This window comes from Conger conger, chromosome 14 (genome assembly GCF_963514075.1).
Source record: "Conger conger chromosome 14, fConCon1.1, whole genome shotgun sequence".
Taxonomy (NCBI): Eukaryota; Metazoa; Chordata; class Actinopteri; order Anguilliformes; family Congridae; genus Conger; species Conger conger.
The window spans coordinates 29,698,134-29,921,326 of NC_083773.1; the positions used below are offsets into that span (position 1 = coordinate 29,698,134).

The 223,193-nt window shown below is 42.2% G+C and overlaps 3 protein-coding genes across 7 annotated transcripts; 1 reads left to right on the forward strand and 2 right to left on the reverse strand.

Moving 5' to 3' along the window:
* Positions 1–7,382: 7,382 nt before the first annotated feature.
* LOC133109969 (protein CBFA2T2-like) lies at positions 7,383–41,267 on the reverse strand. Of its 2 annotated transcripts, none has more exons than XM_061219765.1 (11): positions 41,063–41,267; positions 16,809–16,952; positions 16,156–16,397; positions 15,915–16,004; positions 13,917–14,098; positions 13,472–13,719; positions 12,240–12,325; positions 11,358–11,547; positions 10,585–10,653; positions 9,784–9,974; positions 7,383–8,844 (listed from the first exon to the last, which is right to left on the reverse strand). In XM_061219765.1, the coding sequence occupies exons 1-11, from the start codon at positions 41,088–41,090 to the stop codon at positions 8,560–8,562; spliced, it is 1,755 nt and encodes a 584-aa protein (XP_061075749.1). In that variant the 5' UTR covers positions 41,091–41,267; the 3' UTR covers positions 7,383–8,559. The 2 variants fall into 2 exon arrangements, with proteins under 2 accessions (XP_061075749.1, XP_061075750.1); XM_061219766.1 differs by lacking the exon at positions 41,063–41,267 and adding an exon at positions 28,573–28,810.
* Positions 41,268–51,381: 10,114 nt separating this feature from the next.
* snta1 (syntrophin, alpha 1) lies at positions 51,382–78,246 on the forward strand. Its single transcript, XM_061220079.1, has 8 exons — positions 51,382–51,750; positions 57,071–57,256; positions 71,204–71,399; positions 72,756–72,945; positions 74,144–74,274; positions 74,807–75,003; positions 75,787–75,974; positions 76,710–78,246. The coding sequence occupies exons 1-8, from the start codon at positions 51,465–51,467 to the stop codon at positions 76,800–76,802; spliced, it is 1,467 nt and encodes a 488-aa protein (XP_061076063.1). The 5' UTR covers positions 51,382–51,464; the 3' UTR covers positions 76,803–78,246.
* Positions 78,247–94,816: 16,570 nt separating this feature from the next.
* Positions 94,817–220,447, reverse strand: tox2 (TOX high mobility group box family member 2). 4 transcript variants are annotated; one of them, XM_061220510.1, is made up of 10 exons: positions 220,094–220,447; positions 170,760–170,852; positions 155,089–155,148; positions 136,962–137,213; positions 119,260–119,475; positions 108,949–109,176; positions 101,372–101,452; positions 98,042–98,434; positions 97,005–97,144; positions 94,817–96,479 (listed from the first exon to the last, which is right to left on the reverse strand). In XM_061220510.1, exons 1-10 carry the CDS (start codon positions 220,196–220,198, stop codon positions 96,440–96,442), a joined length of 1,608 nt encoding a protein of 535 aa, XP_061076494.1. In that variant the 5' UTR covers positions 220,199–220,447; the 3' UTR covers positions 94,817–96,439. The 4 variants fall into 4 exon arrangements, with proteins under 4 accessions (XP_061076494.1, XP_061076493.1, XP_061076497.1 ...); XM_061220509.1 differs by having other exon boundaries at positions 94,817–96,482; XM_061220513.1 differs by lacking the exon at positions 119,260–119,475 and having other exon boundaries at positions 94,817–96,482.
* Positions 220,448–223,193: the final 2,746 nt, after the last annotated feature.

The window sequence follows — 223,193 nt, forward strand, 5'->3', positions numbered from 1 at the left end:
TGTTAGTGTTAAATAGTGTTCTTTCCTCTGCCTCTTACTCATGCCTTGAGATTAAAAGACATCAGCGTTGTACTAGTTACATCTGACAGGACTGTGTGAAGGAAAAGCATGTCTTTTCAATAACACAATAACATGGATTTCTCTCAGCTGTCACTGGGTCCTAAAGGAAGGCATTAGGAATGCAATCTTAAGATTCAACTGTACAAAAAACAAGCATCCAGGGGTACGCATCAATACTTTTTGGTTACTTAATTTGTGACTTTGTTAATTTGCAACAAAAGAATGCGCATTTCTAAACTTCTGCGTGTGGAGTAGGTGACACATTCCGGAGACTTCCGGACCTTCCCGAGAAGTGGGATGCCGGAAATGGCATGAACACTAGAACCACCTTGAACCTAGCCTGGTCCAGTATCAGAATCTCACAACACAACTACCACTGGAGTATAACAAAAACTACATTTCATTAGGCTATAAACTTTATTGGCACTGGCAAAGAAATCAGGCAGCCTTTATGAAGCTAATAAACCATAACTTCAAATTGCATCTAGAGACACAAAATGCTGTGAAGAGGGAACTGCTTGTACAAAAGAACACGGCGGGCTAATGCAGCAAAATGTAATGTCCACTGGAGCTGTCCCACATGGCTGTTCTCTCTGCCACACCTCACATCGTAATGAGATGAGTGCTGACAGGAAACGCACTTTATCAATCCCCAAAGGGAAAATCACCTGCCCAACAAACTCAAAGGCGCTAAACAATAAAACACAATAGGATTACAGATTAAATAAAAACAGTCATGAAAGCACAGTTGATGTTACTGGTAATGATCCCGCTGTGGCCTGAAGTGCAGATAGTCCAGTAACAGTGAACATGAATAAAGCAACGCTGCATGGACATTCCTCCCAAGAAGATAGGACCGGGTTGTATTAAAAGCACTATCTTCAAACAATATATATTTATCTTCACCGAGCTACTTGCTCAAGATGTGAATAAACCCTTTTTAGCATGAACAGGATTGTGTCATCAACGCCATCCTCTGGCAAAGCTGGTCAGTGTAATCCGACACTTGCTGTTTTAAGCAAGGGAGAATAAAAACTAAGAAAAGGCCCCTCAATTTAAGAATGACGGCAATAAACCAAATCTGAGCCACCCTCTGTTCCCATCCAGTCCCATCGACTACAAAACCAAGTTACTTGGACACGAAAGAAAAAGACTCCCCCAGTGAGACCCTCCAGAGCGGTCTGAGTCCGGGAGCAGGCAGCGGGGAGGGACGCCACAGCCAGTGGTCATGAAACTGAAGGGACCATTAAACCACAGCAGCCACAGTCAGTGTGTACTGGGGAGCCATGCCTAAGACACTCCTAATAATCGGTGTTATCCGTCTTCAACAGCAGTAGCCCTGGTGACCAGTGTCAAAAATAGCTACTTGGAATAACGCACACACCCTGACCCAACATCTCCATCTTCCTAAATTACCTAATCGCTGCCAGCAAAAACAAATGTTAGCATCTGTAACGGACCACTGGAATAATTAGTTGCACAGAGAGTGTGCGGCACCAAATTACGGCTCACTTCTCTCTGGTGGGCGCTTTTGGCTCTGCCTTTTTTGTCTTTAAGTCTTTCCCAGAATCCACACAGAGCAGGCACAGGAGAGCAATTGTCTCAATAGCAGGCAAGCGGCCACAGTGAAAGTATGAAATATGTCCGTTCTTTAGTTTTGGAGAAATAGTCATGTTGAATTTAGCTTACCATAGTTAATAATAGTTATACTAAGTTAGCTTGCTTGTGAAAATTCAGTCTCCCAAGATGTGCGTGTATCATGTTGCCAAGAAACAACAATGTGTGGAAAGTGCACAGTCTGTCAATCATAGCTAATTGACAGTTCTCATTGCCATGCCCAGACAGTTTGGGTGGAGTGGAATTTAGGCTTAGAAAAATAAGATTTAAAATACAGTTGAATGACTAAATAATAACAATATTATACACATTTGATTTGTTGTTGCCTAAAGACAACTGGCAAGTTTCATATTCAACCACCATGTTAATCCTTTGACAGAGGAGACAAGTAATGTTATTACTTGCTGAGTTGGCCAGCTGCTACACTCTTGACCACAGCATTTGACCTTTGACTGCTAATCGAAGGTGGACATTACAGGAAGCTTTTAAAAGGGTCTGGACAATGTAGAAGAGGGGACAATGATGTTCACCCTATCTCTCAGACAAACTAAAGGACACTTCAGTGAGAGGCCCACCATGACGTGTTTGTTTGAAGTGCTTTTGAAACCTATGTGGCTGGACTGAAGGCCATGTCTGTTTTATTAAAAACTCCAGCTCTGCTGCTGAACCTATTCCTTCACTGATTTTGTGGGACAGTGCTTTCAGATAGCTCAAAAAAAATGTCATATACTTGACATGGTTTTGACATCTTCCAGTTTCTATAGAATTTAGAGACCGTAGTTTCCATACAGTTGAGTCACCAGTACAAAAATAACTTTAAGATGTATTTTAAAATTCTAAAAATAAAACTTGTACTGGTGACTCAACTGTGTGTCACCTACAGTATGACAAAACAAGCCGGAATGTAAATAATGTTTATAAGAAAGAATACAACGATAAATAATATGGTAAACTGTTACCGTAGCTTTGATCAAAAGGTGGAGGAGGACCTTTTCATCTCCAACCTCTTGAGCATCCACTTTACCCTCTCCAGCGACTTCACTCGATGAAGCACCAAGCTTGAACATCGTCTCAAGTGTTCCACACCACTGGTCCATTTCTTTTCCTGTCAGAATGGGAGAACTTTAAGAATCCGCTCCCATATTTACTCCACGGGGGCTTTTCCTTCAGTCAGAGTGCCGTTCTGAGAACCGTCCTTGGGGAAACTCATTTTGAGCTGACAATCGAATGTACACAGCAGGTCCCCATAAACAACTTTTTTCATCCCGATACAGCAGCAATGACATCAAGCATTTTTGACACAAATGACATGTTTTGCGCAGTAAACAGTAGCATAACCTACAGCGTAAAGCCCTGCTGGGTTGATGGCCTGCATGATTGATCTATAAAGTTGTTGAGGGTACAATGCAGATACATTTACCAACGGCAAACAGTCCTTTTTAAACATTTTCATTTTCTCTGACTGAAGAGCTTTCCTTTTAGAGTGGTGCATCTACTGTGTGCTCTCAAAACACAATGCGCAAAAGAAAATGGACATTGTCAATTTACTTATTCCAAGATTTATTCGACTTCATTTTTAGACTTATCGGTCATCTCTGCTGTAGCCTATCCACTTAGAGGTTTGATGCTCTTCTGCATACCACTGTGGTAATGTGTGGTTATTTGCGTTACTGTCACCTTCCTGTCAGCTTCGACCAGTCTGGTTGAAGTTTTTGCCTGCAGAACTTCTGCTCACTGGATATTTTTCGTTTTTTGCACCATTCTCTGCAAACTCTAGAGACTGTGGACAGAAACGTCTTGTTGATGAGAGAGCTCAACGAAGAATGGCCAGACTGGTCAAAGCTGACAGGAAGGTGACAGTAGCGCAAATAACCGCAAATTACAACATTGGTATGCAGAAGAGCATCTCTGAATGCATCAAAACCTTTAAGTGGATAGGCTACAGCAGCAGAAGACCAATAAGTCAAATAAGTCTAATGAATACCTAATAAAGTGCTCACTGAGCGTATCTGTTCATTACGCATAGGCAGAGGATGAATGATGCATTATTACAAATGAAGATCAATTAAGGTTCAGTGATAGAAGAGATGTCTGATTCCTCAGTTTTATTTGTACCTGCAGGCTCATATTCATGTTGATCATCTGGTAAATGGTAAGCATTTTTATATAGCATCTTTATCCAAAGTGCTGTACAATTGATGCTTCTCATACACCCATTCATACACACACACCGACGGCGATTGGCTGCCATGCAAGGCACCGACCAGCTCGTCAGGAGCATTTGGGGGTTGGGTGTCTTGCTCAGGGACACTTCGACACAGCCCAGGCAGGGGATCGAACCGGCAACCTTCCGACTGCCAGACGACTGCTCTTACTGCCTGAGCCATGACGCCCCCATCTACCTCCTCTCTATTCGTAATACAGTATAACGCAGCTTTATGCAGGCAACATGATTGCATTTTCTCGGAATATGAGCCGTCTAACTCAGTCATACTCATCAAGTTACGGAGGTGAAATGACGTTTTTGGAATCCAAAAAAACACAGATCTTGGAAAAATATAATTTTCTCATGTCTTTTTCCAGATAAATGATGCATTCTCATCATGAACTATGAAACATAGTGTACTATGAAAAATAGTTATTTCAGGCAGGACATTTTTCATAACTACCTTTCCAGTGACGACTGAGATGCAATTTCAGTTATGAATGGCAATATTCAATAGGGTAACTGTGCCATTGTTGTAATAGTATATGTATATATCATACTGTTTCTTAATTTAAATAATGTATAATTCAATTATAAGTTTTGTACAAATGTAACCTGACTATTCAGATCAAGAAAAAGGTTGTTTTCAAAAAGTGTGAAATATAATATGCGTAACTTTTTCCATGTGAAAAGGAGCAGGGAACTGATGTTGAGTTGGTCAGGCTCCAGACCTGAATCTGCAGGTAAGTGCTTGGGACCAAACTGCACCAAAGGTAGCCTTCAAGACAACTGTAGAAACCTGCTGTGAGTTCTTCACTGCTAACAGCAAAACATGTGACACACTGCACTGAGGATGCTTTAAAAAAATCCTTTTTATCCAGTTAAATTAAATTGCTTTTGTGCTGAAAGCTAGCCAGTAAATACATCTATACAGGATATATCATTACATTACATCACATTACATTAAAATAAAATTCTCGCTCACAACTGCTGTCTGTACTTGCCCCACGGTGGTGGAATGACCTCCCGGTGGATATCAGAACGGCAGAGTCTCTGACCTCTTTCAAGCGCAGACTGAAGACTCATCTCTTCAGGCTACACCTTTCCCTCCCTAACTCACCACCATGATTAGCCTTATATATGCCATAGACTGTAATGGCACTTATATAGTTATATAGATATTGTTGTTTTTTTGTATTAGCTATTGTATTGTTGTACTCAGGGTATTCTAGCTGCCAACTGTGGTATGCTAGTTTGGAAGTTGATGTATTCTTCAAGGGTTCCGATTGTATCTGTATGGTTACACTAGGACTTGGAACTGTATTGTCCTGTCCTCTCAGGTCCTCTTCGCACTTGTACTTGGGTTTGATCTGCACTTCGTTGTACGTCGCTCTGGATAAGAGTGTCTGCTAAATGCCTTGTAATGTAATATATCAATACATGAATAGATGTATAAATAAATAACATTTCACATTCATTTAACTTATTATATTTATGGCAGTAAATAAAACAAAGCAATCGCAGTGGTGCTAAAGTTAATTCACAGTAGTATTTGAGGGAACTTGTTTGGGCAAGCTATTGTTATTTCAGTGTATGGTCTCTAATTGAAAAGAAAATGGTTCACACTCAAAAAAGGGCTACAAATGTCATTATTTATGGTCTCTAACCTGCTTTTCTTAAGAAGATTATCCAGCTGTGTAAATGGATAATAAATAAAATAAGGCATGATAGTTGCCTACATGATTGTGTGTGTGTGTGTGTGTGTGTGTGTGTGAGAGGCAACTACATAATAATAATAATAATAATAATAATAATAATGATAAATAATTATTGGCACATATACAAATTATCAGGGCAGGCCAAACTCATTTGACTGTAAAACAAAAAAAAGCTTTGCCATTTCATTCCAATTATGTTAGGTCGAACCAACCTCTGTGAGTGCTCAATTGGAATGGTAACATGTTTAAAATCCTGATTCGGTTACAACCGCACCTCTCCTACAAGGAACAAGGCTGCCATCTATTGGACATTAATGTTATTACAAGCTAATACAACCCTGTCGTAAAAAGCCTTATCACTTCCTCAACAACTTATGGAAAAGGCTTATTTTATATTCAGTACGTCACTGTAAATATTTATAAATCTCAAACATACTCTGAAATGTTCCATACTATAATTAGAAATTAATTATTCAGTCATAGGACTGTTTACTTATGAAAGCTTCTCTTCATGTGGATTCATGCATTATCTATAGGAATCCATATGAAAAAGTGCAATGGCATTAAATATGTATGAAAGCAGAAAATGAAAACAAACTTGACGTGTGTATCCTATGGATAGATGAATCAATGCACGGAGGAGAGGAGGGCAAGATGAGAGGATCAGATAGGTAAGCAAAGACTTCCCAGAGACACAGAGGAAAAGAGTAAACGCTGCATCCCTCTTACCTTAGCTTTCAAATTCAAATTACAGTATCTGGTCCTTCAAATCACCTAGCAACACACAATTAGGGCATATTCTGCAAAAAATCTACAGTTACCAAGGAGTCTAATAATGATGCATTAAATACATTTAAACTATTCAAACATTAGAAAACAGGAATTAGGCTCATTATTTACCCTCTTAAGTCACATTATATCAGGCGTAGCTATGCATGCCATGAAAAATAAAACTCCCATATTCACATTGTGCTTATTGTTCTATATTGCAAACAATTAAATGGAAAAAAATGTCAAATTAAAGGCTGAGGTAAATTCATAGGCTACTCATTGGTTTAAATGTGGACATTTGGCCACTAATAATTTGGTATACGATTAAGAATCCAAAGCCAAATGATAATACTCCAAAGCTGAATTGCTTTTATAAGATTAAGGAATCAATTATAAAATAACATGAGCTCAACAACCTTTATTGAGAAAGAGATTGGCCATTACGCAAATCTATGATAAATAAAACCATCAAACACGCTAATCTAATATAAATAAAACCTTCAAAGATTTGAAATGACTCATGACTGTTTTGTTGCCTGCCAGACAGATTTATTTGCAACAAAGAACAAGTATTAACAATGGCACAGCTCAGGCCTATTAAGGTGGGTGATACCAAGTCCCTGGCCAGAGTGAGCGCTTATCCTGGAGGAAATTCCAGCTACCAGCCTAAAATGGAGCCGAGCTGGAACCAGCTTCTGCTCCAGCTGGATATTTGGTGATGGTCTGTTGCTGGTACCAAGCTGGCCAACCAGCTGAACATGGCTTTACAGCATGGTTGCTATCTCAGCCACAGTTTGACCTCAAACCCATCTTAAAACCAGTCTTAAAACCAGGTTAATCTGGTTCCCAAATGAAAAGCGAATAAAATTCTGTTTTGTGGCACACGTTTTGATGATTTTTCTATGGATATTATGGATCATTTTTGAATCTGCAACCTTTCATGTTTAACAGTCCAGCAAAACTTACTCTTGGCCAATGAAAAATAAAAAAAGAAAGAGAAAGTGAGGCAAGATATGCACATTTTTCAAATTGTATTTAATGATGACATAAACAAATAAATGTACAATATACTCCTGAGATTTTAAGCATTGTGAGACGTACAAAAGGAGATAACGTGAACGCCGAGGCTGTACATTGAAACTGTAGCGTTGTGTCTGTTGTCCTTTGTGCTTTGCGTTAATTAAATATTACTGTGTGCATGTGGGAATGTATCATATATTCAAAGGCTTCATCCACGTGACTTTCCACACCCGGTGTCCTATTGCCCAGTACAGCTAACCCGGACATCAAATCGGTAAGTCCGAGTAAGTCGGTTAGGTGGCAAGTACTCACTAGAAGATCTCACACAGCAGAAAATACAGGTGGCAACAACTTGTGAAACCAATAGATATTTCTTCGGTGTGTGTTAACGTGCAGATATAGTGACACTTAGCTACTGACAGAAAAACTTTGGTGTCATACTCAATGTCTTGCCATTGCTGAATGCTTTCGGCATTGCTCTCCCAAACAGAGAAGCGTTAAAATGTCTGCCTCCAGTGAACAGCATGAACTTTAGACCTTCCCTACAGACAAACCCACCAAGGAAAGGGATGTAACCAAAGAAGATTGTGAGCATATAATATGAACAACAGGCAAACACACATTATCTTAGGAAACAACTACACAATTCAATTGCTTGATGCGTGGTCAAAGAATGGTTACGATTACAAGGGCAGCATCAAATAACTCTTCTCTCAGCTCTATATACACAAGATGATCAATAAAAAACTGGAGGGTATATGCAATTAGTACTGGAACCTACATTCTGAGCCAAATCAGATTATAACCATCAGCACCTGTGACAAACTTTCATATAGGGTTCAGAATAGATTATCAAACAAACCTTGATTTGATTTTTGGCCTGTCATTTGCTCTGCCAGCAATCCCAGCTGTTCTATAGGGTACCAAGAAGGGAGACAAAATGGCCGTCCCTTTGGGGGAAAAGTCCTGTTTGTCCACCGGAGTGTACAGTACACGTTTGAGTCTCTCGGTCTCAAAAGAGGATGGGCCACTTTGCTCATTTACACGAAACAAACCAGCTCCAAGTCCCTCCAACCTAAGCCCACACCCAACCTCCAGGCCGTCCTCCACCCGCGAATGTGACCCGCCGTTCAAACGTCCTCGCCCGCGGGCGGCTCCCAGGGACGCTCAGTGTCCGTTGGTCTCTGTGGAGGGGGCGGGGGCGGGCGTGGGAGACCTGGAGGTGCGGGCGGTCTTGTCGGCCCCGGGGCCGGACGGCGGGGCGCTCTCCGGGGCCTTGCCCAGCCCTCGGGCGGTGATGGCGGACAGGGGCTTGGGTTGGGCCTGGAGCCCGGGGCTGCAGATGAGGTGGTGGCGCTCCCAGTCCTTGTGCTGGCAGAAGGAGCCGCAGTAACGGGCGGCGTTGCAGCCGCTGCACGTCTCGCTGGCCTTGCGCCCGCAGTTCCAGCAGCACTGGGGAGACAGAAGCGCCTTTCGTTACGGCTCTCTCCGTGACTTACCGAGCGACCGTGAACGACTGCATCCAGAGCACCATCATAACTCTCTGCATTACATTACATTATTACATTACATTACGTGGCATTTAGCAGACGCTCTTATCCAGAGCGACGTACAACAAAGTGCAAATCAAACACAAGAGCAAGTGCAAAAGTGGACCTGAGAGGACAGTACTGTTCCGAGTCCTAGTGTAAACATACAGAAATTCAGAACCCTTGAAGAGTACAGTCAACTCTGCAGCAGACACAACAATGCATAGTCTTATCCTCAGCTTCCTCCTATCTCTTTTTGACATAAAAAGTGTTCCGAATGATTTTACATTACATGTCATTTGGCTGATGCTTTTATCCAAAGCGACCTACAGTTGATTAGACTAAGCAGGAGACGATCCTCCCCTGGAGCAATGCAGGGTGAAGGGCCTTGCCGAATGATAAAACCTGTTACAGCAAAAATATTTGCCAAAATATAATTTCTTTTATTTGTATTCAATTTCCCTTGTAGTGTAGGCTCATGTTCCCTCCAGGAGAGAAAAATAAATCAGCGGGTTTTTCTTTTCTTTTCTACAGTCTCCAGATTCAACTAATTAAGGTCTTCATCCAAGACCATGATTGGTTGTTTAGTTGAATTGGGCATGTTAGAACAAAGCCTTTCTCTGATTACCCTGGACACCCTGATCAACGCACGCTGCCCAACTGCTGCCTGACTGAGAACCAGCACACAAATTCACAAGAGCTCTTTCCCAGCACAGACATTCACGTGTGCTCTTTTCCAAAAACAATCTCTCCAGGTCTTTGGCAGGCCAAGGTCAGTATTCAGTCAACCAGTCATGCGCTTGGTCCTGACGAGTGTGTCTAATAGTATACCGATGCTTCAATGCAGAAATGAATGACTCACCTCGCTGGAGTCCTCCTGCTCGTTGATGACCAGGATGGCGTCCTCCGTGGCCTTCCTCTTGGTCTCTGCCAGGGTCTTCTCCATCTTGGCCCTCTCGGCCGCGATCATCTCGAAGGCCTTCTGCTCGGCCTCAGCCACCGCCTTCTGAACCTCGTCCATGGCCTGCCTCTTCACCTCGTTCACTGCCTCCTCTAGAGGGACAAACACGGAGGTCAGAGTCCCGCAACACACCACCACTACACGGCCCATCACATTACATTATTACATTACACACAGTAACTAAGCTTTATGTATCGATTAACTATATTATACTATATATTAATAAGTATAAGTTTAATTGTATATGTAATGCTCAGTACTATAACTATTATTATTAATGATTCACAAGTCAATACCCGGGCCATGATTCAATCAACATCATTTTTAACTTTAAATGAAAGACTTGGCAAAACTAAACAAAGCATTGCATTTGTTTTTTTAGCCAAAGTTGAGGACAAATGTTTATTGAATCCAGACCTGAGACACGCTATCAAAGATGACAGCTCGGAGACCCTAAACTTGAGCCGAATGGAGTTCAGAGAAAGGAAAACACATGTCCGGGAAGCCGAATCAAAGAGGCGTCTGATTTCTTTCTGGAGAAGATCGCACGTCCCCTCTTCCAGGGCCGCTATCCAAACTGCTCTGTTCCTCCAAACTCCTCCCACAGCGCTGGTCTGGGATCAGCGATGGAGGGAGGAGGAGGAGGAGGCAGATGGCTCAGAGCCGCGGCGGGAGGGAGGAACGGGCCGCCCTGGTTCTTACCGGCTTTCCTCCAGATCTCGTCCGGCACGTAGGCAGAACCTGGCCGAGGAGCAAACTCTCTCTGGGTATCTGTGGGCAGAGCAGAGGGAACCGGCTTTAGAGAGCGAATGTCTCACTCAACGAGAGGACGCGCGATTGGTCTGAGGGCCCCACGTTAGCCCCCCCCCCCCCTCCCCCCTCCGGGCCCCCCCTCGGCCTGGGTTTGGACAGCCCCGGCTCGCAGATGGCTCGAATCCGCGGGAGGCAGGATGGGTCCTTAAGAGAACAGCGCTCTCGCCTTCTGTCCCGAGCTGGACCGAGCCCACTGGCACCTGTTGTAGCCCATCGATCAGCAGGCATGCCTCAGCGCTCTTCCATACGCCACGCTCTCATTCACAGCCAGACCACTAGAGGGCAGTGTGTTGATGCGATGCACCAGGAAAATGATCTACCGATTTACATTTACGTATAGATGACTGAGACTGGCCATCTGTTGCAGATACCACAGTTTGACGTTTCGTACGGCTCAGATAGCTGATGAAGCCTTTTTGTGTGCTCTTAGTGGAATTACCATTTTCCACAACATAATCCTAGGGCTCGTTTCTGACAGTGCACATTCATTTTTTTTCTACAGTTACAAATCGGACACGAGCAACAAAGTCCACAAAAGAGTGACTACATTTACCTAGCTAACAACTAGTTGACAGCACTGAGTCCTATATTAGCCTGACTGCTATCCCTAAGCTGAAGTGCAAGCTACACGTGGAGATCGGAGTGTGGCAGAAAGGACTCACCGGAGTTTCCGCTCTCCCCCGTGCGGGGGCTGTGGCTCTTGGAAAAGGGTGGGGCGCTCTTCCTGGTCTCCTCCTCACTGGAGCGCCTCCTCCAGTAGTTCAGCTCCTCCCTGTCTGACTCCTGGCAGCGACGGAGCACGTTGATGGAGCGCCTGGTCTTTTCCACCATGTCCACAATGCAGTTCAGCACCTGGCAACCGCGGTAAAGCGAGGGCTGTCAAGACTCATACGGCATGCCACCCCCAGAGAGGACTGGGGGCCAGGATGTCTCTGACTTCCCATCTCATCCTGGTTCGAGGCAACGCTCTGACTCACTGTCTCTGATGTCAGAGGGGCAAGGGCATGACAGTACACTTCCAGCAGTGCCAGTCTCTGATTCATACCAAAATAATCCGAACTATGGAAATTCATTTCCTGTGTTACTTGTGTGCTCTATTTGAAATAATATGCTTAGAAATTGACATTTTTCTAAAATACTTGTACATGCAGCAATAACAGAACATGAAACAGAAGTGGAACACATGCTATAATGCTGCTTTGCACTTTGGGGTGACAGTATCACATCATGCAAGATATTGTTGTGTACTTTTGCCTTCTGAACATTATCGATAAGCTACTTTTCTTATCTTCTATCATCCACCCTGGTATTATTACAACGTTTTCTCCTATTGGACTGTTGCTACTATTAATATTACTGAGACCATTGATATTACATAAATATTACTGTGCTGAAAAGTTACCATTAATATTGGACATTTGTGCATTTTTTCCTTTTTCTATGTATGGATGTGAACAACATGATAAAAAAAGTCTTCAAAGGATTAAGCGATGCTGCATGTCCCTTACTGTGTGCAGCCCCCCGGTCATGAGAACAGGTCTTACATGATCCAGATGGCGCCACTCGTCCGCCCATTCTCTCTCCGTCAGCCGGTGGTCCACCGGGTCCTCGTTGTAGCCCCCGTTGGTGCCTGATTAAAAAAACATCACACGTTAAGGTCCAGCCGAGCCCTGATAAAAAATAAAAAAACCGACGACTATTCAACTTCCTGCCAAGCTCTTTGAAAGCTGCGTTGTGAAGAGACAGCGTTTACAGTTGCCGAGCAAGCCAGCGAAAAGCAGCCGGTTTAAGGACACAAGGTTCACGTCCACCGGCGGAATGCAGAAAAGTAAAAACAACAACTGACATTTCTATTTGAAGTACATAGTAGTATTAGTAATAAAATCCTGAAGTGTATCGGAGAGACGTTTTCATAGGCGCCAGTCCTGAGAATTTCCGCCCTGGCGTTCTTCCTGCGGCAGATACTTTCCTTATTTTCACCCCGGCGCGATGGCCCTGTTTAAAGGGCTTTAGTGAGGAGGAGGGAGCGGGTCTGCCTCCCCGCGTCTCCGCCAGGCCCCGCTCCAGAGGGGGGGCCTGCTGATGAGAACCAGACGTCCGCCGCGCCGCTCGACATGCTGAAGAGCCAACATCTGGGCCTCAGCTGTCAGCGCCCTGCCCTCCCCCTCCCCACCGCTCTCCCCCCCCCGCCCCACCGCCGCTGTCAGGCCCCGTCTGGACCCGCGGCATTCCGGCGGGGAGCCGCTCAGGCGGAGACCGTCCGGTCACCGGACTTCACCGAGAGGATCGAGCACCGAACAGACCCCGACACAACCGCCCTGCTGTTCCCCACAGCTCCTCTGAACGCGCTCGCAAGCACGGCACTGCCATAGTTTCTGTAGCGCTTCTGCGGATATGAACCACACTACTGTATTCTCCACCGTGACTGTTTAGGAAATCTGGCCATGAGCGGATTTTCTTTTGTCAGGCGCGTTCGAAATCTGTGAGATGAACAAAGTGGTGAATCAAAACTGAAACCCGCTAATCGGTCCATTTTCCGATTCTGCCCTTATTCGTCAAGAAAAACTACTTCCCTACGACATTTTCGTACTCAACTCCTGACGCATGAAGTCACTTATCAGACGCAAGTATGTGAAAATGTAAAGCATATTCCAGCAAAATTTGATGAAAGACTGTGAAAATACAGAGCATCTTCCACGTCCCCACACACCCCGTGCTAAGCTATCGTGCTGATTTTGTCATGATGACCATCGTGTGGCGATTGGCCGAGGTTTACCCGGGAGACGGGGGCGGTCCTTGAGGTCGCGGAGCTCCAGGATTCGCTGGGGCTCGCGGTACAGGTGGGGCACGGCGATGTCTTCCAGGGCGTAGTGCTGGAGGGGCGGAGGCGTGGGGTGCAGCTGGGCGCTCAGAGGCAGGGGGTGGGCTGGGCTGTGGCGGGGCGCTGGGCTGATGGTGCAGATGCGCTTGGCGGGGGGCTCCAGAGGACCGGGGAGGCGATCGTGAAAGCCGTTCTCTTTCCCCCTTTTGAAGCAAAGCGACACCAAAACATGAATCCCACTACAAAAATACATTAGGCAATATGTTTTTAATTGGGGGAATTTCTCTTTATTTATGTCCCTGAAATAAATAAAATGACGACTAATTATATCATTTAAAAAATGGAAGTGATTTCTTTTAAAGGAATAAAGTGGGAGGCTGGTGTGGTAATGGTGGCTGACCTGGTGGGGCTGGGCCTCTTGGCGCTGTCTGCGGGCTCCAGCAGCAGCTCGGAGGAGTCGGGCGGGGACGCCAGCGCGGTGCTGAGCAGCAGGTGTTCGTGCTGGGACAGGTACTGCGCGGGCGTCTGCTTGGCAGCGCGGGCACAGTGCAGGAGCTCCCTCTGCAGGAGGGGCAGGTTGGCCTGCGGAGAGGGGGACAGGACCGCGTCTTTAGGAAGGAGGACAGACCATGACTGTAGTGCACACAAACACACACAAATACACACATACACATACCACACGCACACATGCACACACACACACATACACACACACACACACACACAAACAAACACACACACACACACATACGCACACACAGCCGCCACTTAATTCAGCAGTCAGACAGGAGTTATCACGTAGTAAGTGCATTATTATTAGCTCAAGATATTTTTTCGTACAGTGATTACGCCATGTTCAAATTACATACTAAAACCTACATTTCCCAGTCTATTTCCTCAAGTTTCTCAAGAAACACATTTTTCCCCTTTATTTATTCAATGGAATGGTTGCCATGAGGAAAAAAAGCTGGAGAACAGAAACAATCATTGAGAGGATGAACGCAATAAAGATGTCAGCTGCATTATATGAAATAATAAATAGTTGGATGGATAATGCAAAACTACTCAAAAGGAGTCAAGCAGCTATAGGAAAATACATATAGGCATGTTGACTAGTCTTCTTCAGGCGGTGCAGAACAAAAGCGGGTGAGTCGCATTTCATTGTACTGAACTCATGACTAAGAGCAAACTTGCTCTAATAAATATAATTGTTTGCGTAGAGGGGTTCTCTGCTATGAAGAACTTTTGAAGAAAAGTTTTACGAAGACCACACGGCGCGGGACAAACTCTGTCAAGCAGACTTCGGGGTTCCCCGGTCTCGGGAGCGTTGTGGGCGCCCTGGTGGCGTTCGGCCTCCGCTGAGCGGGGATGGCACGCGTGCCGGAGGGAGGGTGAGTGAACACAGACCCCCTCTCTGCCGTAATGAGAACCAGGCACCAGGCACCGGCGAGCGTAATTACACCCACTTCCCTGTTCTCCTGCTCAGGCCCCACTGCATATGTTGTCTGTCATCTAGGCCCTCTTCCACGGCCGGAAACAAGATTTAAGGCACCCTCGGAGCTGAATGCCTGCATTAATTCGATGTGGAGCCCATATGTCGTGTTGGGCTCATAAAAACGGGGCGGGGGCGGAGGAAGAGCTCCAGTTATGTTTCACACTTCCGGGCTCTCGGAGTAATTTGTGTAGGGGGGTGGCTGGTGGGTTCTCTGATTTCACCGGTGGAGTGGACTGTTGTCATAAATAACAGAGATGGAAAGAAACTGAGGTATGGCCAGGCGCACTACACGCCAGGGATATCCTAAATATTAGTCAGTGTGAAATGTCAACATTCACAGCGAAGGAAGAGGGTATTTTTCAAGGGGGGCAGGGATATGTATTTCCTACTGGACACTAGAGACGGCTAGGTTACTTAAGACTAGACAGGATGCATTAAAATCTCAGTAATATTTCAATTTGTTCAGGAAATATTAAATGCACGCCTTAATGGACAGTTTTACATGACCATTATCTACAACAAAAAAACAATTAGGAAAAAGCAGTTAAGTGCATCAGACTGAAACAAAAAGGTTTATTATGCCTTTAACCTGTTGATGTTAATTCCCTTGAATGTGCATCCAACAGATGATTACCGTACACTGAATTTTACCCTACAAAATAACAAAAACATCTATGTGCTAATGCAATACTGATTGTTTTCACCAACAAAACCAGTCAACCAGGCTTCTACACCAAAACCTAGTCAACCAGGCTTCTACACCAAAACCTAGTCAACCAGGCTTCTACACCAAAACCTAGTCAACCAGGCTTCTACACCAAAACCTAGTCAACCAGGCTTCTACACCAAAATGTACCCATGGACAGCCTTTCATTATTTCTTCACAGACAGAAGACACCTCACCTTTAGGAACGGGATGACGAACGGTCTCAGAGGGAAGTTGGTCGCCTCCTGAAGCCTGCCGTGGAACTCCTCGATGGTGACCGTAGAGTTCTGTGAGGGACAGCCACACAAGGACGCTCATGTTGCGGTTAAGCAAATCAAAGCTGGTCATTAACCACAAGCCCTCATTTTTCACTTCGGCAAAACCTGAGGCTGGTGGCAAGGGTTGTATCTCTGCGTGAGCCGGGTCGTTGGCACTCACCACCAGGGCCAGAACCAGGCTGCGCACGCTCTCTCCAATCTCCGGGGAGATGTCGTTGCCAAACTGCTGCAGCGTGGTCAGGAAGCGCTTCAGCTTGCTGAGCTGCCGGGCTCCGCAGGTCGCCGGGAGCTGCTGGTTGGCCAGCGAGGAGGAGGAAGAAGAGGAAGGCCCGTTGCTATAGCGCTGAGGGGGCGAGGGCACTGCGTTCAGGGTAGGAGGAGAATGATTGATCCCGTTGGTCACTAAGGAGAAAAGCCAGAGAGATAGAGGATGAAAAAACGTATAGTTAGTTCCACAAGGTGGAACTAAGGTGGAACTAGTTCCACAAGGTGGAACTAACTATACATCACTACCAGTCTTTTCCACAGGCAGGAAAAACTATGAAAATCCTAGAAATACTATGAATACACTAAATACAGAACTGAAATAAGATGCTTGAACCGCATACCTTCTGTAAAGATCTAGCTTCATGTACAGTATATAAACTTGTAAGCTACCAAAGTTTCTGGGTATAAGCTCCCTTGGTTGTTGATACAGATAAGGAGGTGGGCTCTGCTCTCTCAGGGGAGTCGTGAGGCTTGATTGGACGGGCCTGTGCCCGTCAGCAGCGCGGCAGGCGGTGATTGGAGCAGGCGGCGGGGCGGGAGACTCACGTGAGGTGGAGGAGAAGGAGGCGGGGCGCGGACCGCTGGGGTTGACGGAGGGCAGGGGCGGCATGGCGGAGGGAACAGACCTGGCGTGAGCTTTCACATCCACAGGAGAACCGGGCATGGCAGGGCTCGTCTTCTCTGCGCTGTCTGAGGGGGAGGCAGGGGGCTCAGTCACGGAGCCAGTACACACCACTCCCCATGCGTAGCACTGAATGCTATTCCAGGTATTATAAGGAGCATGCTAGCTTACTGAGCGGACTGCCTTCCAAGTCTATTCAATTGTATTCAATGTTATTTGTACAGTGCTTTTTACCAACGTAGTCACAAAGACAGTTGACTGAGGAAACGGAAAAGAAAATTGGGCAAAAAAACAGGCCAGAACCTCAAAAAGCAAGTGAGTGTGGTAAAAATAAGATCCTGGTGGAAAGAAAAACTGTGAAATTCTATAGACATGCTTCTAGCAAGACCTGGAAGGACTCACAGTGCTACACATTACAAGTTTTATCTACAGCACTGAAATGCTCTCATCCAGAGAAGAGGATTGTGGATCGATTGATCCGACCAACGTGTGCACCCGTGCTGGATGGATTTTCCAGATCGAGCCGGTCATTCGGGAAGGAGGGCCCGCGTGATCACCGCCGCACAAAAACATCGGGAGAAGGGCAACCTTGTTCCCTGAATTAGCCAGATGTCACGCCTTGAACCGCATTGAGATCTATAGCGGAGGCGCTGAAGAAGGGGACCATTGTAGTGAGAAGAATACCCTGTCACTGAGCACTCAGTGCTGGGAGATTTGCTATTTCATGCTTACTAACAAGAACCCCAAGAGCTATTGAGAGTTAAATGTGCACTTTCATTGTAAGCCTGACTCGGGGCAGGCCACCAGACTCTGGAAGATAAAACAAACTGGTATTCTATTGCTCTTGAGAAACTTAGACCATGAAGACTCCATTTGTCTACTTTGGGAAAAGCTGGGCAATCAAAACTGAATAGGCTGTGGATCAAGTCCTCGCCAGGGATAAGAATTTCACAGTTTAAATATCTCAGGGTCTCCTATCTTTAGCAAAACACTAGAACAACTCTTTGTAATACATCTTTAAAGATATCCCTGCTGACTAATTTGAGTCCTATCTCATTATCCTGTCAGAGCAGATGCTAATACAAAGCTCTCTTGAGTAATTTGGTTTGACAAAGTAATGATTGGCTATAAAGGCGTGTAAATTTAATCCGATACTCGCATATAGCCCTGTAAAGTGAGTGAACGCAGTCGAGCCTTATTCCAAGATAAAACATTAGAATAAACTGAATATCAAACAACACTACAAAAAAAAAAAAAAAAACTTCTCACATGACTCTAATCCAATAAAAAGTTACCACACATTTCATCTTTCAACCTCACCCCCACTTTCTTTGTTACCAGTCCACTGGTCACTTTTGCCTCTGTGTTTTGTATTGCATGGGGAAAAATGAAACCCATAACTTAAAACTACGTTGGTGGTCTACATCTTTGACATTAATGCGAGTTCTGGCATGCACTTTTGAAATGCCTTTCATCAAGGAAAAGTTAAAAACAAATGATGCCATTCTGCCATGCAACAGTCTGAAAACATTCAGAACAAAACAAAAAATGAAATAGAAAAGGTTGTGCACTCTCCCAGAAAATGTCCTGAGCCAAACTTGATTTAGAAAAGCAATAGAGTTCTAAGCAGAAGCCTTACATTATATATCAATGCCCCTAACTTTCCTGTATTCCAGTGATGTATAACTACTGACATGAGAGACCTAACACACAAAATAATGAGCCATTTATGTGCCAAATCCTACTAAAATATGGTATCTCCACACTGCAAAAACATACCATGCTTTATATTTTTAAGGTAAATGTTCTTATCGAACATTTTAGGTCTAAAAAATATAAAGTAATTTTTCTTACCCCACTGACAGATCAAACTGCTTATTTTAAGCATTTTTTAAATTCTTTTTCAAGTGCCGAGCAACAACACTACACAGTAAAATAAGGAGGAATTATAAAGGGACCGTTAGTGAGATAATCGCTGAAAACTAGCAGCCGTTACACTTAGCATCATTCAGCGTTAGCGACAGCTCAGAGGACACACTGTCAGACTGTAGGACAACATCTACTGCAGATTCACGCAGGCACATAAACACACATACCCCCCCAACCTGCGGCTCAACAGCTCCGCTCCCTCCACCTGAGCCCCGCGTACAACCCCCCCCCCACCCCCCCACCCCCCACCTGCCTGACGCCTCCCCGGGTGGGGAGCACAAGGGGCCGGATATACAGAAGCCGTTTGTGTTTCTGTTCCACACAGGACTACGTCGGGGCAAGATGAAACTTATACTATCAAAGATCCTATCAACACACTGTGTGGTCTCTCAATCCTGTGAGAGTCCTGCTCTAAGCCTCGAGTCCTCCGGGCACTTCATGAAGAAACTCCAATGTTTTTTTGTTTTTTTCACTACTTCAATTAAACCCCGTTTAGACAGGAAACCGTATCATGCTAGTACAGACTGCTTCCCTGAACTCAGCATGCTACCCATTGAAACCCTGTGGCCACCGGGCTGAACCATGGCTCTGTGCACTCTCTGTAGTGGGGTCACGGATGTCAAAGGTCACCCATTAGGAGAGAAAGCAGAGAAAAGTGTGGTGTCAATTTGTCATTCATCAGCCGGCAAAGAAGGGATGAAGGCTATCTTTGAATGCAGTCGGAAAACGGTCTAAATTCTGTACTCAACTGTTCTCTCTCTCTCACACACACTCTCTCTCTCACACACATATACGCAGATACACACAGAACCTCACACCAGTTCCTGTGGCGAGTATATTATATAAAAGCTGATATGAAAGCTGAGCTGATGCACATGTATTGGGATAAAGATAAAATGCACTCTTTACAAACTACCATAGGCTAAGGACCAATGGCCACCCAAGATAAATATTTGATCTAGGACAAGGTATTTGCCAAGCAGGCGTGCATGCCACCTGTCGTCAATTCAGACGGCCTAAAAAACACTCCTCTTAAGGAGGGACAAAGTGTCAGGGATGCTGACGCCTACACTAAAGTGTACCGCCCCGGACTCTGCCATCTTCCTCAGAAGTAATGAGAACAGACATTCACCGTGCCAATTCTGAATATGGAAGAAACGCTAAAATGGTAGTTTGGCGCACAGGGATCCCATTGCGTGTGTGCCATGGTAACCGTCTGCTTGGCCACGTCGCGTTACAGAACGTGCGATTCTGGTCTCAGCCTTGGGGAAATCTGGCTCCAGCAGCCACCTGTTCTGTGCCTCTCAGCACGTCGTAACGGCACACAAAAACACGGTGCATTCGAGGACTGCCTGAAACGCAATGCCCCAATTTAAATTAGATGAGCACAATGTAAAACAAAGCTGAAGCACAACTCACAGAAATAGTTGCATTTTCAAGACTTTCTTTCCGTGGAAAGAAATTTCAGTGAATTCAGGATTAATAAGTGCAACGGAGGGAATTGTTTTCTGCCATCTCCCACTATTTATCCTCATGTTTATCAGTGAGTGGGTAGGCCTGTGGGATGGAGGACGTCACATTTGGAAGATAAAGAGAAGCCACTCCTGGCAGGGAAAACACAAAAAGGAAAAGAATAACTTTCTTGCACCTGAAAGTGTGCTGAAAACAGGTGAGTAGGCGAAGAAAACTCCCACACACTTATTTGTGCGAATGTTTCAGTCAGTAGAATGCTAGCATTAGCATGAATATCTACAGCATTTCCAGGGCATAAAAGAGGAAAGGAGCCATTGTTTAAAGTCAAAGCCTTCGCAGCTCAGCCCATAAATGTCAACAGTAATTTCCCTTGGAAAACGGAAGGCAGAACCAGGTGTTATCGGGGTGAAAAACCTTCCTCTTCTCAGCTGGCAATGTGAGAGACCAGGTCCACCATTAGACCTATTCTGTGCATGAGGGAAATTCATGGCTGTAATCGAGTAAACCATTTCAAAACAAAAAAAGGGGGGGGGACTCAAGGTGAAAATCACCCATTGTGCGCTGGAGTTCCTTATTTTTGTGCGGTACATTTTGATGAGATACTACTGGGCATTCTTCGCGTTCCTCAAGGACGTTTTTGTTTCACTCTGCTGGCTTCCAGCTTTGCTTCAGATGGTAGGGTTAGTGAGGAAGGAGATTACGGAACAGACTCTCTTTGTCACGGTCAGGTCGCCGCTCGGGGAAGGACAGGGCCTCGGCGGGATGTCGGCGAAGGTTCGGGGGGGGGGGAGGGGGGGGCTCTGTGGATGAAGGTGACACTGGGCCTGTCACCTCTCTGGGTCTGACAGCTTTCCCAGGACGCTCACCGAGTGTCACCGCTGCGGGAGACCGCCTGGCACGGGGCCAGCTCCGGTCCTCTCGACCTCAGTTTAACCGCAGCGGAGAGAGTAACCCTCAGCGCGCCACAGCCGTCAACCGACAGACACCGCGATTAACATTAAAGATTCGCTTTCTTTTTTTTTTTTTCGCATAATGAATCGACCGTCTCATGCTGGGTTCATCGTTCTTACAATCCTGACCGGCTATTGAAAAAGGGCTCACGGCTCACAGGCTTTTATCCGCTAAACATCCTTCCTTCGTTGGACCCGAGCGCTGTGTTGTCAGAGGCCTGCGGTGGCTCAAGAGCCCACACAAATCTGCTTCGCGGGCGAGAACAAAAGGCGGCGAGGGTCTGTACCGCCTTGAGGCTTTTCCCTACAACACATTCTGTTAAAAAAGAGGCCTCCAAGGCCGGAGACTCAACGGGGTTAAGCCCTCCGCTCCTTCGCTCCGGCGCTGTCGATGAACACCCCCCCTCCCCTTCCCCCCCCGACACCATATGGATCTAATCGGGCAAGAACTCACCAGCTGGGGCCTCCAACAGTCACCTGTGACAGGAGAAGGGGACAGAAGGCTTCGGGTTCTCTTCCAAGTCAGAGACAATGTGTTTGAGGGGAGAGGAAGGAGAGGGGGGGGGGAGGTGAAAGACCCGAGACTGGGAGCACGGCAGGGGGAGAGAGAGAGAGAGGGGGGGTGCAAACAAAGCCCCTGCACCTGGCCCCAGCCCGTGTGCATGCAGCGACAATGCACGGCACATCTGTTACTGCCCCCCCACCCCCCCCACACGCACACACACACACTCCCAGCTAAGCCCTATTGCCCCCACTCTCCCTTTACCCCCCCCCCCCCCTCGCTCTTTCCCCTTTCCACTCTCCCGAAGTAAAGCAACAGGCTTGTATTTCCCCCAGGAAAGTAGACAGCGCGAACACAGGTTTGTTCTACCACCCCCCTGCCTCAGTGGTTTGTCCCCCCACCACCACCCACCCACCCCAGTGGTTCATTCAGCATGTGCCCATAGTCTGCAATCAGCTCAAATCTACATCTTGCCCACTTCTACTACTCTCTTTCATTTGACAATCATCTGACATTTTGACAAAAGAAGAATCCTTCCATCGGCTGCCCTCCAGATGAACCTCAAATAAAGATCCACTGCAGTCAAGGAATTACTGAAACAAAAGGCTAACAAAAGATTGTGTGGAGTTAATAATTTGCCTATGGACAGAACTCACTGAAAACACTAACAGTTGATGTTGAAGGTACACCATTGTTCATTAGGTAGTCCTTGTCTGTGGAATGTCAGCTTGCAGGGTTTTATTTTGAAGAAACATTTGAGCAAATGAGGTCAAATTGTAGCAGAAGGTTTCTCTTTTTTCCCCTGAAAGCAAATAAAACTGGATACTACTCCACCCCCATTAATCACCACCCCCAGAGATTGTATCCATCTTTTGAGACATAACTCAGTTCACACATTCAAACAATACCATCTCCATCAACTCGAATTTGCTGGTTGATTACTGGAGTGACATCAAATGCCATTAGGATCCCTGCGATTGAGGACACACAGCTGTGGTTGGTATGCTGATGGCATGGGAAAGCAGCAGATATTAGGCCGGGATGACACAACAAGGAAAACTGAACCCATACTCAGTATTCATAAACTGCCATTGCTAGGGCCCAAGAAATTGATGCACGGTATATTCGCTACACCAAACTGAATGCAGCTTCATGTCAAGCTGCAATCTCAGATAAATGTTAAGTTCTAATTCTATGATGGGTTCCTGATGATTCTTCTAAAAATCCAAGTCCCCAGGTTCGTCCTTCCCCCATGTTGCCTCTACCCCAACGGTCCATATAGTTCAGTTTAAAAAAAGTAAATGAGTACAATAAAATCACAATCATTATTATGATCACTATAAGCAATAGATAAATGACTATAATAACCATAGGTGCCCTTTAGATAAAGTTGGAGCAGGTGAAGATGGTCCCCAGTCATCTGTTCGGTTTCTGCTGGCAGAGGCATCGAGCCCACATGGGGCCGTGTGTTTAATGACTCCTCCTCTGCATTCTGTTAGGCACAGCCTGTCCCACTCAGCCAGGAAAGCAACAATGTTCGGTTTCAGATAAAAAGGGGGTGCTCGCCGTGGGCTGAAAACATCGCAGCGGGGGTTAGGTGAGAGGTGGAAGAGCAATTAGTTTGCACATTAAGGGTCGCTAAAAACAGACCGGTCCAAACACAATTCCCCTGTTTTTACTCGGTTTGGTCACAAACGCGAGGCTGTAAATTAGCGCACGTGTTTTTCTTGGCCCGGATTGACGCGTCAGTGTTTATACCAACATGCCATCTGGCTGGGTCCCAAGATAAATACGGTACCTTTGAGAAAGGAGAGCGACGCACCGTTAAATCGGTTTCTGTATGTTAAATATCGCCTTCGCCACAGGCATATTACTAACTCGGACCCCTGAGTTTGCTTAAAGCAGGCTAATTCCTTCTGTTAACAATTAGAAAAATATAAACGGCAACGTCACATCGCCACAATTGCCAGTGAAATAATCGTGGATGGAAAAACAATTACTGGCATCTTCCAGTGCGGGGCCTAAGGCAGATGGCTGAAATATTTCACATCAGAATCGGAGAGCGGCACACAGAAACAACCGAACCTTCAGAGACTTGAGGTTTCCATGGTAGGCGAGGCTACAGCCTGTGAGGGGGTCAGTACAGTGGGCAGGGGTCTTTCTGTTCTCCTTCAGTAGATTAAATCCAGTGATTTCAATCTAACCGCTGTAAACACCCCCTGTGCTTTAATCTGCATGCTTGATGGAGCCCATGGTTGGGTTCACTAAATGCAGTCCAGCTCTTTGTGGGAATGGACAGGGTTCAAGGACTTCTCAAGCCTATTCCAGTACCCACTACACCAATTCAAACACTAAATAAAACGGCAAAGTAGCCAATATCACAAGAGTTACGATCTAATGAAAAATGTATTTGCTGGTTATCCTAAAATCAGCTTCAATCCAAACCCGAACTGCTTAAAATGTGATATAGATTTTGATCCAGGATTAGGGGCGAGGACCGTAACATACCCAATACAAAAGCTTTTCTACTTATTCCACCAACATCACTCAAAGTTAAAAAATGTAACACTTCTGTCAAAGTTTTTTAATTTTCATGAACTCTTCAGGTCAGTTCTATTTTTCAGGACCGCCCCGGGTACCAGCATACGGGCCTAATCCGCTCCCGTGGAGCCAGCCCAGCCAGTAGCTTATCAGCCACACTGCGTTACGGGGCCCCTCGGCTCCGTGGCCAATTGATTCTCCCTCCGATCGGTCACCCGGGCCCCTAGCGCATCACATCTCTTTCACCCCGAGGTTTCTTCAGGAAAGACGATCCCGCACGATTACACAAAGCGTCGGAGGCTAGACGGCACGAGTGCGGTTCCTGCTGGCGGTGCTTTCATCCCAGCGGCAGACGAGACCACCTCGAATGAACTGGTCAATACGCGCAGCCACACGAGCGCTGATGAATTGGCCAGGCGCAGGCGTATGGGGAAAAGGTCAAGAGAGCTCCCCTGGCAAATGTTACAAAGATCTGACAATCCACTTAACCTGCCCGCGGACCCCCTTGGTTTTCTGCGTCGGCCGGTGGAGTTCTCCAGCCAGACAGCTGGGAGTCTGAAACACTACGCTTATAAAACACGGCACGAGCTGGTCACCAGAAACCGGTGGAACCGGTTTTGAGACGCAGCCAGGTGCTAGAACGCTTAGCAGACTCGGAGAAGGGAAGGTCACACAGAGCCAGCTGTCTAAGGCACTACCATCCACGGGTAGCAGCACAACAGTATGGGCTGTTGAGCAACACTTGCAGTTGGACTTTCAGCACTAGTAAATTTGTACGTCCAACAGATTCAATGCACTGGATACAAATTTTATAAAAAGATTTTTGAAGCTAGCTAATAATCCAAATAAGTGTGTGCATCCCTGATCACCTGATATCTCACCAGAATATATGTGTGTAATCCATTAATTAATCCATTAATTAATCAGTGCATTCTGCACTATTAATTATGCCATTCTTCTATGTGATTTCTCACTTATGTTATATCCTGTTTTGAATTCTGGGGCCACAGACCTATCCATCCGGAGACGATAAGATTCCTGCAAAGATCCAACAGGTTACATTCTCTGAAACCATCCGAAACAGTCAGCAGGTAAGGATGGGTCCATCTCATGTCCGAGGACGTCTGAGAAGGTCTCATCAGACGCGAGTCCTCACATCGGTACAGGGATATGAAGCAGACTGCTGCCGTCATCCAGCTGCTCGGTGGAGAGATGGAGACGCATGGAGGCCCATCTGAACTCGCTCCACTGCACAGTCTCAGAAAGATACAAAGACAGTGAAGGAAGACAGCTGTGCTTAAGTACAAAAGAGTCTGTGTGTGTGTGTGTGTGTGTGTGTGTGAGTGTGTGTGTGCTGTGTAGGGGGATTTACTTACATAATTTGCTTCTTTTTTTTTCAAAAATGGAAACTTATGCTATGCTATGACTTATGACACAGCTTTTGTGCCATAACTCTTGGGATGTGCTGAAGAAAGCTGGGAAGCAGGCAGTGAGGTTTGGTGGTCTGGGGGCCTGTTTGCCTTAATGTAATTCATTCCTCATGGCGTGACCCCCTCTCCCCCTCCATCCCACCCCATCACTGGGACGAGTGCCTAACGTAAGCCAGGGTTAAAGAGAACACGGTGCAGAGTGGAGGCGTCTTGCAGACCAGCTCCTCCCGGTCATGTGACGGGGGACTGGGGCCAAGACAAACACCCTCCCTGGAGGTCAGGAGATGATAGATTATGGAGGCGGGAGGGGAGGGCGCGCAGTCTCCATGTCTACCTGAACGACCCTGCCTGACAAATTTCACCCTAACGACAGGGGTGCCTATAAGGCACAGTGTGTGCTTGTACAAAGGGCACCTTGTTCATCCACCCGTCTCAACACACACACACACAAAGGCAATATGGACACACACACACACAGCACATGCACGAATACGCACACACAAACATGCATACAACTCTTATATACACACACCTCAAATAGGCAAGGGATGTCACCGATCCAATAGAGTATAAAAACACAAACAAACACAGACATGCACAGGTGCAGACACGCACACAAGCTTAGGTACAGTCCATTGGACTACCAGGCCACCGTATTCAAGACCTGCTCAAGGCCATCCGAGGCAAGTACGTTAACAGCCAGTCCCGTTTCCTCCAGAGCCAGGCCTCTCCACTGACCAGTCCGTCCAATAAAAGAGAGCTCACAGGTCACTTAGCAGGGCCTAAGGTATTAGCCTAATCCGTGCAGTCTTCTCCAAGCCCCTGTTCAAGACATCCAGCCAGACCTTTGCCTCCTTCTCCGCACCATCCCAAAGAAGGTCCTTCAAATTGAGTACCTGGGACAAAAGGCCCTTTCAGCCCCATACGCCCACGCGCAATAAAACGGGTATTTCCTACGAAGATGGTTTTCGATTGAGACCAGTCTCCGATCCGGCAAGCCTTGGAGCCCGATACGACTGACCCAGTCACTGGAACTAATCCACTGCATCCTGTTCCATGCTTTCAGCAGATGCTTAAACCCTCGACATCCACCCGAGAGCCGCGGACATGAATAAACCCATAAACAGCAGCCCACCGAGCGAGACGGGGAGGACAAGCGGTCTTTTCAGAGGTCAAAGTTTGCTAGACAATTGCGAGCGATGTCGACAGCTTTATCAAAGTTCCAATAAATTTCATGCGAGAGCACTTTGAAGTCCATTAGACACCCACTCAAAGAGCTCTGAGGCGTAGCGGCCTAAATGAGTATATCGGCAGAGGGTATGGTAAGAACCTGTGTGGCATGTAATGTACCAGCTATGTCGATAAAAGCATTAAGAAAGCACAGCATTTACAAGAGAGCAGGAAATAAGCCCATGTAGCATCTTCAAACATACAGTATCTCCAAATTCTTCCGAGTTTTTGGATAATGCTGTTTCACGGTTAAGACACTGAGCAAGGCACTATATGTACTTGCTTTAAAAAATGTGACTTGCCCACTGGTTGAGAGTCTAGGAAACACCAAAGCGTTGACATGCAAGGGAAGAGCCGGTGTGCAGGAGCAGAGACACAAGCGGAGAGGTCGTAACGGCGTCTCCGTGCCAACCGCGAGCGTGTGCTCGGAGAGAGGACAGAGCGCCGCTGTCAGAGTGACGATCTCCAGGCCCCTCGGCGAGGCAGCCACCCCCCGGACCGAGGCTCCGCCGCTCCGTCTCCCGCCAAGCCACCCCAGCGCAGGACCCGCAAGGCTGAGGCTGTCCAGGGCACCGCCGTCACCCCCTCCCCCTCCTCTGCTCTCAGGGGCTGAATCAAAAACAGGCCTCTGCTCTGCTGCTCTACCTGCCCCCCCCCACCACCACCACCCTCTCCAACTTTTTCCATCTCAAGAGTTCAGGAGGATATGAACCCAACCAGGACTTCTTCTTCTTCTGAAGCCAGAGACCTGCCCAAGTGCAAACCCTCCGATTCTTTCTTCAGCTCCAAACTGCACCTACGCCAACAGCCAGTGAGCAGCCAGAGCCAGTTCATCACCAGGTCTCACCGAATAAAGAGCTGCTGGTTCACAGTTAGCCCGTTATGTCCAACTCTTCTCTTCCCCCGGGGTTCTGTTCCCGTCATAACTAAAATTATTGTCTTGCTCCAATTGTAAATTTCCTTGCTGATACTATTTCACAAAGCAGCTCACAGAGCTTTTTAGATACTTTGAGCAGGGGTGTTCTGCCAGAGTTGATACCGTAGAGCCATAAAAGCATATGAATAAAAACTGGCATAAGCAGACGCCATTCAAGAAAGCCATGAGCACTATGCCCCAGTCTCCTCTCACTCCCTTTTTATTCCCGTTTCTGACAAAAGAACGATCAATTTCAACCCTGGCAACCAATTACATCACTCCACACTTACAGGGGGGATGAATGATCAGTAAACAAACGGATAAATCTGTTCCATCTTGGCATCTAAACACTGCACATGGAAAAAAAACTTTATGTGCCCATTCTGGATGCAAAAATGACACATACCCATAAAAACATTACCATTCACAAAGATAGCCATTGCCATTTTTTTAATCTAAAAATATATAGCTCTTAAAATAAAGCAATGAAATATGGACCATCCCTTCAGAAAAGAGAAAGCAAGGTTACAAATAGCACTAGTTTCGAATGATACAGCAGCCGAAAAAAGCTAATTCACAACATTTCTCTAAAAACACTCTCTTCGTAAGCCTCTCCTTAACAGACGCGGATGAAGAAATAAAACAACGAGCCAGGGGTGACAAACAGCAAACGGCAGTATAGAAAACACACAGAAAGAAGCAGAACAGGTTCCTCACCTCCTCCCTGTTGTAGCTCGGTCGTTTGCCTCTCTCTTTTAGACTGTAACGTGTTTGTCTCCTTCCTGCTTTCTCTCTCTCCTCTCTCCACGCCTTCATATGTCAGGCATGTGTTTGCGTTCCCACATATGTGAGTCCCAGTGCAGCCCGAGCCGCTCGTCCAAAGCCAAGGAAACACAGATGGGTCCCAGATGGAAAAAGGATATCCAAGCAGACCAGTCCTCCCCCCACCTCTCTCTCTCTCTCTCTCTCTCTCGCTCGCTCGCTCGCCAGCGACTCCCCCCTCCCTTTTCTCTCACAGACACTTTCCTCTGTTTCCAAGGGCTGGCTGCCAGGATGACGTCATGCGCAAAAGGCCACGCCCCCCCCCCCCATGGAACTCAGCCAATCTGCTGCTAATCTATTTCATGTATTTACCGACGGGCCTCGTAATTAACATAACTAATTACTCTGGCACGCACGGGCAAAACAAAAGCCATGCCAAACGTGAAAGGGGTTGGGGGGGTGGCTGTTAACTGCCATTCTCCATCACCAAATAGTGACTTTTTGTGATTTCATGGCCATGTTTTTTTATTTTTATTCATTTTTACGTTTTGTTTCAGCTCTTGAATTGTACTCGGATTGGCCTTTGGTTCCAATCCAAAGTGGACAGCTGCTGAGTGTGTCTGCAGAGAGTGAGAGTGATCCGTGAAATACCCTTCCCCTACAGATTGTGGAGTACATGGGGAAAGTCTGATTGATTAATCTGGCTGCAGTGCAGACGTAACTACACTCCAAATATTACTTCTGCTGTTGTGGTGACCTCTCACCTTGTATATAACTATAGGCAAGGGATTTTAGATTCACTTCGAATAATAAATCTGCCGAGAAACATCTTTCCTATTTTATTGACTACGCACAACCTTACAAAGAGCAGAAGTTTGAGAAATAATAAAAGTGTTGTTGGATTTTCTTTTTGCTTATTATCCATTGCCTGTGGTATACATAATGTGGTATTTACTCCAGACCCTGCTTACACCAGTGACACCATAGGTGCACAGACTGTATCAGTGATGATATGGATCCATTTGGCTGTGCAACTGTCTGCATTTGTGGTCAGGCTTTCCGGTTAGACCTACAGACGGTTGCCACTGGTTGTTTACGGCTATACTTTAGAGAAAGCACAGAACAGACCATTCCAGTAAACACTCGGTCGCACTGATGTGTGTGTGTGTGTGTGTGTGTGTGTGTGTGTGTGAGAATGCCCACTCACACAGCTTATACAAGTAGAGGAAAAAACACCCTGCACTTTGACAATAAATAAATGTGAGTGTTCACGCGCATTCACACCACCCCTCACAGCCCACTCAGTAAGGGTAAAGTGAAGGACTACAGGGGTACAATGCCACCCTCAGTGTTGTTTTCATGTGCAATTGTGACACACTGTGAAAGGTTAAATGCTGAGGCTTGTTTTCTGGAATGCACTTACCTAAAGGCTGGTCATAAACTCACAGTTGGCTGTAATCCTGCTGCTTTTAAATGACACCAGTTGATTGTTATTAATTTTCTCAGCAGGCTGCATCATCAAGCGTTTTGGCCTTGTTTTACGCTTTTATATAAACAGCAGAATTTTATTGGCTGCCATGCTAGTAAAGTAGGCTACCAGAAACCGAGCATGGTTTTAGCATTATATTCAAGCTACATAAAGCATTAAACCCTAGTGCTAGAGAGAGGGGAGCTTTAGAAAGAGGCTGCACAAAGCTAGACACTGGAAATACAGTTGAAAATGACCTTGCATCTTGGTACACTGGTACAGAAGCTGGGTGGCCATGCCATTGAAGATAAGCGGGCACTCAGCAGTGGGTAGTAGACTCTCAGAGTCCCCGTGCTCCACAATACAGCCGGCTTCCTAACTTGCCCTCCTCCATCAGTGTCAACCGTTTGTGCGGAGGTAACTTTTTTTAATGTGCACACAACGGCGCTGTATTTATTTTACCAGAGAAATCGATACGAGGAAGAGGACGTATGGAATCACTTTGGCTTAACTCCGTCCAGCAGCTGCAAACCATTGGAGCTTACTGCAGGAGAAAAGCCCTCTGCCCACAGAGTGAGACGTCCCAGCAAACCCCCAGCATCTGCTTTTGTTCAAATACAGGCCCGGGAACATTTACTTTTAGAAAAATAAACACGATATTACAGCGACCGCTCCGCTTACCGAGATTGGAGCTCAAAGGCAGAGGGGCTGAGGAGGGCAAGGGGAGGAAAAATCATTATTTGGCTTCTCTGTCCTCCTCAGGAAGGTTGCGTGGAAGGGGATACAGGACAGGAACTGGGCTAGATCATGGCTGTGTGCAGAAAAAGCCACAGCCCTCAAACTTTATGAAAACAATGCAGTCAATCATGTCTGTTCACAAAAGATACATTTTATGGCTTTTACTGGTATTAGTCTGCTACGACACATTCATAGTTTAGATGGTTCATGAGAATGCTGATCTTCCATTCCTGACCGCCAGTCTGTAACTGATGGCTTGCTTCACCACTACAGTAAGTGGAATAATAGCAGGCTAACTGATAGCATTGGTCACCTGGACGTTTGCATTACTAAAGACTAGAATGGTTAGCATTAGCAATAAGTGATCAACCTATTTGATTTGTAGGAGAATGTTTACGCTTGATTGTAGGACTATGGGTCTAGCTGCTGTAGTCTTACCATAGGGAACTTCAGAGTTTCTGATACTAAACTAATTGATGGAAACACTGACATTTCATAGCTGCGGACACTGATCAGGACATGGATTGTCTCCTGCTTAGTCTAATGAACTGTAAGTCACTTTAGATAAAGGCTTCAGCCAAATAACAAGTCATGTAATGGTTTTCTTTGCCCCCCAGACCTGCAGGGATGCATCAGATTTGACTGGAAGGTGCGTTGGCTTCACAAGCAGAGCAGAAAATGCCGTGTTGTCAACCCACCTATCGGCCCACAGACGTTCAACTCATTCAGAAATAACAAGGAAATGTGGCAAGAAGTACACCGACTAGTTTCTCACCAGGATACAGATATATTTCCCAAATTAATTACTAAATAACCTTAATTTGTGAAAAGCATTTCATTTCTGCCTAATCCCTGATCCCTCGTGGGAAGCTAATGGGAGACGCTGACGTTTTAAATCACCAGCCAATTATCACTCGATGTTATGAGTTCTCAATGAAGTCACGGTGCTTTGCCGCTGGAATCTGGGCCGAATTCAGGCCACGGCAGCAACGGGGCATCAGCTGCTCCGGTCCAGAGACACAGAAGTGGCAGCAGGCGACCGAACGCGACGCCGTCACGCTACCGCCAAACGCCGAGTCTCTGAAGGAGGCGACGGCAAAGCCTGCTGCCGTGCGTTTGGCATGCGGAGAAGACCCAGCAGGCTTGGGGCAGCCTAAACAGCCATCTTCTAAAAAGCATGGTCTATTACCATCACAATGGTAGCCCAGCAATCCTATCAAGAGCCTCTCTGAACAGCCATGCTGGTGGGTGAAGATCTCCCTCAAAAGACGGCGTGATCTTCGTGGCTAAACGGGCCGGTTTATTCACGCCCTTTCAGGGGGACCTGGGGGGGGGTTGAGAGTCCTCCCCCGGGGAGTGGCCGGGGCCGCGGCGCAGAGGGGCCCCGTGGCCCCACAATGGAGGTCCTGGTGGGTTCCCACTGCTCAGCGCTGCGTCAGTGCGTGTTCACACCCTCATTTCCAGATGTAGAGCTGAGCATACACGCAGAAAGGGAACGCGTGTAAATACTGCATCCCAGGGTAGATGTCCCTTTCACTGTAGGCGTCATAAATTATGAAGCGTGGGGGGGGGAGTTGGACATTTAACAGAACCACTTATGGGATTTTGCCCTTCATATTTAAATATTGCACGGCACATATGCACAATACATCGCACATACAATGTGTAATACACATCCTTTAAACCATTCAGTGTCGGAATAGCACATTAACGTGCAATTTATGTACAATACATGATTCATATATACCGGTGTAGGAAGGTGACTGAAACGTACAAAGACATGGTGGAAAGCTAAAGAATAACCTAACGTTGGCAGAGACGGGTTAATTGAAGTGACGCCTGAAACAGTGTAAGAGCCGGGATTGATGGCCCCCTCTGGAGCTCCGCGGGGTGAAAACGGGCCGATGAAAAAAGGGCATTCCCGCCGGGCCCTGCCGCTGGAGCCTCTGCGAGGCCCAGCTTTCCCATCGGTGCCTTAAAAGACGTCTGCTGGTGTTTTCCCTCGCAGGCCCGACGCGTCTTTCATTATTCACAGGGCTGAGGTGCAGCCAAAACCCGCTCCCTGGCCCCGTTCCCGCCTGGCTGTCTCGGGCTGGGTTTTCCCAGCGCCGGCATGGAAGCTGGAGCGCCTTCGACGCTCACAAACTTTTCCCTTTTAGCGGCCGAGGCCCGGGCTCTTCCCAGGTGCTATACTCAGACTTTTATAATTAACACAAAAAAAACCTGTTCACTGCTTAAAACCCAGCAATGGGTAGTATTCCCTTACTGAGAACCAACAACAACCCCCCCCCCCCCCTCCCCCAGAAAAAAACCCAAGAACAGCTCCCTTTCTTTATGTCCACCCGTGTTAGAAGGGCAGTGGAATTCTCATGAAGAAAATGGTATTTTGGGAAAAACAGCCGTTTGGTCACGGAGGCTTGCTGCCCACCTGTAGCACCAACGCCATCAATGGGGGCTGTGAAACTGAGCACTGTGGGACCCCTGAATAAAGGACCCCCCCTGCTTTCAGAGCCGCTCATTGTGATGCTACAACAACCAACCCCACCCCCCAACCCCCGAAGACACCCCAACCCCCCCCCCACCCCCCCCCCCCCACCAAAACATTGTTTGCACTCTAAACACTCATTCACATCTCATCTTCAAGACGTTAAACACATACTGAAATTGCTGCAGGCTAAAACTAAATGCCATTGGCCGCCATCTTGCCCCCTTCTCCACTCCGCTCAGGCACACAACACCATTGTAAACCCCCCCCATAACAAATGGCTCCAGGTTTTTTTCTTCCTTTCTTCCTTCCCCCTCTTGTTCCCCCCTTCTTCTCCCTTCTGGATGAAAGGCAGGCATTGAGCCGGCAGTGGCATTCCAAAACCTCAGCCCACGGCTCCACAGTGTCTGGCTATTCAACACTGCTGGGAGCGATTAGTTTAAGTAAGGCCTGACCCGCCTACTCACCCATGGAAAAGCGTCAGATCTCTCCTTACACTCTGGGAGAGGGAAGGACTGTGTGTGTGTGTGTGTGTGTGTGTGTGTGAGAGTGTGTGCGTCTGTGCACGCATATTTATGCCTGCACGTGTGTTTCTGGTCAGGCGCATAGCCGTGCACGAATGCGATTGCACGGGTTTCCGTGCATGCGTGTGCACGGAACGAGCGTGTGCGTGTGCGAGTCCCGCGTCCTGCACGTATGCGTTTGTGCTTTGGCGTGCTCGTCCCGCGTCCTGCACGTATGCATTTGTGCTTTGGCGTGCGAGTCTGCGTGCGTGCGAGCGAGCGGCCCCGTGTCCGTGCGTCTGTGAAATTTATGGGAGACGGGTCACGTGCTCGCTTGGCTACGTCCTCTACAAGTTTCCACTGCACAGTGCCAAGCACCCCTGCGCCAGCCCCCCTCCCCCCACCCCCAATGGTTAAATAAGCCAGTAAACGGCACTCAATAGTCCCCTTCTCTTCTCACGTAAAACTATATACCAGATACAGCAGGCCATCTCTCCAAAAACCCAAATATAACTCCATTATTAAAGTATATCATTTTGCAAAGCTCAGGTCAGGGTTGATGCCTCGCGCCAGTCAAACCACATTCTTAGCACATAAAGAGTACTCCTCGTAAACAAGTACTAGTGGTAAAAAAAGGACTTGCGAGGAAGGAGAGTTTGTTTCCACACATACACACACACACACACACACACATAAAAGTGTCTTCGATATAAACTGGAGCATTAGTGCTTCAGGTCTTTACCCGATGTAAACCCAACACAAGTAAACATTCGAAAAAACAGTGACTATTGATGTTGAACAATACACAAGAAGGAATAGAACAAAACGTCATCCTGCAGGTTTGCTACTGCGCATTTCTTCCAATTCAAGAGTGAATTTAGAAACAGATGAATAACAACCCATACTTTATCTCAGGGACCAGCTCAAAAGCAAACTCAAAATGAGAAAAACAACCTGGAAAAACAGACCTGCTGCTGAACTCCACAGGAGCAAAAATGCAATGTATACCCCTCAATGTATACTCCATATGCTTTACAAGGATAAATATATTTACAGACAGGGCATAACTGAGCTCAACACCCACACAAGACCCTCAGAAAGAACACAGCTCTGCCCAGCACATTTACCTGTTACCCAGGTGACCGGATCGGTTGGGAAGGGGAGGATAACTCATTCATGGTGGGTATCCAGTCACTTCCTCATTGATCACATCCGCAGGAAACCAAATTCAGGCACGCATGATCGAATCACTGAGCAATTACCTGGCCACTGCCAGGTGTCACAGTCTGAGGGAATGCTGCCTCTTTCACCAGCTCTGTGTGGAGCCATGGCAACAGGTTACCAGGGTGAAGACACACGTCTGTCATCCATTAAACATGCATGCATGAAGAATGATTTTTAAAAAACCTCTGCCATGCACTATCAGCCATTCTGATAATCAGAAATAAACGGCTAATCAGAGCTCAATAAAATACAGGGACCTATAACAGTCCCATTTTTTTAACCGTAAAAAGCTAAAGGCATTGTGTCTCCCATTTCAGAGTGATGTTTATATTTCATATCTTTGGAAGTTAAATGCCGTTCTTGTCCAGAGCAACTTACAATGTTGCCAAGGAAAAGGCATATTTGTAAATCAACCAACATCCCAAGTAATGATTAACATTTACCATTTAATGAGAAGTGGTCAGGCCCAAACATCCCAGCAATAGGTATTCCTTTGTCACTAGAATTAACATGTGAAAGGGAAGGTAGAGAAAGGATTTAATAAAAGGGGAATATAGGGTAGATAGGGGGATGATGTAGAAGAGGGGAATGAGAGTGTGTGGAGAAGGGGGGTGGTGGCATTTCCTGAAGAGATAGGGGTCTTCAAGTTACGACAGAAACTGACACAATGCCACTGGCTGAAATGAAATGCGCATTACTGGGGGGAGAAAAGGAAAGTCCGCCCGACTGCCTGCCCGGAGCTCTGCCCCGACACCCACACAGTGAGCTCCTCTTCAGGGTGGAGGGATTACTGTTTGTGTTTTCTTTCCTCCACCTGCAGCTGATCCCATCCCCACCCCCCAGCCCCCCGGGGGCCACAGCAGCTGTGTTGTGCTTCTGCCCGGCGACGGGCACACCTGTGTTTCGCAGGTGTCTCATCTGGAGCGTGTATTGTGAACACCTGGCCAGCCTGTGGGGCTTTTCAAGGACTCAATTACAGGCCTGCAGATAAGGTCTCGCTCTTGGCTCGGCTCTGAATGCCTTTCCCCGTGTCTCTGGGGCGGCTCTGTTTAGGCTTGTCAGGAGATGCGCTTTCCAGAGTTGCCAGATGCCTGCGATTTTACTCCCCCAATATACTCCTCAAAATCCCCCTTCAATTGATCAGCTCTTTGACAAGCGTCCTAAAACTTTTCACCCATACCTTGTTTTCAAACACCCAGCCTATCGACTCTATACATTTTTACGCTGAAGCGTCCCTTGAAAATATTTCTGAGCTGACTACATCTGGGTGGGATTGTCACGCAATCTGGCAACCCTGGTGCTAACCCACGATGGTGAGCAGAGCCTTGCTCTCCCTGACAACCAAGCAGCAACTGCTGCCGCTGGCCCAGTTCCTGGAAGGGGTTCAAAGATATCGAAGCAGAACTGATTTACTTGATGGTGCGAGTAGCTAGCTGGGGGGAAATGGTACATTTCAAAAGAAAACACAAACACAGCACAAGCACAGATGCTGGGAGATGTCACGTATAACTGCTGAGAGAGAATAAGTGGTGTTAATTGATTTTAAGTGTGACCTAACTTCAGCAGAAGCAGGCCGGCTGGGTGAGATTGTGAAGACAGGCTATTTCCACATTGTAAAAGTACAACTGGGGCATATTTGCGGATTTGGCCTTCATCCCTCAAATACAATTACTCACGCGCCATTCCTTCTTAAGCCCTAAAGAAAACTCATTAAGTTTGATCTTATAGGCCAGAGAAAGTTTCAGCGAAGGGCATTTCTCACGGTCAGTTCAGTTGAACCCAGCACCTGCGATGTCGAAGTCATACGTGCAGACGCGGCCCTCGGGAGTCTGTTCACAGCGATGTCGCCCCAGGCAAACAGAGCGCACACGTGCACTTCACAAAACACCTGGCACCGCACATAGACACCTGACTCACTCCCAAAAACATCACTCTGCTGTCACGCAGAAGGACTAACCACTTTTTCCTCAAATTACCTCTTTCGTCTTGTGCACTTCCACGGACACAAACCGGAAAATTACTGTACCTTCAAAAACACAAGCTCATTTTGTTACAGCAATACACTGGAATGTATCTTGTCTTCAAAAATGAATATAATAACAATAACTTTTTCCAGCTTCAGGAACACAGCTGAAAATATGTATTTTTACATATCTACTTTAAAGAAAGTATTATTTAGATGGACATGCCAAGTATTCCTCACTCAACATAAGTGTGATCCTTACATGGCTCTGTTATTAATATTATAATTTTCTAATAGAGCGACCTTCTCAACGCAGCCATGGCACAACAGCAAAGCCTAGAATAAACGCGCTGCTGTAACCGGAGCCAAGTTCACACTTGAGAGGAATTAGGCGCTGAAGAGAAGAGAATGTGCAAACACAAAGCAGTGTTGGGCCTGCCGCGGTGGCACGCGAGGGGCAGCGTGGGTGAGAGCGGCGTCTGCCAGCGAGGGAGCCGGACCGGGGGCACGTCAAAGAGCCGCGCTGCTGTCGGCAGCCCTCGATGCCCCGCGCCGGGCGAGCTAGCGGGGGTCACAGCTACCGCGAGCGAGCGGCGAGCGCTAACGGCCAGCCTGCAGCTGCTCTTTTAGCCGCCCACGGAGAAAGCCACGGGCTGAAGCTCAGGGACACACGGCGAGAGAAATGAGGACAGACGGATCCGGGCCCGCCTTTGTTTCAAAATGGTGGGAGAGCCTTTTTCTTTCTCTTCAGAGCTTAATGTGGAGCTAAGAGTGCCATTCTGGGCACTTGTTGCGTCCCATTCAGCCGCCTTTTTAACTGTGACCGTTCTAATTTACCCTGGGTTACTACTACCTTTGTTCAATTCAATGCTCGCATACAAAAGGAAAAAAATAAAATAAATAACCTCCAGAAAACAGGCCCCAAAAAGTCCCACTCAATATGTGCAGAGAGGATCGTGGTGAATTGTCTTTAAAACACAGGGGACATTATTTCATGAGCTTTTGTATAAAAAATAAATTAAATTAAAATCTGTCATATCAGTCAGATGCATAACAAGTAGCATTGTGCATTAATACAACTATCCAGCCCTTCAACTTAGCTTCAAAACATTGAGGTACTCAAAACAATCAGTTCAGAGTTAGAGTGGAAATAAACTAGATGTTAACATCGTTACAACTGAAGTGGGGTGGCCTGTAGCGTAGTGGTTAAGGTAAATGACTGGGACATGCAAGGTCGGTGGTTCTAATCCCTGTAGCCACAATAAGATCCGCACAGCTGTTGGGCCCTTGAGCAAGGCCCTTAACCCTGCATTGCTCCAGGGGAGGATTGTCTCCTGCTCCGTCTAATCAACTGTAAGTCGCTCTGGATAAGAGTGTCTGCCAAATGCCAATAATGTAATGTAATGAAGAGACACTACATTCCTTTAACAGGCACTAGAAGGCGTTTTGAACTGATTTAACGTTATACTAACATACTGTACAGTATCTTTTTTAAAATACGACTTATAAACTGCGGATAGTGTTATGGCTCCAATCTCCTCTAGATTGACATTCCAGCGAATGGCTGTGGGCGGGCAGCGCAGAGAAGTACACATCTGGTTACAATCCGCCCTCCCCGGCAGGCTGCACGTTGCAACAAGAAACAGCTGTGCGGGTCTGTTGTCAATTAATTTGCCGGTCTCTGGATAGTCAATCAAGTCCTGCTTCACCAAACACTACCAAGCGCTACAAGGGAATGTGAACCACAAAACCGACTGCAAATCTTTGTGAAGCAGACGCTACCTGACAGTGCGCGCGTCCAAAGACGCCGAGTAGATTGACTTATCTTTATTGGTCTTGATGGTTTGATAGCACAATGTAAGCGGAGCCCTGCCAAACGGATGGGATGGTAGGAGGCCGTTGTGTTTGATCTCCTGCGCTACCACGATGGGACATAGATCACAATATCGTTTCCTTTGTGCGCTCATCAAGTCATGGCTATCATGTGTTTTTGATAATTATTATTCCTGTTTACGTGGAGACAATGGCTCCGCTTGTAGGCTACATTCCTCTCCGTAGCAATGAATCGAGAAAATATCCAAACGTGTCAACACAAACGCTACGCGTTAGTATGCTAGTAGTACGATTTGCGGCTTTAATTGTATCACCTTTCAATTGAAACTATGGTCATTGTTCTGCCACACAAAATTAACGAAGGCAACTATGTAGACAGCACACGATATCCGTTAAATGTGATGGCTTACTTGAGGTCACTCCATAAAGTGGCGCGCTACCTGTGACGCCATTTGATTGAGTGCCCTGCATACTGCAGACTACTGAGCGTCCTCCATACTGCAGACTACTGAGCGTGAGTTCAGTTAAGACACCCCGCTCTATGAAGAAATTCTTGCAAATGACAAAGGGCCTTCCCGGTTGTTTTGGAGACCGTTCTTGGGCCAAAAGCCATTTAGCGAGTTAATGCGAACCTGCAGGCTTTTCCCAATTTCTATCTTCCTAAAGCCAGTGGTTTGGCTGCCGTCACTCCCAAAATAAGAGGAACATTCTAAACCTTCATGATCCAACTGCAGAGTGTTTTTTCTGATTTTGATTGAATCCAGAGACAATCTACCCCCTTGATTAGATCCCGGTTTGAATTTATTTCAATAATCTTTATGTTCGGTAAACATCGCGTGACAAGGTCTGAGAATAGTCCGTTTAACCACAGCACAAGAGCAGTATATTTACATTTAACAGCCTGTGCGTAGCCTGCTGTACGTTAATATGAAAGCAAATATTGATTGATAATAAACGGTTTTTATTCTTCAACCGGCATCGAATTAATGAGACTGGGAACATTAGCATTCATTATATGAGGCAACGCTGCGCTATTTTTATAATTCAAACACAATTAAGAAATACATCTGGTCGTTATTAGGTAAAATCCAGGTGGAGCAGAAGCACTGCTGCTCTCTAGCGGCTGATTGGCTGATAATAAAAAAATAATTAGGCAACCGATGTCAAAGTCGTTAGCGTTTGTTTAGTGAAATGGACGCTTGGGATAACTGCATGCCTTGGGTAAAACAATACTACAACAATGCCCTCAAGCGCATGGTACCTCACATGCACTCACTGTAACAGGACTTAGCCCTCCCCACGGGGAAATTAGAGAAGTGGGATTTCTCTTGCCAGATTTGGACTGCATGGTGTTATTGTCTGGAAAGGCTTGAAACTATAGTACAAAATTGAGCCTGATCGAACAGTCTTTATTCTGGCGATTAATCGAAGTAAAATGTGGAACCCGGGCAAGGTCTCTCAGTGATATCGGTGTACTTGTCTACGCTATTTGATCAAATCCATTTCGTGGAATCCACGTTTTACTTTAGACCAACGCTCTGGACTACTATTCTTATGAATGGCCGACAGCCTTCACAAAACTTTAATTTGCATGACAAGAACGAGTGCAAAATGCACGGTTCTATTTGCGTCAAAGAGTTGACAAATAGGCCTCTGCAACCCATAGCACGATCTCTGGCTAAGTAATTACGGCACTGGACCTTGAATAAGCGCGTACATTTCAACATGGCTATGTTAGTGGTATACCGTGTTCCCAAGTAGCCTAGTATGGGTAACTGAAAGTGACATTTCCTCTCAGTGGCGCCAGCTGTCTATCAGCACGTCCCCAGTTGTACAGCCAAAGATATAATTTGTACCTTGGATAAACCACAAGTGCAGAAAATAATCTCAACGTAGAAAAACAGAGCAAAGCGACCCAATTTCACGATTACTATAACCAGATGCACTGAAGAGATCAACGCATTTTCCTAACACCAATGAAATCATGTGTACGACAATTTAAACGAGGTATCGTCATTTTTATTTCAAATTCCAGATTTAGTTAGCACGAATAGTCGGCTGAAGGGGATCTGCCCGATATCTCTGGGTTAGGTTACGTTTCTGACCGAGCAGGCTAGTATCGACTAATCAAGCCCGTTGGCCATGTGCTGCGGTTAGTTACCAGACAAAACGTCAACTTCGAGAGTCATACACGACAGGCATCAAAATGAAACGATATGTAGGCTACTCACATTGAAAAACGCCCGGGATTCCAACCATGTCGGCGATGCTTCTCAAATCTAGGGAATGTAGTTCAAGCAGTTCGGAGTCAGCACGCTTTAAATTGAAATTAAAAGGCACTTCGTTGTCCAGTGGCAAAACCGCTATTAATTCACAACCGTACACCAATAAGCTTACTAGCCTACCATCCGTGGATGCGAATGGAAAGCTGCCACATTCAACTCGCCCGTCCCTACTGGTTTCAAAAGAAGATCTTTAGGGGGTGGGACCTTGGGATATATCCACGGCCAACTAAGAGATGGGGAACATTGTTTCATTGTTACAAGAGATTACATTTGTAAATAGGCTGCAGTAGGCTACTGCCAAGTGGCGCGTATTGTTGGCTATATAAACAAAATAAAAAATAAATCGACTAAAATAAACATTCCGGGTTTTCACTTGGGAGGACAAATGCCAATATATATTCCCATAAACATATACAACACATTTCTTAATACTGTTAGCGTAGAATAAGCAATACGGATATGCTGTATAGGCTACTAGAGGGTCTATTAAAGACCGACGAGGAGGCATTCCGACACCGTTATGATGAAAAAAAAAAAGTCCTTGAAACTTGATAAGACAATTATGGTCACTAACATTGTTCTCAAGCTTACTCCATCCAACACAGGCGCAGCTCAACTTTGTCGCGAGGGATAGGGTAAAGTAATCACAGTATCAGTTTGAACTGTTGTTAAGTATTCTTGCCTTGTAGACGTGGTTACCTTGTCATTGGCCCGCTTTCTAATTCAACATTGTCAAGCAATAAACACCAAGACAAGACAGTTAAAGACCAGTATTGAAGTATTGATTGCTAGTCGTTTTCCAGGTAGGCCTATTCTGTAATTGTCTACATATGTCAACGTGTCTCTGTGAACTGGCTCTTATTTCAATAATAAATGGTTTCTGTCATGAAATGAGGCAGCTCCCTCTTGGGTAGGTAGCCTTATCTCCTCATGGGATTTATGAATGTTTGAGAATAAATGTGTAATCCTGCTACCACTTTTATTCATCACAGACTCCAAATGTAAATTGCGAAATACAATACGCGTTATAGAGCACCTGATGGACACCATCCAGGTTGTCATATGTTCTGTGCAAAGAGGGTATATAGATTAACCTCCACCTACTCATCCACATGCACACAAGACCCCCTGAATCCCTCTCCCATCCCACCAATGGGAATTCATCATGTGGTCCACACACACACACAGTCACTTACATAATAATAAAACATTGAATGTATTATGCACATTCATTTAAATGAAAATCTCAAGGCATGCAAATACATGCTATAGGTGCACATACCGAACAGACACAAACTCACAGAACCTTCCCAAGCAGACACATGCACACTCCCCACACCATCCCCACACACATAGCCCCCTGATACACAGTGCATGTACATGGATTAACCCCCCCCTCCACCCACCCACACACACACACACACACACACACACACACTCCTTTCCGGTCTTCCCTGTGAAGCTGCCACCTGCTCGCTGGTGCATGCTGCACAGCTGCTCGGCTACAATAACAAATTAGCACCCACCATCGCAGGCTATTACCCAGTGTATATGATGAAGCCGGGCCCTCGCTCTGTCTCTCCTTCTTCCTCTTTGGAGGTGGGAGGGGGGGGGGGGGTTCTCAAACAATTCATACATGTATGTCATGGGCGATGTTAAATTGTGCTTAATAAATGCACAAAAGAGGGAGAGTGGTTGGAGTGTTTTGTTTTTGTGTGTCGTAGTATGATCTCACCAAGATTTTTAACAATGCTTCTCTTGTGTCCAACCAAACATTACAATGATGAGGGTTTACACCGCCCCCACGTCTAGAATTATCATGCATTAATTAATTTACCCATCACCCATGTATCTGTTTTTTTTTTTAAATGAGCTAACCGTGTTCATACTCAGTTTATAAACAGTGCAGGTTGAGGGCTCAAAGTAGGCTAAGTAATGTTAGACCCCAAAACTGGAGAAACAAAATGTGACATTAGAGATGAGATGGTCATAGACTAATTGATACTATTTTTACAGAAAAATGACTGCTCCATCTGGCTGTGGGCATTCATATGGTTACCTTTAAAGGGATAAATTTCATAATCGTGTAATAATAAAGTATAACTTGAAGTTGGTCAAGCTACATTCTTCAAACAAGATTGAGAGAGCAGAATTATGTAATTATGGGCAACCTATTTTTTAAGCATAATTATGAATGATGATATGAAGTGGTTTCTGGATCTGTCTTTGTTTTCTGGGTCAGTGGGAGAGTCCTCTCCTTCCAACAGCAGGTAGGTCTGTTGCTGAGCGACGGCCTGCGAGTGGCAGAGCTTCTGCTCTGTAATAACAAAGCTCTGCTTGCTGGCAGCTGACTCTTCCCAGCCTTAAGTGTATCTGTCAGGCTGCGGTATGTTCCGCAGCGCGCCTTCTGTCCTCGGTTCGAGTCGTCATGTCCGAGTAACGGCTGAAAAACCGGGGGTTGGGCGGGTGCGTTTGCTCAAAGTCACATGGTAGACGCCTTGTTAATTCTCGAGAGTAAAACTCCCTCGTATAAAAACCCGTCACCCCCTTCATTTGAATACGATACAGTGGAAAGGGCATTGTTGCCAGTGTCGGGGGTTGGGGGGCTGAGGGTCAAGATCATCGGGGAGATGACGAGCAGACAGATGGAGGTCGCCGGCTCTTTGTTTGGTTGCTTAACCCTTCCCCCTCCCCCTTCCCCCTGGGTACACCTTTACCCAGTTCACAGATGACACTGACCTCAAAGCAGGTGTTGCCGTTAATGAGTGTGTGTGCGTGTGTGTGTGGGGTGGGGGGGGGGGGGGGGTGCTTGTATCAGGGTCTTGCCACTGGTCTGTTCTCTTTCTATACTGATGACTATATGTTTAGAACAGCATTCCATGTGTATTTTCCTAGTTATGGATGTGATGCTTTGACTTGTGGAAGAACCTATGCACTTGTAAGTCACTTTGGATTAAAAGCGTCTGCCAAATGACTAAAATGTAAATACTCTTCCCCCTCAGAAAACAGGTTTCCCAGACTTTTGCATGGCCCCCTTTTCCCATTTACAACGTATTTTATTGTTTTCTTGTTGCCTCATTTAGATAAAAACGGTTGAGTGGCAGTACGTTTACATATCAGAACTGCATGTGCACTGTGACTACTGCAACACATGTCGGAAATATTTCGTTTAACCAGAGTGAGCACCAGTGGAAAGCATAAAATGTGTGTCGGGTCATGTCCCACTTTCCCACAGTCAACGGCTCGCATAACGCATCAGTAACAGGGTAGTGAAGCTTCTTTAAACCAAAAGGGGCTAATCTGTCATATCATTTGTACATTTGTATTCTTATCCTATGGTTATATACATTTTTTTGACCTATTTAATTTTTGCACACATTAAACGCTTTCAACCTCTCCAATGCTTTGGAGACATTCTATCAGCAACTAACAAATTTGAAGTTGAACCAATCATTGTCTTTGCTGCGGAAGAGCAGAGTCTTTCGATTGGTGGAAACAAACCAAAAATCGACAGCTATTATAGCTCAACAATGTTCATGAACCCTCGCTTCCCTGGCTTTCCACCTCACAGCGATAGAAACTGGAGCCCTGGCCTCCAGCGAGGGAGAGTGTGAGGGGAAGGGAGCGCGTTGAGTCTGAGTCCGGAGCAGGTGGGGCTGGCTAACAGTCACGACTCGACCAGGCGGCCTCCTCAGAAGCCGGCCCGGGCAGCGCAGCCTGTGCTAGGGGAGGCAGCCGCGCGCACACGGAGGCCCATATGGCGGCTCCGGGGGGGCCGGCTGAAATTAATCACCAGACCGTCCCAACTGTCCAGTCTTCAGGGACGGGATGGATGTACATTTATATGTATATGGATGTCTGCGACACGAGGGAAGGATCCGGCCTCTCTCCCTAATGATTTCTTTAAGCTTTTTCATAATGTTATATTGTGTCCAGATGGAAATGTCGCCGGCGACCACCTGCCATTATTAAAAATGCATTGAGAAAGACTGACTTGTAGATAGGCTAAAGGGAAAGCCATACAGGGTGGCAGATGATTCATTGCCATTGTTCTGTTATTTATTTATTTATTGTAAATAAATATGATTTATATATTATTTATATATTTATTAGATTTATCCTATATTAATCCTGCAGGGTTGCACATAGTCATCTACAGACCTTATCCTTGACAAGGCATTTTAAATGGACAACCGGGAACAACAGTGAGCATTCAATATTTTGTATGTCAGTGTCACCTAGCGATCTAGTCAGTCTAGTCATTCTCTAAAACTGTATTAGCATCTCTTTTCTACGACTGTGTTTCTTAGCCAATCTTATTAACTCGACAATTTCAATTTGTAGAGAGGATAAGGTCAGTAAATGGTGTATGAGCTATAATAATAAAATATGTTTTATCACAAACATGCAGATAACTCCTCTGTATGCTAATGTTTTTCATATTTTCTATTCCACTAGTACACTGCACCTTTTGCAAATGCATGCACATACACGCACACGCAAAGTAATTTAAACTTGTGTGACAACAGTGACACCTCTCGTTCATCCCATAGATGGCAGCATTTTTTTCCGACAGACCTGTGAATTGGACTTGCATGGATATTCTGATCCAGCCTTAACTTCTCCAACCACACTCATTCTCAGCTGTTTAAACTGGACTGTCTTGGGAGTGTTAACCAGGTGAAAATGGACACAAATGATTTTTCCAATTGTCATGTACAGGGTGTTGTTTGATATGCTGTTTGGCCAGAGAATAACATGGCAAATAAAGCTGAGGCATATGTTATGAAACGATACTATCACCACCATGTCTGTCTTAATCACATGCCAGCACTATACAGCCGTATAACAAACAGATCTGACCGTGCTGCTTCTATAGTCAGGTAATAGTCTTTCAGAAGAACTTACTTAGATTGTCTAGTACAGCAGTGCTAATATTTACATTACCCTTTATCAGGGACTTACTTTGTGTAATCGCATCAAAATAAATCAAAACAATACACACGACTGCAAGAAAACAACTTCAGCTTGGACATTTTAGTTTTTGCTGTTTTGTCTCCTATTCAAGTTACAGTAAGAGTTGATTACACCAAAGATCAAATAATGAAGTTGTGGTGTACACAGTGAGGACTTTATTATGTTTTTTATTAGACTTATTTTTTAGACTGCATACAACAGTAGTATGCAGAAGAGTTTATTTGTCTTCTGCTGCTGTAGCCTATCCACTTCAGAGGTTTGACACATTGCGTGTTTAGAGATGCTCTTCTGCACACCACAGTTGTAATGTGTGGTTATTTGCTGTCACCTTCCCATCAGCATTAGCCAGTCTGGCACTTCTCCACTGACCTCTCTCATTAACAACAAGTTTTGCCGGCAGAACTGCTGCTCACTCTATGTTTGTTGTTTTTCACACCATTCTCTGCAAACTCTAGAGACTGTTCTGCATTAAAATCCCAGGAGATCAGCAGTTTCTGAGATATTCAAACCATCCTGTCTCGCACCAACAATCATTCCACAGTCAAAGTCACTTAGATCACATTTCTTCCCCATTCTGACATTTGGTCTGAAAAACAGGTGAACCTATTGACTGTGTCTGCATGCTTTTATGCATTAGTTACTGCTACATGAATGGCTGATAAAATATTTGCATTACCAAGTGGTCTTACAGGTCTACCTAATAAAGTGCTCAGTGCTTTATTAGATAGTGGATAATATACACTATATATATACTTACTAGTTCATAGCATTCTTGCATGGCAGACAATATCTACAGAATGATCTAAGCAATAAGACATAAATATCAATTGCATAATACAAAATAAATGGTGCTCTTAATAAAAGTTCCATTATTCTGTCAGAAAAAATATTACAATTATTTACATGTAATTTTTAGCTGACACTATTATCCAAAGTGACTTACAGTTGATTATACTAAACAGGAGACAATCCCCCTTGGAGCATTGCGGGGTTAAGGGCCTTGCTCAAGGGCCCAACAGTATTGGTTGTATCGTGGCTACATCAGGTCTTGAACCACCAACCTTCCGGGTCCCAGGCACCTTAGCCACTAGGCACATAGATCTGGTTTAAGCAAACCACCACAAGTTGTATATAACAATACTATATAAAAGATAAATGAAATTCAAAAACAAAAGAGAATAACTGAATACTGCATGAGTTATGATGTCTTTGTACATAACGTGTAGTAATACACCACAAGGGGGCAGTAGAGATTTCATTAACAAAACTACATACCCAATTCAAGCCAAAAGTCTTACAAAACTTTCGGTCAAATCATCAAGGATTCAGGATGCAACTATGATAAATACATACCGTACTTTTCTAAGCTTTAGTAACATTATTTATTCAGTTCCATTTTAAGTTTTTTCCAATGCTGTAAACTGTATTTTAAGCATTTTAAGCAAGCCATTTCTTTGGAATTCTAATTTCAGTATGTCTGCAGGCAAAATGGTCCCTTATGACCACAATACAGTCTACTCAAGTCAACATGCTGGGGGCCCTAGGGGCTTTCAAGACCAGGCTTGATACAGTGTTAGATACTGTCTGGTTTCTGCAGCGAGCACTCAGTACACTTTAGTGGTAAGAAAATGGTGAGCATTGTTGACCAGAATGGCTGGTTCTCGTCATTAAGTTATGTAATGCAGCATGCTAATACTAGCATGCTGCAAGTACAATCTACTGAGTATTATTGTAGTGTAATGTCACTTAGTACCTCCAGTACATCAGTGTTTAATTGACAGGTGCCACAGATGCACACTCATGCCCTGTCTATTTGACAGACTTGTTAAATACAGTGCCCTGAAGAAATATTTCCCCCCTTTCTACTATTATTGCATGTCACACTAAATGGTTTGGTTTCAGATCTTGTGTAATATTAGTCTCCACAAAACACATTTTTGAAATTATTATTTTATATATTTAAAGAAAAACATTATCAAACACCCATATCACCCATTTGAAAAGGTAATTGCCCCATTAAACATAAGAACTGGTTCCACCACCTTGCAGCAATAACTACAACCAAACACCTCTTATAGTCTTTTGCATCGCTGTGGAGGAATTTTAGCCCACTCTTGTTTGCAGAACTGTTTTAATTCAGACAAATTGTAGGTGTTTCGGCATGAACTGCCCATTTCAGGTCCTACCACAGCATCTCTATTGGGTTTAAGTCAGGACTATGACTAGTTCTGTCCAAAACTTAAATTTTGCTTCTTTTCAGCCATTCAGATGTGGACCTGCTTTCGTGTTTTGGACCATTGACCAGGACATAGGCAGATGATCAAACATTCTCTTTTAGAATGTTTTGGTATAGAGCAGAATTCATGGTTTCTTCAATAATGGCAACAAGTGCCAAAGCATCCCCACACCATCACACTACCACCACCATGTTTAACTGTTGGTATGATGATCTATCAAATGCTGCATTTGCCTTACGACAGACATAATGGGACCCATATCACTTCTGTGGTTTCCTCCATGGGTTGTTGCTGTCCCCTTGGATAAATTTCTGTTCTCCATTTGGAGATAATAGCTCAGCACTGTGGTTTTGCAACCCTTTCCAACCAGAAATATTTTAACGACTATTTTTCTAATATTTTCTGCGATTTCCTCTGATCATGGTATCGTACGCTTGTGGTGACTATTTCACTCTGTCAATGAGGTCAGAGCTAAGTATGAGTGAGGTTTAGATTTAACAGGGCTGGCTGCAATCTAGCCTGGCTGTGTTCACTCAGCTGAATCAAATGATCAATTAAATGTGGTGAATTTGTTAATTGAGTAACTAAGCGAGCAATTACTTTTTCATATGGGTGATGTGGGGGTTTGATAACTTTATTTTACTTTAGATGGATTATTAATTTTGAAATATGTTTTGTGTTTACCCAGTATTCCTTTGTCAAAGATTAAATTTCATGTAAAGTATTATTGCATTATCAACATGACAAATATGCAATAATAGAGGAAATCAGGGCAAATTATTTTTCATTACACTGTACATACGTATTGTATTTTATTTACGTTTTGAATTTAAAGGCTTGGGGGTTCCCATTGATTGAATCTAAAGAGCATGTCATATTGTTCGTATTAACTCTGTCACAGATGTTATTTTAGTATGTCTATTTGAAATCTGCCACTCTTCTTCTTCTGATATGACAGCCACTGTAATTTCCCATCAAGTTCAGAAGGTGCAGAAAGCTATGATTGCTTTTTGGAAATATATAAAATATTTGTATTACTTGAAAAATGATGTATCATTATTTGCCATGGCTTTCGTCAGATTCAGAAATCAAGTTCAATGTTCTTTACAGCATTCAGATACTTTGTAAAAGAACAACTGCAGGGGAGTTATTGTTAGAAGCTTAATCGATGAAAAGCTGAAAATCAGTATTTTTATATTTGTAGCCTGCATGAATTGCTGAACTCTCCATAGCCATTTTTTTGGAACAAAATATGACACTTGTAATATAATGTCTAATTGTTCAGGTTGTTACTCGTTATTTGATACAAAAGCTTTATCAAATAACCATTTTCCCAATCATGATGCCTTTCTGTACTGCCAACCTCATATTTCTCACTCCTTTTTTTATTACTTCTAGTTACAGTCTAGTAACATTTTATGGTTTTAGAGTATATTTTCTGGTTTTATGTTTCTCAGGGCTTGCTGTGGATGTAGTGTATTAAGTACTTAGAATTTGTAGCCTGCTTTGCTTCTTGGTTAGCATAGTTAAGTGCTTTAGCAATGCACTTGTGCTTTAGCAATGTTGAATCCATACTTTACCATAAAGTCAGTGCTCCAGGTACTTTATAAACAATGTAACATCTGCATACTGACCCTCAGGCCTAATCTTGACCACTGTACATTAAGTAATGATTCTGATTCACTCAATATGCACCGATACAGTGCGGTAACAATACATTAACCAAGCTCAGATCTTGAGCAAGTAATCAGGTGATGTGGCTGCAAACTGTAACATACATAGAACTATGTACAATGAAATATAAACAATATAACAATTTGTCCAACATATGTGTACAATTGTCTAAAACAGGGGTGCACAACTCTGGTCCTGGAGGGCGAGTCTGCGGGCTGTTTTTTGTTCCAACCAATTACCAATTATTCATTTATAAATGATGTTGGTTCACTCCTGTACTTGAGCACAGTAAAATCTTGAGGACACACTTGCAGTCTGTGACTGTAGCTGGTGTATATACAAATGTCTAAACAAGACATTATTTAGCTAAATAATTAAGAGCAGAAGTTGGAACAAAATCCTGAAGCGGATCGGCCCTTGCTGTACACCACTGGCCTAAAAGCTCTGCATTCCAAGTTGTCTAAGATAAACTAGAAACGATGTGCTGTTTGGCTAAAGGACACACTGTAAAATGCAGCAGTGACATTCTTTCACAGCTGTGTAGCTACAAGTGTGCCTGTCTGACGTTGACACAGAAACTTAGCCTAGTAGTGGAAATAAGTGTAGATGATTCCCGGGGGGCTCATGTAGCTACGTATATTCTAAAAATGGCCTTCCCAGTGCATGCTATTTAACCTAGTAGTGCATCACACACCGTATGCACTCCTAAACAGAATGTTTAAAGTCTCCCAGTCCCACGAGTGTCCTCTCTTTAAGCATTCTGTCCTCACCTCCGTGGAATTTGCAGTTCCTTCACGTCTGTCTTTTCGAATCACCCTCTTCGCTAGCTATGCGGTGTACACCACCTGCCCATTTACAGTATGGTGCGATGTCTTTTGGAATGCTTAAGCCAGGTGCATGCTCATCTGGTCATCACTTCCCTTCAATCACACAAGAATAACTGATTAAGGTCATTCCATTTACTGCAGAAAGAATGAATGTATAGATTATTATTATTATTATTATTATTATTATTATTATTATTATTATTACTACTAATACTATTATTCAGACAGGTATATGTATTTTTTAAATCATGACACCAAACACAGCCTCCAAATTGTGCAATGCCAAATTCTGAAACTGCACTTACATCAGTTTCAATAACAGTTGTAATTAAATGACATTTTAATGTATGAATTAAAATGAATAGCAATGTTTGGTCACAATCAGGGCACATGGATTTACAGTTGCTAATTATAATTGCTAGAGGAAGAGAGAGAGAGAGAGAGAGAGAGAGAGAGAGAGAGAGAGAGAGAGAGAGAGAGAGAGAGAGAGAGAGAGAGAGAGAGAGAGAGAGAGAGAGAGAGAGAGAGAGAGAGAGAGGTCTGTGTCTCTCCTGGCATCTCAGACCTCCCTCCACCCCCATCTCTTCACAGGACTGCCAACCCGTCTAGAGTTATTCCAGGAATGTGTTGAACATGGCTGCCGGGATGAAAGCGCAGAAAACGGGACTGTTGGAACTTCGGCTCACAGTGGATCGCTGGATCCGTGTGCTTGCCTCTCTCACCGAGGACACATTGACCGTTAGCCCGGGAGAAATCACTGCTGAATCCACAAACCCCAACTCGAATCCAGCCGGAGCAATCAATGGGGACCCAGCGAACCTGAGTTCCAGTTCTCCAATCCCCGAAACGATCACCAACGTCAAGCGCACGGTGCGAGTTACTAAGCAAGATGTTGGAGGACTTGGTATCAGTATTAAAGGTAAGAAAAGCAACATTGCAACTCGATTTTTTCATATTGCAATTCAGCAGCCCTACGAAAAGTTCGAAACGTTATTTATTCACAGAGGTGAGTGTTACATTACATGACCAATAGAATCGGAAGTTTTAGAAGAGCTGAGGTGCGGTGGACTTCTACATGGATATTACCAAACTCGTCCTAAATTAATCTTTGTCAACGCGTGTACAAAGTGGTTAGCCCTAAAGTTCAGTCTACAAAGTTATTGATAGACCAGTATAAATGCGTGGTGCCCTCGCTCACAGGTGTTCAGTAGGCTATAGTTTATCAAGATAAAATTAGAATGGCTTTGCAGTTCTACAAGGACACGCAAACAACGGCAGCGTAACAACACGTAGCTATAAAGTGCATGTGCCTGCAGATACTAATTTTCTCTAAAGGTCACTGTATTATGTGCGGCGCGTTTTAATACATCGGTTCAATTGCACTCCATTACACTCGGTTGCCAATGTCTGTTCATGTTGGCACAATAGAAGCTCTGGCAACAAAATGTCACAGAACCAAACAGTAAGACCTAATCACATTCATTCGTACCATTTTATCTTATGTCAAATCTTCTGCTATGTGATATTCATGAAAGTCATTTTCATGCTAATGAGTCGAATTGCTCAAGTTTTTTCAATCCTTCTCAAAAACAATTTTTGAGTGGTTTGTGATGATGCAATGAGCATTAAGATATATTTTATTGGTTGATTGATTGAATATCTGCTTTTACTTGGTAAACTTTCTAACACGGCAGATCAGTAAATAATATTTTTTATTTTTTTCATATTTTTTCATATTACACATATACACAGTTTATTCACACGGGTTTAGCACACTCAACATAAGCTTCCCAGGTGAAGAGTGCTTCCAGTGATTCAGCAGTTTATTCAACGCAGCGCATGTTCACTGTAATATATCACGTTTTATCAATGTCATTGAACTGCCTGAGTGGAGTGTTGCGGTATGAAGCACAAATTGTTGCCATGGTACAAGTGACCAAATGTATGAGTCGTCATGAAGCCTTTGTGTATTTTAATGTATTTAAAAATTAATACAGAGCAAGTAGTAATGCATGGTAGTGTCTTTTTTGAACACAGCTTACAGCTGCAGTGCTCTTGCTGTTACCATGTGGGTGATACCCAGGTGTGGGGCACACACTGGCAGTGGCTGAGGTGAAGTATCCCCCTCCACAGTAAAGCACTTCCAGATCATAGGATTAAAGGCCATATAGACACTCACTCAGCACTTTATTAGGCTGGCCTGTAAATGCAAATATTTTATCAGCCAATCATGTGGCAGCAACTAAATGTATAAAAGCATTCAGACATGGTCAAGAGGTTCAGCTGTTTTTCAGACCAAATTTCAGAACGGGGAAGAAATTTTATCAAGTGACTTTGACCATGGAATTATTTTTGGTGCCAGACAGGGTGGTTTGAATATCTCTGAAACTGCTGATCTCAGAGTTTGCAGAGAATGTTGCAAAAAATTAAAAGCATCCAGTAAGCAGAAGTTATGCGGGCAAAAACACCTTGCTAATGTGAGAGGTCAGTGGAGAAGGACCAGACTGAAAGCTGACAGGAAGGTGACAGTAATGTAGATAACCACACATTACAACAGTGGTGTGCAGAAGAGCATCTCTGAACACACAACGTATCAAACCTCTTAAGTGGATAGGCTACAGCAGCAGAAGACCAATAAGTCTAAAAAGAAGTCTAATAAATACCTAATAAAGTGCTCACTGAGTGTATATTAATAATGCAAAGCAGTATTATACTATACTATGAGATTGCGGCCCTTGAAGGGAGGAGATGAATAGCTCTGTGTCTAGACTGCTGTTAAATTTATGTTGATTGAGGATAGGAATTCAGATAATGCAGGGCTGGCTAACCTTGCCTGGACTGGCACGTGTGTGCGCTGGTTTTAGTTGTTACTCAGCACTTAATTGATCAAAAAGCAGGATTAAAACAGTTGGCTGCACTGTTTACTCCCTTCAGCTGGTGTTGGCTCTGTACAGTGAAAACAAGAGAACCAGCAAGTGTGTGGGACCAGCTTGCAGTGTCTATAGGGAAAGGTTCTGTTTGAGTTCTCCTGTCAAATGTTCAAGTCCAACTCTGGCTGTGAGATGGAAAAAGTAATGTAGATCAGCTGGTTGCAATCTCAGCAATGGAATTAATTCATACAGACACAAACAAGCAAAAAAAAAAAGACGACTTTGGCTCAAAGTTACATTTACACACTGCAATCAGTAATCACTGCATGCAGCAGGACCTGCTAGAACAAGGATCACTTTTTCCGAATGTGTCGAGATAGAAAGTTTGTAAGATGGCAAGGGAATTGATGGGAGGATTTGCTGTTCTTAAGATCTCCACATCTGCATACCTCCACACGTGCGCTCCATGGATCCTGCTCTGATATACGCTTGCTTTGACTCCCCGCCTTCCGTTCTCCTCCAGGAGCCTGCAGGGATCGCTCCGATCTAACAGGCTCCTTTGCAAACTCCTTTCACACCCATGCTGTGTGAGATTTCTCTGCCCGCCACTGGGAGCCACAGCCTGAAATATCCAAAGACCCTTACCAATTCTGAATTATGCAGGACATGGTCATTAACATGCACCATATGGTGAAACTTGGGGGGGAAAGTGACAACATTCTTAATGATGCATAATTCAAAACCACCATTGTTAGCCTCACATGTGGATGAGAGTTTTGCAGCACTGGGGCCTGTGTGTCCCATAGTGTGCGTGCGTGCGTGTGTGTGTGTGTGTGTGAGAGAGAGAGAGGGAGAGAGAGCCATGGAGTGGTGGTCACCAGGGTCTCAGGTGAGCTCCGGCAGCTTGCCCAGCTGACACCACGATGGGAACAGCTGACATGTGGCTGCCAGGATGCTGTCAGCAACTGGCCCAAGATGAAACAACAAAAGCCTCCTAATGGGGGCAAAGCAGCCTGCTGCTGTTTATTTTAGGGAGTGTACCCAGGAAGGTGGGGGGCCTCTCCCCCTTGTATCAGCCTGGTGGGCAGTGGCAGAGAGGTGGAGAGGGACAGAAACCATTAGAATGCTGATTGAAATGAAACCAGGGCTCGTGTTTATCGTAGAGGCCAGAGCATTGATGCAAGCCATTTTACATCAAAACTTTGTAAATTGCTTTGAAATGACGAGTTCCCGGATGACCTTGCAAAGTTATGGCTAATGGACCTCAGTGTAGAATCAGGAGATTGTAGGTATAGAAACTCACACATTAAACCCAGAGTCTCTTTCTCTTGAAAGAAGCCTGCAACAGGTATTTAACACTTCAAATGCAAAGTAGTTTTGGCCCCTCCAGGTGTTGCTGTAAGTGCAATAGTGACCCAGGTCATATCCAATGGCACTGCAGTACAGGGTTCCTGGATGTCCTGCCCAGCTTCCAAAATTGGAGCTCTGAATCTGACCACTTCATCATCCTCCAGCTTACGTGGCTTAATCTTGCCTGCCTTTCCGCCTCAGCCTTGCTGATTGTTTTGGCACAAAATGGCTGCCTTGCATCAGCCAGATGAGTGCTAAATATTGTTGGTGGCTGAAGTGAGCTTCACTCTAAAATCTTTCAAGAAAATTACAATGTAAATCAAATCCATTCTACTAGCTTCTTAAAGCTTCTAAACAGACTAAGCTCGAAGAAACAATGGATTTGGGCTGGTGTCTTCACTGCCCGGTATCTTCTGAAAATGTAACCAGGTGTATGATCTGGTCTCAGGGTCTCTCCTCTGCTGCGCATCACCTGTGCAAGAGAGCATATTTTTTGGGGGAAGTGGATGGCACTGGGGTGATTTGCATGGCTATTGAGCAGACAGCCTGAGGCTGAGGTCTGAGCCGATTAAGAGGCTAAGTCCAGAAGGAGGCAGTCTAAGGGCTGAGACACCAGCTGTTTTTAGGATAACACAGGGAAAGGAGATTAAGGGATACGTAGGTACTGTTTTCAAAGGGAGAACAATGTCCACACATTATAGCCTTGGGGCTAATGGAATATGAAAATAGTTATTTTCACTCAGTGCTCTATCAAACCAATTTTATCATCAGGCAGATGTTTCTCCTGTAAGTAGTACTAAAGTGTTTTTTTAAATGCACTTAAAGATATTGAAACACTTCCTCTGGTTTTTGCGCTGATGATTGTGCTACTCAGATATTTAGCAGATTTTTACCTCTTGAAAATATCTCTCATAGCACTGTTTGTGCATGTAAAGGTACAACTTAGTCCACACATTTCTGACAAAATTAAACTAACCATTTCTGTGGTCTGTACTCTTTTAGACTCCCGCTCTCTCAGCTTATTATGGGATGTTATCAGTAGAATTTTGGTGATAGGAGAATATGCCTGCTGGCGCATTTGCATTCCGATCCGATACCAGTAGAATCTGACCCAGACTACCCCCAGAAGCGACTCCACTGGATTTGGAAAAATCTGATTCATATCTTATGTATTGTGTATAGATCAAAATCGGATTTTTTTTTTAAAGCTGGGAAGTGCCTGTGAGATTTGCATCTTTTTTCTGACATAAAAGCATGGGCCTGACATAAAAGCACAGTAAAATGTGACACAAATGCGTGAGATTTGCATTCAGATCTGATAGCAGTGGAATCTGAGCCAGACTGCCTCCTGCAGCGACTCCTTCTGACACAAGACATACGCTTCTTTCACGAGGCTATCAACACCTCAGTATTTCAGTGGCAGATGAACACTGACCAATTTACTCAGGCCTAATTTACCATAGTCCTTATTTATGAATGCTTCAGAAGCCTGTTCACCTACCAGCACTAACAGCAGCCTTTTTGAGTGGATCAGCCTGACCTTTGTTCACTGTTACATGATAAATGAAATGGCATGAGCCAAAATTGACGTTTGGCACGATCGCTCAAGCTGTTCAACTTCAGCAAAAGACCAGCCTTGTAGCACCATTCAGAACAGGCCGTGTTGGATGGCTAGCATAGCTCCTCTGTGCTGCTTACACTCTTCAGATTTTCTTTATCTAGTTTTTTCAAACCTCCGCAAGCTTGCGGCCTCGTTAGCATGAGTACTCTACTTTGAAGCAAAACAGAAGGGAGACATTCTTCAAATGACGGCCTTCTTCCACACAAGCACTCCTTCCTACACAAACATCCCCTGATTTCTCATTAAGCTAGGACTGTGAAACCCTCCCAATGACTTTGCCAAAGAATGCTCTGTTCTGTAACTATTTCTAAGCATCTGGTTGGGCACAATGCACATCTTTTCAGTGCTGAATGATGATGTGCCTTTGAGATGAGGATTACTTTTGTGTCTCTTCACAGGGGGCAAGGAGAACAAAATGCCCATTCTCATCTCCAAGATTTTCAAGGGGCTGGCAGCGGACCAGACCGAGGCGCTCTACGTGGGTGACGCAATCCTCTCGGTCAACGGCTGCGACCTGCGGGAAGCAACGCACGACGAGGCCGTCCAGGCCCTGAAGAAGACCGGCAAAGAGGTCGTCCTGGAAGGTAGGCACACCTTCTTCATTTGTCTATATATGTTTTCAACTTTTATGCATTTTTATTATTTCTTTTATTTAACTCGAGAAATTGTTGCTGAACAATTGCAAAAATAAAATACTAATCGTTATGAGTTAAACAGTAACGTCCATGGTTACTTGTCTTTGTCATGCATCTCAGACTTAGCATGAAATAAAAATGTTGTAAATAGTCAAGAACTTCTTCATCCCCCACTTTCTGATGTTGGATACTCCCTCTTTCTCCGGTCTTGACTGGTAGGGCTCTTCCAACCATTAAGAATCATTCTAGCAGCAGTAATGATACCAACTGTCACCAGAACAAATTCGCGGTTCGTTATGTTTGGGGTTTCTGTTCCGTTACCGTGCAGACACTCGTAAAGAACTTTAGTCAACTGTGTTGCTTACTGTTTCTGATGAGGCCATATGGGACCCATCCTGTCAGAATGATGAGCTGTGATTGGAGTTTACGGAGACTGTTCGAAGGATGTCTGATGGTTGCAAAGGATCTAGGGATCCTTAAAACCCCTTAAAACCCCCTTTTTCGTAAAGCCGGAACCAGGAAAGCACAGGGTGGAACCAGAGCTGGCAGACCGCCCCGCACAATTCACAGCGTTTCAGTGCGATTACACGACCATCACTGACACATGATGTCACACTTTCTGCTGAAATGGAGACTTTCATCAGCAGGTCAACTCTAAAGCTGAGGTCAGAAGAAGTCAATGCAATAGGACCAGGACTGGTAGCAGTCTGAGCTTCAGCAACTCAGCAGTTATATTAGCAAGTAGCTCAAAGCTTAAACCAGCCAGCATGACAGACTACATAATGAATGCTAGCCTTGGTGAACAAGCCTGGTTCCAGCTCTGTAGGGGGAAATAGATGGAGCAGGTGGGTGTAGTGCACCTCGGTCCACTTGCCACCCCCGGTCTGGACAGGCCGTCGGTCACGCTGTAATTCGAGAGCAGGGTTAGTGTCTGTCGGCGCAAATGTTTGATGAGGCTTTCATGGTCAGTGTGAGCGTCGGAAACATTCCATCGGTTTTTTAAATATGAACTAGTGGGTTGGAATGCAAGCTGAAGGTGTGCGTTTGGTTTATTGATGAGAATTCTTTCATTTGCACTTTAGTCCCAGTCTGAGTGTGTTTTCTTTTTTTTATGTTGTTTTGTTTCGGTCGAATGGGTCTGTGGAATGCAGGATGTAACGCCAGGACATGTCATGTGATATAGGATGACACAGGAATGCACAAGGTTTTGTGAAAGGAACAATCATTCTACACCTTATTGTCGCAGTCCTCTTAATCTGAATTTGGTGCCATCAGCTAAAGCCAATTTTAAATGTAATGAATTACCATGAATGAACTTAACTGAATACAAGTGAGATTATACTTTGTGCCATAAACCAAATAATGGCATGATGTGACCTGTGTCAGGTGGACCCAAGATGTTTCTGCACTCAAACTATCATTGTCAAAGCGGCCATTTTAGAGCGTGTGCTTGATGTCAATCCACCTGGCCCTCAGTAGCAGGTTCCTGATTAACGGTGCACAGACCCATGTGGTTTCCCGATGAGCCTTGGACTCTCGTTGTCAGCCAGCTGAGAGAATGCCACGAAGAAAGATGAATGGATTGGCTTGCTGTTACATTGCCTTTGTCTTTGGCTGCTTTTGGCGTGCCTGAATAGAATTAAAGAGAGGTCACATTTGTTGATGAGGTTGTGAAAGTGTTCCAGGACAAACACCCTGACCTCTCTGGCTTCACTCTCGACAGCCCCAACCCCACCCCGCCACCCCCTAACCCTCATCAAAGGCCCATCCTTTTACCAAAACTCATCGGTGCTTTTTCAGCATCGCGGGGATCAGAAGTCAGCAAACCCGGGGCTTCTGATTCTGAGTGGCCCGTTCCGTTAAGACACGTTTCAAATGTTAGCCATTTTAGGAGATGCTCTCTATCCAGTGTCACAGCTTACATTCTTCACGTACAATCTGTTTATACAGCTGGATATTTAGTAAACTCCCTAACCCTAGCCCCGCCACCTCAACTGCATCGGGGAGGGATAGCCAGGGAGGGGTGGGTGGGCAGGATGTTCCTCACCGAACGGTGCGAGCGATTGGCGGGCTCGACCGGGTGCGTGCAGCTGCGGGTGCCAGTCAGCCCTCCTACACAGCGGCTGTCGGGCGGCAGATTGAGAGCGAGCAGCAGCTGGGTCTGAATGTGCTTCAGAGGGGAGTGCATGCTCGCCTGCGTTCTCCTAAACGGACATTCCAGCACGAATAAAGGCCTAGGAATATCACTGGAGCTCCCGGTTCTGAAAAGTTTTGGGCAGGTCAGGGTTACAAATCCGATTAAAAGCGGCCAGATCCATTAACTGTCATGCTCGGTGGAGTCATTGAGGCTCTGCATTTCTCGGGGTGATCCGGAGAAATGTGTCCCACATCCTGCACAGTAGTATCATTGTTTATCTCCACAAGTAGGAATGAATTAGTGCTGTGTGAAAGGGGATATCATTCACAATGGATGAAAGAACATATTTCCCCTCATCATCACCCCTCCATGGTGAGAAATGCACACACAAAAACTGGAACATGGGCATTTCTGTGGGAAATATCAGCCCTGGTCATTTGTCAGCGTGAAACGAAAACACCACTCTCGCACTGAAAGTCCTTTCATTTGAAGTGACAACATTTTCAAGTGTGCCACCTCCCCCAGAAAGGAAAGCACGTAGACAAACTTGAGTATGCAGCTTCAGCAGTGACAGACATTAAGCCGTATGACTCAGCACATGGACCTTGTGGTGTGCAGTCATTTGCATAGATGCTGAAGGACTGAAGGAGACTCGAATGGTTAATCCAGCAGGTGGGAATGCTGCCAGCAGACATAGGATGTGGTGGGGAAGGGATTGCAGTAACGGGGGTGACTCCCTTTAAAGGAGCTCGCTGTGTGGCAAAGTGGGGTAACAATGTGAGGAAGTCTGATAAACCCATAAGCCGCACAGATAAATACACACTGGATCCAACGGGAATTTGCGTGTGTGTGCGCATGCATGCATGTTTGTTCATGGGTATTTGAATATGAGTTTGTGCAGGTGTTTGTATGCATGTGTGTGTATGTGTGCGCATGCTTGCATAATTGTGGAGTGTGTGTATGAGTTTTTGCATATTGTATGTGTTTACATGTGCACATTTGTCTATGCAAGCTGGTGAAGTGTACATGTGTACGTGTTTGAATGTTTGTGTGTGCCTTTTTTGTGATTGCATTTAATGCAAAGTACCAGCTACAACATGTATGGCTCCTTCAAAATGCATCCTCCTTGATTGTACTGTGTTACATTTTCATTTACCAACTGAGTGCCAGGCCCAACATGCTGGAGTCATAAGTTTGGCTTTTGTGCCAAAGAGTCCCAGAATTCAGATCTGTTTGTTCAGGTCAAATCTTTTGACAATGTTTCTCCTTTTGGGTTTCACTTTTTAGTGTTTGTGATGTTTGGCAAACACAGACTTAGGCAGTGACACGGGATTTGATAGTTGCAGATTCTTGGTGCCAAATGTCCTCAAACAACATGACTATGTTCTCTGCAAAGTATGTGTGAACAAGCATAAATTATTTTAATGACATGTTATTCTTTTGAAAGCTAGGTCACTTGCTCCCCAAAATATACATTTGTGGAATAATAATTGGATTTTGCTCTTAGCTGAAGGGAGAAGCTGTTATTTTTCTAAACGCAGTATTTTTAACAAAGGACGAAATGGAAAGGTTCGTGCAGTTCTGGCTAGTGCTGAGCTTTGCAGAATGCCGGGAAGAAAAGCATATATTCACAGCAGCTTTGAGCTATATTATAACCAGGAGAGAAGGTTCCCTGGGCTTTGGTTTGCATTAGCATACCAAATGACCAAATCACTGAGTTTCTGACAGAGAATTTCTGATGTGCTGTGTCATAAACAATCGGCGTTTCTGCATATGCTTACTGGGAAAATGATTTTCCGAGCAGACCGCGCCGTCCAGTGGGCGGGTAACCGCAGAGGTCAGAGGAGGACCGGAACGGCAGATTTGAGAGCAATTTAGAAAATTGATTGTGCTAATGTGGGCTTTTTTCTAATCTTTATGGCGGCTACTGTGGAAAATCACAAAGGGTGAGTAGACAGCACGCAGCGGTGAAATGGACAGGCCCACAGATCCCTCTGGTGATGATAATGTTCGGTAGCTCTGGGGCACTCGTATGGCGCAGTGTGGCTGTTTCTGGGGCGGCGCAGCCCGCCTGTGCGATGTAATGAGCCAGAACATGGAAGGAGACTCGGGGTCGGGGAGAAACCCCGCCTTGGATTCGCTGACGGCAACTTTTCAGAGACCACACATTTGTAGCGACAGCCGTCAAAAAGAAACCACAAAAGGAGAAAATTAAAGAAAGCAAGCAGGACAAATGGCGTAGCGCTGTATTTTTCGTCCAAGGCCAGTTGCATAGCTCAAATGTGATTTATCCATTTGTACAGCTGCATAATTTTACAGAAACAAGTGGAATTCAGTATTTGGCTTAAAGAATAGCCGATTTCTCCGTATGGGATTTCACGGCAGCCTTCTTGTTGAAATGCTCAAATCTGTGGGTAACTGCATTATAGCGTTTATTTTCAAGTATAAAAGATTTATCCATTTTAAAGGAGTGCATTTTGTGTTTCACTGTCAGGCTTACAAATATGTGACTAAGTCTTGCTCATTGTATTCATGGTATTAATGGCTTTAGTTAATGTCAGGAGAAGATTAGCACACAAACAAGGGGAAACTCCACCCAGATACATTTGGAACTACAGTCACATATATGTCCAAACGTTACACTCCCATGGATGAGACAAGCCAGGCAGCATTGCCTCAACACTGGGTGGGTGTGAGGAGGGATAGGAGATTACAGCATGTATTATTAGCTGAGGGAAGGTGTTAGTGTGTACTGCAGGATTAGAGAGGGTGGTATTGTGCTGCATAGGGAGAGGGAGGGTGGTAATGTGTACTCAAAGATAAGGAAGGTTAACAATGTCTGTTTCAGTGTAAGGGAATATAAGTGTGTGCATAAGAGTGACAGTATGTGAGCTTGTACTTCATATTGAGGAAGGATACTTTGGTGTAAGGGGCCGAAGAATGTAGAATGTGGAAGTGTGTACTTCAGAGAAAGAGGAGTGTAGGTGTTTTTCAGAGTGAGTGTGTACTTCAGAGTGGGCAAGCACAGTTTTGTGCAGTTAATGGTGTGAGAGAGGATGCCACTGTGATGGTTCGAGTGTAATTTAAGAAAGGGCCAAGCATTGTGGAGCTATGTATGTACTACAGGATAGGAGGTAATAGAATAAAGTAGTGTGCACTGCATTGTTGTTACGGTGGATAGAATGACACAATATTGTGCACTGCAGCATGCACCATTAAATATGAAGGTGAAGTGTGTTTTCGAGGGGTTTTCTCTGATACTGTAGCTCATTACAATGTTAACTGTAGTTTACTGCCACTCTCTGACAACAGCAGCCTTCAACACAGAAGTTGCCGTATACATGCTTTGGTTGTACCCTGGGATGCCATTGTGGCCATGCTTATAGGCGCGATTCAGAGTTGTTTATCGCTGGGTAAGATTGTACATTTTATTCATAATTATAATGCAAATTGTAGTTCTATTAAACAGTGGATACCAATGGCCACTGCTGCACGCACTCAAGAACTTAGGTGAACTGTATGGAAACTGGAGGTACTTTAAAAAGTATTTTTAGTTCATACTCTATTTGAGGTTACTTCCTTCCAATATATCATGTGAATGAAAGTGAGGAAAGTGGTTTATGATCTTCTGTTTCAAGAACCAAGGTCCTGAGAGATATATTACTGAGAGCCGTAGAAATATTTCACAGTTTCTTCATCTTATAGAAAACACTGCAAAGTTTGTATCGTGTCACTTTTAACTGAGGGGAAAAAAAGGTTTTCATTTATTTCGGACTGATAAAAAATTACTTTCAACTTGTTGTGCTGTGTGAATTTGTTCGAAATAAAGCAGTTCAATCTTTTCCAAAATGTAAGTTGTGAAAGGTTGATAGATTAGCCTGCTTCTGTGTTCTGATTAGGGCCCACTGCACGGTGCATTGTCAGCGTCTTGAGCTCAAGCTAACTTCTGACCTGAAAAGTTACTTCTGAATCCAGCACATGGAAAGCGGTCAAAATAAATCTTCCTGTCTGTCTGTCTGTCTGTCTGTCTGTCTGAAGTGGTACAGTGGTTCATATGCATTTTTCATTTTGCTATTTACAGTTCTTCTCATTTGTGAAATATCTACTTGATGTTTTATTTTGTGTAGGCTAAATCAAAAGATGTTATCCTGCCTTTAACAGTGAAATGGTGCCATTATCTTGGCAACCTTCATATTTCCAGCTCTAGAGTGTGTGTCACAACACATACACACACCCAGAGTGATATTACCAATGAGTAGCTCAGTTCTTAGGAAAGTCTGTAGATCCTCAGTGGTCAACCAATTGGCAGGGCTCAACATTAACTTTTTTTCCCAACTTGCCCAGTCACGCAAGTGGACTGAAATTTTGCTGTCCCAAACTGAATTTCCACTGTCCCGAATGGATTGTTTGTTTTAAAGCATCTACAAATATGAATAAACATAGTTATACAGTGTATACAGTTGCTCTCTAAGGGCAATCAGTTTATTCTGAAAACAATAAATCTGTACCTGACACACATTCTTACCACTTACATTTCCTCATTTGTGTGTGTGTGCACAATGTGTACGTGCATACTCGTGTGTGTGTGTGTGTGTGGGTATGCGTGTGCGTGTGCATGCACGCTTCCCTGCACATGAAATTGTCTGCAGAAAAACCCGCAATTCACCCACCCAATGTTGCAAGCCAGCAGATCATTTGCTAAAGCGGGAACAACCTTGAAGCACAAATCCCCAGTGACCCTGCTCTCCACAGTGCCCGCCCCAACCCCCCCTGCCTCCGTACCCCCCCCCCCCCCCGCCCCCATATCCTCCCTCTGCCCCTCTCTCTTCATTTAGACTCCTGCCAAACTTCCGTCACTGAAGCAACAGGTGACGGCAGGCAAGTATTTGAGAGGCCGCCCGCCCCTGCCAGACCGGGAGGCCCCTCGCAGACAAAGGAAGGCTGGGAATCATGGGGGTTTTGGGGCCTACTGCAGTGGCACTTATCCAGCCCTCCTTTTCCCAGCCCCACTGGGGGGTGGGGGGGAACCGGGGTCTCCCCGGGGGCCGAAGTCACAACTACAACACTGCCAAGATTTACGGCAGAGCCTGTCCTGTTAAAAAAAACTGATTCTACGAGGCCTGGCAAAGCCATTCATTCGGATTCTTTCTCCGCGAGCCACTGCCAGCGAAGTTACCGCCTGATTAATTTGCAGTAGTCTGCGTCTCTCGCATTGCTTTGGCAGCGGAGAGGCAGCCCCATTTTGTCATCAGACCTGCTTGTCTGCTGCACCATTTTGTTGTGATGTATTCACTCTGTTTGCAGAATGGGCCATTGCATTATTTATTTGGTTCCCTTATCCATAGCAGCTTTCACAGCGTTTATATACTGTCTTGTTATACAGCAATATTTAATGAGGTGATCTGGGATTTGGTCCTACAACATCTGAGTCCATGCCTAAGCTGAGGCCATATTTGACTGGAGTAGAGATTCGGCCTCTACACTGGCTTTGCAGCTTTCCTATATCAACTAAAATGTTCACCTGACTGTTTTGGAGAGTACATAATGTTACTGTTGACTCAGCTGGTCAGATAAGTTCAGTTAACCTGAGACCTGACACAATATCTCTCTCTGCAAGATATCCTTGAGTCCATTATCCAAACAGTTATGCTTTATGGTTATTCTGCCTGAAGACAGATATGATTATAATACTCCTTACTCCCTGTTGCCATTTTATTTTGCTCTTCTGCCAACTCTTAATGGCCAAACATGTCCACACAGAAAACATTCATAAAGCCTGATGAAAACTGCTACCTCTTGAATTTATTAAAACAATTCTGCCCTCTGATGTGACCTGGCTTGAAAGGAAAAGAAAAGTAGCAACCACAGAGTTGTCTATCAGAATTAAACTGGCAGATAATCTGGTGCATGCAATATAATTAATGAGTCAGAAATTAGATTTGCTGTTATCGCTGTTCTTGTGTTTGGAAAATGTGTTTGGCTTTGGAATACATATTTCTTTCTTACTGGCGTGAAGCCCCCGCACTGGTATGTGTTCAATTTTGAGTGACTCATGTCAAGTGATTCATGTCTGATGAATTGATTGCTTTCCATTTTTAACAGATTATTTTTTAGCGAACACACTCAAGCATATCTTAGACAATATGCTCTGTGCCTGTTTTGTGTGCCATTGTAATTGACAGGCACACAATTAATCTATAAATCTAATGAAGTAAAGGGTGATAAATGCCAGATTTGAAATGTTGTTTTTGTGCATAATCTGCATGGTATCTCCTAAGGCAGGCTATGGGTCAAGAACCTAAAATAGTTTCTGGAAATGGAAGTTATGTGTGAAGTGAGATTAATCATATATTTCCTACAGTCTGAATGGTCATAGAAATTTTTTGCCAGTGGTATACTACTGTCAATGGACGCGTTCCATGGTGGATAGTCTAGGGGTCAGAAAGTAAAAATCCTGCCATGTGTTTCTTCCACCCATGAACTGAGCCTCCTGAACTCACTAGTTAGTTCTACCTTCTGGATGAAGTATTCAGAGCTAATTAGCAACTTTTTGAGAGAACTTTTACTTTCTGAACCTGGATTTTCCACCTACAAAAGAGCATGATTGGTGAAAAATTACCCCACTGGCTAATAGGCAGTTGACACCCATAGATGTTGGAGCATTCACATCAATGTCAGCTTGGTCATCTGTGGCTATGGCCTTGTCGAAAACAGGCTGTTAACTACTGTGTCCTCAAAATATGAACAATACTGTCTACTAAATGTACTACTTGCGTAAATTAGTACACAATGTGGTCCCGAATGCAGACTGAGAGGACACTGGGTGAAAAAGTTAAGTAGGCTTATTGTCATTCAACCATCACTCCCAGACACTATCGGCTGCAAATGTTGAATAACTGACCAGAGAGGGAGACATAGATATTGCAATTACACAACTGTAGCCATTTTTATTGTAAACATGGAGCTATGACCATTAAAACTTGCAACTTCAATGACAGCAATCACTGTGTCTGCATGCACCTGTGATTCTTCTGCTTGGCAGGAATAAATCCTAACATCACATGTCTATCAACCGTTCAGATACTCGTGACGAGAGAACAAACAAGAGACCCAAACCACAAATGTGTTTTATCACAAAATGTATTCTTCAATAACAACAAAAATTACCCCAGATTGAATTCATTGCAGTCAAGGAGACCTTAATAATTGGCAAACCTATTGTGCATATGTATCTGACATAACTCTTGCAACGTGCGACTTACTGCTAACCAGAACCCCACACTGGGTAAGCATGACACGTGCAGCGGGGAGTTCTTCAGCCACAGAGCCTTTCTAATGAAACTGGCTAGATTGTTTAGAGAGGTAATAGGATGCAGACTTTAAAACATGCTGGTTTGGCTTTAATGAGCAGTGGTCCCTGATCGTTAAGCTTGGTTGAATTAAATGTGGCTTTGGATGTCAAACCGCGCACACAGCCAGATTGTCTTCAACGACTGTCCTTCTCACACAGGCAGGGAGAGAACGGGCCCACTCCTGCGTCCCTCTGCGATGGCTGACTGCACATTGTGTATGAGTTCAGTGATCCACCCTGTTTTTGAAGCATTGACATTTTGCGCGAGGAAAGCTTGGCCTCCGGGATTGGATATACTCACAGACAGTGCGGTTTGTGCATTCCTGTCCGGCCCCCCGAGGGATTAGCTGACAAAAGAAAATGGCTCAATTAAATCAGGACCCCAACCGACCTCTCCTCCGGGAACGGAACAGTTCGGTTGGTGCGAACGCCCTCAGAGCGCGTTTTTTTACACTGACCGCCCAGTTTCTCCGGCATCGGTCCGACGGCCCTTGCGCAAAACCGGCCGTGTGCTAATCTCCAGTCTCGATCTGTGGCCCCAGTTCAGTTTAGCTACAGTGCACTACCTTGGAGTGACAGACTTCAGCAACTCTTCATTTTTCCTTTGTTTCTTGGGGGTTTGTTGACTTCTGTAACAGGACCACTTGCTTAAATTCAACACTCAAAGTGGAGGACAGGGGTCATTCTTTTTGGATTGAATTGCTTTAATATAGACAGCCATGTTTTATTAAATGATTCTGCAGGCAAATTATTTATTAAGTTTTTTATGATGAAGGGAATATCTAACTCTACCACATTACTGGTCTTACCAACATTCAATGCAAAACTTCCTGCAAGAAGAGGGTTGAAAAACTGTCTGTAGTTGAAGGTGAAAACTCTTTAAAAAATGTTTTCCGCCCTGCATAAATTCAGCTGATATACGCAGAAAGAATTTTTAGGTTGAGATCAGAAAGTGAAATGTGTTCAGCTAACGGCCTTTTCCTTTAGAAGAATTGACTTACATTTCATACTCGGTTAAGTTTTTAATTAACACTTGTGACACACTATGCGTCGCCTTCTGGTGTAGAATGAGCTGCTCTGTCTGGATGTGCCTGGTTTTCTGGGGCGTTATACATTTCCTGATGCTGCCTTTTGGCAGCTGTTTTGGTTTTAATAGAAACAGCTTTGATTAAAAAACAGCTTTCAGTAGTGGAGTGGATATGTTTCTTACACCTCTCTCGACAACAGAATGAACCAAATTTGACACTTTTCTATCATAAGGGCACACCCAGGCGACTGCTTGAAAAATGCATAGACACACAAGCACACACACACACACACACACGTGCACACACAAACATGGTGTTGCCTCTCTCTCTCGCAACCCCCCCCCCCCCCTGTGAGCACATGGTGTACTTTGTGAAAATATACTTGTGTATTTGTATTACATACATAAGGTGTGAGTGTATTATGCGTTTTGTGTGCCTGTGTCTGTGTGTGAGCGAATGCACAAGCACGTTTGTCCATATTTGAGAGTGTATTTGTGTGATGTGGAATGTGCAATATATCTATGCTTGCTAGTGTTACTTTGTGTGTCTGTGTGTGTGTGTGTGTGTGCATGCCAGAGAGGTAAAAGGACATTCCACAACTAATAGGGCTTATGAGACGAACAGCATGCTTCAAAAGTCACAGTGTAGCAGAAACGGATTTCGGCTGCTCCCACGGCAACGAGGAAGCAGGGGGCTCAGCTATAGGTCGTTGTTGTCTTTGACTTGGCATCCGACAGTTGTGTTTGCCAACGGAGGCTGGAGGGCTAATGACGGACACACTGTTGAATGTCTGTTGCCTGTTCGGCGAAGTACTAGCCAAACGAGTGGCGGAAAGGTCTGAACTAACGCGAGTCTTCGATTCGAAAGATCAGCGTGTGCCACACATGCTTTCATGACAAATGTTACATCTCACGGAACAGGTTTCCATGAATGGTAAAAACAAAATCTGTGACAGCCTTTTTCCCAGGCAAACCACGCGTATGCGTTTATCATGAATGTTGACTCACAAATGTTCTCGCTAGTTTTTACTGCCCGTGGATTAAATTTCATTTGGCCGGGCGGAATTTGCTTGGAACGCACAATCTGGCGGTTTCTCTGCGGGGCCGACGCGAAGTCTGTCTGCCTCTTTCTGAAATGAGCAAGGCTGGATTCTGTAGAAGGAGAATAGAGAAGCTACACAAAGCCGCCATCCCAGCTCACCAGATAAGCTGAGGTAATAACGGCTTTTTCAGCTATTTTTAGCCTGAAATTAATGCTGGTGGAGAGTGGTATTCACGCTAACATTGGGATTTTATTAAAAGCCACGCCCATTCGGTTGACTTCACTCTTGTTTGTTCCCACTCGTGTGTGTTTGAGACCAGCTTTGTTGTGCAGACAATTGCTGAAGACACTTCGCCTCCCACTTGTAGATTTTTTCTTTAACTGTGTGTCATTCACTCTCAATGGATAAGACCCCGGAGTCATGTAGCTATCGCTATTAATACCAAGGGATATTTCAGTGTTGAGAAAAATGTATTGCATTGTTTGGTTGCCTCTGGACCGATTCAGAACACATTGAGTTTTAAACGCACTGCACTCAAACAATGTGCAGGCCAATCATATCACACAGTACACACCCGGACATAGACAAAGGCAGCAGCCGATTGGTGGGAAGAATATGCCAAGGGTGCATGACAATTGACAAGAAGCAGAACTGTGTGCCCATGTACCCATTTGGGTGTGTGTGGGTGTGTGTGGGTGGGGCTGGGTGAGAGAGCCCCTGGGAGCTGCTGGGGGGAGTGACCGTGAGGACCGATGGTCTCTGGTTCAGATCGTGAGTGCACGCTCTATTTCTGGCATGTAGGAAACTCCCCACCCTAGGGTGGGAGGGACACTTTGCGCTTTGCGGTCGACACCCGATACTCCCCCGGGGCTATTTATACCGCGGCTCCCCACAGCAACCAGACCAGCTACCGCCTTCACCCAGGGGAAACAGGCAGGGATGCCGGCACTCATTTCAAACTCATTTTAAATCAAAGCTTATCTTAACCCTGCCGCCCAATCATCTCTGTCACTGGGGAATCGGTTTGATCTGATTACTCACGTCTAATCTGTGTTTTTTATTTATTTATTAAACCAATTTCTAACCCCAATTAAGTTGTTCTCCAAATACGGATTGCCCAGTTCTGTGTACATCTTGTTAAAGCACTCTTCCAGTGTGTGGAATGGACTTGTATGGGCTAATCTTGTTCAGATACTACAAGTGCATGTTCTGGAATAGCTCAGAGAGAAAGCATTTGTGTCATCACCCATGACACGCATTTGTTTGAGTCCCTCTTGTACAACCTTTAGGGGTGGCAGTGTAGTATAGCAGTTTGAGACATGAGCTTATTACTTAGGTTTGCAGGCTTGACTCCCAGCGGGGGTTCTGACAATGTGCCCCTTCAGCGAGGTGCTTAAAAAGTCCGTCCACACCCAACAGAAAACTGCTGTTGCACCACTTTCTCTGCCTTGAAAATGTCCAACTCCATTGCACTGCTGGCCACACCCAATTAGTGATGTCGTTACAAGTTCTTTTTTTTCTAGGCGACCAATGGAAAATGAATACTTTCGACATCTCTGATTGAGGTGTGACCAGCAGTGAAACATTCAGCCTGTAGCCTCGGGAGCTGCAACAGCTGTTGTGTTCCCCGTGTTCTCTGACACTTTAACCTGCACTGCTTCACTAACAGCTGTATAAATAGGCCGTGTGTAAAAATGTGTGAGCCGCGTTTGATGAGGCCGTCCTCTTCAGGGCCAAGGGGAATGAATGTTCACCTCTGAGCTGTGTGCTGATAGCCCCTGCTCCTGTTCCAGCTATTGGGCCTGAGCTGGGCAGTGTGAACTGAACAGTGTGAGCTTAACATTGTGAGCTGAGCAGTGTGAGTCGATCAGTGTGAGCTGAACAGTGTGAGTTGATCAGTGTCAGCTGAACAGTGTCAGCTGCGCAGTGTGAGCAGGGCTCCTCTTTCAGCAGGAGGATCAGCCTCTTGCCCTAAGAGATGAGTACAGACCCGTCCAGTGTAATCTTCCGTCCCCGGCTGATGCAATGGCAGATTCTGCCCCACCCTGCAGAACTGCTGATGTCAGTCAGCCGCACTGCTGTGGTCAGGATCTCATACTGGACCGTGGGACTCATCCACACCCTGGGAGAGTGCGCTAGCAGCATGAGCCGCCAGCAGTTCCAGTGTAATCTGTGACACAGCTGTGCGCAGCTGTATAAACACACGTGTACAGCTGTGTAAAACGCCTTCGCACTCAAACTCAGGGTTAACCCCGAAGGCCCGGGCCTGGTAAACACATTTTAGCCTGCCCGAGGCCCTCACACAAACTCTCTCTCCCTCTTCTTGCTCTCCCCGCAGTGAAATACATTAAGGAGATGTCCGCCTACTTTAAGAACGCCTCCCCAGGGGGCGCTGCCCCGTGGGAGTCTGCAGCAGCCTCGCCCCAGAAACAGGGCCCCTTCAGCTCGCCCCCGGGGCTGCAGGAGCCCCGAACCATCCCTCTGAAAGTGTGCCAGGTCACCAGGAAGCAGTGCCCCCCAGATACTGAAAACAGGTAGGTCCCCTCAACAGGTAGCATCAGGCCAGATCTTTATAGGACTTCTTAAGAGTGTAAGGCCCTATACTAATTGTGCACACGTCTCTGTCCTTACTGTATGTAAGAACAGACCAGGACTACAGTGCAGACATACAAGGCTTGGACTGGGATTAGAGCCAGCTGATATCTAGCCAAGCAGAAACGTACTAGATGAAATCAACAGTTCTCTAGGAACTGCCGGAGAGTCTGCCTCTTGCAGGGGGAATGTGCAGTGCATTCTGGGAAAGGTCGGACCAGCCTTGTTGTTTCCATGGGTTTCCCATTTTCCGAGCTCCTGCGGTTCAAGCTGGAGTTCTCGGCGGAGTGTGGGGGAGGAGGGACTGGCTTTGTGGAGACGCACAGGAACACAATACAGGGCCGGCCCCCAGTCAGAATGCCGTGTGGCCTTCGGAATGGCTGACATTTCCCTTAGTCCCACACAAAGTGTCACAATCTCCAGTACAACAAGTATCAATTATGAACCGTTCGCTAGTTCACACTGACAATATTGTTCCTAAAATAAGTCACATGTATATGTAGGTAAATATATACCAGTGGTTGCCAAGGAGTTACAAATGGGGGAGGCCGATAATTGGCCCCTTTGTTTATGATGGCATATATTTACTTTAATATCTAACTTGGGTCTAGTTTCCAACTTTTTTGTAAAAAGTTAAAGATTTACAGCAACCCCAGAGGAAATTGTTCCGGATTATGTCTGGTCTGGTGCCACGCAAACTCATAAATGCATAATGTATCCAACAAAAGATCCTCCTGGAGATTTATTTCAAATGTCTTTTCCCCCCACATAAAACAACCTCTTTTTTACACGGATTGAAAACTCATCCAGCTCTGTAATGTAAATGTCCCATTTCTCAGAAATGAAAACATTTGGTTCAAAACCCCATGTGGCTAAACCATAACATTATATTACAGTATGAAATGAAAACCAGTTTTTTTTTTTTCGCTGTTGCAGAAAGACATTTTTAAATAGACGTTTTAAATGTACTTCAGCACATTGGATTCGAAAAGAAACAATGAAACAATGAATATGTGGTTAAAGTGCAGACACCCAGCTTTCAACTGAGGGTGTTTACATCTATCTGGTGATGCGTATAGGAATTACAGCCCTTTTAATACATTGTACGGAGCCAAAACAAGGAACATTGTCACTGTCCCAGTACTTAAATGAACTGTGTGTGTGTGTGTGTATGTGTGTGTGTGTATTTGTATTTATACACACACAAACATCATTTCATTTCCCTTCTTATTCGCAAACACGTAGATCTTTTTGGCAGATGTCACAGATGCTGTGCTAACAGTCCTTCCACTCTGCAGGTACTTTGAGGTGATTTCAGCGGACAGGAAGTCCTGCGTGTTCCTCCGGGCGAAGGACCCCGCCATGGCGCTCTCCTGGTACGATGCCATCCAATCAGGGGCTGCGGCTCTTCTGCCCAAAGTCAGAGAGGACATGAAAAGTCTACAGGATGGGAAGGAGGTGAAACATGTGGGCTGGCTCTCCGAACAGGTAATAATCATAATAAAAATGACAACAATAATAATATTAACAACAGTAACAATGAAAATAATAACAATTTGTTTATAGTGTCTTTCGCAATCTGAAAGCACTTTACTGTGAAGCTCACCTCAGTCACCACACATGTTGCGTAGCATGTTGCGCCAGAATGTTCACAACACCAACAACCATAACACACCAAGAACAATACCGCCAACTTTATTCCCTGTGCATACCATATACTGTATGCTGCCTTATGGGAGTTCAAATACAAATAGAAATGTACAGGAAATGCTAAGCCTGTTGTATTGAGGCATGTCTGAACAGGCCTGTTTATTGCATAGTATTCAGTGAGGGCCTGAGGGGCTGAGGGGGCCTGGAATTCAGTGGGCCTGAAACTACCAGGCCCAGTAATATGCAGTCCGTCTCTATGAACGCCCGCCGTTGCATTGTGTTAATATAGACGGTGGTGGGTGGTCAGACGCACAATTGCCTGTTTGAAATTAACATGCAATCAGAAACTGATTTACCACTGCTGTTTGGATAGACTTTAGATAAACAATTCATGGAACCGAACCAAAACACACACCGTATTTGAGCATTCCAGGTCTTTATTAAAAGGCTGCTTTTGATCCGAGCAGAATCCTGACTTTTCATACGGCAGACAGGGAGGAAAAGCGATGAGATTGATGGAACAGTGCCACGACTGAACCCACGTTTTAAGGATGCGGGATGCAAGCAGTTTGGCCTGTTCGGAAGCTACCAGAACATTAAATCTCCCTGCTTTAACATCAGATCCCTTCGCCAAATTCCCGTAAATGCCCACGAGCTCAAATAAAGAGGCTGGAACACTCCCCATTTTTAAAAATCAGAATTGACTCCAGATGTTTGAGACCACAACACACGCTTATGTTCAAACATGGAACACACCACCAGAGGCTTAAAACTACAGTTTAGATTTTTATTAGAATGTGTGTGTGTGTGTATGTGTGTGTGTACATGCATGCTTGTGTTTGTGTGTGTGTGTAAATGTGTGCATGTGTTTGTTTCCGTATGTGCGTGTATATAAGTAAAACATTAGGTGTGCTTCAGATTAAATCTTTGTGTTGACAAAAACACATGATAAGGATGGGGTTGGAGTCGGAGTGGGGTTGGAGAAGGTTTCCGTAATCCGTGGTGTTTGACTCAAAGAACTCTCCCCTGGTTCCAGCCTCAGCAGGGCCCGGAGAAGCCGGTCCTGGCCGTACTGACCGAGAAGGACCTGGTCCTCTATCCCGCGCTGCCGGACAACAAAGAGGCCCTCGGCAGTGCTGAGCAGAGCCACCCACTCATCGCGACCAGGTCAGCGCTTGTGTCCGTGCGGTCGTTCCCCGGTCAGCTCTCAGGACTCACACCCTGGTTCAGCCGGTCACTGTCGGTCCACCTACGGTCCACTGTTTCTTTGTGTTTATGTGTTACTGTGTGTTACTGATGTGTTACGGTCATAGATTCTGCACATGCAGCTCCACTCAGATAGTTAGTGTGTGTTGGCGAAAATAGGGATTTTGCATAACTAGGCTGATAGGCAGTGGAAAGTTAGGCGAGTGGTAGATGAATGCAAGGTTTATTCCCTCATAAATTAATGAAGGATTACACCATCTCCAACCTTCTCTCTGTCTTTCCCTTCCCCATCTGTTTTCTCCCCCTGTTTCTCTCCCTCCCTCTCTCTCCCTCTCTCTCGCTCCCTCTCTCTCCCTCTCTCCTTCCCTTTCCCTCCTTCTCTCTCTCTCCCTCCCTCTCTTTTCCTCTCTCCCTCTTTTATATTCTCTCCCTCTCCCTCCCCCCCTCCCTCCTCCCCTCCCTCCCTCTCTCTCTCTCTCTCTCTCTCTCTCAGGTTAGTTCACTCAGGCCCAGGGAAGTGCTCTCCCCAGCAGGAAGTGGAGCTGTCGTTCGCGCTCCGCACAGGGACCAGGCAGGGGGTGGAGACCCACGTGTACCGCGTGGACTCGGCCAAAGACCTCTCCACCTGGACCCACATGTTGATAGAAGGCTGTCACAATGCTGCAGAGCTCATACAAGAGGTCACCACAGGTATGGACTGGGCCCTGAAGGCTACTCGCACACATAGGGGACAACTCATGGTTTAACAGGGAAACTGCATGCACATGCTTCTGGCGCCCTCTGCTGTTCATATTTGCATTAGGCAGTGTTGCTCCCATGAGTGACATCAGTTGTCCTTCTTTCCAACCTTTGATTTGTCACATTGGCACTACATGAGTAACTCAAAGGCCTCAATTAAAATGTCAGTGCATATTTTCATATTTCCTATCTGACAGATGGTGACTGTTACATAAGTTTGGGATGAAAATGTCACTTGTTTCATGAATGAAAGCACTTGGGAGAAAAGGTTGTTATGGCAGTGTGGGAGTTACTTATGTTTTATTCTTGCCTGAAGGCGGGAAAGTGAGTCAGATATGGAAATTAACCGCGTGATTGACGCTAGACTGTTTCCATGTGAGGGGCTGGTGTGAAACATGCAGTAGTCTTTGTAAAGGGAACTATTATTCATCAGCCCTTATACATGTAGAGTGGATGTGCCTCCTATTTCTCTTTGCCATGGTCCAGAACTTTCCATGTTTGTCTGCATTCACCTCAACCTCAGCAGTGAGCTGTGAGCATAAGATGTGCCTTACAAAAGCATGCTTCATATGACAAGCAAACACTAGAGCTAAAGATAAACAAGTTACCATTAAACAAGTAGCACCATCAAGGTTCACACCTTGATGGTGCTACCAGCAAAATAAAAAAGTAAGGCATTGAAAAAGCGTTAAATGAGAAAGAGAAAGAGAGTGTGCCTGCCCTGCATCCCCTCAGCCTGCGTTTGGGACGGGAAGGAGTGCACCCTGGGAGTCCACATCGACGAGGGCTTCACCATCTTCACCGAGGAGGCCGGGGCCAAGAAGACGGTCCTGCTCCAGAGGCCCTTCGACAAGCTGCGCATGTCGTCCGACGACGGCGTCCGCATGATGTACCTGGACTTCGGCGGCCCCGAGGCCGAGATTGTGAGTGCTGAACACGGTGTGCGGAGATGGCGGTCAGTGGGCTGTTTACATTCAGCGCGTTATATGAGTCTCCCTCCCTCAGTCAGTGAGAGGCTGCCTGATAGCGCCAAAACTGCTGTGTGCCATCTACCTCTTCTGCTATTGAAAACAATTACACCAATGGGGCTGCTGTACAAACTTCCACAGATTAATGCTATCCTTTACAAATATATTAACCATTCTTTCAGTATATCTCAACACTATGGTCATATTTATAATAAAAGACTTTTCAAATTAGTTCATTTTTTTATAAAGTGCTATTTATTGTACCTTTCCAGATATATGTAACTGAATGCATTGCGGCCAGTATCTCGCTCTGTGACATCATGCAAATACTAGGTTGATGAGGAAGTGTGATGTTCCCAGGGGTTTTAATGAGAAACGCCACAAAAGTCATTCTACTCCGTGCTGCTGCCATCTTGCCCGATTGCCCTTTAAACGGGCAGAGCATTGGCCCGAAATGAATCAACAATTGTCCTTAACCGAAAAAGGCAATCTCCTTTTTATTAATAAGCATAGTTCGGCGATTTAAATGCAGTGATCGCTGAACTGTCCAAGTGGTATTATTTGCAAATAACTGATATGTGCATTTAATGGCAAGGTTAACGGCTTGTACCTTAGCGTGCAGAGATGTTCTGTCTATTGTCCACTGTCTTAATGATACTCTCTGTGGTTCTTATGGTTCTCCTGTCGCAGCAACTGGATCTGCACTCCTGCCCCAAAACCATCGTGTTCATCATCCACTCTTTCCTGTCGGCCAAGGTGAAACGCCTGGGCCTGTTGGCATGACGACGACAGGTGTCAGCCGCAGAGCCCGGGAGGTCGGTGGGGAGGGGTGCGGGAGTAGGGGGGAGATGACAGTGGTAAACAGAATCGGCAGGTCAGAACTCAGTGTTGGGGCCTGGGGGAAGAGCTTTGACGACACAGAGGAATCCTCCCAGTCTGAAGAGAAACGGAAACGTACTGTCCGAGGCGCCTCCTTCATCGAGGGGCCTGCCTCAAGAAGAAACACTGGAATAAAAAGGAACTACCAATTGTTATTTGCATTGTCAACTTGATTTTTGAGGTACCAAACGATATCATTTCATTGTAACTTTCCTCACCCCCCCCCACTCCTCCAAGTGTGTATATTGAACATCTGCATCAGCGTATCCTTCAAAGTACAGTAAATACACTACTCTGCCTATTCCATCCCGGACATTATAGATGTACCTGATTGAGAGCTATCTTATATGCCTCCACTCTCCGTGTTGTGGAACATGACGTGACTCCCATTCAGTCTCCGAGGTTGGGTAGATTCTTGTGTTTTTAACACAAACACGTGTACACACACAAATATACCGCGTTGCTCCATCGTCCGTGACCTTCCTCACATTTTCATACTCTTTTTCGAGCAAGCCAAATACATATACATTTAATCTGCTCTCCCTGCAGATTTCACATGGCAGCAATCTATTTACCCTGGTCATTTGCCTTGCCTTACTCTTTGCGCCTTTTAATAAAATGTGTGAATTTATATTTTGTACACCCTTTACTTACTGTCTTTTCAACGTGAGAATGAATGAATACATTTTCAAGAACATTATTTTCTGCGCTCTTTTCAAAGCTTCATTAGAATAGTTGTATTATTTTTCCCCCGTCTTAGATGAATGTTTCAGACTCATCCTACACTGATGAAACCACAAAGCAAACATTTAGTATTAATCACAATTAGGTGTGTAGCATAGTATGCAACATTAACAGGAGAAAGAATGTTTCTTCTTGCCATTTCTTGCTGTTTTTGTATTTGTTGCGCACAAATGGGGGACGCATCTGTGAACCCATCAGACTGTCCTCTAGTGGTCAAGGAATATAATTCCCTTGAAAGTCATCTAGGTCCTCCAAATGATCATTTCCATAATTGTATTAGAAGAAGTTGAAGTTAAAACTGAATTTAACTGAGCCAGCATCAATGGTCACAGAGCTTGTGAACCCCATTTTTGTAGGTCTACATTCAATCACTGCAAGACTGGCGGAGACTGCAACCTGCATCATAAAGCTTTTTCTATACAGTGTTATACAGTGCTATATATGGTGCCCAACAAAATTATATGAATATATATTTAAAACTAAAACTGTTTTTGCTTTTCAAAGAAAAGACAAGCGTTGTATATTCTAATTTAAAACACAGTGTGCCTTGCAAGGTTGATTGTAAATAAAAGTGTAATAAACTTTTGATTTATTAACCTTTTAATGTGTTGTGGTTAGAATCCTGAATCTCATTTTGTTCTGAAATGTTATTCCCTAGATTTAAATGGATGCATTTAATCACTTTAAAGACATATGAAAGTCATTCATACACAACTTAATTTTGTGACATTCAGTCAAAGCAACCTTATGATTATTATATTCTGCTTTATGTTCATATTGGTGAAACCCCATTGCAACAGGAAACACATGTCCAGGGAACCAAATCCATAATAGTTTCTAATTTCAAAAGCGTGCTAACTAGGAGAGATATTGATATAATGTCCATTGTTTACTAATAATTTCACTGGAGGAATTATCATTTTTGTTCATTTCACCATTGCATACTTGTATAAAAGTCATTAGTACACAGGCATGCCATTATCTACCATTTTGTATAGGCTCTCTAGAACATGATTAGCCCAGCTACATGGTTTTCTGACCAGTACTGTTAAGTAAGTCACATTGTATTGTCAATATCCCTCTCTGTGAGCAAGCATACAACCGGCTAGGAGTATGGTGTTACAGTGATGACTGAGTAGCATTTTAGCAAATAGAATTATGTTTCCAACAGTGTATACTTTGCTAGGCTTGCATTGTTTTTATTACTACAAAACAGTACACAAGCTGAGGCCGCTATGTATTGGAGAAACAGAGCTTATGCCTAAAAACGTTCATGTTTTACAACAAAAATGTATGCCTTTGGATGCATTGGAAGAAATACGATAGTGGCAACACATTTGACTCCACATTAGAGGGAATTTTCAGTGACTTAGAGGGCATTACCCCATCTTATATCGGTGCTCATCAAATTACTTTCTCTCAATATTTCATTATTATTCAGTATGCTCATGAATAACGTGCAGCCTGCTTATTGGGCGACATGGCTCAGGCAGTAAGAGCAGTCGTCTGGCAGTCGGAGGGCTGCCGGTTCGATCCCCTGCCCGGGCTGTGTCGAAGTGTCCCCGAGCAAGACACCTAACCCCTAAATGCTCCTGACGAGCTGGTCGGTGCCTTGCATGGCAGCCAATCGCTGTTGGTGTGTGAGTGTGTGTGTATGAATGGGTGAATGAGAAGCATCAATTGTACAGCGCTTTGGATAAAGGTGCAATGTAAATGCCAACCATTTACCATTTATTGAATAATAAATGGCTTGTAAAATTGTTGATGAACAATAGTTATTTAATGTGAGTGAAAACAGCAAATAACTTTACATTTTAATAAAAGTGTGTGTGTGTGTGTGTGTGTGTGTGTGTGTGTGTGTGTGTGTGTGTGTGTGTGTACTAATATCACGATATTCACATTATTTTAACAATCAAGAAAATAGCTGTACCCTAACTCTTCTTACTGCAGTTAGTAAAGACAGTGTACAAAAGACCCTCATGTCTTGTGTGCAGATTTTCAACAATGGACTCAAACAAGACCACCTCAGAGTCAAAGAGAAATCCATCTGTCCCTTCTAATGTGTGTACTGGAAACTGTTATCCAGCTGTAAGACATAAGAGATAAGGCAGGGAATAAAATAGCAGTGCTACAGTCAACTTACTGTGGAATCACTTTACTCAGTACCATCTTTGTGCAGTGATAGTTTGTGAGCCAGAGCCAGATCAGATAATCTAGAGTGTGTCTGGGTGGGCTGTTCAAACTGGCTGTAACTGTAATTCCATAAACAACAAGCTTTTCTGCAGGTGAGAAAAAAAATAAACAGAACAGTTGCTCCACAGTCTCAGGCTGTCACACCAGACATAGTTTTCAAATATAGTTTTTGGTTGAATATGTGAGAATGAATGTGTCAGTCGGCTTTTTAGTTTGTGTTTAAATTTGGGCTTCTGTCTGACAGATGAGTAGAATCGAAAATTGTGAGTAGGGTTCATTAGCGGCACTGTACTAAGAGCAGATAAAAGCCTTTGGAAGCATAACAAGGTATTCATGAATAATTAACCACAAATGCAGGCATAATTAGTATTGATAAGCGCACAACACAATACAAACTAAAACATGTCAACTGCAGCGAGCAGCCACTGTATTCCAAAGCTATTTTCCTTCTGCCAAATCACTACTTTGCTGTTTCCTGGGGCTAACTGAATGAACCTATGATATAAAGAAAGGACTCGTGTCACGAATTTGAGCCCTCTCACTTGCGAAGCTACAGTGTGGTGGCAGCTGTAATCCTCAGGTAAACACAGAGAAAATAACCTTCCCAGTACAAAATGCCCAAGCCTCTACTGCCTGAGAGAAAGCTTGACTCAGCGCAGGCTTTGATCTGTATCTGAAACATTAGCGGCAAGCTTTCTGCCGGTCCTGCCATTACGTGAGGCGAGATGAACTGAGCGGTCTCCGAACCGCATTGACGCCGTCTTTGTCTCACCAACCATTAAATTGCACTGTGTTCATCACAAACAGTTGCTCGCTGAAAGACAGCCACTTGGATGCTTGTGTAGCAAAGCGGAAAGGGCGCTTGACTTGTGTGTTTTCTAAAGAAACAGGACTTTAGAGAAAGAATACAAATGAGGAGCAAGCGATGTTACCTGTATGAAAACATTACTGAAAGACGTCAACGCTGGAGGGGTTGTCTCGAGGGGATTGACCTGACGGCCTTACTGGCCAGCTCACAGAAAGGGTAATTAAACATATTCACTCGCCTGTCTCACGACTGACCACTGTGTGTAATTTATATGTTTATTTTAAATTTACAGTTACTGGTTCACTATGTATGAAGCTAATTGCTGCATTGAAACACACAAGTTGACAGTCTTCCCTCCTAAATGTGTGTGTGGTCTTGGTTTGCTACACCACACAACATTTTGCGTGGCATTAGACATTAGATGCTAGTGAAGTAATGCACCATTAATAATGACCAACATGTTTCAATACACTGTACATATACTGTAAGCACAGCAGCCTGAGAAAAAATAAAAATAAATAAAAGATGGTGGCCAGACAGATTTCTGTTCCTTGAGGAATTGATTTTATTGTGTCATTATGTAGACAATCTTTTGGTATTATTTTTTTTCAGTTACCCTCTCCCTGATGTGGTTTAGCTGCTTCTTTACATTCCCAGGGGCTGATGCTAACTGCAATTATATTTTTTCTTGATTTAGTTTGATATACTATGAATTACCATGCTTATACCGTGTTGATTCACAGCGATGTGCTATCTCAGTCATAACTGAAATGTTGTGTTACCCTGTACTTCAGACTAAAGTAATGCAAGTTATTTTAGAATTGTAATACATGCAAGGACCACACCTGGAAAACTGCAGGATTGGGCACTCTATCAAAAGCAAAAATGTGTGTGTGTGTGTGTGTGTGTGTGTTTGTGTGAGCTCTGTACTATATGAAGTGTGTGACGCACATCACATATGTGTGCGTATGCACATTACCATAACTTATAGAAAAATAAATAAATCTCCTCCCATGTCACCCATTGATGTTTCAGCTCTTTATAGTCTTGTAGCTGTTTTTCCATGACATAGAATACTCAACACCCCCGCTCCCCCCCCAACCCACCAAACACTCGGTACAAAGCCATATCAGCTCTCCTCAGTGTGCACATGTTGTTGTCATGGAAACCAGGCCACAATCTCCTCTGCAGCTATGGTGCTTAGTTCACCAAAAAAAGACCAATCAGGCTTTAAGATCCATCGCCATTGTGTCCATTGATCTTAAAATGGACGGACATTTTACACTAGACACGCAGCAAACAGGGGGCAGCGCAAGGAATAATACAAGAAGATGGCCTCAGCCATTTTCATAATTTCAGCTTTTGTCTATTTGCCTAAGTGTAAATAGAGCATGCATAATACAGTATACAGTCTGCCTGTAAAGCAAGCAGTGTTACACATCAGAGATATAGGTTGTTATGACTTCCTAATGTCAGACCACGAATGATATACTGACAGTCAATGAGAACGCATCACTCACATGTCAGAGAAAGGTTGCCATTTTGTTCAAGAGGCTCATAGTGAAGTCTATATGAACCCAAGTATAGAACAGTTTGACTTTGACATGTACAACCCTGTGTGGTAATACTGCACCCATCAAGCACAGAACATCACCGTGATATTGGGATGTTAGAGGCTGGCGTGAGTCGGAGAGGACTTACAGACATCATGAACTCCCAGTACAGCAGTTTTCAGGCTGTGCTGAGGACGGACCGTGCCTGGGTCCTCGGGTTACGACCGAACACCACGATCGTCGGATCCATCTGCGTGACAGATTTCGTACTTCAAGTCAGACAGTACACAAGACACCTGGCTGTAACGACCCTCGTGTACGCATTCCTACTGATACTGCCTCCTCTTTGAAAGTTTCAGTTGAGCGCTCGTTGGCTAGCTGAGGGATCCAATCTCATTCCAGTGCAATGCTAAGCTCGGGTCCAGGGCGGCAGACAGCCGGGACATAGGACTAAGGCGCGGTCGAATGTCGTATTATTCACAGACGAGTGCAGATTTGGCATGGACAGATCAGGCAGCCATGACTGGGTATGCGAACTTGGATATGGATACACAGACTGTGTGTGAGAGTGTGTGGTGTAGCGTCTCTGGTAACCGCAGAATAGGGCCAGTCGTCAGACAGGAACGTAAGGAGTGGATCTCGACCACAGAGCTCACATCCCGTTTCTGTGAACATGCATAGCGGCCACTACACTCCAGCAGAACAGTGCATTCCCACACGCTGCACTTGTGACTTGCGCGTACCTTCAGCACGAGAGTGTTGCCGTCTTGCCTTGGACTGCCTTCTCCCCAGACCTCAGGCCCATCCAGCGCTTGTGGGACGTGTTGAAATGACGCGTCTCAGCAGGTTTCACAGCTGGAGCGTGGCAGGCATCAGCTGGAAGAGCAGGATAACATTCCGCAACATGGAGTACGAGACCACACTACCCAGCATGCATCACTGCATGGGGTGGCCACGCCTGCCACTGAAGGCTTGACAGTGTGTGAAAGACAGCTTCTGGTGGTACTCACTTAATTCATGTTAAGGCATTTTGGAAAATAGCCTTTGGAAAATAGCCCTAGTTTTTCTTCCTTGTGGTTTTCATAAAGATATGTCAGTGATGCATCTTCATTGACTAGCCATATACACTCAGTGAGGACTTTATTAGGTATTTATTAGACTTAATCTTTAGACATTGGTCATTTACTGCTGTTGCCTATCCACTTGAGAGGTTTGATGTGTTGATTGTTCTAGTGCTTTGGTCCTTCTCCTCTGTCCTCTCTCATGAACAATGTGTTTCTTCCTGATGAACTGCTGCACTCTGGATGTTTTTGGTTTTTTGCATCATTCTGTGCAATCCCCAAGAGACTAGTGTGTGTGAAAATCCCAGGAGATCAGCAGTTCCTAAGATACTCGAACCACCCTGTCTGGCACCAACAATTATTGGCTGATAAAATATTCCCATTACCAAGCTGGTGTACAGGTGTACAGGTCTACCTAATAGATTGTTCACAGAGTGTATAATATACTGTTTTTCTCTTCTGCGGTTGTGGTCACAACAGTACCATGGTTATGTAACCTTTATTAAAACAGTCACAGCTGTTTTTGTTTTGAATCTTTTGTTTTGAATCTTTTCACTACTCAACAATTTTGACAATCTACTGCTGGGTCAAACATTACAGTACAGTTGGGTAGCTACAATGGCAATGCCAACACTGAAAATAGTCCAGTCTCAGGTCTTACTAATGAGCCTTTAGAATAGCAATGAAACAACTTAAGTGATGAGTCCAAAACACAATGATTAATTTCAGCACAAGTCATTCATGCCTCCAACAACCTTCTGTTGCTTTTGAAGACTCTGATACATCGCAGGGAGAATAGTTATGAATAACCCCACTAGTTTACACGAACAGAGTTTTAATCACTGCTGTTGACTGGCATTTAATAACTGTAAAACACATTATGTAAGAAAATGAGAATTAGCTTCCACCTCCATATCTCCACCTACAGACGTGTGAACATTAGATCAGCACCTGCCATTTCCACCCCCTCTCAAATTAGTTGCAGATCTAGCACTGTTTCATTTTTAATGATCTATTTACTTGCATCCTTACCCCGATAATTGTTAATATTACAATGGACACATGCTCCTGTGTCTGAAAGGGGCTGAATTTTGAAGATGAACATATCGAAATTCTAGCCACAGAAACAGGATGGCAACTAAAGGATCTGCTGTCATCTAACCAAGGTACTGACAACTCACAAATGAGCAGAAGACTGAGGTGGAGGCAGGAACTGTCTCTTATGTACGGTATTGTAGCTGTCACAAGTACCTGGAGGCACTAGTACTGTAACACATTTTTTGCATTATAGTCCTTGCATAATCCCTGGTATTCTCACACATTTGATGTTTTCATGCTTTCATTAATAATTACAAATATAATAAAAATATATATATATTTAATATTCCACCACCAAATATTTCTGTGAATAAAAAGTTAATTAGCTAATAACCTCCTACAGAACTTTGTCACCATAATGCATTTTTCCTTTTTCTCTTTATTTACAGTGGAAGAGCCATGCAGCTCAGTAAATATGTTTTAACACCCCAATTAGGATAATGACTTGTTTTGTAAAAATATTTGTATTTTATGTTAAACAGACTGCCACTTGTCAGTCTGCAGTCTGCCAGCTGAGCTCATAGTCATTGCCTCGAGGAAGCGCACTTCGTCTTGGCAGCCTGCAGGCACCCAGCCAACCAGAGGGTGTCGCTGTCATGCAATGAGACACGATCATCCGTTCGACAGGGTGTGGGGAGTGACACCGTGGTCAATTACGCACCACCCTGCAGAGCGCTGAAATCGCTGCTACACCGTGGGGACTGGCCACCCGATGCACTCTTGTCCTGCGTGCAGTGACACAGACTGCTCTGTGACCAAGGCAAGGCTCTGAATCCCACGGGCTGCGGCAGAGCACTGTTAAAACCGGTCACAGTCAGGTTTGCCTTTGGCTCCGACGCCCTGCAGGTAGCCACTGATCCCGGCACGCGGCGCTTCGCCCCGGGGCGGCGCTTTTGTACCACGGCGCCGGCGTAGCCGCGAAGGATGTTAAACTGTGATTTCACCCTTTTCCCCCTGACAGCCCCTCCGACAGTCTTTCAGTCTGCTCCGGCGGGGATCTGAGAGAGTTGCTCGGCGAGCCGCGTGGCTAAAAACGAGAGTGACAGCAGAACCGTTCTCTTTCAAACCGCGTTCAGAGAGCAGCAGCCTCCCGTCCCTGATCTTCAAAGTCCTCAGGCTCTCTGACATTTCTACCAAAAACTCTGTTCGTGTCGACATGCCTGTGATGGCAGCCCGCAGCCCTCGCTCAAACATTACCTGCTTGATCCAATTTCAGCTGAATCAGTTATTTTCTATTCCACAGTCGACAAAGACGTATTTTACTAAAGGGAAATGCGAAAATATCCATGCTGTCGTGTGATTAGACTATGTGACAATTCTTTTCACTTTACTCGTTAAAATCCTTCTCTTTGCTGTTTGTATTCTTATGCTAATCAGAGTATTTTTGAAGTATTACTGTCACAGGACGCTAGATTATTGTTGTATTCCTAACTTCGTTAAAAGCCCCACTGTTGTCTATTATGGACATAACGAACACTTGACTTGGAAGGCCTCATTTAATTCTGTCAAATATATATTTTCAGAGACAGCTAATATTATATGATATAATATACGATATAGGTTGATTGATTTTGTGTGCACAAATGGATGGTGTGATGCATGTGTCTAATTGAATGAAAGAGAGACTGCATTGTCTAGAAAACAGTTTTAACATGTACTAGTTATCTAACCTATGTAGGCATTGCTATCTCATATTTGTGTTCAAAATAGATTTGGTTTTTATCAGATGTCTTTAAATATACATTACATTTCTATTTTCTAGACAAATGTTAATCTATTAACTTAAAACACCTATAACAGTTTAACACAGTAATTATTTTTAGCCGTAAATTAGTTTGCCATAATTTCACATAATCAGAAACAATGGTCTTTTAGTAGTTATAGTAATGGAACTGTGCTAGCTTTTACAGTATATGCCCAGAAATAAACTTCTTATATTAAACTAAAATCCATTATTTAAAATGCACAATATTGTGTTATTGTGAGCTGCAATTGCCACATCACTAACCAGATGGTGCTATAACACTTAGAATGGAAATAATCTACAACCTACTGTATATGCATCTCTGATTATCTTATTTGACTTCTGTGCAAGTTTTTAAAAACTTTTTTGCAGTTTTATCCTTCAGGGGAGCATGAATTACATGCCAGCTGCCAGCTGGGCAGTTTTATTTTAATACATTCATAGGAAACTTTCCAAAAGAGCAACAAAACTAATATTTTATGAAATATGAATATGAAAATATTTGATATTTAACTTCTGAACAACTGTAACATTTGCTTCCCGCGCTGATAGCAGGAAATGCGTGATAAAAAGTACATTGATGGAAAACTACTGGTTTACACCCAACATTGAGTCTGTCTCCCCATGAACACCAGGGGGCACTGTGCATCTGTGCGCTTCTCTGCACAAAGAGACTGGCACTCAGAGAAATGAGGGAATGAACAGAGCTTGGGCTGAGAGCACAGATGACCTAATTTAGCCCTGGACATCCCACCAACACAAAATACACAAGCCTGCATGCATGCACACACACACACACACACACACACACACACACACACCATTGCTAACACACACCCACATGCACGCTGGCATGAACACACAGAGCCTTATGCAGGCGTATACATGCAAGCATACATGAGCATGGGAGCAGAAACAAATGCACTTCCATGTGCATGATACATACCTGGAATTATGCACACACACATGATACCTACCTGGAATTATGCACACACACATGATACATACCTGGAATTATGCACACACACATGATACGTACCTGGAATTATGCACAACACGCACACACTCAGGCACACTCACACAGAGACAAGGCAAACACAAAGACATATTTGCACACGTACATAAACACGGTGTATGTATGCACTTCACAGTTGCATACACACACCTCAGAATAGCTGAGAACAACCTTCATGAGCATTTTATGGAAAGCAGAGTGCAAGCGGGCTGGATGGAGAGTGAGATTTCTATTACTGTAGCACTATTGATTAAAGCTGAGAGATTCATATTGGAAAGCATCACCATTGCTGGTCCCATTTCTAATACTCTCTCTCTCTCTCTCACTCTCGCTCTCTCCCTCTCTCCCTCTCTCGATTTTCTCTCTCTCCATCTCCCCTTTTCTCTTCATGACAAACCTCACTGGGAGACACTGTCAGTTGAAGCCGGCCAAACATTTTTTTCTCAGTCAAGGTTGAACAGTGAGCATTAAAACCTTATTTATTATTTAGAACACGTGACACCAGCGTCAACATTATGTAAACCAATGGAAAGGAAACACTGACATCGTTATGAGACTGACTGGTTCCAGCCCAGGTTTCTAAGGCAAAATCAAATATTTGCCTAACTGCTGACGAGAGTGGAAAAAAGAGCTTGCATTTGTGTCACCGTGCTGCGACTCATTGCGACTTAATCCATCACGCTTGTTTGTTCCCATTGAAACTGTCTCACAGATGAATAGGAAGCCTAAAGAAATCATATGGCAATCCGAATCTACCAGTTTTAACTGGACTTCCATCTGCCTCTTGAATAACCATCCCACAAAGACGGTAGAATTATGACCAACCATTTCATGCTAAGGCGTGCTTCTCAGTTGCTTTTTTTTAAACTGATGTATGATAGACCCAGGTTAAGGTTATTAAATATGCCAAAGCGAATTGTATTTTTGCTCAAGTAAGCACACTGGAAATGTTCCATCAAGCCCCTTTTATTCTTCAAAATGTAGTTATGAATTTTAAAGCGGACACGTATTACTGAAGGAGATGTCTGTGATCAGAATTCCGAGCAACATGGGGGTGCAGTTTCTCATGTGAAAATAGTACGGAGGCAGTAACACGGAGGAGAGGTTCTGCTGGAGCCGGCAGCCGGGTGCTGGTTGGGCCTCGGCTTTGAGGCCCAACAATGCCCCGCTTGATCATGCTGCTATTAAATATGCATTCACAAAATTTCCCACATTTCTGTATCAGAATGTGCATACGTAATGTGTTATATCCATTTGTACACACACACACACACGCACACACACTCATGCACACACTTATTTTATTACACGGCTGTAATATGTTTTCCACAATCAATCTCAAGTCAGCGGAGCACCGAATGGGTAAAATGACTTAAATTACATATTTACTTTGATATACAGTGCACTTAGTATATGATGCCTAATTTTTCTCTGTGTAAAACGTCTCTTAAGCAATCTCGAAGCCGGCAGTGTGGTTTACGCACATTAAGACTCATCAGCTTCGGTGATGCGCTCCATTATGTTATTAATCTTGCACAACCCTTGCAGACAGATGGCTGGTGCCAAATCCGAGGCGGGAGTAACAAATGATGAACCTAATTAAATTAGGCTAAAGAATTTGTTTTTGATGCATGCTGGTCTTATTGAGTTGTTGAGATTAATTTTATAATGCAATGAAAAAAGGCTTTGCCTGTCTTGAGCGTTTACGTTTTTGGACGTTTTTGACAGAGAGAATGAAGACGCGGGTCATGTGGGAGGTGAGAGAAAACGTGATTATGTAATTACTTTTGGGCGTGTGGTTAACAGTAGAAATTGCTTTCACACTTTTTCCCTGGCGCACATGCCCGACACAGTGTTTTTATGTCAAGTCATTTAACACAAGCCCCTGCCCAGGCAACTAAATGAGGCGTTATGTATTTTATTTACAATATCACCATAGACCGTGGTGCATTGTGGGTAACAAAGCAAACTCTGCAATGGGTACACAATGTGCAGGTAACAAAGAGGTCAACAGTCTCTCAGTGTAGGACCAAATGACACAGAAAAACACCACACACTGAATGACAATAAAACCCAAGGAAATGTGCTCTCCCTTGGGTTTAAGTAAACCAGTAAGCTTGTCATCTACTATCGAGGCATGAAAGTAATATTTGGCATTTGGATCATTAGTATCATAAACCTTGTTTGTCCGTTTTTCTCTTTTGAGTCTAAACTATAATGAAGTATTGGTAAATTATGAAAAAAGCTACAATTTTCATATCTATGATTATACATATAAAACAAATCTATAGTTACAAGTCACACACATTCAGGCTGCTAGCCCTATTCTATAAGCGCCATGGTTTTAAGGAAACTGCATAAACTGTCATAACAGTATGTTGTGTGTAACAGCATGTTGTGTGTAACGATATGCTGTGTGTAACAGCATGTTGTGTGTAACAGTATGTTGTGTGTAACAGCATGTGTGTAACAGTATGTTGTGTGTAACAGCATGTTGTACGTAACAGTATTGTTACGTGCTGTTGTGTGTAACAGCATTTTGTGTGTAACAGTATGTTGTGTGTATAAAGGCACAGGCTGAAATCTCACCTATGCAGTTATTGTAGAACTAACCCATTGCACTGCATGCAGGCCTCCTCCCCCAGCAGTGCAGCTCCCAACCTCCCTCCCCCTCTCTCCCCCACTCATATTCTCTCTACAGAAGCCCTTCTCTCTGTTTCTTTCACTATCATTTTCTGTGTATTGTAGCTCTCTCTCTCTCTCTCTCTCTCTCTCTTACACACTCTCTCTTTCTGTGTGTGTATGTGTGTGCCTTTCTTTCTCACTCACTCTGTCTCATTGGTTTAGAATGTGCAAGACTACGTGTTATATGAAATGGTGGTGGTGGTGGGGGATAAAGGTAACATTCTTAGTTCAGAGGCTCTTCATTTGAAACCCTGTGGCTTTCCTCAGAAAAATGGCAAGACACAGATACGTTGGAGGTGATGTTTGAAATTCCTCCACTAGTTCAGGATGTTGATTATTACCTTTGCAGTCAAAGTCTAGAGTATATCCGAACCTTGGGCATGTACTTAAATGAGATTCTTGAAGAAATGACACAAATGATGCATTTGAAGACTAATGGTGTAGGAGGGTGATTTCTATTGCAATAAATGCAGTGGTATTGTAGCAGTGGAATTGTTACCACATGGTTGTGTCTTTGATTCCCAAGTGAATTAGCTCAAAGCATTGTACTTAAACTTTCCCGCAATTGATGGCAGGTAGTATAAATGGATAGCATTAAAATATCTGATCTGTAAATCCTACATATATGATTCAATCATAAGCTAAACATGCATTATGGCTAATTTACATTTTGTGGTCAATTTTCTGGCACATTGAGATTTCAATGATACAAAAAAGAATTGCCTGTCTGTGGTTCCCTGTTTTAGTCACCCTTCTGAGATGAGTGATCTGGTTGAGACAGTGATCTGCTGGGTGTACAATATTTCTAAACTGCTTTGCTTTTTCCAATATGATTTTAAGGAACAAACCGGCAAATATTATTCTGTAAACCTGAGTGTCCCTGCAAATCTTATGAAATGGACTGAGTAAAACATGGAACTAGTCATTGTAATGCAATTTAAAAAAGTAAAAAATTGTGTTATTGAAAAATTAAAGAAGAGTGAATATGTGAACAGATTAAGTTAACCTACACAAATGGCTAAAGATAATTACTTTCCTCAAACCATTTGTGCAAATTGAACACGTCTTGCCTTCTGCGAGTTTGGACATATCTGTTTTTTTTTTCATCAGTCTCTGCAATACAAGCTGCAATCCAATTCAATCTAAGCTCATGTCATCACAAGCGACAATGCAATGCTTGATTAAATTCACCATTCAGATTGAAGGAGAAAGGGCACTATGGCTACAACGAACTTGGGCCTCTCTCTTCAAAATGTCCTTCCTCCAGTAAATCAACATGAGTGCTGTATCAGAAAGGTTGCACACCACGAAATGTAGGCACAAATCCTCTTTAGGGACCACAAAATAATGTACACGATTAACACAACAGTCGTCACTAATAAAGAAACATTAACTAATTCTTTAGCCATTCTAATATACTTTTTTCAGGTTTATATGCTTAATGGAAATTCATAAATGCCCTTGTATGTCTGGTTTTAAAGTCCATTCTATTCTATTCTGGCATAGAAGAGTTTTATAGATTGTAGGCCCCACACCCTTTGCATTCTGAACTTGTACATAAACTCAGTGAGCACTTCATTGAGTATTTATTATTATTTTTAGACTTATTAAGTATTCTGCTGTTGCGTACCACTGTTGTAATGTGTGGATATTTGCATTACTGACACCTTCCTGTCAGCTTCGACCAGTCTGGCCATTCTCCTCCAACATTTCTCATTAACAAGACATTTCAGGCCGCAGAACTGCTGCTCACTGGATGTTTTTAGTTGTTTTGCAACATTCTCTGCAAACACAAGAGACTGTTCTGTGTGAAAACCCCAGGAGATCAGCAGTATATGAGATCCCAGGACATTCAGCAGTTTCTCAAACCACTCTGTCTGGCACCAACAATCATTCCCCGCTCAAAGTCACTTAGATCACATTTTTCCACATTCTGATGATTGATGTGAATATTACCTAAAGCTCCTGACCCGCATCTGCATTGTTTTATGCATTGCACTGCTGCCACAGATGGATAGTCACATGAATAAGTAGTTGTTCCTATTAAAGTGCTCAGTGAGTGTATATATGCATGCATTGCAGGTACAGTAGGTTTTACATAATGGGATTAAATGTAATATTGTATTTTGTGCTCTTAATAGTCTTAATAGAGAGAACCGATAATTTTTCATTTAAAAATACTGGCAGCACACATTCCCCGCAAAAGTCTATCTATATATGCCACCATCGCTCTTCTGCTTGACTGAAAACTACTTTCACTTTTTTGACCCTTGACTTTCCTGGAAGAATTCATTTCACAAGGATGAAAGGGAAAGCAACGATACTGTAAATGTGACTGTATACCACATCCCATTCAGTGTTCAATGTTCAGCAGCAGTGTACAGGCGTGCAAACAAGAGCCACTGCTCTGCGCTTTCCTCATCCTGCATGGTGTTTAAAAAAAGGAGAACATACAGAGAGCAGGTTTCACATTTCAGAGGGTAGCGTTTGACACGTTTGAAGCATTTTCATATTGTGGAATCTAAACTTAGACACCGATGAGAAAGAGTGATACTTTGATAACCAGAAGGTGAGACCTTTTTCTTGTCAAAACCGCCTACGTTTCCTGTTCTCTTTTTGCCGCAAACTTGCAACTGACAGGCCTCTTTGTTCAGTAGCCACGAGAAGAGGTATACTGGGGACAGGGGCCCAGCCTGCAACTGACCTTACATCTGAAGCCGGGTGGCGTTACCCACCTGATGCGCCTCCTCTACAGCCATTCGCCGAGGGTGTTGGCATGGAAACCACAGAATGGGAGGTTACGCAACCACAGCAGAGGAGAAAAACTGCGAAAAGTGTATTTTTAAGTGTAAATAGAGCAAGTTGCGTATGTTGGGCCGTGGTGTTGAACTACGGAAAAGGCGCCTGCGTCATAAGCGACGTTTGAAAATGAAGGCCTCAAACAGCCTATGGGTTCAGCGTTACTCTCTACACCTCCAGACTGGGAGCTTGGGCATAGGCCTACATGTGCTGAGAATATTGTGGAGCACTTTCGGTTGTGACGGAGTCTGACGACAAGACCGTTTCAGGTTATGTTTATTTATTATTCCAACAGTGCCCTGTTAAGGACAAAAAAATCCGCAACAATTCCTGCAATTTCTCTAGCGACTTAAAAATGCTTTTGGGAAATGAGACAAATGTAATTCCATGTTAAGCAGACCTTAATGTCTATTATTTCACTCCTTTGGCAAATCCGGACGATTATTGCTTTAGAAAATTGTATCCAAGGTACTTTCTGTGGATTGATGTGGAATATCTTTGCTTTAGTTTTACTGGTTGTTAAAAACGTTATGGGAGTGATTCAGGGGACAGAATTACGTTTCAGCAAAGCATTTCTTCAGCCCCATCAAGGTGATATCAGAATACTGGAAAACATTGCGATATGCCTTGTTAACCATGAAATTGTCAATGCAGGGAACCAACTCAAAGAAGATCTGCTACGACCATAAACATAAGCCTGTCAACCTTTACATTGGATGGCATTTCAGACCTCCTGTTTCAGACTGTTTTTCTGTGTGACCTACAAGGCTGCCAGCGTGCTATTTCCCCATAACATGTCATATCACAAAGTGGCACTCCAGGTATCCAGTTGTTCAATAATGATCTGTTTTCCAATTTAACATTGACGGAAATGCTAGCCACAAATGAATAATGCATACACTGAAGCAGTTGCAACAATTCAGCTTCACTGTATATTTGAACAGGAACGAGAGCCAGCGAGACAAACAGCACGCAGATGTCACTGTTGATATGTAATGTAAATGAGAATGCTTCATTTATTTACCTGGTGTTTTGTCTGCCCCACAAATGGGCTCCATTTCCTTGAAGGAAAAATAAGCCATTATGGCACATTTTTCATTGGCAGTGTTTTTCTTTTTCAGTTTTTTTCCGTTGAAATATAATAATTCATATATGGTTTCACATGGGGAGAGCTGGCTGTTTCCGTTGTGATTCCTGACTGTTGTGGAATGGAAACTAGCTGAGAAGATAAAATACTTCCTACCCTACCCGATTTCCGCATCTCTTGCTGTAAAAATGTCATATTTATGGTACACATCATCCAAAACAGCAGAATTGCATTAAGTTACTGCATTCCAGTGACTATTAAAAAGTTGGAACATGAAATTAAAAACTCAAAATATGTTTCCTTTAAATAGGAGAGATAAAAGTTTTGTGACATCACAAATTAAATACATTGAAAAACAAGTAGAGAAATTTGGTCCATTACTAAAAAACTCAAGGCAAATGTATAACCATATACTTCTGACACTACTGGATATTACAGTCTTTACATTGGTTCTATTTTGTCAGTTGACCAAAAGGCCCGGAAACATCAAATACTGCAGACAGATTGGTTCATTTGTAGCTTCATTATGATACCATATATTGTTATAAAAAAACAGAAAGTGTTGTAGGTCAACAACGATAGGACAGTAACCTATACTTGATATGTTATTTGACTTTTAATCCCGTGCTTGCTTTTTAGCTTTGAGTCTGATTTGTGGAATAGAAATAGCTTCTTAGGTTATTCAGATGCAGTATGTGTAGCATTGCAGGTTTACTTTAATCTAAAGCAAAAGTAGGTCAAGGCCTGTCTGTTTAACATCATTTTTCAAAACACATATTGTTAGAGGTACTTTTGAAAAGAAAAGGATTTGGTACCATAATTATTTTTTCTTTGACTATTGACAGAGATTGAAATTCAATATAATATTCAATCCGAAGAAACATAATATTGCAAAGCAAATCATTTTCCTTTACAAGGACTATTACAAAACATACAAACTCACCCATATTTCCAATGGCATCCAATTTACAATCCTGCAATCCAATGCCATGTGATCCTGAATATACTTTTAATATAATGCACATCTGTGCCAGCAGAAATGAACGGGAAATGTAGCAACATGTTTGGGTTTGTTTACAGATCAAAGACAATAAGTGGACACTGACACATTTACACATTTACACGGACAACTTTCCACTTTTAACATTTTTATTACAGACAAATGAAATAAAAGAAGCGTTGTGACACAAAATGAATTCGCTGGCAGGAGCAGAAAGAACCAGCTCCAAGAAATGTAAAAATTATAATAATCATTATCATCATCAAACAAAAATAATAATAAAAAAAATAATAATGCACCTTCGTAAAAATATGCCAAAATGTTATTCCATATCACTCATAAATAGATAGGAAACTAGTCAATAAAATTAAATAAAATATGGGCAAACTGCAGAAAAAAATTATAATGCAATACAACAGTTAAACGTTTTTTATCACTGGCTTTACAAATAAAAACTACATGTCATTTGGCAGGTTTTTACACAACTTATACTCTTCCTCCTTATTTGTTTCTTAAAAACTTAAAAGTATGCTACAGTGAATATAAAATTGTGTCTTAGAAATGAAATGCATTATTATTTTTTTCCCACAAAAATTATAAGGATGAGTTCCAACACAATTCTAAAACATCTAGCAAAAACTACTGGAAAACTATAAACCCACTGTTATGTTTATCTGTAGTAACATTTCACATTTAGCAATTTCTTTTTTTTAATTCACCTGTACAAGTTGTGATGGGGACTGAAAGAAAGCAAACAAGGAGCAGGCCTTCACTTTTCAATTGTGTTTTTTTGTTTGTTTTTTTGTTTTTTTGTCCAGCGGTGCAGTCTGACCATCAAGGTTATCCTCTCTCTTCAGGGGTCCTTAATGACGGCCCGGGACACTAAATCTTTAATAGTCTTTAGCTTTCTCTTTACACGAGAAACGCTCGTGGCCAGCGCAGTTTTAATGCAAGATTTAGTGTGAGAAACCCTCCTCCAAAACCCACCTGCACAAGTTGCTCAATTTCACAAAACACCAAAATAAAAAAAAATCTGAAGAATAACATTTTGAATACAAATCAAGGAATTACAGCTTGTAGTAAAAGAGGAAAAAAAAATATCTGGACTTGAGATTCCCAATTTGTTCCCATAAAAGTGATATTTACAATCACACTGTGACAGATTGGTAAACCTTAACAGGTCTTTTAATATTACAAAAATGTTGAATCTATTTCTTTTCCTCCCCTGTTCCGTCCTTAAATTTCACAGACCCCACTAGTCAATCTAACATCAAGGCCTGTGCTGAATCTACCAGCAAAAGTCATTCCCTACAGGAAACGTCCATGGCAAAGCATATAGCAAGCGAGAAATAAATAAAATAATAAAAGAAACAAAAAGCAATCAAGAAGAGATTTTTTCTGTCTTCATATATTAAAGCTGAATGACCCCTAAAATACAGGCCCATGTTTATATATATATATTTATTTATATATATATTTTATTTATTTTTTTCTAAAAGGATAGCTGAGTGCTGTTCCAGGCTCCAAGAAAGGCCTGTAAATTCTAAGTGCTTGGCAAAAATGAAAGGCTCACTAGTAGTCTTCAGGACTTGCATGAAATCCTTCTAAAAATAACTGAAAAAAATCAAATGAAAATACATTGACAAAAATAGAAGTTATGGGTGGTGGTGGTGATGGTGGTAGGTGTTGGTGTTGGGGGAGGGAGGGGGCTGGGGGGACTCCCTGGTGTATAATCTTGTCAAGGTCATCCAGCTTCAAGTGAGGTAGAGTGGCTTGTCCCTGGCTATCATGGTGCTGCTGAAACACACAGTGAATAGGTTGAAAGTGAAACCATTAGAACATTTCTGGGATGTAAAACACCGTCCCCAATACATGGAGGTTTGAGCCATTCCAGGTCCTATAAGAAGGTAAACAACCAACAAGTGGTTATGCTTACCTACCCCTAAGGAAACCTGCAGTGGATATGCCTTTGTGTTGATATTTACATCCCTTTAATAAATGCTTTCCTGTGGAACCAATTGCAGTCTCTAATTCCCTCATCTCACGTATATTTCTTTTCATACATAATACATAACTACACGTGTACTACAATGCTTCTAGTCATTTTAAGGTCTGAGTTCAATTGACGTTTATCCATTACTTTCATTTGCAAGTGTTAGCAAGTGATAGTGATGTGTTATTTTTCACAACCTAGCTGGCCGAGTTTGCCGGAATGTCCTCACCGAAGTGTGTTTGTGAAGACAATGATTTGCACTTGGACAAGTGTATTGAATTCAGGGAGTCAAGGACAATCCGCAGACTGTTCCCTGAAATGCTCACCTGCAGTGGCTGCCTCCACACTCCCGACTGCAGTACTCGCTGTCCCACTCTGGGTTCTGTCCGCCCACTGGGTTCGGTGCCCCCCCTGGGGACTGGGGGCCCACACTGTTCTGGTACTCTGACTGGAGATGGGGGAACCCCTGAGGAGGGAGCAGAGCCTCACCGTCAGGTTAAAAGTTAAAAGTAAGGTTGTACAAACACAGTTTGGCGAGCACAGCAGTCCCTAAAAGTCACTCACCAAACTGAGTTTGTGAGGGGGAAAAAAAGTGGCCCAATTAAAGGCAAGATTGAGATTTTTTTTCTTCACAAATACAGCTCAACAGTCACTAAAGCTTACTGACTTCAATATCTCTCTAAAAGAGATAAACAGTAATGTGTATTCATACTAGAGATCTTTCCCAGACGTGTCAAATAGGAAGCCTGATTGCTTCTGATTGGCTCAATAAAACATGAAGCAGAAATGTTGCTAATATCAGCAGTATTCACTCCACTGTGCAGGGGAGGTAAGTGATAAATCTGTGTCATCATGCTGTGTCGGTTGTAAATTACCAATGTGTATTTGATACCTCTACCTTTATGGGCTGATTAGCAACTTGAGGCCTTAGCCTACTTTCGCCAGAAACATTCAGCCAAATTCTGATGCTGGAATTGTGACACAAACGTTGATGACCAGGGAAAAAATGGCAAAGCATGACTTTGTACAGATGAATTAAAGGAATGCATTCTGCAGCCCTCTCTGTACCAGCCTTGTAAATTAGTGGGCAACAAGATTTAAGCTACACAATTTTAGTTGAATAGTGTTGCTAAAATGAGCACATTCTTTCAAGGGTTCTCCACTTAAGCCTTAGTTCAACCATTGTGGCTTTTGAGAGTATCGATCAAAGTATGAAGCACTGGGATCAATACTCTTGTGCGAGGCCCATGAACTAAAATGACTAATCTTAGATTTTAAAATATATATTTTTTTAAAATGGTAATTGGTCATTTTAGTCCAAAGTAAACACACATGCTATTGGCTAAGGACAACTGGCACTAACCTGCTGGCCAGGAGGAGGTGAGTGGAGAGAGGCCTGGAGGCCCATCTGGTGGGAGACGATTGGCTGTGTCTGGACCTGCTGCATGCGGATTGGTTGGTTGAGAAAGGTGCTCTGGTGGAGGGAGAGCTGCTGGTGCAGAGGGGGGCTGATCTGGAAAGAGGAGGGGGGAGAGGCACTAATGCTGGGCAGCATCTGCGATTGGCTGAGGGTCCGGGAGAGGGCGTGGCGGGGGGGCCCGGCGTAGCTCTGCAGGTCGGACAGGGGGAAGGACCCGGGGCCCAGGTATGGGGAGGATGGCTGGGGGGGCACGCTGTACAGGGGCTGCTTGGGTGGCATCATGTGGGAAGGCTGGGTTGTTTGGGCACTTTTTGTCTCCACTGGGTCACTGTAGGTCTGTGGAAAAACAACAGGAGGATGTTTGGGGTTATCGCCACATGCGCATACTCCCAATCACCAGCCCTGATCTCTGTGCCTCATTCGCCGGGTTAGTTTTTCATCAACAAACTGACACGTGTTTTCATTAGCACCATCTATAACAGAGGTGGCTGTCGAAGCCTATATCCGTTTCTGATTTTCATGCCAACTTCGGGCCTTAATGACATAATTAGTCCTAACATTTACACTTTTAGCTGCATTTCTTGATACGCCGTGTGCACGAATGACAGCAGAAGACTGTTTGTGTGTCCCTATATAAAACGTTCTACTGTAATCTAATCTACTGTACGAGTGAACCAGCGTTGGTGTATACAGCCAATTAGCTAATGTCGCCAGGGTAATTGGTGAAAACAAAACCTCCATACACATCGGCCCTCCAGGACCAGAATTGCCCACCCCTGATCTAGAATGAGGTTGTCACATAGCACTAAGCAGTGAGAACAGTGGAGCCAGAGAGGGAAAAACTGCAAAGAAAGGCAACATTTTCCCCCACCTTTAAAAATGCTTTAATTGTAATATTTATTATTGTTAAAAAGGCAACTGAACCAAAATGGCGGGGTGCGCAGAAGAGACACTGAACGCAAGTGAAGGGGGGGAAAGAGGCATCACTTTTAAGGGTGACCAGGTGCTGTGATGACCTGCTCTGCATATCATTTACAGAAATTATGCTTATCACTGCTCTATCACTGCAGCCTATTCACGGATCTGATTCCCACTGCCTTTCACTCAAATGTAGAGCTCGGATTTTACCTTGCAAAGCAAACTCAGGCTTAAATCACACACCCCCCCCCTCCCCCTCAGCTCAACAGGGACCATATGGCGAAGCAAATGACTTCATTATTCTGTTTTTCACATTGCAAATGTCATACACTAAGGTATGTCCTCTCTTCCTTTTCAGCTGACAGACATTTTGATGTGATATATCGGTGTTGGTCATTTGATAATGAGGCACATTTGTATGAATTGTAGAGAGGCTGCAGAGGTGATCGATATTAACCTGGATAGATGGCTGAAACCATGGGCTGAAACCTATTTCTAGGTTCATGGTGCGAAATGATAAAGTTTCTTTGGTACAAGGAGAAAATGTATGACCAAAACAAACCACCTCCGAGTTTCACAGGTCTCTGGGTCCTGTGAAATGGTAACAATGTATCCTGCTTATTCCCAGTTTCCCAGTAATCATAGAGAGACTGAAGTGAACATGTGAACCATTACATATCTAAACAAATGCACACAATTGGGTGCTAGTAAGGTGGGTGCTGGGTGGCACATTCAAACCGAACCAACAGGATTCAACCATGTAGGCTATTTTCAAAGTGATTCGTTGATTATGTGTGGCAATCAAGCTGCATTTCAGTGTTTTTGTCAAACTGTGGCTACAGATTATTACTGTAAGCCACACGAATAACACACCAGCAGATGTAGGCTGAAGATTTTCATAGTGGAAAACATTCGTTCCAGCACCACTCACTCCAGACTCCATTTTGCACAAAAGAATATATTTGCACAGGCTCAGTGTGGCCTTTCTTCCACATTGTATTAAAACAGCACTAAACAAACCAAGTTTGAGTGCTGCAAATATGTATGTAGCCTTCCACTTCTCCCAAGGTGTTCCCAGCCATTATTTTTGTCTGAATGCTCAATACTTTGAATGCCTGCCAATTTACAGAAACATCAATCACACATCTGCTTTACAGATTTTGACAGAATATTTAATTACACAAAATGACAGCTGAAATTGGTTCTTAATAAACACTGGCAGGGGAAGGGGCTGGTGTATAAACTATTCAGACTGCAATCACAGCTCTTGTTTTTGGGGGTGTTGAAAATTTAAGAGGGAGTGTGAGATGGAGAGGGAGGGAATGGGGGATGAGAGAGAGGTTTTGCATGGTAATGCAATTTGGGTTTGTTAGATAGAGGAAAAAACATTGGCAAGCAAAAGGAGATTAAGGATATGTTGTGCTCAAATTCGAAGCTGCAACACACAGATAGGTTTACATTTAATTTAATTAGCCCCGGCAAATAAATACTGTGTTTTAATTCCAAATATTTAAATTTTTTCCCTTAACTTCTCAGTGATATGCATGTTATTCAAAAATCCAGTACATTTAAGATACATGCGCCTGTTTCACGTTATTTTCACTCCTTGTGTAAAGTGGAAAACCATTAAAAGTAGCACCAGCAATTTGTCAATTTATGCACACAAATGTTATCAATCAACATGTTTAAGGGAAAACAAGTCTCCTATATGAGAAATGGTACATTGGTACAATGGTACATCAACTCAAATATGACAACCGTGCTTTAGAATGGAGCATATAGTTTTAAAAATATAGGCTTGTTGCATTTAAATGTAAGAAGACACAGAGAGAAGTGTTCCTATTTCAAAGCCAGAAAACCTATTTTCTTCAAGCCCCAGTCCAATTTCACACCTTAAATAAATAAATTAATAAAATGCAGGTTTTCAAGTGTGACTTAAAGGCACAGTTGATCACTATGGGAAAAAAAGATTGAATGTTTTGGCAATGCTGTTGATCGAGGGTATTATAAGGCTAGGTCTCTTGACACAGTTTTTTTCCAGAGGGAAAAGTCCAGTCTAGTGTTAACCATGCAAAGATGGCCGACCGATCTCATTTCATAATACGTGTTTTCAAAGCTACCAAGCTATGCTGGATCCCTCTCTACAAATGTGACCCCCTACAGGTCCATTTCTACTTTTGCTAGAGCACACACTTGATTTTATTTCTCCGAACCCGGAGAACACAGGGGCATGGTTAAGTTGTAACACACTTCTCACTTGTGTCTCTCCCCTGAGATTAACAGGAATTCTCCATCTAATTTATCATGGCTATATCAGCGCTGACCTCTGTACATCAAAGATATAACCCCTGTTACCTTGGAAACCAGGCTGGCTCTGTACGCAGCTAGGGCTTTCAGGTACTCCTTCTTGGCAGCCTCTGTTTTCCTTTTGTAACCCTGCAAGAAAAAGAAAACAAAACTGTGGTGAGAGAGAGAGAGATAGAGAGAGAGAGAGCTCTCTTTTTCTCTTATTTTTCCTTTACCTGGACACCATGGTATATGCCATATGTGTCCTGCCTCCCCTCCCCCAGGGAATATGACCTCTCCTTCACCCACTCCTGTTCCCTTCCTCACATCTGTACATAGTCTTATGACATTACATTCTGTAGCCGCGCCTCGAAAAACCATGTCCAGTATTGCATTTCTCCTGTAGTTTCAGCTGATCCTGTAAAAGATTTGGGTCGAAATATTGCAACAATAAACTCAAAACAGCATTACCAAGTGGCCCTCTACGGCAGCACACAGAAATCCAAGTTCAACTGAATGATGTTGAGTTTATAATTTGTCATTAATCAAGTTGTCTATTAATTCTAAGAGGAAGCCAACCAGTAAATATGTCTGTAAAAAGACAAGAAAAATAAGCTCTGTTCCTCTCTAGAGACTTATTAAGCATGGCAAAAAATAAAAAAACAAGAAAATAATGGAAGCTTTTTACTATTTTATAGTGTGTTTTTGCAGACCTAAAGACAGGCCGCATCTGTCCATTTAGGCCTTTATGAAAAGGATGAATTGAGAATACATTAAGCACCCTGCTTTTTAACACACCCCTGCTGAGAAATATCCCTGCCTAAAGTAAACTGTGAATGCTTTTATCAAGTAATTCTGATTCCATGTGAGCATGAGTCTTTTATCAGGGAGAGAGAGAGAGGGGAGAGAGATAGAAAGAGAGAGGGGGAGAGAGCAAGAAAGACAGAAATAGAAATAGAGAGAGGGTGAGAGAGAGTGAGACTGAGAGAGGAGAGAGAGATAGAAAGAGAGGGGGAGAGAGAAAGACAGAAAGAGAAATAGAGAGTGAATGAGACAGAGACAGAGAGAGCAAGTGAGAGAGGAGAGAGATAGAAATAGAAAGTGAGCGAGAGAGAGACAGAGAGAGAGAGAGAGAGATGAAAGAAGAGCATGTGAAGGGGGATGTTGATCTCTGTGCCTTCTTTTTTTTCTTGTTACACACTCGAGCACAAAAAAACAGGTATTAATATTTTCAAATAAAACTTGTGACCTTAAACTCTTTCCATTTAAATATTGATAGAGGCTGTGCTGCCTTTTTAATGAACTCAAAAGTACTCCCAGCAGTTTTAATTTCAAATTAATTTAACACAGCTAATGATTCACCGAACGGCGGACATTTTTTAAATAAATTACCATGCCTAAGGATTTCTAATTATTCCAAAGTGAGTGGATTCATTAGCAATTGAAGCCGTCGGAGGCTGCAGGTTTGGGGATGCATTAAAAATAACTAAGCTGCCATGAGCATATGCTGTGGTCGTAATACTGACATCGGGGTGTCCCTGTAGAATTAGCTGCTAATTGTACCTTAATGAAATGTTCTTGTTTGATAACCAGTTAATTATAGAAGACAATAACTCCAAAGCCTGCTGACACATGCTGAGCAATTACTGTGGTCTGTGAGAAACGGCAGAGAAGTCCCTGACTAGCGCAGGTATTCTCTGCCAAAGCAGACCACTTTGCCAGAACCGCCGAGGTGTAGGAAAGGGGGCTTTCGTTGTTCAGGTGAGGTGGTTTTTCCTGCTTGAACGCTGCAGAATTGAGGAGGAAAAGAGGTTTAAGTGCTCCTAACAAAGTGGCGACAGCCGGCCCCACATCTGCATTCTTTGTCGATGAAGCGCCCTGTTCTAGAAGACGCAGGATTCAATCCGCACCTTTGGCGCCTTCCTTCATGGTGAATCACGCTTTGTTTCCCTTTGGGTGTCTGCGAAACACTGAGAACGGAGCGGGTCAGAGACTGGGAACAGCGGCTCGGCGGGGCTGATGTCGGATCAGAAAGTCCAGATCCCCAGGGAATTTAACACATAAGAAAAAAAAGTAGCAGAAACCTCAAAAGTGCTTTTTCAAAGTCATGATTCACTTTGTGAACTATGAATCCTGAATCCACGACCAATGCGAATGACTGAACTGCACATCCATTATTTTCTATAGCTACAAATATGCTAACATCAACATGCCCTTAACCCCGCATTGCTCCAGGGGGGATTGTCTCCTGCTTAGTCAAATCAACTGTAAGTCGCTTTGGATAAAAATGTCAGCTGAGTAACATGTAATGTAATCAATATTGGCAGAGAAGCATTCCATAAGGCCCATATATCTGTAGAGAAGAACTATAACCATGGTATGACTAACAACACTTTCATCAAAACATATATCCACCTCTAAGTAGTCAAACACACCGGATTGCTTATACAAAGGGGATTGTATTATGTAGAACAGCATTAAGGTATCTTCTATAAAATGAGAGGCAGTCAGGCAGCATGGCGGGCAGCTGAAATGAACAGGGTTTAAGAAGCTCCGCTGAAGATGGGCAGTACTAGAGGATCCTGCCGATGGAGGCTATGGCTGCCATGGTAATGAGGAAACTACTCCTTTGTGTGGACTGTAGGAGCGCGCTCGTATCTCCTGCACGGTGTAATGGGCATCGTAGCACGGGGGAAAGAGTGGTGCAGGGAGTCGTGAAGAGCCAACTCAGGATAATGACTCCCTCCTGAATAAAAGGATCACCACGGGTGACTTTTGTCAAGTATAGTACAAGCCTGATACTACCTGCCGCAATTCTGTATATTATTCAGATTCTCACTGAGGTGTGTGAGTGTGTGTCTGTGCGTGCTCATGAGTGTGTATACATTGTAACTATAACACCATAATGCTACAAAAACTAAAGATACACAGAAATAGAATATACAGAATAGAAGATTATATTTTTCTTTTCAGATATGGTTTGTCTCTGTATACATAATTGAATGGCTCTTTGCTCATGCTCACAGGATTGCCTGGATCTCAATAGTGGATGGGTTCCAAGGTAGATACTCGATGCTGGCCTTGAATTATAATTTCCACAGCAATTTCATAAATGTGTATGCTGTTCCTCACCTCTGCAATAGAAGCAAATGGCTCTTATTTGGTCATTAAGCAAATAAAACCAGACTAATTTCGAAATGATTTATGGTTGTATAACCAGTTCTTGGATAATGGAAGCCTGGTACACACTCCAGATTGCATTTTGCCATGCACCCCTCTCTTCTAATTGGAGCCACACCCAGATGGGCACTTGTGATTTTTAGAAACATGGCTTTATCTCGGTTGGATTGCATTTCTGTTCTAAATTTAATTGAAATAGATGTCCCAGATACTGCTGGACATTTTTTTCATGTATATTTTCATTGCATCCCAAGGAAGACTATAAAAGGCAAAAAATCTGTGATTTATTTTTTAGCTCAATATCATATATGGAATTCATGAATAGCCTTTTCTAATTATATTTTTCAAGCAGGTGCTTCTACTTGAATGCTGAAAGTTCAGTTATGGAAATAAATGTAAAACCTTACATTTTAGATCGCTGATTCACCTGTCGACCATTTTATTTTAAATTTCATATAATAAAATACACAAAAATAATAGTTTACTGATAAATTCATCTGAACACCTTCTTTTGCATGATATGCACATTCCAGAGGAATTAGGTCCAAATATGATCTTGACCATAGAAAACTGAGCATAGCAATATAAGAGATTAGTGCAAATAACCAACCCTACTGAATATTAGATTATGTTTCTTGAAATAGGTCTCCTTGACTGCCTTCAGTCTTTTTACACAGTGTCCCTTTATACTGCATACTGAAGTCCCTTGCTTAAAGGTACAACAACAGTGTCATACTTGGGAATAGAAACTGTAACCTTTTGGTTACAAGCCCAGTTCTCTCACCATTAAACCACTCTGCTACACGACTATTTCTTTTCCAGATTAAAATATCACATTGGGCAGCAATGAAAATAGCACATCCACCTGCAGCACAATTGATCACTTGTAGAACAATTGCACTTTCGTCTCTTGCCAAGACCAGTAAACAAGTATTTATTTCCATTATCAAGACCAACCTTCCAGCTTCCTAAATCAGTGATTTATTTACGAAACTCAGTTGTTGTTTACTATTGAATTCTAAAAAGGTGTAGCCTATAATTTGTTTGTAAGCAGGAAAATGTATCAAAATGACACCTTTCTAAAGTCCATCTCAAAAAGGGTACTATATGCTTTAGGACCTATTATTAAGGCCATTGTGTACACCTACTATAATAATTCATACCATATCCTGAAAAGATTCTACCACGTTTAGGGAATGTGCATAAAGCATGGACCTGCATTCAAATCACATAATAATGGCACTAATTATAATAATATGTGTTGTATTCAGAAAGCCAGGTTAGCAAAAGTGTGCCCAGACAAAAATGTTAAGTGAGGCTAATTGTGGAGAAGCCCTCACAAGCTAAGGTTCATCTTGGTAAAGGCTGGCTGTCAGAACAGGTATTCATTAAAACGTCTGATGTTGCCAGCCAGCAGAGTGGTGGGGACCTCCTGGTCTTCTGTGCGGAATCTGGGGTTTCTCATGTAGGGATGTGGAATGTATGCTGAGTATTAAGTCACTACTATTCTTCAGTCAGCACCACTTTACAGAACAAGCATTTGTTGTGTCGCATCTATTTTCCTCCCCAAGGAACAACATTAATAGTTTGCTCACAAAATTACAAACTACTGTTCTTTTACAATGCTAGCTCTTACTGCATTTTTTGAGCTAGAATGATAAAGGCTTAAACTACGCAACACATATCACAACTTACATTTTGTTACGCAATATGTTTTATATCTTTTATTTAAACTATATGAAGCTCCTTTACTATAAATCTATCTTGAATGGTTCTTTTGGTGGAGCACTTGCAGCCCTCACTGGGCTTGTGAAATACAGTGTGTATTTACACTCACTTTATTAGGTATTTATTAGACTTATTTCTTAGACTTGTTGGCCTTCTGCTGCTGTAGCCCATCCACTCCAAGGATCGAAATGTTGTGTGTTCATAGATGCTCTTCTGCATACCACTGTTGTAATGTGTGGTTATCTGAGTTATTGTTGCCTTCCTGCCAGTTTGAACCAGTCTGACCATTCTCCTCTGACCTCTCTCAACAACAAGGCGTTTTTAACCACAGAACTACTGCCACTCACTGTATTTCTTTCGCACAATTCTCTGTAAACTCTAGAGACTGTGACACTTGTCTACTAAAGTCCAAGGAGATCAGCAGTTTCTGAGATACTCAAACTACCCGGTCTGGCACCAACAATCATTCCATGGTCAAAGTCAATTAGATAACATTTCTTCCCCATTCTGATGTGTGGTCTGGCCAAGAACTGAATCTCTTGACCATGCTTGCATGCTTTTACGCATGTGGGTCGTTCTCATCTAGATGTAAAGTTGTGGATAAGTATAATATTCTCGCATGCTATATTGGTGGCCATCTTTGTTGGGTAACTAATTTTAGCTCACGTTTGTTAGCGACAGTCTAAGGGCAGCATAAATGTGGAATCTGGCATGAGTCAGTGCACATACAAACCCAGTGAGAGACAAACAATGTATAGCAATTTGCAGACAAACTACATTACACAGCAGCTCTCCTGCCAGACTTTGTAAGTATTACTAGTGTGATAAATTAAATTTGTGGTTAGCTTGTGCACAAAGTCCTATATTACAATTAAAATATCAAAAAACAACTGTCCGACCAATTCAAAAACAGCTCTAGCTGCACAACTTAGCACCTGTTTATTCCTTTTATCATTTTAGCCTTTGGTATACCATTTCTTGTGGAACTGCTTGTACTCATTTTATTTATTTATTTATTCATTCATTCATTTATTTGTTTGCCTTTTTATTGTAAATTATAGGATGTTATCAATAAATATGCTTTCATAAATAAATACAGTGCATTTTTTGTTCTTCAAGTAACACATTTCCTAAATGTACCCTGAAAGGTATACTAATGTTCTTTGGGTATTCATCTTTTTACAAGCGAAAAACATTTAAATGAATTATTAATCCCACGGCTAAAGGTATAATGGTACACCATTACCGTACTGCATTGTTTTTCTGTTACTGAGGTCCTCGGCAGAGAAGGGGTTAAGAGAGAGGGGGGAAAAAAAACAATAACAGCATTTCCTGAACAGATGTCCTTGAGGCGAATTCAAGGGCGAGGCAATTGCTAATCTTGTATTCTCAGCATGATCAAATCACCAGGCAACAGATATAAATAAAAAGACAGGAAATGAGGAATTCACATTCAATGGTGTCAGGGGCAAAATGAAGATTCATTGTGAACGGCCGACAGAGAGGGAAAAATTAACTACAGAGGAGAACACGCAGCCTCCAAACCTCAGCGGTGGAATAGGTTTGGAAATGATAAAAATAGATAAATAAATAAAATAAATAAAATATCAGAGTACATTAATATGGCCAAGCTGTACTTTGTCAAAGAGTCGGGTTCTTTTATTTGACACACAGATGGCTTATTAGAGTAGATACCTCACAACATGCATTTCCATAAGACTTTAGCTGAATGTGTCTGCTTACTATTCCACTCATTTAAACTAGCTAATTGTCGCCACCATCATTAGGAACTGCAACTTCTCCCTTTGGCTTTCATTAAGAAAATATGACCCTCATGATTTAATGAGAGCCAGGAGACCTAGTTTCACTTCAAAAGAGTCAAATCAACTGGTCTCTCCCAAATAAGTACTAGTGCAACCCAGCGATGAGAGCATTCGAGCAAAATAAATATGGTCTTGCATGAATGTAGTCATCTAACATTTCGTTGTCTGCCGCAGAGCTGGGTTTTCACACTTCATGCCTTTCTTTGAAAGACTGTCAATCGGATGTGATCTGCTTGTCGTGCCTTACAAACCACCTTTTCGCAAAAGCCAGGCCAGTTTGAGCACAGAAACGCACTCGCTGTGCATCCTTTTAGCCAACGCATTTAGTCACAAACTATTCAGTGGATTCATAATCAAAATACAATATTAAAAAAACACTAATATTATAATATCATCAGAAATACTGGCAAACTATTCACTTTTTAAGACTGTTCCCAAACTTATAGATCTCAAACTCTTCCTATGCAGAATAGAACTCGAGTCTCACAATTCTCACATCAAAGATTCATGATGACTTTATTTATTTTTTCCACAGTAATGTTGATGATGAATAGTTATTTTGTGTTGATTGATTATTATCCATCATCATATAAGCATCTATACATGTATTATTTTATTTGCGACACTTAATAGCTATAATGCTACATAAACGCTGTAATGCCGCTGTGTACTCTGTTCTGGTACACACAGATATTTGCACTTGGATGTTGTTTGCCATAATGGTGATGGGAGTCGCTTTGGCTAAAAGCATCCCCCAAGTAAATAAGGCAAATATAAATGGCGGCAGAATACTATTATACATGTGCTCCTTCAGCTAACGCTGTCAGTTGCCAGTGTACTAGCTTGTCAGATAGCAATGGTGGCTTGGGTCTAATGGAAGTGGAAGAGGGTGGCGAGGAAGAGGGAGCTCCTCACCTGTTTTTGCTCCTCCCCCAGGCTGTCCCACATGGAGGCCACGATCTTGGAGACGTCCCCGAAGGTGGCGTTGGGGTTCTGGCCCTTGATGGCGGCCTGGGTGTCCCTGAAGAAGAGCGCATAGGCGGACACGGGCTTCTGCGGCTCGTTGGGGTCCTTCTTCTTCTTCTTCTTCTGGGGTTTGGGCTTCTTCATCATCTCTGACGAAGGCCGCTTCTCCCCGGCAATCTGGAGAGTCAGAGAGGACGGGGGGGCGGGGTTGTCACCTGAGCCGGCACACGTACACGGTTTGCCCTCCCGAAGGAGTGTGCGTTGGAGCTATCACAGTCTATCACAGTCTGCCATGACCTTTCATGCACAAAGTTAATCAAATGCGAGTGTCTTCACTGACACTGTTTGGAGATTTTAGAATTCAGCAAAATTAACTTGCAAAACATTGTTTGTGAAGAAAGGCCAACGCTTGCAGTCTGGTTAAAGAAATATGTTGAACCTGGGCCAACATTTAGGAAGAATGTTTATTGAATTGAAAGCAGGCTGAAAATGAAGACCACATGCTCTATTAGACAAAGCAGGGTGAGTATCCATAACGATGACAAACAGCAACCTCCATTATAACTAATTTATGCAACTTTATTAATCTTTTGCATAAAAGTACAAGCTGATTGTTTTTTTTGCTCATTTCATTTTCCTGTTTTGCACCGATTCTTGCACATTACAATGTTGGTGGCCACGAACTAAGGGTATTTTTGCTGCATTTACCAGAGGCCTGTGTGTGCTGATGTGGTGATTAAATCAATCTGCTATAAGAGACTTATCTGATAATTTATTATAAATATTGCACTTGTAAAAATGAACTGACCATATGAGACCTTAAGAGATATTCCAGCATAATGACCTCCTCTGATGCCACTCAGAGTTATATCTGCTCACATCTAAGTGTATGGAAGGCAGCAATTCTGTCTTAATAAAAGCAGAATTTGTGTTGGATTTCTCAGAAATGAAAGGCACATCAGCATTGCAGTGCAATTGGACTTTCCTTGGGGCCCAGCTAACCCTTGGTTAAAACTCTGAATCACTGAAAACTGCGATAGTACACTGGTGTAAAGGTCCTTTCCTGAACAATGTTAGAGCTTAATTTCATATATTGTACTGAAACTGTTGCCCAATATTGGTGTACACAACTGGGTCAATACAGATGCACATAAGTCAATGAAATACAGTGTAGCAATGCAGCTAACTGATATCAACTTAAATAAAAAGCAATATTTACATTTAAGATGTCAATGAATTTGAGCTGTCCTATCAAGCTAACATCAGTAAAATTGTATGCATAACACACAATCCCCCAACACACATTTCCTGTTTGTTTCAGCTCTGTAAAATACAGGCAAAAGCCAAACCATCAGAACCTTTTGCAGTCCATGATTTAAATGCAGATTAACTGTATTGCTGAATGGCACCTTAAACAAGATTGTCACACACTATCACACCTGGAAACACTGCATAGAGGTGTGTGTGTGTGTTATGAGTATATATAGTACAGGCATATTTTGTCTCAATAGGAATTTGCTGTAAACATTAATATTTTGGCCAAAAGCTCCAGAGCAGCCAAAAGACACATGCTTGCCACATTGCCTTAATGAGTGCATCTTGGCTTTCAGCTATTCTATAGACTGTGCTTCAAATGATAGATTTGGTGAATGGAAAAACTCATTTGCACCTGCAAGGAATGTACAGGAGTGAGAGTGAGAGAAAAAGTGTGGGACAGAGAGAGAGAGAGAGAGAGAGAGAGGGGGAAAGAGAGAGTGATTATTCAATAAAGAGTCAACTCTAAATAAAACTTTAAATGAAAAGATAAGAGCTGTGGAAACATAAGTGAATCAAAGTGACAGACAGGTGCCTTAGGGAAGATGGAACACAGTATCTAAGAGACGTGATACGCTGCATTCCTAGAAACAGTAGGACACAGTCAAAGATATCACAGTGGTATTGCTGGCCTTGAGGAGATATGATGACCCACAAAGCAAAGGAAAAAATGAAAATCCCACACGTCAACTACGCAGCAAGAACAAGACGAAACCAGAATAGACCATTCCTTTCTTTTCCGCTAATTGGTAGTGATGGCATTGTTGAATCAACAGCTACGGTGCATAAAGGTTAATGGTAATATCACCAATAAAGATGCATTTTCTGGCTGAAATACATCTGCTGGTTATTCGACTGTGTCCTTCAATAGGCAGAAGGATGTATTATCATTTTAGTATTCTCAAGGGTAGAGTGATGTGAACACGTTCTTCACCTCTGCCTCTCTCCTCACACTCAAGAGGTCAATCAAAGAACAGAGAGGCATTACTGTATATCATTCAGGTTACAATGAATCCCTAAATAGAGGTTTAAACATATACTAAATTATTCATATTTGAAACCTGAAGAATGTGTTTTGATAGTATTTCATTTTAATGCTGTTTATTGCATTTTATCTACAAATGTGGAAAATGACATCACTCAGTGTTTTAATGCATAGGCCCGATACTGGCATTTAAAAAAATCTAAAGTCAGTTTGATGGAAATGTAAAATGCAGCCATTGAGAAGGTCAATTCAATCATAATTGTGGTCATATTTCTTATGCCAGTCTTTTAAATGCAAATTATTTCTTGTGAAAAAAACAAGCATTTGAAAGACATTGTTTTTGTGAACTGATAGATAAATATAGAGCTGAATACTCAGATATCACCTTAAAATGTCATTGTATTACGAGATCCATTTTTGACGTGAAACAATTAACTTTGGTATTAATATGTAATATCTTCAGGTGTTCAGGTTTGTGTGTGGGTGTCGTATCTGTGTTGTTTCATTGCCATCTATAATGTCAAATCCTATAAATATTAGCTAATTAGTTAGCTATATAGACTCAGTGAGCATTTTATTAGGTATTTATTAGACTTATTTTTTATTATTATTGGGCTTCTGCTGCTGTAGCCTATCCACTTAAGAGGTTTGTTGCGTTGTGTGTTCAGAGATGCTCTTCTGCATACCACTTATGTAATGTGCGGTTATTTGCTTTACTGTCACCTTCCAGTCAGCTTTGACCAGTCTGGCCCTTCTCCACTGACCTCTCTCATTAACAAAGCATTTTTGCCCACAGAACTGCTGCTCACTGGATGATTCTCTGCAAACTGCTGTGCGTGAAAATCAGCAGATATTCTGAGATACTCAAACCACCCTGTCTAGCACCAATTCCACAGTCAAAGTCACTTAGATCACATTTCTTCCCCGCTCTGACATTTGGTCTGAAAAACAGCTGAACCTCTTGACCATGTTTGCATGCTTTTATGCCTTTAGTTGCCGCCACATGATTGGCTAATTAAATGTTTGCATTAAGAAGCTGGTGTACAGGTCTACCTAATAAAGTGCTTGCTGAGTGTACATTGTTAGCTAATGCACACATGTGAGCGGAATTACCAAATAAACCTGGCCAGAATTCTGCGTACAGTAAAGCTTGCACAGTGTCAAGCCACAGGCAACATAAGCCTCTGATATGTTATGGAAATTGCTCCTCTGTTGCCAGGCAGATGTAAAAGAGCACATAAACCATTGCTAGAAAAAGCACTAAAATATTCACTTTAAAATTGATTGCTTAATGCTAGCAGGGCTGTGCCGGCTTCAATAACATCCCATTAGAACAACTTCATCTCGTCTTTGGTGAACTTCGGTGAAATGTGCTCCTTTTCTAAAACATTATAAAAAATAAACCCATTTTATTATGTAAAGGATGGAAATGTACTGCACCTAAATTTATTCTACAGCACATTTAAAAAAAAGAAAGTTAAAGACATCTGCCTGCATTATACGAAGATGAGAAATCAAGGAAGATATTCTCATACTTGTTACAATATCATTAATGCACTTTTGTCTGAAAATCTGATAAACAATTATGTGCATTATCATAAGGGATTTGCATTCATATGATAAGATACATTTGAACAGATCATCTCATCTGCAATTAATTTGAGAGGATAATGCAATCCCATGTAAGATTTGGGGTATTTGACGCATAACCCAACCTGTGCCCAATCCATATTCAGAACCAATTCAGCTGCAAATACCTATTTGTGACTAGATTAATGAAATATCTGTCCTACTGCATCATGCACCCTATTGTAGACTTGAAAACTGGAAATTAAGTTTGCCATGTAGCAGGCATCCTCTTTCAAATGACAAACTAAAAAAACATGGTGAACAGGCCCATGACCCTATTGGCCCACCTGCATTCCACCTAATTCTCAGTGGCTGAAGGCTGGAGACTAGTCTTCAAGAGGGCAGTAATGGAAAACCTCTATTACCGCTCTCTCCAAGGAGTTCTTCCTGATTGGCAATCCATTACGATATTGCTGCAACCCTCACTAAACTATGCATGGCTTTGTTTTATATTTTATGCTAGATTTTACTTAGAGGGAGAGGGTTGATTGAGATTTTTATAACTAAAAAAGGTGAATACAGGGGATGTAGAAGGTCAAGTTCTGTCAGTAAAACAAGGGGCATAGGGGAAATTCATAATAGGTCAATTATCTCTCTGATATCTAAGTGCTTTTCACACAGGGTTGTCAATCCATGGAACATCTCACCGGGGTGTTGAGTAGAGGCAAAGCTCCCTGGAGTTACATGCATTAATGAAGTAAATTGTTTTGCTATTATCAATATAAAATATTTTGATATTAACAAATATGAATGTTAATATTGTCATACTGTGCTGAGTATGACATACTATATCATAGCAGAAAGTACTGGAATGTTTTCTTTCAATCAGAAGCCAACTCGTTTCAACATGGTAAAATAAAGGTCAAAATTCACTTACCACAAACTGTTTTGAATGCTGTATTTCTATTGGAAGCAACGAAAACGGCTATTTTCAGTGATGGCAAACCCTTTCCTTTCTCCTATTTCTCACTACCCAGTTATGATTTTATTACATTTTGGAGTGTGCAGTTTCATTAAAAAATAATCAGCTTCTACTTTTATGCAATGAGGCAAAAAGTGTTTGAAATGACATCTGTTCTTTCCTGCTTTGATGTGAATGCTGAATAAATTGGAAGGAGGCTAATGGAATGACACACTGAAAGGCGAAATAATAATCGCTCGTATTTATATATTGCCAGGCACATTGCAACATGGGGCCTGTCAGGAAAAGAAAATGCTGTTTCCTGAAAATGTGCCATTCTCAGCCTAACACTCACATACAGATGTTGATAAGGCAAAAAAAAAAAATACAAAATACAAAAAGTATATACTTATGCAGGAATCAGGATTCAATTATGTAGAGCTTTTTGATTATTTTATTCCCTCGGACACATTTAAACAAATTGGTAAGACATTTTATTTAGTGGTGAATTTCAGTGTTCTTTGTTGAGTGGATTTGCACAAATTAAACAAATTAAATTCAAAGCGAAATGTGAAGAATGGAGAAATGTTCTTTTACACCATACAACATAGCCGCGTTCACATGCAGAATATTTCTTCATTCTGACTAATTTTTTCCGATTGAAGATTCCAAATGAACAGTTAACATGCATGCTGAATAAATTTGATCCAATTAAGGTGTGCGTTTACATGCCAAGCATTTAATCAGAATAAAACATTTTGACATGCGCAGAATGACCTTGCGCAGCTATACAATACACGTTTCTCGCACATCTCCAAATACGCGTTGTGTACAATAATTGAATGCTGTAACTTTTCAAGCAGCAGCGTCAGCTGAATTTAATTATCTTGCAACTGAACGGGAGAAGGCGAGCGCAAGAGCAGCTTTACCAGTCTCCAATAAGTTCATCCGTTCATAAGTCTGTAAAATAGAAAATTGGCTGGGTCGGAACAACTTTTTAGACTTTTAGCGCTTTAGCAGTCTTTAAACTTCTCCAGCATTTTTTTTAGTTGGCCCATATCTCTGTGGGTTGTGCTTTCGTTCATTTTTTCGAACAATGGTTTAAATAACTTATTCTTTCGAGCCTTTTGACCATGGAAGCGTTTCACGATTTTTAGTTTTTTTAATGTTTAATGTTGGGAGTCTCACAGAGAGATCTGCCGATTTCTCAAAAGTCGGTGACGTCACTTATCCTGAACGAACATGCGCAGACAGAATATGTATTCAGTTCAAAGAAAGTAGTCGGTATAAGTGTTTACATGGCATATATTCTCCTGTTAATCGGATTGTAAACTTGTCGACTACCTTTAAACCAAAAAAAAAAACAAAAAAAAATAGCAATCGGAATAGGATCATTTGTTCCGATTGAGTGGTTACAAGAATCATTTTAATTCCGATCGGCCTGTTAATCCAATTAAACCTGGAACACGTAAACGGGGCTACCGATTGGTACAAGCAACTCAGCTGTGCAGTGCATGTACAGACTACAAAACAAGTGGCATCTTCAGTATCCATTTGCTACATGCTATTCCTTTCTCTGGACTGGATGCACGGCGGTAGTAATACTTAAACAACACTGACATGAACACTTATAGTTGCTTGAGAGAGAAAACAAAAGCGAGAGAATTTGTTTGTTTAGACACTCCGAGCATGCAAAACTAGGGGCACTGGACTTCCTGTGTGCTTGCCCTGTATTTCGCTCTAGGAAAAAAATGCATCTGTTTCAGGATCCCATTAAGGACATATGCATTTGCCTTAATTCAGGCAAAATACTGATACTAGCATCAGCTGACCATCAGATCAGAGTCTCCACCAGCCAGATGCAGTACCGTGGATGTTCAGTCGCAGTGAAGTGACTCAGTTTACAGTTTAAATAATGACATGTGAAATAGGGCTGCTCGATATGAAGAAAATATGCAATATGCGATAACGTTGTTGAATACTGCGATGACGATAAATAAACAAATATTGAAGTGTGCACAGTTGCTGCTTTAGGTACACTGCTGACACAGACCGCAATGAATAGCCTTTTCCCACTGAATAAACAGGCAATCAATTTCACAGAACATCAATTTAAATAAATACAGGTCAAGCAGTCTTTTTCAAGGTGTTTATTGCGCATGTTCATATCGCGATGCTGATAAATATACGATACATCGTGCAGCCATAACGTGCATCTAAACCCCTCACTTGTGTCAACTCTATCTTTAATCACATTTCTGTAAAGCCCTTTAGGCTATGTGCATTTGTGTGCTGTACGTATGGGTCAATTACACTGATTTTATTATTATTTGTATTATTATTATTCTTATTTCTTTCTTCAATATTACTATTTCTTATTTCTCTGTTCCACCACAGTGTTCCAACACGCCACCTCTGCAGCCTTCAATAAACACACGATAGCACACGTGTAGAACAGGAACATAATTAGCTTAGCATTATAACTTAGCGTCTTCCTCAGACATCAGCTTGCACACACGCAGACAGTCCTACAAGCGGCATCATTAATTGGACATGTCATTCCAGGCTTGCATAATACGAATACTACTCGCCGGGATGCGTTCTCTCTCCTTGAAGGCGACGATTGTCTTTTTGGGGAGTGTAGTTAAGAGGCGAGACGCTGCGATAATGAAGAGGCAGCTATAGATCGCTCTTCACTGCCAGGCTCACATGCGTTTTGACAGTCGGCTTGCCATGTCGCTCTAAAACAGAAGGGAAACCTGTTCCTCCAAGTCAGGGAGCTTCTCAGTAATTGGATTTTCAAGAAAGATTGGAGGAAATCAAAATAAAATTGAGGGAACAGCGCTGATTTTGAAGTGGCTCTCGAGCGACTCTCTCGTATCACGCGGCAAGCCGACTGAAAAAAGGAAACGGGACCGCGGCGATGCATTAGTCCGTTGTGTTCTTGGTTGGCACGCACAGAGTACGCGCGTCACTGTGTTATTGACTTGAACTCAATCGCGTTACGCCGACAAAACACGTATGGCTTCGGACAGTGGCAGCAACAGAAAAAAATGCTTTTTTCCTTCTCGTGTCCTTTTCGTGTTCATTCTCAGGAGACATACACTAGAGGTCAGTGTGTTCACAGGCCTTTCCCCACTTGGAAAAATACAAGGATTCGTCCCACTGCATTGCAGGTACCCAGATAAGATCCTTAAAACATCTGCAAAGGGGGTGGAATATTCTCCACAGCCCGTATTATGCAACAATTTGCTCAGATGTAGATATGTACACACGCATGGATAAATCACATCCTCACACTGCACAGTGTTCTCAGACGAAATAAATAAATAAAGCGTAAAAACATAAGCACCCGGGATCGGTGTGTGGAAAATACTGATGAAATAAAAGCCCCTCTCACTGACGGCACCCTTTCCCACAGGTAGGAAATTCAGGGGCTGACAGTTCCCCTTCTCCGTTTGTGCCGCAAACCTTATGGACAGAGTTTGGTACAAACAGAGATGGGGACTGGAAATCTATCTCATTGTGTTTCTCCTAGGCAGGGCAGGGTTTTTCAGACCATAGTCATTGTTTGAAAGAACGAATGTGAGGGAAATTCAATTCTAAACAAACTGATGAATGAAATCTAGGTGTACCCAATTCTGTTGTATCCAGAATAATCTATAAAAACATTAACCAACTGATAAAATTTCTGGAAGGCCTAAAAACAGATGCATAATATAAAAACAGACACCAAAGGCTGACAGAGTTTGGCCTCAAGCCCGCAGTGGTGACATTACGGCTAATTACACAAAGCCACCCGGGACAGATGTTCAGATAACATGCCTTTGTTGAAAGGTAAAAGACTCCCTGGGTGATTACACGGGCACTCGTTCAAAAAAACGAAATATGTGGAAGGCCTGCAAGTTGAAAGCACCGAAAAGAGATGAGATGGGGTTCTGGTAATGCTACAGAACTGGCTGAGAGTACTACATGCTACATACTGCACACATGGGGAGAAAAACCCAAAACCAGCCCTAGAGTTTTCCTGCGGCACTGTCAGGGACGTAGGACTGACTTTTTTCTGTGGCACACAAACTGATTGAGGCAAACCAAGAGAGACAGAGCATGCTCTAATACAATACGGACGTTGCACTCTTGATTACATTAGTGTCCTGCATATTGTGGATTGAATCACTCTGGGCCTCAGCGGCTAATGCAATGCTCAGAGCTGGGAGCAAGAGATCAGGGACTCCCCATTGATATAAGATCTGCTGCAGATGTGTTTCAGCAAGGCTGATGTTCAAGTCCAGAGTGCTTCAGCGTGCTGCCAGAACCACTGAAGTGGTGGTATAAGCTGAAGATAACTGTTTACAGTAAAACTGAGGCTAAAAGGCACCACAGGTGTACCAGTTAATGAGAGCCAAAAAGTGTTCCTACCCAATCCTTTTGGGATTTACTTGGAGTTAAGAACTCTTTAAAAGCCTTCGCTAACTGGAAGCTGTGATTGACAAGTCCTCTAATTAACTTGTATACCTTTCCAGACATAAAGTAAAGGTGTATAATATTGCCATCTGCACATTTTCAAAAATTCCTGTCATCACGCATAAATATTCAAACAGTCAAATATGATATGATAGCTTGGTCCACTGAAAATGTGGAAACTGTTTTTCAACTGGTCCACAAATCAGTGCTATAATTTGTTTAATAAATGAGCAGGGATATACTCACTTGATACCGATAGATTTTTTTATATAATAAAAGGTATGTATAACAGGGTAAGAAAAACAGTCAAATAAAAACAATGGCATAATTGACAGAAATTGTAACCTGAACAGATGTTCATAATAACCAAAACATGATTAAATGTTTACGGTTCTTAAGAAACCATAAAAATCTAACTCCTAATGTCTACAAGTACTAAGAGCTGTCTAATAAATATAAATTCAGGGCTAATGAAAGGTGAGTATAAAAAGCAAAGACTGTCAAACTGCAATGAGATGTGATTATTAAAGCGTAATTCTCAATGCGGGGATGAGTTCTGCTTTGGTTAACGTACAGTATTCATGGCACGGTACAGTCATATGAGCATCAGCATATTTGCCCCCGGCCCGTCTTACGCTGACGGAAATCCCCATCCACGCATCCACACTCATTAATCCCCCGGAAGGTTCCGAGAGGTTGCATCCTCACGGGTTGTTCCAGGGATTCTCATCTCCTTCATTCCCAAACTACAAAATAAATAAAAACTCAGACTGACCATTTCTCATGGTCGATATGAATTTCTACAGGTTTTCCAAAGGAACCTCTGATTTCCTTTTTATTTCACCGGGTCAGGGTCAGGGATACACTCACAGGCGAGCTGACACAAGCCCGGCAAGCGTCTACCCTCAACAGCCCCCTCAGTGAGCATCAGGCTAGCACACAGCAAGGCGTTTTTCCACACAAGTACCTTTGAGTGGGAGTCAGTTTCCTCTTCCTGGGCGGAGCCGGAGGGGGAGGGCGTGGCTGATTTACTTCCTGGAGGTGAGGGAGAACCGTGGGCTAAGGAGCTGAGCTGGGACAGTGCGCTCATGTGACGCGACAGTATCCTAGGCGACCTGTTTACCAGGGGGCCGTGACGGGCGCCGTCATAGCGCGATCCGTCTGGGAGAGCCATCTCCTGGATCTGGGTGGGGAAAGAAGACGGAGAAGTCTTTACTAAAAAAAATCGTATTTCAGTTTCCCAATTGCCTATGGTGGAGAGACACCCCCTCCTCTCCTCCGTCCCGTCAGTGGGTGGAGACCCAAAAATGGGATCTGCCCCCCCCTCCCCCTCCCCCAGATGGCCTGCTGGTCCCGCTCTGCCCCACGCCGGCTGGTCCACGTGGAGACTTGCCCCGGTTCTCACGCTCACCTCAGGAAGGGAAATGTCGCAGTCGCGGGAAGAGCAGACCGCGCTTTGCGCGCGGCTGTTCGGGCTCGCCGTCAGGGCTTGGCTGTCGCCGAACGGTGCGTAAACGCTGGGAGCAGAGGCCGAGCGGCCGGCGGAAACCCCTTTATCGCCCGCTGATCTTCTCTCGGAGTGGCTGCGCTCCAGCGGGGCTGGCCGTTTTAATAACTGTGAAACTAAGCAACTCCAAAATAACTGGCTACATGGTAGCAAAGGTGCTTAGTGCGGCTATTTCAGCGCTCGTAAATCAGCCAAATCGCCAAAGTGCTTTCAGAACGGCAGTTTGGAATAATGGCAATACATTTTTGCCACTTTCGGCAAGAAACACATTACGCATGTTCAAATCCTTTTCCTCCCGTTCCTTCTCATTTGTAATGTTGCATTCATCAGAAAGTGCCATTGTACCCCGGAATGAAATAATCAACTTCAAAATTGAGTAACACTCCATCCACTGAGGACTGATGATTGAAAAACACGAAACTAATTTGGTGAGTGTATTCCGTGTCTGTCTAATGCAAGGTGCATATTCATGTTGCTGAATACTGACTGGTTAGTTTTGATTGAAAAATTGTTCCTTGTCCAGAAGTACTCTTTGCCAGATCGTATCTCTTTCTGGACCTACCTGAATAAGTGATTAAGCTTATCTTGCCCTGAGGCAATATTCATTATAAATTACCGGGTTGTGTTCTGTCAAGGAAAACGTCTTAATCATACCTTTTGGCCGCTGCCTCTTATAAATTGTTCGGAAGCTTTCCTTGAACTAAACAAGTAATCAAGGTTAACTATTTACGGACACACGGTCCTGTGTTCCTGTGTGTGTTAACTGTGCCTTAGAAGTAAACACAAGCATTAAACCTTCTTTTTACAAACTCAATGAGTTACTTTAAGTGATTGCTGACCTTGCCAAACAGTGTTTATGGAGAGAAAAGCATAATTATCACTTTAATTGTTTGTTATTCAGTTAAAGACAGATGCTTGAATTCCAGCTGCTGCCTATTTCAGTTGCTCTTATCATGTCTGACATTATGTTTAGGCGGTTCTGTCAACACATCTCTCTGCCATCCGTTGCCGTTCTAGGACTAAATAGACGACATTTAAATTCACAAAAGCATGAACAACAACAGCCCTTTAGTGGCTGCAGCGATTTCCACAAACACAACATGTCCAGCTAAAGGAACGCAGATCACAAAGCCGCGCGCTGGTATTTGTTAATCGGGCGAAACGTTCATAAGTCCAAAAACACACACACACAAAAAAAAACTTTAATTAGATTAACATTTTGCTAACAAGATCAAGTTGCAGGGCCCCAGTAGATGCGATCTTAATAAACAGCAGCCAGGCATCTGTATTGCAGACCTGGCTGTACAGTCATAATAATTGGCCCCAGTGGGTTTGTGGAATAAAATGCAGTGTAATGACGTGGGGGGCTGAACTGTTATTAGCCCGAGTACATGCACAGAGCATTACATTTGTGTTCCCTTCTCCATTCGGCAACAAAAGGCAGGCTCGACAAAGGGTGTTCTTATAGCATTTACACCCCCCTCTCTTCCCCAGATAAAAAAAACAGGCCTCAATAACTATATAACTCAAAACACTGTCACTCCAATTTCCCAACACGCTGAAGCGGCTTCAGAAGACTTTCCATTATTTTCCATTTTTGGGGGACCTTGCCCTTTAAAGGCACCACTCAAACCACGAAGCAGCAAAAAACCAATTAATCAAACATGAATGGGCTATCATAGCAAGAGCTGGGCTATTTCCATAGCAACAGCCTGGGGGTAAAACTCTCACCCTTAAATGTGAACCCACCGTGTTTCTTCACAAACAGCACAAAGGCCAGGGACACAGAGGAAAACACAGCGCAAGGAACCCACAAGAATGCCAAGGGGACCTTTTTCGTCAACCCGGGCTCTGCTCCCTTATTTATTTCTTGGGACTCTCTAGGTAAAGCACATTTTTGGACATATGAATTGTGAATGAGTGAATATGCTTTTTTGTTCATTTGTGAACAATACTGTGTTTACAGAACGAGCTGTAGTGTATCACCATCCATCTCTACCTTTAGTAATATTCCGGAGCTTCTCAAGAATCAAGATAATTTGGATAAAATACACATTAGTGCTAGCGAATAACAGTAATTGTTGTCATCATCATCATCTGCTTCAGCAAAACCATCTTAGCCAACCTAAAAGATGATACAAAGTGACCTATACTGGAACAGAGCACTGGCAGCAATTTGTGACTAGTGTACGTCAATCACGTTTAACAGCCACAGCTTCAAACGGAAGCAAAGCGGCCATTCTGCAACCATGCATTAAAGGCACACACCTACATGAAACAGTTTGCTCTGATGAGCAACTGATTTCCCACCTACATTTTCAATTCAAATCCCATTTGTTCTTGCGAAACACAATAAAAGGTCAGCTTATAAATAGCACATAAATGTCGAGGGACAGTGGCTTATTTGAGTGGAGCCGCACATACACCGCACACTCACTCTTTCTGCTATCCGACTCGTTTTACAGGGAAGAAACATACACGTTTAGTGTCTTCACATGTCTAAAAATCTGGTCATGTTAGTCATGTCGAAGCAGGCAAATCATTTCCTTACAGTCAACGCTAGGTTTCGTAAACCTTCCTTTTAGAGGTGTTTGCAGTCCACCTTCAGTCCACCCACTTCCCAGAAAACGGGAGAGACAGAGACAGAGAGAGAAATAGAGAGAGAGAGAGAGAGAGAGAGAAGCCATTTAACACTAGCGTGTTTTAGCAGTTAGTCACGTGGTGCGCCTGCTGTATAAACATTATGAAAAGATATTAAAAAGGTTGGTGGTTGCCATAGGTACTGTATGCTAATTGTTTAATGGTGTCATGTAGAGAGGTGGGGGTGGGGGAAGCTGCTGTAGTTGCTTTGTTTAGCTCCTAGCACTTCCTTTCCAGAGGACAAGAAGTGTCTGTCGAATTTATATGGCCTGCAAAATGGCAGTCTTGCCTTTTCGTTTGTCTTTTCACTCATTCTGCACTTCTCTTTTCTAGTCTACCAAGAAAGTCTGACTTCAATTTCAACTGCAGGAACACTTTCAACGTGATACAGGGGCACATGCTGACAAGCAGGCACGTGTGCACGCACACAGAAATACACACTGTCACACCGGCATGTACGCACCCTCACACACGCACGCACTCTCTACACACCCACACATGCGTACAATCTTTCTCCATCTCATTATATCTCTCTCTCACTCTCATACAGACACACACACATGCATATACACATGCACAAAATACAATAAGTAGTTTTATCAGGACATCTGGTTTCTTTGGTTTATTGCTAAGGAATGAGTATACAGACTGTAAAGTCAATTACTTCCCCTTCCACAAGAGGGATATATAAACATACCGCAGATAGTGCATACGCTTTATTGGAAATAGAGTATTATCAACTAAATGCCATAAAGCACAAAAAAAGCGCAATTCTTAAATGGGAGAAAACACAGTAACGGTCTTCCTAATTCTTTTAGCATGTTTTGAATATCCGAAAACATTCACAATAAATATCTGTCTGGATCACGTATGTGTGATCACCAAGTACATTTCAGATTATTTCCAAAGGCTAAGGATAGCACACAGGCTGCAGAGATGGAATCTGAATGAAACGTACCAGGCTCTTTCAATGATTTTGTGACATTTATTTTTAATAGAAAAATATGCCTTGAGTTCGTGAGATATACAATATATTGATCTCCATTTCTTTACAACTACCCAGAAGAGAATAGAGAATTTATCTCAATCTTCTAAAAGCAATAAAAAAGAATGAAATAAAGAGTACTGAAAAATACACACGTGTGTGTGCGCACAAACACGCACGCACGCGCATGCACACGCCAATTTACCATGTCACAATGCAAATCTCAGAGATGTTACTCAAATGAAAAGCAAACAACAAAGGCTTTCCAATGACATACAGCCTGTGTGTGTGCTAGATGAGGTATCCGAGACTTCTTGTTCCGCGGTCCTCCTGACCTTAAGTTTGAAATGGTTTCAATCTCAGCTAAGATTGCCTGCAGCGTTTGATTCACCAAAGGAGATTCAGAAAGTACGGAGGACAATGCTATTATGGCCGGGGCGACAACAGAAAGAGGTGTCCACAAGATTTCACCTGTATTCCTTCTCGCAGTTGTGCAGCTGAAAGCATATGCTTTAGATTCACAGGGGTGCACCGTGACAGACACCACAAAACATACAGTACGTGAATCTTATGAGCTGCTATAATCAAATGCTCATTGATACGGTTTCATGTGTACCACAAGGCTGTAGGATATGGCCCTGAGATCAAGGTTTTTCTACGCTCAGAATGCTGTCCAGTCAAACAGTGTGGTAAGCTGAGGGGGCTCACGGCGCACATCCACAGAGTGCACGTGAATTATGTCCAGCTCTTTGATGTCACCGCTCTGGTAATTTGTCCATTACCACATGAAAGGCCTTAATAGGCGCACGGCATTATCCCAGCCAAACAGAAAGGAAGCGTACCTGTTGCGCGGCACGGCTCCCGCGCTCGACGCTGTTCTTGGTGGTGATGAGGAATGTAAGTGCCGGTCCGTCCGTTTTAGGGTCGCAGGGCTCCGCTTTCCGTGTCGCGTAATTTATCGACCTCCGGAGGACGCCGCCGTTCAAGCGTCGTTCCGGTGACTGCGGTGTTTGACATCTCTCTGCTCGGACACTTGTGCTTTTGATGTGCCCCCCCCCCCCCCCCCCCGACCGCCATTTTGGCTCAGGGCACCCAGGGAGAAGGGGCTTGCGAGGCGGCACATGACATGGACACAGACTGGGGAGAATAGGAAGTCGATGCACACCGCCCCCCCCGGCCCGTTGTGAAGTAGCACCGCATATCCCACACAGCAACGCCTTCGGCGGGCTGCTCTGCGCTGCACTCCAGCGGATTACGTGAGGATTACCACAGCCACGCCAGTGAGTCCAGGCTGCTCCTGCGCTTCACGACGTCTCTTTAAAAGAGCAGCGAACTCGGAGTGCGAGGAGTTAGGATGTGCCTCTACAACGAGCGGCCCACAGCAAACACACACCTGTTCTTGGCGCTGCAATACAACACCAATTATTTATTCTGCAGAGACCACGTCCAAGAAAGAGGAAACTGGCTGGCACCGCCATCATTAGAGGAGGAGGAAAATGTTCTGGTGGGAATCGCCTTTTTGCGGTTTGGCACCTGGGCAAAATCTGAGGCCTTGTTCCTAAGAGCAAGGTTTAGCTTTTAGCCTTAGCGTCCTCAGAAACGTACATACTACAGCCTGCTTTCCCCAGTTTGATTAAGAAACTGTCACAGGGAAACGCTGACTAAAACTCCCATTAAGAATGACACAGGGTTCCCACCCCTCTGAAATGGCTAGGAAACTCCAAGCCTGGCGTTTTTGTATTCCACCTTGGTTTATGTGCGGAGAGGGACAGAGATCCGCTAAACGGCACCAGCAGCACAGAGAGAATCCCGGAGAAAGTGTGGGGGGCGGAGGGGGGCGGAGGGGGGGGGAGGTGGAGTGGGTTCCAAGTAGCCCCCGCGTCCCCCGGATTGGAGACATCTTGTCGAGAGTAATAGTCGACTTGCACAGGTTCACAGTTGCTATTGTAAAATCACAGAGCGTTTAATTGAAACAAATGACTATAATAATAGAACATTATCCCTGCGGGCTCTGAGCCATGACAGCTTTAATTATCGCCGCGTTGAAGACTCACAACGCCGAACCCGCTAAGGAAGGGCCAAACACGTTTTCGGCGAGGGGAGAGAGGGCCGCCCTCTCGCGCAACAACCCCTCCGCCCCCGTGGAGGCCGCTCTTCTCCTGCGCTCCTCCTCCTCCTCCTCCTCCTCCGCTGCGTTCCATCCGTCTTCCGACCCCGTCAGGCCCTGCGTCTCCCCCCACAAGGCTCATTTATAAAGCGCAGAGGAGCATTAATATGAGAGGGCCTTTATAAATTAGATGCTATTTAAGGTCTAAGCGTGCCAAGCCCACCTACTTTGGCAAAAGTCATTTTACAGTAGGCTCAAGAGACATGATGGAACTGAGGCTATTTTCTACGGAGCTTGTTCGCAAAGTTATTTTCTGACAGAAGGCTAATATTAGATGGTAGTAATTACAAGTAGAAGGCTGTAAATAAAATTAATAATCTATAAATAATGCGCCGTGGATGATAAACACTGTATGAAGTTATGTAGTTATTAATTATTGCACTCTGACAATTTGCACTCTGTCTAATGGGTATTATTCATTGCAGCAAACACATTTCATTTGCATGTATTTTCCAGCTGTGGCCCCATCACTTTCCTTCCAGTCAAAAGTCTGCCGCCCAGATTTCCTTCCTCCTCCTTGCTGCTAATCCCAGGTAGACACTTTGTGTAATGTTCAAATCCCTTTGGCCATGCCACTCTAAATTATGCAGCTCCTTTAACAACTGTTGCCAAACGTAATTTAAATTACCCATCATGAATATTCATTAATCGCAATGAATACTGATTCATGTTTAATGTTCAATCTGTAAATGTTTAACCTTCACTGCCATGTCTTAGTTTAAACTTGTCTTGTTTAACCCCACTCAGAAACGCATATGACTTAGTTCAGCTATTTATATTTTTGTCTTTATAGAATAGGAAGAGAAATGCCTCTCATATTTTTACTCATTCATAACCCCTGACCCATGTCATTGCAAGCCGTGCCTGTATATTTTCTCAGGGAAGAAAATGCTAAACACACTACCATTCAAATTGTACCTGTGCACTGCCCGGAACAAAAAACGTTTATCTAATACCTGTTGTTTTTCAAGCACCATAATGCTTACAATATGCAGTATTCATACTAATTTCTACACTTGCTGCATGAGTTGTGTGAGTTCACCTTAACAGTGTTTTGATTTCAGCCTTTTGAAAAGGGTATTTATGAGAAAATGACATTTCACCTGCTTTCATTCTTTTTAAAAGAACTGTATGGTCTTTGTTACTAAGTGTTGAGCTTTCATAGGTTTATATATGAATATAAATATATAAAAAACAATATCGACATGTTTTTTACATGTCATTCCACGCTCAAAGTCACTTAGATCACATTCTTCCCCAGCTGAACCTGTTGACCAAGTCTGCATGCTTTTCTGCATTTAGTTGCTGCCACACGATTGGCAAATTCAATATTTGCATTAACTAGCTGGTGTACAGGTTTACCTAATAAATTGCTTACTGAGTGTACAGCCATATGCGCATAGCAGGAATTTTCAATTAACGGAACAGTTTGCTTGGAAACTGTCAAGCGTAGTTTCACTGTAGTTGTGTTGTTGTGTACAGCATACGCACATACGGATGTTGATAGCAGTTTCCCCCTCGCCCGACGACTCTGCCAACGCAACAACATTCTTGCGGAGGCAACGCTGGCGGTCGAGCTGAGTTTGGCTGCGCGGCACGGTCGGAGAGCTTGCCAATTCTCCTATCTGTTGTTGCTGTTGTAGGAAATTACATTTCTCATCAACCGTCTTTTGTATATCATCAGTGGCTGTAGGACAGTCTGGAAATTTGGAGTTTAATTTACAGACAGACAGTTGCTGAGAGCAGGGCCGGATGGTGATTGATCGAACCCTGGTTCTGATGCAGCGGTGTTGACTTGTGTAACGGCGAAAACGTCATTGATCGACAATCTTCCGTACTCAGAGGGCAATGGTTGCTGGCTTTGCCAAAAATCAGTCAAGTCTTTTTTTACTCCCGGATCCATATCTGGAAGTAACCCAGCTGTTTGGAAACTGATACACATCTTAACAGGAGCCTTGAGACCTGGTTTTGCGTAGGGGACCACTTGCGAATGCAACATCATTGGTTTGGCCTCAGTTATGCTTCACCATAAATCTTTAAGCTTGATTCTAAAAGTGTACTTTTTTTGGATGGTAAAACAGTTCCGAAAACTTTCTTTGGTGAAACTGGCTTTTCCAGTCCCAAAGTACGGATAACGTGTTCACTGCCCAAACTCCACTCCTATGACTGCGTTGTTTTTGCCCTCATTACGCAATGGAGGTGATTTCAATATTTAAACGCACCTCCCCATCCAGCGGAGGCCTCCGGCGCCCTACGTGTTCCTCATTAGTGGCATTGTCAGGGAAGCTGTTCTTTCAAAGCCTGACATCGCGCGCTGCCTCACCTTTTACCAAAGACGCGATCGGAGCGCTGTCTGACGGTGCGGGTTTGAAAGGGCCTGGAGCAGGAGGTGTAATGGTATGCAGGAGGGGCACGTTGCGCAGGGCGTCTCCCCGTAATGAGGACGCCCGCTCAGGAGCCCCCAGAGCGCTCGTTCACACCTTTATCACGGTGGGAGGAGTCCCGGCCGCAGTGGACTCGTTTACAATTGGCTGCTGGTCTGAATGCCCACCCCCTGGATCATAAACTATAAAACGGCTCAGGTTGGAATAATCAACCTACACATTACTTTATATTACAGTTACTTAGCTGATGCTTTTGTCGTATTATAGCTATGCATTGAGACTAGTTGATTAGACTAAACAGGGGCCAATCCCTCCTGGAGCAATGTAGGGTGAAGGGCCTTGCTCAAGGGCCCTACAGCTGTGACTACGCTGGGGCTTGAACCACCAACCTTCTGGGTCTCAGTCAAGCACCTTAGCGACTAGGCTATAGGCTGCTCCACCCACTACAGCAATTACAGTACACGAAAGCAAATATGCGACACAGAAGATTGAGAAAATAGCAATTTCCTCAAAGGACACGTAAACCCGTGTGCATCTGAATGTGTAAAATGGAGAAGCGCGTGCGCACTGAAATGGAGGAGGCGCTGCGCGTCACTGGGAAGGGGCTGTCGCCGGGCCACGCCCGTCCTGGAACGGCGACATGCCCTTAAATGCAGCTGAAATCAGACGGGCGCTGTGGGGGGAACTCATTTGGATCTTTTACGACCCCCCTCCCTCCCCGCACGGTTCACACGCGGCCCCGACGCGCGCGTCTCTCCGCGGCCCGGACGCGCGGTGGCGGACGCCGCTAAAAGCAGCGGCCCTGTACAGACAGGGTTTTATTGAGTGATAAGCTGCAGAAGCCCATGGCTAAATGTAGTATAAAATCCTATATCCTTGTAACTGTGTCCCAGGGAACAGCACATCTTATCTCCTGCAGCTGTGTCTCTTTATTTATTCTTATTTTTTAATAGTTTGGAGCTTACGCGTTAAACAGAATGAAATAAAGGCGGTGGTGGCGGGTGATTAGGCTTCCTGGAGGTGCACAGCTGATATGTAAGCCCTGTTTTGTTTGCCTTAGCTTCGTTATTGGCACACTTTAAAGCCAAATGGAACTGCCATATGCAACGATAAAGGCTCTCAAACAATGAGCACTACACATAATGAAAACGCAAAGACTGAGTCTGTCTTAAGCATCTGCAATACCCAGAGACAAATGCTAATTCATTCATTTATTCCATAAGTTGTTTTTTTTTGCCCCGTGCATTTACCAGATACATTTTTCCTGCAGAAAAACCTTGTGTATTTCAGAGTGTGACATGCAAATGGGTGTCGAAGGATGTGGTTGAAAAAAAGAAAAAAACTTTATCACAAATGGGTTTTAAAATTTTTAATATCTGTGCATAAAAATTCTCTATTTTGAAACATGGCAATAACACTGTCTGCTTGTATTTGTAATTCTGCACCACCTCAGAGCGTATATGATTAAAAAAGGAAATTAAATTCATACCTTACCCATTTATTAACTTAATCTTAAAGCTAATTGACTTTATTAAAAACGAAGATGAATTCTACGAGAAAAACGGAAAGTCCTTTTGACATAATGAAATTGAAAATAACCATTTCTTTAAAATATTTCTTAATATACAGCTACACAGTTTTTATATCACATTGTTGCTGGAATAAGCCCCCTTTTCCCTAGAGATAATAAAAGAATTGAATTTTTTCTTATCGGTCATCTATTTTTTTTTTTTCCCAGAGAAAGCTATTACTTGCTGCCTGTGGTTGCTAAGCAACAGGAAATATTAATAGCAGCTTTTATTAGCCCGGCTTTACCAGAGGAGTACTAAAATGAGGAAGTGGAAAACATGAATGTGTTACATAAATCTTTAGACCTTTCAGGGTGTGCACAAGTCTCTGTTTGTGCGATGATTTATTGCGATGATGGTTCATTTATGAGAGAAGGGGGTGTGAAATAAGAAAAAGGAACATTACCCTGAAGGACTATTTGAAAATAAATAATTGCGAAGGTGAAAAGAAAGCTGTTTAAAAACCAGAGTTCTCTTTCACAGAAATTTTATTGGCCTATTACACACAGAAAAAAAAAAGCTTTTCACATTTTCTCCCTGCTCTGGGAAAAGCAATATGAATAGATTCATTTCTTATGAAGCATTCCCTATAAAATGCTCTGCGCCGTGCTCCCCCATCAGCAACAGAGACGCAATACAAACAAATGGCCCTTCTGCCTGATGGCCATAATCCCTAACTGGATTTTTACTAAAAAGGACAATTCAAAGGTCTAATATTACAGAAATTTGTTTTGCTTTCATCAAGGCAGTTTTTATTTTCATGAGTAATTCTGAATTCACTCTACGAAAGCTCTGCTTATTCCGACTGCTTTTAGCATCAGAGCAGCCATCGGGCCGTATGCTACAGCCTCTGTTATCTGCGTAACACAGTGCACACTTTGCGATTGCGTTGAGCAGCACAATTAACCGCGTTACACCGTTTCTACTTCATAGAGAACAGCTCGCAGTGATTTAGAAAGCAGAGGTAGTGGTAGAACTCTTACCATGTTAGAGGGTCACAGGTTAATGAGCTGGAAAAGCCATGCATGTAATATTGGCCTTGACGCAGCTGTGAAAAGGCATTTTCTTTACATTAAGGGGTGCCAGTTTTCCTGTATGCACTGTGAATAATTGATCGCTTGATATTTCTCCGTTTTAACCTTTTCCGCCGTTCAATTGATTAAACCGACTGAACCAGCAGGCCTACACTCATTGAAATGGCCAAAAAATGAAAAAAGCTGTTCATGGGTGAGGGTCAAGAATTTGCCGAGAACCAACCTCAGAACTTGCACTTTCACTGTCATAGAAACATCGACATATAAATGATCTTGTGCTTTGATAACTTCCAGTTCAATAGTTACTTTAATCACAATGAAGGCACGAGGCCCAGCTGAAGGCAGTGCACAGGGAAGCCCTCAAAGAGCGTTGAATGGCTTGTTAGCAGACTGCCGCTGCATTCTTGCCACTTTTGGAAGTGCGGTTCAGGATTACAGCGGCAAACCTTCCATATTCCGATCAGTTCAGAATTAAAAAATGTTGTCGCCACTTTTGTCAGTCTAACTAAGATCCCCCCCTTTGACACCCCTTTGCAGGCAGCTAACACTATGAGGCTCTGGGAATTTAAAATGTTTACATTACAATTGCAATTACATTACAGGCAAAATATGTATAATGGGAAAAGTAATTTAGACCTCATGTAGTTCATCGTTCGGCACACTCAAATCCACACAGAAAGATGACCTTCCGAGGGTTAAACAGCAGTGGTACAGTCCTTAAGGCAAGCACAAGGTCGGACTGGCCACACGTTCTGACCAGGCTCCTGTAGTGCCGTCCATCTCTCTTGCGTTAGGAATTGCGCGTTCAGCGACAGAGCGGGAGCAAGGGACATGTCAGCTGCTTTCTGCACGTACTGCAACATGTATGTACGTCTGCGGGTAGCAGTGGCGTCCTACTCCAGTGGAATCCATATTCCGAATATGCAGTGAGAGCGTGCGCGCCCGTACATTGACATGCAAACAACGTCCTGATACTCGCACATGCCCAGATGCAGGCTGAACTGGGCTCGTCATCAACACAGTCTGAAGCTGACGCTGAAGTTCCTGGCTGAAGCAGCTGAAGCTGCTCGTTATCGGCCATTTTATGAAGCTGTTGTTAAGTTACTATTTTCTCCCAGCAAGAGTTAAAACACTGATTGGGTTCTACCTCAGACTATGAGCAAGAAAACACATTGAACCTACAATTCTGGCAGGATTTCAACACGCACGGCTATGTATTGGTAGCAAAGCAGTATCTAAACCGGTGGTCCTATTTAACTTGCAAAGTTGCACTATTCAAATAACGTGAAATGCAGTAACACTGAATGTTTTACTTTTTGTCAAATCTGTATCTTGGGAAAAGTGTGGCTCCTGACTAATCACTTAAATTCTGCATAGTGTATACGCACCACTACATGAAGGTGACAAATGGACTTGGCGGAATAAACAACATTTAAAAAGCAGGGTAAAAAAAGGTGAAGCTTGATAACATGTGTTACTGTAGGTTAAGAGCCCTGCTGCCCGAATATGGCCCTGCACTTGGGGGAGTGCTCTTCAGGATTCATTTGAAACAACTGACCATAAAACACACGTTCCTTCATCACACCCTCCAATAAAAAAATAAAAAATAAAATGATTTTAGGGCCTTTTCTGCCAGGCAAAGCAGGCAATAGCATGGACGCCAATTTATCACATCACCCAATTCCCATATTTACGGTGCTCATAATGTATTAATTCCTTGGGGGTGGGGGTGGGGGTGATATACAACAACCCACAAAAGGCTTGAGAAACATTTACCATGGCGCAAGCAACTTAACGTTGAAACCTTAACAAAGATTTATACATGCTTAAGTCTCATTCATCCGATCCGTTCTACCTGAAGATGGATATTAAATGCGTAATGCCTCCTCTGTCATGACATTTATGATTTTAACAGAAGACATGGAGGCTTGCAAACAGCATTAGCCAAAGCCTTGTTCATCTGAAATGGCTTTCCGCATTATACCATACTCATCCCAAAAGAGTTGCAAGCCACAAAACAATAAGCGTGACAGGCCTCTAATGGATTATAAACGGCCTTCTACAGAATTAGGAAAATGCAGGCAATTATGTGTTTCTATCTAAATTAGTTGGATGTCAGGGAACAAGAAATAAAATCCAATTTGCTATCCTGTAACCAAAGAACGGCTTAGATTGTTTGGATGTTTTTTTTTATTATTGTTGTTTTCTACTCTAATTTCCTGCCTTTTGTTCACCTTGTTATCTTGTTTGTATATGTCCCTTGAAGCAGAGGGAAACGGGGGAAGAGCAGTGCTACATCCCGGCGCAGAAATAATCTATTGGTCCCGGCGAGGAAAGGAGAACGGCGTGTGACTGTGTCTGGGAGGCGTAAGCGGTGTGGAAACGGAGCGGCGGGAAAATCTGCGGCCGGGCGGACTCCAGCGGCCGGCCTTCGCTGTTCACGCAGTGCCGCGTCGTTCGCCTCCTCTCTGGTTAAAACACGTTCTCAACAGCGCCACCCCCTGGTCTTCCTCAGCCTGTGCCTCTCATTAGGCCTGGTGCTGCGGCCTGTGATATCCCCTCTGCCTTGTGTGTGTGGGGCGGGAAGCCTTCATTAAGAGTTATTATTCATCTGTTCTGATGGGCTGAAACACTGCTCTGTGTCAGCCATGGACTTTAATATCTCTCCTCAGATTAAAGGGGAAATTCTATATAATACTAATAATAATAATAATAATAATAATAATAATAATAATAATCCATCCATCCATCCATCCATCCATTATCTGAACCCGCTTATCCTGATCAGGGCCGCAGGGGGGCTGGAGCCTATCCCAGCATACATTGGGCGAAAGGCAGGAATACACCCTGGACAGGTCGCCAGTCTATCTCAGGGCACACACACCATTCACTCACACACTCATACCTACGGGCAATTTAGACTCTCCAATCAGCCTAACGTGCATGTCTTTGGACTGTGGGAGGAAACCGGAGTACCCGGAGGAAACCCACGCAGACACGGGGAGAACATGCAAACTCCGCACAGAGAGGCCCCGGCCGACGGGGATTCGAACCCAGGACCTCCTTGCTGTGAGGCGGCAGTGCTACCCACTGCACCATCCGTGCCGCCATAATAATAATAATAATAATAATAATAATAATAATAATAATAATAATAATAATAATAATAATAATAATAATAATAATAATAATAATAATAAGAATAATGACAGCTGCAGTTCTTTCATTGTTTCTGAAGAGCTTGACATGTCCATTAGATTGAAAGTACAGGAATATGTGTTTGTAATACTGCCTCAAACTGCATATTGATTGCTTTGAAATATCACAACAGCCAAAATATTTGAAATTGCTTTAAAATAACATCTAAATATAATATGTTTCCAGCTATTTCTTCTTGGAACACTTATAGTATGAAGTTTCACATCCGATTAGCTTTTTTTTCCAATGACGAAATCGAATCACAACGCTGAACCTGGAGAAACAGGACCCATGGCTCTGCTTTAGTTCGGACAGCGTTTTCACAAGGCCTGCATTTCACACGACTGCTACCTGAATAAACATTTCCCACCTCGCGTTCATGGAACACAGCGCGGTAACACTAGCACATATACACTCAGTGAGCACTTTATTAGGTAGACCTGTACACCAGCTTGTTAATGCAAATATTGAATCATCCAATCATGTGGCAACAACTAAATGCATAAAAGAATGCAGACATGGTCAAGGGGTTCAGCTGTTTTTCAGACCAAATTAAACATTTCAGAATGTGAAAGAAATGTGATCTAAGTGACTTTGACTGTGGAATGATTATTGGTGCCAAAGAGGGTGGTTTGAATATCTCGGACACTGCTGATCTCCTGGGATTTTCACGCACAACAGTCTCTAGAGTTCGCAGAGAATGGTTCGAAAAACAAAAAACATAAGCAAACATGAGCAGCAGTTCTGTGGGCAAAAATGTGTTGTTTATGAGTGAGGTCAGAGGAAAAGGGCCAGACTAGTGAAATCTGACAGGAAGGTGACAGCAACACAAATAACCACACATTACAACAGTGGTATGCAGGAGAGCATCTCTGAACACAAGTAATAAGTAAATAAGTATAATAAATACCTAATAAAGTGCTCAGTGAGTGTATGTAGAAATGCCTATACACATAAAATACAATTAACCCCTGAACTATGACTGGTTTCTTGTTTAATTATGATTTTTCCTTTTTCTCTGACTCAGAATCCAGCCAGCACTGTTCCGTTGCCAGCTCATGAAACAAATCTCCCTGATCAAACCAGATCTTATTGCAGCTCTAGACTGCCATAATACCTCATTCCCCAGCCTGTCAGGGAGAGAATGCCTGCTGCAGGACAGATGAAGTCTAATGGATTTTTTCCATTTGAAAATTTCATGTACTCCTTTTTTCCACCACAACCCCCTCTCTCTCTCTTTCCCCCTCCCCCCTCTCTCTCTCTCTCTCTCTCTCCCCCTCCCCCTTCTCTCCCCCCTCTCTCAAACATGTGCTCTCACATCTGAATATATGCTCTGACCTGCATGTGCTATAGTAGGAACACTGCATTTGCGGAATATATTTTTAGCTTTACAAAAACAAACAAATCCTAATAACAAGCATCATATGCCGCCATCTTCAGGAACAAATCCAACTGCCAATTAAAATAACTTTCTGTTGCTATAGTTTGATTTTTTTTTTGTGTCTCCACAGTATCAAAATATTTGCTTCACAGTTGCTGAATTCATTATTTAGAGCTTGGTTTATTGTCTTTTTTTTGAAGATGATTTCTCCCTACAGACAGCAGGGGATCCTGCATTTGAATGCATCTCTGCATTCTTCTATCGGCATACTGTAGCATTACAGCATATAAAAGATTCCACTGCAGAAAGAGGCACATAATTAAGCACCACATAAAAGCTAACAAGAAACATCTAAACAAGGTGCAGACTAAATTTCTTCAAAATCGCAAAGCAAAATAAATATACACAGATTCTATGAACACATAGCTACAACCAAATATTCTTATTTATGTTATATGTATTGTAGGTATCTGGAACACAAGCATAGGTCACACAAAGTGCATTATGGTTATGCATTTGGTGTAAATATAATGCTTTATCAGCAAAGAAATGTGAAATTAATTTAAGGATGACTTCAGCTAAAGCATAAAGATTTGTATGTTGAAATTCAAAGATCGGAAAACATGTTTTTATCAAGTTTTTAAACTGAACTAATGGAAGCCATTTCAGTATATGTTGTATTGCATATGCTGTAGTGCTGATGCTTACTGTTTGTGTTGCGAAGAACTGCACGCATCAATATTGGTCAGTCATGGGTTACTAAATTATAGGTATGGCGTATCCCTAAGGAACTAAGCCACATGATGGTCTGTGAGAATATATAATTGGTATTAAAAAAAGCAATGCATAAAAAAACAGCTATGCTATACTGGAAAAACTCAGCTATCATTTTGGTTTGACAAAATACTTTTGCTCTCAAAAGTCATTGAATCGTGCGTGCAAAATTTCCAAAAATGAAAACAGGACCTCAAAACAGGATATGATTCACACAAGTCGATATTTGCACCAATTGTGTATATAAGATAGATTTCACCAAATAGGATCCCTGAGATACAGAACCACAGGATATTGTGGCACACTAAACTCCCCTTGTTTGGATAGTCAGGGCCAGACTGACTCTGCCCTGAGCTGGTGATGCTGTCAAAAACATAGAAGAAGAAGGTCTTTAAAATCCGACCACTGAACCTCATTTCCATTCTGATACTACACAAGTGACTGCCCCTACCCAAGAAAAATGAAACATGACCAAATGATATCAAAAATTCAAGTAGCCTATATCTTTTGCCACGCTTTCATGACCCTGAGAAGTCAGAGGTCACGTTAACCCAGGATTCAGCATTTTTTATGCAAAAAAAGCCAAAATGCAGGAAAAGTACCGCTTTCTATAAACACAGATATTCCAAGGTGTTTTTTTTAAGATAACGGACGATGACCCAGACTTGAACCACAACAAAATAATTATATCTGTTTCTTTGGGCCAATTGTCTTTACACATTGCCATTTGTATCACTGCCAGATTCAAAGAGAAAGCACTTAATTTGAATCAAAACAAAAACATTCTTTCAAGATAATACATTTGATTTGTTTTCGGTCGCGTGTCATTTTTCTATTATTGGCAAATAAAACTCTGGAACATCAAAAAAAGAGGTAAAAATAGGCTAGCAGAACCGCGGTGACATTGTCCTTGGTATAAAGAAGTGCAGTTTGAATTTGTTTGTAATACGTTACCTCCTCCCCAACAAGCTGTCAGTGGTAAGCTAACATTATAGCTCCAGAGAGCGAGAGCAGAACCCTGGGGTACTTACAGAGGGCATTTGGCCAGACAGCAGGTGCCCGTCCTGGGCCAGCATGTTGGACATCATGATGGCGGGCAGCTCCGGATACGAGTAGGGGTTGATCAGGCCGTTGTGGGGCAGGGAGTGGCAGAGGTAGCCCGAATCGGGGTCCATCAGGTGCAGCAGGGAGGGGTCGGGGTGGTTGGGTGGTGTGATGGGGGGGATCTCGTAGTCCTCGTCGCCCGCTCCACCGTTGTTACCCCCGCCCTGACCGGAGTAGCTCTGAAATAACACAACGAGCAGGAGTCACCCCTCAATATCCATGAGAAAGGAACGGTGATAAAAAAGATGCTATAACAAGAGAACCTCCTTAGCCTGCCATTAATACACCTTATACTCGCCAACCTTATACTCGGCAAAAGAAAATGTGAATAAATTAATAAAAACAAATACTCAGTTCAATTACATTCACAGCTAGGATGAAATAGTTGCTTGCGGCTAAGGCGGGATCGATAATACAGTGTCTTCAGTATGAATGTTATGGAGTCTTTTGGTGTGGATAGCATAGCATAACAGCAGCAGTCTGCCAGTGACTGGAGCGGCTTGGAGACGTGTCTGCTCGGGGAGGTTGTGCCTTTGAGCACGGCAGTGCCAGGAGAGCCAGCGGATCGGGAGGTTGTGCCTGGCGCACCCAGGGGAGGCTCCGTGGTGACAGGAGAGCCGCCATAAAGAAACAGCCAATTAACACACCTCAACCCAAATCCTGTTTGTGGCCATGATAAGAAACCGCCCTCCACCCCCGCATAAATGATTTATGATTTATTATACCTCAGACCAAGTCGCACATTCACATACATGAAAATATATGTGACTCCGCCTACTCCAAAGAGGGGCATCATGGGAAAGGAATGCACAGGGAAAATAATGAGTAAATATAAAGGCAGAAACGTGCTCCCCAAAAATAAAATCCACATCATAGCACTGAACATGCAATAATATTGTATATAATATATGTTTTTGCATTTTAAAAATATTTATTCTATTCTTATACTGTAGTCTGCAACTACCCACATGCAGAGGTGCACAAAGAAATATGTGCATGCGCTCCACAAATGCATACCAGGAGCATTCAATGGGGAATGAAAAGCAATTTTGTCAGAGGCAATCTGACTTGACTCCGTTCATAATGACTGAGTCGAATTAATCATCACAAATAATATTCCGGTGTCAGCCATTCAAGAGGTTTTTAATAGAATTTTCATGATTCATGTCTTGCGGTATATATCAACCAGTCAGTTCTGCAACATTTCAGAAATCAATTCAAAATCATCTTCGTGTAGACTGTCATCTTCTTCAGCAGAACAGCCATTTATCTTGCAAACAAATACTTTTAGCAAATAAATGGCACGAAAAAAAGAAAACAAATGTCTCTGAGGGTCGGCCATTTTCTTCCTCCTTCACGGATTGTAAAATACCTCAATTTCCACACAATCGAAATACAACACATTTCCATCTTGTGTGTGTATTTGAATGCTAACTTGTACCGATTTAAAATTTATCTCTCAGGACATTTTTTGGGGGGTTTTTGAAATCCATCCCTTTTATATAATGGACTACATTAAGGAGTGATGATTGTTACCTTTGGATAATACAGTGAACCAATGGAAAAATCTTTTAAACAGAACACATGTATTCTAGAGTATTGGACATAATATTTTTGTTTCAAAATGAACACCACTCGAACCAACAGTTCTGCCGTCCATGTTGTCACTAATGGGGAACTCGATTGACTCCATGATTTATTTTGTCCATACATTGTCTGCAACTGCAGATTAATTTTCTTGATTGTCCTTTGAAGACAGATGTTTTTGTGAACCTTCAAGGATACTGTTATTGTTTTGGGTAGTGGACGAGAAAACTAACATTTCCTGAGATTCAATTTCCCTCATAATTGTTGGAAGGAAACTAAATTGTCTGTTGTAAACACTGAAAGCATTGTGTGAAATGACTGGTTGTCGGTGTCCTTTGGGAATTCCACTTTCCATGATGTTTTACAATTCAATTGTGTTATTAGGTAAGTTCTTTCCAGCCCTGCACTGGCCATAGACATGGCAGAGGGGTTGGTGCTTTGTCATGGCTTGTGACTGTGGGTGATTTTGACATTTATATGTTTTGAAACACAGGCCTCTTTCCTCCTGTTCTTGGCAGCCATATTCTGCATAATAGCCATTTCACAATCACATTGTGCTCATGACTTGTTACGTTACCTCTTCAAACAATGGAACAGGCTCCACTCAATGAATGGATGCACACACAACAGTGGACAATAATACAATAATCATTCTGTTGTGCTGCGCCCTTAAATTCTAAAAAAAACCTTAAGGCAGTATTTTTTGTTTTACACAATACCAATTCAGCACTGCTGCTTAATGTCTTCATGTAATATTATATTTAATCAACTTGAATGGATGCATTCTGCTATAATTAATTTGCCACATGGGAGATTACGTCAGACAATCAAATATAACAAAACAAAAAAACACAAGCTCATTTAAAAAAAACATTTTTTTAATTGCCTGTCCTAGATTTTCAAAACACAGGGAACAATTTGACTTGTCAGAAGTTACAGTACATTGCATTTATGCCAGGCCGGATGCCCTTGATGATAAAATGTAAATCTCAAGGACCCTGCAAGTTGCATCTTTTCAAAATAAATAAATAATTCATATGCTTCTGCTCAGAGTGAGATTGCATGAACACAAAGGATCACCACGGAATGTTCCCTCGCCCCCATGTTTTAAAACAAAACCTAAACAAATCAGTCTGCTTCCAATCAATCATCAGACTTTACTATAAATCTCATCCCCTGCTTACAGCCTTTTTGGAAGAGCAAGGCTGGATGTTATGGACTGACAGAATGTTCAGGTTTTTAATAAATGTATACACTGTCTCTCTCTAGGTATAAGGTCAATCATTTGTGATTATTTTACAACTGTTTCTACCGTGACTTGCAATTACTATTGCTGCTGATGCTATGGCGACTATTTAGTATACTAAGAATACTGTTTACTTCTACTGCTTCTACAACTGTATATCGATTTTATTTTTGTGTAGAATCAATTTTACATGGTTTCACATACTGTTTCGAATGCAGAGACTGGGAAGGCCACAGCACGAGAATAACAGTTCCAAGCTCTACAATGCTCTGCAACTGCACAGCGTCTTTTATCCTGAAAGAAGCCCCTCTCTGCAGGAAAGAACTCTATGCTTTGACATAGTTAAAATGCTCACTCTAGCAACTGAAAACAAACAACCGTTGTGTCTGCACCTTTTCTGTTCACTCCTTGTAGCTGACATATCTGTTGTCTACAGTACCTTAAACAATCAAAAATAGCAATCGCAAGTATAATTACTAAACAATATACATATCAAAAGAACATTTAATTAGAAATGTCAACATTTATTTGACAGCAAGCTTCCCTTTTGCTGAGAGTACATGTACTGTAGCTGATTATTCCTTACTTTGCACTGCAACAGTTCTGCACAATTACTGTCTTTCTACAGTAAAATATAGGCTTAGTATATAGTTTTAACATTATGCTTATGAACATACAATGTCAGCTTGCAAAAGGATGTTTTTCAGTCTTAAAGCTTAACAGTCTTACTGGGATTTATATCTCATTTTCAGATCAGTCATTTTAATGACCATATTAATGGTAGTCTTGTGTGAATGCACAATCTCTGTGATTTTATGTGATGTCATTTTCCTGTTACAAAACCCTGCTGTTGCTCATGACACATTTAATCAGGGTGTAATATCTGGTAGAGGCCAGTTGAATTTCCAGCTGTGGTCATACACAAGCTCGCACAGACATACAAATACTCTCAGAACCGCTGAGAGAAGCTGTTATCCCAATCTGAAAGGTCAAATTATTAATAAAAACATCTTGAGACTTTGCTCTTTAAACATGGAAATCCTAAAATGTCGAAGAACTGTGACGCACACAGCAGAGCAGAAGGTAGTGCCTGTAGCTTTTCTTACCTTTCTCATACATAGTACTGAGTGAAATACTGAGGGCTACTAAAGTAACTAGCAACATGAATGAGGCATACAGCTGATAATATAAATATTTATTAAACAGATGTTTATACATTTAAAGTGTGATTTAATTTATCACACTTTAAATGTATAAAGTCCTGTAGATGTTTGTGTGTGTATATGTGTGTGCGTATGTATGTGTGTGTGTGTGTATGTGTGTGTGTGTGTGTGTGTGTGTGTGTGTGTGTGTGTGTGTATGTGTGTGATATCCCAGCTGTTCCCGTGATGATCATCTGTTAACCAGTGAGTGGGTCCTTTTAATATAGCAGCGTTTCCTCCAGAGAAAACCCTTAGAGATGAGCTGATAGTAATATGGGTGGCCTTTTGTGAATGACTCAGAAAAAGGGCTTAAAATTCAAGCCAGTACACCTGACATCTACCATTAAATAACTACAGCATTATGCATTCTGTCACAGAAAGCTCTCTGGAACATCGAGAAATGTCAACTGACAGATGCTAATGAATTAACATGCAATTAACTCTCTCAAACACACAAGCCAAAAAAGGGAAAACAGAAGGCCGCTCAAAACATTAAAGGCTCCTCTTGTATCCAAGACTGAGGAAAAACAGTCTCTTCCAGTGCTTCAGAAATAGTGTTTCTCAGTGTAGATGGGCAAGTTTCAAATTACTTAAGCCTCTGAATGAAAACAAGTTTCAAATTCACCCACTCACTGGCCTTTCTCTGAAATGTCACATTCCAGTGGATTCCATTTGTGTCTTAAAACACAAACCCCATTTTCGCCCAGAATTGAGGCTCTCCAGAGTTGAAGATGGAGACTCTACACAAATCTCTATATGTCTCAACATACTGGAAGCACATCACTTATTCATGTAGATGTTTTGCTCAAAATGCACATGCTATGTGATACATATGAACCTTATATATTTTGCTGTTTCCTTTTGTAGAAGCCATAATGGAAGAAAGTAATTTCCCAACATTGTTTTACAGAATTGATATGCAGAAAACAACACTATAGTATATTGTAGTGAATTCTTTAAATTATAGCACTTCGATGATGTACATCTGAAATGAATCAACATACAAACATACATCTTACAATGAATTTTGGTCAGTTTCAATGCAAACACATTTGAGTAAATTTGGTCAATTATGAACACAAAAGGTAATGTCTGAATCTGTTTGAATCAACAAAATAACAAATGCTTGAGCGCAAAAACCATATTTGCATTACTTGTGATGGTTTGTGACATCAATCTGATCAAAAACACATGGGGCTCGCATTTAAAGAACAAAAATGCATGAATCCGTTTCCCTTAAGGAATTCCTTAGGGAGTCCAAATTGCACAATGGCAATCCAATAATCCATTTTATTTGTACGTTTCTGTTGTCTTTGGGATTTAACTTTATAAGCGGCAAATTGGAAAACAAATGATCTAGATCACATTGTTCCTGCTCTGTCTCCCCATTAAAACCATGGAAACAGAATGCATTGTGATGTGCAGTAATTGAACCACAGTAGTGCATCAGCAGGGTTCGCCAGAGAAAATAATGCACGGTTGCATTAAAATAGATTGAATCTCCCTGTGTATCAGACCAGATGTCTGCACTTACATTATATTACAATCAGCAATAGCCTTAGATTCAGTGCAGCAAAATGCAGTGTCTCACTGGAACAGAACCAATTAGATAACTTGCGTAAACATCAGAGACTCAAATTCTTGCTACTATAGAAGGGGTCCAAAGGAAAGTACTGATTTGGTACACGCGATTCACCTTTTAAAGCCACACAAAATGTTCAAACGTTCAGATGCTCAAAATGTTCAGGAGCAGCTTATCGCTTATAATATCACACTTCCTGTACTGTCAGTAACGAAATGCACAGCCACACAATTAACACCGAAACGGTTCCTTACCACCGTTCACAGCTCACTGAGGGTGCGTCTCGGCTCTCCGCGTGAAGGAAACCCTTTCAGAACCGGAAGGAGCGACCGAGAGAAGAGCCACCCGGAGCAGCCAGGTGCTCTGCACTGCCCCCTGGAGGGATTCACAACGCCGCCATTCGGCACGAGACGGAGAGAGAAACCGCCGTCCGCAGATGATGACAAATTTGCTTCCTGCTAATATGCACTTATCTGAGGATCTGAGGTGCCCCGACAGATTATGATTTATGCTGGAACTCCAGCCTGAAAACAGCGTCAGACCCAGTTATCTGTGATTTCCACACAACATGCTTTCAAGAGGGAGTTTATCTAACAAGACTTTGGGCCGCTTCATCTGTTTTCATTTGCTTGACATTTCCCGCCGAGGACATTACCCTTCATAAATGATCCCGCAGACCCAACACTTCACACCCCATGTTGACTTTGAAGGGCATGGGGGTGACTGCATGGCTTTAGCCCGGGGACTAATACTGGCCCCTCAGACACAGTCTTCATTTCCCCATGCAAGGTGGGAAGCAGTGTCTCCAAACATCAGGAGAAATGGTGATCTTGCTGTGGGACAACGCCCTCTCTAGAACTGGAGCTGCCGCTTGCTTTGTAGCAGGGCATAGTGGCATCCGGACACATTCAGACAGTAGAACTTTGTTTCCACATCTTCACCAATGGTGTCGCTTTTAATTTTATAACAACTCTTGAGTGTATTTAATGGCAAAAGCACAAACCAAGAACAGAATGAAACAACATTTTCAACGCCCAACTTAAAACAATACATCTCATGTGTTCCCTATTTAGTTCCAATGCCATTTTCGTTTCAGCAACAGACACTTGCAATATATACTTCTTCATAGGTCATAGCATTTTAGCTTGTCAGCCCTGTGCATACTGTACTTTCCTTCAGGAATAGAGTCATGGCCCCAATTAACATCACAAGTCCACTGAAACCATACTTTTAGAACAACATCATGTCAGAAACACCTGCCCATCAAAAAAAGCTCTCTGGGATAGCACTGACGGCGATATCCTTTTGCTGACACTCTATACCTCATTCATCAGCTTCATCTGCCCAAACAAGGTGACTGCATTATTTATTTAACACTCTGCTACTATTTTCACATTTGGGAAATATAACACCAGTGTACTTTGCCACCTATCCCTTGCATGAAGCAATGGAAAGTCTGCACTCCTGATAATAACTAACATGGAAAGAGGATACTTCCAGAGCTATACATACAGCTTCCACAGCCTAAAATGTGTAACCTTCAGTTAAAGCAATGACTCAGCAGGCTACACTGTGGCTAAACTGCTCTGCCCTAAATCACAGTGCAAAACTAATGCCGTTCCTGTTTATGCAAAATACATTTCGCATTATCTTTTTATCAGCGCATTTTTGCTTACTGTGCACCGGTAAAGAGATGCACAGCAGTACTTGATAAACAGATCATTAACCTTAGTCAGTTATTACCACAGAATCCTTTGTCCTCTGAGGCATTAAGACTCGGAGAACCAAGGACAAGGGGAACACTGTTTAGAACATTCATATAAGTGAATAGAAGGAACAGCAGACTTTCTGTAAACCATATTAAGTCCAAAGAGAATCCACAGATAACCAGTAGGAATAGCTTTATACATAAACCTTCATTTTGCTGTCACTCACTCACCCACCCTCTGTATAACCCTCACTCACTCACTCACTCACTCCACTCACACACTCACTCACTCACTCGCTCATTCACTCACTCACTCATACACTCACTCACTCACTCACCCACTCACACACTCACTCACACACTCACTCATTCACTCACACACTCACTCACACACTCACTCACTCACTCATTCACTCACTCACTCACTCACTCACTCACACACTCACTCACCCACTCACACATTCACTCACTCACTCACACACTCACTCATCCACTCACACACTCACTCACACACTCACACACTCACTCACACTCACTCACTCACACACTCACTCACTCACTCATTCACACACTCACTCACTCACTCCACTCACACACTCACTCACTCACTCACTCATTCACTCACACACTCACTCACTCACTCACCCACTCACACACTCACTCACTCACTCACTCATTCACTCACACTCATCCACTCACACACTCACTCACACACTCACACACTCACTCACACTCACTCACTCACACACTCACTCACTCACTCATTCACACACTCACTCACTCACTCCACTCACACACTCACTCACTCATTCACTCACACACTCACTCACTCACTCACCCACTCACTCACTCACTCACTCATTCACTCACACACTCACTCACTCACACACTCACTCACTCACTCACTCACTCACACACTCACCCTCTGTATAACCCTCACTCACTCACTCTCACCCTCTGTATAACCCTCACTCACTCACTCACTCTCACCCTCTGTATAACCCTCACTCACTCACTCACTCACTCACTCACACACTCACTCACTCACACACTCACTCACCCACTCACTCACACACTCACTCACTCACTTACTCACACACTCACTCACCGTATAACCTACACCACACATTTCACTCTTCTGCAAGGTCACAAGGTCACCTTCATTTGATCAGATGTCAGCTCAGATTAGAATCAGCCCTTCTGTGAGATGTCATATTTCATTATGCTTTTGACTCATTTCTAGGGTCAGACAGGTCACCCTGATTTGATTGGATGACAGAAATGATATAATTTGTGTTTAACCCTGGGCAGTATGAGTTCTGAGTGGCGTACTAATGCATTTTGCAAAGAGACAGAGAGAGAGAGAGATAGGGGGGTGGGGGAGAGAGAGATAGAGAGGGGGAGAGAGGGAGATAGAGTGAGAGAGGAAGAGAGAGAGTGAATGAGAGGGAGAGAGAGCGATGCCCTGAGTGACTAATTTTAAATGGCATACTGCAGAGCCGCATAAGCCTACGATCCCACATCATGGAGGGTAAGATGGGGATTTATCAAATAATAAATAAGACCTACAGTCTCTCCCCTCAGCATAATGACACTTTGATTTGACTTAAAGAGGATGTTCACCACAGCACAACTGCCTGCACTAACAGGTCATTATTGCTGTACACTGAAGTGGAACAAAACTCTGTTGAAAATGTTGCAAAAAGACTGAACATATGGGAAAAGGGACAGAATTAATGAACAAACCGCTGGGTAATGTGGTTTTTAATTAATTTGAAAATTCATATTGAAAGGAGAAAGATGTAAACACAGTGCAAATCACCACAGATTAAATGATTGCCAGTTTCGGTAAACAACATTTAGAGATGCTGCATAATGGTTAATAATATGCCATTTTCAACTCTGCGACTGGCTGGCTTCCTGAGCATGTCCGGTACTATTGTTGTGTTGTGAACACAGAAGACAACAATTGGATTCTTTCCATACTCTATGTTGCACCACTGTCAAACTGAGCAGACAATGTATGTGTATGTGTGTGTGTGTGTGTGTGTGTGTGTGTGTGTGTGTGTGCATGTGTGCGTGCATGTTTTGGAAATACTTCAATATGTCTATTCTTATCCAATTACACTGAGGCCCAATCTGCAAAGGTAGTGTAGAAATTCCTATATCAGACTGTCTGGACATACAATAATTGTGTTACAAATAATCATTCATACAATATGACACACACACTTTGTACGACTGTAGGGGCTGTTTCCGCATTTCAGAAGGGGACTATAATTGGACTTATTGCCTGCCATTAAGTGACCTATATATGCCTACTCTATAGGATCCTTCAAACATGGCACTGTCATGCTATTTCCACAATCTAGTATACAGAGGTCACTTATTTTCTTCAAGGGAGGAATCTTAGAACTTAATGCATTTGTGTGCTGTCGGCTCTGCCAGGATTTATACGGCTCTTGCGGACACATTACTTCCTGCTTCGCAGGCAGTGTAATTGCAAGCTGATAAAACGAAATGGAGATAGCCATCCTCTATGACTTTTTACCTCTGCTTCGCAATTCCTGATTTGCGCACTGTTGTTTCTTCGTGTTTTCAAGGTTAAAATGTCAGGAAGCGGCAATTTGTGCAAGCGCACATTTTACGCGGTGAAACTGTTTTCGAAAAAATATTTTAAGACACAAAGGATCCCAGATGTTCTTTACCGATTTCAACAGTTGTTGAAACAACAATGCAAATGTGAAATTGCAGACCTTTTCCATACAAATGGGCATTATGCAGAGATTCTTAGGATGGTCCTGTCACCACTAAATAACTACACCATCACTGCCGGGGCAGGAGGGACAATTGTGTGTGCTGATGTGTCGTATCACTGTGTTCTTAAGCGCCTCTCGGCTCAGCTCAATGTGCCTGTGTGTTATGCCCTTACACAGATGGTGGGGTCGGGCAAAATAACATCTGGGGTCTACACCCCCCCTCCCCGATATCGCTGTTACATGTGACTCTCCTTGTATTCTGACAATAACGGGCCTCAGCTCTGACCAGCTTTCAAAATCACTGTGTGAGACACAAGGCGTTTTTTACTTAAGCCACTGTCAGATGGACTGTATGACCAATCTTAATTGCAATTTTATCTATGGTAACAGAGCTAATGCTTAATTTTGTCATACCTCCACTATTACAAGAGTGTTTTGATTATGACCAGACATCTAGTGAGTGTAAAATAAACCCACAATCCCTCTGAATCTCTCCTTTCACTAACAGCATTATATGAGGAACAGAAACGGACAACATGGTGAAAAGAAAAGGCAGAAACTCATTAATGCTCTGAACTTGTCAGAAAGGTATTCAAAACAGGAGGCTGAATCATTTAAGAAAAAAAAAAACATTCAATAATGGAGCCGGCCTCATTGTGTGCGAGTTCTGCTATTGCCACAAACATGCATGCCCCTCTGCCAGTGCTTTGTCAGCAATTAGCTATGGAAATATTTTAGAGGCCTGGTCTTTGTTTTTGCTTCACAAAAGACAGAGAGCGAGAGCAAGCGAGCGAGAGAGAGAGAGAGAGAGAGAGAGAGAGAGAGAAAGAGAGAGCGAGAGTGAGAGTGAGAGAGAGAGATAACGTGCTTGTGTCAGGGAGAGGGAGAGCTGGTGAGAGAGGCAGAATGAGAGAGGAAAATGACATGGAATCTGTCTGCCATTCTCTCAGATGAAGCACAATCTAAACAGCAGGAGGAAGTTGTAAATCATGTCGGTGAATTTGGTTGTAATTCAAAACAGCAGGAAAGGGAGTAAAACAAGAGCCCCTGAACGGCGAGAGTTTATGAATGCCACTTCCACTTTTTAATCAGCAAAATGATCCGATGATTTCAGTCCCAATCAACGCATTTCCTGTCAGTCACACTAGACTTAGCATGGCCATGAGGAGCTTCGTTTCAGCCACCCTCAGGAGAGAAGACGGACGAGGGAAAGTCGTGAAAGAGAGAGCTGCACGTCGTAAGCATTCTGGGATATTCCCTTTCCGAAATAAAATGAGGCAAAGCTGAAATTACGGCCACAGTGGAAAATATTTCTGTCACCGTGGGAAATGCTTCTCTGCTTGACTGTTTAGGATCAATCTTCGGGAGAAAATTTTGTCAGGGCTTTAATTAAAACTGTTGGATTGTGTATGGAACTTACCTTCAGCTTTTTGCCTTTTATAATCCGGGATGTTTTACCTCACTGAACATCAAAGCAATCATTTCTTACAGCCAAATTGACTTTTTTGGAGCAATTTTTGCCTTTTTTTCATAATGTGGTATTACCAGTTGTGGTCCTCGCACTAGAGTGCCATGGCACCCAGACAAGGAGCAATGTACCTGAAGCGTGTGCGCTCTTAGAATGCACTTGACCATGGGTCATTTTCACTATTTTCCACATTATCTGCAACAGAATACCACAGAACAGCTTGGAGGAGGGGCATGTCAATCATTGATAACTGTTGGGATTGTTTTGCATTGTTAGGGGAACTACTACAGAAGTAACCTTAAGAGCTCTGGCTCTAGAATCCACTCTGTCCTTGTTGGAAAATAATGCAAGCTACCTATATGTTCTGTCACAATAGTCATAGCAAGCTAATAACATATCCAAGGCTCAAACTAGTAATTAACCAACCTGCTTTCATAGCAAGTGCTAGTGTCAAATGCAGCACTCCATAGTGTGGTTTCCATAGTATGGCTGGGAATTCAAAGGCTGCAGCACAGTAATGCATATTGAAAGCCTTTACTACATCCATTTGATTGGATTGACTGATGATATATACCAAACATATTGTAGAAAACCGGAACACTTTACAAAAACCAGGGCCGTCATCTCAAATAAGTGTTAGAGAACCTAATACAACCACTGAGAAAGTGCTTTAACTCACAACATGTTAAACAAGGAATCAGATTTCAGGTTTGTATGGCAAACTGTGAAACCAGAAGGGGAAGCAGATAAGATGCTAGCTCGTGTGCCACTGAGTACCAAGCCGAATACATCGCTTCACAAAGCAGCCTGAAGAAACCGAGAAAGCAACTCAATTTATCATTCAGCTTTTAACCAGACCGACAACTGCCAACTGGAAAGGCTTTGGCCTACTGACGAGTCCAGCCAAGTGCTGGCCACACTGTACTGTCCTCTGCATATTTAATCAGGGCCTTTACTTAGCACTGAAAGGCTACAACAGCAACAACCAATAAAATGTGTTACTGTAATTACAAAAAAAAAATTTTCTCTGACATGGCACAGTGGAAACCCAAACAGTTAGTCCATTAAGATAATGATCCTAGTTTCTCATGTGACCCTGTACAGTTTCCCAAATTGCACTCAGCTGAATTATCAATCATTTTAAAAATAGACAGATCAACAGATTATTAAAAGGGCTCTTTTGTCAAAATCTACCAGTAAAAAAGCATCAGGTTTCTGATGACACTTTCCGCAACCTTCAGCAGGACATGTGATTCCAGGGCATGGCGGTATCCATTGGAGTAGTTGGGACGGTAAACGTGGATTGCGCATAGGTCACTGTGGTCCCAGGGGGCCTAATGGCGACACAGTAACCCTCCTGCTTCGAGGTTGACAGAGGTGAGTCTGTTTAAATTGTAGTTTCTCATGTTTGCCAGCAGTGTACAATGGTGGACATCTCCCAGGAGGCCTGTGGTGGCTGCCCTTGCAGTCTCTGTTGCTATGGCGACCCCCCAGTCACCCCACTACAGGAAGCAGGGCTTGTTCAGGTCAAGCCAAGGCAGGCCTTGCTGTCTAAATGGCAGCAGACTAATGAGGTCATCATCAGAGGACCTAAACTGACCGTGTCTATCCACAGCATGAGCTACAGCACTTTAGATGCTTAAGGTCATAGCCCTCACAAGCAGACCATTGTACAGGCTTATAGATTAAACCAACCACCTACTGGTTTAATATATTGAAACTGTATGCACGTAAACATATCCTTGAAGAGTCCTGACAAGGACAACCTATAAGTGCAAGTGCAAGGCAACCTGTATTATTATTGTAATTAACTTGGAAATTCCTGAAATAACAGCAGATTACTAGTTTGCATCGACGAGAGGTACTTTCAGGCGCTTGCACTTGCCTCTTGTACAGTGTTACCAGTAGAGGATAAAATATTCACAGGCATGCGCAAGGGATTCATAAAATAGTACTGGTGAGTGGATGTGTAGGAGAACACCAAAAAACGTATTCTAAATCCAATTGCTGGTGGCCAAAAATAACAGGTCTATGCTTAAGTTATAAGCAATGTGAGCATATTTATGAGAAGAAGTTGTGGGGAAAGCCTTCATTTTTGTCAACCGGCCAGTCGTTCTAGTTTTCAGTCCCCTAACCCCCACAAACACAGTGTGAGCACTCCCCTTGAGTGTCCATGTCGGGACTATTTTTGGTGGACCCAAAATGTTTGAACTGCGGTGCTGTTGTGGTACTGGAGCTTGAACTTGGCCAGGGAGCAGAGGAAAGGGGAGGCAGCTGTCAAACTGAGGGCGAGACCAAAAGTAAACAGCAAAGTTTTTCTCAACTCCCCTGGGAAGATTCTGTCCACAAATGCAATTTTGTTGAGGGCCAGCACATCTGGTCCAGTCAAGAAGAAGGATATATAAATAGTATACATATACTTTTTTGGGGGGATCACTGACTTACAGAAAAGCTGATGACCATTGCAAATATTGCATGGAATTCCAGAATAATTGTTAGAATTATTTGTTTATTTATTCACTTGTGGGCACCTAATGCCCAGAGTGACTTGGCTGACGTACTGTACGTTGCCCAGAGTGGTTAAGGTAAATGACTGGGACACGCAAGGTCAGTGGTTCTAATCCCGGTGTAACCACAATAAGATCCGCACAGCCGTTGGGCCCTTGAGCAAGGCCCTTAACCCTGCATTGCTCCAGGGGAGGATTGTCTCCTGCTTAGTCTAATCAACTGTACGTCGCTCTGGATAAGAGCGTCTGCCAAATGCCAATAATTTAATGTGATGTAATGTAATGTAATGTCCAGGAAGGCGAAGCAGCAGTCTCTGGCTGGGGATTTGCATCTGAAACCTCCTGGCTGTGAGCCTGGTACACTAACCACTAATCTCTATTGCTACCACCATCTTCTTCAGACTGAGGAGGCTTTCCTTTCAGTTCGATGTACCTCAATTAATTTTTCTCTGTTTTCCACCACAAATTGGAATCTCCAATCACAAGGCCCATTCCACTGCTGAAACACGTATTGAAGATTGGGAAGGACGGGGCACCAGGCAGGAGGGCCCGCTGCAGGCCCAGATTTTGGCCCAGGGCCATCACCTTTTTCAGTTGCACCACTCAGGGCCCCCCTCTGAATACGACCACAGTACTGACTTCTGTTTCCAAGTTTTTATTTTGTACGTATTACAATACTGACAATTTGCAAAGCGCGTCTTTCATGTTTACAGACAGCTGGCCCATGGTCTTGAGTCTTGACCTCCTGCAATCATTTCTCACTGGTGTGATGAGAACGTTTCAGAAAAAGGATAAAAAGGCTTTTGTGCACACAAGACTTATGAGCAAACCACTGCAGTGTGGATATTCCTATGTGATATAAGGTTGCTCTTGTTGCTTTTTATACTATTCCACTGTCACCATACACAAGTTGAAATGCGCAATGATGCTGTGTAGTCCAAGGGAGCAGCCATGATGCCTGTCAACTACCTTAACAGCCCCAGAAAGACCACCGTTCCCATGTTGCTGTGAAATTGAATTTCCTAGAGGTGACTTCAATAAGCATTACATGATATGTGTTAGCGCTGAGGAAACGTCAAGCCAACAGCTTTGTTTAAGTCCACAGTTTTAAAACTGCCATCACCATGGCAAAATGTGTTAATTCTATGTAGCTTACCAATTAACTGAGTGAGGAAAATGAAGAATAAAAGCCTCTCTTATAATCATCCACTTAATAGATTTAAAAGGCAATACATATGCTTGCTTTTGCTAATACATTCTTGCCATTTGAAATTAGCAGTAAGATGAAAAATATTCTGCTCAGTAGAACAAATACATTTAAAAATATTCAGTGCAATTTATAGTATATATATGTATGTATATATATATATAATATATATATATATATGTATATATATATGGTACGCGCAATCTTTTCAGAAATAATGCACAGCATGATTCACAGGCACAGTATCTATAAATAATTAAGCAGTAATTGTGCTATAATTGCCATGTCTCTTGGAAATACATTAGTGTGTCTGTAATGAAATCAGCACAGCACAAAGAGTAAATATACTGTTAAGTGCTTAAGTTGTTCAAGGCCTGAGAGAAGCCCCATTGCATTATTCTTCAATGGCTCTGAGGAACTTGGACAGCATCCCAAGCAAACTGTCACTGAATCATTAATTTGCCTTATTATTAAGGCAGAGATGTCAGAAATACACTGTTTATAAATGGTCTGTGTTAAATACTTGGGCTATTATCATTATTAACATATTGTTTGGTTCATTCTTTATGAGAATGAGATTACAATTTAAATAATTGAGTTTCCTTCACAGGGCATATCCAACACATGGAAGATTTAACCAAAAGTCACTGAATATGTTTGTGACATGTTTACAAACAAATAATAACTAATGGCGAATTAGTTTGAAGTTGAATTACTTGATACTCATTAAAGGCCCACTAAGTACTTGTGGTTGCTAATTTAATGCTAATGACTTATAACGAGCAAAAAGACGAAAAATAAATATTAAAAATAAGTGTCAGGCCGACACTACTTCCTCGTTCATCTTCCATCTTCTGCATTTCATTCTTCTTCATTGCTTTATATAATGGACATCCTGGAGTCCTTCCTCAGTTCATCACCGTGGAAACAAACTCATCACTCTCGCCTCAGGCAAGATATTGAAAGAAGGGTTTGCTAATGTTTTGCCAAATAAACCATGCCTAACTCCTTGACATTGCCACAGTAGCCTTATGCGAACAGTAACAGAGGCTCGGCATCATAGAGTTCAGTGGGCTAAGCAAAGCTGTTGCCTAGGTTACCAAGACAGCAGTGCAATACGTTAAGTACTATAACTGCCACGATCCACCACGGTACTTAGTTGCCATCCATGTACTTTTTGTCAAAAAGCAACCATTGTGTAGAAATGACTGATTGGGCCTTTAACCATAAAACAAAAGACAGCTATGAGCACTGGTAAGGAAAAAAATAAATAAAATAGATAACACATGTAATGTTCTGTTCACTTTTTAAATTTCCAAAATGAGTAAAGTAAATTTATTGGCACCCCTGTTTTCAGAACTTTGTGCACACTCTCTTGGCAAGGATGACAGCATCATCTGTAGTGGTTTATTAGAAATATCTGATTGAGGATCTTGACCATTCCTCCATTAAAAAATCTTTCAAGATCCTTGGTGTGCACTTGTGGACTTCCCTCTTCAACAGCTGGATATATACTGAAGCAATTCAGGTTAAGTGCCTTGCCCAAGGGCACAACAGCAATGTTCTCCCTTGAAATTGAACTTGCAACCTTTGGGTTACAAACTCAGTTCCGTAACCATTATAGTACACTGCCGCTGTTCAAATCAAACCAACATTTTTCAATCAGGTTCAAGCCTGTAGACTGTGATGGCCATTAAAAACAGTAATTTTGTGGTCTGTTAACCATTTCTTAGTTGATTTTGAGTTACAATTTGTACCACTTGCAGCCAACATTGAGCTTCCTGTGGGGATGCTATGTTTTTGGCCAACATTTCTTGGTCTTTGCTAGAGATAAACAAGTGTCTCAGGACCAGTACATGTGAAATAGTGATCTACATTGGGCAAGAAATGAGGACCAGGCCTGCCAATGCCCCATGTCTTTCCAGCCTAACACGAACTGGCCCGATAAGCTCTACCTAAATTTGAACCCTGAACCCGATAGAGCCCTACGGCTGAGATAACAAGCCAAAGACCAACACCAAACAGCATGATAAAAAAATACAAAAAATAATAGTGTTTCCAGCAGGAAAGCTGCTAGTGAATGTACTTTTCATCATATACTTTTGCATTATTTTCACTAACTAGTTCCCTACAATATTAGTATATTTCATTATGCTGGTATCATGCTAAAATTCTCCTCCTTTTCAAAAACAGTGATCATAAGTAAATTCTCCTTTAAATCCCACCGGCTGCACTGCTGCTCACTATAATTATCTGTCTTCCTGTTCACATGGGCACAGATGGACCCAGCTTTTTCCATGGCCTTTTTTATTTTCAATGGAAACACAAAGTTATATGGTTCAGGTCGCCGGACAGAACACAAATCAATTGCTAATTAAAAAAAGCATCTGCTTCCCATATTTCAACAGGGGCGTTCAAACTGCAGTCGACAAGGGGGGCCCCTTCCCTCTCTTAGTATAACCTAAAGGCTTACACCAATATCAACAAATCCCAGGGCTCGAACACAGCCATATGCCAATCTGTGTGTTCATTCCCAGCTGCAAGGCCTCACCACTGTATTATTACAGCTCTTACGAGTACCACAAGGCTGTGTGAACACTTTGGATTGTCTCTATTTTCAGATGCCATTTTCTGACTCCAAAGCTTTATGTGAAACCCCCGCTCGTTATACACATATTTTTTGTGTGTTTCTGTTTTTTAGTGTTTGTTTGTTTTTGTTTGCTTTTAAATCAGGAGCTGGATCAGGGAACAGCGAGTTGGCAGAACTCCAGAAAACTGACCCACTCACCTGATTCGGTGAAAGAAACTCCTGGTTATTCTCATTCATGTACATGTTGTCACCATCAAACTGTAAACAGAGAAAGAAAATAGCATTCGGTGAATAAAGTACAAGAACAAAAAAAATGAACCCTAAACGTTAATCCAATTACTTTGTCACATCCTCTCAACCTCAGTTGCTCTTCTAGATGTCAGTAATTACAGTTCATTAGAGGGGATATAATTAGGCCAGTCAGGCTGGATAATGAACAGCGGTTGGGTTGATGTGAGTGCGTAGGGGCCTGGGTGCCATGTCTCTCACGAGAGGGGGGAGATAAGGACGGCTAAACTGTGGCATTAATCACGCCGCTTGCAGGCATCGGAGCTGCTCCAGGTGGCAAAGAGGGCAGAGTGCTCTTTAGTACACGATCAGGCCCAGGGCCTCTGACTCTGGGAATGACCTGGACTGTGGGGATGGCCTGGAGGGGGTGAGGAGTGTGTGTGTGTGTGTGTGTGTTTGTGTGTCAGTGTATATGTACAGTATGTGTGGTGTTGCGTGTGTGCGTGCATATGCGTGTGTGGTTGTGCGTGTGGTTGTGCATGTGTGTGTATTTGTGTGCATGTGTGTGTGACTGCATATGTGTGTGTGAGTGTGTGTGTATGCAGGTACACGTGAGTCCCTGCATGTGTGTCTGGCTGTGTGCATGTGTGCGTGTGTGTGAGTGTGTGTGTGTGTGTATGTTATGGGGGGTCAGAGAGTGTTGGCACTATGGGTGTAATTAGCTTTGGCACCATTCACTGGAAATCATGCAGAAAAGCAGCTCGGACACTTCATATCACTCTCACACAGCTGTCAGCCACCAGCGTCTGTTACAGCTGATGTCTAAGAGAAAGTGGCCAATACTAACTTCATCCACCAAAGTCACCCACTTTCAGGATTTTTCCAAAAGATTATTTCTTTCCTTTTCATATTTTGTACAGTGATTTGGTAAAAGGACAGCAAGAAAAGCATTTCTGACCTCTGAATCAGACCAGATGTCTTTAAGAAATATTTGAGAAGTACATCTATATTGTGATTTTACCTTTGACTATGTCAAGCTTCGTATTTTTACGAAGTATAAGGGTAATTTTCTTAATTGATTCTTAATTGACAATGTGTGTTAACATAAAGACAATCACGTGATTACAAATAACCTTTCAGTGATAATCCTTATTACTATTAGACCACTTTCTGAATTAAGTGCTTACTAGGAGTCTTTCTCTGTCTCTCTCCCAGCAGACAGACAGCCTTTGACCTTAATGTCTCTGCTTCTCCTGGAAGGGGGTAGCTAGCACATTCCCGTCTTACAGCAAGGTCAACAAGGGGTATTCAGAAGACAAAATACTGATAAATGTTAGTGGCCAGCTTCATGTCTTTGTGTTTTGGTAAAGCCCCCCCTTCTGGAAAAGTGTATATAACATTACATTACATTATTGGCATTCGGCAGACGCTCTTATCCAGAGCGACGTACAACAAAGTGCAGACCCATAACCAGGGCTAAGTGCGCTGAAAGACCCTAGAGGGAAGTACAATTTCAATTGCTACCCGTACAACAAAGATAAGGACCAGGGCCTATTTTTTTTTTTTTTTAAACAACAAATAAACAAACAACAAAGCAAAAGTGACTAAACTTAACTATCCAAATACTAGAGTCTTACTATGTCTGATTCAAATCAGGAAGCCGGTAAGCTTTCCCAATTTCTATCATTTCTTCGCAAATAAATACGAAAGTTAAACTCAAGTATAGCTATCATTGTTTTTACTGGGATCTGTTTCATCAGACGATGCTCACCTGTGAAATGTTAAAAAGGGCATTTTTCCCTAACAAGAGTTACAACCCAGATCCTACTGGGGCACCGACTGACGCATTTCCTTAACCAACCCTTATACGTACCATCCTCTCTTAAACTTGTCACTTGTCATTTCTGTAATGGAGAGGAAGGCTATTACCAGCATTGTCTAATTTTTTCTTCCTGCTTGATGTCTCTCTCATCTCTTTCTCATCTTTCCCTTTCATGCATCCTGAGATAGACTTTATTATTTCATCTCTTCAGTGTGTTTCTTTTTTCAAAGGAACCATTAGTGTGTCTATACAATCATTTGTTGCACACGGGCAAGAAAATGAAATCCATTACCTCAGCCATTTTGTAAAGTCCGATGGTAAACCTCGCTTTGAATCCTAAAACATTGCGGAGATGAATGAGCCAAGTATGCAAAATGGTGATCCACTATTATAGCACAGTAAGTGCTTTTTCCTTTTGGTTTGAGAGTACTTGTTTGTCAGAGCATACTACATGGTGATTAGTATAATCTACACTGCTTTAAAAGCATAACTAAAACGTGAACATTGTTTAGTCAAAGATTCAGCTACTCTACTTTTTTTCTCTCTCTGATCACAAGGATTAATTGCCATTAGTCCAACTTCAAGCGCAAAACTTAAATCATGAAGCACAATCTATTTTCTGTAATCTATTGCCTCTGCCAGAGGCCTACAATATAATTGAACCAAAGAAACTTGGCTCAAGTTCCAGAACCATACACCGAAACTAATGAGCTGACAAACTCAATATTCTGCACAGATATACTTGGTCAGATTTAAACGAGCGTTCTTTATACATCACATCATGAGTTAATTTGATATTCAGATAAAGGTACTAAAGGCAATAAAAGCATAGACGTACGAGAATGTACTTAGTCTTATAGTCCAAAAATGATGTTGAAAAGAAAGTACACCCTCTTTCATTTCTATGGATTTATGGATAGCTAACACTGATCTATGCCTCACCAAATCCTAACTGCATGTAACGCAGAACAGATATACTTTCATCATTTATTCAACCAAAAGTAAGACAACATGCAGAAGCCTTATGCGACGGAAAAGCCATGTTAGTATGAGAAAATAACAGGAATTAATTACGATGTAAACTGCAAGCCACACCTAAATAATGAAAGTGAACATAATGTCAAGAACACCAACCCAGCAGCAAAAAACAAAACAACGACAAAAAAAACCCAGTCGTAACAAGAGGTTTTGTTCACACAACTGACGCACATTTGACACATCTACTCCAGTGTGCAGAGCTAAAAAGCACTCAGCGCGGGCTATAAATAGAGCCTGTTTGCGTAAACTGAAGCCACTGCTAGTTTGATGTTTGTGGAGCCTGCTTTCATTGAGATTGCAGGGAGAGATAGGGGCGCGTGATGGCGTCGCCCCCTCCTGATCCTGCACCAGCTTTCACTCAGTTAAGGCTTTCATAATTACCCCGCCCAGCCAGGATGAGTGCTCGCCCTGCCGTTTCTCAATGAACGCCACTGGATGTTTATACAATGAAGCCATGTCGTGTTTGCACTGTACTGGGGACCCATGCAATGAACGTCGTCTTAGCCTAAGGATAACAATCAAAACAGCTATGCAGCAATTTCTTGATTGTTCAGTTGATTGGCCAGTATGTAGGTCATTGGAATGGCACAGCAAAAGTTTACATTTCCGCAATGTAAAATGTGAACATCTGGACATGACAAGCCAGAGCCTTTCAATGCACATGAAAGAACTAGATCCCTTGCATTCTGTGGAGATCGTTCCCTTCCCGGAAACAATATGTGTTCCCCATGCAAAACTACAAGCATGCATTGCTGTCATTCTGGGGAGAAACTGAGAGAACTGTCTCTATTGACAGGGATGGTAAGAAATGGATTGGAACAACTGAAGCACTGTGGGCCTAGTGCTTAACATGCAAATATATTCAACTGCAAGGAAAAGAAGACTTCACAAATGCTGTGAGATTATCACATTTCTCAAAAGGCAGAAATAAGCTTTACCAGATGCTGTAATAATGTAGTTGAACAAATCCTATGAGAACCACCAATGCATATTCGAATAATTATAATAATCAAGCCCATCTACGTACGTTGTAATATATTCATATACACTCAATGTCTTTGTCAATCACATAATATATTTTCAAGCATAATATAATATCTCAATTGCCACTTTCTCAAACAAAAACGATAATTGGCAAGAAATATATTTGTATTTTTACAAGAATTGCCATTCAAATCTGGATGATTACAGAAAATGAATGCATAACATTATGAATAAATTTAATCTGCATTAAATTGCTTAATCTACACAAAGCCCTGCCCGCATACTGTTCAGAAAGCAAACTACCGTTTCCTGTTTGAAGGCAGCAACAAAAAAAATGAGTAAATAAATGAACAGCAAACGCATAATAACACTTACAGCATCTGACCTGGCAAAAATGTCAGAGAAGATTGATCCCATTGTTTATATTTAAAATGAGCGGGCTAACGCACACACAATCGCATTTTAAAAGTACAGTAATCTGCCATTCCTCCGGAGTTAAGAGATTGCAAAGACGTTGAGTGGAAAGAATGGACACTTGCTGTTCCCTGACTGACAGGACATTTCTTCTCCAAACAACGCTGCCTTTTATATGGCTCTGTGTGACCTCTGCTTTCAGAATATATCAAGTGTTTCATTTATTTAAGAGATGCCCCTTATAGTCAGGCTGTCATAAAGTGGTCTCTTGATATAAAGGCCACTAAACCTTGTCTGTGGATTCCATTAAATCTATTAAAATGGTATGCATTATATCATGTACCCCACAATGCTTGGCTTCCAAGGGCAGCCTCGGAGACAGCTCACAAAGGGCCTGTTTCTTTTCAGGAGAGCGGTCTTGAAATCTGCAGAAAAGTAAAAGGGCTTCTTGCGGCCCCTGTCCTTCTCCCGGTCAGCGAATAGCTTCCTCTCCTGCGCTGCGTAAAAGAGCTGAGCCGGTTCCCTTGGACGAGGAAGGGCGTCTCGTGAAGTTTGCCATCGGTTTCGGAAGGTGTCAGGAACTGGAAGAGCGACCAAGATAACAAAGCCTTGTTTTATTGTGGCTTTCTCTTTATTGATTGACTGGTTGCGGCAGCTGCATTTTCTTAACACGTCCGTTAAATTAGTTCCAAAAAATAGACAACTGACAGTAAGATATCGAAGCGCGGTATTTTGGTCTGATCACAGCAAGGATATATTCTTCATAGCCTATACACGCCATGTCATGCTCCAGTGTAAGGGAATGGTCATTTCCAAATCAGCATAATCTCTATCAGAATAATATTGACAGTATTAACCTGAATACACTACTCAGAAATGCCCTGCATACAGAGCCAATGTTCTTCGGAACATTTTCTCACGTTTGATTTCTTTGTCTTGGAAATCCCATGTTACTGCAAAAAATAACTTGTGATTCCCCAAAAAAGCAGGCATGAAGTGGAAAGAATAAAAAGCTGAAAATGCACATCTCCCTCTATAATAAAATGCTGGCTCCAACAACACAAGGAATGGAAAACTTTACTCATTTATTTCTTGCTCGTTTTTAACACTTTTTAACACGTTGACAGATGCACTTATTAATTTGCAGTTTTGTTGCTGGATTGTCAGAAATGTACATTGTGTCTTTTTTGCAGCTCACCTTTTAATGGTCCATCACTGATCACTGTCATAGCAGGAATTATCTTTTTTTTATTGCAGTCAATTGTACACATTATGCTATAGATTATATCATTATATATATGCTATTCATTATTATGTTGAATGTTACGGAATGCTCAAAAAAAAACTTACAGCTTGTTTGGTGCTTAGTTATTAACCTATAAAATCATTTGTTGATAAAAATGAGAGCTGGTGAAAAAGGCTAGAGGAATGCAAGTCTTGATTACAACCCATGCCTGAGGTTCTACTCTAGCAGAGGACTAAGAGATGGTACACGAGGTTGGTCCCTAGTCTTATCCAAAAAGGGCCGGTGTGGATGCAGGTTTGGTGACAGTAATGCAAATAACCACACATTACAACAGTGGTATGCAGAACAGCATCTCTGAACACACAACACATCAAACTTAAGTGGATAGGCTACAGCGGCAGAAGACCAATAAGTCTAAAAAATAAGTCTAATAACTACCTAACAAAGTGTTCACTGAGTGCATATTGCGCGGTGCAGTTAGAGCTAGCTGTAGCATTGCAAAGAGACCATTATACAATGTAGTTTAGAGAATGGCTAATCATTTACAACATCCAGTTTAGTGTTCTTTGTAAAATACAGCTTTAAATAGAAGCAATCCCTTATTATTGTTCACAATTAATGAGGTGCGGAGTTTAGTGGTTTCAAAGCCAAACAGAATTTTGTTGGTGGAACAGATACAGACAGTGCTGTCTGCATACACTCCCAGTAGGGCTGCTTAGATAACAATCCTTGGTGCCCTCTTACAATTTATATTTTTTTAAAGTATAATTTTGTAATTACAAATGTCCAAAAAAAAATACTTTTATACCATTTCACAATGTATTGTATTGCTGAATAAAAATAAAGATTATGTGCTGAAGCACACAAAATATAACAGTTCAACCATTGAAAATAAAGCCAGCTCTTGAGGATATTAGCCATAACTATAAAAGAAAACAAACCAAAAAAACAGGGATACTTCAGGAATGCATTGGGAATTGTATCTAGCAACCCAACATCCAACATCACAGTCAATGTTGGGAGTGCACCTATAAAGACATAGATCTGACTACACGGTAAGCCATGTAGGGGACATCTCCATTCAAAAATGAAATCCTCTAATGGCCTCCCACTAAGCCACTACACTCCAATAGCTCTCCACAGTAGCCCGACTGCACAGCCCAAAACACCCATTTGCCAATTTGCACATCAATTTAGCTGTACCTACACAGAAACCGCATACATCACATCTAAAACCTGTACACAGTTCGGAAAGCCTCTGGCCTTGCAACAGACTTCCATTTAAATGGCAGTTTATCCTTGGCTGCGTGCTATCAACATGGCCATTATTCTGTGTTCACTGCAAAAAAGGAGAAAAAAAAGAGATTCTTTCAGCCACGTCGGTTTCTGCCCATCCCTGGCATTCGAGGCAGAGTTTTCTATTACAAATCTAATTGCACATTCCACACAGACAAGCGCTCATTAAGCCTTAATTACACACATGTTGTTTTCTACAAACATCTCCATTTGGATTGCTTTGCATTGTAATTGACCAGCGGGGATTGCAGTTGGGGAATGTTTTTTCCCTTCATTTTTTTGCAGATTTGCCCTGAATGGGAGAAGCTGAGTGGAACTAGGTCATGCCTTGCGACAAACAAGACGCTGCTCTAAAATAATATAACCACACAGTGGAAGTAATACTAACATCGGAGCAAATGTGGAGCTCATGTAATATTTACAGTGCGCTAATAGATGGATGGCAGGTTTTTCTGAGAGCCTCTTCCTCAGCTGGCATTTCATTAGCGGATTTTCAGAGAAAGCCAACTGCATTAAGGGCATCTGAAGAGGCACAGAATCTCTCAAACTCCAATTTTTTTTGTCTGCTATCTGCATTTACACATCTCTTTATGCTTTAGTAAAAGAATAGAGCCTCGCTTAAAGAAGAAAAACTGTTGGGTTTTTTTGTATGAACCCTCCATCTTTGACGCCGAAAGTAATATCACTGTTGAGTTTCCTTGCAAGGCTCTTAAATTGCCCACCAGTCCAACTGAGTTGTTGTGGACGTGTAACACGCCAGTCCCGCGTTGCTTTTGAGTGCCTGCCACCACGACTGGGAAGCCTGTGAGCGCTGACGTGACTCTGCCAAGGAATGATCCCTGCTGGGGAAATTTGTGTTCCCATTAATTGTATAATGATTCCAATTAGGAGCATTAGCTTCTGAGGAAGCACGAGCCCTCCGAACACAGACACATGCAACACATATACGTGTAAATATTCTAAATCACATGCATATGTATATGCACCAAGGCCAGGTGTGATCACATGATTTCTTCTTTTTTTTAATCTAAGCTCCATACTTCTCTATATACAGTCTGATACTTTAACACCATTGGCAGTGTTAAGTATAATATAATTTTAGCAGCAAGCCAGCATTGAATAAGAGGGGCAGGCATTAAGGACCATTAAGGAAATAATAAGCATCTATAAGAGATTTTGCGCACCGGTTTCAAACTGCAGTTGCATAAAGAGCTTAACAGTTTCTTTCCACAGTTTATAAACCTTCAAATTCAAAGACTGAACCACAGGATTGAAGACTAGACAGAAGACAGCCTTCACCATGGAGTAGTGCACTTAAGACCAGTGTTGAGTGCCAAGAAAATAACATTACAAATCACACAAAACCTAATGGATTCATGCCATCTTTGAAAACAGTGACTGAAAGTTTTTGAAGGTCGTTTGAATTAAGGCTTTTACCATTATGCCGTCTGTGTAGTAGTATCATGTAAAATCTTTTCTTTTTGTTTACTTCAAATACTAACACGAGCTTTGCAGACATGTAATGGCTTCACACATACTGTGCCACATGTGCTGATATTGACCCAATGATGATTACATTCAGGCCAAATTTAGATATTACATGCAAAAAACAAATTACTGAAAGAAGCCTGTCAATACACCAACTGATCTCAGAGGAGATCTCATTTAAGTGTTTTTGTATATCCAAAATGGCAGAAATCCAATATGGCGGACCTAACGTCAACTGCAAAAATGTACAGAGATATAGTATAGGAGTATTGATTTCCATGCCTCTATAGCTTATAGCGCAGGTTTTCAATTTAAAATATCAAAGCAAAAATAAAACAGGGTAAACAGATGCATGATGTGTGCCTACATGACTGTATAGCCATCTACTGGCTGGTCAAGTTTGAACTTCTGATAAACTGTTTGGAATTCTTGGCCCTTTCGCTGGTTAGAAAGTAGGACATATACAGAATATATATCACCTATTTTCTGACCACTACCACCGCCTAATTACCGCCCATATAAAATGTATGCTGTCAAACAAACCATTGACTGTTCCAACCTGCAGCACAAACAGCATTGGCCTATAGATCACAATGCAACTGGAGCCTTTGCTTTAAGATGTGGTCTATGTTTCTCATACTGCAGTAACTTACATATAAGACTCATTAAAATGCGTGGATGCCATTTTGTACATTCAAGGGTAAACATTCTCAAGAGGATCCAAGCCTTGTCCCATGTGTCGGGATCATACAAAATTGCAATGCTCTAAGATAACATGGAATGATATCTAGGGAAATTATTTAATAATTACAACATAAAAGCATGAGCTACATCTGCATTTCAGCACTCTATTAGTGATAGCCCAGTTCATTCACCTGGTAGGATGTATTACAGTAATTAAACATCTCAGAGTTTACACATGTCATTGTTTACTGTATAATATTACCATTATAACAATGCACAATGGAAGGGAACAAACTTTTGAATGCATTAAATTAGATTCTGTCAACAACTGGAAAAAAAGCCACTGCGTTTTCTGTTTTGTTTTAATTATTAATTAATTCATTATCCTAACCCACTTATCCTGAACAGGGTCGCTGGAGCCTATCCCAGCATACATTGGACAAAAGGCAGGAATACACCCTGGACAGGTTGCCAGTCCATCGCAGGGCACACACACCATTCACTCACACACTCATACCTACAGGCAATTTAGACTCTCCAATCAGCCAAACCTGCATGTCTTTGGACTGTGGGAGGAAACCGGAGTACCTGGAGGAAACCTACACAAACACGGGGAGAACATGCAAACTCCGCACGGAGAGGCCCCAGCCAACAGGGATTCAAACCCAGGTCCTCCTTGCTGTGAGGCGGCAGTGCTACCCACTGCACCATCCGTGCCGCCACTGTTTTAACAATGTTATTCTAAATTTGCTGATTCATATCCACCGTAGTAACTCCCCGATATGAATCAGGTGAATTAAAATGTCTACTGCTTGTAGTGTCAAGTGTAAGACCAAAGTGACAATTAAAAGTTATTTTTTTCATTGTTTTAAAAAAATGTGAGAGACAGAGATTCTTGCCAGTTTACGTAAGAGAATACATCTGGATAAGATGGATTCTTTGCAACACTGAGAGCTGAGTATAGTAACCCTCTATAAATAATCATTCTTACATAGTGGAATTAATAGGCACTCTTTTAGTATTCGGTACAGAATGAATCTCATGCAATATTTATATCACACAAATAGATGGCAGTTTGAGTCCACCCCCATATCTCGGGTTTTCTCCGTAATTAACTGTGCGAGGTTCTAAACCTGAAACAATCACGCCGCTCCCTGAATCCCAAAAAAGCTAAACCTGTCACTTCCAGAGGAGAAAAAAAACAAGAAACAAAAAAACAGGCGCTGAGCCTCTTTGAGTTGCTTTTCAGAGATAGGAGAAAAAAAGAAGTGTGACCAACGAATGACAGTTCTGATGTCTACACGCCTAGAGCAAACAATAGCAATGTTGCTGACTGCTTCCAATGTTTTATTGTGTCAAAAGATACAGCACACAGCTCTGTAACAAAAAAGTCGCCTGTGGTCACAACTGTACAGGGCTCTGTTGCAGTTAGATAAGGGACGCTGGCCACATTCACGACCTGAGTGGTCAGTACCCAGCCGTTACCGGGTTTTGTGGTATTCGCTGTTGTCAAACTCAAAAGAACACTACTCGCCTTACATTTTACAGTTTTTGGGGTTTTCTTGGCAGAAAAACATGTAGTACTGCCTTGTGCATCCAGGTTAGAAAAGTAAATGAGCCAGACACTCCTGTTCACAAGATCAGCTGTCTATAAATTATAATTAGGAGAAAGGTTTTTATTTAACTTTCCGTTGATCAAACCTTGAAAATGATTGTTTTGCTCTGTAGCAGATAATGTGCTTAATTGATTGTTTTGTTATATAACTAACCCCCCCAAAAAACTTTGGTGGTAACCATGCCACCCTCCAGATTGCTGGTGCAGTCTATAGACCCTATACAGTATTTCATGAGCAGCTGTTAAATTGCATTTACATTTGCATTTTAGTCATTTGGCAGATGCTTTTAATCCAAAGCGACTTACAAGTGCATAGGTTCTTCCACAGGTTAAAAGCATCAAATCCATAACTAGTAAAATACACATGAAGAGCTGTTCTAAACAAAAATACAGTTATCATAAGTGCAATTTGTTTTCTGTTTTATTATTTACTTTATTTTTGTATTAAGGGTTAGGGTTAGACAGCCTTATGCAGCCTTATGCAAATCTCAGTAACACAAAGTGGGGCATTGGAACATACCAGACTGTCCCCAACAGGGAAAATTTAATTGACTCTGCAAGGAGCTTACAAGTTTTACAAACTCCAGAGAGATGTTTCCACCACCTGGTGACTCCTAACAAGGTTGGACAGTCTCTGAGGATTTAAGATTAAAGTAGTATAATATATATTTAATGTATTAATTTATGAATATTTTCCAGGGGAAAAAGGGTGAACATAATGACTCATGAAAAATGCAAGCAGCGTATTGCAGTGGGTAGGGGGAGTCACCCTTATACAGCAGATGCCACGGTAGGCAGTGCAGTCTTTATAGTCTGACCACCATGCTAGCATATCATGGTGATTTCCTTCCATAAGGCTGTCTGTCAAAGTATCATAACACCTTGCTGCTTGAGGAGAACTTTATATTGTTTTGTTCAGATAACTGCAGGTTGTAAACATGACATAAAAATAGCAGGTCACCTTTCACCCCGCACTGACCATGGCAGAGCCCCTACTCACTGTAAGAGCCAAAGCCAGCCCACTGAATGTGTACTGAATATTTACATAAATGGGCAGCAGTATAGTGTACACTCTCAGGTATGAAAAGTACAAATTATTGTCGCTGGGGCGGTACTCTAAAATGACAATAAAATTGTACCCCTAGCCAGTGATATATAATGAATTTATACTTTTTTTTGCTTGGAAAACATACTAATTTGTACCCAAAGAGAACAGTACTTTCAGAGTACTTTTGGGAAATTTGAATCTTGAAGAACAAAAATGTACCTCCACTGTTACTTTTTTGAGTGTAGTGTACTGCAGTAGGAGCTGCAGGTTCAAATGCCATGTGTGCTGCTGTACCCTTGAGCAAGATGCTTAATCTGATGCTAGTTGTTTCAGTACATCAGTGGATTAAATGTAACAGGCTGTGTTGCTCTAAATAATTGGATCTGCAAAACAAGCAAATAAATTAATTATCAACACAGTCAGCATGACTTCAAGGCAGAGTCATAGCCTAAATATTACTTTCAGTACTTCAGGATGGTTACAAAGTATTGGAGTATTGATATTATGATTGGTAGGGGAATGCTACCTCCTTAGCAACCTGTTAAGTGCACTGTTCTTCTCCACCATCGCCCACGAGAAGCCACCCCACCGCAGAAGCAAACTGTACTGCACAAAAAAGAGAATCTCTTAATCAGAAGATGCCTTCCCGCAACACGTGGCCCTACTTGGGCGGCTTACAATTAACAGTACGAGATCCCACATCCCTCCTCCGGAGACAACCACTCGTTAATGGTTTAGGAAGAAAGCATTAAGGTCTCCAAAAATGAATGAAACAAATGACTAGAAAAGACAAACGCCTTTTGAAAAAGCGGTGGAAAAAAAACCCAGAGCACACAAAAGCGTGTGAGGTTGCGTTGCCGGGGGAGCGGAACCCACATTAACTGAACCATGGTAAACAGAAAAGGGAGGGACAAAGAGGAGGGTGAACACAACGCCACTTGCCTTGTCTCTGCTCACCACAGCATCTGATAACGGCAATGGAAAAAGTTCTGGTTTCCTTTAGTGTATAATTGTTTATCTTAATGCATCTGAAGTTCTGTCGCACTTCTCCCAAGAATAAAAAAGAAAGAAAGATACACACCACGCACACAATAGAATTCTGTTACTGTGACAGTCAACTATGAATCATTGCAGTGAAGGTGAAAAGAGTGTTATTTATTTTGTTTACTTTTGTTTGATTGCTTTTGGTAAAGCGTTATTTGCTCTCACAGTGTGTGAATTAAGTCATTGAGGTACAACGCCGATAGGACACGACAGAAGGATGGCTGAAAAACGATTTTTCAGACTGCTCAGTGACTAGATGCAGAAACCTTGTTAGCAAATGTATTGATAGCTGGCTATATCTAAGCGTGGAGTTAGTCATGTGAATATTCCCTGCGCCCATTTTTTTATTCCTTCCAAAAATTATATATGCCAACACTGTCATTGATATATAACAGCACAGAAACAAAGTCGGGATACAGATTTAGCGCCTACATTATCATTTATTTACCAGATATAGGATCAAGAAAACACAGTGGAGAAATGTGTTTACAACTCTGGGCACCTGGTGTGCAGCTTATTCTATTGATTTGAATGGAGTCTCACCGCAGAAAAGAATTTGCAATATTCAGTTTAGATAACAGATGAGTCTTGGCTCTGAAACCAGTTGGGTTTTGTGGAAGTGCCTTGTTTGTAGCTCTGCACTTGATAAATGATTTGGAACATGTGGTCTGTCTGAAATATCAATACAATCTCTATTGTAATTAAAAAAAGAGCCTGCCAACAGTTGTTGCGCTATTCAGATTGCGAGCAGAAGCTGAATGGGGAGAGGCAATTCAGAAACTGATGAGGATTTACAAATCAAAATGGAGGGACTTGGGAAATGAAAATCAGCTTTCTTCCCCTGTCTTACTGAACAAACTTGCAGTAAAATGGATATGCAGATTATGATGGATAGTGTAATTTTCAGAGTACTGCGCTTTCAACTCTCAGGTTGTAGGTTTAATTCTCAGGTGTGGCACTCCCACTGCAACCTACAATGGCTGTGTAAGTTCCTCGAAATAAGAGTGTCTGCAAAATGGTTAAAATGTAAAATGGTTTCCTGATGTAACAGAAAATGTAGACACTTACTGTATACATACCCCTCTTTGCAAATAGTTTTGTTATAGCAAGTTCACCACCAATGTGTTGCTGCGTTGATGTTAAAGTCAAGTTAATGTGTTTCTTCAACCCATCTCCTAGCTGAAGAATTGTGCTTATTAGAAAATCCAGGTGTGTGGAACAAAATATGGGGAGGACTTTTACTTTCTGAACCTGGATTTTCCACCTCTGCATGTGAAGACTTAAGTTCATTCATTCATTCATTATCCTAACCCGCTTATCCTGAACAGGGTCACAGGGGGGCTGGAGCCTATCCCAGCATACACTGGGCGAAAGGCAGGAATACACCCTGGACAGGTCGCCAGTCCAACGCAGGGCACACACACTATTCACTCACTCATACCTATGGGAAATTTAGACTCTCCAATCTGCCTAACCTGCATGTCTTTGGACTGTGGAAGGAAACCGGAGTTCCCGGAGGAAACCCACGCAAACACGGGGAGAACATGCAAACGCCACGGGGATTCGAACCCAGGACCTCCTTGCTGTGAAGCGGCAGTGATACCCACTGCACCATCCGTGCCGCCAAGACTGATGTTACATAGTTCAATCATTGCCGTAAGTTCAAGACTGTACACTCCAAATATTTTTCACCCTGCTGTGATCCTTATGGTTTTATTTTTTCATTTTCACATCTTTAATATGTTTAATATCTTTTTTTCTATAGACTCAAAAGATAAACCAAACGGAAAATGCTTAACCATATTATTCAAATCTGCCAGCACTTGTTTATTCAGGGTGAGGGCAACACACGCTGTAATTATATTATGTAACTATGATTTGCAAACAATTGACAACATAAGAAGCATTGTATTTGTAGTTAGAATTACATTTAGTAAAGTAAGAATTTGTAATGTAATATTGTAAACACACTTTTATTTGATTCATTTGATTCATTGCATGGACATTTAAAGCCAATTGAAATACAAAATGTCATCATACTGGAATGAGGGTAGGTTTTGTAAATGAAAAGAATGGAAATCTAATCTAATTAAAATTACCAGCACACATGTGCTGTAACATACTACATATAAACTACATAATATTCATAATTTTCATATTGTGAAATACAGCAATCAATTATTTGTATTTTTGTAATTTACATTTACGGTTCATGCTATATGTTCATTTCATAAACTTTCAACGTTTCTAAAAGTCTGACAAATGATGTATTTGGTATTGCTTATTTTCTGATTTTGAAAGTGCAATGGTAATCCTTCACTAACTAGTGATGATATTTCTTGGTTAATAAATGGGATACTATTTAGCTAGTGAGTTGGGCTGTATCTGTTTATCTGTTTTTTATGCATGAAATTACCCCCTCCTGAAAGATGTGTGCATGAACTGGCCCTTCAGGTCACCAAACACATTACGAGCCTAATCATGTGAGAGACATCAAACTATATCACTTACTATTCCTCAACTAATGAAATGCATAGCACTGGAAGTAAACAAGCTTGCTTGCTGATTTCTTGGGCAAAATAAACGATAAATAATCAAATAATGCAAACAATGTTTGCATTCTTTATAGTGCACTCCAAGTATCTGTTTTCTTACTGATAGAAAATCTAAACAACAACAAGGCAACAGTAAGTGATGGCGTTGGTATGTATGCGAGTAAGAACAAAACGACTTAGATTCTGCTTCTAGGCGTATTTGTTTTGAGCAGCTGGTTCTGCCAGGATTAGAGTTTCTAGATCTAGATCACCCAAACTAGAATGATCTAGAATGAGAACCTGAGTGCCAAGCCTATCACTCCTGGGAGGACGTGTCTGTGGAAGTGCTAATCTTAGGGGTCGTGGGCCAGTTCACCGCCAGTCAGCACGGCCGGCACTGGTAGCTGGGTAACTTAGCTATTTCTCACCCCAGCAGAGGCCAGTCTTTTCCTGTTGGGGGTGGGACACATTGGCAGTGAGCTGTAGAGCCTAACTCCGCGCTCGCCTGCACCGTATCTGTTCTGTGGAGAGAGGGAGAGAGGGAGAGAAGAAAAGAGGGGGAGGAAGGGGCTTCAGTCTTAATTGCATGGAGCACTTCCCGGAAAGTTGTCACCTATGCCTTCGCGCGACCTCTCACACGGCGAGGTAAACCGCCCGCCCACCCCCGCCCGTGATTCCCGCTGTTGCCACCGGCTCTTTAGCGGAGGTAAGCAGAGGGCCGTAGAAAGGGAAGGAGCAAACGTTCATCTTAAAATGACTCAACAGAGTTGGAGAAACGGTCGGAGATGTTCAAACCCGCGTTCCAGGGCCCGATAACGTGTGGGCGTCCCCGGAGACCGGTGTGTCCGAATATGTGTCGGTTTTCGCCGGTAGGCCTCTAATTGGCTGTGATCGTTTGGGGAAAAACACGCCACCGCATCTGCGTCATTGCCATGGCGATGACAGCTTTGGTGATCTGCGGCATTCCCCACACAGGCGAGAGTGTAGCTCAGTTACTGTTACCACCAAAGAGATGAAGCAGCGACCCAGTGATCCGATAAGGCAACATGCCGCCAGAAGTCTTGTAAAATTCTAGTAACATTCCTGTTGCATTCAACTTGACAGTGGGTATCGGCCAAAAGCACCTTTGAGACGGCTCTGGTTCGCATAGACCATAGAGAAGGGCTTCTGATGCTGATATTTTCCCCTTCTGTGCCTTGGTTCAAATAAGGACTGGCAGGTCCTCCCATGGGGGACCTTACACCATGTCCCACAGACTCCATTTTAAACTCAGAGCCTTGCACAGTCATGGAGAGCTGACACAAGATGGTGTTGGGGGAGGGGGTGAGGAGGTATGGCTCCAACAAGTACACAATCTGACATCGGCTCCACCTCCCGACAACACCTGCCAGTGTAAGCAGCCTATGAGGGCCGTGATGAATTAGCTTGGGATCGATAACGTAAACATGCTCCCTGCAGTCTACCTCTGATAGCCCTGCACGCTTTCAGCCTGGTATCCAGTATTTACCTGCTAAACTCTACTCTGGTGGGGGGCAGGGTGGTACAGTGGCAACCCGAGAGATGGCTGTTCGTACTGTTTACTGGACATGTTGTTCTCGACTTTGACTTGTAAGTACTTGCCAGTGTTGGCCTCTTCTTTTCCTTCACAAACACATGCTAGCGAGTTCTTGGATAATCAAAATGAACTCAACAAGCTGTGTTTGTGAAGAAAACAGTAACCCTGGCATGAAACCGGCTCGGGCTAATTGTCTTTAAGAGTTGCATTGATGTCATGAATATGGTTATTTTTTTATTAACATTTTATAATAAAGAGGTGTGAATTACATCCTTTAACCAGACAACACAGTATGTTTCTGCAGGAAACTGAAGCAAAATGTGTTTATTGAAGATAAGGGCTTCCCAAACCTTCCCCCCAAAATGAGTTATTTGGCTTTTAGTTCAAACCTCTCTCTGAGTCTGTTAGAGTAACTGAACCCATGATTGCTCCCATGATTATTGATTATTGTTGCCTTTAAACTGACTTAACGGCATGACTCTTATTTTCCTCACGCGGGTGTTTAGTGTCAGTGACTAAGTGTGGATGTCACTGTGATTCCATCTATAATTTAGTCAATCAAACAATCAATCAAATTCTACTTAACATACCCGCCACGCCCCCCCCCCCCAAAAGAAATTGCAATGGCTGGTGTTGCAGAGCAGAAATGCATTGGCTGTCTGAGAACCGATTCAATTGATTAGCATGCCCTTGAATAAACAAGGGGTATTAATTCCCCTTAGCGCACATATCTATTTCTGCTGTAATGCGCCCTTAGAGGGCAGATAATTGTTAAAGGGTAATTCAGACTAGTGATAAATTAACAGCTCTTTGCTCTGGGGAATATCCATTTTGGTTGGAATGAGAACTAGCACACACAGGCTCCAGCTCTGCAGCTGTGAAGCCCTTCTCTAGATGAAAGACGTGCCGTTTTGATATTACGAGGGGAAAAAAACATCCTTAGCGAGCTCTAAGTAAAATCGTTTACTCACAGGGCAGTTTACACCTGCTGAGCCGCACGGTGGCTCAATGCTACTGCTACTTATTGTAAATTCTAATCATTATTGATGTGAGGCTGCACCTCTTTCCCTCTTCAGCTGAAAGCCCCACAGTAAGACACAAGCATTATAAAATAATAACAGCTCTTTCACCTTAGCGCTAATGCACTCATGCTTATAACTACTGAATTATTTACTTTTAATGAAACGCCTCGAGCAACAGTTTTAAGTCTCAGCGATCACTGGAAGTGTATAAATTATCCACAAGGAACACTTTCTGACACAAATTTCAATTACGCTTTTTATTATGTAGTATGAAAAGAAAAAGCGTTTTGAGATCCGTGCCAGATCCTCAACATTACATTCTTAATTGTAATATAGATTTTGTTTTTATTTCAGTGAAGAAACAGACTGATGAGACTGAAACTCCTGTTGAAAACATACGATGAGACAGAAACGCCAACTCAAAATAAACATTTTTACATTTTAAAATGTTTTCTTCTTCTTCGTCCAACTCTCCGAATTGATCGGCATAGCCGCAGTTCGGCGTAAATCGGGCCGAGACTCTCCGGGGTATCCTTACGCAAATTATGGAAATTCAATTTGCGGTGATGTTGGGAAAATTGATAATTAGGATCACCTTGGGTGCGGGGGGGATTGGCACTGGTTGAACGGGCCAGTGACAGCTGTAATCCAGAGACACTCGCTCTGGAAGCGGAGCTCAGTCCGAGGGCGCTGACTGAGGCAGGCCCCACTTGACTGTAGTCTTGACTGACGCTAACGTGCACGGGGTGAGCACTATCTGACGCTACAGCTCCGAACGCATGGACGGGAGGGGGCCGGACTTCCTTATCGGGCCCCAATAACTACGTTATTAGTGCTTTAAGAACTCCCCCTCCCCCAAAAAAGAAGGAAATCCATACGTTTGTAATCTTCTGTCAAAATTTAACGCGCTCCAGATGCCAGAAATATCCTCCGTCTACTTTAAATGCCAATCAAAGTCAGGAACGGTTGAAAATAGAGGAGAAAAAAGCAGGGTGCTGTTGCGGCTATGCACAGTTCCAGATACGATTCACGGGGAAAAGCAGTACTGTATTTATATGAAGTCATCATTAATCACGAGCAAACCTGCTGGGAGCGTTTTACCATCTGTTACTCATATAGAGGGCAACTTTACTAGGTGGGGGATTGGCTTAAAAAGTTCAGGAATTTGATATATTCTACTTTTACAACATATTGAGGCTCTAGTAATAGAGTTTGACGATTCCCAACATATTGCAATCTACCTGGTACATAAACAGCTCACGTGGAATATGAGAAAAGGTTTCAGAACCTGTCCTATAGATATGTATGCTTCCTGCTCACCCCTACTGGAATGAATTATGTTTATGCAGGAAACTTCACAGTATGTGACAGCGAGGCACTTTGATTGACACCCTTCCTACAGTAGGCCACGTGCCTTTCAGTTGCACCTCCCTTCCTTCCCATATTCTGTGCTCCACACCACCAACCCCAGATTTCTGAATGAGGTGGTGATTTAGTCGCATTTGAAAAGCGTCACTCCACTCAAAGTTGAAGGATGATCTGTGTACAGCCGGCGATTTGTGTGGAAAGAATTTGTGCCCGTTCTTTGAAATTCAGCCTTCTGACATCCTCTGTTTTTATTTAATTTCACTGCAGCCATATATCAGAGCTTCTGTACTTCTGCACAATTCATTTACAGATACCAAGAGCAAATGGCCTGTTGACCCAGGCATACTGAGGGAGACAGGAAGAGAGAGCGTGTGACGTACTGTGAAAGGACCAATGAGCTCGTCCATTAAAAAGACCAGCACAATATGCAGAAGTGCAGGGGGCTGATAGTCCATTAGCACAGCGTACTGCTGAAGATTTCTGTGTATCCATCTGTTATTCTGGTGCAGTGGTTTCTGGGAAAACCTCACAATGGCAGTTTGAATTGAACTGCAGAGATCAGCAGCCTTCGCGAATAATCTGACTGAGTGTGTGTGTGTGTGTGTGCCTGCCTGCGTGTGTGTGCATGCGGCTGTGTATGAGAGAGAGAACGTCTGTAAGTGCTTGTGTATATGTGAACACGTGTGCATTTTGTATGTGGTTATGTGCATGTATGTATGTCCACACATTTGTCTGTGTACTTGTGTGTATGTGAATGTGTCCACATGGTTTGCATATGTGAACCACATGCACACAGTTACATATATGAACAGATAGTTTGGGTCAATATATGTATGCACAGTGCATGAATCTGTTTAATACTTTCTGCTGAAAAAGATTGAAAAACTTAAATTTACATATTTTCTTTGTATGTTCCTGAAAGCAACAGTTAGGCTGATCATTAAAGAAAAATGAATATTCATTACAAGGAATAAATGACATCCGCTCTGTTCCATTTCAAAATATTTCTATTCAATTTGAGAAATAATAAGCCTTATCTGTATGTTGACATACTTCGTTCATTGTGAAAGATGTGAAATGCTTATTAGGATGTAAAATGCGCCCTTTGCACTGCATTGTTTTCAGTGTATATTGTTTGGAAGCTTTCAGAGCGGTTGAAGGCCTATCAAAGACTTATTTTAATACATTGCTCCTGTCACTCGACTTCGACAAGCCCAGTGAATCACGATGAATCATTGCTGATCATTTCGTTTGTGCGCGCAGTTAGAACGCAGTAAAAATCAAATTGCGGTGCGAAGCGTTTTATTCCTAGACAGCCTGCTTCTGTGCATTCTGATCTAATGGCGTTTCCCTTTAAAGCTGAAACACACTGCCTTCATTTCAAAGTGATTTAGGGATTATTTCCCCAGCCCTGCTGCAAAAAAATGCATTAAAATAATCTGCCATTTGCATGTTTCATCTTCACAAAGGAACAACCCCTTCCCCCCTTCTCCCTCTCTCCCTCCCTCCCTCTCTTCCTCCTCATCTACTTACTGCCATCTGTTCTTTCTGCGAATCCTAGCAGAATACACAATTCAGAAATCAGAAGACTCTCCGTGTCAGAGCCCTGTCACAGAAATGGGGCCACGCCCACAAGCAAACGGCCATTGTGACAAAACCACTCCAGAGCTACAGTATATTCAGTATTTCATTAGGAAAAGCAATTCATTACATTTGAGACGTATTATTATTATTATTATTATTATTATTATTAAATCAGTCAGTAGAACACATCTCTGCAGTACCAGTTTTAAGCTACTGCTCAGCACAACCATGAGCACTAGGAGCTGGCTCTTTCTATGTGACAGGACAGATGAGGCGGAATGTTCTGGAATCTGAGTGCATATGAATAAAGGGGAGGGGGAGGGGGGATGAGGGGGGAGGAGGGAGGGGGAAGGGCGGGCAAACAGTGGGGTGTGGTCACTGCCCACAGAGGCCAGGCTTCTCAGTACCATCAGAGGAAATGCTTCTGCCAGTCAGTGTTTTATAAGTAAGACTCAGGAGAGCCCCTCTGTAAGTGTGTGTGTGTGTTTGTGTGCATGTGCGTGCATGTTAGCACATGTGTGAGTACATGCGTGTACGAGTGTGTGTGCATGTTTGTTTGTGTTCATAAAGTCTGTTTGGCAATTCTCATTTAGAATGTCTAGGTGTTTTGACCTTTTGCCCCTTTTCACCACAATCAACTCATTTCATCTAATGCACAGACTTTACTCCTGGGAGCTGTTATAGTGCTTTTATCATATTATCATTTCTTCACACAGAATAAATAGCAGGCACGCTCAGAAAACCACAAGCCTCCACTGTGCTGCCTTCATCCAACGCTGTTTACAGACTGACAGTTGGCTGCGACTGTCGATCAAGGCACGTGCCCTGACACGCAACCTTTCGGGCCTCTTTGTTTGATAATGTCTCCTGCCCTCGTCGGCGCACCGTTTAAAAGACCCCTCTTCTCCGCCGCGTACACTCTCTCCCGCACCCTGTGATGAACACAAATGGCTTTCATTCTGGCAGAAATGCCTTGCTGTTTATCGCAGTAGGCATCAAAGAGGTGTAAATGTGCAAAACTATCCAAATCCCTCCAGACACTTCAGGCTTCACAGACGAATCTAACGGCGCACGCTAAATTGTTTACTCACAGGTCATTTTTCCATTCTGCGCCGCCGAGATAAGTCATCATTAGCTCCATGGCGACAGCTTATGGAAGAGAGACGGAAGCCGAGACGAAGCTTCGGGCGTAAACGACGCTACCCCCCCCTCCCGCCGCCCCCCTTCCTACCCAATGGGGTACATTACTACCATCACTGACGGCCTGTGGCCTCTGATTTTCCTTCAGGGTTCAGGGGGTGTACTGTACTGGTCAGACCTCCTGTAGTCGCTGTGGGTATACCTTGGCAGTGGCCCCTTGCAGTACAGCTGTATTAATGCAGGGGTTGACTGGCGCATGTCAGAGAGATGTGACAAACACAGGGGAAAGAAGTACTGGGTGGGACTAGGGTGGCAGCTACTAATGCCCACAGCTGCTGCTTATAGTACAATTCTTCCAAAGCTTGGTCACATGATTATGGAAAGGTCAGGAGCTAGGGAAAGAGAGAGTCCAATGGGTGTCTGTATAACTTCACACAAATGGCCTTCAGATAGAAGAGGCACTGCGCCGTGGTTTTGACACGGTTAAACCGGTTTACGTCACGGTAAAGGGGAGAGCAGCAATTGTTCAGCATCAATTTAACTCCAACTGAGTTTATACGAGTCCAAGAGCGATCAGATGTACTTTCTGAGAGGTGAATTAGCAGTGAAGGTTTCACTGCACGCACAGAGGCTGCTCTCACACAAACTTCCCTGCCTTTAATCGCACACATCTAAATAAAATTATGTGTGGGATGGGAGTTGGAAACAGCAGGCAAATAAAGGAATCACAATGTGTCTTCACTTGTCCCTGTCTCTTGTTCTATTTTAATGTTTCTTTACCAGGCGTCCAAAACCATGTTGTGGGCAAGATCTGCGATTCGGTTCAGTCCAGAAAAATGTACTTGGCACCCGTTACAAACCGCGCGCTCCAAACAATTGTATCAGTCTGCGTCCTTGTGCTCGACCATGCAGAAAATAAACAGGCCGGCCTGCTCCTCAGCTTGTGCGTTGGTCATCGAACACAGTAACACGTTTCTGTCTCTCGGGAAAGCTCCTTTGGCAAATCTGATTTTTGCCAGGATTTTAATCTACTAGCAGTGGATAATCTGAGTATGAATCGCAGTGCTTAGCCTGGAAGGCATCTTCTTGGTGGTGCTATTCATCACCTCTAAATATAGGCCTTACAGCCTCCGTCAGTCGCCCAGAGAATCCGGCAGCTGCCCCCAGCCTTCGCCCGGTGAGTAAGAGCATTACTGCCATTGCTCAGTCCCAGAAAACATCGTCGCCTTCGACTACGCTCAGGGACCAGTGAGAGCGTCAGTAAACCACAGAAAAATGAACTGCCTTTCCCCCCGCTCACGCATTGTACGAGCGAGCGGCGAAAAATGCTAGCGATGGCGGACGGTATTGTAAACATTTTATTTCTAAACGAATGTCCGCCATTAACTTCCAAGAGAAGTCGAGAGGCAAGCACGCAGTCTAACAATTGTTAAATGTGCCTCGTCTCCCATAACAAGGAGCATAAACGATCGTTAAGTGTGTCTTGTTATGGGAAACATTTATTGTGGGAAGAGAATGGCGAATAGTTCACACTTTCCTCGCTGTTGGAGCCAGACCAGCAAAGCGAGAGTGTTCAGAGAAGGAACATGGAACGACTCTGCATGTAGGAGCATAAAACTGGGACTCAGACTGGGTCTCGGAGAGAGACGGTGTGTACGGGTACTGCCCTGCATTCCGTTCTCGGGCGGGGCCACTCCACGGCGAGCCCGTTGGAACATTTGGCAGGGACGAACACATGTGTTACATTAAGCCCAGATCTGTGTAAATAATACGGGCCTCAACAAATTCCTTCCAAACCCCGCTGATGCAACAGCTTACGTTACAGGTAACACAATACCCGGTTGCCTGGGTGACAGGGCTTGTTGCATTAGCCGTAATGGGAAAGTGCAAATCGCTGTGAGACCAATGCACCAGTGGCAGTTGTCTTTTTATTTGAAAAAATTAGAAATGCTAAAATGACAAATGAGTTGCAGTGTATGATCTTAAATCTATTGTATAGTCATAGTATGTAACTATAATCAACCTTGTTCTAGATAAGACAGATACAGATAAGACAGTATAGCTCAATAGCTGCCATTTTATAAGTCCAACACCCACCCTTCCTTTGTTTCTGTTCTATGTTTCTTTCTCCTCGACAATCAGCTCTTTCTTTTCTTCAGCTGCTTGCTGCCCGTAGATGCACTGTGCAATTTCAGAGCCAAACTGACCGGTAATGGTGTGTTTGCTTTGCCGTCTGTCGGGGGAGTCCCCACACAAAAGTTACTAGTCTGCAGACATTATCTTCGCAAACACACAGCGCAAGCTTCCTGTGGCCACAAGCTTTGTGTTTGCTGTGTGAAAGGTACACCGAGAATCTAGCCTGTCCAAATCTGCCCGGCATAGCTCAGGGAAGGGACAACTGATAACAATGGAACAACTTCTGTCACATTCAGTTACATTTGGACATTTTGAATCTGGTACCTTAACAATCCTTACTGGATATATTTGCCAAAAGCTGTTTATGTTTTTTTTCTAAATGCCCACATATTTCATTAATAAATTCAATAACAGTGTATGTATATGGTACGAGTGTGAAAAGACAGCCACGGGGTACGTACAGTTGCAACGCGATGACAGCGATAAAGCTACACACTCTTACAAGGCTCTTTAAATCTGATTACATAGTTACTGTCATCTGGTGGTTGCTTCAAGAAACTACAATACTGTTGAAAAGTCCCACACACTTTGGACCATTCGTGTTGTGTAGATACAAATCTAAAAAATACTTGACTTATAACAGTTCATTTAAATGATGATTAATGGCTGATTTGTCTGGACAAAAAAATGTGTATTGGCTATGTTTACCCAACTTTAACCTGAATAAATGTGTAATGAAATTTAGCTGTGCTTTTCAACATTAGCACATTGAATATGAGTATTTTTTACGCATGGTTACTTCCTGAAGTATACTATGGTAATGGAGATATACTGAGTGACGACATACTAAATACTGTACTCAGGTGTGTGTCTTTATTGAAAAAGAAGGAAAAAAGTGTTCTGCTCATTTATGAAACAACCGCTGAGCTTCAGGTTGTACCTCTAACAGCCCGACTCCAGCTCTTGTTCTTTGGATCAGGCATCACAACTTTGAGAACACAGCTGAAAAGCCCACTTCATTCGAAAACTCTGCTGATAAAATGCTCAGAAAACACGAGCCGCCATTAGTGCAGCTTTACTGATCAAACCGCGCTCGGCTAACAAGAGCGTCCCCGCTGCTCAGGGATACGCCGGGGTGCTGTAACAGATCGCAGAAAAAACTCACGAGAAGTGTGTACGCGCTCCGTTCACGCCTCGGCTCCAGAGCCCGGCGCGCTTTGATTCTAAAACACCAGCTTCTGCCGCGTCTCGCGCTGCGCTCAGGGAAACCGGCCGCTGAATTAGCATCGCCCCCCCCCCCCTTACCACGCAGGCGGGCGGCGGTGGCAGCCGGGGGAACTGGGTCGGGGGTCAGCGCCGGCCTTGTTCCACGCTCCGGTCGGACCGCGAGTGTCAGCGCTGCTCCGGCTCCCTAATGAGTCTGTCAGGGTCCGTTAAAGCCGGGCCCTCCCTCCAGTGGCCCCGGCCCGCAGACAGCTCTTATTAGCCGGGTAATGGCATGCCACAGGGGCAGATTAAGCTGGCACTGTGGAGGCCCTCCTATCATCTTTTCATTTATCTGCTTTTGATGCAATAAAGCCCACTTTTCCTGGAGCTGGTAATGGCGATAGCATCGCGGGAGGAAGGGGTAAATGAAATTAACACAGGCCCCCCAGATAAGGTTCAGGGAGACATCTGTCACTCAGAAAGGCCTGGAGGAGGTCTTACTCGCTAAGCGATCTCTGCCCATTGAGAGAAAAATAAGATACACTCGCAATTTCTGCTGTTGGCACCGTCATATCTTATGAGTGTCAACTGGTCATCTGCAAAATGTAAGGCCATAATAAATATGTAGTAATGTAGTGTGGCATTCTTGACATGAATGTACCACAACAAATGTGGAATTCCTGAACCTAATGTACGTTTTCCCATAATGCAATTTTAAAAAGGGCACATCCAATCACTATGGTCCACCCAATAAACCGGATGGGCTCAATTGTGAATATAACACACACAAACTGTTTGGGGGACGGAAAACAAATGAGAACAGTTATAAAATTCAAATAGATTTTATATTCGATTTGGAACTTATTGCATAACTTCTGCCATGACATTCTGGCTAAGCTGAATTTGACTAAATTTTTCTTGCTTCAAAGGTAGATCACTATCACTGTCAAATTATTTTCTTCTAAAAAACAGGAAGTAAATATGTAGATAAAAGCAATTAAATGTTTCTAAAGTTCCCTTTTTGTACAGCGGTCAGGCTTCACACGTATTCCTTGCAATGTACTTTTCCGTAAATGTCCTTAACCACCAAGTCAAATACCTACATACTAGGCCAATCAGCAGCCACTTCCAAACATCTCAACTGGAATTCCACACTGCAATAACATAAAATGTCTGCTTTAAAGGCCTGCTCAGTAATTGACCTTAAACGAGGGGGAAGTACAGCAGAAATTTCAGGTGCAGATTTACGCCGCGCTTCCCATTAAACCCAGCCATTCCTCTCCTCTCGACAGCTCTTGGTAAACACAATACTTGGGGGCCAGCCCGTTACACACTTTCTAATGGCCTGGCAAGCGCTGGGCTGTTATCACCCCAGCCACTCCGAGCCAATGGCGTGATAAGCTGCTGCTTATTGTCCAAGACCCGTTACATAAACACCGCCAACATTGCCCTTTCATTGTTGAGCTTTCCCCATTTCCAGCCGATTGTCCAAACGTCTGAGAGGTGATACCAACACCCCCATCCAGGATCTCATCGTCTGCGGGTTCTCAATTAAACCACAAATCTAGGCCACAGTGAGGAGGTTGCGGGCATTTTACCCCCTACTATCTTCCACCTGTATTGTACCAGATAGTGCCTTATGTTTTTTGAGGGCATTTACCCCCATCACACTGCCAGGCTCCTTTTGAAGTGCATGGTCACACAGAAGAAGCGTAAAGTCGAAATTTCAGACAGGAAAGGGTTAAGTCTCTTATCTCTGGTCTCCAGAAGAAATTCCTACTAGAAGCCACAGTCCACTGATTTCCTGCTCTCTTGCCCAATGCCCTATTTTTACCCACTGCTCTAGAATACCACTGACAGCTTTTTCCTTGTCACTGACACATTTCCTGCCATTTTCGTTATGACATTTCTCTTCTGGGTTAGTTCAACGACATTTCAAACAGCTCCCTTTCTCGATTACAACCTTTACCGAACTGTTTGAATTCAAATATGTAGCTCTTTCGCCTTTCCAAGTGTTTTAAGGCCAAATTTGTACAGGCACTCCTGAGTTTTCTACTCTAACGGAGTCACTGTTTTTGTTTAACGCGTGCTCTCAGCACAGATCCTTAATTTACCTTAATTTCAGTTATCTCTTTCACAGAAAGGTGAAGAGGAAAACAAATTGAGGACCATGGCTTGGTAAACCATATTACTTTCTATTCTTTTCGGGGAAATGTATCATAGAGATTTATCAGGGTCAAATACTCCAGGCCTACAGACACAGCTTTACACCGACCTGCTTGTTAGGTCCCCACTCTACATTTACTGACCTCACTTATCTTCCACTTGGCTGGGACACTGAGGCATTAAGGAGCACAAGTCAGCATTAAGGGCCACAAGTCAGCATTAAGGAGCACAAGTCAGCATTAAGGGCCACAAGTCCGCATTAAGGGCCACAAGTCAACATTAGGGGACACAAGTCAGCATTAAGGGTCAGAAGCCAACATTAAGGGCCACAAGTCAGCATTAAGGGCCAAGCATTAGCATTTAGCGTCTGTGCCTGACCGAGGCAGCAAACGACATCAGAGGCTAATAAAGCTGTTTTGATGGGAGGGAACGGAGATGTGCAACCTAGCTGCTAATGCGGCATCAGCTGCAATCAAGATGATGCCAGATGGACAAGCAAGCATGCCTGTGGTCTGCGGTAATCGTAGCTGGTGAAATGCGGCATGCATCCGCAGCCACGCTAATGCCGTTTAGTTTATCTCTCTGTAGATAATCATACACACAATTTGCTGAAGGAAAAATAAATGTTTTATATTAATTCACAGACCGGGTACAGCAGTGCCATTAATTGCTGAGAGGCCGTTGCAGAGAAGCGGACACTCTGGTTGGGATTCCAGGTTAAACCCGTTTAAGTGAGGCCGTCGCGGGAGATAAAAGCAGATGACCGCACGCGTGTCTGGCTTGTGCGCCAGCAACCAGCGGCGGGGCAGACCTGGCAACCCCGTGATCTCTGGCGGGGGCGACACGCTTCAGAGCCTGGCTCTGGCGGTTTTGCGGTTCCCTGCTCTCGGTCGCGAGAGGAGCGCAGCTGGTAGGGCGGGGGTCACGGGGACCCCAGTACAAAATGCTACCAGGGTCCAGCACTGGGGAATTCATCATTACAAATCCTGGCTTTCGCGTAGTTTCCAGGGTCTGTTCGGAAACGAGAGAAAAGGGAATAAGGTCCTTCGCCAGGATCAGAACCAGAACACAGCAGCAGCATCTTACCAAGGTGCATTCAGTCATTGTCACAGTAACATAGGGCCCCATTTTGGCAGTAATGGCCCAATTGTCAAACTCTAGCAGGAACTTACAGTAGGTGCACCCAACTCAATTTCCACAATATAGTGACTAGAGAGTGTAGTGTACCTGTGACACAGCTGTGAAAGGGTTAAATGGTATGATTACCTGTGGGCCTTGATGGAGGTTTGTTTTCATTCTGGCCAATCAGATCAACTGCTTTCTTTCCATTCAATACCACTGCATCAAGGCCATAGCAAACTGGCAGTTACGTCATGTTTGATAAACTTGGCTGGTAGATCCGTAATCCATTCATTATTGCCGTTTTTTATTTTTTATTGTCATTTCGAGTACTAAATCTTATTTATAGACCAGAACTACATTTTGAGTTTAGACTTTTTAAAACTATAACTGACACAGTACATATTCTTTAGTTAAATTGCTGAGTGCAACTGCATAAGAGTTATTGGCAGTTGGTCCCTTTAGGTTTATTATCGGTTCTACTGTACATGCATTTATATTATGTAAAAACACATGTTTGTAATTTGACTTGTGTAGAGAAGGTCTATAGCAACATCCCTCAAACAGTGTTATGTGATTGCTGGTCTTCCCCATATGTTACACCACCAAAATGGGAGAAAGTATCTTTGAGTTCCTGGCCAGGGTGGGTCAAACTAATTATTCAACACCAAATTAGTCCAGCGCCAAACATTTTTATTGACATTTTATTGCCTGTTGGCCTTCCTAAACCATTTGCAGAGGCAAAGCACTTTAAGTTTGCACAGGACGTAATTAGCAAGTCCACTTAACGGCAAGGCCTTTTGCGGCACCGTTGCCACCAAAACAGGGCCCGTTGTTTTGTTCTGTTTTTTTCCAGAGAGATTTAGAATAAGGCCACGTGGTATATGCAGAATCATACTGATTTCTGCCTTCCTGTCACTTACATTTAGATCAACGCAATGACTGGAAAAAGGTTGAAAAACAAGCCGCAATCGATAGTCCCCCCCCCACCTCCAACTCCTTCCTGCTGAAATGTACACAAATCTGATACACAGAGTGGCACAGCTATTCTCTTTCTCAAGGGAAAATAAGACAGAGAAATAAAAAATAAAGGTATGTATCTGATAAAGCGTGTGGGGAGCTGTATTAACTGGGAGCACATATGCCAGCCGCAAACAAAAGACATTTCAAATGAAGTAATAAATCACAGTTATAGAAGTGGCTGCTGTATTACTTTGTAAAGAATTCTCAAAATAATGTATGCTAAATCCATACAGTATAGTTGGATGGAAAAGCATTTGCGATCGATACATTCCTTCCACTAAAGGCAATAATGGTACATAAATGGAACATACAATGGCCAGCTGAATGTTGGATCAAAGTAAGGCTTGCCAGTTGCTGACCATTAATTGAAGCTGCTCTCAGAGGATCAATTTTCTTTTTCACTCTAGAGGCTGATTTAAGGATTTTGCTCAGTATGATGACTTTCCAGAAAATTCTAAGTAATCTAATGTGAAACCATTTCGTGCACGACTTGCAAGCAATCTTCAGATATTACGTGAAAATACTTAATGTTGCAAAATCACACATGAAGTACAAGAAGATTGATTGACATACTATATTGTGGATTGATGTTCAGCCAAGAATTATTATGAAACGGTGGTGCATACAATGTCATTTTCATAGTTTCTTGTACAGTACACTTGAATGTGTTGCTGATGAATTCAATGCTAACTCGTTATTCAGCACTCATCTAATAATCACAGCCATTTATTTTCCCACAGGGATTGAACCCCCTCTCCTCCTCACTTGCCACTGCAGTTTTTCTGTGCACACTAGCTCCTCCCATCTCCCAGTGCTTGCTGTAGACTGTTTTTCCATGGTAATGGGCTAGGGAAAGCAGCCACCCATGTGAAAAAAGGCACCCTGTGTTGAAGGCATATAGACTTATCTCACTTACAGAGGCTCTAAGCTTGACTGCCAACCTGGATGGCCAACCTGTGACCAAGGAATAAATCATTTTGATTTGTTTCCCTTCTGTCAATCCGCACGTGCCGTGCAGATACCGTAATATGTTTTGCATCAGTGTTGGCTTTTTGGGTAAAAAGAATCAGAATAAAAACAGAAACAAAAGCAATTATTATGGCTTGGATTTGTAAAGCACCTTTCGTCCAAGGATTTCTTAATGCTTTTTTGAGTAAAGGGGGTAACTTATCTTGGCGGTTGCCCGTGTGTATGTGTATGTGTGTGTGTATGTCTGTGTGTGTTGTGTGTGTATGTGTGTATGTCTGTGTGTGTGTGAACGTGTGAGAGAGTGTGCGCTCACCAAGATGAAATGGATTACAAAGTCTAAAGTCATAAATAATAAGGGCTATAAATCCTGTCAATATGTCAATAAAGCAATAAAAATGCAAGCAGCATCTCGATTGTGTCCTAGTGTTGGGCAAATAAAACGTGCAGCTCGACTTCCTTACCCAGCAGGATGTCCGTTTCAGGCAGATTTACCACCACAGATGAGGGTGCAGTATTTGACCTGCCTTAACTGTGCCCAGACAACCATTTTTTGCATGTTCAATCTGCACAGTTGGCCAGTAGTACCCCATTTAAAAGCAGTTCAGACGGGATATAATGCTCAGAAAAACATTCAGAAGGCCCCGCTCGAAAATTGGTGTTTTTGCGAGGCTTCTATTTATTTGAACGTTACTTTGAGGGGAACCCACCTGGTGTGATTTAATATCTTGTGAACAGTGGGGTCATTGTCCGACCATGCAGAGAGATATGGTCTGAGTGACCCATTTAGGGCGCATGCATAGGTCTGACAAGGGCCTGTTTATGGTGGCTGAAATGCTCCAGGCACTGAAATATGGCTGCATATGCTTCATACCAAGAAAGGAATAAAAATATATTTGTCTGACTGCGACACAGATTTTAACTAGAGTAGCAGGCAGTGCGCAGGAGATAACCGATCCTCTGTGTAAAAAAAATTGAGATTTCATTTGACCTCTACATGGGAACTGCTGGATTTGATCATAATCACAGAAGCCTTCTCTTAATCTGCTGAGATTTTGAGGCAGCGGTAGCAGAATCTCAAGTAGATTGCTGGAGATGTGTTAAAAATAAGATCAACTGATATGTTAGCCACTGCCAGCAACAGTGTTTACATCAATGTCATTGCTTAAATGCAGGGGTTTTCTTGCCAATAAAACTGGAAACAATGGAAGAGAGCAAAGTAAATCCGGATTCTAAATAAATAGTCTCTGCAGTGCTAGGGAGCCAGCATTTGAGCAAACCAAATGGCAACATTTTACTCGTCCATTTTTCTCATATTCCATCCAGTTAAATTACAGGGGGAGGCATTGCGGAGTATGTAAACCACACCTATAGCCAGCACGAACAGTTTTCCGTCAAGCCGTATAGAACAGAGGGGCAGCTACAGTAACTGAGGAAGACCAGGCACTGCTACGCGATACTCAAAGAACGTTTCTTCAATGTCCGCTGTGTTATAAAATGTGTTCTGTTTAAGAATTAAAGGATGAATGAGATGAACAAGGCATGAAGGTAAAGACGGCTTCACCTGCAATTCCCAAGAGTGCACACATACACTGCCATGAAAACCCAGCATCAGATACAGCGAGGGGTTAAAGAGTGGGTCAAAGTAGAGAAGTCCACACCATCAAGGTAAAAAATGAAAAAAAGAACAAGGCGCACCAAAAAATAAAATAAATACGGCAAGTAGATGAAGAAATTGCTTAGAATCGGTGCATACATTAATCCAAAAACATTAGAGAGGTTTAAATAATTTCAATACAACAAAAAATATATATTTTGCCATGGGTAAAGTGAGTGATTATAACCACTCTTTTCAGTTATTAACAGGGATTCAAGATGTTGTACTTAGGTTTTAAACTAGAACATGCCAATGATCAATGCTCTGTATGAGTTGGACCTTCTTCAAAGATGCATTCAAAAACTGTCACTTAATGGACAAAGGCAGTTCCTCTGAGGCTGTGTGTTTCAAATGATAGAGTGAGCTTGGCACGGACAAGAGTCACTCGATTATCCGATTTAATACAATCACGCAAAATTGTTTTAAAAGTCTACTTGGATTTGGGAGAGCAACAGAAGCAATCATGGCGATATCGTAGATTCTGACTATACGCCCCTTCCACCTCCTGGCCTGACATTACCAAGATAAATAAAGCTTTTCATCTCACAGAGACGCTCAGGAGAGGAGTAATGACACGGCACTGAAAGACATGTCATGTCGAAGCCAAGAAAGATTAATATGCTTTTCATTTTAAAGGATTTCTGTGACTGAAGCTGTCTGAAAACAAAAAACAGACCTTTTTCCAATCGGCTTTCATCTTGATTTTTTTAAATACAAATTGTGCTTTAGATTTCTTTGAAAAGAATAATCTAATTACATTCCCTGACTAGCTAGAGTGAATTTAAATTCATTAACGCGCAGCAATGGGCGGAAAACATTCAATCACGGGTCCTTGTTTCATTTTCTCTGTAATTAAATCGGTTTGAATAAAAAGCATGTAAACCCACAAATGATTTGGAGAAATTTGCATTTTTAATCACAGCAGATTACTTTAATAACTCAATAAATCTCTGACAGTTAGAGTGGCTGTAGAACGTTGTCACGCCCGTTTAGTTCTGCAATTTCAACCAGTAGCCTATCCTATTATGCAAAACAGCCCTGTATGGGGGTTTATTCCCTATGTAAACCCCCACCCTGTTAACTGATAATCCCCAATTAGCACACAATTCATTCACCTTAAAATGCCTCGAGTAAGTTTGTGACAAAATTTAGTTTGTGTCTTTTCAATGGAAATTGCCAGTGTGTGTTAATGATATGTATACAGGTTTCTAAAACAGGGGAGAAAGCCTGACTAGATGTATAGAGTGGGTCAGAGCTTTGCATAGGAAATGTTACATCATGGCCAGCATGATCACAAACATGGCTGCATTCAACTGTCCCAAGATAAACTTTATTAAATTCTTTAGCCCACAGGTTAGGCCATCTCCTATAGTCAGCATGTGCTCCAAGAGACACATCTAACATCTGTTCTCATCATGCTTCCATGAGAGAGGGCCCAAACCATAATGGTGCTCTAAGTAAAGCACTTCAACCTGTCAAACGAGGCCCTCTGAAGAACACAAGCCCCGTATCACATAATCCACAGTATCCCCATCCCAAGAGAGGATATTTTGGAGCCTGAAAGCTTGAATTGATCATAGAGTTCTGACATCACGCCAGCTGCATTCAGCCTATGCAAACAGCAGAGAAGAAACTTGCGCGCAAGAAAAATATTTATTTAAAAGCAAAAAAGAAAGAAGCAAGATAAATAGGCACAGAGTCTACTCCACCAAAAACAAGCAAGCTGTAATTATAATGGACTGAACCTGACAAGACAATAATGACAATCAGCAACAATTCTGGAGTACAGTTCTGCGTGGAATGCCTTGGCAAAATTCTCCCCCAAAGCGGATCCCCAAAAAGACACTTCATCTTTCCATTCAAAAATATTCCCAGTCTCCTTTATGCAAAATGGAATAAAGAAATAAATAGAAAAATAAATAAATGAGACTGATCTCTATTACGTATGAACTATGTTGATATGGGGAAAACTTCAATATGGGGGAAACTAATAAAAATATGAAAGCCCCTCTTGTTAGGCAAGCTTACTCAAGAGTAGCTTGTACATATTCCAAACAATTCTCTCAGGAGGAAGGACAAGCTATCCACATAGTCAATAAGACTAACTAACTAGACTGTCAACACCAAGGCCTGCTATAAAAGTCATGGGATTCATCTCATTACTGCAAGAACCTTTGCTTGACATTTTCCCCTTTCTCAGGCTATAAACCACACGTATTACAATATCTCTCTCTTGTTTGGGTATGTCATGATATGGCCAAGGTTTGTTTTGATTCATTTCAGAAGAATTTGAAAACCCGTCTTCAGTTCTTTCACATACTCCGGAAGAGTAGTAAAACAGTATACAGAGAGTATGTCCTCTGAATCAACAGTTAAAAATGGAGATGGATTCTCAATGTAAAGTATATGTCACTGTGGACACTTAAATACAGTAAAATAGTGCATACAGATGGAATCTGCTAGCTTTTCATACTAGGTAATCCTCAGGAGTGTACAATCACAATGTGCAAACATTAACTTAATTGTGAAAAACGTTCCTGAAAATAAGTGTGAATTCAGACCGTGGTTTAAATATTTAAGAGATACACAGCAGGCAGGTACAGGACAAGTACACCCATTTTACAAATTCTCAAAATCACACAGAGAATATGCTCTTTGGTTGCAAGTCTCATTTTAATGGTCCTCAAGGGTGATGCTGATATGACCTTATCAAGACACTTGTTAAGCAACCATTATAAATACAGCATTACAAGTTGTGTAATATGAATCAGCTCAATTAGTCAATTAATACCGACTAAGCATAATTCTGGAAGTTAGATATTGGAATATGAGCTTGTTTGTGATAGATTGCTTTGTGTAACCCCTTAAGTCTCACCGGCCCAGTGTGTTTTTTTTATTTATTTTGCTTTCATTTGTCTTTTACGGCATAATTTTCAATCACTGTGGTAACAGGATACACTGCTTGAAAGTGTTAAAGCTCATGGTTCTATACTTTACTTAAAATTTCTCTGGAGGAATTACCATTGTTGTCCGTTTCGCCGCTGCACACTTCTACAAAAGTACTTGTAGATATGAATGCTATTACCTATGTCTTGTTTAAAGCCCAAGTACAAAATTCTCTGATCAGAATCGGTAATCATGTTGTACAGTAAAAGCATGATCCCCATCCGTGAGCAAAAAATACAGTATTACTTCAGCTGAACCTAAAACCGACCAGTGGTATTGTATTGAGATAATGGCTGTGAAGAATTTTAGCTAATGACATTACGTTTCCATTGTTAGGCTTTCATAAAACAAAACAGCCTTTTTTAGCCAGTGTAATGAGACAGTAGCATTTTTAATATTCATGCTGAGATTGCTGAGACGCTTCTGCAAAAACTGTTTTGAGATTTTATGGCCAAAACGGTTGACGTTTTACAACAAATGTTTGATGCCTACGTTGAAATAGAAGACTTCCTTTGGGTGACTTCCAAGGAATCTCTTGTCTCTGAGGAAGACAGTGAAAACACCTTTGGCTGCACAATAGAGGGCATTTTCATCGTCCATGTGTCCTTGTGCCTATGCATAGGTTGGAAAACTGATGCAGAATGCTCATTTTTGGTGATATTGTAATGAAATTTGAAAGGGGATTTGTCCAGTGTTTTGGCCGTGGCTTCATTGTGTTTCTAGGCATGCCAGGCACTGCCACAATAATCTGTATCCAGTGAAATACAGATTTTGTTTTTTTCAGTGAGAAAATAATCTTCCACTTCCACTGTGTTTGAGCTTCTGTAATTTTATTTAGTAATACTTAGAGTAATTCTGACTCTTGGAAAACAAACTGGAATTGGTTACATTCCAGAAATGACCTGGATCATGCCTGTAGTCAAAAGGGTTCGAGAAGAGTATGCATTTAATTTTAGGTATGTCATTTTCAAGATTGCGTTAAGAAAAGGGGTGATACTCAAGGGGTTAAGAATTATATGGTATAACATTTTGGTTAAATAAGTAGTTTACTGGATTGTACTTAATGCAACATAATTAATTCAATTAATCAGAACTTTATCATAACCATTCACATTTTAATGTATTCAAAAATAGCAGCTACAGAGAAAAATAGTGGATAATCTGAATTGCAGGCTGCCAGATTTGACTGTCGAGAAAAAAATGGCCGTCGCTTTCAATTGAGATGATAGGCTAACCTTCAGGCTTATGGGGTAATGTTTTCAAGCCTCACTAATTAGCTGTTCCTTGACATGGAATCCAGGCTAATTTACACACACTTTAAATGTTAACATTAGCATGCCATCTCCCCATTCCCCCAGAAAACCATTTGATAACATAGTCCTCTGAGGCTATACCACCATTGTGCGCTTACTCTTTAATAATTGAAGTAAGCCAGCATTTATTAGGATGATATGCAGACCTCATTATGTAAAACTCATGAAAACAGTGTATGCAGTAAATTGTAAGAACATTACACATATTGTGTATTTGTGTGTAGTCCTTTTGTGTACTATCTAAGCTGTAAGATGCTTAACCAAAAGAAAATAGAAAAAATAGAGCACAACATAGTTTGCCGTACTGAAGCCCTTGATATCACGATTTAACAGGGATCCTGTATTGAAGCCTGAGGATGAATTTGATTGGAACAGAGTGCACTGCTACAAAGAGGCTTTGTGTTAAATGTACAGCAATACTCCATCCAATGAATATGAATCCTAATGACAAACATCCATCGGTTAACCACTAACACACTTGGCAAATCACAAATAAACCGCACGTATTCGTTTCTAATATTTGTTTCTCGTCCTGACAATAAGAATTAAAGCAGATAAAAGCATTAAAGCAAATTAATAATTATTTCTTTTGAAATAAGCATACTTGATACGTGATCGGGTCAGTTTATGTATGCATATATACTTTGCTTGTGTCATTGCACATTATGAAATAAAATACAGCACACAGAGAACTGTGACAAAGGGAAGGGAAAATGCATGTCTCTCTGTGCTGAACTCTTCTGCATTTTCTATGTGCTTTTATGCACTCCTTTCAGATTAAAACACCATTTGCTCTGCTAGTTACTAATACTACTAAAAATAGCTTCTGAGAGGAGCTGTCAAAGCTGATTTGACAGGACAAGTACAAGGAAAGTGTATTACTGCACAATGCATGAGAGCTGAATTGGAAAGAATTGCAATATCTAATATGGTTGAATATACGTATATTTTTTCTCCCAAAATTTAAGAGGCTTTTAAACCATTTTGGCTTCAGTATAAATATTATAAATACTACTTTCAGCATGCCAATGACACTCTTAGACCAGTCTTCATACATTATTTCCACTTCTGTCTATAATCATTTTGGAAATTATCACATACACTATTAAAAGCTGCAGAAAGGCCATACGCACAAGAAAAGCATATTCAATTAAGGTTATCATCCAACTATACAGTAATACTGGTTCTGAAAAAAAAAAACTGTAAATGTTTTTTCTTTGAATGAATCAGAACCTGCCTAACAACAGCTTGCAGCTAGGACACTAGTATTCTCCAGCAGTGCAAATACATCAAAGCTTTAGGCCTGGATTCAAACACAAAATGTGTGTCTTTCACAAACAGTTTTAAATAATTCAGAAATCACTCATCAGCACAAATTCAGTAATCACCAACATTAACTAAAGACTGTTGATTAAAGCCAGGTTTTAGTTTCCTCTTCTGAGCCGATCTTCCTTGTCGAAGAGGGCTTATTATGTCATGTCCCTGTAGAGGGTATTGACTCACACTTTTTTTTTTTTTGTCCCTAACTTTCAATTCTGAATTCTGGAATATTTTCTAGACAGAAGGTAAAATGGCAGCCCTGCAGCAGACTGGCTGAATTGCCTGCATTCATAATCAAACATTCCTACATTCTGATGTGATTATCATTTATTTCAGAAATATTTGACAAAAAGAAAAAAGGTTCCCCATTTGCAGCAATGTGTCTCTGGAAGATAAAAAACAAGGCCCGTTGCCATTGGACCGAATGTTTGCGGCTCGTCCCTGGCCCTCCAAAAGGAGATGGAAATACAGAGTGTGGCAGAAAGGAAAGGGTTACTCTTTGAATGGGCGAGTTTTCTCCATCACAGCAGATGGAGCAGCTGTCTTTACCTTTGGCAGGCAAACAGTGTCATTAAAAGCGGCCAAGTTTGTTTTCGTGTTTGATAATAAGCCCTGAGCAAACACGCCTATATCTCTTCACTACACTACACTTCTCCTCTACCCTACAGTGGACTATCCATCTGGAATCATAACCTTTCACATCAGACCAAGACATAGGCTTGCATCAGATCAACATTTGCCCCTAAATCCGACCTGCACATAAATGCAATCATAAGTTGTTTTTTTTTATCCGCAAACACTGCATGGCAAGTTAATTGCGGTTCGTGAAGAAGCAGAACGAACAGTTGTAATTATTATAAGACGGAAGACAAATGATTGAATCCAGGCCACAATACTTTCTTTCATGTGATTCTCCCAGACTTCTGTCAGAGGCTTAAAAAAGGCTCCCTCTTTAGGTGCCAAATATGTTTTTTTTTTTTACGAATTCAATTTAAAGACCGAATGCAACTGTTACAGCTGCTCTAGTCTGGTGTTACAGCATGGTTTAAACGGTAGCTATATATACACACTATGTTCAAATAAAGTCTCTTTTTTCGGCATTACCTCACCAGTTCCAATATAGCACTGCAAAGCAAAACGGTATGTGTCTCACTTGCAGTTTATAACAGAAGCACACATCCATAATAGAAAAACAGGATTACACTAATGCCATGGCCTGGAACCCACATTCCACCAAAAGGTCAAAGGGAAAATCTCACAGAGGATAAATCATCTCCTAAGTGTTTCGCCACATTATACGTTCCAATAAATTCATTGTTTATTTTTCATATAAGCTGCCCCTGTCTGATAGAATCATTTAAAACTCAACTGAACGATATACCAATATGTGCCGATGAACAAATATATGTTGGAATACACAAATCATGCTTCTTACTTTTGGTAGTGCATATTTAAGTTTTATCAGAGGGTAAATTTAAGCACTTTGCCTCATCTGAAATTACTGTCTGCTAAATGGTTTGCTATGATGAGTACCATGTGAGACTCATTAATTCTATTTATGTTACTCACTGGTGTAAAAATGATCCCTTTACAGCATGATTACATCCACCATATTGTGTAGTCCTGGGTGTTTGTATATAACTGTAGGTTAATGAGAAATCAGTATTAACTATCTAGTCAATTAAATATTGAAATTTAATACAGATGTAATTAAGCTACCAATTAAGAGATGGCTGTACCTTTACGTGCAAAATGTATTTATGTATTTATTAATGAGTATTAATAATTACATTTTTATTATCATTTCATAACCCTAGTAGCCTGGGCCTGTAGCTACAAACACAGACTTCAAATAAGATAGTTTGCTCTGAGATTCTTTTTTTTCTTTTTTTCTTTTTTCTTTCTTTCGTTCTTCTTGTTTTTCTCCAAACTGCCTGCTTAATGGATGCTTCCCACAAAACAGATGTGATAGCCTGATTGACCAATGAGATAGGTAAAATATAATTTGATGCAAATGAACTTTATAGGAAAGATGGGCAGGACTATGTCACTACATTATCATGAAATTGGCAGTCAAGCTGACTATCAACGTCCAGTCTCCAAATTAATCACACACAACTTGAAACACAAGGCACATTTACAGCACTGCTTGTTTACAACAATGGCTGCTTCAGCAACTTTGCTAGAAACACCTCCTTAGATGCATGCCACGTTGCATTAAAAGGCAAAAAATATATTTTGCTTCAACTTCTTGGACTGCATCCATGAAGACAGAGACAAATTTTGCCTTGATTTGTTAAAATGACCCATATTTATTCAGCACAGGCCTGAATTACTGGGCATATTTAAGTAAGCATGAGACTTCACTGGTGTAATTTGGCCTTCATGAGGTTTCACATTGACTGTCATTCTAACTCATCTGCAAATATCTCCACCACAAGTGCTGTAGACCAAAATGCAGGGTGCAAAAATGCACGGCCATGCATGCTGCTTGTGTGCAGTCTATGGGGTCACCATGACATTTTCTAAAACCATGTTTAAGAACTCAGCATCAAACCTCCAATCGCAAGCAAGAACAGATGAGGCAGGCGAAAGGACAAGTGTGCGTTTGGGACACAGCCAATGTAACTTAAGAGATGAAACATCACTGGTAATAATGTGTTATATGTAATCTTCCTTTGATGGATTAGAAGACATTCTACAGAGCTTGTCATTTTAATCTTGGTTTATAATTTACTGGCTTGTCTGTATTTGCACATGGATGTGAAGCTTAATTTAAGGTGCTGAGGTGCATTTTTCAGACCCTCTTTCCAACTGTGCATACAACAGCATAAAGTGCTTGTTTAAATCCATTGGGAATCCGTTAGACAGAACCTTCCAAATTTCCTCTATTATTGCATATTATTTTCACACTGAACGGTTTCAGATTTTTTGACCAAATGTAATATTAGGCAAAGGGAATCTGAGTAAGCACAAAACACATGACATTAATTATTGTTTCATTTTTTAATGAAAAAAGTTATCAAACCTCCATGTCAACCCTGTGAAAAATGAATTGTCCTTCTGCTTCTCTCACTGTTTTTGAGCATGGGCTGCTCTTTTTAGCTGCATCTCTATTCGAGTCAATTCAGGACTTTGACTAGACCACTCCAAAACTTTAATTTTGATAATTTTGAGATGAACATTGATGTTTCTCTTGGTTGAGCAGTGGTTTCCACCTTGCTACTCTATCATAAATCCCTTCTTTGCCCAGACTCTTTCTTATTGTAGAGTCATGAATGCTAATATACAGTAGCTAAACAGGCCTGCAGGTCTTTGGGTGTTCTTCTGGGATGACGTGTGACTTCCTGAATTAGTTGTCACTGTGGCCTTGGAGGAATTTTGGCAGGCCAGCCACTCCTGGGAATATTCACCACTGTTCCATTTGTTCTCCTTTTGGAGATAATGGCTCTCACAGTGGTTCAGTGGAGTCCCAGAGCCCAAAGTGACTTTGACCGTGGAATGATTGTTGGTGGCAGACAGGGTGGTTCGAGTATCTCAGAATCTGGCGATCTCCTGGGATTTTCACGCACACTAGTCTCTAGAGTTCGCAAAGAATTGTGCAAAAAACAAAAAAAAGCAGTTCTGCACACAGAAACACCTTGTTAATGAGAGATTAGTCTTGTTAGATTCTTGTCAGAGGAGAATGGCCAGACTGGTCAAAGCTGACAGGAAGGAGACAGTAACGCAAATAACCACACATTCCAACAGTGGTACATAATGCATCATAACTGGAAGTGGATAGGCGACAGCATTAGAAGTCTAAAAAATAAGTCTAATGAATACCTAATAAAGTGCTCGGTGAGAGTACATATACACAGTATATGCATATGAATGCTCTTTAATACAAGACATTAGAGTCAGTCGTGATGTGGCATTCTGTCTTCTTATTTGGAGCTGTTCCATTAATTAATGGGTGCTCAGGGATATTGTTACAGCCCACAACTCAAATACTCTCATATTCACAGCAGAGTGGATGCAAGAGCAGATGCAAGCTTAAGACAAGCCACAACTCCATGTCATTAAACTGATAGTCCCTTTGGCCCTGTACCACTACAAATAAAAATGCAAGACAATTAGTGCTTGATAGGTCCCAGCTCGGTTGACTCTGATGCTCAAGGGTTTTAAATTGCCTTAATTATTCAGTTTAGTTCAGGGATGTGCAATATGGTCCCACACTGAATTAATCTTAACAATGATAGAAATGTCAACATATTAGATTGTAATTGCATTTGTTCTATACATAAATGCAACCATGCAGTATACAGTTTCAAATAATATTCAGGTCTGTGATATAATTAGCATATTTAGAAGAGCAACTGCATTTCAGTATGCTTGACTGTTTTTGGTTTTGTTTGCTGCTCTCTTTTTTGCACTGAATAAAAAATGTGAAAATATTTTCCCTGTCTGTTCACCTTTAGTACGTGAATGTGAGTAATGTTTGATTGACTTTGAAGACCTCAGACAATCCAGATTTTTCTGTTGGCACAAATGATTTTTTATTTGTATTTTTTGTAAAATGTGTTTTTCTTTCCTGTTCGTAATTGTCCACCAGAAATAACAGAAAATAAACAAATGTATCGTCTTTATAGAGAATTGAGCTATATAGGGACGTATCTAACTCATTTCAATATTTACTGATTAGATATGATTTGTTTTCCCAAAATCAAATTAAACCCTGTTAAACAATATATGTTGCTGAGCAACTGCAGGCCAAAGGCTTTTATTAAGTATAGCTGGTATCAGCAATCTTTCGATACTGGACCATTTAATTAAAAATGTAGCCGATATCTTTTTAAAGGCCAGGAAAACATTTATTTTTATTTTCACAGAGGTCAGAGGTTCTCGCTAAAATAGCAGCAGCATAATAACAGCCTTGTGTGGTGGGAAATGTGTTATTCTTTATGTGGCCAACCATATGACAGTATCTCTAATTACCTGCATAGCTCAGGGTAACCCGAGACAAGGCTGACTTTATCTTAGTTCATAAAACATTACAATCTTTCTGATGGTCTAGTTAAATTTCACTTAATACTGCACACCGTGTTTTATAGTGAAAACATTTGCCATGTTTACAGCTGATATTTTTCAAGGCCAGTGGGGCAGTACTTTCCATTACGGGCATATGACTGGGGGAGTTTTGGTCAAACAGCAGCACATCCTTGTCATCGTACAGAGACCCGTCGTTCATTAAGCGTCAAACGGAAAGAAGTACCATTTGAGGGTTCTCTGTGCTCCTCTGCACATCGGCCATAGTGCCTCCAAGCAGCGTATAGCACTATATTTAACCAATATGACAAAACGCACCATTCCACCAATATGCATTTTGGGTACAGTGTGCTCATAATACCTACTGGCAACTGAGAGGCAGTCTAAACTACTCCAGGACTGTGCACACAGAGACAACGTGAGTATCAGGCTTTATATCCATCACCCTCTGGCACTTTTTATACCGACACCAACTTAAATTGAGTGCAATTACTCAGTGTTATTCTTTGAAACTGGAATCCAAAAAACCTTGAGCGACCTTTGACACACAAATGCGATGCGAATCACCCCTAACCCTTTTTGTGTGTGTTTAATATTTCTCTCGCACCACTTGGATATTTGCTCGGTGTTGTCTTTCTCCTAGGCCACTCGGATTTCACAAAGCAACTGTTGTCCGGGCAGCCGTTGCTGGAACCGTGACGACGGACGCGGCGTTTCATTGGTGTCCCACGCGGTCATTCTGATTCGCTCTTTGGTCCGTCTCTACCCGAGCCTCTGAGGTGAATTTAGCAGAGAAACAGACGGGGGGGGAATATGGAAGCTATCAGCCGGCACGTGCGGCTGCAGGTCCCGCTGTGACTTCACCCGCCGTCCCTGCGGTCTGGAGCTGACGCCCGTGCCAGTGCTGGCGCTAAATCAGCTAAGTTTGCCAGAGGGTTTTAGTCAGCATGGTATTCCCCACCTCGCTGCTCGACAGTGACTCATCAGTTCATCAGTGAGCAGTCACCCAGCTGCTGGGTTAAAACCATGGGGCCCAACCTGAGAATACAAATATAGTACCATATTCAAAGGAGGCTGAGGGACACCTTTGCTTACCACGCAACAAGGCAGCGCATAAGACATAATATAATATCGTGATTACTAAAAAAATGTATTACTATTTATGAAGATAAATTCAGATTTTCTTCATCATCAATGCATACAGTGGATTCCTCAGTCCAGATTGCTAGTCTCAACCCACAAACACATCTGCCTTGTACACACCTGTATCTGTTTGACCTTTTAAACAGTAATTAACCTTGAGAGCTAGAGGCTAATGACTGAGAGACAAATATGCATTAATTACCACAAATTTGTCTTTGCACTGCAGCTGTATTTAATCCTCACCTAGACCGTAATGTGCATCACCTGTACTGTAGGTGCGTTTATCGTTATATGTATTAGTTCATTGGAAATTTACTGTTTTTCTTATTTGACTTCAGAAGCTTAGTTAATGAAACTTGTATTGCAGGCACAAATGCGAATGGAAATTTTCCGAACGTATCGAGATCGCAGGAACCGTACTGTGATGAACCAGGACTTCGCAAGTGACTAGCCCTATTCACTGCTACTATATATAATTGGGCATGTGTATGTGCATTGCATGTGTGTTTGAATGACAGTTACTGAGCACTGGAGCATCCCTTTCTTTCCAAAATGCCCTTTACCAATTCATTTCTTTAAATGAATGTAGCTTGCTTTACTGGGAATATACATATTACAGTATAATGCTTTACAGTAGCTTTCTTTCATACAATACAGTAAGACAAGTGTAGTTTTTGAATAAACAGCCTTCACACCTACATGCCCTATGCCTGTATAATTCATTTACCAGATAATTACTGTATACTAAATCCCATGGGCGTTAAAACATAATTTAAACAGCTGCATATATCTGATATTCTGTACAGTGCAGTTAAACCTTAGAGTACTACACAGGGTCACAGAAAAGCTGGAGAAGAGTATAAATATACATGGTCTTTTTAACACAGCCACTGAGTGATAATCACACTTTGCTAACCCATGCTGTTAGTCTATTTATTTCATTTGATAGCTTCAGTGACAGCTGCTTCAGGAATTAATTCTCAATTATTTTTTAGCTGGGGTTTTGGAAAAATACAAATAGAACTGGGAATAGCACTATTTCTCAACATAAATTATTTGTCATTGTTTACAGTTGTCACCTCCGACATGGAGAGAGCAGTGGTCAGTACTCTCTGGGGTTCAACATTCTCAGCTCATAGGCAGTAGACCACATCCAATAATTGCACAAATTGAAACATGATTTTAAAACATGCACATATAATGAATGGCAGGGTCAATATGGCACTTGACTCATATTTCACTCTCACTTTCTTCTCAGACCATGGTCAGTTTAGTCTGCATGTTTCTGAAGGCTGGGCTTCCTGATAAAGTCCAAATGCTGACATACCAAGCACTGGTCAGATGGTCTTGAGCAGATGTGGATAACTTATTTTTCTTTTTCTTTTTAATTCCCAATTCTAAATGAGCTTTATCAAATGAATTCACCTTTAGCATGGGAGCTACTACATAGAACGCCATACATGCCCTTCTGGAGTTCTGTCCAAAACTGCCCAGTCCATCTTTACATTTTACAATAAAGTTAATGTCATCTTCAAACAAGCTCCACACAAGTAAAGGGTCACTAGCCACCGCCTTCAGTCTACACTGAGTGAATCAGACAAGGGCTGTCTTCACCTCCACAAGGCAATTATCTGCAAGGAAGTTATGTCATGTATGATAACGTGCATAGGAGCCTGATAAGAAATAGATTTAAGATGTAAATGTAGGCATGGCTGCCATTTGTACCCATCTGACTACTTCTGTAAGATCAAAATCATTTCAGAAGAATGCTATTTTACTCCTCTTCTGGAAAAGAGGTGTGTCAACCTCCTTAAAAAATATTAAATACAGAAATACGCAACCTACGGATGGCCCACATTCAAATAATAAAAGTCTTGATTCACCGAAGTGTCCCTACTGCATGCATGTGAAAAAATGAAATATACTCACACACAGAAAAAGAAAAGGGCGAAATAGGTGTGATGTTGGCAACACATTGCCAAGAAACATGTAGCTGTAAAATACATCTTTCTGGCCTGATAGGGGGATTTTTCTTCATTCGTTACAGTAAATTGAGTTCCTGTTCATTATGGGCAGAGTTCTTGTAAGTGGAGTGTAGGCAGTCACAGACGGCTCCCAGGCCAAGCCCACATGCCCCTGTCAGTTTGATTTGAAGGGTTATTCATTTCCTTCTCTGTATCATTAGGCGAAACCCGCCAAAGGCCCGCAGCGCCAGAGCAAAATAAGCTGCCATTGTTTGGGAAACTTTTTAAATTTATTCATTTTAATAGAGGAGACGGGCGCCATTGGCTTCAGCCCTCACCCACCTCTCCACCCCCGCTCCCCCCACCTTATGAACACGGAGCAGACACTTCTGGGGAGAGACTGCAAGGGAGGCCTGAAAGTACCGCTTGTGAAGCGGGCCTGAAGCCCACCATCTCCAGCTCTGTTTGCATAGGACATGCCTGAGAAAGCTAAAACAACCCCTGATGTTTGTCCAGGCTCACAGACTCTCTTAATACAGCCGGCAGCTGCATCGCCCCTGATGCCCTTCTCCCTCATTTTCTCACCGCTGTTTGTTTATCACCTTTCTAAAGTCGTCCTGTGGATTCGCACAAATACATGCAGCCATTTGTATGTCGGTCTGAGTTCCGTAGTATCCGTTCACCATTGCAGTGAAATTACACCTTGTCCTCTACGACTAGCATATCTGCTAACCCGACGTATGTTGAATCCATTGATTAACCTTGTATGCGGGCAACAGCCTTCAAAGCACAAACAGTAGTAATAGTGCCCGTAATCATCGCAATAGACAGGCTAAGATACGGTATCAGCAGCTTACAGACCATGTCCAACTTTCCACATTATGGCCAGACAAACCACCATGAAATTAACTTGCTGCATCTTTTTCCTCTACGACATGTTTCAAATCCTACCCAGGAATTTATACACCAAATTTCGTTAAAAAATACACAATTATTCTTGCAACTGTGCACATGGCTATAAAGTATTATGAGGAAACTCTGGTCAAACTCAGGTCATACTTGCACGACTGAACATTCAAAACGGCATTCTACAAACCCACTTCCTCTAAGAGACACAAGCCTGTCTGATAGACCAACAAGGGCGTTTCGGAGGGAACACAGACATAGAAATCCATTAAAAGAATTTAATAGAAGATAATAAAAGAGAATGCCGTTTAATATGCCATTTAATTATTTATACTTTTATTATTCATTACTTTATTTATTAGATGGAAATATCCAGAATAACGTATAAGCCCCCATGGGTAGGAACAGCACATTAACGTCATACAACAGGAGTGGCTCAGCCACAATATAAAGTCATACACTGATAAAGTGAGTTTTGCAAACATAACATTGTTCTGAAAATCTAATGAACAATATACAGTACCTTTATCATACCAACATGCACAAAAAGCTCTGTAATGTAATGCATTTTCACATAGTGTTCATACAGCATGGTGATATGACAGTTGTAAGAGAAATATTAACTTGCATGAACCAACCATAAGATTAATGTTGTTTAATGTTTATTCATGCTACAGATCTTAATAGGTTTTCATTATTATTATTAAAAATGACATTTAATCCATGAGAACTTTTACAGCAAAACCTCTCCAGCAGTGTTGCTAAATTATTTATATTCAGCAAAGAATAACATGGATATATTTGACAAAACACTCAAAATTCACACTTCAAATCTGTTCAAAATGACATTGAACTGTAGTTGTGATGGGTCTCTGTTCAGTAAATGGGATATAGTATATCTACAAGGCCAGGCTGCAACCTGATTTAATTGTAATATATTTTGTTTTGCATTTTCACGCTCACATTGAAACGTAAGTCATGCACATAGGTGTGATATGAAAAGGCTCAGTCATGTTGTTTTCAAATAGCTTAGTCTTTATACAGCTCATAACTTTCGAGATTTAAAGACAGACCCAGGCTTTGGCACTACAGAGCCATTTCTACGCTTCAAAAGAGCTTAAAATTGCCTTGCACCATTAATAGAACAATCTGCCATTTTATAAAAGTACGGATTGATTTCTCATCTTGTATTTAGTAATACAGAATTGCATTGGCCTTCTGCTTCCTGTGCCTCTCTAAAAGTATAAGAGATCCAGTTTCATAAGCCACTGATCTAACAAAGTCCCTGCAATTAGTGGTGTACAGTGGGCTCCAGAATTATTGGCACCCTCGATAAATATGCACAACAAGTGCTGTAAACATACAGGTATTTACATAAGCTTTATTTTCCTAAATGCATAAAGTAGAGCGCTTTTTTAATGATTCAATGATTTGCCGCCAAACATGTTATCGGTGTGTATAGCCAAAAGGTTCAATTTTGGTCTCATCTGAACATAGTACTCTCTTCCAGTCATAATTCCAATGAGGTTTGGCAAACTGAAGAAGCTTGGTTTTGTTTATTGTGATCAGCTGTCTTGGTGCCACCCTTCGAAAGAGTTTGCTGGTATGGAGGCGCAATTTTATGTTTTAATTTAGACTTGGTGACCCCAAGACACAACCAATCTCTGCAATTTTTAAACTGTAGTCCTTGGGTTACATACGGCCTCCCTCACCATCTCCCTTACCTTACTGATAATATGCACTTCTTCCTTACAAGTTTGCAATCATTCCAAACGTTTCACACCTTTTGATTATTGCCCTTACAGTGCTGAGTGGTATGTTTAACCACTTATGTATTTTTCTGTACCAATTTATGATGGTGAATAACATCTGTCTCCTCAATTGACAGTTCTTTGTATTTTCCCATTCTGATGGTTGACAAGAGGATTTTATCTACAATAATTGTTAGGCATAATTTGGGCACCAAATAAAAAAACATTGAAACATGTTTTGAAAGTGTTTCATTTTCCTGTACGTTTGAACATAAAATATACAGATCACTATCTATGTTATTATATGGAGCCCTTTTTCTCAATTGTTATTAAGCGTGCCAATAACTGTGGAGCCAACTATACAACTGTCTGTCTTCCAGACACCACAGAGCAATGAAAGAGTTAAATCTAAACACTGGGGAGACATTTTTGCTGGTTTTTAATTCCCCAGTCCATCCATCAGTCATCGTTTCACACAGTTTGGATTTGAACCATACCGAGTGCACAAAAACAAAATAAACGCTCACCTTTCAAGTCACTATCTGAGCTGGAACACATCTGGTGGCAAGGCTGGTTTTTTCGTTTCCACAGCCCTTGAAGAACATTAAAGATGAAACGGGGGTGGAGAAAATTGCCCTCAGAATCCCCCAATCAAGACCTGAAATGTGTGGCTGTTCTGAGAGCTACGCAAGAAGCCACTTCTTCCTGCAAGGGTATCGTTTAAAGCAGTCACGACATACCACCGCATTCTCAATAGAAGGCAGTCGGAAAGGGCCTCCCCTTGGGGTTAAGATCCGCACAAAGGGGTCTATTCAATGTAAACTTAATGTGAAAGGTAATTATACCTAACATACCTAACAGAAATGAAGACAGAAAGAGGCTCCACGGTTGCTGTAGGGTGGAGACCTTGCAAGGTACACTGCCAACATGGAATCAACCTTCAAACCTCTGCACTTCACAATGCCATCACTTTACATTATTTTCAGATGTATGAAAACAGTGTTAATATCCATGTAACATCCATATATTAAAAGCAGGGTCACTGGAGAATATACTGTTTGTAATATTTAATTAAAAACTATTCAAAAATACAGGTACTTCTCAGAATGTCCGAAATTATGTATTACCAATGGCTACAACGCATTCAAAAGCAAAGACAGGCCATAAAGGTTACAATATCGTATGCGGCATTAATGTAAATAATACGTTGAATTGCATTACCAATGAAAAATATACTGTCGGTGAAAGATTAAATGGTATGCTCCATCAATAATATGATTAGTTCCAGTGAATGGTAAATATTTTCATCCAGAAAAATTACTCAAACATTTATTGTTAACTTTTCATTTCACACTCACCTCATAATTTTTCCCTAAATGCAATTGCATGACCTTTTCATCATTAATGTTGTTGCCCGCAAAACTTGCCAAACTATGCCTTTGAAGCAAAAGCATGATTCTAACATTTAACTGAGTCAAAGTTAAACATGAATGTTCAATTGACTTTGTGGTGAATCTGAAGTTAAACGACACTGCAAACCATTTAAAGGCCTTTTCTCTACCAGCCTGTCATTTGAACCTAATTTTTATTCATTGTACTGGATGAGAAACTGCGGGGAAGAAACAGCCAATCATTTCGGCATGTGGCTTTTTCTCCAACTGACGCAATTTGAAAGCAAGCAGTTCAACAAGGAAGGAAGTGTTCTCAACACAACAAACCAAACAACTAAAATAAGAGTTAATAAAAAAGAAATGAACTGTGCCAGATGAGCACTGCATGCAATTATGAAACTGCCATAGAGGTGAACACCTAGTACAACAAAGGAACAAGTCAAGTTCCCCTTAATGCGTATAAATGTGTGGTGCCCAGCTAAACGTAGAGATGAATGCCTGTAAGTAGAAATTAGGCCAATTACTAACCTTATCGAACAAAGGCAAAGCACAAAATGCCAAGGCGACAAATGTCACAGGACTACACTTTGATCTAATCAGCCACAGGAAAAAGGGTCTAATCTATTGCATCAGCAAAACCCTAATTATGCTTATACCAGTCATGTAATTTCAGAGCTTTACTGTACAGAGTAATAAAACGGTGATCAATAGAGACGTGTTCAAATGCTGCTCGCTTCTACTGTACTGTGTACGGAACGATGTGGATGCAAAGCCCCTGATGTTGAAGGTTGTTAACAATATGCTAATTTCAGCAACTGTAGTTTTGTAACTTCTCAGCACGCAGAACCATTAAGGAAATATAATGAGCACTTAATGTAACGCCTGCGGGTGAGTAGCACAGTAGGCTCTGGCATGGTTTGTGAGCTATTTTGCTGCAGGCTACATTTGTGTCCAAGCCGTGGCCCACAGGACTCCCATTCTTATTTACTGGAGCTGTGCTGGAGCAGGCTTCTTCTCTTAATTATGCCAACAGTCATTCAAAGTAACAGCCCACTCACCAGCCTCTGATTTCCCTTTGCCAGGCCCCTAATTAGCACGCGGCTATCCTCACCAGCACTGATGTGGCATTAGAAAGTAGATGCAATCCACATATTACTTGATTGTCCATTTCAGTCTCCCCTCTCTCTTCCCAGACTGATTAATGCACGGCTCTGAAAAGAGCTAATTAATTTTGCGAGCTAACAATCCCCGCACCTCAGTGTTGAGGATAAAGCCATTTTCGCCAGCATTGTTCCCATCTTGTCTGCACCAACGTGTTACATAAGGAACGCTGCCACCAGTGACATCCAGTGTGAGGCAAGACGGACTGAATGAAGACTGACACAGCAGTGGTACAAACACCGGCAGAGGACTCTTTTTATTGGAATAATATATTCCAAGTCCAGGCTAGGGGAAGATGTAGATTAGATATCACTCTGAGTAGATGTACAATGGTTTAGATATATGCGGCTTCTCAAGCCTTTGCCAGCTTTGGAGTCATAACCACACTATATAAAGCCACTCCAGTAAAAAAACTTTGAATGAAAACAAACCTTTTATAAACGAGTGCACCATTAACACAGGTTTCCATGTAAATAGGCGAAAGCGATGAAAACATTCAAAGGCACAATTTTTTTGTGTTATTGTTTAAGAACCATTGTTACACTGAGATCACTACTTTAGAGAACAGACATACAGACAGAGACCATGTAGCTATGTTTCATACTGTAAGCTGGTACAGCGCTGCTTGTCTTTTAAAGCAAGGACAGATATTTTGTGAATAAACAAAATGAAAAAGGAGCTCCAGAAAGCATTTATTTGGAGGTCCAGAGATACAAAATGCTAGACTGCCCTCGCAAGAGATTATCTGATGATGTGGTATCAATAAATTGTGTCAGTTGTGTTCCAGAACCAGGAAAGGAAGAAAATATTCAGACCTGAATGAGATGTGAGCTCTCGCTTGTGTTATTCATTTAAAAACGGGAAGGTTTTTTCATATGTTCCTAGATCACTGGGGATTCTGGGATTTGTTGTTTTGTTTGATTGTGTTATTTCCTTATTGGCATGTGAGAAGACAGGATGAGATTCACTCAACAGGTCCTATTGTGGAGATACATGGTCATCGCCTGACAAGCAGTACATTGTCCAGAGAGAAGCACAACTTCCCCTCAATTTTATTTGGCCCGGATTCATTTTGTCTTTAGCTCTGACTCACAAGAAAAAATACAGATAAACAGTCTAGAAAAAAAGACATTTGATCAAATCAAGGTCATTAGAGCAAATAAAGGTACTTAATAATCTGGCCTTTCAGAGATGCTAGGCAAAAAATAAATGCCTGCAACTTTTATTAAAATTACTTTGTATACAAACATGGTGTAATGGTAAAAGCTTTCCAGTCGTCCCAAAGCCCTTCACTGCCAAAATGGTGTTTAAAAAAAGCTATGCAAAAGGAACTAGTCGGATATCTCACTTTCGGATATCTCACTTTCAGGGAGATTTGCCCATCTAAAATATAAAATTCTTTATTTATTTACATTTAGAGTAAGCAAAATATGCTACACTTTCTTGCTAATGCACAACAGTACCATCTGCCATCACATACACCAATTTCAGTAATGTCAAACAGTGCACTGTGGCTAATACTGTCAATGTGCAAGTCTGCTGGCTTTTACAACAGGCCTACAGTACTATCAACAGTCACTGGTCACTGGTATACCCATTATTGTACATTACATTTCATTATAGTCATTTAGCAGATGCATTTAGCAGAAGTGCAAATCAGAACCAGGGACATGTGCACTGAAGACCCTAGAGGGGAGTACTGTTCCATACCCAGCGAAGACTACTTGCCAGTCTGCCTGTACTGTGAAGTAAAATTTTGTGTGATCCTGTTTTTAGGAAATTCCCATATTCAAAGGACTATGACATGTAATACAATTAAACAACTAACATTATTGTAAAATCATTATAGCGGTAGCATTGATTGGCTCTTCCATTCAGAATAGCTAAATCTGAAGGTCAATATCTCATTCATTTTAAATCCAATCTCAACGCCACTATGCAGGTCTACCACAATGGCTCACCAACTACTGGTATAGCTATGTTGCGCCATTTCGGAGACCCCTAAAAAATGTGCAGAAATATATATTTTTATAATTTCATGACTGTACATGTTATTTGAATTAGACCTCAAAATTCTACATTTTCATGACAAATTGTCCATAGGCTTAACATGGGGAGACACAATGCTAACATAAATCAGGCTAATCTAAAGTTCTAAAAAGAATATTACATAGCACATGGGCAGTAGGCTAGCAGCAGTTAAGCATTCTCACTAACTGTCCAAAGTGGCAAGCACTCAATTTGTGTCAGCTACAAATATACCAGCTAGGTTGGCATATATAAAACAGAAAACTTACAGCTAAATTGTCAGTTATGTTAGTTTATTAGGCTAGTCATAAACAGCAACAAAGTCAGTTCACTAGGCTAGCCAGCTAGTTCTAATGTTGGGTACATAGAAAAAATGACAGTGACAGTGTTAATGCCAGCTAGGTAACTCGCTAGCCTATAGTTAGGCTTTTAAAAGTAGTCTGCGATCTACCTACTAAGTTACTTGGCTGACAGGCTGATACGGGATATTTCTCATTACACATGACATGAGAGAACAATCCATAGCAAGACAATAATATGCAAATACCATGTAGATGGCAGACAACTGGCATCTCCTTAAGATTTGACTGAGGAAATGTGTTTCAGACAGCAGAATTATCATTGAAATGGAAAACAATGACACTAACTCTACTTTTAAATCATGCATTGTTATGCATGCTAGCTAGCTATGAAAACAAAACCATTGGTTGAGAACTCAACAAATAATCTATCATCAAGAACAGCAAAAAAGCCCTTTTTGCCAGTAGATGGCATCCACGTATAAGAAATGTGGATAATGGGATTTTATTTACTTTAGAAAGCTAGTGGGCCAAATAGATTCTTTAATGCAAGTTCTCAGCCAATGGTTTAATTTTAATGCATATTTACAATGACTATCAAGTATTCATTTAACCTCTCAGTGTAAAATCTAAGGAAATAAATCACAAAATCATAATTTTTTTAGTGAAATGTTTGCTGAAAGCGTCAAAAGACAGGAAATTAAATTGATCAGGCCTAATGCTAACATCAGCCTTCTCTCCACCAAGGTGTATCTGCACAGATCACTGACAACATGCTACAGCCCTGTCGTTTTTTTCAGTTTGTGCAAAACAACACTTTCTCATTTACACTCAGTTATTCGCATAGCATGGCAGCATATTATTAGTTTGTATAATTCAACAGATAAAAAATAATTGTACAACATTAAATCATTTATTCCTACAGTGAGAATTATACTGATTTGTGGGTGACACTATCACTGAGTGACTATGAATGCATAGTAGTTAACCATAGTAGTTATCCAGATACAGTAGACCAATATGAATGAGGTCATAGCAACATACAATCTATACTGTAGACTACACACTTTCATGCCGCATCTATCAATTAATCACACTAGTTGTATTCTACTGAATAAATAGGACAGCTGGGCATGTTGGAAATAAAGAAGTGCAAAATAAGTATATTGCCTCCAACTTGAATGTGCAAAATCGCCAATACACTTTACAGTGCACTACTCATAGATCATAGATTATGAACTCTTAAACAACCTGCCCAGTGGTGAGCACATGTTGTTTTCCGTACAGTAGACATTATACATGCCGATAACAGAGATCTTTGCTGATAAACCTTGATGAAGAGCAGGCTGATGTTAGTGTTAGGGCAGATCAATGAAATTTCCTGTCTTTTGAGGCTTTCAGGAACTGTAAACATTTCACCTAAAACATTTGTTATTCACACATTTATGCTTCAACATTAATGTAAAAGTAATGTGAAATAAACATCTGATTAGAGTGAAAAACCTGACAAATTTTGTGAAGGTTAAAACAGACCTAGTATATTCCCTCAAAGCTAGAAAGCCTGAGTGTGCTCTTTTCTGCCCTTTCAAAAAATGTCCCTTCCTGCATCACGTGCCCACACTTGGGCCATTCCATGGAGAAAAGCAACGCTGTGCAGATTCCACAGTCAGCAACACTTATGAATGACCGTGATGAAAAAGCTAGCACACGCTGTCGACCCAGGACCGATCATTTCCACTTAATTAACATTTTCTGTGTGCATGCCGTGGCTGTGTTGAAATAGCAATCTGTTTTCAAAGGCCTGGGTCACACAACAAACAAAAGGAAAGGCAACCAATGAAAAGGCATAACTCTTTTGATATTTGGGGGGAAATTAGTTCAAAGAAAAGAATCAAACAGGTTTGCATCAACCACAAACCTCGCACCATTAATTCTGTTGAATCAGGCAAAGCCTGAGATGAGTTCTCTCTGTATATTTTCAGCTAATGAACAGCTGATTCAGTCAAATGTACCCGAATCATCCCCATTAGGGGCGTTTCAGACCAAGCACGGATTTGTAAATGGGAAGTTGACTAAATGTGGGCCCGTGATGTGGAGTTTCTGTAAAATCAATGGAGCGATTGTACACCTGATGGTCGATCACATTAAGTCACGCTTAGCAGAGCTGGCCTCAAGCTATCGTGCTAATTACACCGCATAGCTCACACACGCACTAATTACTGTGCACCTTTTTTCTGTAAAGCACACCTGTAAAAATTAAATTAAGCTTTGTAATATTTAAGCATTTAAAAGTTGTAAAAGTTGCTGTCTATTTGTTACTCTGCTTATTTATGATTTAACAAATCTGAACAAATAAATGTACTCTCCCTTAAAGAGTTGCACAGTAGTCTCAGTCTTATGATACCACCTGCACTGGGTCAGTCAGAATACATGATTAGCATATTCACACTATTTACTGTAACATGCCGAGAATGTGAAACCTAGACAGCACCAAACAAGCTGCACTTTACATTTCCACAGTCACCTAAATGCTAATTTATACATTCAAAGGTTCATCCTAGTGCTATATTAGAGAAAAATATTGAAAAATCTTTTTCAATCCAGCTGAATAGTGGATGGCTAAATACTCTTGCGCTTTTGCATACATATACTGTACTATAATTAATTGTTCACATTTAGTCAGTGGAAGAGTGTTACACTTTAGCAGGCTAAGCAAATTATGGAACAGTACAGATATCCAAGGTATTTTCACTGATCTCCATATGAAGTTACTCACAAACCTATGTACAGAACACTGAGTACTGTTCATAGCTTAAACATAACACATAATAGACAACTTCCCTTTCAAGCTGTCATTTTGTGAGAAAAAAAATGATGCTGTGCATAAATATTTATGGAAAGATTAAAAACATGTACTGTACGCTCTTGAATTAGCTATATAGTTTGTGGGCATCATTCATATTGACAGGCTCAAAGATGGGAAACCCTTTTACAGTACTAAAAGATCAAAACATTCAGACATGTTCTCAAATACTATGGCCGTCACGTTATTTACAGTAATCTCAGTGCACTGAATTATTCTTAACTCATTAAACTATGACTCATGAAAGAGGAAGGGACATATTTTAGATCTGTATGTAGTGTGCCCATTGCGGTGATCTCACGGACCTTCCAAAATGGCACCTACAGCTTATCTTTCTTGCTCCCTCCACACTGAATCATTATCAGCTCACCATTGTGTGAACGCGCCCACAATGAAGTATAAACTTTCATTTTGATGCACGCTGTCGGTTTTCATGAATCAAACTGATATGCATGAGGACCATAATTTCACACTATGACACATTCAAAGATTATTCTGTTTTTTACCCAGGCATTGCAGTGCTGGGTTCCACTCCATCAACCTATTAGTCATAAAAATATGTTTATGTTCAGTAAAAGTACAACAGTGATAATTAAGCATGTTTAAATAGAGGCAATACAACATTTACAACAAGCAAAGTGCCAGCAAACAGTATCTAGAATTTTTATAATTTCCTTTTTATAATTTAAGACTGTCGGCTAATTCTGGTTCTCTGTGCACTTAGTGATATGCAAGGAAAGGGCAACTTTATTCCACTCACAGGAACTGTGGACATTAAAGTGCTGCTTCATAATTATTTGCTCATTTCACAGAACTATCATTAGATACTGTCAAAAACTCCCTTTGGAAATGAACGCAACCAAATTCATAAGGGGAGTGAATCCATTAAATTAAGATAAAGAATGAGGCTTGTTGTGACTGGCCTTTCCTCTGCAAGGGGGCGGTGTGGAACTGTAATATATTTTCTTTAGCAGACATAATCCAATTAGCTGTAATGGGAGCCCCAGACACAATGGTTAGAAATGGACATGGGGTGCTGTCTCTAAGGCCTGTACAACACAGGGATCAGTATCACCTGTCAAAATACAACAAGAAAACGCCCTGGATCTCTCCAAGCACCACCACAGCGGTCACTGGTACCGCTCAGACTACTAGCAGCAACCATTAGCGCTAAAGGCTCGAATGACACACTCCATTCTTGAGGGAGGGATGGGCACAGTGCCACAGCTGTGCTGGGGCCGTCTCGCTGGCCCGCCCACAGCCCCGCCCACATTTCAACTATATTTCCTTCAAGGTGAGCAACAAAATCTGAGAACCTGCAAAATCCGAGAACACAAAAGCCTTCTGATGCCAGTAAAAGGTTTGTCAAGCTGCATCCTGACCACCACCAAAGATGCTGATGAGAAAGAAACGTGAGCTTAAAAAAGAACGCTTGTACAGTTTTCCCCGTAACGAGTTTTGTTTTCTCTCACAAAATAACTGCTACTATCTACAGCCGTCATCAGCAGCTCTCTTCACATTTATTCTAGAGATAGTGGTCAATAGCGGTATAAATGCACATTGCAGCACTTAAACATAAGCATACATATTTTAGCTTTGTCATCACAGCTTATTAGCAAGCGCAAAACTTTACAAAGGGAAATTTGAGAACTTTCACCAAAGGAGTCAACCCCTGTCAAAACACATACCAATGAAAATGCAAAAAGTTAATAAAAAAGCAAATGGAAAGAGATGTAAGCTTATTCATAACCAAGCCTTTAAGTATCCATATAAAAAATTCCACATGTACATTTTATGAAATGTCCAATTAAAACAAGGTCGGAGGATTGGGGGTTCTTTCAATATCGTAAATTGAAGAGGGAAAAAGATGTTCTTTGGCTGTAAATTACTTTTTGTATGGAAATGGGAAATTGGAGAAGCTCATCCATCTTACTTTATTAAACCAATGTAAGTCAGCCTCAGGATATGCACAAGTCAAGATGCATTCAGAAAATACTCTGTTTCACTGCAGTGTGCATTTTCAGCGAGGTGGTCTTTAGTTTGCTTGAGCACAGAGCGTATGTTGAGCTGACAGAATTCTCGCTCATCACCACAATGTGAAACGAGACTTCAAAGAGATCAGGTGAAAGTTTATGCAGAAGGAGAATGGCATCCGTTTATGTTCAATTTGGTGCAAAAATAAGTCAAGGTGCAAGAAGAAAACCGCATGCTGCTATGGGCATGCGAGCCTGCTGATATCAAGTATAGCCTTCATTAAATGTGCACAGACCCTCTGATGAGATGGAAACAATGCCTGCCTATAGATACATCATATAATCCATTGTTACCTACTATATATAGAGAAGGCAGTGGAATGTCTTTATTTTAGTTCCACTTCACTGTAATATTGACACAGAATTACTTGTTTACAATATACTGTGAATACATCTGGGGACAAATTTCCACTCACATGCCGTGTAAGTTCAGTGCACCTAAACATAAAATAAATCATCAACAAATAGTCAATTAAAGCATAAATAGAAACAGTAAAATATTTCTAGTGTCTTTACCATTCTACAGCAGCAGACACTATGGTTGGCCATGGCCTGGACTCGGCTAGCATTTCCCTTTTATCTTTGAGTCACAATACATTTCAGGAGGCATTTTCTTTTCTTCGCAAACACAGTTTGCAGAGTTCAGCGATCACCAGAATTTTTGAAAATTGCATGTGCATTGAAAAGAGGGTAGCACCTGCACGTAATTGAGATCCAAAATGAAGGGCAAATGCTTATTGAATCCAGACCTACTGTATGTGTGCATGGGACATTGCTGTGGACATTTTTAACACTTTAATATTGAAGTCATTCACACATACAAATAAAAAAGAATCAGTTCCCAGATTAATATGTTTACAATTCACCAGCATGCCATATGTCAAGTTATCATCTTGCTTTGCCAAAAACATATTTTATTTTCATTTTCAGCACTATTGTATATTACTCAATCACTTCTTGCAAGGGAAATTCCATAGTGGTATGGAAATTCCTAATGGTAATTGCATTTTAAAAATGCATGTTGAACATTCTTTCCTATTTTGCCTTTTCAGCAGAACAAAATCAACCCACAATGCAGGTATTCCACCCCATTGGCAGTCTACTGCAATCAATCAGCCAATCCATGGAAAAGCAAGCCCACTTTCAACACGATTAATCGCTATTATCATATCGGACGCCAACTATCTGTAATTTATATCCATTAATATCAGAAGCAGACATCCGCATAAATGTGTTTTGACAAGTGTTGGAATACATGAACAAGCAATATTCCTAACAGTGGCCCAAAACCTCAGCCGTTTCCTCATTTCCACACTGAATACAAATGGCTCAATTTACAAGGCACAGGTTTTCAGAGGGGGGAAAACCAGGGTACACTTTGTCAGTTCATAATGGCTCAGTAAAATTAATTATTCTTCATCTTTGTTTTAGTACACATGGCAAAGTCTTTACACAAACAGTAGTGTGAGCTGGTCCCATGTGAGAGAGGAATTCAGTCAACGGATCATTCCTGCCTGTCAGAGCATTCTGTTTCACGTACAACAATTATAGCACGCGCACATGAAAACGTAGAACGAGGGAAGTAATTAGAGAAAAAAAAATATATATTTTTTCCTGCTAACATCCACCCGTGCATGTCATAGTCCACAGAACAAAATGGGGCTTTGTGCATGAATCAGCCTTCCAGATGTGTTCATTTCATTCTGCAGAAGAAAGCATCTACACTGCTATTTTATCTCATAAGTGAAAAAGCAGACACTCTTATTGAGGCTGACCCACGATACATACTGATCTGACACATTTCGGCTTAAAAAAGGCTGACAGGACTGCCATGCCAGAGGAGATGCATATGGTTTATTGGCTAGATAAATCTGTCAAATAAATGGTATAATAAGGCATGAAAAGTAGAATAAAATAGTCGCTGAGTGGCTTAAGGTGGTGAAGGAGGGATACATAGCAGATGTGTGCAATGCGATCTTTTTTAAAGGTACTTAATGTTAAAAGACAAAATCCCAGAATAAGTGGCTAAATGCTATTGCATGTCACTGTAACAAATATCTTCACAGACAGATGATAGCTTCTTAGTGTAGACCCTTCAACAAAGCTGAGATCAGCAACAACAAAAAATATCTGAATAAAAATGTAGCAATCTGTGTTTTTAGGTATTTAAATGGCTTCCCTCCAAAATCCTACACACATATACAAATTATTTAATGTTACCATTCAACTTGAATGCAGCCTGTTTTACAGAGCCTTAGAAAGTGCCATTTCTACTTTCTAAATGTGTTTTCACCTATACCTCGTGGTCAACCCGGCCTGTCTTCACCTGTGAGTAGTCTTCACTATGCAAATCAGCACTATGTACAGCATATTCCAGATGAGGGTGCATTTTCCATGGTCAATCCGCAAAGCAACAGCACAATAGGGCTCTTACCTTTTTTCTTTCTGCGATATCTGCTTGTATACATGCCAACATGTTTTAATGGCAACACCTGTAATCTTATTTCAACAGGACTTAGAACATAAATACAAAGTTGACATTGTTTATATTGTTTGGCTAAGTATCCATCACCACTTCCGGTTTGAGCAGACGTAGAGTGCTCTGTCGGTCCCCGGCTTTCATCTCCACAATGATAATTCTGTCTGAAGTGCCAGCGTGCTTCATACACAACATGATCTATTTGTGATAGACCCAGGATAATATAAATGAGCTTGGCTAATATAAGACAAGCTTTCAGAAGACTTAATCCTCACCCCATGGCATTTGAAACATTACAGAGATTGTTGGCTGTAAATCTAAATAAATCCACAGTGAGCAGTGTTACACTTAAGTGCATTCCATTTTTAAATGTTATGAAACTCTGGGATATTAAAATATTCCTGGAGAGAAATGTTTCTCTTCAGCACATCATTTTGAATTTTAGTACAAGCATAGAAATACGATTAGCAACGGCTAAACCTCAAGTTTAGTTTCAGGAAAAAGAACATCTTGAAGAAAATGATACTTTATAACAGCGCTGTGCTCAGAAGATTATGCAGATCAGCTCCCAAAATATCTCCTTATAGCACATAGCTGAGGCAAATGTACTGCTTTAATGCAAAACACTGAACAATTACTCTGAATGTGGTATGTATCTTGTGCTAGTGCTTTTCAGTTGTATCTACTATGCAATATGATTATAGCCATACAAATGTGTCAGCCCAAAGCAAAAATGCAGGTAAATATTCAATTCACGGATTAGGTTTCAGTGGGCTCGCAGTCTTGCAGTTTGTTTATTTGAAAAACTCCTAACTTCACCACCCTGTTTCCCCAGAGAGCTGTCACATTTCAGCATCATCAGAAACAACACCTGGAGGACTTATTTTGTAGTACTGCTGGCCCCAGCATGATAAATGTACACTTTTCATCAAGTACATTTTAATCATTTAAAACAATATTAAATTGAACCTATTAATTTCATATACCAATAAATATTATGCTGGTAAAGAATGCATTGAGTACCATAACTGAATAAGTATTGCATATGCGCTTAATGGAAAATTGTATAAATTGAATTTGTTAATTATATAACACATTTATAAACCATATGGTCTAACTCAGTTTGACCACATTTGTAGCGACATCTGCATTACTCAATGCACATGGATTGTTGCAGTGCTTTGTTTTTCAACCAATGAGTTGACACCTAGGACAGTACGAGTTTAATGTGTTCCTATACACAATATGCAGAACTCAAGTTATGGCATCTTGCCTGCAGGATAGTGATGATGAGTGTCCGCTGAATATCCTAACCAGTCAAGCATGATCTGAAAACATCTCACAATGGTTCAAATTTAGAGTCGACTAAACAGCAACTTCTAATCCAGGCAGAACATCTGAACATTTGCGGATTGCAAAGGTATCGACATGTACTGTAGGAATCTTTCGCCACATTCTTGCTGTATTTCCATGCATTAAAACCAATTTCTGTAGAATAGCTATCTATTTTGAGAGCTTATAATTAAAGGGTTATATCTGCATGGTGAAATTCTGAATTATTAAGCTTTATAATAGATAATGAAGTCCCCTAGCATTGCATTGGTCTACAGTATGCATCAATTAGATTCAGAAATAGTTTGGCAAAGACCGCTCCCATGTTAATGTTTCTCTTTATAAAATGTCAAATTGAATCTTATAATTCTTAGTTGTCCATTTGGGGTGCGTTTATTTTTTAATTTTAATTGGTCATGCCTGCTTGGCTTTAGAACTGCAATGTGCACTTCAATGTGTGTTTACATTAATACACGATGCATTTCTGCAAGATTTTAAAAATGTTAAATATTGCAATCTAATATTTAAGAAATATCACAGGCACTGTTGACAGCATGCAACACAATTCAGTTACAGTAATAGCCATAGCATATCATAGCATGCATTCAAGGACCACTACAAAAATATTTTACATATTGTTTCTTCGGTTGCATCGGGTTCTTCGGTTGCAAAGATCCTACTTCTCACTGATCAGCACTGAACATAAAATGTAAATGGGTGTATTGACATGACTGCACTGTTGAGTGATGTGCAGTGTAAACATATATGTGCTGTACCTATTTATATTTTAAATGCACACATTGATCACCTTCAGCATTAGCTACCATAAGTAGAAATAAAATAATTTAGTTGAGCAAGAATTTAAATGTATTCCCTGTCGAATGTAATACCATTCTGAGAATTAACTCTCGATACATGTATTTCCATATTGCTGAGAAAGAAAAGTGAGCCTACGTTTATCCTTATTGATGCAAGGTGTGTTGTGGAGAAAGAGTCAAATCCAGTATGGGAAATCTGCACGGAACATGCCAAACGATACCATCTAAACTGATATTTTACTGCACGATTGCTTGCCTTCAAAGTTTTCTTAGCCTACACGCTAGGTTTTACTGTAGGCCTAGGTAATGGAAAGTTTCCCCAAAGCTTCTTTGAGTTTCCAAGGTTCATCGGTGGATTCTGTCCATAAATACAGCAAAATAATTAATTAATAAAAAATAAAAAAACACGGACGACAGGTGCAGAAGTGTGCAGCCGTTTACGTGGGCCATCGAGCAAATCCTGAGTTTCCCGATTAGCATTTATCATATCGTAGGTAAGCAATATAGACTACTGTAAATGACGCTGGGTGAATGTGAATTCTGCCAACTACGTGCCTTCATGCAAACTGTATATTAGAAATATGTTACTCAAACGCCTCAACGTTGTGCGCATGTAGGGAAAGAGTTACAGTAAATACATAGGCCTTTAATATTCAGAAATATACAGAGCACGAGAAAATTTTACACAAAGCTTAAGCTCATACTGCCACCTAAGCTGTATCTATTCACACATTTCTGCATCGACTGAATGCAGAAACCACAGCAGGCAGGTACGGGACATAGGCTACCCTACACCCTATAGCCTACAGTATTTGAATTAGTATTGCTGATGTTCTGATTAATAATTTATCTCGTGCTGTGCTACATTTATCTTTCTTTCTTTTTTGTGCGCTTAGGTAGTCTTGCATCAACGAAGAGTGACAAAGATAATACGTAATTAATCCAATAATGAGTGATTGATCAATGTACTGCCGTTGCAGGACAGTCCAAATCGGACTACTTGTTTTTCTTTTTCTTTTTATGTAGAATCGCCTCTGACTTTTGACTACAATATTCATTATTCACCTCTGAGGGGAAAAAATACTTAATAGAAGGAAAATTCAGACACAATTGCCCATAAAGTCTAAACCATTTTGGAAACACGCGCCGTTTAATTCTGAAAACAGAACATGCAACTGACAACACATAGAAGTGACGAACGTAATGGTTTGCTAAAGGAAGTCAGTTCATTTTCGATTAAACCGTGTGGAAAGTCACTCAAAATGTACAGTAGGCTATATTACATTCAGGTTTTGGACTGGTCGCTTTCAATGTCGTTCAGCGACTCATAAACCAGTTTTAATGAGTAGCCTACTATGCAGCTAATTGTACAGCCAAAGAGCAACAAAGCAGCTATACTTATATCCGTATCAAAATGCTATTTAATTGTATTGTAAAACAAAAATGTGCACAGACTACACCCCAAGTAGCCTACAGCCTATGCACGTGTTACTACACACGTCCATTATTTGCATTACTTCAATTTATCTCGGAATTACACTTGATACGTAACAGCTCGCATCGTCTATCTACATGTTTCAGAAATGCCCACAGCATATCGCTGCTAGCTATTTTTCATATCTTGACGTTACACTTACAAACTGATCCTTCGTTATAGAGGTAGTAACAACTTAGCAAAAGTTGCAACAAAGTAATTTAAAATGTTCCAAATGTGTACGCCCCATACAGATGTTGCGTTATTTTGGAATTTTACACCATCTAATTTATAAATAAACTGCTCGGACGTCCGTATTAACTGGAGCACTCACTCCGTTTCTATCGTACCTACGATCGTTCCTAAAGTGAGGTACCCGTTCACATTAGTAAAATAAGGGAATGTGTGGCTGGTTGCCTTCAAATATTTTCTCAAATGGCACATCATTAAGATGCGAAAAGCAGAATATGTCATGCAAATATGCGATGGTGGGATGATGTGCATTAGACATTGCAATCAACGCGAACACAACTCTACAACACAAAAGCAAACGTAGTACTTTCCTAATTACCTTGTTGCAGTGGTAATAGTCCAAAGAGCTCAGGCAACTCGAATCGGTTGGTAATGAACATGAACCCACGCTCGAAGGGGGTGCCGGATAGAATCTCACGTCCATCTCAGAGTCCGCGAGACTGACGGCATGAAAGCAGGTTCAGTGTCTGTGACTCGCTCTCTCTATTGTTTAAGCGAACAAAAAAAGAAACAGAGGGATAGAAAGAAAAAGGGGTTGAGTCTTTCCAATGCACCCTTTCCTCACATCCGTTCGTGGTACAACTTAAGTGCCAACAGGCTTGCGAGAAGTGATGCTCGATTGATTTAACCAGGTTGTTTGAATTTTGTGATTTCAAAAATCTAAAAATGATTTATATGGAAAAAAATATAAAACTCGATCATACGAATATGTATGTTAATAGATGGGTATGTTTCAAAACTTGTAAGTCGTCTACAGCCAGACATAAACTTTGCTGTTTTTCTTCTGTAACAAAGGTTTTAATTTTTTCGCGTTAGGTGCCTTCTCAAGCTCTGTTTCTGTTTCTTATTTTCCCGCTGCGGTCGCTCTCCTTCTCAGCTTTGTCATGTAGGAGTGTTTATCCATGCGTTCAGTTGGAGTTATAGTTCTACTATTCCTCTCCATGCTAAATGCCATGCGACCTCTGCCGATAATAAAGGGAACAGGGAGACGAAAGGGGGAGGGGAGCTATCTGGCTGGACTGGAAACTGTTCCAGTTATTGTGCGATTCACGACTATGAGAAGTGTATGCAGTTGCGTGGAATAAAACATGGCATGTGCTAGCATCTGAAGGGCTTGGACTACCCGAATCACTGTGGTGATGAAGATGAAAACCGAACGCTCTATTTTAGATATAAATAAAACTAGGGGTTTGTGATTACATTCCAACAAGCAAAGCTGCACGTGCAAGGTTCATTGGATCACACTAGTAGGCCTTCATTCACCTACAATATCTGAACACCTATGACATGGAAATGTGGGTCTGTCACTTGAACTTAGATTGGGCTGTATTACCTTATCTGGCAAATGGTTTAAGGAACACTATGGCCAATGCCTACATTTGTTATTCGTCATCTGGATTTCACTCGCAAAAAACATTCCACTTGCCTAGAATGTTTAAACAGATTGTAGGCCCATGTGTTCTGTAAAACTGTTTGGTGTGACAACATTTTTGTACAGAAATGGGGAATGAAAACATTTGAAATGGAATACCTCATTATGTAACCCCTGTGTTTACATCGACCCTGAATTAATCATAATAATGCATTTTAGTATATTGTTCTCGGAGCTTAGACTACATTAAAGTGATAAGACGCATTTTATATTTTTGAAAGAGGAACCTATCAGCCAATTTGTTACTTGCTGGTTTAAGAGCAGAAATTATGGTCAGGGACCTGGCAGCCATTATACCAAGTGACTATGCATGAGCCAGTTACAGTAGAGCAGTTTCATATTTATGTAGTTATTTTGTGGGTATATGGAGCGCGGTTAACAAATTAGCCCATCGCCCAGCTGATTTTATTTTATTTTTTAATGAAGGAAGAATTCACCCTATTATATTAAATGCATATTGTTTCAATACATAATGTTGTGATTGTAATATAGGCCTATACCAAGTGCAGCTTCAATATTTTTCATAAGCTATAAATTGAAAGCCCTTAAAATCGTCTGCATAACGAGTCTTCCAATTTAACATTGGAGCATACTATACAATTCTCAACCAGGTTTACCTCAGAATTTCATATCCAACATAGACAATGGCATTGCAATGCACTATGGGAGCTTGAGGAAAGGGAACACAGACTGTGTACACCATCTTTCAGGATTTACCAGATTAGAAGTCGTATTGACATGCCAACTTGCTCAGCTGACATTGGGACAAGTACTCACACATGTACTGTATATATTATTGAATTTAAAATCAATGAAGATAATGCCAAGTCGGCGTGAGCTTGAGTGCCAATGCACATAGAGGTCTTGTATTAAACGGGAGCAGGGTTTTTCCCAGCTTTATCTTCAGGAGTAATTTGTCTAACTTTTAGAAGCACCATTGTATAAAGCAGGGACTTTTAACTTATGAAGCTGCACTCTCTGGCTGTTTTTCTTGTCTTGTAAAAGTGTTTTTTTATTTTTAGGTACATTTTTAGGTACACTTTGACTATAATAGTATAATTACATTGTTTTCTGACTATGCTAATGTTTTGCTTTTTTAATTCACATAGCTGAATGCAAAGATATTTTGGTCAAAATATTTCCTTCACTTAGTTTATCGTTTTATATTAAAGTAATATGCTTTTTTTCAAATCTCTAGTTCTATAGCTGTACTTCACGCTGCATTTCAGTGCTAGCCCAGGCTCACTGTTGGTTTTCCTACCTTGTGCAAGCTACAGGACAGGTACCTTAAACACCTGTACTCCAGTCCTGGAGGTCCACAATGTCTGCTGGTTTCTGATGTGCTTCAGCACCCTTAATTCATTCAAGTCATTAATTGGCTAAAGAGACCTCATTGGCTGCAGCTGGAAGGGAACCACAGGCAGCCGTAGACCCTGTGGCCCTGCAGGGACTTTGACACCCCTGTGCAGGAGTAAGTTACTAATGCCATGAAGAAGTCCAACCACTCTTTTGGCTTCCAACACACCTACTCTAACATATTACAATGCTAGGAAATTAAATGTGCAGTTTGCAAACAAACCACAAACAATTGTGTGATCTGAAGCTCTAGCTATGACTAGATCAGTGAAATAGAAAGCTTTTGCTAGTCGACGAGGATGTCAGCAGATGTAAGGGGAGTTACGAGGATGTGATTGATGATAATGAGAAACAGAAGGATTAACATGGCTGTAAACAAGAGCAAGGGGTTTTCAAAAGCAAATCTCAACAAACAACAACAATCAGCCAGGGAGTGCAACTGAGCGATGGAGCTCGCTGGGAAGGGTGGGAGAGTACAGAAAAGGCCTTGCAATAAAGTGTTCTCTGAGCTGAAGAGGAGGAGCATGAGGAAGAGAGGTCAGATGTGTAGAATCTATCATCGGAAAGAAGGCAAATTCAACAGATATTAACCCCACAAATAGCAAGCCAAAGAATCCAGTGGGCCTTCAGA

Excerpts from the sequence above, each read along its gene's own strand:
- LOC133109969 (XM_061219765.1), bottom strand. The coding sequence starts at position 41,090 with ATGGTTGGAATCCCGGGCGTTTTTCAAT. Across the intron at positions 16,953-41,062 it reads AATCCCGGGCGTTTTTCAAT|ACAGCGCAGAGAAGACGAGC; the intron begins GTGAGTAGCCTA and ends CCTCCCCCTCAG. Across the intron at positions 9,975-10,584 it reads CGAGATCTGGAGGAAAGCCG|AGGAGGCAGTGAACGAGGTG; the intron begins GTAAGAACCAGG and ends TTGTCCCTCTAG.
- snta1 (XM_061220079.1), top strand. The coding sequence starts at position 51,465 with ATGGCTGCCGGGATGAAAGCGCAGAAAACGGGACTGTTGGAACTTCGG. Across the intron at positions 74,275-74,806 it reads CACCCACTCATCGCGACCAG|GTTAGTTCACTCAGGCCCAG; the intron begins GTCAGCGCTTGT and ends TCTCTCTCTCAG. Across the intron at positions 75,975-76,709 it reads GCGGCCCCGAGGCCGAGATT|CAACTGGATCTGCACTCCTG; the intron begins GTGAGTGCTGAA and ends CTCCTGTCGCAG.
- tox2 (XM_061220509.1), bottom strand. The coding sequence starts at position 220,198 with ATGGACGTGAGATTCTATCCGGCACCCCCTTCGAGCGTGGGTTCATGT. Across the intron at positions 119,476-136,961 it reads TGTCTGGCCAAATGCCCTCT|ATCCAGGAGATGGCTCTCCC; the intron begins GTAAGTACCCCA and ends TTCCCCACCCAG. Across the intron at positions 97,145-98,041 it reads CACCTCCTCCTGGCCAGCAG|GGGTTCCCCCATCTCCAGTC; the intron begins GTTAGTGCCAGT and ends CTCCCTCCTCAG.